A 288,358-nucleotide genomic window follows, 5' to 3' on the forward strand; every position below is an offset into this window, starting at 1 on the left:
CGATGTTGTGTGTCTATTTCTATGTTTGGTTCTCAATCAGAGGCAGGTGTTAGTCATTGTCTCTGATTGGGAACCATATTTAGGTAGCCTGTTTTGTGTTGGGTTTTGTGGGTGGTTGTCTCCTGTCTTTGTGTTTGTTGCACCAGATAGGGCTGTTTCGGGTTTACCACGTTTATTGTTTTGTATTATGTTCATGTTGAGTTTTCTTCTTATTAAAAAACATGAACTTCAACCACGCTGCATTTTTGTCCGCCTCTCCTTCCCGGGAAGAATCCCGTTACATTCTCTCTACTATTATTCTGACATTTCACATTTTTTAAATAAAGTGGGGATCCGAACTGACGTAAGACTGGGAATGTTTACTTAGATTAAATGTCAGGAATTGTGAAAAACGGAGTTTAAATGTATTTTGCTAAGGTGTATGTAAACGTTCGACTTCAACTGTTCGTACAATGCTGTAAAATGCAATACATTATTACATTACAGGTGGACGATGTATGATTGCCATCCCAATGAGTGTAGAACCCTCCTTTAGGCCATGGATGAGGACTGCAATGATTTCAGTCCAGACCTACTGTATGTCAGACTTAGATTCTCCGTACCAAAAGGTTTTTCCCCAGGTGCATAAAGATATTTACTGACATGAAGATGAGACATTATGGACAAATGCTCAACACGGGCTAAACATTGTTTCTTTAATTTCTTTAATTTGATTATATTGTGAAAAAGTACTTCAATGATCACACCTTTTGATCACACATGGGATCAAAATGATAACACACTGGAAATTCAACTCACTCTCTTGGCTGTCGTTTTGAGTGGGTGAAGATCGGTTGTAATCTCATTGACTCATCTCAACCAAATGCGACCTAGTTATCGCCATCACTTTTCCCACATTTTATGTTACAGCCTTGTTTTTAAAATGGAAAAAAAAATGTCATCAATCAACACAATGCCTTATAATGACAAAGCAAAAAACGTTTTTTAGAGATATTTGCAAATGTCATCAAAATAAAAAACATACCTTATTTACATTAGTATTCAGACCCGGCCAAACTGAGCAATCAGGGGAGAAGGGCCTTGATCAGGGAGGTGACCAAGAACTTGGCCACTCTGACAGAGCCCCAGAGTTCCTCTGTGGAGATGGCAGAACCTTCCAAAAGAACAACCATCTCTGCAGCACTCCACCAATCAGGCCTTTATGGTAGAGTGGGCAGACGGAATCCACTCCTCAGTAAAAGGCACATGACAGCCCACTTGGAGTTTGCCAAAAAGGCACCTAAATGACTATCAGACCATGAGAAACAAGATTCTCTGGTCTGATGTAACCAAGATTTAATTATTTGGCCTGAATGCCAAGTGTCACGTCTGGAGGAAACCTGGCACCATTCCTACGGTGAAGAATGGTGGTGGCAGCAACATGCTGTGGGGATGTGTTTCAGCGGCAGGGACTGGGAGACTTGTCAGGATCAAGGGAAAGATGAATGGAGCAAAGTACAGAAAGATCCTTGATGAAAACCTGCTCCAGAGCTCTCAGAACCTCAGACTGGGGCGAAGGTTCACCTTCCAACAGTACAACGACCCTAAGCACACAGCCAAGATAACGAAGGAGTGGCTTCGGGACAAGTCTCTGAATGTACAGTACTTGAGTGGCCCAGCCAGAGCCCGGACTTGAACCAGATCAAACATCTCTGGAGAGACCTGAAAATAGCTGTGCAGCAACGCTCCCCATCCAACCTGACAGAGTTTTAGAGGATCTGCAGAGAAGAATGGGATAAACTCCCCAAATACAGATGAGCCAAGCTTGTAGCTTCATACCCAAGAAGACTCAAGGCTGTAATTGCTGCCAAAGGTGCTTCAACAAAGTATTGAGTAAAAGGTCTGAACACTTGTGTAAATGTGATATTTCAGTTTATTTTTTTATACATTTGCCAAAATTTCTACATACCTGTTTTTGCTTTGTCATTGTGGGTTATTGTGTGTTGATTGAGGGGGGGGGGGGGGGGGGGGGGGGGACGACAACTATTTAATCCCTATTAGAATAAGGCTGTAATGTAACAAAAGGTGGAAAAGTAAAAGGGTCTTAATACTTTACGAATGCACTGTACATAGTGTACCCGGTGGGTTGTCACCCTCATAACCGTTACCCAGTTATCAAACTTCTCCACTTTGTTGTGATTTTTAAACATTTAAATCAGGTCACGCCCCCTCCCCAAATCCGTGCTTCATCTCTCTTCTGTTTGTTTGATGGTCTGTGACTTAAAGAGAGTAGACTTGGGCCGTTTCAGCTCAGTGTCACCCTGGCTGCTCCAGAGATGATCAGCCTGACAGAAGTATAACAGAGTGGGTCCCCTTTTCCAGAATTATACGCACCATGTCTATAAGAGGCTGCTTCAGAGGTATGGGGTGGGGGAGGGCACACTACAGAAAGTGTTATTTTGTCACTCATTTTATATACGCTTTCCTCCTACTAAGGGAAGTACAGAAGTGCATTTTCCACTGATGCAGTATATAACTGTATATATGAAATACAAACTAGTTTTTCATAAACTGTGATGCTACCAGACATTGAATAAAATACTGGGGGCTAAAGTGAGTGTGTGTGTGTCAAATCAGATTTTATTGGTCACATACACATGGTTAGCAATGTTATTACGAGTTTAGCGAAATGCTTGTGCTTCTAGTTCTGACAGTGCAGCAATATCTAACAAGTAATCTAGCAATTCCACAACAGCTACCTAATACACACAAATCGAATTAAAGGGATGGAATAAGAATATATACATATAAATATATGGATGGGCCATGACCGACCGACATAGGCAAAATGCAATAGATGCAATAAAATACAGTATATACCGTGTATATATATCTGGGATGAGGAGTGCAAGATATGTTGACATCATTATTAAAGTGGCATTAATGAAGTAATCCATTTTTTAGTGGGTTAGGGTTATCAAGTCTCATTTCTCAGATTTCCTAGCTCTCTTTCCCAACACATGGGGTTGTAGAAGACAGAGGTTGAGGAGACCGGTGCTGCTCAAAACCTCATGCAGGTATCATGACACAAGTTTTAAAGCCTTATGAGAGGAAAATCCACAGAAATGCAGAGGGTAGTGTTTGTTGTGGTCTCCAAAAAAGTATAGTAAGTGTAACTTTCATGCTAATCTGGCAACCCAGAACCAAATCTCATATGAGCGAGAGGCTACTTTAATGTGAATCAACCCAGGTCCCTGCTAAACTTGGAGTAATATCTGTCGATGTATCTTGGCCTTGAACGAAATACTTCAAATCAGATGTCCTAGCATGCTCTTTAAAAACATATTGTAAGAATTGATTCTCAAAATGAAAACAGTAGATTCTATCGTTTTTTCAGGATACATTTTTCACAGACACAACAACTGTTCAGATGGTATTTGGCTGGTGTTGTCCTTAGGTGATAGAAGAGCATATCAATTCTAATAAGGCAAAATTTGCCAGGTTGTCTGCATTCTTCTCAGTTTAAAGGTAGATTATGAACCCTTTAATTCCAAGATCTACTAATTGTAGTTTGTTAACATCCCAACCATTTTCACTGAAAACAGCATGGCCTCACAGCCTCTTCTCTGTGCTTGCTGAGATTAAGGTTATTATAGGCAGATAGATCTGAATGTAGCTTTGGGCCAGAAGGATCCTGACCATGTTTTCTCTACTTGTCCATTCCCTGCTTGAGATAATAACACTTGGATCTCTTTAAACTGTTGAACTGGGCCAACCAACTCTGTTCATTGAAACCTATTTGCTTTTTGCCATAAAACTTGCTCACCCTCTTCACTATTGTCAGTGTGGCTATACCACTAGTTCTGTTATGACATAATGTAATTGGCTTTGGTGTGGGTATGTCGTGCAGTTTTGTCAGGATGCAGAGGAACGAGTTGCTGACTGGTTAGGAGTCCAGCTAGAATAACAATCAGGCAAATTGTCAAAGTGGATTGTAACTTCACAACATAAAATCTCCATCAGGAATGCATCCATAAGAGTTTTTTTCCCCCCAGCTCTCTTGGAAACATGTCATAAACAACTATGTAATGTAATAAAAACCAGTTGATCCAAAATGATTACATTATGTTAGATCGATGACCGCTGACCATCCAATAATGATGTCAAATGATCTAAGCTAAAAGACTTTAATTTTCAGAGATCACATCCTTTTAAAAATGTATACCCGTAGAGTTCTGGATGTGTCTGGTGTAGATGCATATCAACTGAATTGGAATCAGGAATTTGTGGAGATGCCTTGTGGTCAAGGGGGCATCTCTTCAGTAGGTCCAGTTCATGGAGTCTGAGGCAGATAAGCATCTAAACAGGGTGCCGAGAGTCACATGATACAGGGTCTATGGAAAACCTTTAGCAGTCCTCAGTGGTTGATGACAACCAAACTTCAAAGACTTGGAAGGTCCTTCACCTTATTACTAAATTTCACTGTCAGGGTGCCACTACCTGTTGTTGGGTATAGGCTATGAACAGACGTTTACGATTAAGTTTTCCAATATTTGACATAATTGACACATATTTGTGATGAAATTATTTCCATAGTAACTTGTCTCATGAATCAGAACAATTTAAAATAATACAATTTAAAAATACTTTTAAATTTTTTTTTAAAAGAGCCAGCCTGATAGATGGATTGCAAAATATCTTCCATTCCATCAACTTCAAATACTGGTAATAATGCAATAAAATAATGGAGATGGAAAAATTCAGATAGTCACCATACAAATGGCAAAGTTAAGAATTTTAAGGCAGCGGTTTAGTGAGGGATTTTAAGGAGTCAGATTTCCGTGTCCGTGGGCCAGTGACTCACTGAAGAACTGAGGCCTTCTTTGTTCGATTGGTACTCCAGCCTGTCAGGGAGAGAGAGAGACAGAGTGAAGAGAGAGAGGGAGGGAGGGAGAGTGCACTCAGTGGCAGGAGAGGCAAAGGTCTGAAGTAGACCGAGAGCAGATTCCAACTCTAAACACGTTGAGGACAATTTTGGATGCTTGGATTTGACATCTCTATCCCAAAATGATTATTCGGTAAGGGTGTTTATTTTTTAATGTTCTGTGCTTGATTTTAAAAGCCCAAAAAATATTCAGACTAACTCATGCAACATAATTTTCTTACCTACAGCCTCCCCAGGTGGTCTTCGGTTATTCTTCTCATCCTGCTGTACCACTTTGAACCTGCAGTTCAGGTCATTGAAGGTAAGACATTTTGAAATGTAAGTATTCATAATTAATGTAGCCCTATTTGATGTATTTCTTGGTAGTGCTGATGTGATGCACTCAATAATTGCCTAAACATTGCCAAGGCTATCGACCTGCTGCATTTGGATTTAAAATGTCTTGACTCTCTTGGAATAAATTGTAAGACAAAGTAGCTTCTTTATCAAATAGCCTTCTTTATGTCAAAATAGTTAGATACAGTATCTTAAGTGGATATACTTGATAACTTTTCTGAGGACAAGTTGATTTAAGGTGTGAGATGTAGGCTCATGTCGTTTTAGTGTACAGTACATTATTGGTCCCCCTATGCTGCAGATGCTTTTGAAATGAAGTGTTTGCTGCATCTTTTACCTCCCTACTGAAAGTTGAATGCAACTGGTTTATTGGGTGAATAGCTGAATGATTTTTTTTTCTCCATCTCACAGATTATCCTGTGACATACATAGCATGTAGTAAACAGACTCCGGGCGAGTCTGAGTTATATGCTCACTTGATGAGCATATACATACTTATTTTCCACCATCATTTGCAAATAAATTCATAAAGAATCCTACAATGTGATTTTCTGGATTTTTTTTCTAATTTTGTCCGTCATAGTTGAAGTGTACCTATGATGAAAATTACAGGCCTCTCTCATCTTCTTAAGTGGGAGAACTTGCACAATTGGTGGCTGACTAAATACTTTTTTGCCCCACTGTAAGTATGTGGACATGCATTCTTTGCATCTGTATTCAAAATAATATGTGAGCCACTTACAATACTTGTAAACAAACACTTTTTAGAGTGTATGTATATTTACCCACCAATTTAGCATTTCTAATTGCTTTAATTTGTTTGGATAGCCCCCATATACCCTGCGATAAGATGTTTTCTTGACTGGCCCTGGTTTCCGCCCCATCCGCTATTGCCAGTGTTGTACACACAGTGGACATGGAAGCAGTGGTCTGGTTAAACGCAGCACCTGGGTGTGAACTGGTGTGGTCACGTCTTATGTAAATGTCCCTCTTGTTACTACCATAGAGAGAGAACTGTACTATTATCTAGGGTTGTTACATTGCCATTACACTGACTCTGGTTAACACACATTCTGAAGGGCTAAGTTCCCCTTCAATCTGCTGTCTAATGGAGTGGCTCTGGAGAATATCGTGTTAACTACGCTTCAAATCGAATTACAACAACAACAAAAAATGCATAAAGCATGTATAATATCTGTTTCTCAGTGTGTAGTTTTGAGTTAAAATATGGGAATGTGTGTTGGAATGTCATCATTTGAAATATGATGATCACCCTAGCCAAAACGTCTGTTAATGAAGATATGAAAGACAACAGAGATTGTATATTCTTATCACAAAATCCACCGCTATCTGAGGTTTTATTATTCTTTGACTGGTTAATGAGGACTTTTACTTTGACTACTTTTACTAACCCTAACCCACATTTTTTTTTAGTGGGGCTGAATATTACTGCCTTTCACATTTGATTTTAGTCTGGTTCAGTTCCTCACAAATTAATTCATGTTTGGTTAATACAGTCCTGTTGGGTGGGTTAATACATCGAACCACTGTGATTATTATTATTTGACCCTGCTGGTTATCTATGAACATTTGAACATCTTGGCCATGTTCTGTTATAATCTCCACCCGGCACAGCCAGAAGAGGACTGGCCTCCCCTCATAGCCTGGTTCCTCTCTAGGTTTCTTCCTAGGTTCCGGCCTTTCTAGGGAGTTTTTCCTAGCCACAGTGCTTCTACACCTGCGCACTGCTTGCTGTTTGGTGTTTTAGGCTGGGTTTCTGTACAGCACTTTGAGATATCAGCTGATGTAAGAAGGGCTTTATAAATACATTTGAAAATGAACAATTCACATTATAAACCTTATTCAGTTTTATGGGCTAAGAAATTCCCTCCACTTTTTGGAAAAGGTATGTTCCACTTACAGTATAGTGTCATATAGAGCAGAATGGTGAAGGTTATAAGACCAACTGTAAAAGGTGTCACTAAGCTATAATGTAATGTTTCGTTGTGGTTTTTAAGGGAAAAACCACTCAATGGAAAGTTTATTACAAAATATCCTACCTATTCATGTATTAGTACTTTTTGAGACATTGACATGAATATACAATAGTTTACCATGTGCTCATACAAACATAGGAATGTCATAACTTCTCAACCGTTTTTATATTTGACAGTTGGTGGCGTCAAATATATGCTGATGTTGTTTTGTAGGCGTGAGGTTTCCTTGGTTACTTCATTTGAAAAGGCTAGTAACTCCCTCATCTAACGGTTACCCACTTTTGGATGTGAAGACTGTCTTGTGTAAGTGACATCTGTAAGAGTGTTATGATAACCTTGTCTGAGTACGATGAGGAAAATGATATGTTTCTTGATTAAATTGTCCTGATAAGTTGTTCACAAGCTGTTCACTTTGAGGTAAAAATGAAGGGGAATGTACAGTACAGTATTCCTGGAGGCTCCATGGGGAGCACTCAACACTCTCTGTATGCCGCTGTTCTGTCCCGTGAAAGTTGTGGAAACACACCCAGTGAAAGGAAAGCCGTGGCCATTTTACAGCTGTGATGGGAAGGATCTTATACACATTTATAGAGATTACTCAGTGGGCACAAACTGGTTGTGGAGAATTAGGACTACTTCCTGTTGTCATAACACCACCCAGTGAGACATCTAGGAGAGAGACATGCCTGCTGTGTTGTGTGGTCTGTCTCATCTGGGAACTCTTGGTTCTGTTTGATGTGTTTTTGCTGCACAGATCATCTCTTAGAGTCTAGCAGCATCTCACCATGAAAGTGCCAGAGTGCGGTCCAATGATGACTGAATCAAATTAAACGTTATTTAAAGTGCATTTAAAATCGCCGCACACTTTACATACATATATTTTTTAAGTAATAACATGAGCAGAGGATGTGGAAAACAATCACTTATTAAAAGCCCAGCTAAAATGTGATTTAAAAACCTCAAATGGTGTCTGCCCCTCATACCTGACAGGGCAAACCCTTCCACAACTAAGGTGCTTTAATAGAGAACGCTCCGCCCTCTGCCTTGGTTCTGCATCTAGACACTGTAAGCAGACCGGCTCCTTGGGTGCAGAGCGCCTTCGCTGGGTTGTATGGAACGAGCATGTCTGCCAGATACAGTGGCATGCGAAAGTATTCACCCCCTTGGCATCTTTCCTATTTTGTTGCCTTACAACTTAGAATTAAAATAGATTTTTGGGGCGTTTGTATAATTTGATTTACACAACATGCCTACCACTTTAAAACATACAAGAAGTAACACAACCCCCCCCCCCCCCCCCCCCCCATACCACAGATTCTCAATTGGATTGAGGTCTGGGATTTGACTAGGCCATTCCAAGTCATTTAAATGTTCCCCTTAAACCACTCGACTGTTGCTTTAGCAGTATGCTTAGGGTCATTGTCCTGCTGGAAGGTGAACCTCCGTCCCAGTATCAAAATCTCTGGAAGACTGAAACAGGTTTCCCTCAAGAATTTCCCTGTATTTAGCGCCATCCATCATTCCTTCAGTTCTGTTTTCCAGTCCCTGCCGATAAAAAAAACATCCCCACAGCATGATGCTGCCACCACCATGCTTCACTGTGGGGATGGTGTTCTCGGGGCGATGAGAAGGGTTGGGTTTGCACCAGACAGCGTTTTCCTTGATGGCCAAAAAGCTAAATTTTAGTCTCATCTGACCACAATACCTTATTCAATATGTTTGGGGGAGTCTCCCTCATGTCTTTTGGCGAACACCAAACGTGTTTGCTTATTTTTTTATTTAAGCAATGGCTTTTTTCTGGCCACTCTTCCGTAAAGCCCAGCTCTGTGGAGTGTAAGCCTTAAAGTGGTCCTATGGACAGATACTCCAATCTCCGCTGTGGAGCTTTGCAGCTCCTTCAGGGTTATCTATTGGTCTCTTTGTTGCCTCTGATTAATGCCCTCCTTGCCTGGTCTGTGAGATTTGGTGGGTGGCACTCTCTTGGCAGGTTTGATGTGGTGCCATTTTCTTTCCATTTTTAATAATGGATTTAATGGTGCTCTGTGGGATGTTCAAAGTTTCTGATATTTTTTTATAACCCAACCCTGATCTGTACTCTCTACAACTTTTTCCCTGACCTGTTTGGGAATTTCCGGCGCCAACAGAGATGACCGCCTCGCTTCGCGGTCCTAGGAAATTATGCAGTATTTTTTTTTGTGCCACTAACATTGAGTGGCTGCTGCCCACATACTGACTCAACTTTAATGATGGGAAAATGTATGAAATCAATTTATCACTAGCCACTTTATATTATATAATGTTTACTTACCCTACATTACTCATCTCATATGTATATACTGTACTCTATACCATCTACTGCATCTTGCCTATGCCGTTCGGCCATCACTCATTTATGTACATATTCGTATTTTTATGTACATATTCGTATTCATTCCTTTACTCTTGTGTGTATAAGGTAGTTTTTGTGAAATTGTTAGGTTATATTACTTGTTAGATATTACTACCTGGTCGGAACTAGAAGCACAAGCATTTCGCTACACTTGCATTAACACCTGCTAACCATGTGTATGTGGCAAATCATTTTGATTTGATTTGGGTCTTCATGGTGCACCTTGCTTAGAGGTGTTGCAGACTCGGGGGCCTTTCAGAACAGGCATATATATACTGAGATCATGTGACACTAAGATTGCACACAGGTGGACTTTATTTAACTAATTATGTGACTTCTGAAGGTAATTGGTTGCACCAGATCATATTTCGGGTCTTCATTAGCAGAGGGGGTGAATATATATGCACGCACCACTTTTTTTTCTCTCTCTCTTTTTTTTTTTCATTTCACTTCACCAATTTGGACTATTTTGTGTATGTCCATTACATGAAATCCAAATAAAAATCTATTTAACTGACAGGTTGTAAAGCAACAAAATAGGAAACACGGGAACAGGGAAGAATACTTTTGCAAGGCACTGTATGAGGGGGCAAGGCCATGCAGTGCCTTTAAAAGTTAAGGGTAAGATCTTAAAATCAGACCGATACTTTACAGTCAGCCAGTGTAGTGCATATAAAACTGGAGTGATGTGCTCATACCTTCCATTGTTGGTTCAAATCCGAGCAGCAGTGTTCTGTACAAATTGTAGACTTTTAATAGAGTCTGAGCAGCTGGAGATGAGGGCATTACAGTAGTCTAGCCTAGATTAAACAAATGCGTCGGCCAATTTTTCGGCATCTGGCTGAGAGATGAAGTGTAATTCTGGAAATGTTCCTGAGATGGAAGGATGCTGTTTTTGGATGCTTTTTATGTGGTTGTCAAAGTTAGGCCGGGTCAAATGTAAAACCAATGTTTTTAACAGCCATGTTTGGTGTAATGAGGCAACCTTCAATGTTGAGAGTGAGGTCTGACACTTTATATATGTTTTTAGTGTCCAAGTAGCATCATTTATGTCTTATCAGAGTTTAAAAGCAAGAGGTTGGTTGTCATCCTGTGTTGAGACTTGTGATGCAAGTCTCATGGTGGGCTGACTGGAAAGCATTGTCTGGTTTAAAAGATAAATACAAATGAGTATTACCAGCGTTAGCAGTAAAAGTACATGTTGTGCTTACAGATAACATAACCAAGGGGTAACACGTACAAGGGAAATTAAAGTTGTCCAAGCACAGAACCTTGGGAAACGGCACATTCAAGCTTGGAACGTTCAGATGAATTATTGGCCAGGTGAACAAATTGAATACCGCTCAGAGGTATTTTTATTAATTTTTTATTTCACCTTTATTTAACCAGGTAGGCTAGTTGAGAACAAGTTCTCATTTGCAACTGCGACCTGGCCAAGATAAAGCATAGCAGTGTGAACAGACAACAACACAGAGTTACACATGGAGTAAACAATTAACAAGTCAATAACATAGTAGAAAAAAAAGAATCTATATACATTGTGCGCAAAAGGCATGAGGAGGTAGGCAATAAATAGGCCATAGGAGTGAATAATTACAATTTAGCAGATTAACACTGGAGTGATAAATGATCAGATGAACATGTGCAGGTAGAGATACTGGTGTGGTGTATGATTTGGACCAATTGAGAACCTGTCCTCGTAGACCAACCAAGTCGTCTAGCCTCTTAGTGAGAATAGCATGATCAATAGTATTGAAGGCAGCACTTAAATTTAAACAAAATCTAAGTTCTCATTGTTAGAGGCTAAAAGATGATCCAATATAAAGAGTTATTCTGAGATCAAAGTGGCTGTTGGTACATGGTGACTCCAGTTGCTTCTCCTGTGAGACCAGGTGAATCTAACTGAGGCTACAGATCATCTAGATATCAAAGTAGAGACAGTGACGATGACCACAGTGACAGTTCATGGTTTGAGGGCACATTACATTAGTTATGTCACCTGTAAATGTGACCTCTTTCACTCCCTACCCAGGGAGATTTATGAATGAACTCTGCTAAATAACTGTCCAGTCTACTGTAACAAATCTGTCTCAGTCTGAACAATACTCAATAGAGGTTTTCACTGGGCTGTTTGGTTTTCCTTTGTGGCCGAAATGTTGTCAAACTATCTTTCCTCTCCTTTCTGTCCAGACACATAAAACACGCTCTTGTGACGTGATGTCACCAGTGCTGTATGATTTCTGATTGGTTGAGTGAGCCAGTGAAATGGCTTGATTGTCTTTATAAAGCAGACTGCAAGACTGAACCAGACTGCTTACCAGCCAGTGTGTGTGTGTGTGTGTGTACATGTGTGTGCGCGCGTGCTGAAGGGACCCTTGGCAGACTCAGAAAGATGGCCCGGGCTCTCCTCTGTCCGACCCAAATAAGCACGATTGGCAGACCACACAATGCACCTCCACAGGTCTGTTTGCATAGCCATTACTACTAATTGTGGGTACAGTGTTGCGGGAAAGTTATCTGTCCTTATAAACAATACACCCAGATGTGTATTATGAATCTGTATCAGACACTATCAGCAACCTTTCCTTTCCCACTTTAAGCACTTGAGGATCAAGGACAGTGATATTTTGGCATGCCATCATATAATGTGATTTTTTTCTGTACAAATTGTATTGTATTATGTTACAGTAGTTCTTTAACTAACCTGACCTCCCACTCAACTTTACTCCAGGTTAAAATGTCTCAGAATGAAGTAAATCAACTAATCTGATGGTCATCAGCTGGCAGAAAGGCTTCCTGTTAATTCCGCTACTCTTTAAATATATGCCCTTAAGGCACAAGTGTTTACCTTAAACTCTGTTATTGCTTCCAATGAGAACATTAAATCAAATCTGGCCATGCTGGCTCTATCAGTACTACTGTACTGTAGGCCTGTGTTCAGGTCAGCTCAGCCGCTCTACACAGCCTCTAAAAGTGACACAAGCCCCAAGCACAGAAAGACATGGCCATTAATAAGCTATAAACATATCCCACTGAAGCAGGATGTATTTGATACCATGTTAAGGTGAAATGGGTCATGTTTAAGAGGAGAGTATGACTAGGGAGCATTGAAATACAATCGCTTTGATTGTAAACAGGAAAGGAGAGACGATGTTTGGTGGACCAAAAAGTGACACTATTTACAGTTGAAAAATAAACACTATTTCACTACTGTGAACTCATGTACTCAGAACTAAGAGCACTCTGCGAACATCCTGAAACCCCCAAAAAGTCAGCAACTAACTTCCCCCCCACCCCAACCTCCAATGACAATGGGATGTGAAGATTCACACTTGTTCTAAAGAGATGAACAGTGTAGATATTTTTCAGGCTAATAACTTTTTTAGATAGTGGCTTACAGCTGGGCTAACAACTGGCTGACTCCTAGCCAAGTTTTACAAATGTCCATAGAAAAGAGGCTGCTTGATTTCATATAATAATGCATTGATTGGAGATTCAATACAATTCTCCCATTCAAACTCGTGTACAATCCCACATTTTTGGGAGGTTTTGAGCTAGGTTAAACAATTACCATTGACAAGGGGAGTGAACCTATAGGGTTCTGAAAAGTGCTATTTACATGTGAAAAATGAATGCCATGTGCTACATTTGCTATGGGCCTATTGTTTACCTTTTTTTTGGTGACACTTTGATATCTTGATAATATGCAGCTGTTTAGAGGGAAAATCCACAAATTAAACAACAACAAAACGGGCGCCCCGCCTCTGTTTTGGTAAAAATCTGAGGGATGGGCCTGGAGAAATGTAACCACTCTCAGATTAATAGACAAGAGCTATGAATGCAAGGACTGACCATGATATCACAATTATTGTTTTAAATCCAAAAATGGTTGCTTGCAACTACAGATTGCCCCTTTTAAATCTTTTGAAAGTGTGCGAGTTTGTGCATGTGACCATTTAGACCTATGGATTCTTTTTTCATCAGCATTAATTTGATTGTAATAAAAGTGGGCCTTTTATTCCTCATAGGCTTGGATCGGCACTATGCAGCTGTTGCAGGAACGCATTTTTCACTGGCTGTCCACTGGTTTAAGGACAATGATTGATAGGCAGCTTAAACTTCTTGAGTTCAACCATTATAGGGTTCAAATACACATTTCGATTTGTGAACAGCCATCCACAACAACCACAATCCATAATGTGCAAATAGCTAAATGAGAGAGCAGCAGTGTGACTCACATCAATGCGGTATGTAGATATCAATAATAAGTGATATCCGTATCGCCGTAGACTACACCGCTGCTGTCATCCTTACCTCCAAGCGTTTATTCAAGTTGGATGATCTTTGGATGCCTACATCAGTGGCACTGTTGGAAGACACTGTAGCTTAAAACGATTCCTGCTCTTTTCCCTCGATCCATCAAACCCATTTGGTGTGTCATCATAGTGGTCTCTGACTTGTGGTCAGCCTCACTCAGGAGGAACAAACTTATTGAGAAAACAGAGAAGTGTCAAATATTTTTTTTCCACAAACATCCTTTCTGAATTTAAACGTTAATCTTATTACAATATTTTTGCTGGTAACGTAACGGATTACAGTTACTGTTTTTTGTAACCCCTTACATGTACAGGATTACATGTAATCTGTTACTCCCCAACCCTGACTGTAATGCATTTAATACAAGTCATTCCACTCAATCTGCCAGTGCCACACACTGGATAATACAGATACATTACCCAATAACCTGTGGTTCTACTCAAGTGCTGTCCTGCGTTAGTCTATCCCTACAGGGATGTCACAGCACACGGCAACACGCTTTGAACCGCTGTCTGTATGTGAGGAGAGGAGAGCATCTGAGGTTCTATAATTCTCCTCTTATGACTTCCTTTAAGGCTAATAGAATTGGCTGGGTGACCTGCCCTGAACATCACATCTACATTGGTGGTCACCCTCTTCGTATTTCTACGCACCATATATATATATATCAACCATGCTGTGATGTTTAACATACAATTTCAATCTATTTAATCAAATAGAATCCCCAGATTGCGAGTTGAAAATAAATACTTTTACTAAGAATATTAGTATATTATTAATTGACTGACCCGGTCTCTCCAGATCGCCCAACAGTGCTATTTCAAGGGTCAATTTTAGTTCAATGTTCTGCATTTTCAGCCATTCCTGAACCTGAGACCAGAAACAGGCTACCTGAGGGCAATACCAAAATAAATGGTCTATTGATTCTGTATCCTCACAACAAAATCTGTAGAGCTTCGATGATTGAATGCCCCAAATATTCAACATTTTGTTGGTAGCAAGAATTCCATATTATAATTTTAGCTGAAAAACACAGTCTTGAATCTTCATATATCAACTCGTACCATGGAATCGGTATATCAAAAGTCTCTTGGCACAGTTGTGCCAACATCCTGGTCCTCAAATGAAACTGGTGTACTTTCCTCTTTATGCTATTTTTATTCCTCCACCAGTTTTGATCCTTTATATTGGTCAGACAGACCTGTTCCCTACCTCCTCCCGCTGCCACCTGCCTCCTCCATTTTTGGGGTAATGCTGTAATTAATTGGTTGTACTCTTGGATTGAGCAGACCTCCCCATACAATTCTGACAACTCCATGTAAGACACAACTCTACCATTCCAATTTACAATATCCTTTAAAAACAAAATACCCTTTTCAAACATCTTTCCCATGAATACAGGTATTTTATCAAGCAGCACATTTGAGTTCAGCCATGATATTTGTTGTAATATTTGTTCCATCTTTTCAGGGGGATGAAATTGAAATTGTAGCCAGCTCTGCAATGCTTGTTGGAAAAAGAGAGATACTTTCCAAAAATTGTCATTTTCAATTCAACAAAAATGAGACATGGCAATCTGCACAAAGGCAAAAAGGCCATTTTTAAACAATGGATGAGCTTTTCTTAGTAATCTACTTGAGAACCATTTTAGGGTTCAAGTAAAACTTTTGAATAAGTGAAGCTTTTAGAGAGAGGTATGAAGTACCCACCCAATTCATATTCATTATATAGATAGGCACACTTTATTTTGTCTGGTTTAGTGTCCCAGATAAAGCAAAATATTTTTTTTCTCATATGATTTGAAAACAAATCATCTGGAGTAGGCAGCGCCATAAGTAAATCAGTAAACTGAGATATGACTAAGGAGTTAATCAGGGCAATTTTTTTCATAAATAGACAGGTATTTACCTCTCCATGGTTGAAGGATCTTGTCTATTTTTACTCTTTTTCTATTGAAATTCATTGTGGAGAGCTCATTTATATATTTTGTGATATGAACACCATGTACGTCTACCCCAACATCAGCCTATTATATAGGTAAACTGCAGTGTAATGTAAAAGTTGTATTTTTTAAAGATCCAAAACGTAATATACTTATCATAATTAGGTTTTAGTCCAGAGAGTCCAGAAAAGTTATCTAGATCTTCAATGAGACATTGCAGGGATCTAGCTTGCAGACTTAATATAAAACTTGAGTCATCGGCATACATGGACACTTTTGTTTTTAAGCCTTGGAATTCTAATACTCTAATGTTGTTATTTGATTTTAATAGCTAGCATTTTGATGGCCATAAAGAATATATATGGTGACAGCGGATTAACTCCTCTTGACAATTAAAAACTGTCTAAGTAACCGCTATTTACTATTTTACACCTGGTGTTGTTATACATTACTTTTACCCATTTTATAAGAGAATCACAGAAATGGGAAAAAATCCAGGCATTTATAAATAAAATCCAGTCTTACTTTATCAAAGGCCTTTTCAAAATCTGCTACAAATACCAGGCCTGGCTTCTTAGAGGTTTCATGATGTTCTATTATTTCTAGTAGTTGTCGTATATTATCTCCAATGTATCGTCCATGAAAAAACCTGTCTGATCAGGATAAACAATACCTGATATAACCTTTTTAATAATGTTATATTTCTTTTAGCCACGTAAAGACTGGTCTTCTTTTTTTAGAATCTGCTAAACCATTACCATAACTAATTATAACTGGCTATACTTTTCTTCCACTACTTCATATTTATTCCTTCGACAAACACTTGCCACTTGTCCAAACTTTTTACAATTGTAACACTGAATCGGCCAAATTATCTTTACATAAGTCGGGAGAACCCCTTCATCAAACGACAGTACAACCGATAGGCTTTGATCCTTCTTTCCGTCTATCATTTGATTCAAGCTAAGTGCGTCTACCATTCCTGGAATGATGTCACCTTTAACCAGTGCCCTACTCTGAAAAGTGTAGCTTTCCACATCGGACGTCGACATCTTGTTGAGCCACAGAGCTTTCTCCCTTTGCGCTTGTGACACACATGAAATCAACATCATACCTCTCCTGGTCACTCTGACCGATTCCACTTTACCCAATTCGTCATTCGAGACCTCAAACAGGTTACCCCAAAAAACATCCCTGCTTGTGAATTGCACCCCGACCATAAATTGCTTTTCATCTCCAACTTTAGCCCTTTTTCTCCACTCTTGTTCACCATCGTCCACTCATTCTTACCAATTGTACTTGTGCCAAGAGAATCAAAAAATACTTCTCCTTCCGCCATTGCTTCCCTCTGATCCCTTATTGATGTAATTTGTTAAATCCACTTCAATCAGTGTAGATGAAGGGGAGGAGACAGGTTAAAGAAGGATTTTTAAGCCTAGCGACAATTGAGACATGGATTGTGTATGTGTGCCGATCAGAGGGTGAATGGGCAAGACAAAAGATTGAAGTGCCTTTGAACAGGGTATGGTAGTAGGTGCCAGACGCACCGATTTGTGTCAAGAACGGCAATGGTGCTGGGTTTTTCACGTGTGCATCAAGAATGGTCCACCACCCAAAGGACATCCAGCCAACTTGACACAACTGTGGAAAGCATTGGAGTCAACATGGAACAGCATCCCTGTGGAACGCTTTCGACACCTTGAGGGGAGGGCGGTATAGTCAGTGGTGTATCATCAGTGTGTCTGTAATCTGGTGCCAAAGTATTTCGCCCAGTAAAACATAATCAACTCTAATGTTATTGCAGATTATTACAAGTCAGAGAGGACCAGTACCCTTAACCTATAAGTAGATATAAATAAATAAATGTCCTGCTCTGAACATGCCATAGATAGCCTGACCTGAAAATGCGTCATAAATGACACTTGGGGGAGTTGGCCAACTTAGCCATAGGAAAACAGATCTGCAACAGAGGCTTCATTGAGTTGGATCGCTGAGAGGGAACTTATGTATGTGTGTGTGCGGAGAGAGAGTTGAAAAGTGAAATGCTTTATAATTACCTCTTCCAGAGTGGAGAACAGTCACACACTGTCTACCTCTCCACTGGTCTCCACCCATAGCTCTTATATCTAGACAGGGATTGGCTGGGAGAACTGCCAATCAGTTTGTTCCTCTGACACAATAAATACCTTGGCTGCTATATGGACAGCCTTCCTACATACTTTGTCTTCAAGGCTAGATTGGTCCAACTGTACATTTAAAGTGATGGTTTTATGTCAAGTTAGCATTTTATTAGAAGTAATGCCTTCTTATTTGAAAGTTACAGTATGTGGCAATTTAGGAGTTTTATGGCTAATGGATTTTGTCACTTTTTTAAAAGAAATTGGCAGCCCTCAGATGAAATGTAGGCTTAGCTAAATGTATAATCAACTGATGAAGATAGTTAAAGGAGTAAGGATCTGAATATCCTAACATATGGTGGCATACAAATAATGGATTATTTTGCAAGCAAAATATTGGAATGTCTGTCTTTCAACATGTTGGGTGGGACAAATATTTTTTTGAGAGAGAGACTTATTTGGCTACAAACTTAGCTATAGGCCATTGGGCCCATGTGTCTAACTAAATCATCCCGATAAAACCAGATTGCTCTTGATCTGCTGCCCATAATAATAATACACCATTCAAGGGTCAGACTCTTGATAAGAGAGCTTCCCAGTGATTGTGATTTAATGTGACAAAGTTCTGTTTTTGTTCACCCGCAAAGTCTCCTTCACTTTGCTAATTGATTAGTGAGGCCTGGCCTCTGTCAGGTTGGCTCTTCTCCTCCACACTGACGGTAATCCTCCTAGGAACCTAACCTCTGGTGACATCACTATGGTCAATTTTAAAGGGGCAGGGATTGCTGTGGCACCCTATTCCCCATATAGAGCACTACTTTTGACCAGAGTCCTATGGGTCCTGGTCAAAAGTTGTGCACTACATAGGGAATGGGGTGCATTTAGGGCACAGTGTGTGTAGTACGCAGGGCAGTGTGTTCTAGTGAGGGAATGAAGTTTCATCTGCAGTTCTGTTTGTGACCACATGGAGGAGCTGGAGGACCACTCTGTGTCTGAATGATTGGTCTGTGATGTAATTTGATTGTATCAGGGAAGGTGAATGCTTTTACACCTGTAACAATCTACACATGAAGTTACCAAGAAGCTTAGTTGTTATATTAAACACAGTCACTTTTACAGTAGGGACATTTGAAGGAATTCATTACAGATTTGAATGGGGGTATTCAAACCCATTCATGGTTAGACTTTATATGAGCACAGAATGTATATTATCATTGTTCATTGCATATATTGTGGGCATATTAATCACTTTGTGCTGAATCTATTTTATACATAGTACATGTGATGAAGTGCTAGGTGTTACTGGATTTTGGATATAGTGTATTACAGTCAAAGGTCTTGTGTACTGATTCCATATAGATGAAAAATTACTGTATCTCTGTGTGAAGAGATTCACAACATTAAAACAGCAACTGAAGCTTGCCTCCTAGCCCCTAGCCCTCTATAGCCCATCAGGACCCTATAAGAATGGGATTCTTATAGAGGCCCCCTCACATGAAACACTACCACCCCAGGGCAGGCTAACCTGGGCTTCCTTCCTCTCTGCCGGGACCACTGAAACACTAGTTTCCAGTCTCTTTGGTATGGAGTCCATCCATACCTCCACTGTGGATTGCTGTGAAATGTTGCACATCTAAGACAATGCACATGCAATTCCAAGTGCTGGTTGTAATATCCAAACATGCACTTCACAATTACAGCTGGTGTTCAATGCATGATTGTGTGTTGGTAATCTTAATGTGCATTTGAATAGGTATTGTTACTGTAATTGAAGCAGTATCTAAACAGTGTATTCCTCTGGTACTTGATTGGTCCAGATTGGGCTCATCCTCATCTTCCATGTCTGTGTGTGTGTGCTGCTGACAGTGCTGTCAGAACCTGTCCTAGGCCCCATTCCCATCCCCTCAACACCAGGGTCCTGAGTACTGGGTAGTGAAACAGGCTTCTCCTTTGTCACTATGCCTGCCTGCCTGTATTTTTGCCTGCCTGTCTGCCTGCCTGCGTGTCTTTCTGCCCGGCCCCTCTGATCACTGAGCTGTGAAGGCTTGGCAGAAATCCCTCTCCTCTTCTCTTCTCCTCCATGCCCTGCATTCCCCTCTCCTCTGTCACAGTCCAGCTTTTCACTCTCCCATGTTTAATCAGTGCCCAGGGGCCCTCAGTCAGACAGCCACTGATTGGCAGATTCCTGTCCAATGGGGACCTAATGTACTGATTGCTGAGATGTTTTGTAATAATAATAATACAATCAGTATATACAGGAAAAGAAAACAAAAAAAATAAGTGGGACTCCACCCCCAACCTCCCACCCCATCCCCTGATTGCTGCCTGCCAGCAGTAGTCATCTCTGATTGATTGACAGATTCAAGGAGCTATCATTGTTAAGTAAGATAATAGATACAAAGTGTTGAATATTTACATTCATGCACTTCAAAATTAATTTTGTAACTGTGCCCCTGAAGCAGTTAATTACAGGGCAGTAGAAAAAAAGGAGTTGCCTGGTAATGTGTATGTATCTTTCAAATCTTGAAATGTTCTCAAACCATTATATCCATGATATCATCTGTCCATGATATCGGTAAGCGTAAGAATTCCACATATTGACTATTGGGGGAATGCAAAAGGTCGCCCTCCAGATCACAAGGCATTATTGTGAAATGCTGGAGTATGGGCATGACATTTTGAATCCCAGTTACCTTGTTTTTACATTTGGTGCCAATACAAATTGTGTGAGCAATAATAGGACCAAAGTATAGCTTACATTGTTTAAGGGATATATCAGTGAAGACCACCTCTTTTAGGGCAATAGGCGACACCATATGTCTCTCTATACTCAGCCAGAGGGCGAAAAAATCATGTCTTAATCAACTTAGGATGGGGCGAAATGCTAGTGCCTGGAAATACGATAAAAACATTTGTACAGATAGTCCTCCTATGTCTTTCCCTCTTTGTAAGTTTGTTCATTTTATCCTGGATCGTTTACCTTGCCATATACATTTTGAAACAGCACTATGAATTTTATCCCAATTGCCAGAAAGGGGAGCCATGGGAATCATTGAAGTACAAAAATTCAGCCGCAGCAGTACAGTGCATTTGGAAAGTATTCAGACCCCTTGACTACGTCACAGCCTTATTCTAAAATTGATTCAATTGTTGTTTGTTCTTCAATCTACACACAATACCCCACAATTGCAAGGCAAAAATAGGTTTTTAGACATTTTTGAAAATGTACAACAAAAAACTGAAATATTACATTTACATAAGTTTTACAGTACTTTGTTGAAGCACCTTTGGCAGCAACTACAGCCTTGAGTCTTCTTGGGTATGAAGCTACACGCTTAGCACACCTGTATTTTGGGAATATTCCCATACTTCTCTGCAGATCCTCCCAAGCACTGTCACGCTGAATAGGGAGCGTTGCTACACAGCTATTTTCAGGTCTCTCCAGAGATGTTCGATCGGGTTCATGTCCAGGCTCTGGCTGGGCCACTCAAGAACCCGAATCCCGAAGCCACTCCTGCATTGTTTGGCTGTGTGCTTAGGGTAGTTGTCCTGTTGGAAGGTGAACCTTTGCCCCAGTCTGAGGTTCTGAGAGCTCTGGAGCAGGTTTTCATCAAGAATCTCTCTGTACTTTGCTCCATTCATCTTTCACTCGATCCTGACTAGTCTCCCAGTCCCTACCACTGAAAAACATCCCCACAGCTTGATGCTGCCACCACCGTGCTTCACCATAGGGATGGTGCAAGGTTTCCTCCAGACGTGACGCTTGGCATTCAAGCCAAGAATCTTGTTTCTCATGGTCTGAGAGTCATTTAAGTGCCTTTTGGCAAACTCCAAGCAGGATGATCTGTGACTTGACACAATCCTGTCTCTGAGCTCTACTGACAATTACTTCGACATCATGGCTTGGTTTTTGCTCTGACATACACTGTCAACTGTGGTACCTTATGTAGACAGGTGTGTGCCTTTCCAAATCACATCCAATCAATTGACTTTACCACAGTACTCTAATCAAGTTGTAGAAACTCAAGAATGATAAATGGAAACAGGATGTACCTGAGCTCAATTTTGAGTCTCATAGCAAAGGGTCTAAATGCTTATGTAAAAAGGTTATCTGTTTATATTTTATACATTTGCAAAAATGACTAAAAACCTGTTTTTGCTTTATCGTTATGGGGTATTATGTTAAGATTGATGAAGGAAATCGTTTATTTAATACATTTTTGAATGAGGCTGGAACATAACAAAATGTGGAAAAAGGGAAGGGGGCAGAATACTTTCCAAATGCACTGTATGTATATTGACAATAGATATTCTGCCGGTGTAAGCAACTAGGATATTATTCCATCGAGGTCGGATTTAATTGATTTAAGCATTCTGCTAAAGTTTCTGGTGATGGTTTTATCTAAAAAAGGAAATATCTACTCCGATGTATTTAAAATCGGTAACAATTGGTATTCCATAAGTAGAGATGGAGCTCCATCGGGGCCTTGAGATGCAGAAGTCTTGATTTGGTTAGATACTGTATGTTTTATAACTTGAGATTAAGCTGAATTTATCTTTGATTTTCAATGTGTTTGGGAGCGATTGAGATTAGTTGTCTAGATAAAGTAAAATATAATCTGTGTATAATGAGATGAAGTAATTAGTAGATTCTAGGTAAATTGGTGTTATTCCTTCGATTTGAGAAATTGCCTGTGCCAGGGGTTCCATGGATAATAAAAATAGCAAAGGCGAAATTGGATTGCCTGTCTGCTGCTTCTAGTTATTCTAAACGGAGCAGATATTGTCTGTTATAACGATGGCTGAGGGATTGACATAGAGTATTTTAATCATAGTATTGGAGCCAATTCCCATATGTTCCAAGACAGACCAAAATATTTTTTTGCGTTGAGAAATAATACAGCCCAAGGAGCTGTTGTTTCTGATGAAGCATCTAAAATATGCAATAGTCAACAGAGTTTATCCGAGGATACATTTTTTTAAACAAACCCGCTTTGGTCTGTGTGGATCAATTTGGGTAAGTCTCGAGACGGGACAACAACATTTAGGAAAACAGTTTCATATCTGTGTTTATCAAAGATGGGGTCGATAGTCAGATGGTTGTCATCCTTACCTTTTTTAAAATGAAAGTTACATTAGTACTGTATTCACATCTCTCCCAAATGAACCTTTGTGAACGACTGTGTTAATAATTTCGAGCAATAGTGGACCTAATTGATTCCAACATTTTAAATAGACCTCAGGAGGAATATCATCCCTTTATTCATGCTATCCAATGCCCTTTTGAGTTCATTGAGAGAGATTTGAGCTCCCAGTGAGGTGGCTTCTCCTGCTGAGAGAAGAGGAGTTCTTAATTATTTTAGAAAGCGCCCCCCCCCCCCTTCATTTTTATTAAGCATTTAAGTGATCCATGCTATGTAAAAAAAAAATAATAAGAAGAAGATGGTATGTGCAATAAATGAAGTCTATAATCAAAATCTTCACAATATTTCATTATGGCCTCCCTGGGAGATAAATTCAATAGCCTGTCCTAAGAAAAAAAGTAATAAAATAATACCCACATGTTTTAAGCAGACCACCATAGTCCCTGTGCCAAAGAACACTAAGGTAACCTGCCTAAATGACTACCGACCCATAGCACTCACATCTGCAGCCATGAAGTGCACCATTATCCCAGAAACCTTAGACTCACTCCAATTTGCATACCGCCCTAACAGATCCACAGATGGTGCAATCTCTATTGCACTCCACACTGCCCTTTTCCAACTGGACAAAAGGAACACCTATGTGATAATTCAATACCAAGACTGCACGGCCAGGCAGGACTTCAACACCATCTTTAAGTTTGCCGATGACTCAAAAGTGGTGGTATGCCTGATTACCAACAACGATGAGACGGCCTATAGGAAGGAGGCCAGGACAACAACCTCTCCCTCAATGTGAGCAAGACGAAGGAGCTGATCGAGAACTACAGGAAAAGGCTGGCCGAACAGGCCCCCATTGACATCGGCAGGGCTGTAGTGTAGCAGGTCGAGAGTTTCAAGTTCCTTGGTGTCCACATCAACAATGAACTATCATGCTCCAACAACACAAAGATGACACAACAATACCTTTTCCCCCTCAAGAGACTGAGGAAAGCCCAAAAAATTGTCAGAGACTCCAGTCACCCAAGTCATAGACTGCTCTCTCTACTATCACACGGCAAGCAGTACCTGAGCACTAAGTATAGGACCAAAAGACTCCTTAACAGCTTCTACCCCCAAGCCATAAGACTGCTGAACAATTAATTAAATGGCCACCGGAATATTTACATTGACACCCCCCCACCCCACTTACATGTACAAATTACCTTGACTAACCTGTACCCTCGCACATTTACTCCGTACCGGTATCCCCCTGTATATAGTCTCATTATTGTTATTTTCTTGTGTTATTTTTTAATAATTTTTTTATTTAGTTTATTTGGTAAATATTTTCTTAACTCTTCTTGAACTGCACTGTTGGTTATGGGCTTGTAAGTAAGCATTTCACGGAAAAGTCTAAACCTGTTTTATTCGCTTTATTCGCTTCTTCTGCCCAAACAGTTCAGAGAGAAGATTGATCATGAAGGAAGTTGGGTTGCCCGCATCCACTCCAGTTTCAAGTCCTATAACCCGTACATTGACTTTACCGGAATCATTTTCAAGTGATTCCATTTTCTCTTTAGGAGATTGGTTTCCCCTTCTAGCTTAGCTCGCTCTGTTTCCAGGTCATGGATTCACACCTCTGTCACATTGGCCGCCTTCTCCAGACTTTCCACTTTAGTTGAAAAGGCATTCAATTTAGAAGTGAGTGGTTCATTTACCGATTTTAATTTCAAGTCGAGGTCAGAGGTAATCTCCTCATGAACGATCTCTCTGAAAGTAGCAGCCAGCTCTTTGTGTTGTGTGGTGTTGAGAACCGCCATGTTGCCATGGTGAATTGCGGACAGACAGATTAAGCTATCTGCTGGAGTGAAATGGATCTGCACATTCCAACACCTTAATATGATGTTTGCAATTGACAATTTTAGAAAACACGTTTGTTAATTCTTAGTAATTTTGCAAAAGAAAGCGACAATAAGGCCACGCGATTCAACGCATTCCATTTTTCAAGGGGATGCTGCAGCACCCTCAGCACCCCAACTTCCTGTATTGTTACACCTATAGTTCTATTCAGCTTTTTCATGGACATGAATGCAACTGACTAAGGTTAGGTAATATGTCAAATGTACAAGTCGTTAGTGTATCATTTCATTGTGTTCCTTTGTGGTGCCCATTTTTTACAGCATTCTTCTGAGGTCTTGTAGTCCTAACTCTTGTCCCAGGGGAATGGAACATGTGTGCAGTGCTCACCATGTCCTTCAGGGCTGGGAATTGCCAGGGACCTCACGATACGATATTACGATATTATCACAACACTTAGGTCCCGATACGATATATATTGCGATTCTCACGATTCTATATGTATTGTGATTCGATACTGCGATGATATTGCTATTTGATGCTCCAAACATGTTGCTCACTTTAGGTCTGCTGCAGAAACACATAAGCGAGCCATAATAAAAAATCATTTTGATCAGTCATGGAAATAAAGGTGCTGAAAACATGTTGGCTTACTTTTTAAAAAGAAAATGGAGAACATACTACAGGATCAAAAACACCAGAGTTAATGTCACGGTGCCCCTATGTTTTTTATATATTTTTTTTACTGACAACTGTTTGTTTAGTAAGCAACGACTGTTGATGGCCAGCTCCTACATGTAAGCTGTACTAGGGTTGATGATAATGGGATACAGACGGGGATGGCATTACTGAAGGGGGCTGTGGCTTACAGCTGGCACTTACATCCTCTTAACACACCCACCCACTGTGATGGGAACCAGAGTGAAGTGAGCCAGACGTGGTGTAGAGCTGCTGCTCTTGCTGTGCTGCCTGTGAAATACCTAAGTCTGCGTGGTGCTGAGGGGGTCTGGAGCAGGGGTTACCGCTAATCACAGAGCAGAGCAGAACAGAGAGAGAGAGAGCGCACAGTTAGAAGCAGGTGAGAGAGAGAGAGCAGATAGAAGCAGGGAAGAGCGAGAGAGAGAGAGCAGATAGAAGCAGGGAAAAGAGTGGAGCATGAGAGCTGATCTGTGAACATACTGGAGAACATACATCTTAAGTTTTTAGTTGGTAGTTGGAGCATCAAGACAGGATGGCTGTCCTGCGTCTGTGCAGTCTGCTGCTGCTGCTCATGGCTCCTGTTCATGGCCAATGGTGGAGTGTGCTCTGGGGGAATGCACAGGAGATGACCACACAGCCCCCCACCACCGAGGTCCTCACCACCACCAAGGTATTTTGGACAATGGAAAGGACAGAGGTGGGCCAGGTGGGGACCCAGACAGAGGTGTACACTACTGCACCTGTTCAGAGTACACCTCTACAGAGCACACATGAGCCCGCAGGTGCTGGAACAACAGAGATCAAGCCCAAGGCTAAGAAAATACCTCTGAAAATGTGGAAGAGTCGTGGTGAGTTATTCTGTGCTGTGCAGGAGTCGAGGAACACTTGGAGTGTTGCTGGGTGAAGTAGTTTTTTCAGTTTCATTTCCGTTTGGGATTCTGTCCAAAAAAGTAGTCTTTTGTTGTGTTTAAATAACAAACACTTCTGCTACTGGTTTCTACACTTGGCTTTCACGTTCAATGAAATAGAACCAATGCTCTGTGAGTTCTCAGTCATTGACTTCGCATAATGCTCTAAAAACTTCCCCTGAAAGAATCTAAAGTCCCTGACAATGTGGCAGCTGTGGAGCTGTAGACTCATGGTGGTCCATTATTTTTGTTAAAGTAGTCTCAAGCTGATACTTGTAGTGGGATCATGACAGGGATTCGGAAGTGTGTTCCCTCACAGCCTGCTCAAGATTACTGAGCGTGGCTAAGCATTTTTAACTTGTCTAATTGAGGCTGTGCACTGTTGAGGGGAGCAGGTTTCCTGCTAGCTCCTTGGTTTCCAAATTAAATCCATATCACATGATATTAAAATAATAGGATTAGGGCCAGGAGCCTTCATGGAACCTGAGGAAATGAGGGTCTGAGGAGTGTGAGAATTGTTTCAGAGCCTGGCTGGGCTGGGTTGTGGGGTGAGAGAGAGTGGGGAATGGGGGAGGGGAGGGAGGACTGATATCAAGAGGCTGGAGATGAGAGGAGCGATACAAATTTTTCAGAATTGAAATGGATGGTGCACCGGTTATAGTGTTGCCTGACTAGAAAATTTCAGTACATAGACTCCAAGAAAGTCACTGGACAAAGAGAACAAAGTTGTGTCCACATTCTGCAAGCTCTCTCAGAATGAAATGTGTTGTTAACTTACTGTAGTAAACCATAAGTTTCATGAGGGCTCTCCTGTCTATTCCTCTGTCTGAACTGTACTGTAGGTGTTACACTCTGACAGCTTCTCTCCACAATGTGCCTGTCCAAGGAGGATGTCGGTCTGTCGATCCAGCTTTGATTATAGCCGGCCATAAACAGTAACTCACTCTCCCAGACATCCACTCAGTATGACAACCTATTTACAGAACTTTAGACAGTTCACACCATTCACCCGTACGTTACTGTGTCGATATGCTAAAACAGGCAGGGTCCTCTTTGAGGACGTCAGATGTATGTTTGGATATATTCCTACCAAACTATTTTACTTGAACTTCTGATCGATCTTTCTCTGATCCCACTAATAGATTGGCTTGGTTGTGGCAGTCCGGGTTGTGTGACTCAGTCAGTGTTTGTGTGAGGCTGCATGTTGTGGGAGGCATTTGTTCCGAGCGGAGGATGTTCAAACACTATCACCCTCCTCCCTAATTGGTGTGTCTTTTCCCAGGAATTACAGACCCAATCAGAGACCATGTCTAGTCTGTGGGCAGAGAGGCCCACTGATGTGTAGATGAGGGTTAATACTTGACCAGACTGAGGTGAAACCAATGGCCAAGAGGTTACCACGGTGGAATGTTGGGGTCATAGTGTTCGCCAAGGGAGATGAACAGCATGTGGGGGAGAATGGAGAGAATGTGATCTACCGGTATCTTTCTCTGCTAAGCCCTCTCTCTATACGCCACGATGATAGGCCCCTCAACCCCAATTGAAGGCTTTACGGCAAGTGTCTGAAGGTTATGTTGGGGAGCATTATGGTCTGGACAGGGGGGGGGGGGGAATGAGTGCAATGAGCCATAGGTGAACTTTTGACTCTTTAAGGGGTCGTTAGGCTCAGTGATGAGGATAGATGGATTTGGGAGACCCTGGCCACATCGGTTATGGTAGAATGAGATATTATTCCTATACTGTGCTTGCACTCTTTGGTATGGTTTCCGGGACACAGGTTAAGCCTAGGCCTGTACTACCCACATAAAAAATTAGTATAGTAGTCAGTGTAGGGTTTTTGCAGAATTTAGTGTTTTTGCAGACTAAAGTTTGCAAAAACACTACAGTTTATTCTGTAGTATTTACTGTAGTATACTGTAGTGTTTACAGTTAACTACAGTTAAAATACTGCAGTAAAAGAAAACTACAGTATATAGTTTGAAGTATACTGTAGTATTTCTTCAGACTGTACTATACTGTAGTGTTTTTGTTTTAAAATCACATAGAAGTGGAGGCTTTCTCCTTCAGGACACCCACTGGAGAAATACTGAAAGAGCACATTTGCCATAACCTAGGTAGGTAAGTAGGTAGGTAGAACTGGGATCTGAACAGATGGTTCAGCACTTCGGCTCTTTTCTATAACCTGTAGGGAACACAATATAATATATATTATTATAATATGGTCTATACTTGGCATATAGGTTTCTCACTGATGGGTGGCTCAAATTGTGTAATGAGGGAGTGGAATGGGCAGGGTATAGTAATTACTATTGTTATTAGTGATTTTGTGGATTGAAGTATTCTGTAGTATTTACTGTAGTGTTTTTGCAGAATGTAGTATTTTCTGTAGTATTTTATTATCTTTGACATAGAAGTGGAGGCTTTCTCCTTCACGAAACCTACAGGAGAAATACTAAAAGAGCACATTGCCATGACCTGTAAGTAGGTAGGGAGCACAATATATGGTACATACTTGGTATGTAGGTTTCTCACTTCTGGGTGGCACAAATTGTGATATGGGAGAGGGGAATGCAAATTAAATACTGTAGTATTTACTATAGTTTAAAAAGTTGTGTTTTTGTGGACTGTAGTGTTTTTGCAGACATTACTGTAGTATTTACTATGGCATCCTACAACATTCTATAGTCTGTACTACACATGATCGAGGTGTAAAAAACATGTTCAATTTAGAATTTCCATTGGAAGTGCTTTTTAGCCCAGGACTAGGCTCAATCTGTGTCTGGAAAAGCCTACCTTTGTGTTCAGTGCATACAACCATGCAATAGTGATTGTGATGATGCCCAGGGACTGATCACGGTCAGGTGACAGCACATACATACATGTATGATATTGTCTGCTAATTGACACTGGAGGAGGAGTTCCATAAAGGTTCCAGTGACTGAGGTTCTGACTGCAGTGGTGAAGTTACGTAACCTGATGACGTACAGTATGGTGACACATCTTGATGAGAGCATTGGATGTTATTGTGATTTTGAGTTATGCTGATAATGGAAATGGTACTGATATCTATAGTAATACTGAGCCATCTATTATATTTACATGTTAGTCATTTAGCAGACGCTCTTATCCTGAGTGACTTACAGGAGAAATTAGTGTTAAGTGCCTTGCTCAACGACCCATCAACAGATTTTTCAGTCGGCTCGGGGACTTGAACCAGAGACCTTTCGGTCACTGGCACAACACGAACCAGCGACCATTCGGTTACTGTCCCAATGCTCTTAACTGCTAGGCTAACTGCCACAGAGTTTTCTATACAGCTTTAGGCTCATACACGTGATTCTGTTCATTGTGTTTTGATTTCAAGATTCTGTTGCGTTTCCTCCTGCTTACAGAGCTTGGCTCTACAGGCCACCTAGACCTGACTGAGTTGATCGGAGTGCCGCTCCCTCCCTCTGTCTCGTATATCACCGGCTATGAGGGCTTCCGGCCGGCCTACAACTTCGGTCCCGGCGCCAACATCGGACGCCTCACCAAGACCTTCATGCCCGACCCTTTCTTCAGGGACTTTGCCATCATCGTCACCATCAGGCCCAGCAGCAACCAGGGAGGGGTGCTGTTCGCCATCACTGATGCCCAGCAGAGGGTGGTGCAGCTGGGGCTGGCGCTGACAGCCGTGGAGGATCAGACTCAGAGGATTCAGCTGTACTACACCGAGGGGGGCCAGGAGTCCTCACACAGCCAGCAGGTGGTGTCTTTCAAGGTGCCTGATATGACCAAAAAGTGGACAATATTCACTCTGTCAGTGCAGGACCAGGAAGTGTGCCTCTATATGAACTGTGATGACTTCCAAGCAGAGACCTTCCACAGGAGCAGCCGCCAGCTCAGCTTTGAGCCCAGCTCAGGCATCTTTGTGGGCAACGCTGGAGGGACTGGCCTGGAGAGGTTTGTGGTAAGTCGGTGGTTGCTTCTGATCATTTTACAGTACCATGTCACTGAGTTTGTGTGCTGGGTTTGGGTGGGTTGGGCTCTCTCTCTCTGTCTGTGTTCAATTCTTTGCACAAATGACTTGCACTGTGTGGATTGTGAGTCCTACTCTGTTTGCCCAGTCTGTGTTAGCGTGAACATTACTCATGATTACTCAATTAACATGGTAAAAGACTCAATGGTCATCTGTGTTGAATTAGTCTTAACTGCTGCACTAAAAGCTCCACAGCTGGGACATCTTCCCATTCGCTGTGAACCACTTGTCTAGCATACAATATCGGATTTCAACAAGAATGTTTAGCTGTATCATATACAGTGATTCATGTATGAATGTGCTCAGTCATGGATTATAGTCACTTGATCACAGTTTCTCAGAATCAGCTCATATAAGGTTGTATAACTCCGGTCCAAACATCCTGAAATTTGACAGCCATTGATAGTCTGTGTCCTGATGGGAGGTCCTGGCAGTTTCTCAGAGAGGAAGGGAGAGATCAACTTTGTTTAATAAACAGACCCGTGGTCAGCTCTGCTCCTCACATTGATGTGTCCTGTGATGTCTGTTCCAGTTTTTTGCTTCTCTGAGAAGAGAAAGAGGAATTAAGGGGGTGATAGTCGTGTCTGGTCTAGTCAAAACAATATCTCCCAGCTATCAAACATTGACTGTCATCTAGTGTAGTTAGAGTGAGACCATTGAAATATGTTATATTATCTAGGAAGAGAGAACTATTCAGCTGGTTCAATATAACCAATGAAAATATTCCTATTAATAATATTGCTGGGTGTCAGAGCAAAACTTCCCCTATAGCCCGCTTCTATTAGGTCAAACACTGAGCTATTTACTTTGTTCGTATTCTTCTCTTTTATTATTTCTTGTTGTTGCATTGTTGAAAAGGAACCTGCAAGTGAGCATTTCTTTTTGGACGGTGTATACCGTTTGTACCCTGTACATGATATGACTAATAACTTGATGATGAAGTGAATGGGACTTTCTCCATGCCCCTAAATGAACCATCCAGCAACGTGTTTTATTAGTATGCTGCTGTGCCTTGAGAGTTCTGGTGTGTGTTTGGGAAAGTGGTTTCCATGGTGACAGCAGCAAAGTGGGCAGCTTTACCTTTTGTTGTTGTGAGGCAATTTGGTGCTGGACTGGCGAGGGGCCTGAGAGGGCCAAGAGGGGTAAACCACAGTCAGTCAGTGCAGAAGGGCCAGGGAGGGGTGAGAGGGGAGAGAGAGGGAGAGGAGGGGGTAGAGAAGGCGGTAGAATAAGGGGGTCCCACAGAGCCAAAAGAACACTGTGGTCTGTCATGCTGGGCAACACTGTGTGAAGAGATAGCTCTGGCCCATCAAAACCAGCCAGGACAATAAAGCTACGAGTTTTGTTCTGATGCAGCCTTGATTCATTTCACTCTCTCTCTTTGGTCTTGTGTTCAGGCGGTCTTTGTCTCTCTATGCAATATTGTGTCTTATGATTTTACAGCAGTATATGTCGTAGGTTGCTGTGTTCCATACTGACTGACTGTGGGGCCAGTATTTTACATCCCACAATCTCTCTCTAAGTTAGCTATATCAGCACAATAACTCCTTATCATACATTACATATATCTTTCTCTCCTTCTGTACAGGGCTCTATCCAGCAGCTGGTGATCAAATCAGACCCCAGGGCTGCAGAGGAGCAGTGTGAGGAAGATGATCCCTACGTGAGTGTTTACACACCACAGCCTGACAATACACATTCAGTTCTATTGATATGTATGCATCCATAGCCTTGAGCTCCTGATATTCTAGAGGCCTCACCAGCACAAATGATTGACTAACGTGTTGAGCGTTTGGCTGGCAGGACTTTTATCCATGGCTTAACTTTGCATAAAGATGGCTCCACCTGGTGTTCAAAATAGGGAATACTGGTTGATTTTCACTTTAACTGGCTCTCACGCACATCCATAGCTGCCACTACTCTTGCCTTTCTTCGCCTAAATTAAGAGTTCTCTCTAGTGGTTAGTTAGGGAAGTTCTACTTCTAGGTCACTGGTGTCAATATCGTGTTTAGATGGGTGGTGATGTCTTCTGTATTCCAGGCTTCTGGGGATGGGAGTGGGGCCGAAACGATGAATGACATGAAACGAAGAAAGGAAACAACAAGGGTGAGCATGGGGTGAGAGGCTGTCAACGGACACTGGTTGAGCAGAGGTGAGAGAAAGAACATCCACCCGCTCAACTAAGATTGGCTTGGACAAGGAACGTCGCTGACTGAGCAACACTTTGACGTGCAGTGGAGCATCTGTCTGTTTTATCAGTTTCAATTTGTACTGGTACAAAACACAAGTACCTAATAGTGAACACTTGGGGCATATATTTCAGTAGAGGGATTCAGTTCCTCTCTCCCCAGTTACTAGCATTGTTGCACTCGCTAAGTCTAGGAGTCCTAAGCCTTGTTACATGTCTGTAACCTGAATGAATGTGTGCATTTATTTGAGAAATCAGCATTTGAGGACTGTGTTGAATGCACATCACTGCATGGAAAGGCACGTTTACGGGCCTGCACACATCCAGTATATCGCCGATAACGGACCCCTTGTGTGAGGGCGTGCATATATCTGGAAACGGTTCAGTAAATCCCCTAAAAAACGGCCACACACACACACATCTTGAAATTCCAATGCACGTTTAACACCAGTTGCAATACATCTCCACCCAAGTCTCACCCATAAGTATCAGTAAATAACCGTGTACTTGTTTAAGGCTGTGCTTATTCGCCGCAATGAATGCTAACCAGTAGTGGCTGTATGTCACTGGAATATTAGAAACACACTTATTGAATTAGTGAATGTATTATCACCACACCTCAGGGTTTCCCACTATCAAGGTGTTCCCTACATCGCAGTTCCTTGAATAAAACACAAATCCACTTAAATCACATCTTGAAGGACGATCATTTATTTCAGCAGAGAGAAGAATAGTCTCTGCATTTAGGCTAAGCAGGGCCTGAAACTAAAGCAACCACCGTGGAGGAATCTTGCCAGTACTCTGCTTGATCTTTATATTTATTTTACTTTCATTCATCTTTGCATTACAATTGTGGTGCTTACATTTGTGTAAACAGGTAAGCACCAGATTAAGGAAATATGAACGAGGCTATTCAAAATTCAAGGAAACAAACAAAATAAATCAGATACCGTACTGAGAGTCATCCAGCGTCGCCCAGGGCGAGCATACATTGGTTACTGTAGGGCTATAGTGTTGAGGGTAGAAGACCAGATGCTCTCGGACTATGAGAGAAAACAGGCAGATGAAGAAAACACTGCTACTCCAGCTGCTCTCTCTGGAGTGATCCATGTCTCCTTCAGGGCCAAAAAGTCAAGGGACTGAAGGGCAGCCTAAGCTGAGATGAACTCGCCTTTTTGACCGCAGATCCAAACACTGCCAAAGACCCAGAATTCCACATGGGTTGTACAGTACTTTAGAAGGGTTGCAGACAAGGGGTGGGGAGCATCTGCAAAGCCTACAGGGAGAGGTGTGAACAGGTATAGAAAACACGTTGTGGACAAAGCTATCAAAAAAACAATTAGATCTGTAAATAATTAGGTAAGATTCTAAAATGAGAGTGTTGTGGAGCCATCCTCTTAACACTAATTGCCTAGCAGAGGTGGGGAGCACACCTCCCTTTACTAATTGCTGATTGCCTAGGAGAGGTGAAACCACTCCCCCCTCCAATACAGCCACTGATTACCAAAACAAAATCGCCCTGCCCCTTGATCCTGATTGATGTGTCAACAACTATTTGCAAATTATGAGCAGTCAGTAGTTCACACACCAAATAGGCTACTGGGAAGACAGGCAGCACTTAAAATAGATGGCCGTGGCTAGCAAAAAGACAGTACTAGACCACAACAGATAGACTAAATATATACTTATCACTCCTGGACATAACTGAGTCCTCTTGGTATAGAATGAAGCACACTGAAATGGAGCCTGATAAGCTGGTTATATAGACTCGGAAAAGTAGCTACTGTAGCTCAGTCAAAAACACTTAAATTATACATCAAAATGAACAGACAACTCAATTTATAACAATCTCTAGATTTTTTTAAAAGAAACCATGTTTATAAATGTTACAAACCTGAAAACAGGATAAATATGCAGACATAGTTTGCTTCTCTTCCACCACATGACAAAAAAGGGAGTCACACACCTACAGCTGTTGAACATTTTCCTGACATGCAGTCTGAAAATGTCCAGGAATTGACTATCCCAGAAATTCCCGTATCACGCAAATGTTTAGGGATGCATGGGAGTGTGCAAGAATGCATAGGAAATTCCCACCCACGACCGTGCACCTCAAATTTCACAGGAATATAGCAGATCTGATTTCACCCAGAATCTCTGCTTTTCATGCAGTGCATGTGCCCAGGAGACCGCAACCTACCGAGTTCAGGGCCAGCTCCGTGTTGGCCAGTCCAAGCGGATTATAATTTGTTCAGATGGTGGCGAAACATAAATATGTACAAAAAGGAAAAAGACCAAACTAAAGACCTCATGGCCACCAAACAAACCCAGCAACCTCACGGCTTTCCCCGTGGGAGACTGACTGACGATCACCTTAATTGGCAGCACTTGGTGTGCTTATCAACCAGGCTCAGCATTTGGACAAGGTTGCTGCTGCCCCCTGTGGGAAGGGAGTGTGGAAGTATAACCTGGATAGTGTGTTTGTCTATGGCCTAACACTAATGTTCCCCCCATATTAAGTATTTGCACTGGCCTTTGATGTGTCTGTTATGTCTACTGGTAGCAACGGTTGTTTATAAGGAAAATGTGGCCAACCCCCACATCCTTGTCAATAGGAAGCAAACACAGATACAGTGTCTGTTTCTCTTCCATTCGGGGGGTGCTCCAGATTATGGCTATGTGTATGCTACATTCGCTTTCATCCTCCCACCACTAGCCTTGTAACACACTGTACTTGTCCCAGAATGTCATGTCACTCTGCCCTTAAACAACCCACAATCTGACCCCAATTACTACAAATAAATATATGATGTAAGCTGTCTGTTCTTATTATTCTTATTTGATTCTCGTCAAATGTTTTAGATCGCTAGATGTTTCCTGCATATTTAAAATAAGTTGCACATTGTTTTACAAATTTACTTACCTCTCTCTCTCTCGCATTCTCTTTATCTCTCTCTCTTCCTCGTAAATGTTTTTCTCCCTTCAGCCAGAGGACATGCTGAGCGGGCCTGTGCGAGCCCCGCCCACAGAGTCTCCGGAGGTGGAGCTAGATGAGTACTCAGGACACCTGACCCCCACAGAGGAGGCCCATCAGGAGATGCATCTCAGAGGTGCGGAAGGCAGGTTCACCATGCACTTATCCTATCATCTTATGGCAGTCCAGGGAAATAACTGATGAGCTCTTGATTTAACTCGCCCGGTGACTATGTCAACTGTTATTGGATTTTCTCTTTGCATTGATCAATCTTATCTGTCGTTCACTGGTTGATATTGTTGGTTGAATACATCATATATCCCTACCTGGTTAACATTATTGAAGCCTCATTGGTTAATCCTATTGGTGTCTCTTGTTCCTCTCTCAGGACCCCACCAGACAGAGGAACCAGAGATGTCAGGGGATGTAAGTAATAGCTCAGATGTTACGTGCCTCAAAACCTGATGTCCCTTAAGCATTTAATTAATGATTCAGTATTTAATACATCTTCTTATACAACATTCTCCTCTTTGTGCTGATCATCAGGGTGGACCTCTTAGCCACAGACTGAAAGGAGAGCGAGGAGAGCCTGGGCCTATAGGTCCTGCTGGTCCCCGTGGCCCCCCTGGCCCCCCTGGCCCCCCCACTCTCTCTGAGGGTAGAAGGTCTGGGCACCGCCAGCCAGGACCCAGGGGCCCTCTGGGGCCTTCAGGGCCAACAGGGGCCCCTGGGGTGCCAGGGAAGGACGGACAGCAGGTGAGCTTTATGTCATTATAATCTCCCATTACTCTGTGATCGTAGTACATGTTTGATTATGTTTTCTATTACCTTCACTTGACAAGACTGAAAAGATAAATCAAAGGAGTGTTCCATTTTTTTAGGGAATCAAGGGTGAAGATGGAGATCCAGTGAGTAAATCTGGTCTTGTGTCAAATGTGTACTGTTCTGTCATGGTCATACATAAATACTGTATGTCTTAAGAAATGACAGAATCTATGGCAATACCCACAGGGACAGAGAGGACCTCAAGGTTTCCCAGGTTTGGCAGGGGAGGTTGGAGTCAAAGGAGACAAGGTACAGTAATAAAAGATGTTAGAAGGAAAAATGTATATTCAATGTGTGTGAGATAGGCCGTTAGTCGTACCCTTTGTTCTCTTCTGTGCAGGGGGACCCAGGAGCAGGACTACCAGGGCCTCCAGGCCCCCCTGGACCTCCCGGACCCCTCAGATCACACAGTGTGCCAGTGGGTAGCAGTGTAACATCCTGAAAACATTGGGTTGAACTGGGGATCAAGTGGGGATTTGTCTTTAACTGCCTGTTTTCTGTTGCATTGCAGTATGGAGAGGATGCACTCGGCTCTGGTTTTGGAGACCTTGACAATACAGAATTGATCAGAGTAAGAACGTTCATTCTGCTGTCAGGCTATCTGTTATGTTTTTCTCTAATAAAATATCTCTAGGAGGAGTATTTTAGCCACATACTGCCAGCCTGATCTCGCAAGATTTCATTTAAAAAAATCATCTCATCACTATAGGTTTCGCTACACTTCAGGCTTGAAGTAGGAGGCTACAAGTGTTCATCTCTCAATGTTAAACATGTGCTATGGCATCCCATATCCAACAGGTGGTGTTGTTTCATCTGATCACCTACTGTACAGTTGAGACCAATCCACTATAGTGATGTGATAATTTTATGATTTTCTCCTAGGGTCCTCCTGGCCCTCCAGGTCAACCTGGCCCCCCAGGACCCACCAGCCCCTTCAACGCCTCGGAAGGCCTGTTCACTGGACAACCAGGTCCTCCTGGCAGATATGGCCTTGTTGGGAAACCTGGACCTCCGGTGAGTTGTCTGTCTATCTCATGTTCTCCCTAATATCCATTATTGATGTTTCCACCTGTTACCACTCATTTTCAACTGTTATTGATGTTCCCACCCTTATTTTGTATTATAAATTATATTTTATACTCTTCTGTATGTGTATGCATTGTAGTTGACAGTGGTTTCCTCTCCACTCTCTGTTGTTATTGACCTGGTTGTCCCTGGCCTTTATTGTTTCAGGTGAATGAGGATTGGTTTAGTGGTTCTGGCTTGGGCTCTGGGTTTGGCTCTGAGTTTGGCTCAGGGTTGTTCGGCTCTGGGCTTGGTTCTGGCGAGGTATTTCCCTGGTTCCTTCACTGAACCAGTAGGCTTGAAAAGGCAGACTGTTCTCTCCAACCATGTTTTCTAACAGCCTGCGCCATTTAACTTACTGTACATGGGATGAGTGTGTGTGTGTCTTTGTGTGTGTGTCACTGGCATACCACGCAGGGTTGGGGGCCCCACTAGCTCTGTGGGCCTTTTGTGTGGGGGGGGGGACATCAAAACTATGAAAAACCACATATGGAACCATGCAGTAACCAAAAAAGTGTTTTTATATTTGAGATTCTTAAAAGTAGCCACCCTTTGCCTTGATAAAAACCTTGCACACTCTTGGCATTCTCTCAACCAGCTTCATCAGGTAGTCACCTGGAATGTATTTCAATTAACAGGTGTGCATTGTTAAAAGTTAATTTGTGGAATTTCTTTCCTCCTTAATGCGTTTGAGCCAATCAGTTGTGTTGTGACAAGGTAAGGGGGTATACAGAAGATATCACTATTTGGTAAAAAACCAAGTCCTTATTATGGCAAGAACAGCTAAAATAAGCAAAGAGAAACAACAGTCCATCAAAACTTTAAGACATGAAGGTCAGTCAAACCGGAAACTTTGAAAGTTTCTTCAAGTGCAGTCGCAAAAACCATCAAGCGCTATGATGAAACTGGCTCTCATGAGGACCGCCACAGGTCCTCATGTAACAATAAAGAAAAACCATTGAATGAGTAGGTGTGTCCAAAGTTTTGACTGGTACTCTATATGAACAGATCACAAGCCATGGCAAAAATGTTTAGAATTACAGGAAATTAGCTGTAAAACTGCAACATTTTCTCTCAGCCTTATGGCAAAATGTGTAAAATAGACAGAAATTAGCTTTAAAAATGCAAAATTATCTCACCCTCATTGCAAAATGTGTAGAATATCATGAAATGAGCTATAAGACTAAAATGTTTTCTCTCTGCCCCATGGCAATAATATGTGTAGAATTGCAAGGAATTAGCTTTAAAACAGCATCATTTTCTCTCAAACTCATGACATGACAAAATGTGTAGAATAGCATGAGATTAGCTATACAACTGCAAAATGTTTCTCTTTGCCCATGACAAAATATGTAGAACCCCCCCCCCCCCCCAAAAAAAACTTCTAACAGGGAAGTTCTCAGACCTTGCGGAGGCCCCACAAAACTGCGGTACGCCACTCCTGTGTGTGTGTGTGCGCACATGTGCCTCTGCTTTGAATTGTTTACCCATCTATGAAACCATCATGGGGTCTATGCTCATTCCCAATCCTCTCATTTAGCGGGAAACAACCCAGGTTTGACTTTAACGGCCTTGATGGACATTAAGCTTGAGCTATGTGCTTCATAGATCAAACATGGTCAAGCTACTGTACATTGGAGAGAACCTGCCTTTTTATATAAGTCAGTTGCCTGCGTGCTTTCACTAACTGCATTTATGGAGCTTGCTCTTTATTTTTTACAGTCAATGAGCCATGTTGTTCCTTCAGGAATGGCAAAAGGGACAATGGTGGCACAGGCTGGCAATGATTTATATTTTTAAAAAATGTACAACTATTTAGACAGAGGAATGTTATATTTTATGTTGGAAAGTAACTAATTCTGAGGGATTCAATAAAGTTACAAAATAATCAAGAATTACTATGTCGAGAAACCTTTGAAATGAATTTTTGAACGTTATCTTTGCAACAGTATCTATGGTTGCTACTATCACTCGAAGGAAAGCAACACAGTCTTGGTCATGGTTGACTAGTCACTTGTGGGACCTGTTTGTGCATGAAATTCAGAGAGCGGCGGTTGTGACATCACATCTCTCTGCTGTTGATTTCAGGGTCAACCTGGTCTGGATGGGGATGTTGGGCCGACGGGGCCTAAAGGTCTGAAGGTAAGATGATAGTTACTCTGGAGGCTATTGTCGGCATTTGATCCCCTAAGCTGATTTGATCCCCTATAACCATTTCCATTGCAAATGTTTACATTAACCGATCTCTTATCCTCACATAGGGTGAACAAGGACGAGTTGGACCGAAGGTATTTCTAATCATCTGATAACTCAGTTATCAGTTATAAAATGCATTAATCAAACAATGAGACCTAAGTTCCTAATCATGCTGCTGACACGCAGTAACATCTACTTTATTGTAAAGTCAAAACTATACCATGTTCTTCATAGTCAGTTTAATGGGCCTATTCTTCCCTGCAGGGTGATCCAGGTGACCAAGGGTTGGCAGGAGCTACAGGGCTGAGGGGACCAGAGGGGAAGAGGGGTGACACTGGCCCTCGGGGGCTGCCTGGCCCCCCCGGACCCCCAGGAGCAGGATTGTTTGTCGAGGTGCTGTTTTGTTGATTTTACTGTTGAGTCAGTTTCCTGTCATACGGTTGACTTGTTTTGTCTCTATTGATTCTGAATGCAACAATGTTGTGTGTTGGTGCTTGCAGGATATGGAGGGGTCTGGGAAGAATGACATGCTCCTTGGCGTAGGACTCAAAGGCCCTCAGGTGAGTGAGAGTGGTGTATGTGTGTGTCTCCTGTAGTTTTGAAGTACTTGTAAATGGTCTTTCTCTTTAAGTTTTCATGAGAATAACTGTTGTTATCTACTCTCTTCTATAGGGACCTCCTGGTCTTCCTGGCTCTGCAGGACCAAAGGTAAGATTACAAACATGAAATGTTCCACTTGAACCACTTTTCTGACTTGATTTGCCCTAACTTAAAATGGGACATTTTCAGCTTCCAGGAATTGTGTACAAATCCTTGCGACATGGGGCCATGCTGAAACATGAGGTGATGGCAGCGGATGAATGGCACGACAATGTGCCTCAGGATCTTGTCAGGGTATCCCTGTGCATTCAGATTACCATCAACAAAATGCAATTGTGTCCGTTGTCTATTGGGTTATGCCTGCCAATACCATAACCCCATTGCCACCATGGGGCACTCTGTTCATAACCTTGACATCAGCAAACCGCTCGCCAACACGACGCAAAACACGCCATCTGACATCTACCCTGTACAGTTGAAACTGGGATTCATCTGTGAAAACCACACTTCTCCAATGTGCCAGTGGCTATTGAAGGGGAGCATTTGCCCACTGAAGTTGGTTACGGCGCAGAACTGGTCAAGAATCTGGTGAGCACACAGATGAGCTTCCCTGAGATGGTTTCTGACTGTTTGTGCAGAAATTCTTCGGTTGTGCAAACCCACAATTTCATCAGCCTTCCGGATGGCTGGTCTCAGACAACCCGCAGGTGAAGAATCCGGATGTGGAGGTCCTGGGCTAAAGTGGTTACATGTGGTCTGCGGTTGTGAGGCCAAATTCTTAAAATGACGTTAGAGGTGGCTTATTGTAGAGAAATTAACATTACATTCTCTGGCAACAGCTCTGGTGTACATTCCTGCAGTCATTATGCCAATTGCACGCTCCCTCAAAACTTGAGACATCTGTGGCATTGTGTTACGTGACAAAACTGCACATTTTAGAGTGCCTTTTATTGTCCCAACACAAGGTGCACCTGTGTAATGATCATGCTGTTTAATCAACTTCTTGATATGCCACACCTGTCAGGTGGATGGATTATCTTGACAAAGGAGAAATGCTCACTCAGGGATGTAAACAGATTGGAGAGAAATAAGCTTTTTGTGCACATGGACAATTTCTAAGATTTCAGCTCATGAATCATGGGATCAAGACTTTACATGTTGCGTTTATATTTTTGTTCAGTGTTGGTTCACATGGAAATCTGATAAGTTGTATATCCTGTTTGTTTTCTACAGGGTGAAGATGGGAAGGATGGGGCTCCTGGGTTGTCAGTGAAGGTTGGTTGCATCTATTTTACACCACCTTCTACAATAATGATGGACATTGATGGTTGTGTCTCCATATACTGTGTAATTTATCCTGTCTTCAGCTTTATTCGGTCTCTTTTCAGGGTGAGCCTGGTGCTCCTGGCCCTGAGGGACTCCAAGGGCTAGCTGGACTTCCTGGCGCCAGGGTCAGTATTGAACCAGAAAGTACACCATGCCTTACGTGCAGTAACCATGAACTTAAGTCTTAGCTAAACCCAGGGATTAAAGTAGATTTAATTGATGTGTCCACTGCTGTCCGCGCGTGTGTCGGTCACGGCCAGTCATCTCTGCCGAGCCAAAATGTTTGTGTTCACGTCCAACCACACTGCATTTTGTAGCATATAACACCTGTTTTCAAGTCCATTCGCACATTTTTCATGTGGCTTGGGTGTTATGATACAGTTATGATACATTTTGGTTTAATAACCTACAGTGCACCCCCACTATTTCCGTACCGGCTTACTTTCATCTACTTACTGTCTTACTACGAAGGTGTTTGATACGCTATGCTTTCTTTACTTGTCTTTCCCCAGGGATTGAAAGGAGACAAAGGCGATCCAGGACCAAAGGTATGTTTAGTGTTAGACAGCAGAACGACTCCAAACTAACCCTGTTGTGGGCTGTTCTTCTACCCTCATCTACTGTTCATCATATATTACGTGTGGTTGCATCAAAGCCTGTTACAACATTATAGACCAGCAGCTACTCTTCCTGGGGTCCAGCAAAATTAAGGCAGTTTATACTATTTTAAAAATATTACGATACATTAACAGATTTCACAACACACTGTGTGCCCTCAGGCTCCTACTCCACCACTACCTCATATCTACAGTACTAAATCCATGTGTATGTATAGTGTGTATGTTATCGTGTGTGTCTGTGCCAGTCCCCGCTCTTCCATAAGGTGTTTTTTAATCTGTTTTTTTTAAATAAAATTTTACTGCTTGCGTCAGTTACTTGATGTGGAATAGAGTTCCATGTAGTCATGGCTCTATGTAGTACTATGTGCCTCCCATAGTCTGTTCTGGACTTGGGGACTGTGAAGAGACCTCTTGTGACATGTCTTGTAGGGTATGCATGGGTGTCCGAGCTGTGTGCCAGTAGTTTAGACAGACAGCTTGGTGCATTCAACCTGTCAATACCTCTCATAAATAAAAATAGTGGGGGGGACGGGGGGGGGGGGGGACGACGACAGTATCCTAACTATCCTGTGTGCTGTGTCTTCCAGGGAGAGTGTGGTCCTGATGGACACAGTGTACCTGGTTCTCCTGGTCCTCCCGGCTCTCCAGGTCCCATCATCAATCTGCAGGATGTACGTCCACCCCTCACAACTCCCATCCTCTGTCTGGGTGCTGTTTCGCAAATAAAACACACACATTGACCAGGAATAGAGCTGTTGTGGTTTATTAAGGGGTTATTACCTTCATGAGTATTCATGACCAAATTGATGTGCACACGTACAGTGAGGGAAAAAAGTATTTGATCCCCTGCTGATTTTGTACGTTTGCCCACTGACAAAGAAATGATCAGTGTATAATTTTAATGGTAGGTTTATTTGAACAGTGAGAGACAGAATAACAACAAAAAAATCCAGAAAAACCCATGTCAAAAATGTTATAAGTTGATTTGCATTTTAATGAGGGAAATAAGTATTTGACCCCTCTGCAAAACATGACTTAGTACTTGGTGGCAAAACCCTTGTTGGCAATCAGAGGTCAGACGTTTCTTGTAGTTGGCCACCAGGTTGGCACACATCTCAGGAGGGATTTTGTCCCACTCCTCTTTGCAGATCTTCTCCAAGTCATTAAGGTTTCGAGGCTGACGTTTGGTAACTCAAACCTTCAGCTCCCTCCACAGATTTGCTATGGGATTAAGGTCTGGAGACTGGCTCGGCCACTCCAGGACCTTAATGTGCTTCTTCTTGAGCCACACCTTTTTTGCCTTGGCTGTGTGTTTTGGGTCATTGTCATGCTGGAATACCCATCCACGACCCATTTTCAATGCCCTGGTTGAGGGAAGGAGGTTCTCACCCAAGATTTGATGGTACATGGCCCCGTCCATCGTCCCTTTGATGCGGTGAAGTTGTCCTGTTCCCTTAGCAGAAAAACATAATGTTTCCGCCTCCATGTTTGACGGTGGGGATGGTGTTCTTGGGGTCATAGGCAGCATTCCTCCTCCTCCAAACACGGCGAGTTGAGTTGATGCCAAAGAGCTCCATTTTGGTCTCATCTGACCACAACACTTTCACCCAGTTGTCCTCTGAATCATTCAGATGTTCATTGGCAAACATCAGAAGGGCATGTATATGTGCTTTCTTGAGCAAGGGGACCTTGTGGGCGCTGCAGGATTTCAGTCCTTCACTGCGTAGTGTGTTACCAATTGTTTTCTTGGTGACTATGGTCCCAGCTGCCTTGAGATCATTGACAAGATCCTCCCGTGTAGTTCTGGGCTGATTCCTCACCGTTTTAATGATCATTGCAACTCCACGAGGTGAGATCTTGCATGGAGCCCCAGGCCGAGGGAGATTGACAGTTATTTTGTGTTTCTTCCATTTGTGAATAATCACACCAACTGTTGTCACCTTCTCACCAAGCTGCTTGGCGATGGTCTTGTAGCCCATTCCAGCCTTGTGTTGGTCTACAATCTTGTCCCTGACATCCTTGGAGAGCTCTTTGGTCTTGGCCATGGTGGAGAGTTTGGAATCTGATTGATTGATTGCTTCTGTGGTCAGGTGTCTTTTCTACAGGTAACAAACTGAGATTAGGAGCACTCCCTTTAAGAGTGTGCTCCTAATCTCAGCTCGTTACCTGTATAAAAGACACCTGGGAGCCAGAAATCTTTCTGATTGTGAGGTGTCAATGCAAATCAATTTATAACATTTTTGACATGCCGTTTTTCTGGATTTTTTTCACTGTTCAAAAAAACCTACCATTAAAATTATAGACTGATAATTTCTTTGTCAGTGGGCAAACGTACAAAATCAGCAGGGGATCAAATACTTTTTCCCTCACTGTATATTACATGAAGTAACTTGAGATGTATGTTGCAATTGTATTCATCGCCATCCACTTGGTTTTCAAATATTCATAGTTTGTAGAGTATGTAAAGTGTATAGCTTGTATAGATACAGCATATTTACTATTGTAATCAGTGCGTCATATATTTATCCTCAGCTCCTCCTGAACGACACAGAGGGCATGTTTAATCAGATCCGTGGGCCCCCTGGCCCGATGGTGAGAAACACAATGTTCAGTTGATATGTATTTCTGAAACTAGTCGATTATAATTTAATCGAAATGACCATTCTGCTCTACATTAAATGGGCTGGACGCTGAAGCATGGCACATATCAATATGCCTCAGGGCAGTTTGCATTTATTGTTTTGTCATGCATGAGCAATGACATAATGATTCATACATTCTGGTCCCATCTATCATTTGTAAAGCCAGAGTGGCCTGTTTTCAATTCCTCAATGCCTATTTACTAGAGGTAGGTTCAGCTACATTTCAGCCTAACCATCCAATCAACCATTAATACAACCATAATGCATAATTGATCCAGAATACATATAGTTAGGTTATACAATGCATATGCTTAGCTTACTTACATAATGTATGTATACACTTACACTCAATCATGATTATATCAGGTCTAAAGATTGTTGATACATTACAGCCTTGAAATGTGTGTATTCTGTGAGATGGTTGCTAATACATGCTGCATAGACATTTCATGTTACTGTATTATTCCATGCGTTAATAATATGTGTGTTTTGTTGCATGTCACAGGGCCCCGAAGGAGAGCCTGGCAGAGCAGGATTCCCTGTAAGAGCAATTCCATTCTTAATGCGATAACCCCATATATAGCATGCAGGATCCATTGTACATTTATGAATTACTGTATTACAGATTTTATTTAGTCTTTGCTGCCATGGGAAGGAATTGGGTATTTGTATGTATTAAGGATCCCCATTAGTTTCTGCCAAGGCAGCAGCTACTCTTTCTGGGGTGCAGCAAAATTAAGTCAGTTATACAATTTAAAAAACATTACAATACATTCACAACAGATTTCACAACACATTAAGTGTGTGCCCTCAGGCCACTACTCTACTACCACATATCTACAACAAAAAAAGCCACGGTACGTGTGTGTATTGTGCGTATGTTATCGTGTGTTTGCATGCAATTGTCTGTGCCTATGTTTGTGTTGCTTCACAGTCCCCGTTGTTCCATAATGTGTATTTTTATCTGTTTTTTTATCTAATTTTACTACCTACATAAGTTACTTGATGTGGAATAGAGTTCCATGTAGTCATGGCTCTATGTAGTACTGTGCGCCTCCCATAGTCTGTTCTGGACTAGGGGACTGTGAAGAGACCTCTGGTGGCATGTCTTGTGGGGTATGCATGCGTATCTGAGCTGTGTGCCAGTAGTTCAAACAGACAACTCGGTGCATCCAACATGTCAATATCTCTCCCAATTACAAGTAGTGATGAAATCAATCTCCCCTCCACTTTCAGCCAGGAGATATTGACATGTTAATGTTAGCTCTCTGTGTACATCTAAGGGCTGCCCTGTTCTGAGGCAATTGCCATTTTCCTAAGTCCCTCTTTGTGGCACTTGACCACAACTGAACAGTAGTCCAGATGCGACAAAACTAGGTACTGTAGGACTTGCCTTGTTGATAGTGATGTTAAGAAGGCAGAGCAGTGCTTTATTATGTACAGACTTCTCCCCATCTTAGCTACTGTTGTATGAATATGTTTTGACCATGACAGTTTACAATCCAGGATTACTCTAAGCAGTTTAGTTACCTTGCTCAATATCCACCTTATTCATCACAAAATTTTGTTTAAGGTTTAGTGAATGATTTGTGCCAAATACAATGCCTTTTGTTTTGAAATATTTAGGACTAACTTATTCCTTGGCTTTACTCAAAGCCAGTGGCATGTCGTTAGTAAAGATTGAAAAAAGTAAGAGGCCTAGACAGCTACCCTGGGGACTTCCTATTTCTACCTGGATTATGTTGGATAGGCTTCCATTAAAGAACACCCTCTGTATTCTGTTAGGCAGGTAACTCTCTATCCACAATATTGCAAGGGGTGTAAAGCCATAACACCATACGTTTTTCCAGCAGCAGACTATGATCAATAATGTCAAAAGCCACACTGAAATCTAACAAAACAGCCCCCACAATCATTTTATCATCATCAGTAATTTGTGTAAGTGCTTGTTGAATGTCCTTCCCTATAAGCATGCAAAAAATATGTTGTCAATTTCTTTACTGTAAAGTAGCATTGTATTTGGTGAAACACAATTTTCTCCAAAAGTTTACTAAGGGTTGGTAACAGGCTGATTGGTCGGCTATTTGTGCCAGTAAATCGTGCTTTACTATTCTTAGGTAGCAGAATGACTTTTGCTTCCCTCCAGGCCTCAGGGCACACACTTTCTAGTAGGCTTAAATTGAATATATGGAAAATAGGAGTGGCAATATCGTCCACTATTATCCTCAGTAATTTTTTATCCAAGTTGTCAGACCTCGGTGGCTTGTCATTGTTGATAGACAGCAACACTTTTTTCACCTCTTCCTCACTCAGTATCCGGAATTCAAAATTACAACTCTTGTCTTTCATATTTGGTAAGATAGACTTGCATGTGTGGTGTGAGCGTTTGTTGATGGCATGTCATGGCTAAATTTGCTAATCTTGCCAATAAAACATCATTAAAGTAGTTGGCAGTGTCAATGGGTTTTATGATGAATGAGTCATCTGAATCAATGAATGATGGAGGGGAGTATGCCTTTTTGACCAACATTTCATAAGGTGCTCAAAAGCTTTTTACTATCATTCTTTATGTCATTCTACTTTGTTTCATAGTGTAGTTTCTTCTTCTTTTTATTCAGTTTAGTCACATGATTTTTTAATTTGTCAATCGGTTGTGCAGCCAAACTTATTTGCCATTTCTTTTGCCTCGTCCCTCTCAACCGTACAGTTTTTCAACTCCTCATCAATCGATACAGTCATTTCCTTAATGGGTGCATGCTTATTATTAACTGGGATAAGCAATTTTATAAATGTGTCAAGTTTGGCGTCTGGTTGCTTCTCAAATGACGGACCAACAAATATTCTTTACATCAACATAGGAATCACTACCAACTTGTAGTTTCCTTATCATAATGAGAAGAGTCTGTAGTTATGAATAAAACATATATCTTGACTCACCTACTATACTGTAAGTACATTATGCTCAAATACGCTTATCTTTTCTGTCCATAATTATTCTTGTGATCTTGGCCCAGGGCCCAAGAGGACCAAAGGGTGACATTGGGCTTCCTGGTCTTCACGGTCCACCAGGAATGAAGGTAAGCTCAGAGGAAGCTCTTGTCTTTAGTGTAAACTGCCCTTGCATGCTAGGGCATTTATATTCTCTGGACCTTATATCAGATAGGTAGGATTTTTATAACCTAACCAAGACCTGGTGATCATGTCTTTGTGTCTTCTATGTCTTTCCTCATCATAGGGTGCGAAGGGGGATTCTGGTGTCACGATCGCTGCCGACGGCACTGTGTTGACAGGTGTCAGGGGCCCTCAGGGACCAAAAGGAATAAAGGTGACGTCTCTTTCTACCTCTAGGGTCAACAGACATTGTATGGTAGTGGTTGTCTGATGATAAGCATTCTGACCTTGTATGGGTGCTGTTTACAGGGTGAGCGTGGGTTCCCTGGAGTTGCTGGTATCATGGTGAGTGAATGAAGACTTGTTAAATCAATGCTCTGTTACATTGGTCTTAGCTATAGACGTTGGAAACAACTGTAAACATATAAGGCCGGCTTCCCGGACAGAGATTAAGCTTAGTCCTGGACTAAAAAGTACTTTTGATGGAGAATTTCCATTGAGCATGCTTTTTAGTCCAGGAATAGGCTTAATCTGTGTCTGGGAAACTGGTCCCTACTGTCTACTGAGTGAAAATGTTATGAAAAAATACCATGTTTTCTTTTTAAGGGACCAATCGGACCAACCGGACAAAAAGGAGAATACGGGTTCCCTGGTCGACCGGTTAGTGTTTTTAGTCACTACTCTACTGTCACTACTGTTTTAATTTGTTTGGTTATTATATGATAGTTTCATCCGTCACTGCAATCTGCCCTGTGTAAATATTTACCTTTTTCTTCTGTAGGGACGACTTGGAATGGCAGGGAAGAAGGGAGACAAGGGTGATGCCATTGGTCAACCAGTAAGAATCGCCATCTTTGAACGTGATTTTATGGGATTACAGTACAATCAACTAACTAACTAATAGAAAAGTGAGGTGTCATTGACTGTGATTTATTGATCGATGTAATTGTGTTTAGGGACTTCCTGGTCCTCCTGGCCCTCCCGGTCCCCCAGGACCAGTAATAGGACTCAATGGAGTAAGTACAGTATGCCTGTATACTGTAAGTAAGAATTGATGTGTTGATGTCATTGCTGTTTCTCTACTATTATTAGAATGCATTGTGGATGGGAATAGACATTTGATTTTAGTAGCAATGTTATACAGTAGCAACGAGACCCACTGGAGACAAACAAAACAGAGCAACAAATGAACGGTCATTTGTCTCCAGTGATGGTGTAATGTCAACACATGAAGTACTCGCTTTCATTGGATATCCAGATACTGTCAATTATGTCGCCATCAATACTAGTCTGATGTCATAATTTCCCTCTGAATCTTAAAGACAGTTTTTCCGGTCCGTCCCCGACCGTTCTGCAAAACACCAGTAAGTTTGTGTTTGAGCATCTTTAAGGCCCTTTGGGAGGGGCGGCGCATGTAAGTCCGTGAGCTCTTACCTCTAACAGGCAGTCCCTCCATCTCCTCTCCTCCTGTCTGCAGCTGTGCTGTGTCTCCCTCCGCGTTTCCTGGGTTTGTGGTGGTCCTCACAACAGCATAAAGCTGGCTCCTGCTCTTCCGCAGGTCATAAGGTCATATGTGACATCATACAGTCCCATTATATGTGACTGGAACATCTCAACCACATTGAATAGTCACATTGACTTCGATACATACATTTCTGAATTGATGAATTCAAACTCTTTTGAATGTTCAGCCTGCTTTATGCTGACAGTGTAAAAATCCAGTAGAAGTGATCCGGTTCCTTTAACCCTGGGCATGTTGCTGTTGCATGTGTTTTTATCTGTTGGGTTTTCAGCTTTAGAGCGCTAAGAGGTTATTAATCAAATCAAGCTTTGTTTATACAGCACATTTCATGCAACACAATGTGCGTTACAGGACAAAAACAACAAACATAAGATACAAAAAACTAATGAATGACACAAACTGAACCACTAAAAAGCATCCTAAGGAAAAGCAAAGCTAAAAAGATGTGTTTAAGATCTATTTTAAATTTGTCCATAGTTTCGTCCCCCCTCAGATTCTCTGGCAGGCTATTCCAGGCTGGGGACATAATAACTAAATGCTGCCTCTCCATGCCTCTTGGTTCTAGGCTTTGGGATAGTTAAGTGCCAGAGGACCTAAGGGACCTACTAGGGACATACCTTAAACACATGTCTGACATGCATTGGGGTGCACTATTGTGGATTGACTTATAAAACAATAGAAGAATCGTAAAATGAATTTAAAAAGCCAGTGCAGAGACCTTAAAGCCAGTGTAATGGTTGCTCTCCGTCTTATAACTTCTCTTCAGTTCAAGGTGGCCAACCAAAATAAGAACATTCAACTGAGTTCCTTACTACCTCTCGCCCTCCTTGTCCTCATTCTATGTTTAACTGGTGTGTGCAGGGCTGGCAGGGATGTTTTAACACCTAAATGAATCTTCATGTCTCCTTTTTAATTTCCCAATGACTGAACAGAAACATCTTTACTTGTTGTCTGTATAGGATGTACAGCTGTTTTGTTAGTGATTATTTTGGGGGAATTATGTGGAACTGGTTTTGGGTGTAATTTTATATTAGCCACATTGTTTGTGACATCTTTCCACAACAAGTTTGATCCACAATAACAGTACAATGAGCATACAATCTTGTGTTTTAGGTGAATGGCAGCAGGGGATCATCACAAGGTAAGTCATCAATGAATCACACTGACAATATCGGATCACCTATCCAGCCTATGGAGCAGGGTTTACATTTTTATAGATGATCTCAGTTGTCTCATACACCTCTACTGTATTTCTGTAAAGGTAGCAGGAGAGGAAACAGAGGTGCTAAAGGAGAAAAGGGAGAGGTTGGACTGCCTGGAACACCTGGAGAACCAGGTATGTATGTGCAGCCAAGGGTGCAGTTTCTCCTCCATTGAACTTGTTTATTGGCAATTAGCGCACTTAATTATAACAGAAACTGTATGCATGAGCGTCTTCCGACATATGTTTGCAACAGACGACAATTAACTAAGATGTCTTCTCCCTCCTCAGATGGTGTTCTTCCAGAAGGCTTTGTGGTGAGTCTTTTTCCTTAAGTTCTCTAAGGAACATTTACCAGTTCAACTCTCAAATACTGCATAAGTAGTGGAAATGTATGTTGTGTAAAACTCTTATGCATGTCATAGGGCGGCAGGTAGGCTAATGGTTAAGAACGTTGGGCAGTAACCGAAAGGTTGCTAGTGCAAATCCCAGAGCCAACTAGGTCAAGAAATCTGTCGATGTTCCCTTGATTGCTTCTGCAAGTCGCTGCGGATAATGACTCAAATGTACATGTAATAGACTGATTCAGCCAAACTGTGTGTTCCACAGGGAGAAAAAGGGGACGTGGGCTATGAAGGAATGAAAGGAGAGAAGGGTGACGCTGGGTTGCCTGGCCCACCAGGTCTTCCTGGGAGATCAGGCCTTGTGGTGAGTAATTCCAGGCTCCAAATACTCAACAAAGTACAGTATACATTATACATTTACCTTGTATACATTTACCTTGACTACAAACTGTAGTCAAGCTAAATAGAAAATACACTCATTTCCATACATGATAAAGCTTTTACTTTTGTATGTTACATTTGGAAATATGACAGTAAATATGACAGTGTCTCTGGCCATTTTGTATATGCTTCATATGTAGGGGCCAAAAGGTGAATCCATTGTTGGCGCCCCTGGTCATCCTGGAGCTCCTGGTGAACCAGGAGTTCCTGGCATTGGACGACCAGGCACTCGGGGGCCTCCTGGCCCTACTGGACCCCCTGGACCACCCCCTGTCTATGCCTCAGGTAGCTGTGCACTGTGTGCTCGCTAAAATACAACATCTTAAACTAAGCCTTTCTGTCATGCTTTAGTTTAGAGTGAGTTCCAAGTTCATGTATTTAATCAAATACACAAATGTATGTTTAGTAGACCTACAGTACACTGCTATACTTTTGTATGACTGTTCTATTTTTCAGCTGTGAATATTCCTGGCCCACCTGGGCCTCCTGGTCCTCCTGGGATTACTGGCTATGAAAATCTGGTAAGATAACCAGTAGGGTACTTACTTCCTTATATACTCACCAAGTCAACATAGGTAAACATACAGGGAAATGTGTGTATGTGTTTTTGTGTACCTACTTGTGTGTGAGTTTGCGTGTGCACTATACAGTTCTCACATTGCCACCATGGATTTATCTGTTGTCTATGATTCAGTGTGAACTTCCTCTCTTCTCACCCCAGGTGACCACATACAGGAACACCATCACTCTGATGAGGGAGAGCCACCGTGCTGCAGAGGGATCCATGGCCTACGTCTCAGACAAGGGAGATCTCTACGTTAGAGCCAGAGATGGCTGGCGCAAGGTTCAGGTACTGTATGCCGTTACAGTCCCACAATCCCACAGTTATGTCTTCAGTTACTTAAAAGCCTTTGGCATAGAAAATTAGATGTTGCCTGTGCTTATTCAGTGATGAGTGTCCTGTCTCTCCAGCTTGGTGAGCTGATCCCTGTCCCAGCAGAGACCCCATCCTCCGCATTGTCTCAGGCCCTGAGCAGACCACACAGGCAGGTACTGTGGCAACAGTAACACAGCACCCACTGTTGTTACACTGCACACTGCATCTGGGGTGTGCTTATATTTGTCCTGCTACACACAAGTGCGTAATGGAAATGTTAGTTTTTTTGCATATCCAAACAGCGTCCCTGGAGCAATTAGGGTTAAGTGCCTTGCTCAAGGGCACAACAACAGACGTGTCACCTTCTCAGCTCTGGTATTCGAACCAGTGACCTTTTGGTTACTGGCCCAGCGCTCTAACCTAGGTGCTACCTGCCACTCTTCAGTCTATTATCAATGTTTTATTTAGGATTTCTTTACTCACGGCATGTCAATCTTTGCTTGTGTCTCTGTTTTTTTAGGAACTAGTTGGAACTAGCTACATGCCCAACTATAATGTCCTACCTCATACAGTTCACTCAGTACCGGGGGTAAGACTTCATTTTCATAATCAATATGCTATGGGTTTATACCTCTGTTGCACATTGTTTACCATGGACTTGCTTAATTTTAAGCTGTGTTGTCTAAATCCATTGACTCTTTTCTTCCTCAGCTGCACTTGGTGGCCCTAAACGCTCCGTTCTCTGGGGACATGCGTGGCATCCGGGGGGCAGATTTCCAGTGCTACCAGCAGGCCCGCACCATGGGCCTCACCGCTACCTACAGAGCCTTCATGTCCTCACACCTCCAGGACCTGGCAACCATCGTCAAGAAGGGAGATCGCTACAGCATGCCTGTCATCAACCTCAAGGTACAGTTGTTCTCTCTTATGACAACTAAAACACAAACAATGGACTGATAGGTCCTTTGTTTTTTGGTTATGATGTGGTAAGACAGTTGTCCTAATCTCATTAAGGTTTAGTCATATTTTTCTAAATGAAATATTTCCTTCATTGAAACTACAGGAAGTGTGTGACTGTAAATGTGCCTTTAATCGTATCTTTTCCACAGGGAGAGGTGCTCTATGGCAGCTGGATGAACATCTTCTCTGGGAATGGTGTGTTGGACCCATCAATCCCCATCTACTCCTTTGATGGACGGAACGTCATGACAGACCCCACTTGGTTAGTGACCAGCTTTGGCTGACCCCTTAAAAGACATACAACATAGTTGAACCCTGGTTTAAGTCACTCTGGAAACGAGTGTCTCTAAATGTAAAATGTCAAAGGTCTGTGTTTAACTCTCTATGTGTGTTGTCTGTGAACGCAGGCCTCAGAAGCTGGTGTGGCATGGCTCCAGCACGGTGGGAATCCGTATGACCACTAACTACTGCGAGGCGTGGCGGGCAGGTGACATGGCAGTGACGGGCCAGGCCTCTCTCCTCCAAACAGGCAGACTGCTGGGCCAACACACCCGCAGCTGCTCCAACCGCTTCGTAGTGCTGTGTATCGAGAACAGCTACACTGACCACAGAAAGGTCTAATTAACCTCAACACACACGTCTAGTATACACACTCTCTCTCATACACACACAAAACTAGATCTCATTCATGTTTTCATGAAAAGCATGTAAAACTAAGCTATTGACACATGTTCAAGCAAATCCAGTACACACAAACAAACACACGCACACCTCTCATTGACAGCAAACATCCATGTGGACCACACAATAAACTAACTCCCTCCCTCCACACACACACACACACACACACACACACACACACACACACACACACACACACACACACACACACACACACACACACACACACACACACACACGTCTCCTATTAACAAAGAGCAGTTATGTGCTGGACCACAAGAGGCACTTTTACACTATTTCATACTGACCACAGATGAAACTCCCCACTTCATTAACCTCTCATTATTAACCTTCCATCAACACAGCATCACTGCTTTGCACTTGTCCCTAATCTAAGTTTTCCTGTCCCTTTAAGAAAAATGTAAATATAATGTAAATTGCTTCCTGTCAAAAGCACTGCATAACTAAATTGACTGAATAAGGAATACCAAAGATCTGGTAATCAGCAACCAACCGACTAACACACTGTTTCTGCTGAAGTAATCATTAACACATTTCTTTTGTTGGTTTGCTCAATTTAGTCTTATTCTTAAGTGCCCAGTAGAGTAGTTTGCATAGAGGCAACAACAGTTCTAACATTTTGTGGATTACTGTATCAGTCCCCAAAACAATGTGATGATATGATGAAATTAGGAAGACTGGTCTTTTCTGTTTTTCTGTGATAAAAATGTATAATAAAATACTTGTTTTCAGACAAGGGACCTTTTTTTCCTCTTTAGGCCTTGAAGTCATTTCGATGCACTGTGAGTTGATTTGAAAAGTTTGGGATGTTCCCATAGCCATGAAGGCTTTTTGTCTGTGAAAATTGTTAAGGGTTTTTCTGTTGCGAGTGATAACTTTTTCTTAATATTTAATGTTTAATTCTATGTTTTACATTTTTTATTTATACTGTAACAGCACATCATCTTAAATCTAGCAAAACATAGCTTCACTTTCAAATTAAATGAAATTGAAACACTACACGTGCTATCTAACCTGAAAGTTATTTTTATACGGTATTCTACTAATTGACTAACTGTAGATGTACTTTCAACAAATATATAATCAAGAGCTAGATATTTTAGTGGCTTGGGAAATTATAGGAACAGTAACAACTCTAGAGCGCAAAGTATTTTTATATGTTGATTCATTTCACAGACGTGATAGGTTATATTTTTACAGTCAGGAAGATTGTCTTTTTTAAATTGGAAAGAAAATGTTTGACTGTCATTCAGAGAAATACAATGTTTGTACTCATTGACTGTTGCTCAGTGAATAAATGTTTGTTTTTTTAAGACTCTGTTATTAATGTCATGTATAGTTCTGCAACACACAATCAATGACATTTTATATTGAAGGTAAATAAACGCAGATACACCAAATGGGCACTAGGTGGTAGCAAACCATGTCACTTTACCGATTATTCTGTTGAAAGTGGGCCTAGTACGTCTACATCATTAAGAATAAAAAACCTCGGCATAATTTGATATGAGTGTTCATACAGCTTCTTAATTATGGTTGGGAACATTTGAGAAATATTTCTGGTTTGTTATCAAATCTGTCTCACTGGATTACTCTGACTAGGTGTTTCTTACAGTATATCTGCAATGATTACAACTCTTCTGTGTTTCTCCTTGAAATTATTAATCGACCGAAGTCATTTTAATCATATTGAATTTAATTATCTTTTGTAAACAAGATTCTCTGAATGTTTCATTGTTTCCCTGAATCTAAAACCTAGATGTTTGCAGTACACAGTGCTGCTTTGTACATACATCATTGTCCTCCAGACAAAGCAGCAGTTCTGTGAGACCCTTTATGAAGGACATAATGCACTTTTGAGTTGAAAATAAAAATCTATTAAATGAAAATAAAGGTTTATGTTCATACGGAAAGAGTGAAGGGCAATATAAAACTTACAGTAACATCCCCCTCAAGTTGGATCTTTCATCCCTCAAAATATCTATTTTTTCCATAGTAATCATGTCAGGTTCAATAAGTGCATTGGCTTGTAGTCATAGGGGGAGCTTACGTTATTTCACCTGTGACAAAGGAGGCCAGTTTCATGCAGCACGGCAGTGTGTTTGTTGTTTTCTTCATCATTACAGGCCTCTCTCAGGTTGTTAATGGGATGTTCACGTCTTGTCCCTACAGGTAGATCCAGAGTCCTGTGTTCATGACCATCTGCCCTCACTGTGCTCTGTGTCATTACAGAACCTGTGTGTGTGGAGACAATTTATACTCCCACCTGTCACCTGCCCTTGTGTTACTTTGCACCCCGCCACCCAAGACACCTGTCCAAGGCACTGACAAACTACAACAAACAACAGGGGATAATGTGCTCTCCCTGTACACTATCTATCGTACCACCAGTCTTCTCATTATCAAAGCAGAGCACAACCCAGCACAGTCTCCTACATAAATGCATGACAGAGAAACAAGTTATTCTATCACCCCCCCTAACCATAACATTCACCTTTTTATCCTGTAACTCTGTTGGTGGGATGAAAGTAAGCCAGGTTATGGTTCTCAAATTCAGTGTTATTGATGAAGTGGTGCTAATTTAAATCTTGAATGAATGGAAGACCGTGAATGGATTTAAACTTAGAAAGCCTAGTGACTCCAAATAGTGACGTGCTGTTTGTTTGCACCTCCCCAGCAAGGTCTGTTTTTCTGTCACGCTAAAGGCTGTTTACTCAGCAGTCAAACAAACAGAAAACTGTGTTGGTCAACTAAAAAGGGCAGCATTCCACATTGATCCCCCTATGTTTGGGGCGGGTGGGCCTGGGGGGAATTTGGTGCATTGCGTCCAGTGTATGCTGGACCGCCAGGACAAGGCCTGTTGGCAAATAGACCAGATACTAGAGAGAATGTCCTGTCATCAATCTCTTCTGCCACTGGCCCAGAGAAGGGTGTAGAGGGGGGCAGAACGGGACTGGGTCAGATACTAGTTGTGTATGTGGATCCATACAACCAGTGGTAGGAGAAAGCTTAATACAATTTTGAAGTCTTGAAGTTATTGACATAAATGATATGTATGCTGCGTATTCATAGGCTACATGCTTAGATATATTTATATAATACATTTTCAAGCTGATCTGATCAATAGGCTACCAATGGGCTAGGGGTTTTAATGTCATCAATGGGACTGGATAATTATACATAATCTTTCTATAGGAATAGGCTACTCATTATTAAAATTATTTAGACTAATGGATATGTTGGGGTTGGGCATCGATGCCTGACATGTAAATAGCAGTGGATGGATAGGCATGCGTTGTACGTGGCTACAAAATGGAATCAAATCAGGGTGGGTAACGAGAGTGGGGTTAGGGGTGTCCCATGTGGGCGGGGTATTTTCGCGTTGTTGGCCAATCACACAATTTTTTTTTCTCCAAGCAAAGACTACAGAAGTTGAGTGCGAGAAATTGCCGATTGACCAACAGCAAGTCCAGAGTAATTCCGTGCGACAATGGATACAATGCGCTCTTATTTAACATGTTGGGTCCTGTTTCTTGGAGCGGGAGTTCAGATATCCATCGGTAAGTGATTCGGTGACTGCCTTATATGGCTTTAGATACAGAATTGTGATTCTCAAGTTACATTTTCACACTTGTTTTTTGTTTTCAAGAATAGTGTTTTCAAAGATGGCGCAGGTCAGGGGTATGCGAGCTGTCAGGAATGTTTATTGTTAAGCGTATGGCCAGACGAGAGGGGGAGCGAGAATAAAAAGTCACACGAAAATGGCCTCAGTTGCCTGTAGTTTAGGACTTAGGCGGTGCCATGGTCAGACATTTATGTCCCGTTGTGTTGAAGTGGTTCATAGCCTATGTTGTCGAGCAAAAGAGAGAAACTCGACAATTGATCTTTCGGTAGCCTACTTTGTCAATTTTTTGGCACGGCGCGCGGTAAATTCATTTTGTCCAGAATAATTGTTTATCGTGGCTTTCTTGTGTTTTGAGTCGGGGGACAAGCAAAGCTGTAAACGTGGCAGTTTTATATTTGCTACAATGTGATACAAGTGCTAGATTATTATTATTATTATTATGGAATAGCGATAACTACAATTGTCGAATAGATAAAGTAGAAGACATTAGTCCGAAGACCACATCATGATCTAAAAGGTCGCTAAATTGCCGATTGAAGCGCATTGATTAGTACTCACGTGTGTAGTGTAAATGAAGATACGCGGTTACATTGTTAACTACTGACAACCCAAGGATACATTTACCAGATAAACATCGTATGGGCCGTTTGATACAGACAATGGGAGCGGTAGTTGGCTATCAATTAAAACAATGTGTTGCTGATAACTGATAACAATGAATTATTAGGCTACTAAACATTCGACGCGCGTGCTGATGTATCCGTGAATGCTGGAGTCGCATGCAGCCGACTTTGACATTAACCCGCGAGTTGTCCTAGGCAACATAGTTTATAGTTTCGACAGCTTCTCTGTTGGACCTCAGAGAGCAAAAATACATTGTAACACAGTATCATTATCGCCATGTCTTATTCGAAAAACGTACAGGGACGGATTTGCGTTTATAAAGGATGGATAGATGTAGCCTAGAGATGAGATGAGTCAAGGTCATAGTTAATGAAGCCACAACGTTTTTAATCCAATTCGAGATGCAGTTTAGATAAAAGGGTAAATCCCATTCAGGGAGCACGCTTCTTGACACAAAGCATCCCATCTGTATGGGGAACGATGATGCGCTCCATGAGTCCACTCTGATAGGCAGAGCTGAAAGATGCTCATCCACACCCTCATACCTTCAATGTACAGAGCACAGCTTATTCTCCAGCACTAGCATCCCAGTGTAGGATCTCTTGGTATAGATGAGTAGAGGAGAGGAAAGCAGAGATATGATCAGAAACATTATCTAGTTTTCTGCTATAATGTCTAATTTCATCTATGTATATCAGTGTACTATGCAGAGATGTGGATAGGTCTGTGAGTGATATTTTGGAAATGACATATAGGCTATATGTCATTTCTATAATGTCACTTACAAACCTATAGCCTACCATGGGGAATAAACCCTCAGAGCCATTCCACAATGTGTACAAACACCATTGTCACTTCAGAGTGATGGGGTTCTGTGAACCAATTGAAAATGTCACATCAAATCATTCAGCCAATGTTTAGGTAATTTGTCAACCAATAATTCACGTAAACAAAGTCTTTGAGTGAATGCTTTTTCTCCACATATTGAATAAAAACTCTCGGGCCAGCACTTAATAAATACATATACAGTGGGGCAAAAAAGTATTTAGTCAGCCACCAATTGTGCAAGTTCTCCCACTTAAAAATATGAGAGAGGCCTGTAATTTTCATCATAGGTACACTTTAACTATGACAGACAAGAAGTAAAAAAATCCAGAAAAACACATTGTAGAATTTTTAATGAATTTATTTGCATATTATGGTGGAAAATAAGTATTTGGTCAATAACAAAAGTTTCTCAATACTTTGTTATATACCCTTTGTTGGCAATGACAGAGGTCAAACGTTTTCTGTACGTCTTCACACGATTTTCACACACTGTTGCTGGTATTTTGGCCCATTCCTCCATGCAGATCTCCTCTAGAGCAGTGATGTTTTGGGGCTGTTGCTGGGCAACATGGACTTTCAACTCCCTCCAAAGATTTTCTATGGGGTTGAGATCAGGAGACTGGCTAGACCACTCCAGGACCTTGAAATGCTTCTTACGAAGCCATTCCTTCGTTGCCCGGGCGGTGTGTTTGGAATCATTGTCATGCTGAAAGACCCAGCCACGTTTCATCTTCAATGCCCTTGCTGATGGTAGGCTTTGTTACTTTGGTCCCAGCTCTCTGCAGGTCATTCACTAGGTCCCCCCGTGTGGTTCTGGGATTTTTGATAATTTTGACCCCACGGGGTGAGATCTTGCGTGGAGCCCCAGATCGAGGGAGATTATCAGTGGTCTTGTATGTCTTCCCTTTCCTAATAATTGCTCCCACAGTTGATGTCTTCAAACCAAGCTGCTTACCTACTGCAGATTCAGTCTTCCCAGCCTGGTGCAGGTCTACAATTTTGTTTCTGGTGTCCTTTGACAGCTCTTTGGTCTTGGCCATAGTGGAGTTTGGAGTGTGACTGTTTGAGGTTGTGGACAGGTGTCTTTTATATTGATAACAAGTTCAAACAGGTGCCATTAATACAGGTAACGAGTGGAGGACAGAGGAGCCTCTTAAAGAAGAAGTTACAGGTCTGTGAGAGCCAGAAATCTTGCTTGTTTGTAGGTGACCAAATACTTATTTTCCACCATAATATGCAAATAAATTCATAAAAAAATCCTACAATGTGATTTTCTGGATTTTTTTCTTCTCGTCTGTCATAGTTGAAGTGTACCTATGATGAAAATTACAGGCCTCATCTTTTTAAGTGGGAGAACTTGCACTGGCTGACTAAATACTTTTTTGCCCCACTGTACGTTCAAAAGTTTGGTCACTTAGAAATGTCATTGTTTTTGTCCATTTAACATCCAATTGATCAGAAATACAGTGTATACATTGTTAATGTTCTAAATGACTATTGTAGCTGGAAACGGCTGATTTCTTTATGGAATATCTACAGTTGAAGTCGGAAGTTTACATATACTTAGGTTGGAGTCAATAAAACTTGTTTTTCAACCACTCCAAATTTCTTGTTAATTGTTAAAAAACTATAGTTTTGGCAAGTCGTTTAGGATATCTACTTTGCATGACACAAGTAATTTTTTCAACAGTTGTTTACAGAATTGTTTATAATTCACTGTATCACAATTCCAGTGGGTCAGAAGTTTACATGCACTAAGTTGACTGCCTTTAAACGGCTTGGAAAATTCCAGAAAATGATGTCATGTCTTTAGAAACTTTTGATAGGCTAATTGACATAATTTGAGTCAATTGGAGGTTTACCTGTGGATATACTTCAAGGCCTACCTTCAAACTCAGTGCCTCTTTGCTTGACATCATGGGAAAATCAAAAGAAATCAGCCAAGACCTCAGAAGAAAAATTGTAGACCTCCACAAGTCTGGTTCATCATTGGGAGCCATTTCCAAACACCTGAAGGCACCATGTCCATCTGTACAAACAATAGTACGCAAGAATGAACACTATGGGGCCACGCAGCCGTCATTCCGCTCAGGAAGGAGACCCGTTCTGTCTCCTAGAGATGAACACCATCCCAACTGTGAAGAAGGGGGGTGGCAGCATCATGTTCTGGTGGTGCTTTGCTGCAGGAGGGACTGGTGCACTTCACAAAATAGATGGCCTCATGAGGTAGGAAAATTATGTGGATATATTGAAGCAACATCTCAAGACATCAGTCAGTTAAAGCTTGGTTGCAAATGGGTCTTCCAAATGGACCATGACCCTAAGCATACTTCCATAGTTGTGGAAAATGGCTTAAGAACAACAAAGTCAAGGTATTGGAGTGGCCATCACAAAGCCCTGACCTCAATCCTATAGATATTTGTGGGCAGAACTGAAAAAGCGTGTGCGAGCAAGAAGGCCAAAACCTGACTCCGTTACACCAGCTCTGTCAAGAGGGATGAGCCAAAATTCACCCAACTTATTGTGGGAAGCTTGTGGAAGGCTACCCGAAACGTTTGACCCAAGTTAAAGAATTTAAAGCAATGCTACCAAATACTAATTGTGTGTATGTAAACTTCTGACCCACTGGGAATGTGATGAAAGAAATAAAAATCTGAAATAAATCACTCTATTATTCTGACATTTCACATTCTTAAAATAAATTGGTGATCCGAACTGACCTAAGACAGGGAATTTTTACTAAGATTAAATGTCAGGAACCATCACTCCTGTGTTCCAGTGGCACATTGTTAGCTAATCCAAGTTTAGCATTTTCAAAGGCTAATTGATCATTAGAAAACCCTTTTGCAATTATGTTAGCACAACTGAAGACTGTTGTCCTGATTTTAAAGAAGCAATGAAACTGTCCTTCAGACTAGTTGAGTATCTGGAGCATCAGCATGTATGGGTTTGATTACAGGCTCAAAATGCCAGAAGCAAGGAACTTTTCTAATGAACTCATCAGTCTATTCTTGTTCTGAGAAATTAAGACTATTCCATGCAAGAAATTGCCAAGAAACCGAAGATCTCGTACAACGCTGTGTACTACTCCCTTCACAGAACAGCGCAAACTGGTTTTTAACCAGCATAGAAAGAGTGGGAGGCCCCGGTGCACAACTGAGCAAGAGGACAAGTACATTAGTGTCTAGTTTGAGAAACAGACGCCTCACAAGTCCTCACCTGGCAGCTTCATTAAATAGTACCCGCAAAACACCAGTCTCAACGTCAACAGTGAAGAGGCAACTCTGGGATGCTGTACTTCTAGGCCGACTTCCTCTGTCCAGTGTCTGTGTGCTTTTCTCCATCTTAATCTTTTTATTGGCAAATGTGAGAAGGCCTTTTCTTTGCAACTCTGCTTAGAAGGCCAGCATCCCGGAGTCGCCTCTTCACTGTTGACATTGAGACTGGTGTTTTGAGACATTGAGACTGGTACTATTTAATGAAGCTGCCAGTTGAGGACTTGTGAGGTGTCTGTTTCTCAAACTAGACACTAATGTACTAGTCCTCTTGCTCAGTTGTGCACTTGGGCCTCCCACTCTTTCTATTCTGGTTCTAGACAGTTTGCGCTGTTCTGTGAAGGGAGCAGTCCACAGCGTTGTATGAGATCTTCAGTTTCTTAGCAATTTCTCACATGGAATAGCCTTCATTTCTCAGAACAATAATGGACTGAGTTTCAGAAGAAAGTTCTGTTTCTGGCCATTTTGAGCCTGTAATCGATCCAAAACATGCTGATGCTCCAGGTACTCAACTAATCTAAAGGCCAGTTGTATTGCTTCTTTAAATCAGAAAAACTGTTTTCATCTGTGCTAACATAGTTGCAAAAGGGTTTTCTAATGATCAATTAGCCTTTTTTAAATGGATTAGCTAACACAATGTGCCATTGTAACACCGAAGTGATGGTTGTTGATAATGGGCCTCTGTACGCAATGTAGATATTCCATTAAAAATAATCAGTCGTTTCCAGCTACAATAGTCATTTACAACATTAACAATGTCTACACTGTATTTCTTATCAATATGATGTTATTTTAATGGACAAAGAAATGTGCTTTTCTTTCAGAAACAAGGACATTTAAGTGACCCCAAACTTTTGAAAGGTTGTATGTGTGTGTGTATATATATATATATATATCACACACACACACACACACACACACATATCATCATCATAACATCAGCCTCAAGGACACATATTGGCCTCAAAGGCTTTGTTAGCCATTCAAAAAATTAAATATGTCAGCCACACAGCATTTACCATCCTCTTGTGAATTGTATAGGCTGCCGTATCCTTGGCACATTGGTTATGAAATAAACTTCAGAAAATACCACTGCATCATATGTGTGAGTGCTGCTTTACATTAATTATTTAAGTGTTCAATGTCCTCGGTGACAGGAAATTGGTAAAGCCAAACCATAGGCTAGATGGAGATTCTATTTCCTATATGAGTGGGTGAAGCTTTGATTCAATGCAGGCACTAGGCAAATACAGACCACATAAAAAGCCTATCCCACTATCTGACATAAAGCAGTGCCCTGTCCTCACTGGTCAGACACTTCTTTAGCAGAGATATGGCAGTGATGTTTGGATTCTAGTAAAGAGGGCTGAATTGGCCTCCCGGGTGGCGCAGTGGTTAAGGGCGCTGTACTGCAGTGCCAGCTGTGCCATCAGAGACTCTGGGTTCGCGCCCAGGCTCTGTTGTAACTGGCCGCGACCGGGAGGTCCGTGGGGTGGCGCACAATTGGCCTAGCGTCGTCTGTGTTAGGGAGGGCTTGGCCGGTAGGGATGTCCTTGTCTCATCGCGCACCAGCGACTCTTGTGGCGGGCCGGGCGCAGTGCGCGCTAACCAAGGTTGCCAGGTGCACTGTGTTTCCTCCGACACATTGGTGCGGCTGGCTTCCGGGTTGGATGAGCGCTGTGTTAAGAAGCCGTGCGGCTTGGTTGTGTTGTGTATCGGAGGACGCATGACTTTCAACCTTCGTCTCTCCCGAGCCCGTACGGGAGTTGTAGCGATGAGACAAGATAGTAGCTACTAAAAACAATTGGATACCACAAAATTGGGGTGAAAAAGGGGTAAAATTAAACAGTATTAAACAGTCTATTAAACAATAGATTAGTAAATGTAATGTAGAAAGGGACACAGGGTTTCTTCTCAGACTACCAGTGAAATGGGGGGGGGGGGGGGGGGGGAGTTTGTGCAATTCCATGAAATTGGAGAGAGAAATGGGTAAAAATTCAATAAAAAAAGCCCTCTTTTTTTGTTTGTTTTTTTGTTTTTGCTTTTTGTTGTTGAATTTTACCCCTTTTTCTCCCCAATTTCATGGAATTGCACAAACTATTAAGTGTAATGTGGAAAGGGACACAGGGTTTCTTCTCAGACTACCAGTGAAATGTAGACTGAGAAGAAACCATGTGTCCCTTTCCACATTTAATAATCTATCCCTGTACTGGATAAAACATTTTATCCCTGCAGCATACCACCCTGCATCCCACTGTTGGCTTGCCTCTGAAGCTGAGCACAGTTGGCCCCAAGATGGGTGACCAGATATTGCTAGAAGTGGTGTTGGAGGGCCAGTAGGAGGCTCTCTTTCCTCTGGTCTGAAAGTAGTGATTGGGGACATTTCCTGGTATAGTGGGATGTTAAACGGGTGTCCTGATTCTGTGCTTAATAAAGATCCCATTTCACTTATCATAAGAGTAGGGGTGTTAACCTCAGTGTCCTGGCTGAATTCCCAAGCTGACCCTCATACTGTCATGGCCACCTAATCATCCACAGATTACCATTTGGCTCATTCATTCCCCCTTCTCTCCCCTGTAACTATTCCCCAGGTCGTTGCTGTAAATGAAAATGTGTTCTGTCAATTTATCTGGTGTGTGTGTGTGTGTGTGGATAGTACCAGTCAAAAGTTTGGACACCTACTCATTCAAGTTTTTTTTAATTTGTACTATTTTCTACATTGTAGAATAATAGTTAAGACATCACAACTATGAAATAACACATGGAATCATGTAGTAAATTAAAAATATAGTTTATATTTTAGATTCTTCAAATTAGCCAACCTTTGCCTTGATGACAGCTTTCCACACTCTTGGCGTTCTCTCAACCAGCTTCAAGAGGTAGCATGCTTTTCCAATAGTCTTGGAGTTCCCACATGCTGAGCTCTTGTTGGTTTCTTTTCCTTCACTCTGCGGTCCAACTCATCCCAAACCATCTCAATTGGGTTGAGGTCAGTTGATTGTGGTGGCCAGGTCATTTGATGCAGCACTCCATTACTCGCCTTCCTGGTCAAATAGCCCTTACACAGCCTGAAGGTGTGTTTTGGGTCATTGTTCTGTTGAAAAACAAATGATAGTTCCACTAAGCGCAAACCGGATGGCGTTTCACTGCAGAATACTGTGGTAGCCATGCTGGTTAACTGTGCCTTGAATTCTAAATAAATCACTGACCGTGTCACCAGCAAAGCACCCCCACATCATCACACCTCCTTTTCCATGCTTAACGGTGGGACCCACACATGCAGAGATCATGCGTTCAACTACTCTGCATCTTGAAGACACAGCATATGGAACCAAAAATATCAAATTTGGTCGTAAGACCATTTCCAACGGTCTAATGTCCATTGTTCGTATTTCTTGGCCTAAGCAAGTATGTTCTTCGTATTGGTGTCCTTTAGTAGTAGTTTCTTTTCAGCAATTTAGTCATGAAGGCCTGATTCACGCAGTCTCCTCTGAACAGTTGATGTTGAGATGTCTTACTTGAGCTCTGAAGCATTTATTTGGGCTGCAATCTGAGGTGCAGTTAACGCTAATGAACTTCTCCTCTGCAGCAGCGGTAACCCTGGGTCTTACTTTCCTGTGGCGGTCCTCATGAGAACCAGTTTCATCATAGCACTTGATGGTTTTTGAGACTGCATTTGAAGAAACCTTCAAAGTTCTTGAAATTTTTCGTATTGACGGACCTTTATATCTGAACTTCTTAAGGTATAGGGGATGCTTGCGTCTCACTTGGCCAAAAGCCAGGGAAAATGCAGCGCGGAAAATTCTAATAAAATCATATAAAAATCTAACTTTTATTAAATCACACATGTAAGATACTAAATTAAAGCTACACTCGTTGTGAATCCAGCCAACATGTCAGATTTTTAAAAAGGCTTTTCGGCAAAAGCATAAGAAGCTATTATCTGATGATAGCACAACAGTAAACCAAAGAGTAGCATATTTCAACCCTGCAGGTGCTACACAAAACGCAGAAATAAAATATAAAACATGCCTTACCTTTGACAAGCTTCTTTTGTTGGCACTCCAATATGTCCCATAAACATCACAATTGGTCCAAAATGTCCATTTATTTGGTGTGCTTGATCTAGAAAAAAACAGCTACCAATTTGTGCAACGTCACTACAAAATATCTCAAAAGTTGCCTGTAAATTTTGCCAAAACATTTCAAACTACCGTTGTAATACAACTTTAGGTATTTTTAAACGTTAATAATCGATCCAATTGAAGATGTGTTTATCTGTGTTCAATACAGGAAGACAACAAACCAACGCTACTTTTCAAGTCTTGCGCAACTCTCAACAGTGTTACCCAGTCCTAGATGGCCGTACTTCTTCATTGCACAAAGGAATAACCTCAACAAAATTCCAAAGACTGGTGACATCCAAAAATTCTGAACGGTTAGTGCTCGGGGTTTTGCCTGCTACAAAAGTTCTGTTATACTCACAGACATGATTCAAACAGTTTTAGAAACTTCAGCGTGTTTTCTATCCAAATCTAATAATATGCATATCTTATCTTATTCTTAGCATGAGTAGCAGGAAGTTGAAATTGGGCACGCTATTTATCCAAAAGTGAAAATGCTGCCCCCTATACCTTAACTTCTTAACTTCTTGACTCACCCATCCCATTAGCGGGATCATTTTCATCAACATCCGCTGCGCACCAAATTCAAATTAAATTACTAAAAATATTACATTTTCAGGAAATCACAAGTGCAATATAGCAAAACACAGCTTAGCTTGTTGTTAATCCACCTGGCGTCAGATTTCAATAAAGCTTTTCGGCGAAAGCATACCAAGCGTTTTATGTAAGAACATCTCTCTCGGTAAACAAAATATTACAAACAGCTAGCAGCCAAGTAGATTGGTCACGAAAGTCAGAAAAGCAATAAATTAAATCGCTTAACTTTGATCTTCAGATGTTTGCACTCATGACTCCCAGTTACACAATAAATGTTCCTTTTGTTCCATAAAGATTATTTTATATCCAAAATACCTCCATTTGTTTGGCGCATTATGTTCAGAAATCCACAGGCTCGAGTGGGCAGACAAAAATTCCAAATAGTATCCGTAATGGTCGTAGAAACATGTCAAGCGTTTTTTATTATCAATCAGGTTGTTTTTACAATATATAATCGATAATATGTCAACCGGAATGTAGCTTCTTCCATAGGAGAGAGAGAGAAAATGGCTGTTGCGCATGAAAAACTCTCCTGGCACCCAGCCATCCACTGACGCAATGGGTTCTTTCTCACTCATTTTTCTAAATAAAAGCCTGAAACTATGTCTAGACTGTTCACACCTTGAGGAAGCCATAGGAAAAGGAATCTGGTTGATATCCCTTTAAATGGAGGCAAGGCATCCAATGGAACAGAGAGCTTTCAGGAAAAACAGCACTTCCTTGTTGGATTTTCCTTAGGTTTTCGCCTGCAATATCACTTCTGTTATACTCCCAGACAATATTTTGATAGTTTTGGAAACTTTAGAGTGTTTTCTTTCCTAATCTGACAATTATATGCATATTCTAGTTTCTGGGCCTGAGAAATAGGCAGTTTCAAATTGGTACGTTTTTTTGTTGCCAAAAACGAAAATACTGCCCCCTACACTCAACAGGTTTTAAAGTAATGGACTGTAATTTCTCTTTGCTTATTTAAGCTATTTTTGTAATATAATAATATGGACTTGGTCTTTTACCAAATAGAGCTACCGCCCCTACCTTGTCACAATACAACTGATTGGCTCAAATGCGTTCAGAAAGAAGTTCCTGAAATGTTACTTTTCTCAAGGCACACCTGTTAATTGAAATGTTTAACACTTTTTTTGGGTTACTACATGATTCCATATGGGTTATTTCCTAGTTTTGAGGTCTTCACTGTTATTCTTCAATGCAGAAAATAGTAAAATATAAAGAAAAACCCTGGAATGACTAGGTGTCAACTTGACTGGTACTGTATAAATATATCCACTGCTCAAAAAAATAAAGGGAACACTTAAACAACACAATGTAACTCCAAGTGAATCACACTTCTGTGAAATCAAACTGTCCACTTAGGAAGCAACACTGATTGACAATACATTTCACATGCTGTTGTGCAAATGGAATAGACAACAGGTGGAAATTATAGGCAATTAGCAAGACACCCCCAATAAAGGAGTGGTTCTGCAGGTGGTGACCACAGACCACTTCTCAGTACCTATGCTTCCTGGCTGATGTTTTGGTCACTTTTGAATGCTGGCGGTGCTTTCACTCTAGTGGTAGCATGAGACGGAGTCTACAAACAACACAAGTGGCTCAGGTAGTGCAGCTCATCCAGGATGGCACATCAATGCGAGCTGTGGCAAGAATGTTTGCTGTGTCTGTCAGCGTAGTGTCCAGAGCATGGAGGCGCTACCAGGAGACAGGCCAGTACATCAGGAGACGCGGAGGAGGCCGTAGGTGGGCAACAACCCAGCAGCAGGACCGCTACCTCCACCTTTGTGCAAGGAGAAGCAGGAGGAGCACTGCCAGAGCCCTGCAAAATGACCTCCAGCAGGCCACAAATGTATTTTAGTATTTTACCTTTATTTAACCAGGCAAGTCAGTTAAGAACAAATTCTTATTTTCAATGACGGCCTAGGAACAGTGGGTTAACTGCCTGTTCAGGGGCAGAATGACAGAATGACAGATTTGTACCTTGTCAGCTCGGGGGTTTGAACTCGCAACCTTCCGGTTACTAGTCCAACGCTCTAACCACTAGGCTACCCTGTAGCAGACACGTGCATGTGTCTGCTCAAATGGTCAGAAACAGACTCCATGAGGGTGGTAATGAGGGCCCGACGTCCACAGGTGGGGGTTGTGCTTACAGCCCAACACCGTGCAGGACGTTTGGCATTTGCCAGAGAACACCAAGATTGGCAACTTCGCCACTGGCGGACTGTGCTCTTCACAGATGAAAGCAGGTTCACACTGAGCACATGTGACAGAGTGAGAGAGTCTGGAGACGCCGTGGAGAACGTTCTGCTGCCTGCAACATCCTCCAGCATGACCGGTTTGGCGGTGGGTCAGTCATGGTGTGTGGTGGCATTTCTTTGAGGGGCCGCACAGCCCTCCATGTGCTCGCCAGAGGTAGCCTGTCTGCCATTAGGTACCGAGATGAGATCCTCAGACCCCTTGTGAGACCATATGCTGGTGCGGTTGGCCCTGGGTTCCTCCTAATGCAAGACAATGCTAGACCTCATGTGGCTGGAGTGTGTCAGCAGTTCCTGCAAGAGGAAGGCATTGATGCTATGGACTGGCCCGCCCGTTCCCCAGACCTGAATCCAATTGAGCACATCTGGGACATCGTGTCTCGCTCCATCCACCAACGTCACGTTGCACCACAGACTGTCCAGGAGTTGGCGGATGCTTTAGTCCAGGTCTGGGAGGAGATCCCTCATGAGACCATCCGCCACCTCATCAGTAGCATGCCCAGGCGTTGTAGGGAGGTCATACAGGCACGTGGAGGCCACACACACTACTGAGCCTCATTTTGACTTGTTTTAAGGACATTAAATCAAAGTTGGAATAGCCTGTAGTGTGGTTTTCCACTTTAATTTTGAGTGTGACTCCAAATCCAGACCTCCATGGGTTGATACATTTGATTTCCATTGATAATTTTTGTGTGATTTTGTTGTTAGCATATTCAACTATGTAAAGAAAAAAGTATTTCATAAGAATATTTCATTCATTCAGATCTAGGATGTGTTATTTTAGTGTTCCCTTTATTTTTGTGTATTTTAAATTTCACTGTCTATAAATATTCAAAAAGAGTGAAGGACAGGTTAGTTTGACACTGATACTGTTTTTCAGGCGCTGTGCTCTAGTTTCTCTCTGTTCAATGGCTTTGGTCTCTTGAGGAAAAAACATGATGTCATAGTATTGCATATTCAGGTTTTATTCTCTGTGTAGAACTACCTTGAGCACAGTAATGGGGTAATAAGTAGGCTAATAGTAAAAAGGGTGGCAGGTCGTATAGTGGTTAAGAGCATTGGGCCAGTAACTAAAGGTCGCTGGTTCGACTCTGAGCCGACAAGGTGGAAAAATTTGCCTTTCTGCCCATGAGCAAGGCAGCTAACCCCCAACAACAACTGCCCCCTGGGCGCCGATGATTTACAAAGATTTGAGTGTACAGGCAGACTAACTGGTACTTCCTAAATGACACCCTATTCCCTATAGCCCTCCAATTTTAAATCTGGACCTTGAAGCCAGTTCCACTGCTTCAACCCTCGCCCCCACCCCCACATTTTTCACCTCTAATTAGGGACTGATTTTGCACCAGGTGGGTGCAATTCATTATCAGGTAGAACAGAAACCTTAAGAGGCCTGGACTACTCCTGGTTAAGTATTGAAAACCCCTGCCCTATAGTGCACTACTTTGACCATCGACTTATGGGTCCTGATCGAAAGTATTCACCATATACGCAAAAAGGTTCCATTTGGGACGCAAACATAGTTTGTCAGCTGGATACATATTTCATCATGTTATTCATCATTTTTCATAACAGTGTTGCCTGTGAATCGAGACCGTCTGGGCGCTACCAACAACTAATGTGAACTAACTCACTTTTTTTACATTGTACAATTTACCTTATTTTAGTGCCCAAAAAACATAATACTGCCAGATCAACTGTAATATCAATACCATTGTAAAGTGCAAGTTCTCCCCTTTCCAACAAAATCAATGACGAGACCTTCATGATGCCCATCTCTGCATGATTCAAGAAGGCAATGAGCTCCGTCGGGTCTTTAAAAAAAAAATGGCGGGTGGGGAAGCGAAGCCTATTGCGTGATAGTGAGAAGGAGAGATGTCGTGTGGGGAAACGTCTTTTTTTCACTCGATCTGTCCAACTTATCACCTTATCGCCTCTAAAATGTAAATAAAACACTATTAAGAGTTTATATAATGTGTCATTACATACCTATTTGAAGGTTTGTGTCACATTTCAATCACTTTAGCACTGCCCTAACAATCTGATCTTCAGAAGAAAACAGCGGCTTTTGAGAGTCACGATAGCTTGCAGTGATGACGCAAAAACATTACTAGGTATCCCCCTTACCCTGTTCCTTTCTTGTTTTTAAACAGTGAGAGAAGTGCTACGCCTGGTGACAGAATTAGTGTGCTTAGCTTAGAATTAGCTTTATGTGTGCTGTACGTTACGACATGACGCGATGCAACGTACAGCGTTTTTTAAAAACTTTTCTCCAATACTATAGAGCCATTACCATGTCAATCAACGCTTGAATAGAAACGTAGTTCACACCCCAGATTTTGATGTCAACACAGTTGCAACAGTCCCATTAGTTTTCTTTGCAACCTCGTGGTTGCGCACATTTGTATGGAATGGGGTTAGCGTACCGTAGGCCTATAAGAAGTTAAACTGACAAATGTTATCGAGTTTTACATGTTCACACTAGTGTACAAGTACCTTACCCCTCCTTGACAATATGGTGTACAAGGTCAGGAGGTACATGTAGGCCTACATAATCTATTGTTGACATTTTTGGATTCCACAGTCACATAACTAAAATAACATTTTACCCTTGAGCAAAGCAATTTATATGAATTGAATACTGATGAATTTATATGAATGAATTCTGGAGCAGATAATGTTCTTTCGAGACTCCGACAACACAATTGGCTTCCTCAAATGCAATGACTGAGCTAGAAGCAAAACAATAATACTTATGAAGCCATTGTTTTCTACAGAAACTACTGTCCAAGGGTGGTCTAACTTTTTGGCTCGAGGACAGGGCTCCAGACTCAAATTTTCCCGTGTTGGCACTGGTGCCACAAACTTCAATAGACTACATATGAGTAATCTTTCAAAAGGAGGAGTTAAACTGGAGAATGTGTTTTTTTTTGGTTTTCACACAATTTAAAATCAGTGTAGTTATCACAAAGCTACCACTAACAGGTCATGATCATCATAAAGGGAAATACAAATTAAACCAATACCTAACGAAACAATGCTGTAATGTTAGGAGGAGAAAAGGGCAAATATTTTAGCTACTTTATTAATAACCTCTTCCAGCTACCGCTCTACTTTTTTCAATTTCCGCCTGAAGACATACCCAAATCTAACTGCCTGTAGCTCAGGACCAAGGATATGCATATTCTTGGTTTCATTTGAAAGAAAACACTCTGAAATTTGTGTACATGTGAAATGATAATACAAGATAATACAAGGTAATACAAGGAAAAAAACATGTTTTTTTCATTTTTATTGTTGTATCATCTTTAAAATGAACAAGAAAAAACAGCCATTCAGATAGGATGGGGACAATTTCAGTGAAAAATATAAGAGGGCAACAGTACTTGTGCAAAGTTTCAGAATGATAACTTCCTAAATGAGTGTGCTACATGACATTTATCAGGAAGTCACCCAGGTGTCCCACACAAGTAGCCCAAATGTACCCAAGTGGCCAAATTGGTGAAGTTATACATTTTGAATGGAATACCAAAATGGTATTCTAACCCCCCCAACCCCCAAATAACACTTTCAATATTTGGAAGACCCTCAGTCACAATATTGTGCTGCTGATGCCAGGTGCCATAGCAGTTTATTTCTGCTGTAAAGCTGAGGGTCACCAAGCATGTGGTGCAGGTGTTGGGGGACTTCATTTTGCAAAGAACACAGCGACGCCTCCATGCTGTGCCCTTTTGGCCCTGAGGCACATCCATACCTGCAGAAATAAATTTGGGCAGATGAACACCACTTGTGGCAGGAGCTGGATGAACCAGCTTCAGTGGGGGATGGACACCTTGGCACTGGGGGCTCCCATTCGGAGTCAGGGTTACTGTGAAAGAAAATGATCAGTTAGAATAGTTTCACATATGAGCCCTGTATCAACAGGTATAATAAACAGATGTATATAGAGTACAGGGAACATAAGGTTGAATATATTATTATAGACCTGCTAGATCTACTGTCTCATTTATATTATGACAGACCAGCTAGATCTACTGTCTTTATTATATTACAACAGATCAGCTGTATCTACTGTATCCATTTCACTTTGGCCATTGTTGTGGGCCTGCCCTCCCCTCAACAGCCTCAAATAGGCTATTTCATGTGGGGTGGGGCGGCAGACACACGCATCTCACATTTCATTACATTACATTTTTATATATTGCTACTAAAAAAAAAAAAAAAATAATAATATTTTATATTATTAATTTCAAACAACGGCATTAGCATGAGAAGAACTTACCAGTCCAAAACGATGTCCTCTCCGTTCAAAAAATATTTCTCCATTTGGGAATCGCTAAATGAATCGTCCAACAATCTCTCACTTTCCCGATCAATTTCTTCTAAAATTGTGTGTACATCTGTATATCTAGACTTAGATTTAGCTTTCCCTGACTTAGTCGCCATACTGATTGATATATAAACAGCTGAAGATGCGCTTTACCAAAACAATGCTGTGTGTAACATGCGTGGCTCCTTCCGGTATGAAACTTCATTGGCGAATGACCCTCTTTACGCCGGAGTTTACTACATGGGTTGGCCATCCAACACAAACATTATATATTGCCGTTTACCTCAGCTCATTGGGGATCTACCCAGCTAGATTTCAAGACGATCAGTGGTCATTGGGTTAAAATACAGTCAATCAACGAAACAGCGGTCATATCATTGGTGCACAATGATGTCATTACTTGTCTTCAAATCGGTTTCTTTCAGTCAATACATCCCGCAAAATGACCCATCAGGTTTGGTTGTGTTACAAACAAACCAGTTGATTGCAATGAAACCAAACATGACTGGAAAAGTCACGTTTAGTGTGTGTATTTACATCGAATGTGTCGTCGAAAATGGAATGAGACGGAATTCACGACACAAGCGGTTCACAAAATGTTTCGTGTTAGGCTATAAAAATTGATTTTATCAAACAAAAGACCATTCATTGTGTAACAATGAGCATTGGCATTGCAAACAGAGAAAGATCGTCAAAGGTAAACAACTTATTTTATTGCAATGTTACGCCTGTGCTGGTTGAAATAGTTTTGGGCTTTGTTTTGGGCTTTGTTCTCAGATAATTGCGTCGTACTCTTTCAGAGTAAATCCTTCTTTAAATCTGACAACGCAGTTGGATTAGCAAGAGTCTAGGCTTTCAACTCATGTGAGACACTTGTATTTTCATGAATGTCTAATATGACTATTTTTGTAGCGATCACCGTATGTTGTCAAATTTAATCCCGCTAACGGGTTCGGTGCGCAGAGAGGTTAACCGGAGCTGTAATACACGAGGGAGTGTGAGAGGCTCAAAGCAGAGCAGCAACTCAAAAGTGAGTGACAAGGGGAGCAGGGAAGGGGGTGAGAGATGGTAACCAAGTCAACTTGCGCTGGTAGACAACCTTATTTCTAGTTATTGATCATCTCATCTGATGACATGGTTCCTGTCTTGACTGCATTAAACCAAGAGAAGCTAGGTAACTAGCAAATGTTAGCCAGGCTTATTGAGACTACATAACTTGAACTGGGTGCTTTTTCCCCATTCCGAATCCTACAGTCAATAACAACTCCATTCAGATGATTAAGTTGCAGCCTACCTGTTGGCTCTAGCCTGTCCTCATTTGACTTTTAGTTCTGTCATTTTAATTCCATCTTCCATTTGATTAGCCTAGATGTCTCCTAATAACTTGCCACACGGAGACCCTAGCTCTATGACTAGCCTAGTGCTGGTTTGATGACTTATGATTTGAAAAAAACAACACTCCTCTCTCGTGAAAGCAAGAACGCCAGCAGCATAAATTAGAAAATATCTGTGCGATGTAGACCATCTGCATTGTGAATTCACTTGGAATTTTATGAATTTTTCTTATCGTTTAACGGAAAACCGATAGCAAAATGGCCATTTTAAATGTTAAGATTATAATTTATTTTGTCACATCCCTAGTAAAATCTACGTATTTTCATTAGGAATGTAGTGGAATTGTTAAATAAATAGTAAATAAATAATTACTTCACAAAGTAGTACTTCAAAGTATTTGTACTTAGTTATTTTACACCACTGGCTGTTTGTGGTTTTTCAGAGCACTTCAATTTCTATGATTTGCAATAAATGAGTGTGTGCCAATACACCCCTGAAGGCACACTTTGTGTTCCAGCTCCAAAATCAATCTAGGTTTGTCTTAAATTAGGCAATCTGTGTACTAGCATCAGCTAGTCGGAGTAAGCTCACACATACTGAATTACTCTGAGGTCCCTAAAGTCATGAATGGGCAGAGAACAGGTCACGATCAGAGCGGTCACCCGAGACATCTGCTTTAGTCGGGGCTCGCCTCTCTCACACACACACACACACACACCTTTTGAGGACAAAAGAGCTGCAATCAGGGGGATGGAGCAAAGCAGCAGGGCAAAGCTGGGACTTGACTACGGAGATGACTGTAGAGCGGTCAGCTATAGCGTTAGTTAGTGCTAGTCGGCTGTACCTGGAGAAAAACTAGTATTTTTCATCCTGTAACTTGTTCGCCATCTTCTTTTTAAATAATGAGTCAACATGTTAACACTTATTTCCATGACTGATCATAACTCATTTTCTTGTGCTCTCTCTCGTATCTCTGCAGCAGACATGTAGTGAGCATTATGTTTGGAACATCAAATCGCAATACCTGTAGACTCACCATACATATCACATCGGCACCTTAGTATCGTGGTAATATCGTATCGTGAGGTCCCTGGCAATTTCCAGCCCTAGTCATCAGTGTGGATGGGTATTCTTGATTGTCACCTCTGAATCAAAGATAATGGCGTTTGGAGGTTAGGACTTGAGGGTATAGGTTGGTATGTCCTTTGTTAGAAGACAGGAATAGACTGGTTGGTTGTTTAGCAACAAAACCGACGCGTTCGCAACTCTGGCAAAACAGACGGTTGGCTTAGATTGACAACATGTAAACATTTGTCTCCAATGTTTATTGAAAACATTAAATACATTTGCACAATGAGCACTTGTTGTCTCTCAAATACATCACTACAGTTGTTGGTTTGCTAACTAGCTGTTTTTATTAGAATAGACATGACATCAGTCAAAACACCTCTAATCAAGACATAAGACAAGACGTAGGTGGTTAATTTCAAGATTAAACGAGCCACCTACGATTCCCTACATGGCAGCTTGTCATTGTTGGTAGATCCCAGCCATCTGTCCCATTTGAAGCGTACACATTTGTTTTCGTGACGTTGTCAGCCAACCCATCTAATGTGGACTGTTTTTTGAAGAGTAAAGTAAATGGGCAGGTCGGATGCTCCCTCATGTCCTGTCTATATTCCCCTCCCCCTCTAGATCCCTGACTGACCCGTGGCCCTGTTGAAAAGAGTTCCTCTCTCCCCGGGGACGAGGGGTGACAAAAAAATACCAGCGAGTCTTAAACCCCCTCAGCTTGTAGTTCAGTGGAATTATGGTGTGCGTGTGAGAAAGGGGACTCAGGATGCAGTGTAAGGCAATGAAATTAACATATATTACACACGTAGGTTACTCAGAGCTGTGTTTCCCCTATATTTATTCAGCAGAGTTAGCCCACCGTAGGGCTGGGCGATATATCAGATTAATTTCAATGTATGTTTTTGCGCGATATTACAAATGCCAATATCGCAAGAATCAAAGTTTTGTTATTTCTGTTCATATGAGTGTTTATGTCCGCTTGTTCTCTGTTGTATTTTTGGTCTCGTCTCTTTCGCTCCTCGGTACTGTGTGTATTTTACCATTTACACCAGAGATCTGTATATAATGGTGAGATGCACGTCTCCGCCCTAACAAAGGGAGTCGTTGTCCCAAATGCGGGAAGGCAGGCAACATGCTTAGGTCAAAAATAGGCCCATAGAAATGCATTGGCCTTTGTTATCCTCTATGGTTTACACACACACCAAGCCTCTGCCTTTCACGCCAACAAAGTTGAGATCTCATCTTTCTCTCTGACAAGCAGTTTCAACTTGCTATTTGAGGTTTGGTCCAACAGTATCGGTCATATGAACACAAACACATTGAGACATTATTTTACTGTAATAGAGAAGTTCACTTTTCTAACAATATCCTTTTAATGTTTCAACTACGTAAATTGCATGCAGAGCAGACACTACAAAAACGAGAGTATTAATGAACATTGATTCTGGAAAATGGCTCTGAGAAATAAAGTTGTCCACTTGATTTCAACATCTGAACAAAGTGGACAGACTAACATGCTTTTCAAAAAGTTGGAGACAGAAGAGTGAATCCATAACAATTCAACTGTTCAACCTTGTTAGCTAGCAAATACACTGAACAAGAATATAAACCAGTCAGTCTCCTTTGCATAGAGTTAATTGTGGCCTGTGAAATGTTGTCCCACTCCTCTTCAATGGCTTTGTAAAGTTGCTGGATATTGGCGGTAACTGGAACACTCTGTTGTACACATCAATCCACATCAACAACGAAATTATTGATAAAAACGGTTAAAACTGTTTCAGTCATTTGAAAGTGGTTTGGCTTTTTGAAGTCCGACAAAGAACAGAGCAATGTTCAGTGCAAATTGTGCTGTAGGCAGGTGACTACGAAGTCTGGTAATACGATAAACCTTTTTCAACATCTGAAGCGAAATCACTCTTTGGAACATGCAGGAAGTTTGAGTTTGCGCCACGGTATTGATCAACGTCCGTCAAGCACCAGACAAACTAGGGATGTTTGCCCGACGCAGTCAACACTGACAGTGTTTATGCCCTACAAACAAACATCGAAAAGACAAAGACATCACAAATGCTATTATGCATTGCATTGCTAAGGACATGCTACCAATTAGCACAGTCAAATGAAGGTTTCAAGAGGCTTATCATTTTAATTGACCCCAGGTACGTGCTCCCTGGCCACAAACATGGAACAATTTTCCCTTAAATGCCTTGTTATGGGGTAGAACGACATATATTTTTTACCTTGTCAGCTCGGGGATTCGATCTAGCAACCTTTTGGTTACTGGCCAGATATGCACCTTTTTAAACATTATTTGATTAATATTGTGATAATTATCATTATCGAGTGAAAAAAAAAATATAGATATCGTGCTAATCTATTTGCCATATCGCCCAGCCCTAGGTGACATGTCTGGTGAGAATGCAGGCCATGGAAGAACTGGGATATTTTCAGCTTCCAGGAATTGTGTACAGATCCTTGCGACATGGGGCCGTGCATTATCTTGCTGAAACATGAGGTGATGGCGGCGGATGAATGGCACGGCAATGGGCCTCAGGATCTCTTCATGGTATCTCTGTGCATTCAAATTGCAATCAATAAAATTAAATAGTGTTCGTTGTGGCTGAAGCTTATGTCTGCCAATACCATAACCCCATCGCCACCATGGGGCAGTCTGTTCCCAATGTTGAAATCGGCAAACCACTCATCTACACGCCATACACATGGTCTGCGGTTGTGAGGCCGGTTGGAAGTACTGCCATATTCTTTAAATCAACGTTGGAGGTGGCTTATAGTAGATAAATTAACATTCAATTCTCTGGCAACAGCTCTGGTGGAAATTCCTGCCCCTCAACTTGAGACATCTGTGGTATTGTGTTGTGACAAAACTCTACATTTTAGTGGCCTTTTATTATCCCCAGCACAAGGTGCACCTGTGTAATGATCATGCTGTTTAACCAGCTTCTTGATATGCCACACCTGTCAGGTGGATGGATTAATTTGGCAAAGAAAATATACTCCCTAATTGGGATGTGCACAAAATTGGAGAGAAATAAGCTTATTGTGCATATGGAACATTTCTGAGATCTTTAATTTCAGCTCATGAAACATGGGACCAACACTTTACATGTTGCGTTTTATATTTTTATTCCGTGTATATCCAAGTTGGTTTAACTTGAAATATAAGGATTAGCTGGCTAGTCACTAGCACGAGGGCTTGAGAGATTGATGGGACCTATGTTCATTTTCTATAGCCTAATGCCTGCTACAAAAAGTTTCATTATTAGTGAATGTGCATTATGCATGGTTCTAGTTAAATTTGTAACTACAAAGGGCCTTTTCATTGAAATACTTGAAAGCCAGATCGTGATTATTGCAAATAAAAGCAGGATAAACTATTTTGATTAAATAATTTGTGGGTTTTATGGTTGTGGAAGGCTTAGCTTTAGCCTAGGTATAACTTCACAAGCCCTGAAATCATTAGATTATTGCATACTGTTTGAAATGCAGTGTCCTTTTAATTGTACAACAATTATTATTTTGTGAATTACTTTAAAAAAAAATGGAGATGTGAATTGCCCTTAAGTTAGAAAAGAAATGGATGATTTTTAGGCCGTATCGCCCATCGCCTCTAAATTGTCGCCACCGCTTCAAAAAAATATGCTGTAATTGTTTAAATATATTTTTCTGCCAAGACGCGCTTTCAAATGGATACATTATATTTTATACTCCATTTAAATGGAAATAAATGTTGTGACCTCGGCAAACAAATACAAATATATTATATGCAGAAAGTTAGTACACAAGTCAGACATTTATATATTCAAAGCCTCTGCTGCCTAGTCGCTGGCTCAATGACGAAGTCTGTGAACAGCTAGCATGTCATTGCTACCCTTGCCACCACTGCTGATAAAATCCAGGGGTAAATACTGCTTAGAGGATAAAGAAAAATGTCGCTCTCTGCATGGCTTTTGTCCTCTGTCCTTAGTGTGACTATGTCCCTGAAGTGCACACTTGGGCCTGATAGTTGCCTTTTCCAGCCAGGCCATTGACTGAGAGCTGCTGAGGCAACAGGGTCCTTCGCTCTGTAGGCCCTACCTCTACCCTCAGATGATGGATATGTCTTGCATAGCTCTCCTTTCTCTCCCTCTCTACCTCTCCTATTTCAACTCCATAATTTCTTCTGGCTGTGTGCTTAAACCCAGGCATTTCTATCTGTCTGTCTGCTCTAACCTGTTGCTTCCGTCGGCATTCACTTTTCCTCTCTAAAAGCCTTTTCGTAAGTTCTGGGCTGTTAAATAATGATACGTTTGTGGCTGCTTTATATTTTCCTTTTTCACACATGTACACGTGCAAATTGGAAAGGTTATTTTACCTTTTTGTGTATCCCAACTCTCCCGGAGATCCCTTTTGGAGAGTGTGATCATGGCCAGGGTATGCCATTATCAACAGCGAAGCTGGCACAATTAGGATTAAGAGCCTTGCTCAATGGCACATCGGCAGATGTAACTGCCTTAGCGGACTCCGCCGCCAGTTTGTGATTGGATTTATGGGCTTTTAACACTGGAATAAAAGGGATTGTTTTTTTTTAGGAATCCTGCTGTTTTAGGAATCCTGCTGGTTTTATGCTAGTTACAAGGTTTTGTTCATTGTGTGTATTGGAGTATTTTTAGTAGCTGTAGAAGTCATCATGTTCCAGTGGGGCTGTCAATCATCCTCTAGCTTCTGGAAGGTTCCATTCCTGCATCCCAGCAGGCCTTGCTCTCTCTGGCTAGGGGACAGGGTAGTGGGTACACAGAAACCTGTGTCGGGCGACGCCAGTGTTGCAGCCAACGGTGCTGATGGTCTGATACTGTTAGTCCTTAGGGCTGCTCTTGGTCAGTCAAACCATGCAGCACCCCCCCAGGAGCACTGAGTAGGCCCATCCTCCCCCCACAGCCTCAGGTATGCATCCAGAATATGAGAAGCGAGAGAACGAGAGATGGAGAGAGATTTGAGACAGTCAAGGCTACTGTCTGAGGGGAACGGAACAGGCAATCATCCGCTCCTCTCATTCCCTTTAGCTCTCCAAGGTCTCTTCTGCTGAGCACGGTATTACAGTGGCCATACTGATGAGCTTTTCCAACGAGTGCTATGAATACACCTCTATAAGAGAACTGTTTTTGTTTATTTGTCCTGTTCTTTATTTGGTTGTCTCTATTCTGCTGTGTTCTCCTCATGACTTCAAGGCCAGGTTGTGTAACCTGTACACAGCCTCCGTATAGTGCCCAGTACATATTTTCTCTCTAGATTGTAAAAGTATAGTTCTGCCTTGGATTTGTTTATTTTCATTCCATCAATTGCTGATAACATTTGTCAATTGTTTGGCCGATAGCCTGTTGGTTAACCGAGATTCTTTTAGTCGAGCCGTGGCAAATATACAGTGTATATACAGAATATGAGAGATGGCGCCGGAGGAGATGGCTGCTGTTTTACGGGCTCCTAACCAATTGTGCTATTTTTTGTTTTTTCGCCTTATTTGTGACTTATTTTGTACATAATGTTTCTACCACTGTCTCTTATGACCGAAAAGAGCTTCTGGATATCAGGAAAGCGATTACTGGACAAAGATTTTTTTTCTTTAACGAGTCGGACACGAAGGATTTACTTCAGACACCCGACAAGGCCCACATCCCCGTCATTCGCATGAGGAAGAGACAGAGATATTGGAGACGTAGGTCGGGGTGCCTTGTAAGGATCCGACTGCGAGTGAGTTATCCCCCTCGGCACGTTGGCTAATAGGACTGACAGTAATCATTGGATAACAAAATGAATGAGCTCCGATCAAGACCGCTATCAACGGGACATTAATAACTGTAATATGTTTCACCGAGTCGTGGCTGAACGACGACATGGATAACACACAGCTGGCAGGGTTTTCGGTCCATCAGCAAAATAGAACAGCTACCTCCGGTAAGACAATGGGTGGTGGTCTGTGTCTATTTGTAAGTAACAGCTGGTGCATGAAATCTAATATTAAGGAAGTCTCAAGGTTTTGTTATTCATTGACTACAGCTCAGCGTTCAACACCATAGTGCCCTCAAAGCTCATCACTAAGCTAAGGACCCTGGAACTAAACACTTCCCTCTGCAACTGGACCCTGGACTTACAGACGAGCTACCCCCAGGTGTTAAGGGTGGGTAACAACACATCTGCCACGCTGATCCCCAACACTGGGGCCCCTCGGGTGCGTGCTCAGTCCCCTCCTGTACTCCCATGACTGCATGGCCAAGCACGACTCCAACACCATCATTAAGTTTTCCCGACGACACAAGTGGTAGGCCTGATCACCGATAACGATGAGACAGCCTATAGGGAGGAGGTCAGAGACCTGGCAGTGTCGTGCCAGGACAACAACCTCTCCCTCAATGTGATCAAGACAAAGGAGATGATTGTGGACTACAGGAAAAGGAGGAACGAGCACGCCGCATTCTCATCGACGGGGCTGTAGTGGAGCAGGTTGAGAGCTTCAAATTCCTTGGCGTCCACATCATCAACAAACTATCATTGTTCAAACACACCAGGACAGTCATGAAGAGGACACGACAATGCCTATTTCCCCCTCAGGAGACTGAATAGATGTTGGCATGGGTCCTCAGGCTTCTTAAAAGCTTCTTTTTAATTTTTTTTTTACTACAGTTTATTTTAGTATATACTTTTTCCCTTAACCTCTTCACTTCAGGATTGGTTGGTTCCCTGCGGGATGGTTGTGCTAACATAGGCTAATGCGATTAGCATGAGGTTGTAAGTAACAAGAATATTTCCAAGACACATCTGAAATTGGACACATCTGATATTGGCAGAAAGATTAACAAGAATTTAAGCTAACTGCAGTGTCCAATTTACAGTAGCTATTACAGTGAAGTAATACCATGCTATTGTTTGTGGCGAGTGCACAGTTTTGAACACAGTTATTTAATAAACCAATTAGGCACATTTGGGCAGTCTTGATACAATTCATTTTTACAGAAAGTCAATGTATCAGTCTAAAACGTTGCACATGCACTGCTGCCATCTAGTGGCCAAAATATAAATTGCACCTGGGCTGGAATAATACATTATGGCCTTTCTCTTGCATTTCAAAGATGATGGTGAAAAAAAAACTGTCTTTCTATTATCTTTTACCAGATCTAATGTGTTCTACATTCCTTTAACATTTCCACTAACTTCAAAGTGTTTCTTTTCAAATGGCACCAAGAAAATGCATCTCCTTGCTTCAGGTTCTGAGCTACAGGCAGTTAGATTTGGGTATGTCGTTTTAGGCCAACATCCGGTGAAATTGCAGAGCGTGAAATTCAAATTCAATTACTATAAATATTTAACTTTCATGAAATCACAAGTGCAATACATCAAAATTAAGCTTAACTTGTTGTTAATCCAGCCGCCATGTCAGATTTCAAAAAGGCTTTACGGCGAAAGCAAACCATGCGATTATCTGAGGACGGCGTCATGCACACACATTCATAACAAATCATTTTCAACCAGGGAGTTGCGACATGAAAGTCAGAAACAGCGAAATAATGTATGCCTTACCTTTAAAGATCTTCTTCTGTTGGCACTCTAAAAAGATCCCAGTTATGTTACAAATGGACCTTTTGTTCGATAAAGTCCTGAATTATATCCATAAAAAAACAGTTTAGCTGGCGCGCTTCAGTCAATTATCTACTCGGTTTCCCTCCTTCAAAATGCATACAAAATGAATCCCAAACGTTACCAATAAACTTATCTAAAGACGTCAATCAACGTTTAAAATCAATCCTTAGGTACCCTAATATGCAAATAAACTATCAAATTTAAGACGGGAATCGTTATAGTCTTTACCGGAGATAAACAAAAAGAACGTGCTCTCTCGGCCATGCGCTTGGAAACACTACAGCCAAAATGGGAGCCACTTAGAAAAACTACAAGTCCTCCCTCATGTTTCCAAAAACCACCCTGAAACTTTCTAAAGACTGTTGACATCTAGTGGAAGCCCTAGGAACTGTAATCGGGGACAATTTCACCGTATTATAAAAGTGCCAGTCATTGAAATCAGTGGTATGCTGATTTTTATTTTATTTGTATGGTTTGTCCTCAGGGTTTCGCTTGCCATTTCAGTTGTGTTATACTCAGACATTGTTGTAACAGTTTTAGAAACTTTAGAGTGTTTTCTATCCAAATCTACCAATTATATGCATATGCTAGCTTCTGGGCCTGAGTAGCAGGCAGTTTACTTTGGGCATGCTTTTCATCTGGAGGTCAAAATACCGCCCCCCCATCCCAAAGAAGTTACAAGCCTTCAACCAACAATGCAGTTAAGTAAATATTTCACTGTACGGTCTACATGTGAAATGCGGCACATTTGACAAATGAAATTTGATTTATATATATTTTTTTATGGCATACGAGACACCTGACTGAGTGGACTAATCCATTGCGGAGGCCGCAGGGATGTAATCACTAGTAGTACATTTACCTCAAATTACCATAATTTCTCATCTAAAATGTTTGTTTGGTTATGCTAATTTCTGTTAATGCATTCAATTTATTATTATTACAGTTTTACTGTTGTCATTGTTGGAGTGGACATGTTGTTTGCAGAGCTTACAACCTAGGCTACACTTGTGAGAAAAATGTTGGTTTATTTTAATTCCATTTACAAGTTGTCAATTTATTAATTGTCTTGTTTGGAGCGCTCCTGTCAATCTTGAGTAAGCACACACACCGGATTACGCATAGAAGTAGGCTTAGGCTACCTGGCTTGCGTGAAAATGAGAGACTTATAAATGGCCATTTGAGGATCTAATTCTATTTCTGAGTTTCTTAACTCACCATCACTGTGTAGCTTCTCAAAAGTATTTTTTTCCTTTGCCTCAAACGGCAGGTAAACAGTCTTTTTACATCCATTAAGAATGACAATAGTTCCTCAACCTAGCACACTTGAAACATCTTTCCAGCTCCCTCCCTATCGATAACCACTCGGCATGCTCTGATCCAGTGGAAACGTTGGAAAAAAGGCCTACCTGATTACTTTTTATCCCTTGCGCAAATAGCCTACAGCTGTATCCGTCTGTCCAGCCCATAATATTTTATACAATGTTTCAAGTTTGGTAGCACAAGCTTTAGGCTGGACCAAGTTAATAGTTAATACAATGTTTCAAGTTACTTGCAAACAGGCCTTGTGTAGCCAATGTGATTTATTAGATATTTTTATGAGGATATTTTCTACCTGCGGGCTGCAATGTTTTTATTTGTTGGCTTTATGTAGGCTATATTTACATATTCTCAATAATGTTACTTTTAGATTTGTATCATTTAGATGGAACTTTGATTAACCACTTTGATTAACCACATGACATTGATTTTGAGATGGAATTCGCCAGCCATGAGTATCCACTGCGACTGAATGAGCCGCCCTGTTCAATGCAATCATATGATCAAGCATATTATTGATGCGCAAATGTTCTTAGAATTAGAATGTTTGATAATCTTGGCAATGGAATTCAAAACACAGCGCTGTGAAAACAATTATGAAGTTTGGGAAACACTGAGGTCCTATGCACAATGTAGCCTAATCAAATGTCTAATATTAGGCCAAACATGGAAATGCAATCCATCAATGGAACGCAACTAAAGGATCTAAAGATCCTGGGCGTTTTAAATAAAGGGAACCAAACCTATAATGGAAGAAAAGGTTGAACACACCTAAAATGCCAATTGGTCAATGTGCTGAAACGAATGACTGTATTTTAAATCATTTGAAGTAGGTCTAAAGGGGCATTGCGTTTTAACAATCAAATCAACAACTGTGTCATTGTAAATTGAGTGAATTAAAAGTGAATGATGGCGGATTAAATCCCAAATGAGACCGCACTGGAGAGGGCAGAGGCGCATTAGAGTTCACTCTATGCAGCCCGGCGAGGCAAACTTGGGAGTATGTACACGCAAAGTGAATGAAATAAAAGTCCTTGTTGGAGGAAATGTTGCAACTGTGAATGAGGGTCATGAAGCATTTGTTGTTCTCAATGACTTTAAGAATGCTCGTGAATCTGTGTGAGAGCTTGTCACGGAAGAAGAAAAGTGACAGGAGAGCATTAACTATCAACCAAGAATTAGGACTTATGAACATTTTCTGAAAAAGGTGGGAAAGTGGAGCCACAAATGCTCATTGAACCACATGACAGCTTTTCCAATGTGTCAAAAAATATCAAGTAAAACCAAGTATTCTAAGGCTGCATTGTCCTCTGCATGCCTAAAAGCTGAGGCAGAGGGCAGCACTACTCTCTCGCCAAGCATCATTACAGGACAAGCATGCATTGGAACTAGAGAAAGCTCAACTGGATGTTAGGATGGAAAAAAATGGAACTGGACACGGAAATAGCAGCAATTTCCATGAGTCAATTTCTCAATCCCATTCTGTGGCAGCACACTTACGAAGTCAAGAAGATGGAATTAACTCCTATTTTGAGAACCAGGAACCTGAACCATCACCTGTTGAGTTAGCAGGATTAGGTGCAGTTCCAAAGACCCCACTACAAAGGGTTTTACAACAGATAACAAAGCCATCAAAACCCATTCAGGAAAGTCATAAACCACACCCTTCAGCAGCCAACAGCAAGGTCTAACAATCAGCACAGAATCAACACTGTGGGTATCAGCCATAATACCAGCCATGATAACCTCTCTACTGTCATGCAAAGGCAAATTAAATTGCCGACCTCCTTGTACTACAGTTCAAACAGGCCACACTCCCTGTTAGGGAGATATCTATGTTTGACGGTGAACATCTAAACTTTAGGCAATTTATGCGTGTATTTGAGCATGGCATAGATAAGACAAGCAGCCACCAGGATCGGCTCTACCTGGAACAGTACACCTCTGGTCAGCCCAAGGATCTGATCTGCAGTTGTCTGCATATGGAGGCCAGAATAGGCTATGCTGAGGTTGTTAAAGGAATACTTTGGCAATGAAATCAGTCACCACTGCTTAGATGGAAAAAGTTTGGAACTGGACAAACATCAAACCGGATGATGGAAAGGGACTGGGTGGCGAGGCACTATTTTATAGGTTGCTAAAACGCTATGCAAGACGTACAGAACATGGAAGAGCTTAATCTTCCCTCCCAACAAAGTTGATAATGTCAAACTCTCCTACAAATGAAGGGATAAATGTAGGTCTACAGCGTGTGATATTTTATAAAGAAGCCACCTGAGGGCCCAGTTCAATGACGTTCATTGAAAAACAGGCCAAAATATTGCAGTATCCGTTGTATGGAGATGTTCAAGATTCCCTGTCCAACAAAATCTTTTTAAAAACCAATCCCGCAGCAGACCTTTAAACAGCAGTTCAAGTCCAAGAGTTGGGGGAAGAAGCTTGTTCAGAGTTGCAAACATTCAAAGTAAAGAGACCAGGCACCTACCCTCTGCTCCCAGTATCTTGTGTATTTTGTGCTGGTGAGCATTCATTGGTCGGCTGCCAACAGGTCTGAGATCAAGATCACTTGTAACTACCGACCCGGGAGCGTTGTCATCAACTACAGTAATTAGCATAACGCAATGGATAAAAAATATTTTCTAGAAAATATTCATTTTCATGAAATTTAGTGTAACACAGCTTAGCCTTTTGTTAATCACCCTGTCATCTCAGATTTTGAAATTATGCTTTACAGTCAAAGCAAGACAAGCATTTGTGTAAGTTTATCGATAGTCTAGTATAGCATTATGCCTAGCTAGCAGCAGACAACATTTTCACAAATCAGCAAAGCAATCAAATTTAAATAATTTACCTTTGATGAGCTTCGGATGTTTTCACTAACGAGACTCCCAGTTAGATAGCAAATGTTCCTTTTTTCCAAAAATATTATTTTTGTAGCCGAAATAACTCCGTTAGCTCTTCACGTTTGGCTGAGAATTCGACCGGAAGTAATTACAATTTACATTGGAGTGATATATGTGCAGATGAGGATGCGCAAGTAGAAATACTGGTGTGCAAAAGAGCAGAAACAAATATGGGAATGTGCTAGGTGGTTGGTTGGGCTATTTCCAGATGGACAGCTGCAGCGATCGGTGAGCTGCGCTGACAGCTAATGCTTAAAGTTAGTGAGGGAGATATAAGTTCATCAGATGACACTTATAGGACTTCATGTTACACAATACATGTATGTTTTGTTCGATAAACTATAATAAAAAATAAAAAAATCTCGGTTTACATTGGCGCGTTATGTTCAGTAATGTTTTGCTTCCAAAACAGCTGGTGATTTTGCAGATAGCCACATCAATTTACAGAAATACTCATCATAAATGTTGATGAAAATACAAGTGTTGTACATCTTTAATTCCATGTATTTCTCCTTAATGCAACCTCTGTTTCAGATTTCAAAAAAGCTTTACGGAAAAAGCATACTACAAGCCAAACAGACACCTGCCACCTGCCAAACAGACACCTGCCATGCCAGTCAAAAGAAGTCAGAAATAGCATTATAAATATTCACTTACCTTATGATCTTCATCGGAATGCACCCCCAGGATTCCCAGTTCCACAATAAATGTTTGTTTTGTTCGATGTATTATGGAATTTATGTCCAAATACCTCCTTTTTGTTCGCATTTAGTTCACAAATCCAAATTAACGAGGCGCAGGCACTTAGTCCAGACAAAGTCAAAAAGTTATATTACAGTTCGTAGAAACATGTCAAACGATGTATAGAATCAATCTTTAGGATGTTTTTAACATAAATCTTCAATAATGTTTCAACCGGACAATTCCTTTGTCTTTAGAAAGGAAAAGATACGCAGCTCGCTCTCACGGCCACGTGCATGATTTAGCTCATGGCATTCTGCCAGACCTCTTAGTCAAACAGCTCTTATTCGCTCCCCCTTCACAGTAGAAGCCTGAAACAAGGTTCTGAAAGCTGTTGCTCTACATCTAGTGGAAGGCGTAGGAAGTGCAATCGGACCAAATGTACACTATCTTGGATAGGCAAAGACTTGAAAACCTACAAACCTCAGATTTCCCACCTCCTGGTTGAATTTTATCTCTGGTTTTTGCCTGCCATATGAGTTCTGTTATACTCACAGACATCATTCAAACAGCTTTAGAAACTTCAGAGTGTAATATGCATATCTTAGCTTCTGGGCCTGAGTAGCAGGCAGGTTACTCTGGGCACCTTATTCATCCAAACTACTCAATACTGCCCCCCCCCCCCCCATCCATAAGAAGTTAAGAAGGATGAAGTTTACGCTGCAAAATACAAAGGTTTCATGGAATTGGTAATAACTAAAGGTTATGACGAGCGGGTATCACAAGAATAGCGCCTCAGAGAAAGCCAAGGTATGGTACATACCACACCATGGCATTCACCATAAGCTCAAAGGAACAATAGGAGTGGTGTTTGACTGCTCATCATCATATAAAGGCATATCTCTCAACAGTGAACTCCTTCAAGGATATGACCTGGCAAACACGCTCATCGGAATCTTGCTAAGATTTCGGCAAGAGCACATTGCCATGATGGCAGACATCGAAGGAATGTTCCATCAAGTACGTGTCCATGAAGATGACTTAGACTTCCTGTGATTCCTATGGTGGCCAGATGGTGATACTAACTAAAGATTGGAGGAGTACAGAATGACGGTACATCTTTTCGGGTGCTATATTCTCTCCAAGTTGTGCAAACTTTGCACTGTGAAAGACTGCATAAGACAACTTTTGAGAAGTACGATGAAGAGGTGATTGAAAGAGTCAAGTCCAACTTGTATGTTGATGACTGCCTCAAATCAGTGGCCACAGAAGAACAAGCCATAGCTCTCACAAAAAAACCTCCTGTGTGCTCTCGGGATGGGTTCAAGTTGACCAAGTGGGTAAGCAAGAGCCGTGCTGTGCTAGCTTCTATCCCTGATGAACGCAAAGCCAAGCAGATAAAAGAACTGGACATGGACAGAGAGAAGCTGCCTGTTGAAATGGCACTTGGAATCCGATGGAACATTGAAAGTGATGCGGTTATCTTCCGAGTCACCATCAAGAACAGACCCCTTACAAGAAGAGGTATTCTCTCAACTGTCAGCTCTGTTTATGATCCATTAGGTTTCCTCTCCCCATTCATATTAAAGGCAAAGCAAATTCTTTGTGGAAGTGTGGATGGGACGAAGTCATCCCCGACCAACATTCTAATTTCATGGGAGACATGGCCCTCAACTGGACAAGCTGTCCAGATTCCAGATTGACAGGTGCATGATACCTGATAACTTTGGTCAAGACCACACAGCTGTATCACTTCGGTGACGCAAGTGAACAAGGCTATGGCACGGCAAGTTACCTTGATTTTCCCATACCGTTTGTGAACCTATGGGTGACTCCACTCAAGCAGATGACGATCCCCAGACTGAAACTTGCTGCAGCAACATTGACTGTGCAAGTTGGCAGGATGTTAAGGTTGGTGCTCCAGATTGAACTTGAGGAGTAAACTTTCTGGACTCAGTCTGTGCTAAAATACATCCGCAACGATACCAAGCTAATAGGGTTGCTGTAATCCGTGACCTATCAAAGCTGTACAGTGGAGGTTTTTGAACTCCAAACACAACCCAGCTGACAATGCCTCGAGGGTTACATGTTGAAACTTTCCTGAACTCTGAGATGGCTCAAAGGACCAGAATTCCTGGAGAAAGCAGAAACAGAATGGTTGAAAGTCCCGAAGGAGCTTGGCTTCCTCCCTCCGGATGATCCAGAGGTGAGAAAAGATGTCATCGTGAACAGTACAAGTGTAGAAGAAAAGAGTCCGTCCAAAGAGTTAATAAACTCACTGAAAGAACAAATTGAGGATCAAACTGACGTTTGGAAAAGAAAGTCTCTGCTTCGTCTAGGTCATCCACAGAGAAAAGGACATCATTCGATTTGAGCAAATTCAGCACTTTAAACAAGAAATTTCACTCGTTGGGAAAGGAAGACAATGTGCCAAGGGAAGCGGCTCAATCTGTAAGCTTGATCCAATTGTTGACTATGGCATTCTGAGAGTGAGAGGAAGGTTAAGCAAAGCTGCTATGCCTAAGGAACTGAAGAATCCTATGATCCTTCCCAAAGACTCCTACATCCCCAGAATGATCTTACTCCACATCCATGAGTGGGTTGGCTACTGGGAGAGATCACATGCTTACAAAACATTGCCAGCGGTATTGGATACCCTGTGCCAACTCCTTAGCAAGGAAGATCCTTAAGAGCTGTGTCATGTACAGGTGGATGCAAGCTAAAGCTGGAGAACAGAAGATGGCTGACCTTCCACAAGATGTGGTGTCACCTGATTTTCCGCCTTTCACCCATGTAGGCATAGATTACTTCGGCCCCATAGAGGTCACATTCATGTGAAGTGGTATGGTGTGAATCGAGCTGTCCATCTAGAAGTTGCTAGTGATCTGGATACTGATTCCTGCATCAATACCCTGTGCAGGTTCATCGGTTGAAGGGGCCCAGTAACAAACTTTTTTTTTTTTTTAAATGTATTTTATTTTTTGCAACATATCCCTGGAACTCATTGAATGTTTTTGTAATTTGGGAACTTCAAATGTGGACTGTATGCATCCTAAACAACCCCACTTCTGCAGTGGCTATGGTCAATTGGTAAGGAAGCCACTAAAGAAAAGATGGGCTAGTTTATAACTAGCGGCTCCCTAAAAATCTTTGACACTAGGCACCTTTGTCTGATCTTTTGGTGTTTTTCAACGGCGTGCTATGAAGTGTAACACATTTTGATCAAATAAAAGTTTATATGTCATGTGCGCCGAATACAACACAACCTTACAGTGACATGCTTACATACAAGCCCTTAATCAACAGTGCAGTGTTTAAGTAAAAAATAGGTATTAGGTAAACAATAGATATGTAAAGAAATACTTCTTTTTTTTAAATAACAGTAGCGAGGCAACTTACAGGTGGTACCTGTACAGAGTCAATGTGCGGGTGTACCGGTTTGTCGGGCTATTTGAGGTAAAATGTACAGTTGAAGTCGGAAGTTTACATACACCTTAGCCAAATATATTTAAACTCAGTTTTTCACATCCTGACATTTTAATCCTAGTAGAAATTTCCTGTCTTAGGTCAGTTAGGATCACCACTTTATTTTAAGAATGTGAAATGTCAGAATAATAGTAGTGATTTATTTCAGATTTAATTTCTTTCATCACATTCCCAGTGTGTCAGAAGTTTACATACACTCAATTGGTATTTGGTAGCATTGCCTTTAAATTGTTTAACTTGGGTCAAACATTTCGGGTAGCCTTCCACAAGCTTCCCACATAAGTTGGGTGAATTTTGGCCCATTCCTCCTGAGAGCAGGAGTCAGGTTTGAGTCAGGTTTGTAACTGAGTCGGGTTTGTTGGACTCCTTGCTCGCACATGCATTTTCAGTTCTGCCCACACATTTTCTATAGGATTGAGGTCAGGGCTTTGTGATGCCACTCCAATACCTTGACTTTGATGTCCCTGAACCATTTTGCCACAACTTTGGAAGTATGCTTGGTATTCATAATGCGCGTTCCCGGATGCTGGATTCATGTCTGGAAATTTCCACTGTCCTCTCATTGAAGTTGTGTTCCTCCCTCATTTTTCAGAGTAAAAGCCTGAAACAATGCCTAAAGACTGGCCACATGTAGTGGAAGCCATAGAGATCGTGAACTGCATCATAAGTCTTTGTATGATGGATAGGCTTTCAATGGAAAAGCAGGCATTTCAAAATAAAGGCACTTCTTGGATGGATTTTCCTTGGGTTTTCATATCAGTTCTGTTATACTCACAGACATTATTTTAACAGTTAAGGAAACTTTAGAGTGTTATCTATCCAACTCTACTAATTACATGCATATCCTATCTTCTGGGCCTGAGTAGCAGGCAGTTTACTTTGGGCATGCTTTTCATCCAAAATTCAGAATGCTGTCCCCTAGCCTAGTGAGGATAACAGCCTCCACTCTTCTGGGAAGGCTTTCCACTAGATGATGGAACATTGTTGCGTTACAATTCATCCCAATGGTGTTTGAGGGGTTTGGACATGATTTGGAAAATACTCCATAATAACAAAGCAAAAACAGTTAAACTTTTTGAAATGTGTAAAAAACTTACTTAAGTAATCAGACCCTTTACTCAGTACTTTTGTTGAAGCACTTTTGGCAGGGATTTCAGCCTTGAGTCTTCTTGTGTATGACGCTACAAGCTTGGCACACTTGTATTTGGAGAGTTTCTCCCATTCTTCTCTGCAGATCATCTCAAGCTCTCTGGTTAGATGGGGAGTGTTGCTGCACATCTATTTTCAGGTCTCTTTAGAGATGTTCAATTCTGGGTTCTGGCAGGGCAACTCAAGGGCATTCAGAGACTTATCCCGAAGCCACTCTTGCGTTGTCTTGGCTATATGCTTAGGGTTGTTGTCCTGTTGGGTGAACCATCACCCCAGTCTGAGCTCCTGCGCTCTCTGGAGGAGGTTTTAATCAAGGGTCTCTCTGTACTTTGCTCTGTTCATCTTGCCCTAAATCCTTACTAGTCTCCCAGTCCCTGTCGCTGAAAAGCATCGCCACAGCATGATGCTGCCACCACTTTGCTTTACAGTAGGGACGGTGCAAGGTTTCCTCCAGATGTGACGCTTGGCATGCAGGCCAAAGAGTAAAATCTTGGTTTCATCAGACCAGAGAATTCCTCATGGTCTGCAAGTCCTTTAGGTGCCTTTTGCCAAACTCAGAGTGGGCTGTCATGTGCCTTTTACTGAGGAGTGGTTTCTGTCTGACCACTCTACCATAAAGGCCTGATTGGTGGAGTCCCTCTGAGATGGTTGTCCTTCTGGAAGGTTCTACCTTCTCCACAGAGGAACTCTAGAGCTCTGTTAGAGTGACCATCGGGGTCTTGGTCACCTCCCTGACCAAGGCCCTTTTCCCCCGATTGCTCAATTTGGCCCGGCAGCCAGCTCTAGGTAGAGTCTTGGTGGTTCCAAACTTCTTCCATTTAAGAATGATGGAGGTCACTGTGTTCTTGGGGACCTTCAATGCTGCGGACATTTTTTGGTACCCGTACCCAGATCTTTGCCTCGACACAATCCTGTCTCTGAGCTCTACGGACAATTGCTTCGACCTCATGGCTTGGTTTTTGCTCTGGCTTGGTTTTTGCACTGTCAACTGTGGGACCTTTTTATATAGATAGGTGTGTACCTTTCCAAATCATGTCCAATCAATTGAATTTACCACAAGTGGACTCCAGTCAAGTTGTAGAAACATCTCAAGGATGATCAATGGAAACAAGATGTTCCTGAGCTCAATTTTGAGTCTCATAACAAAAGGGTCTGAATACTTAAGTAGGTTATGCACTGAATGTTTTTAAAGTAGTTTCTTTATCAGATCTGTATTCAAATACTTTTTAAAAAGTTGTCTTTTTTTTTTGAATATCTATTAGTTGTTGTCCCTTCCAAAGTAACTTTCTTCCCCTGGGAAAACCATATTTTTTTTCCCACAAAGCATAGTTAAAACAATAGTTATCTCAGGTTTGATGGATCCCTCAGTCAGTGCTACAGGATATATGATCAGACTGCCACTCTACCATGGCCCATTCTCTCTCACATAACTACTCTCCCTCCCCTGACTCTCTCTGCAGTACTGCTGCCATTACAACTCCCACTCAAGTCCTGACCCCAAGATTCTCTCTAGGAATGCAGCAGATGTCCATTTACTCCTAGCATTCCTTTAATGGCCGCCCTCTATCTCCCTCTCCGATCTTGTTTCAAGCCAGAGCTCTAGAAGTCCGTCTAGCCAGCCTGCTATCCCAAACGGGCGGCAGGGTAGCCTAGTGGTTAGAGTGTTGGACTAGTAACCGGAAGGTTGCGAGTTCAAACCCCCGAGCTGACAAGGTACAAATCTGTCGTTCTGCCCCTGAACAGGCAGTTAACCCACTGTTCCCAGGCCGTCATTGAAAATAAGAATTTGTTCTTAACTGACTTGCCTGGTTAAATAAAGGTTAAAAAAAAAAAAAAAAAAAAAAAAAAAAAAAAAAAAAAAAAAAAAAAAAACTGCTTTAATTGTACCCTGTGGTTTGATGCAAGGCTGTTTTGAGGTTTGGCCTGTTGCTCCTCCGGTGTGTGTGTGGTGTGTGGTCACAGGAGCTCGCTGCAGGTTGAGTATATTGCAGGGCCCACTACATCTGGCCTGTGTTAGCTGCAGCTCTGCATGGTGCCACTGTTACACACACACACACACACACCTCCTTCCACCCTCCCTGTGTAACCTGAGCTATGGGACCAAAGGCTGATGAATAAGAACTCTCTAGAGTCTGGACTCTCCTGTTGCAGTAAAAGCATTAGCAACACTTTCCAGCTACTTACGGTGTGTCCTGTAGCATCTGCGGTTGCAACCCACTATCAACCACATTGTGTAGGCTACTTACAAACCACAGCTGCTGTGATCACATTTATCCTGAAATTACTGCTCTGAAAGAACATCCTTACCTGTTGTGCACAAAGAATGCCAATTTTCAATGGCTGGTTTAAATTCCGGACAAACAGAGAAATGTTAAGGTATTGACTTGGCTATGCTTATTTTGTTATTTTGTTTTAATATGTAATATAGTACAATGGGTTCTGTCAACAAAATCATTGAAATATTGTAATAATAATGAAATCATAATCAATAAAAATTTTGTGTGAGTCTGTGTCTGAACTAGCTGTCGAATTATTGCTTCCTCTGTCCTCGTTTCCTCTACTCCTTGCCTCTGCTTGAAAGTACATTTTAGCCTGAGGGGAGGAACCTTCACTCCTCTCCCCCAATATGCTTTGAAAGGTGAGAGGAATCGGGGGGAGGGGAAATCAAGGGGAGAATCTCGATTCCTCATGTCCTCTCTTCTCACCTTCTCAAACCCCATTGTATAAGGTGAGAGGGAAGGACCTCTGACCTTCTCATCCAATGGGTTTTGAGGATGAAACAAATCAAGGAAATGCAATTGAACTCTTCTTAGGACAGAGGAAGCAAGTATTTGACAGGTATTAAAGCCCCCATGCAGTCTTTCTAATTTTGTTCATATCACTGTATGTCTAATAAATCACAGTTTATTTAATGAAAATAACTCCAATATGTTTTGAATGCATCAAAGCTGGGACCAAGAGACAGAAGCTGTTTTTCAATCTCATCAGACTGCTAAACAGCCATCACTAACACATCAGAGGCGGCTGCCTATAGACATAGATTAGGAATCACTGGCCACTTTTAGAAATGGATCACTAGCTACTTTAATGTTTCTGAATCTAGAATTACTCATCTCGTATGTATAACCTGCACTCCACACTTCTATGGTACCTTAGTCACTTTTAAATTGTGTTTTACATATTGCATCACCCATTTCATATGTATATACCGTATTGTATTTTATATTACAACACTTACTGTTAAACAGCCATCTCCAGCACATCAGAGGATGCTGCCTATAGACATCGCTTAGGAATCACTGGCCGCTTTATTAAAGTGGCTAGTGTTTCATTTCCTTAATGTCTTCGTATCATGCATTACTCTTCTCCTATGTATTTGGGGCTTCAGGTAGCAAAGTGGTTAGAGCGTTGGGCCAGTAACCGAAAGGTTGCTGGATCGATTCCTCGAGCTGACAAGGTAAAAATCTGTCGTTCTGCCCCTGAACAAGGCAGTTAACCCACTGTTCCCCGGTAGGCCATCATTGTAAATAAGAATTTGTTCTTTACTGACTTGCCTAGTTAAATAAATATTGCATTATTATTTTCCACCATAATTTGCAAATAAATTCATTAAAAATCCTACAATGTGATTTTCTGGATTTTTTTTCACCTCATTTTGTCTGTCATAGTTGAAGTGTACCTATGATGAACATTTACAGGCCTCTCTCAATTTTTTAACGGTGAGAACTTGCACAATTGGTGGCTGACTAAATACTTTTTTGCCCCACTGTATATATCTGTTTATTATACCTGTTGATTCAGGACTCATATGTGAAACGATTCTAATGGGAGTCTTTTATCCGGTGTCCTGTGTGAATTTAAGTATGCTCTCTCTAATTCTCTCTTTCTCTCTCTCGGAGGACCTGAGTCCTAGGACCATGCCTCAGGACTACCTGGCATGATGACTCCTTGCTGTCCCCAGTCCACCTGGCCTTGCCGCTGTTCCAGTTTCAACTGTTCTGCCTGCGGCTATGGAACCCTAAACTGTTCATTTTTACTCTTGAGGTGCTGTCCTGTTGCACCCTCTACAAGCACTGTGATCTCCACCCGGCACAGCCAGAAGAGGACTGGCCACTCCTCATAGCCTGGTTCCTCTCTAGGTTTCTTCCTAGGTTTTTGCCTTTCTAGGGAGTTTTTCCTAGCCACCGTGCTTCTACACCTGCATTGCTTGCTGTTTGGGGTTTTAGGCTGAGGCTATATAAATAGATTTCATTTGATAGAGGACTGAGGGTCTTCCAAATATTGAAAGTGTGTAAATAGTTACCCATGTTATTTTGTAAATGTCTATATATATTTTTTTTTTCATGTATTTTTTTAATCAATTATTATAATTTTTTCCTTTTTTTTCCCCCTTTTTTTCTATTTTTTTTGGAGGGGGTTGTGTTAGAATACCATTTTGGTATTTTGTATATAGTTATTTGTTTCAAAATGTATACCTTCACCAATTTGGCCACTTGGGGACATTTGGGCTACTTGTGTGGGACACCTGGGTGACTTCATGATAAATGTCATGTAAGCACACTCATTTTGGAAGTTATCATTCTGAAACTTTGCACAAGTACTGTGGCCCTCTTATATTTTTCACTGAAATTGTCCGCATCATCCTATCTGAATGTTTGTTTTATCTTGTTCATTTTAAAGATGATGATACAAAAATAAAAAACGTATGGTTTCTTTTCATTGTTTTATCTAAACCAGATCTATTGTGTTATTCTCCTACATTCAATTCACATGTACACAAACGTCAGAGTGTTTTCTTTCAAATGATACCAAGAATATGCATATCCTTGGTTCTGTGCCTGAGCTATAGGCTGTTAGATTTGGGTATGTCTTCAGGCAGAAATTGCACAAAGTAGGGGGGAGCTGTATTTAAATGTTAACACCCCTGTTTAAACAGGGTTTGATTCAACTCATGAACTATATTGAGAGTATCGATGTTCCTTTTTTTTATCGATGTCCCTTTTACAGCTTAATATTTTGACACAAAAAAAAGGCAAATGGTCATTAATTACTTTGTATCAGCTCCAAACAGCTGTCCACTACAAGACATGCTCACGGATACTTTAGTTTATAGAAAGACCCATGTCCCTTCTTTTTCTGTGTTATGTGTAATCAATAACTACCTTTCTCTCTTTCCTCCTTTAGCATTGCAGTGCCACTGCCAGTGGTGTAGTAACAGCACCTGCTACACGGACGGCCTGTGCTTTGTGTCCTTCGTGAAGTCAGGCAGTAAGATGGTGGCACAGGGGAGCATGTGTTTACCTGAGGCAGACCTCATCCCTAAGGACAGGCCATTTGTCTGCGCCCCATCGAAAAAAGAGAACACTGGGGTGGTCCCTGTCTGCTGCAACACAGACATGTGTAACAAAGACCCCGATCCGGGCGACTACTCGTTGACATGTAAGTGTCTGATATGGCTCCAGTCTCATCTCTCACACACTCACATGCCCTGCCCCAAATCCACCACTAGTTCATAGGCAATTGCAGTGCAACTGTGTACAGTAGATCTGAAGGGAGTAAATAGAAGGAAGTAGTATGGTGAAAATGTTACCCAACATATTACCATACCTCTCATCATATTACCATATTGCTTATACTTTCCCAATCATTTCAGATATACAAAAATGCTTTGGGGTAGGGATTAGGAATGGGCAACAACACCATAACAATGGCATGGAGACTGATTTTTCACTTTAGAATACATGTCAAACAAAAACCAATGACTGCAAAGTTAAACCATACAACTCAATGCACAAGAACAATGTTTTACAGTTTCCACATACATTTTTACAAAACACTTTTACTCGAAGAACAGTGCAGATGCAAAGTTTAGTAACAAAATGACCGCAAAAACCATCATTGTTATCAAACTTTGCATCTGCACTGTAAGTAAATCGTTTTTTTTTCATGTTCAGTGGAAATTGTTGAAAGTAGTCCTTGTGCATAGAGTTTTATGGTTTGTTTAACTTTGCAGTAATTGGTTTTCAACTTGGTCTCAGAGCATTTCGTATTATTCAGTACGTAAATTCGGGGACCCTCCATTTTAGTATGAAATGTTATGTTTCGTGTGGTATGTATTAATTTGTGGATGTACATTGCCCATTTCATATGATATTTTATGAATTACAATTTGTGTTATACAGTATGTTAATAATTTGCAAAACATTTAAAAGTTTTATATGTTACGAATTTGCAAAACACAATATTTCACAACTTAGAAAAATTTACAAAATGTTACGAATTCTAGCAAGCTAGCTAACATTAGCTAGGCGGGTTATCTTACATGCTGTTAGGTTGTTATTTTTCAGAGTAAATAACTCGCGGACACTAGAGAAGCTTAACCAAGTTTAATTCTTCCCAAAGGGTCGACACAGCTGCATTCAGACAAAAAATAATTTCAAACCATCACAAGTATATACAGTTGAAGTCGGAAATTTACATACACCTTAGCCATATACATTTAAACTCAGTTTTTCACAATTCCTGACATTTAATCCTAGTAAAAATGCCCTGTTTTAGGTCAATTAGGATCACCACTTCATTTTAAGAATGTGAAATGTCAGAATAATAGTAGAGCGATTTTTTTTTTTTTTCAGCTTTAATTTCTTTCATCACATTCCCAGTGGGTCAGAAGTTTACATACACTCAATTAGTATTTGGTAGCGTTGCCTATAAATTGTTTAACTTGTGTCAAACATTTCGGGTAGCCTTCCACAAGCTTCCCACAATAAGTTGGGTGAATTTTGGCCCATTCCTCTGACAGAGCTGGTGTAACTGAGTCAGGTTTGTAGGAGTCCTTTTTCAGTTCTGCCCACACATTTTCTATAGGATTGAGGTCAAGGCTTTGTGATGGCCACTCCAATACCTTGACTTTGTTGTCCTTAAGCTATTTTGGCACAACTTTGGAAGTATGCTTGGGGTCATTGTCCATTTGGAAGACCCATTTGCGACCAAGCTTTAACTTCCTGACTGATGTCTGGAGATGTTGCTTCAATATATCCACATAATTGTCCTACCTCATGATGCCATCTATTTTGTGAAGTGCACCAGTCCCTCCTGCTGCAAAGCACCCCCACAACATGATGATGCCACCCCTGTGATTCACGGTTGGGATGGTGTTCTTTGGCTTGCAAGCCTCCCCCCTTTTCATCCAAACATAACGATGGTCATTATGGCCAAACAGTTCTATATTTGTTTCGACAGACCAGAGGACATTTCTCCAAAAAGTACGATCTTTGTCCCCATGTGCTGTTGCAAACTGTAGTCTGGCTTTTTTATGGCGGTTTTGGAGCAGTGGCCTCTTCCTTGCTGAGCGGCCTTTCAGGTTATGTTGATATAGGACTCATTTACTGTGGATATAGATACTTTTGTACCTGTTTCCTCCAGCATCTTCACAAGGTCCTTTGCTGTTGTTCTGGGATGGATGTGCAGTTTTCGCACCAAAGTACGTTCATCTCTAGGAGACAGAAGGCCTCTTCTTCCTGAGCGGCGCAACGGCTGCGTGGTCCCATGGTGTTTAAACTTGTGTACTATTGTTTGTAAAGATGAAAGTGGTACCTTCAGGCATTTGGAAATTGCTCCCAAGGATGAACCAGACTTGTAGAGGTCTCCAATTTTTTTTTTGAGCTCTTGGCTGATTTCTTTTGATTTTCCCATGTCAAGCAAAGAGGCACTGGGTTTGAATGTCGCCTATCAGAAGCTTCTAAAGCCATGACATAATTTTCTGGAATTTTCCAAACTGTTTAAAACTTCTTTGGGCTGCAATCCCGTTAACGGGATCAAAATGACAACAGCCAGTGAAAGTGCAGGACGCCAAATTCAAAACAGAAATATCATAATAAAAATTCCTCAAACATACATGTATCTTATACCGTTTGTTTGTGTTTTTTTTTGTTGTTGAATTTTACCCCTTTTTCTCCCTAATTTCGTGGTATCCAATTGTTTAGTAGTTACTATCTTGTTTCATCGCTACAACTCCCGTACGGGCTCGGGAGAGACGAAGGTTGAAAGTCATGCGTCCTCCGATACACAACCCAACCAAGCCGCACTGCTTCTTAACACAGCGCCATCCAACCCGGAAGCCAGCCGCACCAATGTGTCGTAGGAAACACTGTGCACCTGGCAACCTTGGTTAGCGCGCACTGTGCCCGACCCGCCACAGGAGTCGCTGGTGCACGATGATACAAGGATTTCCCTACCAGCCAAACCCTCCCTAACCCAGACGACGCTAGACCAATTGTGCATCACCCCACAGATGGTTCCACAGGAAGAGGGCAATAGGGTAATAAACACTTATTACTCCATTCAGGGGACCTAACCTGACCTCAACCCCTCCTTTGCCTAATACACAGATGCCCATCCGCTCCCCTATAACAACCCTGTGATCTCCTCCCATCCACCCAACACATTCCAAATCCACTCTGTCTTTCTACAGAAAATCATTCACTTCTGACATAAAACCTAGTCTATTTCACTCCTTATATTCTATGCTTCTGATCTATCATTTATTTAATATCTCAATGTTCAAAGTTTTTATAGTGAAAATGTACTTCCCCAAACTTGACTCACGCACCGCCTATCATCTCGTTCACATGGAATCACTGGTATCATGTGTCCTGTTTAGAATGGTGTTTTCCAGCTAATTGCATTTTGGCAAATGTTTGAAAATGACGTTTTATTGACTGCTTCATTACAGAAGTTGCATGTTCTGATAAGATGAGTTACCATAATCTAAATGTTATTTCTGTCATTCTGAGCACATTTGGTAATGAGTTAAACACCTACTAATGCATATGGGTAAAAAAAAATGCCGGTCACTTGTCAGGGCCCACAACAGAAACCCTGCTGAACACTGAGGCAAATTCGATTTCCATTGAACATGCTTTTTAAGTCTGAACCCTCTCCTACAATATAATTTCAACTGATCTGCGTGCCAGTTAGGATTTTCATGTGCACATTTTGGTGGAACAGTTTCATTTAGTTAATAGTAGTCTTCATATCTCAAAATCAATGTGATGTGGTTAATCCAAATTCTGTCAAAAACATTTATTTCACTTTTTTTAACCAGGTAGGCAAGTTGAGAACAAGTTCTCATTTACAATTGCGACTTGGCCAAGATAAAGCAAAGCAGTTCGACACATACAACGACACAGAGTTACACATGGAGTAAAACAAACATACAGTAGAAAAATAAGTCTATATTTAACGTGAGCAAATGAGGTGAGATAAGGGAGATGAAGGCAAAAAAAGGCCATGGTGGCGAGGTAAATACAATATAGCAAGTAAAACACTAGAATGGTAGATTTGCAGTGGAAGAATGTGCAAAATATAAATAATGGGGTGCAAAGGAGCTAAATAAATAAACAAATAAATAAATACAGTAGTGGAAGAGAGTTGTTTGGGCTAAATAATAGATGGGCTATGTACAGGTGCAGTAATGTGTGAGCTGCTCTGACAGCTGGTGCTTAAAGCTAGTGAGGGAGATAAGTGTTTCCAGTTTCAGAGATTTTTGTAGTTCGTTCCAATCATTGGCAGCAGAGAACTGGAAGGAGAGGCGGCCAAAGGAAGAATTGGCTTTGGGGGTGACCAGAGAGATATACAGTGGGGCAAAAAAAGTATTTAGTCAGCCACCAATTGTGCAAGTTCTCCCACTTAAAAAGATGAGCGAGGCCTGTAAATTTTCATCATAGGTACACTTCAACTGTGACAGACAAAATGAGAAAAAAAATCCAGAAAATCACATTGCAAATTATGGTGGAAAATAAGTATTTTGTCAATAACATAAGTTTATCTCAATACTTTGTTATATACCCTTTGTTGGCAATGACAGAGTTCAAACGTTTTCTGTAAGTCTTCACAAGGTTTTCACACACTGTTGCTGGTATTTTGGCCCATTCCTCCATGCAGATCTCCCCTAGAGCAGTGATGTCCTCCAAAGATCTTCTATGGGGTTGAGATCTGGAGACTGGCTAGGCCACTCCAGGACCTTGAAATGCTTCTTACGAAGCCACTCCTTCGTTGCCCGGGCGGTGTGTTTGGGATCATTGTAATGCTGAAAGACCCAGCCACGTTTTATCTTCAATGCCCTTGCTGATGGAAGGAGGTTTTCACTCAAAATCTCACGATACATGGCCCCATTCATTCTTTCCTTTACACAGATCAGTCGTCCTGGTCCTTTTGCAGAAAAACAGCCCCAAAGCATGATGTTTCCACCCCCATGCTTCACAGTAGGTATAATGTTCTTTGGATGCAACTCAGCATTCTTTGTCCTCCAAATACGACGAGTTGAGTTTTTACCCAAAATTTATATTTTGGTTTCATCTGACCATATGACATTCTCCCAATCTTCTTCTGGATCATCCAAATGCTCTCTAGCAAACTTCAGACGGGCCTGGACATGTACTGGCTTAAGCAGGGGGACACATCTGGCACTGCAGGATTTGAGTCCCTGGCGGCGTATTGTGTTACTGATGGTAGGCTTTGTTACTTTGGTCCCAGCTCTCTGCAGGTCATTCACTAGGTCCCCCCGTGTGGTTCTGGGATTTTTGCTCACCGTTCTTGTGATCATTTTGATCCCACGGGGTGACATCTTGCGTGGAGCCCCAGATCGAGGGAGATTATCAGTGGTCTTGTATGTCTTCCATTTCCTAATAATTGCTCCCACAGTTGATTTCTTCAAACCAAGCTGCTTACCTATTGCAGATTCAGTCTTCCCAGCCTGGTGCTGGTCTACAATTTTGTTTCTGTTGTCCTTTGACAGCTCTTTGGTCTTGGCCATAGTGGAGTTTGGAGTGTGACTGTTTGAGGTTGTGGACAGGTGTCTTTTATACTGATAACAAGTTCAAACAGGTGCCATTAATACAGGTAACGATTGGAGGAAGAAGTTACAGGTCTGTGAGAGCCAGAAATCTTGCGTGTTTGTAGGTGACTAAATACTTATTTTCCACTGTAATTTGCAAATACATTCATGAAAAATCCTACAATGTGATTTTCTGGATTTCTTTTCCACATTTTGTCTGTCATAGTTGAAGTGTACCTATGATGAACATTACAGGCCTCTCATCTTTTTAAGTGGGAGAACTTGCACAATTGGTGGCTGACTAAATACTTTTTTGCCCCACTGTACCTGCTGGAGCTCGTGCTACAGGTGGGTGCTGCTATGGTGACCAGCGAGCTGAGATAAGGGGTGACTTTACCTAGCAGGGTCTTGTAGATGATCTGGAGCCAGTGGGTTTGGCGACGAGTATGAAGCGAGGGCCAGCCAACGAGAGCGTACAGGTCGCATATGGGGCTTTGGTGACAGAACGGATGGCACTGTGATAGACTGCATCCAATTTTTTGAGTAGGGTATTGGAGGCTATTTTGTAAATTATATCGCCGAAGTCGAGGATCGGTAGGATGGTCAGTTTTACAAGGTTATGTTTGGCAGCATGAGTGAAGGATGCTTTGTTGCGAAATAGGAAGCCAATTCTATATTTAACTTTGGATTGGAGATGTTTGATGTGAGTCTGGGAGGAGAGCTTAGAGTCCAACCAAACACCTAGGTATTTGTAGTTGTCCACATATTCTAAGTCCGAACCGTCCAGAGTAGTGATGCTGGACGGACGGGCAGGTGCAGGCAGCGATCGGTTGAAGAGCATGAATTTAGTTTTACTTGCATTTAAGAGCAGTTGGAGGCCACGGAAGGAGAGTTGTATGGCATTGAAGCTCGTCTGAAGGGTTGTTAACTTGTTATGGCTGCAATCTCAATACCGGGATCGATATGACAACTACCAGTGAAAATAGAGGGCGCCAAATACAAACCACAGAAATCTCATAATTACAATTCCTAAAACATACATGTGTCTTGTATCATTTTAAAGGTAATCTTGTTGTTAATCCCACCAAAGTGTCCGATTTTCAAATAGGCTTTTCAGCGAAAGCACTACAAACGATTATGTTAGGTCTCCACCAAACCACAATAAGCACAGCCATTTTCCAGCTAAATATAGCATTCACAAAAAGCAGAAATAAAGATCAAATGAATCACTAACCTTGAATTATCTTCATCAGATGACACTCATAGGACGTCATGTTACACAATACTTGCATGTTTTGTTTGATAAAGTTAATATTTATATAAAAAAATCTGAGTTTTCATTGGCTTATTAGATTCACTAGTTCCAAAAACATCAAGTGATTTTGCATAGCCACATCATTTCAACAGAAATACTCATCATAAATGTAGGTGATAATACAAGTTATACACATGGAATTATAGATATACCTCTCCTTAATGCAACCGCTGTATCAGATTTTTTTTACTTTTACGGAAAAAGCAACACATGCCATAATCTGAGACAGCGCTCAGAACAGAAGCCAAATTAGCCGCCATGTTGGAGTCAACAGAAACCAGAAAATACATGAGAAATGTTTCCTTACCTTTGATGAACTTCATCAGAATGCAGTCCTAGGACTCCCATGTCCACAATAAATGCTTGATTTGTTCGAAAATGTCCGTTATTTATTTCCAATTAGGTACTTTGGTTAGCGCATTTGGTAAACAATTCCAGCGTCACAAAGCGCGTCCACTATAACGTGACGAAATGTCCAAAAGTTCCGTAACAGTCAGTAGAAACATGTCAAACGATGTACTGAATCAATCTTTAGAATGTTGTTTACATATATCTTGAATAACGTTCCAACCGGAGAATTAGAATGACTACAGATGACCGGTGGAACGCAGGTCCTTCCTCTGTGAATGCGCATGGTGAAAGCATGGTCAACTCGTGGCAGTGGTGACTATTTCCTGTGTCATTCGACCCCCCTTCACATTAGTCATCAGATAAAGTTCTATTGACTGTTGACATTTAGTGGAAGGCGTAGGAAGTGAACTCATTCATATCTCGCTGTAATTTCAATGAGAGCTTGGTTGAAAATCTGCCACCCCAGAAAAAAAACAGGAAGTGGAATTTCTCAGGTTTTTGAGTTCTGTTATACTCACAGACATAATTCAAACAGTTTTTGAAACTTCAGAGTGTTTTCTATCCATTACTAATAATAATATGCATATATTAGCAACTGAGACTGAGGAGCTGGCCGTTTACAATGGGCACCTTTTCATCCAAGCTACTCAATACTGCCCCTGCAGCCATAAAAAGTTAACCTCTCTGGTACGCTAGCGTCCCACCTCGACAACAGTCAGTGAAATTGCAGGGCGCCAAATTCAAAACAACAGAAATTCCTAATTAAAATTCCTCAAACATACAAGTATTATCCACCATTTTAAAGATAAACTTCTTGTAAATCCAACCACAGTGTCTGATATCAACAAGGCTTTACTGCGAAAGCACACCATGCGATTATGCCAGGTGGAAAGCATGGCCAGCCGTAGAAAAATGCTTATTAAAATTCTCAATTATAGTGGATTTATTGGTGGTGACAGAGTTTCCTATCCTCAGTGCAGTGGGCAGCTGGGAGGAGGTGCTCTTATTCTCCATGGATTTTACAGTGTCCCAGAACGAGTTTGAGTTTGTGTTGCAGGAAGCAAATTTCTGCTTGAAAAAGCTAGCCTTTGGCTTTTCTAACTGCCTGTGTATATTGGTTTTTAACTTCCCTGAAAAGTTGCATATCACGGGAGCTGTTTGATGCTAATGCAGAACGACACAGGATGTTTTTTTGTTGGTTAAGGGCAGTCAGGTCTGGAGAGAACCTAGGGCTATATCTGTTCCTGGTTCTAAATTTCTTGAATTGGGCATGCTTATTTAAGATGGTGAGGAAGGCATTTATAAAAAACAATAACCAGGCATCCTCTACTGACGGGATGAGGTCAATATCCTTCCAGGATACCCGGGCCAGGTCAATTAGAAAGGCCTGCTCGCTGAAGTGTTTCAGGGACCGTTTGACAGTGATGAGTGGAGGTCGTTTGACCTCTGTCCCATTACGGATGCAGGCAATGAGGCAGTGATCGCTGAGATCTTGGTTGAAAACAGCAGAGGGGTATTTAGAGGGCAAGTTGGTTAGGATGATATCTATGAGGGTGCCCGTGTTTACAGCTTTGGGGTGGTACCTGGTAGGTTCATTGATCATTTGTGTGAGATTGAGGGCATCAAGCTTAGATTGTATGATGACTGGGGTGTTAACCTCTCTGGGATATGTGGGACGCGTCCCACCTGGCCAAAAGCCAGTGACAATGCAGAGCGCCAAATTCAAATAAATTACTATAAAAATCAAACGTTCATGAAATCACACATGTAAGATACCAAATTAAAGCTACACTTGTTGTGAATCCAGCCAACATGTCCGATTTCAAAAAGGCTTTTCAGCGAAAGCAAACGATGCTATTATCTGAGGATAGCACCTCCGTCAACAAAGAGAGAAAAGCATATTTCAACACTGCAGGCGCGACACAAAACGCAGAAATAAAAATATAATTCATGCCTTACCTTTGACGGGCTTCTTTTGTTGGCACTACAATATGTCCCATAAACATCACAAATGGTCCTTTTGTTCGATTAATTCCGTCAATATATATCCAAAATGTCCATTTATTGGTGCGTTTGATCCAGAAAAACACTGGTTCCAACTTGCGCAACGTGACTACAAAATATCTCAAAAGTTACCGGTAAACTTTGCCAAAACATTTCAAACTACTTTTGTAATACAACTTTAGGTATTTTTAAACGTTAATAATCGATAAAATTGAAGACGGGATGATCTGTGTTCAATACAGGAGGAAAACAAACTGTAGCTAGCTTTCTGGTCATGCGCCTCTATCTAACATTACACTTGAAGTGACCCTCGTTCTGAACAGGGCTACGTCTTCATTACACACGGGGAAAACCTCAACCAATTTCTAAAGACTGTTGACATCCAGTGGAAGTGGTAGGGACTGCAAGAAGGTCCCTTAGAAATCTGGATTCCAATGAAAACTCATTGAAAAGAGAGTGACCTAAAAAATAAATCTGAATGGTTTGTCCTCGGGTTTTCGCCTGCTAAATTTATGTTATACTCACAGACATGATTCAAACAGTTTTAGAAACTTCAGTGTGTTTTCTATCCAAATCTACTAATAATATGCATATCTTCTGGGGATGAGTAGCAGGCAGTTGAATTTGGGCATTTCATCTAGATGTGAAAATACTGCCCCCTGTCACCAAGTAGTTAAACATGTCCCAGTTTAGGTCACCTAGCAGCACTAGCTCTGAAGATAGATGGGGGGCAATCAGTTCACATATGGTGTCCAGAGCACAGCTGGGGGCAGAGGGTGGTCTATAAATAGCAGGCGGCAACGGTGAGAGACTTGTTTTTAGAGGTGGATTTTTAAAAGTAGAAGTTCAAATTGTTTGGGTACAGACTTGGACAGTAGGACAGAACTCTGCAGGCTATCTCTGCAGTAGATTGCAACACCGCCCCCTTGGCCATTCTATCTTGTCTGAAAATGTTGTAGTTAGGGATTGAGATTTCAGAGTTTTTGGTGGTCTTCCTAAGCCAGGATTCAGACACGGCTAGGACATCCGGGTTGGCAGAGTGTGCTAAAGCAGTGAATAAAACAAACTTAAGGAGGAGGCTTCTAATGTTAACATGCATGAAACCAAGGCTATTACAGTTACAGAAGTCATCAAAAGAGAGCGCCTGGGGAATACGAGTGGAGCTTAGGCACTGCAGGGCCTGGATTCACCTCTACATCACCAGAGGAACAGAGGAGTAGGATAAGGGTACGGCTCAAAGCTATGAGAATTGGTCGTCTAGGACGTCCGGAACAGAGAGTAAAAGGAGAAGGTTTCTGCGGGCGATAAAATCGCTTCAAGGTATAATGTACAGACAAAGGTATGGTAGGATGTGAATACAGTGGAGGTAAACCTAGGCATTGGGTGATTATGAGAGAGATATTGTCTCTAGAAACATCATTGATACCATGTGATGTCATCGCATGTGTGGGTAGTGGAACTGAAAGGTTGTATAAGGTATAATGAGCAGGGCTAGAGGCTCTACAGTGAAATAAGCCAATAAACACTAACCAGAACAGCAATGGACAAGACATATTGACATTAAGGAGAGGCATGCTTAGCCGAGTGATCATAAGGGTCCAGGGAGTAGTGAGGTTGGTTGGGGTCACGGCGATTCAGACAGCTAGCTGGGCCATGGGTAGCAAGCTGGCAGAAGATGGAGGTCTGTTCTTAGCCACCTCGTGCATTTCCGTCGGCAGATTAGTGGGGTTCCGTGTGGTAGAAGGGACCAATCCAATTGGCAAAATAGTTATAGTGGCCCAAGAAAATTGCCCGATAGACCTATTCAGATAGCAGCCGATAAGACAGCTAACGATTAGCGGGCCGCAGATGGGCGTTCAGGTAACGTCGCGACGGAGGGGCCAGTTGATGAAAATTATACAAATCTAAAAGTAACTTCCATTGACAATATGTAACAATAGCATACATAAAGCCACTCGAATAAAAACATTGCAGCCTGTAGAAAATATCCTATAAATCACATTGGCTACGCATGACCTGTTTTAACTATTAACTTTGTCTGGCTTGAAGCTGGTGCTAGCAAACTTGCAACATTTAACAAAATATTCTGGGCACTCAATTTCCTGGGCCACTGAGCTCCGGAAAGACACAACAGTGGGTTAGTTGCGTAAGGGATAAGAAGTAATCAGGCAGGCCTATTTTATGACGTTTCCACCGAATCAGAGCATGACATTTTTTCCCCCTTTCACTCTGAGTGATTTTTGAAAGGGAGAGAGCAGGAAAGATTTTTCAAATGGGCTACGTTGAACTATTTTCATTCTCAATGGATGTAAAAACAGACTTTGCTTTGCCTCAAACAGTAGGTAAACAAATTACTTTGAGAAGCTACACAGTGATGTTGAGTTAAGACAATCAGAAATAGTATCAGACCCCCAAATGGGCATTTATAAGTCTACATTTTCACGCAAGCCAGGTAGCCTAGCCTACTCCTATGCGTAATCAGGTGTGTGTGCTTACTCAAGATTGACAGGAGCGCTCCAAACAAGACAATTAATAAATGGACAACTTCTAAATAGAATAAAAATAAACCAAAAATTCTCTCACAAGTGTAGCCTAGGTTGTACGCTCTGCAAACAACGTGTCCACTCATACAATGACAACAGTAAGACTGTAGTATAAATAATATATTGAATCCATCAACAGAAATTAGCGTAATCAAACAAACATTTTAGATTAGAATTGATGGTAATTTGAGGTAAATGTGATACTGGTGTGCCATCCCCGTGGCATCCTCGTGTGCCATACATGTTTTAAATATATATTTGCCACTGCTCGACTAAAAAAAATCTCGGCCAACCAACAGTCCAAACAACAGACCAAACAATCAACCAGTCGACTAAAAAAATCCCCATCAAAATCTGTCTGTTTGAAGCTGGAGATGTTTTTTTGCATGGGATGCGTCTCAATCCACGGCATCCGCCGATATCGCCCTTCTGCATCTGCGGTGAAAGGTTGCAGAGATAGAGAGAGGGGTGTTAGTCAGATTGAGACATCACAAAAATTAGTCTACTCATGAAAACTACTGTTATATCCGAACGGTTTGTTCTAAAAACTATAATGACCTCTCTGGAAAGATGACTCTCACAAACACGTACTTGTCGGTTGGTTTGCTCACAAAATGTGTCTGATGGTTCCCAGTACTAGTTTAAAAAATGAATAGAAGTATATATGGAGATAGTCTAGTACCTAAAATAAGGGGTTAAATTCATGTCTGTGTTTCCCCATCTTTCTTATTTATCTCAGATAGACAGACACTTCAGAACAAACTTCCTTTTGACTATCTTGTTGTTCCATGTAGTGAATCTGTTATTCAATGCATTTCTATGGGCTAATGGCAGTAATGCCAAATGTTTCATCAAATTAGCCACCAGCTTAGACTCTAGAGGGTTAATCTTTGATAAGGAAACTGGTCCTATATGTCACTGAATATTGTTTATGTCTGAGGCAATGTCCCTGCCTGGACACGCTGTCAGGTTTAGCTCTTGTGGTCAGAAAGAAGTACCTCAGTGCTGTCATTCTTGGTCATGGGTCTGAAACTGCCTCCATGCTGTGCTTTTCAGTATGATAGTTAGCAGATGTCCTCTGTCTCACCATACAGTAGTGTCATTCAGCTGTGTCACAGCAATAGCAGAGCCATTAGTAAGCCTTCCTCTCTATGTGTGCAGCTGTGAATATTGGAAAGATTTGACAGGCAGTGGCCAGGCAGTTGAACGGTTTAAAAGCTCCAGAAGCAAGTTTTGATTCTTCGTAATGAAGTCCCACGACGGCCCTTATCCTGAGAAAAGAAAGCGCCTGACTTAAAGTACCATTTTAATATTTGATCACTCTCACGTCTCAGCGCTGTGTGCAGATTACACTTTTCTGATTCTCAGCAAGTCAATATGAGAAAGTCTAGCCAGTATTGGGAAATGCTTTTGTTGTTTCAACAAGGCTGTTGCAGTGTTTTCAAAGGAATCCTATCAGTTCTTGCTTTGTTATCACTCCCAACAAAGCTGTGTGTATTATGTAAGGAAGTTATTTTGATGGAAACTGTCTCTTACGGACAGACTAAACAGCTTGCGATTGTCTCTTATGGACTGACTGATTTCCTGCGATTGGTGATAGCCGGTTGCCTGATGACTCAAACATAATTTTCCCCCTGCTCTATGTTTGCTACATACTTCAGACTGAGACGGCCTGTCGTTGAAGTCGTTTGTGGGGACATCAGGTGTTGTACAAAAAAGTAATCAGCGATTGGATCATCCCCCGCCCCCCCACCCCTTCTTAGTCCCCACAGCCCGTACGCCCCCCCTGAGCCCAGTAGCCCTGGCGGCTGTCATCGCAGGGCCGGTGTGTGTGCTGTGCTTTGTGCTGCTGCTGGTGTTCTACGTGTGCCACAGCCGCTCTGTCGTCCACCGCCGCGTGCCCAACGAGGAAGACCCTACCATGGACCACCCCTTCCTAGCTGACGGCCACACCCTCAAAGACCTCATCTACGACATGACCACCTCAGGCTCCGGATCAGGTGGGTTTTGTAGTTTGATGTACTGTACATTTAGCACACTCTTTGGGAGATACATTTTCAACAGATGGCTGAGCTTAGAGGTGTAGCATGGTCTATTACAATACCCATAATGCTCTGTACAATATGCCCAGTTTTATCTTCATTAAGATGTTCCTGAAACTAACATAATAGCGTCCCATCTCTTTACCAATACAGGTTTCACACCTTGGAGTGCTATAATCTCCCTTAGGATTGATTAAAGTATTCCATCTAGAGGTGGGGGGGATACTTTGAGGATTTGTGTCATAGTTATATCAGCCCAATGGACAAGTCTGTCGGTAGGCACAGACAAATGTCATTAACTGACCGCTTATGTAAGTTGTTCTGAAAAGGCTTAGAAGTTTCCATAGAGCTGCAATCCTGACCTTGTGAGCTCTTAGTTTCTCATATACTCAGTGGGTTGTATTGAAGAAGTTGTTCAATACTCTTCAATTGTTAAATTCCAAAAGAGTGGTTTGCGAGATGAGAGCCAATATGCTGCTGGAAATGTTCTTCGCTATGACTGATTCAGTGAATGATAAGGAGACGTGTGTTCATTAATGCATCAGTTTAGCAGCCGGCTAGGCTGTGACGAGGACGAGGACCAGACGAGGACCATCATTCAATCAGAGAAATATAATCTAATTCATGTTTCCAATCACATAGTTTTGACCTATCATCATAGCCTCATCATACACTCTTACAGCCAACCCTTTTGATGTGTCAACATCTCATGTGTGGCCATCATCCTCTGAGGGCTTTTACATTAACTGTCCATAGAACTTGAGATTAGAAGTTATTTAGTAACTCTTGTTAGGGCAAGTTTGCCTCAAAAATGAACCCTCTGTTGAAGCGAGGTCGGGACAGTATTTGTTTTTCTCTGCCCTCCAACTGGCACGAACTTGCTGGCTATTCTCTCCACTCATTGAGTTTTAATGGCCAGGTTTAAGAGAATGGAAAGAATGCAGACCAGCCAGGCAGCCGGAATGTGGGCAGAAGCACGCTGTAGATTGTTTTATGTACACATACACCAGATGAAACCAGACAGACAGACCTCCAAATTAGAGAATGAGAGAACATGGAAGACCGTCACTCTTCAGACAGTGTTAATTTGTTCTATTCTCAGATACCTTTTTGTTCTACGTCTTTGAAACAGAATAGCTGCAGGTCTGACTGTTGATGTTTTCTTACTGTACAGTCGTGGCCAAAAGTTTTGAGAATGACCCAAATATTAATTTCCACAAAGTTTGCTGCTTCCGTGTCTTTAGATATTTTTGTCAGATGTTACTATGGAATACTGAAGTATAATTACAAGCATTTCATAAATGTCAAAGGCTTTTGTTGACAATTACATGAAGTTGATGCAAAGAGTCAATATTTGCAGTGTTGGTCCTTCTTTTTCCAGACCTCTGAAATCCGCCCTGGTATGCTGTCAATTAACTTCTGGGCCACATCCTGACTGATGGCAGCCCATTCTTGCATAATCAATGCTTGGAGTTTGTCAGAATTTGTGGGTTTTTGTTTGTCTACCCGCTTCTTGAGGATTGACCACAAGTTCTCAATGGGATTAAGGTCTGGGGAGTTTCCTGGCCATGGACCTAAAATATCGATGCTTTGTTCCCCGAACCGCTTAGTTATCACTTTTGCCTTATGGCAAGGTGCTCCATCATGCTGGAAAAGGCATTGTTCATCACCAAACTGTTTCTGGATGGTTGGGAGAAGTTGCTCTCGGAGGATGTGTTGGTACCATTCTTTATTCATGGCTGTGTTCTTAGGCAAAATTGTGAGTGAGCCCCCACTCCCTTGGCTGAGAAGCAGCCCCACACATTAATGGTCTCATGATGCTTTACTGTTGGTATGACACAGGACTGATGGTAGCGCTCACCTTGTCTTCTCCAGACAAGCTTTTTTCCTGATGCCCCAAGCAATCGGAAAGGGGATTCATCAGAGAAAATGACTCAGTCCCCAGTCCTCAGCAGTCCAATCCCTGTACCTTTTGCAGAATATCAGTCTGTCCCTGATGTTTTTCCTGGAGAGAAGTGGCTTCTTTGCTGCTCTTCTTGACACCAGGCTATCCTCAGTATTTTCCTCACTGTGCGTGCAGATGCACTCACACCTGCCTGGTGTCATTCCTGAGCAAGCTCTGTACTGGTGGTGCCCCGATCCCACAGCTGAATCAACTTTAGGAGACGGTCCTGGCGCTTGCCGGACTTTCTTGGGCGCCGTGAAGCCTTCTTCACAACAATTGAACCACTCTCCTTGAAGTTCTTGATGATCCGATAAATGGTTAATTTAGGTGCAATCTTACTGGCAGCAATCTCCTTGCCTGTGAAGCCCTTTTTGTGCAAAGAAATGATGACGGCACGTGTTTCCTTTGCAGATAACCATGATTGACAAAGGAATAACAATGATTCCAAGCACCACCCTCCTTTTGAAGCTTCCAGTCTGTTATTCGAACTCAATCAGCATGACAGAATGATCTTCGGTCTTGTCCTCGTTAACACTCACACCTGTGTTAACGAGAGGAACACTGGCATGATTTCAGCTGGTCCTTTTGTGGCAGGGCTGAAATGCAGTGGAAATGTTTTTGGGGGATTCAGTCAATTTGCATGGCAAAGAGGGATTTTGCAATTCATCTGATCACTCTTCATAACATTCTGGAGTATATGCAAATTGACATCATACAAACTGAGGCTGCAGACTTTGTGAAAATTAATATTTGTCATTCTCAAAACTTTTGGCCACGGACTGTACATCTGTCTCCCTCAATGTTCGTAAAATCTGGCCTTGAGCACACATTGGATTTATCAACAAAGACACATTTTGGATCTAATGGCTTGCTTTTTACTCAAGGTCTGCTTGAACTGCTTTGAAAAATATCCATAACTGTGCTCTCTCTCCATCCCCTTCTGCAGGCCTGCCCCTGCTGGTGCAGAGGACCATAGCAAGGACCATTATCCTGCAGGAGAGCATTGGGAAGGGGAGGTTCGGGGAGGTGTGGCGGGGCCGCTGGCGAGGAGAGGAGGTGGCCGTTAAGATCTTCTCATCTCGGGAGGAGCGCTCGTGGTTTCGCGAGGCTGAGATCTACCAGACGGTCATGCTGCGCCATGAGAACATTCTGGGCTTCATCGCTGCTGACAACAAAGGTCAGAGGGCACATTGTGCCAGCGTTGTGTTCATTAGGGAGAAAACATTTACAAACAGGAAGGTACTTTCTAAACTTGTCCAATAAGTGGCCAGGTTTTTATTTTCTGTTGTAAAATATGTTTCTACAGTGTGCCTTACTGAACATGACCCAGTACTGGTTCTATTTTCTATAACTTCTATAATGCTCTTAAATTTGTGTCAGTGTACTTAGAAGCCACACATGCCTAAATCAGCTGACAAGCAGTGAGAACTGTGTGTTTGGCTGGGACCCAGACTGTATTGTCAGGATGCTAGCAGGCAGCCTTTCAATGATGAGATAATCTGTTGTAAGTGCAATCATTATGTAAAGTGTTTCCCTGTGGAATAGGATACAGTAGCTCACTCTCTTTCACACTCTCCTCCCTCTGCCCCTCTCGCTGTCCTTGCTCTCCTCAAAGATAACGGCACGTGGACCCAGCTGTGGCTGGTATCAGATTACCATGAGCATGGCTCCCTGTTTGACTACTTGAACAGGTACACGGTGACAGTGGAGGGCATGATCAAGCTGTCCTTGTCCACCTCCAGTGGCCTGGCTCACCTGCACATGGAGATTGTCGGCACGCAAGGTGAGGAGGACCAATCAAATGTGGCACATGTATCCACATAACATACATATAGAGTAATGAAATGTGGTGGTTTTACTCTGCACTCAGCTTTTCCTTTCTCTGTATAGCTATTTTCCTTTTCTACTTCTCTCCCACCCTCTCCCCCCAGGTAAACCAGCCATCGCCCACCGCGACCTGAAGTCTAAGAACATCCTGGTGAAGAAGAATGGTACCTGCTGCATCGCTGACCTGGGATTGGCTGTCCGCCACGACTCCGCCACCGACACCATCGACATCGCCCCCAATCACAGAGTTGGAACCAAGAGGTGACTGGCTGCACAGTAGGGCTGACTCCATTTAGAGGATTGGTAGATAGGCTGTTGGTCGACCGGAATTTCTTTAGTCGAGCAGTTGCAATTTTACATTTTTGGTGCGCAAGACGTCTGATACGCCTGTCTCAGTGGACTAATCCATTGCGGAGCCCCCTGGGATGGCACGGTCCATCACTCTAAGGCCTCATGTCCACCAGATGCATTCATGTCCACCAGATCACATTCCCAGTGGGTCAGAAGTTTACATACGCTCAATTAGTATTTGGTAGCTTTGCCTTTAACTTGTTTAACTTGGGTGGAACGTTTTTGGTAGCCTTCCACAAGCTTCCCACAATAAATTGGGTGAATCTTGGCCCGTTCCTCCTGACAGAGCTGGTGAACTGAGTTAGGTTTGTAGGCCTCCTTGCTCGCACACGCTTTTTCAGTTCTTCCCACACATTTTCCATGGGATTGAGGTCAGGGCTTTGTGATGGCCACTCCAATACCTTGACTTTGTTGTCCTTAAGCCATTTTGCCTCAATTTTGGAAGTATGCTTGTATGCTTGTCCATTTGGAAGACCCATTTGTGACCAAGCTTTAACTTCCTGACAGATGTCTTGAGATTTTGCTTCATTATATCCACGTAACTGTACTACCTCATGATGCCATCTATTTTGTGAAGTGCACCAGTCCTTCCTGCAGCAAAGCACCCTCACAAAATTATGCTGCCACCCCCGTGCTTCACGGTTGAGATTGTGTTCTTTGGCTTGCAAGCCTGCCCCTTTTTCCTCCAAACATAACAATGGTCATTATGGCCAAACAGTTATATTTTTGTTTCATCAGACCAGAGGATATTTCTCCAAAAAGTACGATCTTTGTCCCCATGTGCAGTTGCAAATCGTAGTCTGGCTTTTTTATGGCTGTTTTGGAGCTTTGGCTTCTTCCTTGCTGAGCGGCCTTTCAGGTTATGTCGATATAGGACTCGTTTTACTGTGGATATAGATACTTTTGTACCTGTTTCCTCCAGCATCTTCACAAGGTCCTTTGCTGTTGTTCTGGGATTGATTAGTACTTTTCTCACTAAAGTACTTTTATCTCTAGTAGACAGAACAGTAGACAGAATACTACTAATAATATGCATATTTTAGCATCTGGGACAGAGTAGGAGGCCCATCGCTCTCTGTTGACTCCTTGTGGCAGGTTTAGCACCTGCAAGCTGACTCCAGTCGTCAGTTGAATGGTATTTCCTCCAATACATTAGTGCGGCTGGCTTCTGGGTTAAGCGAGCAGCTGTTAAAAAGCAGCGAGGCTTGGTGGGTGACGTTTTGGAGGATGCATGACTTGACCTTCGCCTCTCCCAAGCCCGTTGGATAAGATGCAGCGATGAGACTAGATTGTAACTACCAATTGGATATCATGAAAAAGGGGGTAAAATTATAATAATATAAACGCAACATGTAAAGTGTTGGTCCCATGTTTCATGAGCTGAAAAAAACATACATTTTCCATATGCAGAAAAAGCTTATTTCTCTCAAATTGTGTGCACAAATTTGTTTAAATCCCTGTTAGTGAGCATTTCTCCTTTGCAAAGATAATCCAGCCACCTGATAGGTGTGGCATAGCAAGAGGCTGATTTAACAGCATGATCATTACACAGGTGCACCTTGAGCTGGGGGCAATAAAAGGCCACTAAAATGTGCAGTTTTGTCACACAACGCAATGCCATAGATGTCTCATGTTTTGAGGAATAGTGCAATTGGCATGCTGACTGCAGGAATGTCCACCAGAGCTGTTGCCAGATAATTGAATGTTAATTTCTCTACCGAAAACTTCCTCCAATGTCCTTTTACAGAATTTAGCAGGATGTTCAAGCATGCTCACAACTACAGACCACGTGTAACCACAACAGCTCAGGACCTCCACATCCTGTTTCTTCACCTGCGGGATCATTTGTGTGGGGGTGGGGGGTGCTGATGAGTATTTCTATCTGTAATAAAGCCCTGGGAGAAAAACAAATTCTGAATGCAGGGCCTACCTCCAGTGGGTGGGCCTGGCTGCCAAGTGGGTGAGCCTATGCCCTCCAAGGCCCACCCATGGCTAAAACCTTGCCCATAGATTCGGGCCTAATTTATTTATTTAAATTGACTGATTTCCTTATGAACTAACTCAGTAAAATCTTTGAAATCGTTACGTTTTATATTTTTGTTCAGCATAGTTGATTTTATTCAAACACATACGGTGTGTGTATATGGAAAAATACAATTTTTTAAATTTGAAAGAAAAAACAGACAACTCTTGGTCAACCAAGATTTTTTGTTGTTGTCAGGGACAGCCCTACTGCACAGGGAAACCATTGTCTGGGGGGATACATCCACCCACACGCATGCCTTCATGTATTATACTTATGCTAAAATGTTTATTCTAAATGTTTATTCTTATGCTAAGGTTTTATTATATTCCACTGAGCCATTTACTTTTGTATTCTTATAATTTATTTCGTATTGTTGCATTGTCGAAGGAACCTACAAGTAAGCATTTCATTGGACAGTGTATACCATGTGTATCCTGTAAATACAAGTAATAATTTGAAACACAAGAACACATATAGAAGCACAGATGTATATTTAATGTCATTTGTAATCTTATTTGGATGAACCATAACTCTACTTGAGTGCAGGTTACATTGTTTTTCTCTGATGCCTTAATCCACACGACTGTGTATGCCCTTACTAGTGTGCCGTCAGTATTGAGTCTCTGTGGCTTGTGCTCAGGGAAAATCACATCTTAGTCATAGAGCCTGTTGATATTAGATGCCTGTGGGTGATAGTGGGAGAGCTGAGGAGTGAAGGGGGAAAGAGAGTGCTGAGGAGTAGATACAGCTTTATCTCTGAAATCTTAAACGGCTCAGTAGACGGAGCATGTGTTGGCAAAGGATTGAAATCTGATCTGTTTGGTCCATTACTCTACTCAGGTAGAAGTTTAAAGATTCTCTGGTACTTTTTTGTACTTTTTAGCCAGTAGTTCTGAAAGTAGAGCTCACGAGCTAAAAGTGGTTCCTGAAAATGGTGTACTATGTCACATGTGCAGATACAGTACCAGTCAAAAGTTTGGACACCTACTCAACCAAGGGATTTTCAATATTTTTACTATTTTCTACATTGTAGAATAATGGTGAAGACATCAAAACTATGAAATAACACATATGGAATCATGTAGTAACCAAAAATGTGTTAAATCAAAAATATATATTATTCAAAGTAGCCACCCTTTGCCTTGATGACAGCTTTCACACTCTTGGCATTCTCTCAACCAGCTTCATGAGGTAGTCACCTGGAATGCATTTAAATTAACAGGTGTGCCTTGTTAGAAGTTAATTTGTGGAATTTCTTTCCTTCTTAATGCTTTGAGTCAATCAGTTCTGATGTGACAAGGTAGGGGTGGTATACAGAAGATAGCCCTATTTGTTAAAGACCAAGTCCATATTAAGGCAAGAACATCTCAAATGAGCAAAGAGACACGACAGTCCATCATTACTTTAAGACATGAAGGTCAGTCAAGAACTTTGAAAGTTTCTTCAAGTGCAGTTGCAAAAACCATCAAACGCTATGATGAAACTGGCTCTCATGAGGACCACCACAGGAAAGGAAGACCAAGAGTTATATCTGCTGCAGAGGAGAAGTTCCTTAGAGTTACCAGCCTCAGAAATTGAAGCCCAAATAAATTCTTCAGAGTTCAAGTAACAGACACATCTCAACATCAACTGTTTAGAGGACACTGTGTAAATCAGGCCGTCATGTCAAATTGCTGCAAAGAAACCACTACTAAAGGGCACCAATAAGAAGAAGAGACTTGCTTGGGCCAAGAAACACGAGCAATGGACATTAGACCTGTGGAAACCTGTCCTTTGGTCTACATTTGAGATTTTTGGTTCCAACCGCCGTGTCTTTGTGAGACACAGGGTAGGTGAACCGATGATCTCCGCATGTGTGGTTCCCACCGTGAAGGTGGTGTGGGGGTGCTTTGCTGGTGACACTGTCAGTGATTTATTTAGAATTTATTTAGCAAACCAGATGGGATTTCATTTGTTTTTCAACAGGACAATGACCCAACACCTCCAGGCTGTGTAAGGGCTATTTGACCAAGATGGAGAGTGATGTAGTGCTGCATCAGATGACCTGGCCTCCACAATCACCCAACCTCAACCCAATTGAGATGGTTGAGGTCTTTCAAGACGGTTGGAAAATCATTCCAGGTGAAGCTGGTTGAGAGAATGCCAAAAGTGTGCAAAGCTGTTATCAAGGCAAAGGGTGGCTACTTTGAAGAATCTCAAATATATAAAATATATTTTGATTTGTTTAACACTTTTTTTTCTTGTTTACATGATTCCATATGTGTTATTTCATAGTTTTAATGTCTTCACTATTATTCTACAATGTAGAAAATAGTCAAAATAAAGGAAAAACCCTTGAATGAGTAGGTGTGTCCACACTTTTGACTGGTACTGTATGTGCACCACATCATTGCTCTCTCTCTCTCTTCTGTGTGCATCTTGCTAGATGTCACTCAAATGACAAGGCGCTAAAACTCATTGGCTAGGACTCGAATCGCTAGTGGGCTAAGCCCGCGTGGGGGGGGGGGATTGCGCAGCACAGATTCCAGAAAAATTAGCTTTCAAACTAGGGAATTTAAGGTACGACAGTAATTCTGCTCATAGATTATGCTTGTATGAACTACACATTTAAAATATACTTAGTAGTTCCGGAGCATGTCTTTAAAGTATTGCCTGCATTACTTGTATTTTCTATACTAATGCTATTTCTCACAAATGCACATTATTTCTGTCTTATAATTAAGAGGACAATGTGTCCACTCCAGTGTGGTTTCCAGTGCTAAAAGGAATTAGTAAGGATGTGAGATTTGATGTGTAAAGGATAGATGAGGGTGTGAAAATGGTTACCTGTGTCAAGCTACGGCTGTACAGAGGGATGGATGGGAGTGTGAGGGAGGCATGTTGATCGTAATGTGTTGCATCATGGGGCGTGTAGAGCAGTGCTGGGAGGCTTGGCTGGTCTCAGCCGACACTAGCAAGCATTGGGCAGGAGCATGTCACAGCCAATCCCCTTCACTGATGTCACTCTGCGTCTGCTGCCAACCGTCTCTTCAACGCAGGAACACACACGCGGGCCTTCCCCCACGCAGCGCTGCACTGCAGTCAGTGACAGTGTGACGGGCTAATAAAAATTCTGAGTGTCGTCTGGGTTTGACCTTTCTTGTGACCTCTAACCTACTATAGCCCTTTTCTCTCGCTCCTGCCCTTTTACTCTCCCACTCTCCTGACGACACTGCAAGGCTCGCCTCGATCAGATCATCTCCTAGTAAAGGATTAGACAATAGACTGAGACTGTACAGGGATGTTTAAATCCAGATTTTAGACCGTCATTGGAGCTTTGGATCAGAAAAGGTCAGTGTAGAATATTCATCTTTAGAACGTTCATGTTTAAACCAGCATAGTACATTCATTACCTCTTAACTGAGAGTACACTTGTTCACCCTGATCACTCAGGATACTCTTTGAGAATGAAGAGTGAGTAAAGAGCTCATGTTGTCGACCCTGTGTCTGAAAGGCTAAAGAGAACTGTCTGGTGAATGTCTCCTCAGGTACATGGCCCCTGAAGTCCTGGATGACTCAATCAATATGAAGCATTTTGAGTCGTTCAAGCGGGCAGACATCTACGCCATGGGCCTGGTGTTCTGGGAGATCGCACGGAGATGCTCAATAGGAGGTGAGAACCAGTGGTGTTGTGTACTTAAGTAGTAATTTAAAGTATTTTTACTTAAGTAGTTTTTTTAGGTATCTGTAGTTTACTTTATTATTTTTGCCTACTTTTTCTTCTCTACATTCCTAAAGAAAATAATGTACTTTTTACTCCATACATTTTCCCTCACACCCAAAACTACTCGTTACATTTTGACAGGAAAATGGTCCAATTCACACACTTATCAAGAGAACATCCCTTGTCATCCCTACTGCCTCTGATCTGGCGGACTTACTAAACACAAATGCTTCGTTTGTAAATTATGTCTGACTGTTGGTGTGTGACCCTGGCTATCTGGTTTGCTTAAAATAAGGAATCTGAAATGGTTTATACTTTGACTTTTGATACATAAGTACATCTTAGCAATTATATTTACTTTTAATCCTTAGGTATATTTAAAACCATGTACTTTTAGACTTACTCAAGTAAAATTCACCCAATAAAATACTATTTGAGTCATTTTCTATTAAGGTATCTTTACTTTTACTCAAGTATGACAATGAGTACTTTACTCACCACTGGAGATAACACTACGCTCCTTTTTCGTTTTGGCCCCAAGGACCGCAGCTAATTTCTGAAAGCCTCATGTCTGTTACACAGTGCAGCCTGCCACTGACACAAGGCCCAAGGTTTGGGATATATTGTGGGACTCACTCTGACTCTAGTTTAGTCTGTCCCTCTAAGGCTTGGAGTCATCATTTGCCTTTCTCTGATATTTTCAACACTTTGTCAGAATTTGTTCCTAGATTGCCATTGGCCTTGTGTCTAATCCCATCCCGTGTCTGTTGCTCCCCAGGTATCCACGAGGACTACCAGCTGCCCTACTATGACCTGGTCCAGTCAGACCCCTCGGTGGAAGAGATGAGGAGGGTGGTGTGTGACCAGAAACTACGGGCCAACATCCCCAACAGGTGGCAGAGCTGCGAGGTATGACATACTATGTGCTTCTTGTCCTGCTTCACTTCCCTTGGGAATATCATCTGTTTGTTCTTGGTCGGTCTCTTAACTGTCTGCCTCGTCTCTCTCTCGCTTTCTCGCCCTCTTTTTTGTTTTTTTTGTTTCCTCTATTACTCTCTCCCTATTTGGTCTCCTGCCAGAAGCCTTCCCACTTCATCACCAGATCCACTTTCTCTCTGTCTTTATTGATGCAATTTTTATTGCTTGGAAACAGACAATTAGATTACATCCAATTTGCAGTCATAAAGCATCGTAATCTGATCATCATCCCCTGCAAGGTTACAATGGCTCCTGCCAGAGCCTAGGCATCCCAGGCCGGCTGTAAAGCAAACCCCTGAATTGATGGCCAGGCTGGTGAATATTAAATGGCCCATCAGTCTATTTGTTTCACTCTGTCTGCGGTTGGAGAAAAGAAGCAAAAAAAGGTGCGGTTTTAAATCACTCAAAGCTTATTCACTAAATTAACATGAGCACATCAGGGACACATTTGGAGAGCTGACTAGAAGACCCATCTTTCTACCAGTCTCTGCTGCTCCTCACTTTAAAATCTATAGATGGACTGGTGTTCTTTCAGCAGTGCTGCTCTTTCTCTCCCCCCCCCCCCCCCACCTGACTGTATTACCAATTCTAAGAATCTTGAAAGCTATTCCCCAACTCGGCTGCGTGAGTGCATACATACAGATGTCGGATCTTAATATGACCCATTTCGTCGCAGGAGAAAAATAATACTGAAGCAGGAGAATTAAATTTTTTTTTTGAATATTTAGAATCGCTGCCTGGAGCAGCTGGAAGTGGTGTTTGTAGGCTATACAATGCACTGTCGTACCATACCTAAGGGGCTATGGTTTGGGGAAGGCTCTGCAAACCAGCAAACCAACGAACCTCACTCCATCAAGTATTTTTACGGCTTGCTAGAGCATTGTGAACTGCCGTAACGCAGGGGTCTGATCAGCACACTTCGGCTCAGAGCATCAGGAGTTTGCGCCCATTGCTGGGCAATTGTTTTGAAACTTTGTATGAATGGCAACTAATGTTGACGTAGCCTACTCTTATTATTTAACCAATCCAAAGGCAGCTGCCTACCTACCTCCAAAGGCACATACCTTAGTAGGTATCATTTTTCTATTAGGTTACTGCCACTTGGGAAGTGATTCAAAGGCAGCATCACGTGATAAACCATTCACATTCCACGAGGGGTGAGATGTTTGTTGCCACTGTAGCAGCGTGAGCAACTGGTGCTAGCTATTCTGTGACCTAGCCCAAAATGGAAATATCTGATACGAATAACAAGTAACAGAATTGATATCCTCAGTACCTGTTCATTAATGAAATTGACACCGACCAGGATAATTATCCTACAGTATGGGGTCCTCCTCTCGCATATTGCTTGGTCTGCAGCTTCATCGTTGTGGATGTGACTGGTAAGATTCCATGATATCTTAGACTGATTTTTTTTGTGATAGCTAAATAAGCTATTTTACTGACTGTTTAAGAATGATCAATAGCCAGAATAGTGGAGATTCACTGAAGCTAATATTGCATTAAAGCTGATGTTTTTTTAATAATGAGTAGTCTTTAATTGTGATTTAATTCATACAACTATCACACCCTTGCATATTATTACATGACACAGATGTTCAATATAACATGCTTACGTTTGTCGGTAACTAATATTGAAAGGTAATATAATGCCATCTAACTAGATTAGAAGGCCTAGGTTACTTCATCCTAATGTAAGCTAAATGCATTGGATACAAAACAAATACTGGCATGTGATAACAGGATAACATATCCAATATAAATGCATATCAAACAGGAATAAATGTTCAATAGAATTAATTGTAATATTATTGGTGACTTTCTGTCTCCTTGCAGGGGAATAGACAGATTAACTGCAGTCACCAGATGCCCAAGCCTCTAAACTAGAAACATGTGGACATCAACACTTTGAATAAATGTTAACATTTTTATTGGTTTTCCTCTATCTGTGAGTCCTTAAAACACAGGCCATTGTCGAAGAAGTAATTCCCAAGTGAGGGACATCCCGGAGATGAACCTCTAACATTCATAAACTTGTTCAGTACATGAGAGCAAATTTAAGACAGGAGTTTACAGATTTTTGTTCCAGCTCTTCACAAACACTTAATTCTACTACGCTGAACAAAAATATAAACGCAACAATTTCCAAGATTTTCCTGAGTTACAGTTCATATAAGAAAATCAATCAATTGTAATAAATTCATTAGGCCCTAATCTATGGATTTCACATGACTGGGAATACAGATATGCGTCTGTTGATCGGAGATACCTTAAAAAAAGGCAGAGGGTGTTGACACCAGGCTTGACACCAAGCTCAGAGATCTGGGTCTGGACACCACCCTCTGCAACTGGATCCTGGTGTTTCAGACAGACAGACCACAGGATGTGATCATTGGCAACAACACCTCCTCCACAACGACTCCCAGGGGTGTGTCCTCAGCCCTCTGCTGTTCTCCCTGTTCACCCACACCTGCGTGGCTTTGCACGACACCTAGTCCATCAAGTTTGCTGACGGCACTGCGATTGTAGGCCTGATAACCATCAATGACGAGTCAGCCTATAGGGAGGAAGTAAGTGAACTGGCATTGTAGTGCCAGGACAACCTCCCTTAACATCAGCAAAACAAAGGAATTGATTATTGGCTTCAGGAAGCAGAGGAGGGAACATGGCCCCATCCGTATCAACAGGACTGCGGTAGAGAGTCTGCAATTTTAAATTCCCCTTTGTACACATCACTGAGGACTTGACATGGACCAATAACACAACCACTCTTGTCAAGAGGCCGCAACAGCATTTCTACGTCCTAAGGCGGCTGAAGAAATTCGGCATGCCATCCCAGGTTTTCTCCAAATACTACTGCTGCACCATCGAGAAGGTCCTGACCGGTTGCTTCGCGACCTGGTATGGGAATTGCTCCTTCCACAACTGCAAGGCCCTCAAGTGGGTTGTGAAGACGGCCCAGTACATCACTGGGACCATGCTCCCACCCATCCAGGACACCTGAGGAAAGCCCGCAGTACCATCAAGGACCCTAGAAACCCCAGCCACGAGCTGTTCTCTCTCCCTTACCGTCGGGCAGATGGTATCAGAGCATGAAGTCTGATACCAACAGGGTCAGAGAAAGTTTCTATCTACAAGCCATCAAACTGCTGAACACTTGAACTGGACTGACCACCTACACTGACTCAACACACCTTAGCACATACCCACTTAGCACATACCCACACGTATGCTACACACACACACACACACACATCACAACTAGTAATGATGGGGCGGTGAGTCGGAAGCAGGTGCAGGTGAAACGTTTTAATAAAACAACAAAACAACACAAGGACAATACCAACTGGAGAATGACATAAAGGGGAGGAAATGATGAAGGTAATGGAGTACAGGTGTGCGTAATGATGAATCCCAGGACCGGTGGTTAGTATTCTGGCGTGGAGGAGCAGGAGCAGACGTGACACAACTGCTGCTACCAGACTCGTATTATGATTTCTAAATACTGCACAATGTAAACACTTGCCCCCTAAACCCCCCCGTCCCCAAAGTGTGTAAAATATTGGATTATAAATTGTGCATTCCTGTATTATACTGATACTAAAATGTTTATTCTATTCTACTGAGCCATTTTACTTTGTTTATATTTTATTTCTTATTGTTGCATTGTTGAAGGAACCTGCAAGTAAGGATTTCGTTGGACAGTGTATACCATGTGTTTCCCATACATACGACTAATAAAACTTTAAACAACTTAATTGACCACAATCAACATTTTGCAATGGCAACTCAGTCTCCAGACTTGAACCACATTGAAAACCTTTGTTTCGAATTGAAGCGGGCAAGTCCATAAGTGCAGACAAAGGATCTGGGAAGATTCAGTATGGTGCAATGGTCTGTTGTTAAGCAATCAGGCCCAAGGAGGTGTGGTATAATGGCCAATATACCACGGCTAAGGGGTGTTTTTATGCACGACCCAACGCGGAGTGCCAGGACACAGCCCTTAGCCGTGGTATATTGGCCATATATCACAAACCCCGGAGGTGCCTTATTGCTATTATAAACTGGTTACCAACATAATTAGAGCAGTAAAAATGTATGTTTTGTCATACCTGTGGTATACGGTTTTCATGACAAAAAATTGTGAGTCAATGAGGAATATTTATTGGTTAAATAAGAAGTTATGGTTAAAAATGTATTTTTGACCTATTGTTTGAAACATTCCTAATGGAAAGCATATTTAGGAAAGCATATTTATCTTCCTGGAAAGCATATTTAGGTGCTAATTTGGCCTTATCCTGAGAGAGAGCAGGTTAGGCAGTTAACAAGTTGGCAATAGTAGAGCCATAGAGTGATTCCTCATGAAACCAGGTCACAAAAAAGACCATGATTTTATGGATTTCCACAAAATGTAAATCCATAGAATGGTCCTTATGGATTATTGACATTTGTATCTAAAAACAATCAATTGGCATATTTATGACCTCCTTTAAGACTCCATAATGTTTTATCTGTAGGTGCTACAAAGCAAAAATTGGTGTCATGTGAAGCTTTACTGCTTGCTCTGTAATATGAGTAGTATTTTTATTTCAATAACAATTCTTAAATTAATATTTAAAAATAAGCATGAATATTGAAGATGTCCAATTTATTTGGATCTTTTTTTGGTGAACATAATATACTCTACGGGCATATCAAAGTTCCAGAGGGGGATCTCTGCAAATGTTACAGTTGTGATCCAAATGGTAAGCATTACCAATAGAGTGAATGGGAAAATGGATTCAATATTGTTGCCCTCTGTTGGTGATTTGTAGTATGTGCGATGATACAAGCAATGTTCCCTCCAAACTGCGTGAGCAGTAGCCCCGACTGCCGCGCAGCTCCCCGGGATTGCCTCGCAGAAATATATCAGCCCATGAGAGAATCATTACACTGAACTTCACTCAACTTTCTAGAGCAGTGGTCACCAACCAGTTTATCTTCAAGGCATTCCTAGTCGATCGCCAAACATTCCTGTAAAAAACCCAACGATAAAGACTTGTGTTACTATTTTTTTATTTTTTTGTCTCAGGTGTGGCTGTAGCAGTCATGAAATTTTGTCATGCAAAAGTCTGCCGGTCTCCCGGTAATTGACCATTAAATAACAAACACGCATCTCCAGGCCTCGACACATACAAGCCGCTGATGCGTGCCTTTGGAACATCGCTATTTAAAAAAAAGTCTAATAAATCATTAAATATACACCATCACAATAAATCCATTATTTTATTTTTATAGACAGTGTGCTTAAACTAATAACATTATATTTTTCTTGTCTGTATTGAATGCATCATTTAAAATTTTAGAGTGTAGGTTGGAAAAAGTATCAACTGTTCAGAGGAGACTGTGTGAATCAGGCCTTCATGAAAAGAAACCACTACTAAAGGACACCAATAAGAAGAAGAGACTTGATTGGGCCAAGAAACACAAGCAATGGACATTAGACCGGTGGAAATCTTTCCTTTGGTCTGATGAGTCCAAATTTGAGATTTTTGTTTCCAACCACCTTGTCTTTGTGAGATGCAGAGTAGGTGAACTGATGACCTCCGCATGTGTGGTTCCCACAGTGAAGCATGGAGAAGGAGGTGTGATGGTGTGGGGATGTGTTATCAGTTGATGTTATTCATCAATAACAGACCCCAAAGCAAATCAGGGGGAGAAAAATGGCTTTATTCAAAGAGAACAAATCATAGTTGTTATGCTGGGAAGTAGATGGTCATTCTTCCCTGTCCTCACTGATTCTCCACAGAACAAAGGGGCAGGATGTAATTTATAAACCCCAACCCTAGCCTGTGGTTGACCAATTTGAATTCCTGGCAATAATATCTGGCCAATGTATCCCGTTTCAGGCTGAATGTATAGACAATTTGGACCAATGAGAACTTGCCACATGTAGCTATGAGTCCCGGACTGAAATTCCTCCCATATCTCTAACCCATTAATCATTCATTCCCTATTGCAGAAAAACAACCATTTCCATTGATCGTTAATTCCCTCTTGACCTTTTAGTCCTCTGCGTTATGTCTTAAAATATTCTTACAGATGCTTTGCTGGTGACGCTGTCAGTGATTTATTTAGAATTCAAGGCACACTTAACCAGCATGGCTATCACAGAATCTGCCATGATAAACCATCCCATCTGGTTTGTGCTTAGTGGGATTATCATTTGTTTTTCAACAGGGCAATGACCCCAAAACACCTCCAGGCTGTGTAAGGGTTATTTGAGTGATGGAGTGCTGTAACAGAATACCTGGCCTCCACAATCACCTGACATCAACCCAATTGAGATGTTTTGGGATGAGTTGGACCTCAGAGAGAAGATTAAGATGCCAACAAGTGCTCAGCAAATGTGGGAACTCCTTCAAGACTGTTGGAAAAGCTTTCCAGATGACTACCTCATGAAGCTGGTTGAAAGGATGCCAAGAGTGTTCAAAGCTGTCATTAAGGCAAAGGGTGGTTACTTTGAAGAATCTAAAATATATTTTATTTGTCTAACACTTTTTTGATGACTACATGATTCTATATGTGTTACTTCATAGTTGTGTTGTCTTCAAAATTATTCTACAATGTAGAAAATAGTAAAAAAAAAAAAAAATACAAGTAAAAAAATTAAATAAAGTTTAAAAAATAATAATAAAAACCATGAATGAGTAGGTCTGTCCAAACTTTTGACTGGTACTGTAAGTATTCTGACCCTTTACTCAGTACTTTTTTGATGCACCTTTGGCAGCGATTATAGCCTTGAGTCTTCTTTGGTATGACACTAATAGCTTGGCACATCTGTATTTGGAGAGTTTCTCCCATTCTTCTCTGCAGATCCTCTCAAGCTCTGTCCGGTTGGATGGGGAGTGTCACTTCACAGCTATTTTCATGTTTCTCCAGAGATGTTCAATCGGGTTCAAGACTTGTCCCGAAGCCACATCTGTGTTGTCTTGGCTGTGTGCTTAAGGTCATTTTCCTGTTGGAAGGTGAATCTTCGCTCCAGTCTGAGGTCCTCAACTCTCTGGAGCAGGTTTTCATCAAGGATCTCTCGGTACTTTGCTCCGTTCATCATTCCCCTCGATCTTGACTAGCCCTCCAGTCCCTACCATTGAAAAAAATCCCCACAGAATGATGCTGCCACCACCATGCTTCACCATAGGGATGGTATTGGATAGGTGATGAGCGGTGCCTGGTTTCCTCCAGACGCGACACTGGAGGAAACCAGGCAATCCTGTGCCTTTTACTGAGGAGTGGCTTCCGTATGGACACTACCATAAAGGCCTGATTGGTGGAGTGCTGCAGAGATGGTTGTCCTTCTGGAAGATTCTCCCATCTCCACAGTGGTACTCGGGAGCTCTGTCAGAGTGACCATTGGGTTCTTTGTCACCCCCTGACAAAGGCCCTTTCCCCCTGATTGCTCAGTTTGGAAGGGCGGCCAGCTCTAGAAAGAGTCTTGGTGGTTTCAAACTTCTTCCATTTAAGAATGATGGAGGCCACTGTGTTCTTGGGGATGTTCAATGCTGCAGACATTTTTTGGTACCCTTCCCCAGATCTGTGCCTCGACACAATCCTGTTTTGGAGCTCTATGGACAATTCCTTCGACCTCATGCCTTGGTTTTTGATCTGAGATGCACTGTCAACTGTGGGACCTTACATAGACAGGTGTGTGCCTTTCCAAATCATGTCAAATCAATTGAATTTACCACCCAATCAAGTTGTATAAACATCTCACGGATGATCAATGGAAACCAGGTTGCACCTGAGCTCAATTTCGATTATCATAGCAAAGGTTCTGAATACTTATGTAAATAATGTTTTCGCTTTGTCATTATGGGGTATTGTGTGTAGATTGAGTAAAACATGTTTCGAATGAGGCTGCAATGTAACAAAATGTGGAAAAAGTAAAGGGGGTCTGAATACTTTCCGAATGCACTGTATGACGTGGCTATATTGTGTAAAAGCAATCACACTTTGGACAGGTCCTGTATGCTAGATTTGGATTTATTTGGAATCTTTAGTTGTGAATGATACAAACCATAGAATGTCTTAGAAATCAAGACATACAGTATATGGGCTGCAAGGTGTGACTAGGCTATTGATGATTTGATAAAGCAGCAAAAAAGCTTGCGCTTTTTCTTTCCTCAGGCTGCACAGCTGTTTTCTCATCAAGTGATTGTATTTTCACCCATCAGACTATTCTCAATTGAATCTTGTCTTTACTAATATGCTAAATTTGTTGTGGTTTAGAATTGGCCATTATCGCAGGGGAACAAATACATGTCATCTGTATGCACTTGAATATGGGACGTTGGTCTATTTTGTAGGCTACTTCAGTTTTATAGTGGAGCATGTGCTTAATATGAGCCGCTGATAAATAAATACAATAACACTTTTTTTCACTCCTTGCATCAACCACTGTTTAATGAGTATGCTTTGGCTGCCCGACAGGTGATATTCCACCCAAACTCTGTATGCCATGGGCTCTCCAATTTGGTTCTTGCAGCTACCCAGTGCTTAATTTGAGAAACCAAGTGAAATCTGTTCGGGTACATCGATTAGTAACGTTTCGCAACTAAACATATTTCACTAAACTGTTGACAGCCTGTCTGCACACTCGAGAAAGGAATAAAGGAGAGAGAGGAGGAGATGGAAACGCATGGTAGTGAGAGATTCTGTATAGCTAAAGGTAATGTGTCACCCAATTAATTATGAAAATATAAAAATTCCCTATAACCAGGCTATTCAAATACAAATTCACTAATTGTAGGCTAACTGTAATACGCCCTGCACAATCAATGAACCAACAGCATCGCCTAGGGCTATATGTTCACTCCCAGACTCATGGATATACATTTTGAAGCGTAGCATAAGGTAACCAGTCCATCCATGATGCATAAGAACAGTACACACTCAGGCCAGACCAATTAATTATGTATCAAAGACATCTTAAATCAGTTTTGCCATGCATATATGCAGTAGGCTATGTATTGTATAATGGCACAATCTATGTTAATTCCGTTTTTTTGGGGGGCAGGCAACCGCAGCGTGCATGTGATGCATCTAGTGCAGTAGTGCCTAGGTAGAGGTTAGTTGCATGCCCGCTTACCATGTGCTTGCATACTCTCGCTTACAGGTCGCTGTCACCGGCTAGCCCTTGTAGTGAATTGGGGAGCAGCTTCATGCACAAGTCTCCCCTTGTTGGTGCAAAACCTCTCCATGACCAAGACTCCTGTCGGGCCTCCTCGCGGCGGCACACGTTTACTGGTTGTCTTGAAACTCCAGGCTAACTGGCAGGGGATCTCGGAGCAGCAGTGGGCCCCAGAGATGCATCTGTACAGGCCCACCTCTTTACGGACACGTCCTTGCAGCTATCAACCACTGTCCCGCATCTGGTACGACAAAGGCTAGGGGAGAACACCCTGAGAGAAAAGCAGCGTGCTGGCGGTGCGTGATAGGCGGACGCTGACAGACTGGGGCTCGGGCAGCTGTGGAAGATACTGGTCGTCCTGGGTTTCCCTCTTGCCACTGGAATTTCACCTTCCTACAGTGAAGTAGTGCTGTTGGGGATTGTGCACCCCAGCGGCACTTTAAATAACTTCCTTTGCGCAGGTATCCACTTCAGGCCTCGGTGAAGCCATCAACCGGAAACCGGACTAAAGTCTGGCAACGTTGGGGTGTCTGGTGACGGGGGCAGGAGTGAATGCACCGGGAGCCCTTAATCAGTGGCAGCCGCACAGGGCTATTATGGTCGCCAGCAGCTGTGACTTGAGTGGCAGCTGCTCTCGGCAGACCCCTGTGTGACTGAGCAGCCCTGTTAAGGAGCCACACTGCTCACCCCAGCTGGGGAGAGGCCTAGAAAAGGTGGCCTAAAAATTGCCCACTCACTCCATCCTGGATAGACTACCGCACCTATCGGGAGTTCCACTCAGCAGTCGAAAAATGCTAAAGAAAATAATTCCCCTGAAACTAGCGAGAAAGAACATCGGAACTCTTTTGGACACTGACGATAATAGCAATAGACCCCATCGGAGAACAGCTTTGATTGCTGCATAACTGTGGCGCTACAAGATTGACATTGCTGCCCTGAGTGAGACCAAGTTCCCGGATGAAGGTTCCCAGAAATAAGAGGGAGTTACACCTTCTTCTGGAAAGGTTACCCTCCGGGTGGACAACATAAGCACGGTGTGGGACTGGCAATTAAGAACAGCCTTCTACCCAGCCTTTGACACCATCACAGCCTTACTGGATAATATGCATAAAGCATACAGGGCTATTCTCAACAGTCCCACATCTGCTACCCTTCGCAAGCAATGGCATGCATTGCGCAAACAATCTTGCAAACAAAATGAATGGTGGAAGAATAAGGCACAGGAAATCCACCTTTATGCAGACAAAAACGACATGCACAATTTCTACAACTCAACTAAAGATATCTATGGCACTAGAAGTCGCTCAATCACCACCATGAAAACAGCTGATGGTCTGACTCTCTTGAAGGACCAAAACCAGATCCCGATGAGGTGGGCTGACCACTTTTAAGCACTACTCAATCAGCATTCTCCTACAGACCTCTCCATCCTGAAAGAACTGCCTGTCTGTCCACCCATTCAAGACCTCAACCATTTTCCAACTTTCCAAGAGGTGTTATCAGCTATCTGTTCCCTCAAGAAAAACAAGACTCCTGGTGCTGACAGCATCCTGGCAGAGCTACTTAAGAAGGGAGGTTATTTCTGCACCAGAACGCTCCACCAGCACATCACTGAGGTTTGGGATGAGGAGATCGTCCCCCAACAGCGGCGGGATGCAAACATTGTCACCATCTATAAGAACAACAGTCAGGGGAGACCCCTTCTGGCTGTTGCCGGCAAGGTCCTGTTCAAGGTGATGCTACACAGGTTGGTGAACAACATCACAGAGGAACTGTTGCCAGAGTCAAATTGCGGTTTCAGAAAGGACAGGAGTACGGTCAACATGATATTCACAGTACGGCAACTCCAGGAGAAGTGCCTTGAACATCCTGACCATTTCATGGCCTTCGTCGACCTCTCCAAGGCCTTCAACACTGTGAGCAGGGAACTACTATGGGGAATTCTACTCAAATGTGGCTGTCCAGACAAATGTGTCAACGTCCTTTGCCAGTTCCATGATGGTTTGATGGCTCGGGTGGCCATAGGAGGGCAAGAGTCAGTGCCCTTTGGAGTAAGCATCGGTGTGAGGCAGGGGTGTGTGCTGGCACCGGTACTATTTAACATCTTCCTCCTATATGTCACCCAGCTTTTCCACAAAGAGCTTGAAGACAGCAACAGTGTTACGGTGAACTTCAGGAGGCTCCAAGCAAACACCAACATTTTGATGGAGCAGGTTCTTGAGCTGCAGTATGCTGATGACTGTGCTCTTGTGGCCCACACTCTGAAAGCCCTTCAGTCTGTCCTTGTAGCGACTGTGAGGGTCTAGCAGGATGGGACTGTCTATCAACACCACCACAACAGGTGGTCTGCCAATGGAGATCAAGCCCTCCACCCACCATGCCTGTCTTCACCATTGAACACATCACTGGCAATTGTTCCGTCCTTCATATATCTGGGCAGCATACTCTCGGAGGACTGCATCATCGACCTCAATTCAAAATAAGATCAAGCATCAGGAAACTCAGATGCAGGGTCTTCCAAAACCGGGATCTCCACCTCCACACTAGTCGCCGTCTGCATCACCATTCTTCTTTACAGCTGTGAAGCCTGGGTCAATTACAGTCGCCACAACAAGCAGCTCGAGCGATTCCACATAAGATGCCTGCAGCGCATCCTGGGATTCACCTTGTGCCACCATGTGTCCCATACTGAAATACTTGCTAAGATCCAACTGCAAGAGTATGGAGGCCATGGTCACCCAACACCAACTGCGCTGGCTTTTGGCATGTCATTAGAATGTCTCCACAGCGCTTGCCACAGAAGATCATGTATGGCCAGCTACATCTTGGCCAGCGGTCTGTATGGGGGCAGATGAAGCGCTACAAGGACCAGCTGAAGAAGTGCAACATCAAACCCACAGACCTAGAGGATGCTGCTGCCAACCATTCCACCTGGCGCCAGCTCTGGCAGAGTGGTGTACAGGGGTGGAAGGAGGAGAGGAGCACAGAGACAGCAAAAACAGCTCAGGAGACATACAACCATGTCTGCCTCTGTCAACAGACTGCATATGCCCTACCTGCAATGCAGTTTGGATCTTTGATTGGACCAAAGAATTCAGCTTTAACTCAGAAGTGGAAGTCATCATTGAATACGATAGCCTGCTGCATATGTTTATGGTAATCCATGCATTTTTATGGTGAAAATGATCTTCCCCAAACATGGAACTCACACACAGCCTATGTATGTATGCCAGTTAGGCTCTACACCGGTTATAAAGTGCAATAATGTGCTTAATTTTAAGACGTTATTTGGCCACGTTAGTTGTGATACACACCTTATCAAAACATATAGGTCTATGTGCTTGGCTTCATGAGGTGTGCAACTATGATTTAGAAAAAGTCGCAAAAAAACGTGCCGTTTCTTGCCTTACTGCACAAGCTGGGCATCGTTCACACGTGATAATACATTATTCACAAGTGATAGGCTAATATTGTCACCCTTCAGAATATTCTTAATATACATTTTGTCTTTACATATAGTAAATAATATGTGTTAAAGTTTTAGACTGGACCATTGTTATACACCTGTCTCAGAACAGAGGCAAAAAAACAAAACATGTCCTCTATGTACTTAAATAGCGAATGGAGCCTGTTTTTCCCGTGGCTTATTTTCATGCCAGCCAGGTAGGCTATACTCCTGTTGTAAAGATAAGCAATGTGCTTAATATTAGGGAAGTTGAGAAATAAATATAGTAGGCCTAGCCTATAGAAAGCTGATGGGATCTTCCTCTTCAACTCTATTTTCTCATGCAATTGCATAGCCTATAGATATGTTGCGCAACATGAGCTCATGGGCTCTCATGAAGTGTTTGATTCGATTTTTGATTATATTTGCAGTGATGTCAGAGTGATTAGAGGGACAATAGAACACAGTCCTGGTAGCAAGTTTGGCAGGCTACTAATGACCATCTGCAGCGTCAGAGCTTGGAGAAGCCTAATGACCGTGACTAAGCGGAATTCACATGGAATTTGACTGCCAGTCATGACTCATGACAGCCGGTGTGGCGGTAATACGGTCACCATAACAGCCCTAGTCTCGCGCTGTTGGCAGTGGGTGCACCCGATTCAGCTGCCCTGCGCACCAGGTAGGCAAACTGTTGCCATTTTAAACCATTTCATGTGTCTGAAGGAACGAACTTGGCCTTTACGGCAGGCCCAAAGAGAAAATAAAGTGCACTATAGGCCTACTGCTGGCCAAACGGATGGCCCGAAATGACCGTTAGCTACAACTAAGTTGATACGGTGAGATTTCAAAACATTTAAAACCATGACTAGAGAAACACTGTCAACAAATACAGCAAAGAGATGCTGTTATGAGTGAGTTCAGGTGTAAGTTCTTACTCAGCACTATCAACACTTTGTATTAAACACTTTTATAATTCTAAAATATGCATTCTTCCTATTTCCACTCAGCGCTACAACAAGCACTGCAGAGGTACTGAATGAGTAGGAACGTGTATCTATAGGCTTGCGTAGTTGTTATTAGCAGCTTGGGTCTTTTTTAATATCAAGGAATATTTCACTTTCTCTGTTCATAGGAGTAACAACATGAATTTGTGCATGAGGCAGAAATAATGTGGTGCGGCTCGAGTTTAATTGGTTAATGTTGCATAAGGTATGTTATAAGTCATGTTTAAAAAATGTGAGCGGTAGATCTCGGCTTGTGTTTTGAGTCAAACTGTCCTACAATTTTCCTGTTAACACTCAACTTTTCCTTTACTTTGGCAATTGTGATCTAATCAACGCAATATTAGCCACTTTCAATGCAACATACCAAAACAAACTATGCAAGAGATATTGTTGTATGCAGAATATATCGGAGTAGGATTCTATTGCATTGACACGGCTCACAGACCGGTGCGGCATGAACAATCAAATAGACAATTGCCATACCGTTGAAGTCGGAAGTTTACATACACTTAGGTTGGAGTCATAAACTTGTTTTTCAACCACTCCACAAATTTCTTGTAAACAAACTATAGTTTTGGCAAGTCGGTTAGGACATCTACTTTGTGCATGACACAAGTAATGTTTCCAAAAATTGTTTACAGACAGATTATTTCACTTATAATTCACTGTATTACAATTCCAGTGGGTAAGAAGTTTACATACACTAAGTTGACTGTGCCTTTTAAACAGCTTGGAAAATTCCAGAAAAGGATGTCATGTCTTTAGAAGCTTCTGATAGGCTAATTGACATCATTTCAGTCAATTGGAGGTGTACCTGTGGATGTATTTCAAGGCCTACCTTCAAACTCAGTGCCTCTTTGCTTGACATCATGGGAAAATCAAAAGAAATCAGCCAAGAGCTCAGAAAAAAATGGTAGACCTCCACAAGTCTGGTTCATCCTTGGGAGCAATTTCCAAATGCCTGAATGTACCACATTCATCTGTACAAACAATAGTACGCAAGTATAAATACCATGGGACCACGCAGCCGTCATACCGCTCAGGAAGGTCTCCTAGAGATGAACGTACTTTGGTGCGAAAAGTGCAAATCAATCCCAGAACAACAGCAAAGGACCTTGTGAAGATGCTGGAGGAAACGGGTACAAAAGTATCTATATCCACAGTAAAACGAGTCCTATATCGACATAACCTGAAACGCCGATCAGCAAGCACTGCTCCAAAACCGCCATAAAAAAATCCAGACTACGGTTTGCAACTGCACATGGGGACTAAGATTGTACTTTTTGGAGAAATGTCCTCTGGTCTGATGAAACAAAAATAGAACTGTTTGGCCATAATGACCATCATTATGTTTGGAGGAAAAAGGGGGAGGCTTGTAAGCCAAAGAACATCATCCCAACCGTGAAGCATGGGGGTGGTAGCATCATGTTGTGGAGGTTCTTTGCTGCAAGAGGGACTGGTGCACTTCACAAAATAGATAGCATCAAATGTTGTCTGGGTGATTTGCTGCAGGAGGGGACTGGTGCACTTCACAAAATAGATGGCATCATGAGGTATGAAAATTGTGGATATATTGAAGCAAAGGGACAATGACCCCAAGCATACTTCCAAAGGCAAAATGGCTTAAAAGTCAAGGTATTGGAGTGGCCATCACAAAGCCCTGACCTCAATCCTATAGAAAATGTGTGGGCAGAACTGAAAAAGCATGTGTGAGCAAGGAGGCCTACAAACCTGACTCAGTTACACCAGCTCTGTCAGGAGGAATGGACCAAAATTCACCCAACTTATTGTGGGAAGCTTGTGGAAGGCTACCCCAAAACATTTTCCCACGTTAAACAATTTAAAGGCAAAGCTACCAAATACTAATTGAGTGCATGTAAACTTCTGACCCACTGGGAATGTGATGAAATAAATAAAAGCTGAAATACATCATTCTCTCAACTATTATTCTGACATTTCACATTCTTTAAAAAAGTGGTAATCCTAACTGACCTAAAACAGGGCATTTTTACTAGGATTAAATGTCAGAAATGGTGAAACACTGAGTTTAAATGTATTTGGCTAAGGTGTATGTAAGCTTCTGACTTCAACTGTATGTGTATCTGTGTAATTTACTTTGAACTGGACAGTGTTTTCAGCATGAGCGGTCATAAGTAGATATGCTTGTTTTGAGATTAAAATGAGAGCTGCATGTGGCCACGTGTGCACAATATGTTCATATCCTTTGCTAGTTAGTGAGTTATTAGTAAAATGGAAATGTAAATTAGCCCAGTTATACATAATTTGCAGTTATCATTAGGGGAGTGATTGCTTCCTACAAGAGCACAAAACGTATAGATTTATAGCCATCTTTGAAAAGCGAGTCAGGTAAAATGCTTTTTTTTGTCTTAAAGTTCCCAGTGTTGTATTTTGAGACAGGCTCGAATAAGCTAAGTAGCCAATAGACAGACGGTAGCATAATTTGTCTGATTCTCTGTAATAATGGTATGGGAATAATAATGCATTTTATTTTGTAAAGTGGTTTCTTGCATCAAACAACACAATGTTCAGTCACCTCCTGGTCTGAAGGGCAAGTGGATAAACAGGTTCATGTCAAGCCCTGCATGTTTTTTGTCCAAAGGTCTGTAGGAATGTAGGCCTACTTTGAACACCACACATTGGCTGCTACTGTAGGCTGAATGATAGAACAGCTATTTCCATGTTAAAATGTTATGATGCATTTTCTCCATTGTTTTTAGGCCACTCTAGTAGGCCTACAGTATGATCAAATAGCCACAGTAACCTACATTATCACTGTTAAAACTTAAAGGGGGTACAGCCTCGGTGTTCACAGTAAACGCGCGCTGGAAGTTGCACAGAATTTTCACAGCTTTCAAGTTTGAGCTCAACAATTTTGGGGGGGGGGGGGGTCACATTGGATACAAGTAAAAGGAAGGCTGTTATTGGTTACATCGCTTACTATGCCAACTTCTCAGTTTAAAATGGGCCATAACTTTTGAGGTCCCACATTGGAACTTGAATATGTCTGTAAAGTATACTATGTTCAACAGTATATTTTCAATATTCATTGTTATTTTTCAATATTCATAAATTAATGTTATAAAATTGTTCTTGAAATCAATACTACTCATATTACAGAGCAGGCGATAAAGCTTCATTACACCAATTTTCACTTTGTAGCACCTACAGATTAAACATTATGGAGTCTAAAATTACTTTGATTAATTATTTCTCAATTATGCTTTAAGATGCAAAGAGTTGTTTCCTGAATAGTTTATTTGCTACTGAGAATATATTTATGTCAAGTGTTTGTTATTTTCTATACAAAGTCTATTAGCCAATATGTCCTGCACCTTGTACAAAATCTTAATTAATGCCTTTAATCGTCCCAACCACCCTCCCAAAAAGAAGGGCCTTTTTTCCAATTTAAGTATTGTTTGGTTCAGTGGACCTATTCAATGTCTGAGAATATGACAAGTGTTTCGTTCAAATCAGTTAGGTCAAATGCATAATGCACCTAATATTGAAAATAAAACACCTCTAAGAGGCGACCAGCAGAACATCCTGTCTGTCTTCACTGTCCGATCCGCCAGAGAGCATACTGCTCAATACAGCCCTGCATTCAACACGAGACTCACTGACAAAGCCCTTCGGCGGCCCTCGTGAGATTGAGGAATTGGAATGCAATGGATTGGTATTCAGACCTGTGGCCTGGATGTTGCAAGTCTGACCAGCCTTTTCAAGGTCAGAACGCTGGCGCTCCTCTGTGTCTCCATTGTCTTTGCTGGGCCGCAGACCAGGGGTTTAAGTCTTAATTCAGACTGCGGTTGCAGATTTAATACCATGTCTATGAGTAGCGTCTCTCTATTGCTGTTTCTCTCTTTTGCTCTCAAGTTCTTTCACAACAGCAGTGATTACATTACTCTTTCCACTTGAAGAATGACATTGTGACATTGCAATTGCCGCAGTCATGGTGTTTACTCTACAATTGGTGGGGGCAGCTAGACCAATCCATATGTATATCTCAGTGCTCAACAACATGCAAAACAAAATATGGATGTGTAATTGCTGTTCTGTGATGTTGACGCCGTCTCCCCTGCCTCTGTCCCCTCCCCAGGTTTTGCGGGTGATGGCTAAGATCATGAGGGAGTGCTGGTACTCCAACGGGGCGGCCCGCCTCACCGCGTTGCGCATCAAGAAGTCCCTGTCCCAGCTCAGCCAGCAGGAAGGCATCAAGATGTAAACTAGAGACAACGCCACCTGAATGTCTGGAATCTCGGTCCCCATCTGTGTGCTGTTCCCCTACGCCTCCTCTTTCTCTGAAGGTGGAGGGAGGGAGGTGATGGTACAATCAGGTGGGTGTGTTTACCCTTCTATAACTCATTCCTTTAAGACTGATTGGAGAGATTGTTTCTTTGCTCTCCTCTAAGATGGCATTAAAACATGGGTTGATTCCAGTGGATAACCTGGATAATACTCTGTCTGGACTCTGGATGCAGAGACGCAACCCCCTGACCCTCCTGTTGGTTTGCCTGACTGGTTGCAACAAGCCCTTCTTTCTTACCCACAACAGATACTACTTGACTTTTATTGGGTTCCTCCTGTAGGAATTCCATAGAAAATATTCAGAATCAAAGAAATTAGTTACATTGAAAGAAAATATACATTTTCAAATACCTCTGTCTGGTTATTTCTCAAAGTACCGCGGTCTGTGTCTATTTAAGCATTTCATTCAAACAGGAGTGTTGAGTGTTACTCATATGCATTTATTTTTTTCACTCAACATCTTGTACCTTTTTAACATATATTTTACAGATGCCAGTTCCATAATTGTGTATACTTTTGTCAAGAAAAACTGAATATGACCTTTATCAAGACTTGTCAAATATGCAGTGAAATATGCAATATTTTATTCATTGCTATGTACTGGTAACGGACAAAATAAAGGAAACACTTGAGTAAATACAAAGTATATTGAAAGCAAGTACTTTAACACAGGTGTGGTTCCTGAGTTAATTAACCAATTAACATCCCATCATGCTTGGGGTCATGTATAAAAATGCCCAGTTGCCCATTATTTTGACTGCCATGGCTAGTAGAAGAGATCTGCCTTTGAAAGAGGGGTCTCGAAGGAGCATAGGGGGTTTAAAGGGTTTGTGAGTGTGTGACCAGATCTCAACCTAATTGAACAGTTATGGGAGATTCTGGAGCGGCGCCGGAGACCGAGTTTTCCACCTCCATCAACAAACCACTAAATGATGGAATTTCTCATGGAAGAATATTGTCGCATCACTCCAATAGAGTTCCAGACACTTGTAAAATCTATGCCAAGGCACATTGAAGCTGTTCTGGGACTCATTGTGGCCCAACGCCCTATTAAGACACTTTTATGTGGGTGTTTCCTTTATTTTGTCTGTCACCTGTATATTTATTTCTTACAGTGTAAATATGAGTCAGTCAGAGGAGGCTGGTGGGAGGAGCTATTAAGAGACTCAATGTAATGGCTGGAACGGAATTAATTGAACTTTCAAACATATGGAAACCATGTTTGGCTCCTTTCCATTAATTCCATTCCAGCCATTGCAATGAGCCCATCTTCCTATAGCTCCTCCCACCAGCCTCCTCTGGAGTGGGTGTGTATGCTGTACTCTATTCCTATGTATTTTGTGTGTGTGTATACAGGTGTACATTCTATGTGTACATACAGTACACCTAAGCTGATAGATATACTGAACAAAATTATAACGCAACATGCAACAATTTCAAAGATTTTACTGAGTTACAGGTCATACAAGGAAATCAGTAAATTAAAATAAATTAATTATGCCCTAATCTATGGATTTCACATGACTGGGCAGGGGCTCTTTTATTTCAGTTCATGAAACATGCGACCAACACTTACGTGTTGCATTTATATTTTTGTTCAGTATAGTATACCTCTATTTTATACAAAGCACTCTTCATTCTTTCAACCATAACCATGAAGTGCTCTGAATCAAGGAGGTTCTCTGAAGGAATGGGTCCTCCCACTGCCATAGGAAGAAATGCAGTGGAAATCCGGGTCAAATTCATTAGGCACCAAACGGAATTCCTAGATTTATCCAATAAGACCTTCTTGTTTTTGTATTCCACTGAGTAGTGCTACGATGTGCACTAATGAATACAATTAAGCAACACCGTGATACCAGTTTACCTTTCAATCTTCTCAGTAGGAATCAAACCTGGACGGTCTTAAGGGAAAGCATTGCCGGAGCTGCATTATATACACTATTTTCTGTATATTTGTATTGCTTTTATGTGAATGAGTTTTCACATCTAGGGGCATAACATTTCAAACAAGAATGTACATTTGGATATCTTAGATTTGTGTACAGCTCTACCTTTACAATGAGAAGGCCCCATGAGACCTATACAGGTCCTGTAGTCTCTTTCATTTGTTGCATGAATGAAAGACGGAACATTTTACTTAGTTGGAGATTCATTATGCTGCTAAACATACAGATGTGATCATGTGACATCCCTTATTATTTTCCAGTAGGACAGAACACAGAAAGGATAATTAAGCGAGTCAAGGAAATGCTGTAGGTCATCTGAGGTAGACATTGTTTCATATCTCTTTAGTAGCAATAAGTGCACTTCTGAGCATTGCTGCATAATTACATTTAAAAAAATATAATCTACACTAATAGAATCGACTATGAAGTACTGTGAGCAGAGGTCAGATGAACGCTTGTCAAGTGCCATGGCATTTAGATTTGAACTGTAGGGTTCTCTTCTTCTTTTTTTGCAAAACCAGAGGTACATGCTGTATTCATATCTGCTACTGTGTTATTTGTTGTTGTCTTTTAGCAAGTTTACATCAACCTGCTTAAACCAAATCAAAACACCCTTGAACTATTGTGCCATGCATAGAATGCATAATTGGTCAACTGGTCATTACAGAACAGTGTTGTGGATGGAAAAACAACGTGGTGTTTTTTCACATTCGTCAGACTTGAGATGAAGGAATTTTGCTGCTACGATATACAGTGTATGTTAAACCAAAAAAAATATTATTTTACAGTGGAACAAGAAATGCAACTGTGTTCATGACTCATCCAACAATTTTATTTTCTACGTCATTCCTCTGTCTCATCAGCAGCCTTTTACTTTTCTGACTCTCATAGAAACATCCAGGTATTTATCTTGGCAACATAAACAGCCTCTGACTCCCTACCAGCAAGGACTCCACTAACTATGATCACTATCTGCTAGTCTAGCTTTCACCAGGAACCTTGCATTTTCCCCCCTCCCAGTTTCAAAACTGTTCTACATTTTGATATTTCCTTTCCCAATTGTTCTGTAATCTATAAATGTGCTGTGAATTGTACTGTGTTTTGTATCTGTGTGTAGAGTACCTTCAGAAAGTATTCATACCCTTTGACTTATTCCATATTTTGTGTTACAGCGCGCATTCAAAATGGATTACATTGGTCAGGGAGGTGAGAAAAAACAAAGTGCTTATTTTGAATTCAGACTGTAACATCAAAATGTGGAATAAGCCAAGGGGTATGAATACTTTCTGAAGCACTCCACATTATTTTCAGTTAGTGGAATTGAATCCCCCAATTGCCAGTAATCCAGTATGTAGCCATCATTACACATACATGATTGCGGTCGTCACCTCTCACTGACCTGAACTCAAGCACTCATTTGCTAAAGGAGAAGAGCCCTGTGGCGGTATGTACTGAATGAGATGCTCTGATTAGCAGAAGGAGAAAAAGACCAGTGAGGCAGGCAGCGAACAATACATATTTAGTAGTGGGCTTCTAATGCAACCACAAAATTGGAAATTGATATTAAGCTCTGCTGTGTAGTACAGATTGTGAAACAGAATAAAATAAAATAAAAATAAGCTTCTGGTAAGCAAACCATTCTGAAACGTACAGTATTTGAGGGATCATATGAAGATTCCCTGGTCATCTATATCACATATTGCACAGTAGCTGTAAAGTAGCTGCAGTATGTGCTATTACATACTGGCTCCAGCAGAAGAAAGCCTTCTTATTTCTCCCAGTGCCTATGTTTGACTTCTGTTATATTATATGGAACCATGTTCAAAGTCCAGCACATGTTCTGCTGAAAAGGAAATGAAACAAAGTTTGATTGAAACACAATCAAAAAAAAAAAAGGAAATGATACCTCCTCTCAGCACACCACTGTTTTTAATGTTTTATTATTATAATTTACCTCAATGTACATAATACTTTTATCTTCCACTTTTGACATTCTATTTCCATGAAATGTCTAATTGAAATAATATTAATGCACATTTCTTTGTCAGTGGTACTCCGTATACGGTGTTTGTTGTGCCCATATGTTTAGGAAGTTTTCCTACTGCCTCGGTTTGAACAATCTCTTATTTGAGAATTGTTGATATTTGAAGAATGCTTTTCATCTCTTTAGAACCCTTTCAAGTTGTAGAGAAAGCCCCTGTACAGTTTCATATATACCATTTGTTTGGAGGGTCATGTTACATCACACATCTTTTCAGAGGTGCTTTTTTCTCTGCTCCCTAAGATAAAGTATGTTGTAAAGTGTTTAAAAGAATGAGCGCTCGACATAGGAATTCAGATGACTTTGACTATTATTTCAAGTTCATGTATAGTGAAGTAGGACGTTTTGTGAATAAATATATACGCATTTTCTTACCTTGTGACATTTGTTTTTTTTTCTTCTCTTTCAAAGAACCCATCTTTTGTGAGTGTATACATAAAAAAAATCACTAGTCATTCAGGTTCAAGTCATTCAGATTGTACTGCAAGATATTGAAGTATCCAGACAAACTAGAATTTAAATGCTTACTATAAATCTTATCAAATTATTCTGTCCCCTTTACATGCTCCCCCCACCAACAGATGGTGGTGTTGCCTAAAAGGAGCCTACATGATGGCCACAGGGATTCTTGCCAATGCACATTCAACAATTCTAGTACTAGTACTGTAAATGCAGCCATTTGACTTTGACTACATTTAGTATGCCATAAGGAGTGTTTTGTTTCAGTGTTTCTCCCACGCTATATCCGTTGACCCCCTCAGGTGTTCAAACTTTTTTTATGATGTCTGGAATGTAAATACATTATAACTGCTCAGGGGCAAATGGGGAGGCTCTGTCTATCAGGGTCTCTTTAGAGTCTAGACATTCCCTGTAGACCCTGTCTGTCTGGAGATCCCTTTGTTCTGACTCACTGTAGTCAGGCTGAGAAGCTATTGGCCTGGCCAAACATCAACCCATCTCTTGACAATTCATCGTCATCTCTTGAGTTTTGGCCATCCAGACGTCAATGCAGTGTTCCTTCATTTCTCAAAGCCAACAGGGCTCCAAGGGGGTGTGTTCTGGTTTGATACTGTATCATCAATGATTGGACTCTTGAAGGGTGAAGATATCAGCATGATTGGTTTCCATGTTGAGAAGTTTAATTTGAGCTGTTCGATGTAAATATGTCTGCATGCTATTTGAAAAGGGAGATCATTTTCAAAAGGTGGAAAGAATCAATCGAAAGTTCTAATTTGAAATAATTCTGCACTTAACTAGTCGAATCTATCCCTTCCTTCCTCTCTCTCCCATCCTCACTTCAGTCGTGGTCATTTTTCTCATACCCATACTTCTGGAGAGCGTGATAATGGTGGTCAGTGGGACTAGTGAGAGCAGGGAGAAACATTTATCACCTTAAAAAAGTGGTGCTGATACAAACTCTGGTGATACGATAATTCCCAGAGGTAATTCACTTCTGGGATCCTATTTTGTGCTTTATTCCCATTCTGGGGAGAGTTATGTTCTGACAGTTGGGAAAAAGTCAGATTTCCCCTCAGGTTAGTTCTAGTTCTACATGCATTGGCCTACTTCCACTGGTTTTATAACAACATATACCTCATATGTAGTTATTTTTCAAAATACTTTGGTCTCTGTTCCCCTTGATGACAAATTGATTGACTGCCAGTAAATTATCTGTCACGTCATGTGTTCACCTCCAACCCACTGTGGTCAAAGACAAGCCTTACATTTCCAATCCACTTGCTTCACTGTTCATTCAGGGAGCTCTGTCCTTGCCTCTCATTATTCTCTCCATGACGCCATCTCTATTTCTCCTCGACTTATCCAGCGTGTTTCGTAAAGGCTTTGATGGTAGTGATTAATTCTTGATGTACATGCCACCCACATTTTTAACTGCGCAGTCTAGGCATTGAGTGGTTGCGTAAGATGCAAGCCAAGGATGTGTTTGGTATTCCCTCTGCCATGTTGTATCCCACATCATCTGTGCAGCCATGCATGTACCTACTGTGCATCACAGACTCTTAGTACTCTGGGGTCCAATCTAATGAGAAAAATCCCAGGGTCAAGATTCAATCTCTTTTTGCCAGTTCCTGAATTGGCAGAGTGCAGGGTGGTTTTCATTCACACTTTTCAACCCACAACTGTCCCATTGTATAGAGGTTTGTGAGACTAGGCAATTCCAATCATACTGGAAAGCTAGCATACTGTTATCCCTTTCCCCAATACAGCAGGATTTGTAAAGTTCCATCCAAGCCATTTTCAGTTGTGATTTTGTGCCATTATTCAATTATCTTGCTCTTTCTCATTGAGTTCTGTTTTTTCACTAACCAATTCAGTAACCTGGGTAATATTATACATACTAGATGATGCATGAATGAACACAGCTTTCACAGTGCACTGCCAGATATGTCCAAAGGCATGAGGAAATACTATTTTTATACTCTAAACGGTATTATAAACTGGGTGGTTAGAGCCCTGAATGCTGATTGGCTGACAGCCATGGTATATCAAACCATATACCACGGGTATGACAAAACATTTTTTTTTTACTGCTTTATTTATGTTGATATCGCGTTTTATAATAGCAATAAGGCACATCTGGGGTTTGATACATGGCCAATATACCACGGCTAAGGTCTGTATCCAGGCACTCTGCGTTGCGTCGTGTTAAAGAACAGCCCTTAACCGTGGTATATTGGCCATATACCACACTCCCTCTGGCCTTTTCTTAATTATACAGTAGCAGTACTTTATAAAGAAAAATTATAGCTTATTCAGAAAACAGAACTAGATTGAACCAGTGGATCTAGATTCAAGGTTGACTCAGTCAGTCTCCTACAACAAAAATGTGTGCAGCTGACTGGGGAAACAGTTCTAGAGCAAATTTTGAAAGTGGATGAGTGAAAGCATGTAGAGCAGGTACACACGACTGCACACACACGCATGCACGCACACACGCAAGCTGTATGGACTACTGAGCTTGATTGTGTTGTAGATGCAACAGTGTCTTATTCCTTTGATACAGATGGTTCCTACTGTGAACAAATATTTGGAATCAGGAGATTACATTCAGGGTGCTGGGTAAATGGCATGTAATCGCATCATTAAGCTATTGGTGGCATTATGCAAATAGCTGCAGGGGTTTGGGAGTAATCCTCGTGAGTCACTGACTGCTGCTGCTGCAAATGTAGAGCTGTTTACTAGGAAATCTATCTCTAGAAAGTCAGCCTGCTTGCAGTTGTAATGTCTGTACGGCTCACTAGTTCTGCATTCAGAGAACTGTTCTCTGTAATGAGTGTGGCTTAGTTATTTCATGTTCTGTATTTACAGTGCATTCGGAAGGTATTCAAATCCCTTAACTTTTTCCACATATTACATTACAGCCTTATTCTAAAATTGATTAAAATGCCTCCCTCAATCTACACACAATACCTTTACCCCATATTGACAAAGCAATACCAGGTTTTTAGAATTGTTCTGCAAATGTATTAAAAACCTGATATCACATTTACATTTAGTCAGACCCTTTATTCAGTACTTTGTTGATGCACTTTGGGCAGCGATTACTGCCTCGAGTCTTCTTGGGTATGATGCTACAAGTTTTGCACAACTGTATTTGGGGAGTTTCTTCCATTCTTCTCTGCAGATCCTCTCAAGCTCTGTCAGGTTGGATGGGGAGCCCCTCTGCACAGCTATTTTTCAGGTCTCTCCAGAGATGTTAAATTGGGTTCAAGTCCAGGCTCTACAATAATGGCCTGATTGATGGAATACTGCAGAGATGGTTGTCCTTCTGGAAGGTTATCAAATCTCCACAGAGGGCCTCTGGAGCTCTGTCAGAGTGACCATCAGGTTCTTGGTCACCTCCCTGACCAAGGCCCTTCTCCCCCGATTGCTCCGTTTGGCCGGGCAGCCAGCTTTAGGAAGAGTCTTGGTGGTTCCAAACTTCTTCCATTTAAGAATGATGGAGGCCTCTGTGTTCTTGGGGACCTTCAATGCTGCAGAAATGTTTTGGTACCCTTCTCCAGATCTGAACCTTGACACAATCTTGTTTCAGAACTCTACGGACAATTCCTTTGACCTCGTGGCTTGGTTTTTTTCTCTGACTTGCACTGTCAACTGTGGGAGCTTATATAGACATATAGATAATCATGTCCAATCAATTGAATTTACCACAGGTTGACTCCAAGTTGTAGAAACATCTCATTGCTCAATGGAAACAGGATGCACCTGAGCTCAATTTCGAGTCTCATAGCAAAGGGTCTGAATACGTATTTAAATAATATATACATTTGCTAACATTTGTAAAAACCTGTTTTCATTATGGGGTATTGTGTGTAGATTGATGAGGGGAAAACAGTTATTTCAGCCATTTTAGAATAAGGCTGTAACATAACAAAATGGGGAAAAAGTCAAGGGATCTGAATACCTTCCGAATGCACTGTACCTGTTGTGTAAAGGATATGTACAAAACACCCATTTGCAGGATTTAATGTGGCACACTCAGAAAATGGGTGAAGATCAAAACGGATCCAATCCATTGGAAATGAATGAGAACTAATAAGATATAGAAAATCAATGGTTTGTGTTGTACAGCCCAGCAGCTTGCCTCCAGAGCACATACTGCAACACAGCTGGCTGCATGTTGAACATCATACTGACACCTAGTGGTTTAAAGTCTTCCATGATGTATCAGTATTCCTGTTGAATGGGAAAAGGGAGCACTGGAAGGTTGTGGTAAGACATATTACATTGGGATTCTGGGCAAAGAGCATTGTAGCGACCTTAACTTGTAATATTTGGAAGGAACACAATTTATTTCCAGACTAATCACTTTATTAGGCAAGCTGGTGATATATTTACCCTCTGTTAATTCAGGATACTGTGATTTAAAAAAAAAAAAAAATTTAAACAATGACCACACTATACCTGAATTCATTAGCAAATTGCATAAAATATAGAGGAAAGTCATGCACCAAAATGAATTAAGAGACAACACTAAACTGATTTGCCATGACTATAGTATGTCCACAGCATTACAGGCTTCTGATCTAAAGTAAACTTGTTCCTCAACTAGAGATACTAAATGCTCCAACCGCAGTGATATTAAACACATACCAGACAGTGGGCGATAATACAGTATCCTGAGTGGGTGATCTGAGTGAGTTGTGCTCAGATAGATGCTGCTCTTCCAGCTGACACAGTGTTGTTGACAGAGCACCTCTCTTTCTGAATCCATGTCTGTTTTTATCCTGTTGGGTCTCTTCGAGAGGTGACGTCAAAACAAACACTTTGACACCGATTCATTGTGATACAGACTGAAGCTGCTTTCAGGGCTGGTTTCTCAGACACAGATTAAGCCTAGTCCCGGACTAAAAAGCTATTTAAATGCATGCTTTTTGGTCCAGGGCCAGCGTTAATCTGTGTCCGGGAAAGCGTCCCTTAATGAGATGTTTTTAATGTAGAGATGCTATTCCATTTCTAGTAGTCCACAATATCAGACTCGCTTTTTACTCATGAGTCAAAACGTAGGATAGTGACCCTTCCTTATTGATGTGCAGATCAATTAATGAAAACTCACGTAGTTCACCATCTACACACAGTATTTTGTTTCGTAAGGTTGACGTAAATAATGTGGCCAGCAATACAGGGCATTTCACAAAAATACCACTGTTGTCCAGACTTGTCTGCTACACTGCCTGACTGCTACAGTGAAAGCTGAACTGAGTGACATTTGGTGTGAGAGAGGTCTGAATCTGAGCACGTGTTAAAGGCATGAATATGAATAAGCAGCACTTCTCAGCTCAGTTCCATTTGGTCCACTCAGTGACAGATTTTGGTGCAGCACTGAACTAGAATGTATCACATTTTAAAACTCAACACAGAAAACACATGGAATAATAGCACTATTATATTTTACTATTCTTCCCTCCAGAGCCAAAACATGAATACCCATATTTCCAGATCAATGAGTGGAGGGGCTAGTGTGTGTGTGTGTGTGTGTCAAAATAGCAAGAATGTGTTCAGAGTGACATCAGCCAGAATGGATCCAAGAAGCCGACCCAGTGTTAGTCCCACATTGCACCCTATTCCCTTCATAGTGCACTACTTTTGGCCCAAACCCTATTTGTAGTGGACTATATAGGAACCAGTGTGCCATTTTGGATCCAGAATCAGAAAAAGAGAGTCAATCACTGTACTGAGATCCGAGACTGGTCCTTTCTTACCAGATTATTATAGTAAGTTGAGAAAAGTTCATTTGTACTCTGCCATGTATAAATGACTGCGCTGCGTCTGGAATAGTGGGCGATGAAAGGAGAAAAGGAAATAACTTGATGGGGGGTGGGATAAAATAGAGAAGATCTGGAGAGAGGCTGTGGTAGTGGGGTATTGAGTAAGAAAAGAAAAGTGAGAGGAGTGAGTGGGAGGAGAAAGAGTGGGAGAGGGAATAGAAGAGGAGGAAGTGCATGTGGGACTCACCTGGAGCTGTCATTGGGTGTCTGGTGAATGCCACATTAAAGGTGTCTTCAGGAAGGGGGAGGGGTACATGCATCTGCGGATGAAGAACCCCGCCCCACAGCAGAACAACACACCCATCATCAGCAGCAGCCTGCAAACAAAGACAGCAAAAACGTACATAATACACGCTACTTAACCATCAATTCATGGCCTTACATAGTCAGACTAAGAGATAAAAGAAAGATGGCATGAAAGGAATAAGGAGCTTCAAGATGTTCTGACTGAGGAAATTAAACTTGAGTCTTCTGTGATATCAGTGGTAGTTGTTGATAGAATTCATGGGCTCAATTTACTGGACTGAAAGAGTTCATCCTTGACAGAAATTTCTACTACACTAGTATAGGAATACCTTAATAGCCCAATATGAATATTAATTGGATTGTCTCTGAATGTTTGAAAAGGCTGAGGGACCTTGCTTTGTCTTTTCTGTCTGCAAAAATAACTTTCATAAGCTTTGTTTAAACCTGGTGCTAATGTAGCACATGGGGATGTGTGAAACTTATTCCTCAGCCTGAAGTGTCCCCACTTGCGCCAGTGAATAGCTAGTTTTTCGTGTGGCACCAACTGGTAAGAAGATGCTTCAAGAGGGCGGTCACGTGCTAGCAAGGCAAAGGTCCTGAGTTCTTGTCAGGCATGGGCCGAATCGGAAGGAAGTGATACTCACTAAGCAAGCAGCGTGACGTCGTTTACAGTGGTGCCGTGACCCAGATTAACAGTTACGCTCAGATCAATGATGGGATCGCTGTTGAGTAAGTTTAAGTGGTGAATGGAGCATATGGGGATGTGTGATGCCCCACCACATATGGGTGCCCCACCACCACAGAAAGCACTGAGCTAAGCTGAATCACCTGCAATTTGGAGCTACCTTACTCAAGAAAGCAAAAAAATAGAAAATTATTAAATCAATGTTTTTTTTTTTTTTACATTGTTTGCAAACTGATATGTGACACGTATTATTACCAAAATAACATGCAAAACAGGGGGGCCACTGCATAAGACAATGGTGCCACCTGTCAATGATTTTTTTAAATGGTCTCACTGTCAAGATCTGTCTACACTTGTGAGATATCCAGACCAAATGCGTGCCTAACTACCTCCGGAGGTGGTCAGGGAGATCAGATCACAATGCATCTTTTTTTTTTTTTTTGTCTACACCTGTCCCAAAAAATTTGGGCACAATCAGATTGTGGACAAGATCAGGACAAAGGACACATGTTAGCACCAGGTATAAATGGGGCCATTGTCTTATTGAATCTGATTTAAGATGGGGACTAGGTGAAGGATTCATTCTAAATTATAAACTGGGTGGTTCGAGCCCTGAATGCTGATTGTCTGACAGCCGTGGTATATTTAAGGAATAAGGCATGAGGGGGTGTGGTATATGGCCAATATACCACGGCTAAGGGCTGTTCGTGTTGTGCATGAGTGCCTGGCTACAGCCCAACCACAATTGTTATTATCAACTTGTTACCAACGTAATTAGAGCAGTTAAAATAAATATTTTGTCATACCCCTGGTATAAGGCTGTCAGCCAATCAGCATTCAAGGCACGAATCACCAAGTTTATAACAGAAGTTATACCACAGGTATGACAAAAAATATATATTTTTACTGCTCTAATTACGTTGGTAACCAGTTCATAATAGCAATAAGGCACCTCGGGGGTTTATGGTATATGGCCAATATACCATGGCTAAGAGCTGTATCCAGGGACTCCCCGTTGAGTCGTGCGTAAGAACAGCCCTTAGCCGTGGTATATTGGCTATATACCACCCCCACGCCTTATTGTTTAAATATAGTATAGGGACCTTTCTTTCAAACTGGTGTACTGAACTGATGAACAAACTAAAGTCAAGACCAATGTTCCCTCCTGAAGGACTGCTGCGCTGAAGAAATATCAAAACGCGCAAAGACGAGACTGAATTTAACTGAGTTCGTCCCATTAGTTTGCACTATATAGATCAATGTTTTTTATTTTTCTCTGAGCAACATTATATCAGCCCCTTTTCAATGAAACAAACCAAAACAAATCTAACTTTGCAAGATTGGGTCTGTGATTTTGTTGTAGGCAGAGCCAGAGCGCAATGGAGTATAATTGTATTGGCCGAGGTAGCCCACGAGCGGTCTTTCAATCACCCAGTTCAGATCAGTGCGTACAGCAGCGCGTGTGCGTGCACATGTTGCTATTCTTTGCGAGTTATTAGCCAAGTTATAGATAAGTATAGGTCAGCAACAGGGAGATACTTCTTCACACAAGAGCACAAAACCTGTAGGCTACATTTCAAGTTGTCTTTGAAAAGTCAGTCAGATGAAAAACTTATGTCTTAAAGGGGCAGTGTCGTATTTTGAGACAGGCTTGAATATGCAAATAGCCAGCCTACATTGTAATAATCATACATTTTGTTTTGTAAAGTGGTTTCTTGGTCATACAACACAATACAAAGCAATTTACAGTCACCTATTTGGCCCATGGTGTTAAAGACCAAGTAAAAAATCATTAATTGATGTCAAGCCCTTCATAATGTAAAAACGCTTTTAAAAGTCTCATGCAATGTAGGCCTGTACTGAACACCACATATAGGTTACTGTAGGCTATATCATAGAAATCAAAAGCTATTTCCATGTGAACATTTTATGAGATTTGCTCCATTGGTTTTGTTGGTAGGTCTACTTTATGCTCAAATAGCCATAATAGCCTATTGGCAACCATCTAAAACTGTAAGGGTACAGCCTTAGTGTTCACTGTAAACACGTGCCAGGAGTTGCACAAAAATCTCACAATGTTCAAGTTTCCGCTTACAAGACATAAAATGTGCTCAGTTCCCCCAAAAATTTGAGGGAGCATTGGTCAAGAGGAACTTCTATGCTGAAGTATGACAAATAATTTTAGACCCAAGCCACCCCCTGTACCCGGACTTTGAACTACTCCCCTCTGGGCACAGGTATTAGGCACCCCTCAGCAGGAAAAGCAGAACTAGACAATAATTTGTGCCAGGTGTGATATCCCTCCTAAATAGCTCGGGCTAATGTTCCTACCGACCCAGTAAGGCCAGCAGGCTACTCTCTTTTTATTGGTATGTAACTGTTATGAAAGTTGTATTGTCAATTTGTTTTGTTATTTAAACGCCACTTTAAACGTGTACATGACACTGCAACAAAATATCCCCATGGGGACAATTAAGTCAGTAAAGTAAAGAAACCCACACACACCACAGGAGGCTAGTGGCACCTTAATTGGGGAGGATGGGCTCATAGTAATGGCTGGAACGGAGTGAATGGAATGTTATTGAACACGTCAAACACATGGTTTCCATGTGTTTGAAACCATTCCATTTACTTCATTCCAGCCATTATGAGAAGTCCTCCCATCAGCAGCCTCCTGTGGTACACACACACACACAAGAGAGCAGTTTCTGACTGAATTGCATATTAGGATCATGTCATAACAATTAAGCATTTCACTGTGAGCCAGTGTAGCTATTTTAAGCTACAGCAAGAAGCCCTCGCATGAGGGGCATGTTCTAAGTAGAAACAAAGGAGTTCCCAAAGGACCACAAACTCTATGAACAAACTAATGTCTTATGCATAAATGCACACAAGTACATGCAGGGAGCAAGTTGATGCGAGAGAGAGTGAAAAATACAGAGCGAGACAGAAAGAAGATTGAGAAAAAGAGAGAGAGGAGAGAAGTAAGACTGGCAGGCTATTATTGGGGGAACTCACCAGAAGTACCATAGTCTCTGGATGGAGAGGGCTCGGACACAACACCGTGTCCCAGAACAGTCCTCATACGATCGGCATCTACAATACACACACACACACACACACACACACACACACACACACACACACACACACACACACACACACACACACACACACACACACACACACACACACACACACACAGAGGAAAAGGTTATTCCAATCACCAGCATCTGGAATACTGACTAAGAGAAGGCTTTTGTGCAAACAGTATAGTCTTCCAACATCCCTATCAAAACACATTAACAAATGGCAGTTCTCATAAGCACAGTACAATTTACAATACTGCGGGGAAAGTCTGAGAAAAATACCAAGTGGCCCAGTAAAATAGACACGTCAAGCAGATGAAAACTGCTCTGCGGTCTAAGATGAATATTGAGTAAACTATTGAGGGTACACTGAGTTTAGTTCCACGTCCATTCATTTCAGTTTGTCTTGAGTCCCTGAGCTGAAATTGGATCGCTATCTGAACCCCCTGCAGATCAATTGTCAGCATCTGTATAGAGGAAATCTGATGATGAATTGTTCTCTGTGACTTGACTACTGTGTGTGCGACACACACACACACACACATACCCTCGCCCAGATACAAAAAGTTTTCTACGTCAAATATTGGAACTTTTAGGTAGCCATTTATTTATTTTTTTTGTATATTTTTTTTGAAAATTAACAATTAATCATACTTAGTCAAAATTATTATTATAGGATAATATGTTTGATACAGTGTGATGTTTTTTTGATGGGGTGGGGCTGATTGTGTCAGGCAGAGATGTGATTTGGCAGTTCCAGTCTTCAGATCTGCCCTGCACAGAGAGCAGCAGTGTCTGATGTTTTTCAAGGGCGTATAGCAGCTTCAGTTTTAAACATGGAGGAGAGATTATTTATGGAATCATTACAGATTGCAGAGAAATGTTCATCATCCACTGAGCTGCACAGAACGTTAAATCCTCTGGCTAAATAGACAGCAAACCACTTCCATGACAAATCCTCCTCAACATTTAAAATGCTCCCTCTCCTACTGTCAGTATTTTGTACTGTATTTCAACACCAGCCGTACTAGAAGGGTGAGAGCTAATTTACCAGCTTTCAGCATTAAAGTGATACTTCAGGATTTTGGCAATGAGACCTTTTATTTACTTCCCCAGATTCAGATTAATTTATAATTCACTGTATCACAATTCCAGTGTGTCAGAAGTTTACATATCATGGCTTCAGAAACTCTGGTAGGCTAATTGAAATCATTTGAGTCAATTGGAGGTGAACCTGTGGATGTATTTGAAGGCCTAACTTCAAACTCAGTGCCTCTTTGCTTGACATCATGGGAAAATCAAAATAAATCAGCCAAGACCTCAGGAAAAAAAAAGTAGATCTTCACAAGTCTGGTTCATCCTTGGGAGCAATTTCCAAACATCTGAAGGTACCATGTTTATCTGTACAAGCAATAGTACGCAAGTTTAAACACCATGGGACCACGCAGCCGTCATAATGCTCAGGAAGGAGACGCGTTCTGTCTCCTAGAGATGAACGTACTTTGGTGCGAAAAATGCAAATCAATCCCAGAATAACAGCAAAGGACCTGGTGAATATGTTGGAGGAAACAGGTACAAAAGTATCTATATCCACAGTAAAACAGGTCTTATATCAACATAACCTGAAAGGCAGCTCAGCAAGGAAGAAGCCAATGCTCCAAACCGCCATAAAAAATCCAGACTACGGTTTGCAACTGCACATGGGGACTAAGATCGTACTTTTTGGAGAAATGACCTCTGGTCTGATGAAACAAAAATAGAACTGTTTGGCCATAATGACCATCGTTATGTTTGGAGGAAAAAGGGGGAGGCTTGCTAGCCGAAGAACACCATCCCAACCGTGAAGCACGGGGGTGACAGCATCATGTTGTGGGTGTGCTTTGCTGCAGGAGGGACTGGTGCACTTCACAAAATAGATGGCTTCATGAGGTAGGACAATTATGTGGATATATTGAAGCAGCATCTCAAGACATCAGTCAGGAAGTTAAAGCTTGGTCGCAAATGGGTCTTCCAAATGGACAATGCCCCCAAGCACACTTCCAAAGTTGTGCCAAAATAGCTTAAGGACAACAACGTCAAGGTATTGGAGTGGCCATCACAATGCCCTGACCTCAATCCTATAGAATATTTGTGGGCAGAACTGAAAAAGCGTGTGCGAGCAAGGAGGCCTACAAACCTGACTCAGTTACACCAGCTCTGTCAAGAGGAATGGGCCAAAATTCCCCCAACTTATTGTGGGAAGCTTGTGGAAGGCTATCCGAAACGTTTGACGTTACACAATTTAAAGGCAATGCTACCAAATACTAATTGAGTGCTACCAAATACTAATGTAAACTTCTGACCCACTGGGAATGTGAGGAAAGAAATAAAAGCTGAAATAAATCATTCTCTCTACTATTATTCTGACATTTCATATTCTTAAAATAAAGTGGTGATCCTAACTGACCTAAAACAGGGCATTTTTACTCTGATTAAATGTCAGGAATTGTGAAAAACTGAGTTTAAATGTATTTGGCTATGGTGTATGTAAACTTCCGACTTCAACTGTATACTGTATCTAAGAAAGTAATAATAAGTGTATGTTGTGTAGTAAGCTGTTAGTAACCCATGTGCCTCACCCTAATCATTTGGTCCATTTTCACCAATTCAGTATTGTAAACATATCGTTCGTGGCCACACATGTCAAATTAAAAGCTTCTTTAACGCATCAAATAGTGTTATATGATGTGTATCTTTTTTGACACATAAAAGACCCAAACGGCATTCCATGTGCCTCACCCTAATAATTATATTTTCACCTCTTAATTCTATTCTCACCCTAATAATTCTATTTTCACCTACTGTTTTAACTTGGTGGTGCACATGTAGCCTATAACCTGTTTTAGAGAAATGTAATCATTGAGCTTTCCTTGTCTGTTTATTTGTCCCTTTTATTTATCCTACGGTTCTAGCTTGTTGTACAAGGAGTGTACTGTAAGAACTGCCCATGTTCTGAATTCACTGTACATTTCAAAAGTGCTGCAGTTGGGACAGCTTTATGTAGGCCCTAACAGTTTGTGGGCACCGTTCGTCACCGTAATAGTGCAATTAATGTATTGTTTAGTCTTGTGTAGTGGCTTTGCTGGCATGCATCCCACATTTTGTTTTTTTTACCCACTAAGATGTACATGCTAAAATCACCACTGCACTAGTGCAATGACGAAGTTTATAGGTATCTGCTAGCATTCTAGCAGATACTCTTAACTTCCTTCATACTGGTATGGTAGAAAAATGACAAGATTATGTTATAATACTGTTTATGCATCAAATAAGTTTTGATGAGTACTCTCATCTGTGTCTGTGGGACTGGGGTTGGGCTTGGGCCTTGGCGACTGGGCCTTGGCGACTGGGCCTTGGCGACTGGGCCTTGGCGCTAGCAATTGATTTATGATGCCTTGGTGATAAAACCTACAGCCTGCATTCCATAGAATGAGTTGGTGTTTGTATACTGTGAGGTACCAGGGAGGAGATGTCTCTGGTGTGGGCCAGCTGATAGGAGGAACCTTGTCTTAGGGGCCAAACCCTCGTTTCTATACAATTTGAACAGTCCTCACAGTAAATGCTATCTGGCTGGGGGATACTCTTTCTCACATACAAATCCTAACCTTTATGATTCATACAAACTTTTCCAGACATCTGTTGTTTGTCACGTATTCAGGAGTATGTGTCTTAACTATGAAATAGTGTGGCTCGGTTCTGCTCGTTGAGTTCTCGCATCACATTTCAGAGTGTGGAATCCACCCGCTTCACTGCAATAATGAATCGATATTAAATAAAGATGACAAGAAATTACAAAGTCTCGCTCCTTTGAATCAGAAATATTCCACGGTACTGGACACAGAGACATAAAAATTGTATCCACTAGTTCTTCTGACTCTGAGGAAGTAGATAAAGGACATCATTGTCAAAATCCCGAAGTATAACCAGAGACTCTGGGTTCGCGACCAGGCTCTGTCGCAGCCGGCTGCGACTGGGAGGTCCGTGGGGCGACGCACAATTGGCCTAGCATCGTCCGGGTTAGGCCGGTAGGGATATCCTTGTCTCATCGCGCACCAGCAACTCCTGTGGCGGGCCGGGCGCAGTGCACGCTAACCATGGTCGCCAGGTGCACGGTGTTTCCTCCAACATATTGGTGCTGCTGGCTTCCTGGTTGGATGCGCGCTGTGTTAAGAAGCAGTGTGGCTTGGTTGGGTTGTGTTTCGGAGGACGTATGACTTTCGACCTTCGTCTCTCCCGAGCCCGTACGGGAGTTGTAGCGATGAGACAAGATAGTAACTATTAATAATTGGATACCACGAAATTGGGGAGAAAAAGACAAATCCGGAAGTATCCTTTGAAGGCCATCCATTACACAAGTCATTAGCAGCACATAGCTAGGGGCCCGATTTCGATTGAGGAAAGTATGCCTTTCTTACGCACTTTTCAGTAATCGGTTTTCAGACTTACCTTATTAATGTGTGTAACAGGCTTTGCAGGCGTGGTTCCCTTACGCGCTGAATAAATGTAATTTAACTGCTGAAAACTCTCCCACTTGCTGGCAACAGATTTTTTCACGCCGTTTTCATTCAACAGGGTTTTCAGTACATTTATGTTAAGCCATCCCTTTAAATACGGTGTACATTCATTTTGTTGACAGACTAGAATGCATTAAGAGAATAGGTTCAGAAAATAGGGATCAATGAAAGAAAGCCATCTAAATAAATACATATTCGTCTCCGTTTCGACACCAACTGGTAGATTAAAAAATATTCAGATCTTGTCGATTATTTATGCAAATTTTAGGGTTAGGAAAGTATGTATGAATCATAAAAAAATGCTGGTTTGGAGAGACTTTAGCAATGAAATATATTGATGAATTTAAAAAATACAGTGGTTTGAGTCATTCTGAAAATTGCCACATTCAGTTCTTTAACCCTTGGTAATGTTGGCAGATTAGTGCATATATAATTAAAATAGGGAGAATAGTGTACAATATATATAGTAGGCTATACTCACCTCTATTGCCTATGCTAACCATGGAACTGTGTGATGACACAGCTAAGTATTGCGCCATGCTTTGGGTTCAAACTGTACAACTTGGTCTGCACTCTGCTCCATTACGATTGAATTAGCCTACATGCAGTGGCGATTTTAGCATGTTTTTATTTATTTTATTTTATTTAACCAGGTAGGCTAGTTGAGAACAAGTTCTCATTTGCAACTGCGAACTGGCCAAGATAAAGCAAAGCAGTTCGACACATACAACAACACAGAGTTACACATGGAATAAACAAACATACAATCAATAATACAGTACAAACATCTATATACAGCATGTGCAAATGAGGTAGGATAAGAGAGGTTAGGCAATAAATAGGCCATGGTGGCGAAGTAATTACAATATAGCAATTAAACACTGGAATGGTAGAATGTGTAGAAGATGTACAGTGGGGCAAAAAAAGTATTTAGTCAGCCACCAATTGTGCAAGTTCTCCCACTTAAAAAGATGAGAGGCCTGTAATTTTCATCATATGTACACTTCAACTATGACAGACACAATGAGAAAAAAAAATCCAGAAAATCACATTGTAGGATTTTTTATGAATTTATTTGCAAATTATGGTGGAAAATGAGTATTTGGTCACCTACAAACAAGCAACATTTCTGGCTCTCACAGAGGCTCCTTTGTCCTCCACTCGTTACCTGTATTAATGGCACCTGTTTGAACTTGTTATCAGTACAAAAGACACCTGCCCACAACCTCAAACAGTCACACTCCAAACTCCACTATGGCCAAGACCAAAGAGCTGTCAAAGGACACCAGAAACTAAAGTGTAGACCTGCACCACGCTGGGAAGACTGAATCTGCAATAGGTAAGCAGCTTGGTTTGAAGAAATCAACTGTGGGAGCAATTATTAGGAAATGGAAGACATACAAGACCACTGATAATCTCCCTCGATCTGGGGCTCCACGCAAGATCTCACCCCATGGGGTCAAAATGATCACAAGAACGGTGAGCAAAAATCCCAGAACCACACGGGGGGACCTAGTGAATGACCTGCAGAGAGCTGGGACCAAAGTAACAAAGCCTACCATCAGCAAGGGCATTGAAGATGAAACGTGGCTGGGTCTTTCAGCATGACAATGATCCCAAACACACCGCCCGGGCAACGAAGGAGTGGCTTCGTAAGAAGCATTTCAAGGTCCTGGAGTGGCCTAGCCAGTCTCCAGATCTCAACCCCATAGAAAATCTTTGGAGGGAGTTGAAAGTCCAGGTTGTCCAGCAACAGCCCCAAAACATTACTGCTCTAGAGGAGATCTGCATGGAGGAATGGCCCAAAATACCAGCAACAGTGTGTGAGAACCTTGTGAAGACTTACAGAAAACGTTTGACCTCTGTCATTGCCAACAAAGGGTATTACAAAGTATTGAGATAAACTTTTATTATTGACCAAATACTATTTTCCACCATAATTTGCAAATAAATTCATAAAAAATCCTACAATGTGATTTTATGGATTTTTTTTCTAATTTTGTCTGTCATAGTTGAAGTGTACCTATGATGAAAATTACATATTTTTAAGTGGGAGAACTTGCACAATTGGTGGCTGACTAAATACTTTTTTGCCCCACTGTATGTGCAAGTAGAGATACTGGGGTGCAAAGGAGCAAGATAAATAAATACAGTATGGGGATGAGGTAGATTGGATGGGCTAATTTACAGATGAGCTATGTGCAGGTGCAGAGATCTGTGAGCTGCTCTGACAGCTGGTGTTTAGAGCTAGTGAGGGAGGTAAGAGTCTCCAGCTTTAGTGATTTTTGCAGTTCGTTCCAGTCATTGGCAGCAGCAAACTGGAAGGTGAGGCGGCCAAAGGAAGAATTGGCTTTGGGGGTGACCAGTGAGATATACCTGCTGGAGCACGTGGGGTAAAAAAAAAAAAAAATATGGGATACATGCCAGCAAAGCCACTACACAACACAACACTAAACTATACATTAATTGCACTATAATGATGACAAATGGTACCCACAAACTGTTAGGGCCTACATAAAGCTGTCCCAACAGCAGAGTCCCAACACCTTACTACTGCTACACCTGGCTATTAGCGGAGCCTTATCTGGCAGGGCTACAGTTCATTCAGCCTCATTTACTGCCTTTTAAAAAAACATAGCTGACATGGCTGACTTGCTTAAACAAATGTGGTTTCCACTGACAAATGAGATGTACAAACTATTGCATAAGGGGACGACAAGCAGATAAGAGGCCATCCGTAATTTCGATGAAGACATTAATGAGCGAGCTAGGACGGACGTAGTCTATTTAACTATTTGTTCAGCACTTTTGAAATGTACAGCAACATAATTCAGAACATGGGCTGTTCTTACAGTGTTCTCCCTGTACACCAAGTCAGAACCGTAGGATAAATAAAAGGGTATATACTGTAAGACAATGAAAGGTCTTACAATATTCAATGATTACATTTCTCAAAAACAGGTTATAGGCTACATGTGCACCACCAAGTCATAACAGTAGGAGAAATTAAGAGGTGAAAATATACCAAATTATTAGGGTGAGGCACATTGGCTAATTACAGCTTACTACACAACATACACTTAGTATTACTTTCTTTGCTACAGTGTGCATACCTCCCTGGCATATTACATAATTTATGCATCAGCATACAAGACATTTTTGGACTCACCTTGTTGTGCTGTGCTCACTTGAACAGGAAGGTGTCGCGGCGGTCCTTCGTGGGCAAATTTTGTCATCAAAGTCTGGCATTCTCTGGATTTATGGTGCTTTCAAGACAACTGGGAACTCGAGAGAAAAAAAAAGTTGAATCATGATGATGTCAGTGATCTTCAGGTTGTAGCTCTAAAAAGAAGCCTGAGATCCAAATGTACAATTCCGAGTTGGATGAAAGTTCAAAAAGTATTTTCCCAGTCGTAGCTAATTTCCCGAGTTCTCAGTTGTCTTGAACTCACTAAAGTCTGATTTTGGAGTTCCGAGTTAACAGTTGTTTTGAGCACGGCACAAATTATGATTCATTGACAGCATGGCCAATGCTGAATGTTTATAATTTTAAACTAGGAAAAGAGACCCTTAATCTTAGACTTGGGACTACACAGCCACTCCACTGAATAGCAGGTTAATGGTTGTTTTGCAATGCTTGCAGTTAGCCACTGATTCCTTCCAAACCACTCATTGTTGAATTTGCAATTTCCAACTTGTTGTGTAATATTTATGTCCAATGTCCGATGAGCACCGATTTTATCTATAATTTCTCTTCATTATTTCTCTTCATATGATTAGGATTAAAAAGGATTTGCCAGTAGATTGTTGACTTGATTCATGATGATGACTGCTAGCTAAGATTTTGAAAGTATGATGTTGACATGATCAGACCAATCAAAGTACTGTAGATATGTGATTTGATGTCATTTTATCTGTGGGCAATGACCTTCTTGGATGGGCACTTAATGTAACTATGGCAGCACCCAAGGGGCTTGAATTTTTTAGCTCAACCCTTAGACTTGGTAGTGATGTAGTGTCCCCATGAGTGACAGAACACTGAGCAAATCACGGCACAACGCTCTGTATATTTGCTGGCTTGCCCCACCATCACAGAAAGCACTGAGCTAGGCTGAAACACCTGCATTTTGAAGCTGCCTTACTCAAGAAAACAAAAGAGACCATGTTTGTATGCGGCTTTATTAACTCAATGAATTATAAATATTTACATGGTTTACAAACTAATATACGTATTAATGCCAAAATAACCCAAACAAAACAACATAAAATAACAAGCCCAAACAAAACAAACAAACAATTTTTTATATATATATATATATATATATATATTTTATATATATAAACTCAGCAACAAAAAAAAAGTCCCTTTTTCAGGACCCTGTCTTTCAAAGATAATTCGTAAAAATCCAAATAACTAAACCCCCCCCACCCCCCAAAAAATGAAATTCTACAAATGTAGGGCTCTAAAAAGGCTCTGGATCACCACTGCCTACGTCTTTTTTTCTAAAACAGATCTAAAACAAGTGTAATTTATATTTACAATTCCCTTATCCAAACTAATTACTAATTTATCTAGCTCCTTTCAATAGTTGTTATCAAGTTGTGAATTACAGTGCATGGAGAATACTGTTATTTATATCAAAAGAAATGAAGGAGATGTTTTTTCCACTTGGAACCAGTAGGTTCTTTCGACCTTATTCATGGTTTACTCTCGGGTAAAAGTGGTGGAATTATGAGGGAATTAAGTCAAGGTCAGATTACAGCGTAATTATAAACACACCACCACACCTTAATTTCTTAGATCTCCACCAGAACTAATAGCAGCTCAAGAGCATGCTATTCCCATGATTAAGTTCAAGTTCAGAATACGCAAAGAGAGAAAAGTGCATAAAAATTGAATGATGTAACATTTACACTCGTGTCGGATGGGCATAGAGCTGAGCCAGCAGTCTCTTAATAGTGCACTATAATTCCACACAGTCTGCCTGCACTATACTCTATTTCAGTAGATCTGTGTGTGCACTTTTTTTTACAGAGGCAATGCAATCCAAATCTCCCAGTCAATGCAGTAAAGATCTCCTTTCTCTACCACCATAACTTCAACTCCTACTGATGTATCACCACTGTAATGCGTTTCCAAAAGCATAGTGGCCAGCTTAGTGGCCAACATGTCTTTATAATTTCAAAGACTTGGTCTGAAGACTAATGCTTAGCCCATTAGTTCAATGATTTAGATCGAAATCAAAGATCTTCAATGAGGTGATTTCTCAACCCAGTGGATGCTGTGTGGGATTTGATGATTGGATTGGGAAAAGTTACAGCTTATTCTTTCTTTCCCCTCGCCGCTTCGACGGCATCCTATATGAATGACAGCCAAAATCAATCAGTCATAGGCCGGTATTAACTCATTAGAACTTTTCCAATCTGGCGATCTCGCTGTATTCATCCACATCCAGGGACCACTTTCTTTAATCAAACACAACCCGGTCTTTAAACAAGCCAGAGGGAATCAATAGACTGCACTCTTTAAGTTCACAAACAGTTCAATCAGCAGCATACCACCCTGCATCCCACTGCTGGCTTGCTTCTGAAGCTAAGCAGCGTTGGTCCTGGTCAGTCTCTGGATGGGAGACCAGATACTGCTGGAGGTGCTGTTGGAGGGCCAGTAGGAGACACACTTTCCTCTGGTCTAAAAAAAATTATCCCAATTCTCAAGGCAGTGACTGGGGACATTCCCCTGTGTAGGGTGCTGTCTTTCAGATGGGATGTTAAATGGGTGTCCTGATTCTCTGTGGTCACTGAAGATCCCATGACACTTATAGTAAGAGTAGGGGTGTTAACCCTGGTCTCCTGGCTAAATTCCCAGTCTGGCCTTCATACCATCATAGTCACCTAATCATCCCCAGCTTACAATTGGCTCATTCATCTCCTCTCCCCTGTAACTATTCCCCAGGTCGTTGCTGTAAATGAGAATGTGTTCTCAGTCAACTTACCTGGTTAAATGAAGATGTGTTGTAAAATATGAATGTCTTAACAATAAATATAATGTATGCTACAATTAAATGTTGTCTGTGTCCAGGTAATTTTGTTACCCATGTGTGTGTACAGTATACTTACATTAAATGGATGGGGTAGCCTCCTTCAAAATACCAGCAGTAGTTCTTGGAAGCTGTGCACTGTCAATGACAAGAAGAAAACTAGTCATTGATTTATATTTGCTGGTATGAGATCAGAGGGCAAGTCAGAGGGAAAATTAAGTGTTCGGCATTTAAGTAGGAAACTTGTCAACCATGTGAATACCTTGTAGTTTTATTTCTCTGTGATGTGCCAGATGTGACCACCAAACAGGACTTGGTTGGCTTTTCATTAACAAGTAAGTGATACAAAAATCACTTACTGTAAGCAAAGTTCATATTTGATGAACCAAACTTCTATTTCATGCTATGCTCTATGTTCAAAGGCCAACTCAAGATGATTGTGAACCGGTGACTGCAAAGTCCAGACCAGACCAGAACCCACTATGCACACATACAGTTCAATGCCACCTCTGTCAGACTAGGCCCAGCACCTAATGTATAACAAGCCTCTAAAATGAGATACTAGAGAAAAATAGTCTGTGGGCTCTCACTATTATCTGTCCTCACTAGACATAATCACACTATTCCCCAGTGTTATTTTCTATGGCTCTGGCTTCTATGATGATGAGACATCCATTTTTGTTTGATGTCCATCCATCACCATGTAAGGTATGTGTGAGCTGTGAGGTGAGCCGGCTAGCCTTGGCCTTTATTGGATGGGAGTAATTGTGAGAAACACTTCAGCCTAGATCTGCCAGGTGGATGTTTGTGTCCACGGTCAATTGCAGCATGTCCCTTCCATTTACACTCATGGCAAGGGGACAAAGCAGCCCCTGAGCAGGACTGGAGTCTGCATTTGGTCATCAGCAGAGGAGCTGGGCTCACGAACAATACCACAAAGAGCTGTTTGTCACTGCTTCAGTTCTGTCACAATTAACAACGATTAGAAGAGGAAGAGATGCCTGTGTGTATGTGTGCGTGCAAATGAGTGTACTGCAGGTGTGTGTGAGTGCATGTGTCTGTTTGTATGTGCAGTCAGCTTTGTAAAATGGTATTGTGTGATCTATTTATTTGATGTTATTGGATGGACCCAAATGGTCTAGAGGCAAGACAAGGCCAAACTAATTGTGGTACATATGCTATGATCCAGGCTGATGTAAATATGAGTCCAGTAAGACTTCAATGAATGGTGAGTTTTTCTAAATATTGTTTCATTTCAAGAATATAGATTTTAATACATTATGTACAGAATATAATTCAATATACCACGGATTTATGTGACCGTACATAATTGCCTAGCGTTCATAGGCCTAAATAGTTCTCAATAGCCGACAACTTCTGCAGCAGCAGGGCACATTGTTTTGTTGACTTTCAATAAACCCCAAGGCTATAATATTTCAGAGAACAACGAGACAGTTCTGAAGATCGTCATACCCAGGCCTAAACCTTTTAACGGAAACAAAAAGAGGACAACAATGATTCACTTTAACATTGAATTGAATTTCTGACTAAAAATATCAGACTCACCTCATCCACTAACCAAAACAGAAGTATGATTCCACACAGAACTGGCATCATTCACGAAATGTCAACTCCGCTCACGGACAGTAGCCTCCACCTAAATACCGTGATAGTCCAAAATGAATCAGACATGTTTAGAAATCATTTGTCGCCACATAGTGCGTTTGGTGAGCCACCGGCCATGACTCCGATGTTTGGTCGACTGTCGGTGACATTGGTCAATACGGTTTCAGTCCATCAAGCAATCGGAGTTGGTCTCTTCTTCACAGTTGAGTTTGTCATTATCTTTTGCATTAAATTGTATCGAACGTAGCCTATTCTTTTCACACACATAAAGATGATAAGGCGACACGCCCCCACAGTAACTCTAGGAACACTGCAATCAAGGACGCAGAAGCACTGCTTGAAAGCAATCGCAAACCATTGAACATGTTGAGCTTTTTTTTAACCCAGGACAGGCTATGAGTCCACACTGTCACAACTTCAGTGTCACAACATTTAAATCACACAAATCATATGCAGTACAGGCAATGCAATACAGGTTTTGTCATTTGTAAAACATAATGAGTATTTTATAAAATGTATTTATTTTTCGCTTAATGATCTTATTGGTGTGGATTTACCCTGTTTCAGGAGTAACCCAGTGTTCTCTCTGATCACCATCAGCTCTACTCTGTGAGGCTATCAACAGAAGCAGATGGTACAGGCAGGAGCAACACTCATGTCCATCGACTGGTAACCATAGCCTGCAGATCAGACCAGTATTATGATCCTGGGCCAGGGTGCAACAGCTACCTGTTTGCTTGTGAAAAAAAAAAAAGATATTATTTCTCATGCAGGATTCTGCAATGCTTATTATTTATGGTTGCCTGCTTCTTTCATCAAGAATGTAACGGCAGAATCAAACAGGAAGATGATCAATCAAGCACACATTATATGGCCTATTAATATGGGAAACTGCAAATTATCAATTTTATTGCAAATTATACACAGTTACAATACACACATTATTAAAACATTCAGGCATTATAATTCAATATAATAGTACAATTCTCCCTCAAACTGTTAAATGTAATTTTCTCTACATATAAATTGCTAATAACACTAGTGACACCCAGTTAAAGTGGCCAAACTGCACTCACTGGGTAGTGAATACTTGTGTAACATGGTAGACATATACAGTGGGCTCCAAAATTACTGGCACCCCTGACTGGCAATGCACAAACAATGCTTAAACAAATAAACAATATAATTATAGAGAAACTCAAAATACCAACATGTGAGAAATACTGTACTTTATTAATGTTTCAATGGAACCAACCAAAATAATTTATCAATGTCCTCCAAATCAAGGTTTCACAATTAATGGCACCCTTAAAGATTATTGTAAATAACATCTACCAAAATTAAACCACAAATTAAATTCCACTTATTTAAGTTTATCTAAGCCCTAAGGAACTATATTGAGCCAATACATCACTTCCTGTTTCACTAGGGTATACAAATTAGGTAACACACATGCAATATCCCACTGTCATCCAACACCATGAAGAAAACAAAATAACTGGCAGTTCAAAAGAGACAGATGGTCGTAGACCTTCATAAATCTGGTAATGGCTACAAGAAGATCCACAAGCGATTGAATATACCACTGAGCACTGTCAGGGCAATTATTAGAACATTCAAAAGATATGGAACAGTTGAAAACCTCACGGGTAGAGGACGCAAATGCATTTTGCCCCTCAGGATGGTGAGAGAAGCAACAAAATCCCCAAGAATCACTGTGAAAGAATTACAGGCCTTGGTGGAGTCTTGGGGTCACCAGGTTTCAAAGAGCACCATCAGACGCCACCTCCACATCCACATCCACAGGCTCTTTGGAAGGGTTGCCAGAAGAAAGCCCATTCTGATCCCAAGACACAGACGCAAGTGCTTGGGGTTTGCCAAACGTCATTTAAATTATGACTGGAAGAAGGTGCTCTGGCCAGATGAGACCAAAATTGAAAGTTTTGGTCAGATACAGCATTGGCATGTTTGGCGTCAAAACAGAGATGCATACAAGGAGAGGCACCTCATACCCATGGTAAAATATGTAGGTGGGTCAGTGATGTTTTGGGGCTGTTTTAATTCCAGAGGTCCAGGGGCACTGGTTAAGATCGATGGCATAAGGAATTCTACCAAGTATCAGGCAATTTTGGCTGACAATCTGGTTGCCTCTGCCACAAGGCTGGGACTTGGCCGTAGGTGGACTTTCCAACAAGACAATGACCCGAAACATACCTCAAGATCCACACAGAAATGGTTCTCTGACAACAAAATCAATGTTCTGCCATGGCCATCTCAGTCGCCGGACCTCAATCCATTCGAAAACCTGTGGGCTGAGTGGAAGAGGGGCAGTTGATAAGCGCAAACCCAAGATTGTGAAGGATCTTGAAAGGATCTGCATAGAGGAATGGTCCAAAATCACTCCAAATGTGTTCCTTAACCTTGTCAAACATTACAGGAAAAGACTCCATGCTGTTATCCTTGCCAGAGGTGGTTGCACTAAGTACTAAATGAGGAGTGCCAATAATTATGAAACCTTGATTTTGGTTAAATGTATTTTGTATTAAATAATTGAATGATTTTGGTTGGTTCCATTGAAACAATAATGTACAGTATTTCTCACATGTTGGTATTTTGAGTTTATCTATATAATTATATTGTTTATATTTTTTAAAGTATTGTTTGTGCATTGCCAGTCAGGGGTGCCAGTAATTTTGGAGCCCACTGTACATCATTAGATGGGACTGGCATGAATGGATAACAATGGGAAAGGGAACTGAGCAGGCCAAGGCACAAATTCAGTCTGTCAGCATCCTAGAATTAAGTAGAATACTTATTATATTGTATGGTGAACAGCTAATTTTGAGATCCTTGAAATACTGGTTTGAAACAAAGAAAAAGGAAAGGAAGCGTATTGCACAAACTACAACTAAGGAAACAAGCTAGTGAATGATTTAGTGCTAAAACCAGGGAAGCGGTGAGAAGTCATGATGCGGTCCAAAAGTTCCATCCCACCTGAACAGGCTGAAATTCCAGACATTACAAAAACATCTAAATCAAGTTAACTGCAATGCCCCTTTAATCAAACACTGAAATATGTCCTCCGATTGATTTTTGAACTTGTACTGTTGAAAAGCAATATCCCATGTATAAATACAATAAAGTACACAAACTAAAGACTAGAAAGAGCAAAATAGTGTTTTTTAGACAACTGCAAACGTCAAGGAGTAGGGCAATCAAAGAGTCAGTCTGGTGGGAATCTGTGATTTCATCTGCCTCCCCCTTGCTTGAGGAACAATAGAGGAGAAAGAGAACAAAAGAGGAAAGGCCCACCCCCCACTTGTGCAATGTCAGGACTTGCCTGGACCACCTATTGAGATATGCCTTTTGTTAAGTAAATCAGGTGTTAAATTAGGTAAAAAAGGAGGCTGGATTGCTACTTTAAAACAACTAAACAGATGTGTCAATTGCAGTCCACTGACAATGTTGCAGTTGCAGTGTAAATAACACGCTTTCACTTGCCAAAGCTATCCGAGATACCATTTACCTGAGGTATCATACAAACACCTATTGTACGGTGTTAATGATTTGAACATATAGGCCGTCATTGTAAATAAGAATTTGTTCTTAACTGACATGCCTAGGTTAAAGGTTAAATTAAAAAATACAAATAAATCCATCGATCAGTATGTCACTGTTTTGCCTTACACTTCTGTCTGCACAATAGCTATACAACATGTCAATATTAAAATGTCATATGAGATAATTAAAGCACACCAGCCAATGATAAAGCACCATGAGCTGTGATCAACCACAGGAATGTTACAGTACATTCAACTGTAATGTAGATTCACTTCAATAAGTAACAATGCAAACATCAAACTATATATCAACTGACCTTCCATCAATGTTAAGATGTGGTCTGTAGTAACAGCCTAACCCTAAAATAATAAGCCGACATGCCTTAGGCTGAGTTTACACAGGCAGCCCATTATCTCCCTCACCAACTTTAAGCGTCAGCTGTCAGAGCAGCTTACCGATCGCTGCAGATGTACACAGCCCATCTGTAAATAGCCCATCCAACCAACTACCTACCTCATCCCCATATTTGTTTTTCTGCTCTTTTGCACACCAGTATTTCTACTTGCACCCTTGCCTCTCCCAAGTCCATATGGGAGTTGCAGCGATGAGACAAGACTAACTACTACCAATTGGAGAGAAATAAGGGGTGAAAAACACACAAAAAAAAGTCTAATTCTGAAAAAGATCTGATGTGAAAAGATCTGATGTGATTGGTCAAACATTTCCTGGCTACCCAAACTCCTTGCTCAGACATTAGCTCGTTAGCTTATTTTCCGCAATGAGTCAGGATCGGAGTACCTCCCCAGCCAGAACACATGTGGGTAAAGTGGCATTTTGAAAATTTGTCATTGGCTAGAGATGATCCAATCGCTTATTACTTTGTTTTGTACAACACCCCTCATTTTGACGTCACTACAAACGACTTCAATGACAGCAGTCTCAGACTGAAGTATATAGAGCAGTGGACGAATTCAGTTTGAGTCGTCAGGCTAGATCAAAAGAAAAATTGGGCTGCTGTGTAAATGCAGCCTCTGAAACACATAAAATACCTTAACATTTCAAAGATGCGCTGAGCGTATGTCTACAGTACAGCAGCTTTACTGTAGAAGGCTTATGGATGGATCTTGTACGCTTGGAAATCCACCAGTAGGTTAAGCATTGCAAAATTCTGGAAAACCTGGGAATTTTGGGAAAGTTACTGTAATTTCACAACCCTTGGTAGGCTGCTGGGGCCCCTCGGTAGGCTGCTGGGGCCCCTCGGTAGCCTGCTGGGGCCCCTCGGTAGACTGCTGGGGCCCCTCGGTAGGCTGCTAGTTTCTAGGTGTCCTGGGCTGACCCCTGCAGGCTCAGCTGCTGGATGCGGTCGGCCAGCTCTAGACAGTGGAGGACCCTGCGGCGCTCTGCATGGAGCTGGTCACGGGGAACCTGGCCCAGCAGCTTCTGACTGAAGAGCACCAAGTCCTGCATAAAGATACCCACCGGCTCCCTGGTGGCTGGGGGCAGCTGGGTGATGGTGCATGAGTCAAAGCGGAAGTTGATGTCTTTGGCCCTAGACAGGCCGGGAGCCCACTCCTCAATCCACGTGAGAGGCCTGTAATAAATCCATAATAGAATAGATAGAGGGGTATAGTTAACCCAACGTTTCAGCGTGGACTACCAGTATTTCTAGATGTAATAAAGGCAATTACGTTTTGTGGCAGAATAGCTAAGTTTAGGATGTTGTGAAAGGACTTATCTGATTTGTTTATTTGATTAATCCAATGGAGTACAGAGTACATACTTCTGCTCTTTGGTTATGAGTTGAGCGGTCATCTTCATGTACTTGTTCTGCTGGTCTTCCTCCATGCTGGCAGCGGTGACAGACAGCTCTCCAAACAGATCGACCAGCCAGGTGAGCCGGGCGATGCCACTGAAAGCTGGAAAACCAAAGCCCGGCTTCAGAGGACCTCCTATTGTGAGACACACAGGAAAACTACAGTCAGAAGTAGTTGTAATGGGACATGTAATCCAATGGCTCATGTTAATCATCCTCTGCTCACATTATGCCCTTTGTATTGATTTTGTATTTCATCACATTCCGACAGTACATAAACTGGTGTGGTGCTGTTGCAGTATGTCACCATTATGCATAAAATGAATGAACCATTGAAGTGAATCTCCCAACAGATGTTACATTTAATTTAGCACTTGCTGCCTCCTACAGTCGAACTACGAAAACTACCCTGACTCAAATTTAAGAGAAACTACTCCCTCTTACTCCTCCATTCTCTCCACTAAGCTCCGACTTCCATTCTTGGTCAACAGGCAGCTGCTATAAAATACTGTCTGTCATCTGAGGTTATGTGAAGCGTGTGGAGATGATAACTATGATTTATTATTCAATCATGGGTGCTTTTGGAGAAGTCCATTCATATGCATTCACTTGCCTCTTCCCCAGCTGCGAGGCTCTGATGAAATAGGACAGAGCTAGTCAACATCCCAAATGGCACCCTATTCCCTATGTAGCGCACTACTAATGACAAAAGTAGCGCACTATGTAGGAAATACAGTACCATTTGACACACCTCTGGATTTCATCAACAACACCTTTCTGTATTTCACACCAGAGACCAGCCTGCCTGCCTCACTCCACAGGCAGGCTCTCTTTCACATCAAACCCAACACGTGTACTGTGGAGAATGAAAACACAACATTTCACAAGTCGCTTTGATGGGAGCCTTCATTACATCAAAAGCTCTGGAATTAAATATTCATCCCAAAGCCTGTTACCTGGATGATGCACATCAATTTGATACATGCTATGCAGTTAAGTTTCTGTAGCAAATATTGTATTTGAGGTGATGTCTGTATCAGTAGTGCTGGGGCCTTCGTGTATCACGGTTGTGTTTTCACCTGGGATTTGTGCTATATTCTCAATTCCAGTCTCCGTCTCACCTGTGAAGTGAAGGAATCCCTCCTCCAGCCTTTTCCCTGCTACGTCCTTCTTCAGCTGCTTGAAGTCGGCTGTCAGGAGTTCTATGTGCTCCTCATGCAGGACCACTCCTAGGAACATAGAAGACATAGAACTTTAAATACGTAGGCGATCAGTAGTTATTAAGATACACAGATCAGGGTTTCCATTAGCCTGTAATAGCCTGGCTTTTGGCCACCCCAAAAAATATGAAAAGCCCAAAAATAAAACTGGTACCGGCCAATTGTCAGGGAGAAAAGAAAAAAAAATTGAATTGTGAAATAATGCTTTTTATACCATTCATTGATAAAAAATACCAGTCGATGTAAATACATTTAACCAGTCATGCTTATTGGTAAATGGTTATCGCAGACAGCATACAGATACAGAGCCTAGTTTAAGCAGAAAATCTGTCAGACAGCACAAGAGCTGCTGCTACAGCTCCTGCTTCTGCTGGAGTGAAATGTGCTTTTAGAAGCCCAATCATTGTGCAACAATAATACATTGAAATTGCATGTTAAAAACAGTTTTGATGGTCGTGATTAAAAAGAGCTACTATTTTTATTTCTCAACTGGTAATTGAAGCGCGCCTCCCATTCGTCATTCATGTGCAACGGTAGGCAGGCTTCAGCACGTCACACTTTACAATGTGAGCTGGTGGTAGTATGCATTTTGAAAACTTAATTGTGTGAAGCCTGAATGTTTTACTTCATATTATGAGGCATGTCTTACCTTTCTTCAAAGTAGCCTAGCCAAAATCTAATTTCATTGCCATTGAAACCATTATGTTCTATTGGCTTTTAAATCAACTTTCTTTCATTGTCCATTGAGTTGCATGTACAGTGTAAAAATGAATTACCATAATCTAAATGTGATTTCTGTCATTCTGAGCACCGTGTGTAGACGCCCTAATCTTGTTACACACCCAATGCATATGGGGCCGTTAAATTCCTCAAATGTCCTGTCAATTAAAATGCTGCCGGTCAAATGTCCAGCGTCACATTTTCCAAACGGAAACCCTGACACAGATACACGTCTACTACATCATCATGACCATGTCATCAAGACTTCACCATGTCTTCTCTATAAAATATCTTCCAATGATTCTGTCCAACTCACCTTTTTCCTGAGCCAGGTCCCAGAGTTCCACAGCAGTCTTGTGTGTCATGGCCATTGGATATTCCACACAGACATGCTTCCCAGCTTCCAGAAACATCCTATTAAGACATGCAACATAGTATAGGAGAAATGTTTTTTACTGTATCCAAGAAGGGTGTCCAAGAGACAGCGCTTGAACAGAACATGAATTCCATTTCAAGGACTGTCCTGTACTAGGGAGTTGCACAACTCAAATGTAACTTTGTAAACCAAACTGACCAGCAAGGGCTCCCGAGTGGCGCAGCGGTCTAAGGCGCTGCATCTCAGTGCTAGATGCATTACTACAGACCTGGTTCGATTCCAGGCTGTATCACAACCAGCCCGTGATTGGGCGTCCCATAGGGCGGCGCACAATCGGCCCAGCATCGTCCGGGTTAAGCCGTCATTGTAAATAAGAATTTGTTCTTAACTGACTTGCCTTGTAAATAAAGTTGAAATAAAAAATATATATAAAAAACAAGAGCCCAATGTTTCAACAACCCATCGTGTTCAGAGTTGGGAAAACTTCACATTGACCGCTCTTAAAACTTCTAGTAACTTTCTCAAAATTTTCCTTCAAATTAAATTGACAAAAGATAAGACAATGAAGTATCCTCTATGAAAAAGCTGTTCTCAATAACATTTCATGGCTTTTTTCTCTTTACAGTATGAAAGGCAGTACCTGCTGTTCCATTTAGACAATTAGCCTGGAACTGTCTACCAGTGAAACATGATGGCCATGTTCTAAACACCCTCATTAACCAGCCTAAAATAACTCTCCATTCTTTAATAGCCCATCTCTGCCTCTCTGTACACTCTGTACATTTAGCAGTGAGAGGGAGAGTAAAAACCATCATTTCAGTGCGTTTTCGCTACAGTTCGCAGTCATAAAGAGAGCCATTAGAGAGCTGTAGCCTTGGTGGTCCTCTCCAGGGTTTGAGTGGTGTACATCAAAACAGCTACACTGAAATGTTTCTTACGGAAGAAATATGAAATGCATTTGCAGCATAAGCATGGTAGCAATTAAAAGGGTTTTTGAAAAATTAAAGGAGAGTCGCACACTCTAGGAGCTCAGATGCAATAATTTAATAACCAACGTTTCAACAGACAAGCTGTTTTCATTAGGGTATAATGAAAAACACTGCGGGGTGACTAGTTTATATAGTGTCAAAGGACACACAGGTGTCTAATCATGGCCAGGCGTGGCCTGATATCATTGGTTAATTCTCATATATTAAAATAGCATTAAAAAAACATAAATTAATAGCATACGATCACAGATACAATAAGCCTACAAACATTTACAATAGCAAAATCACAATAATCACAGGAATGGCTTCAGATCAAAGTCTACGTTGAGACTGAAGGGAGCAAGGGTCTTTAAAATGAAAGATCCAGGCAGCCTCTCGTTTTAACAATAATTTGTCGAGGTCACCCCCTCTCCTAGGGAGGGTGACATGTTTGATGCCAATATAACGTAGGGACAAAATCGAGTGGTTTGCTCCCAAAAAAGTTGGCTTCAATTGGGTAAGTCGAGTTTTTGCATGGTGCTACAATGCTCCGAGATTCGTACTTTTAATTCTCACTTTGTTTTACCCACATAATGTTTTACCACAAGGACAAGTTAGAAGAGAAATAACTGCCTTAGTGGAGCACGTGATAACACCTTTGATTGGGATCTGTTTCCCTGTTTGGGGGTGTTTGAAGGATCTATATTTATAAGTGCCATTGCATTGAGCACAGCCATTACACTGGTAGTTTCCATCCAGTAGGGGCGCAAATAGACGTTGTGCAGGGATATCTTGGGGTGGTAAATCAGAGTTTACCAGTTGATCTCTGAGATTTCTGCCCCGCAAGAATACGACCAAGGGAGGGTCCGAAAACACATTACCGATACTGTCATCGGATCTTAGAATGTGGCAATGTTTAATCTGACCATTTTTGTACCCCCTCTCCTTGAATTTTCTTTGCGTCTCAGCCATATTTCTGTCGAAATCTGATTGTTTTTTGCAAATTCTTTTGATTCGACAGAATTGGCTGTAGGGCGAACTGTTTTTCAAGGGAAGTGGGTGACAAAAATGAAAAGGGAACAGTTCGAAAATGATGGTAAAATTATTAGACTAAAGGTCCAGATTGAATCCAAACATTACACTATTGATTTTATGTGGATTTTACATGTAATACAACATTGCATTTACTGTGTCACAATATGTCTCAATTTTGTATAATATATAGCTTATATACTAGAGCTGTTAAATCTAATCTAATTTTATTGGTCACATACACAAATGTAGCTGATCTTATTGAGGGTGTAGCGAAATGCTTGTGTTCCTAGCTCCAACAGTTTGTCTGAGGGTTTAGTAAATGGGCCAGGTTCAATTAATGGTTAATTAACGTACAGTTTTTACACCGAGATGGAGCCTCAGTGGACTAAGAAAGGAAACAGTGTAATGAGGATTGATACAGACAATATACGTGTTCGGGTGCTGACTCCTAGTGGTGATTTGTAACATGGTGAAAATATAGCTCTTGTGTAAGAGCATTTCAGATAGAAACAAAACAGACAAAGGGATAGCTAGACAACTACCACAGAGGACTATAATAGAGATATGGGGTCATTGAGAGAGAGAAAGCGTTTTACCTGATGTTTTCCTCATGGGCAGCGTTTTCGGTGCACACGAAAGCCACCTTTATGTCGTCCCGGCTCAGGGCATCTTCAACAGTGATTTGTTTCACTCCCTGCTGCTCCTCCAGAATCCTCCTATGGGAAGACAGCACCAGAGTCATATTCACTATGGGAAAAATGCTTTGAAATAGTCACAGGGTTTGCTACAGTATGCACGACCCAGCTGCTGACTGTGACGACAGTGACTATATATATATATATTTCATATGTGCACTGCACATATAATAAATAAGCACTAAAATCAAGGTATTTTTTCAGTGTGAGAATTTTACCATTGTTTTTTAACACCCGTTGTTCCTGCCAAAACCAGCACATGGATCTAGACACACTGCTGTGCACAGTGTGTCCAAAAAACAATGAGATGAGTCTTGGTACCTCACCTGGATATGAAACCTTTGACACTGAGCTTCTCAGCTGCGCTGGAGGGCAGAGGGGCTAGCATGTCCCTGACCCTCACAAAGCCTGCCGTCCCAATGCCAACCACCACTGAACCAAACATGTCTGACTGCAAAGAGACAGAGTCAGAGCTTATCAACTGTGCACTCTGCATAAAGACCCAAGACCAGTTCTGGACAGAGATTCTCAGGAACACAGCAATGTTTTTCTGTATAGTTTTGCTAGTTAAAAAATATGGCAACTAACATCAATGGAGAATTTGACAATTCAAAATATTTATATCAATTAACTAAATAAATCTGTATTAAAACTGTTGGGTCTGTCTGAATTTACAGAAGTTAAACATGGTTGTTGGGAAGGAAATGGTTAGAAAGAAAACACCATGTTTCACTTCTGTAAATTCAGACTGATCCAACAGTTTTAATACAGATTTATTTAGTTAATTCATATAAATATTTTGAATCGTTAAATTCTCCATTGATGGCAGTTGCTATATTTTTTAACTAGCAAAACTATACAGAAAAACATTGCTGTGTTCCTGAGAATCTCTGTCCAGAACTGGTCTTGGATCTTTACGCAGAGTGCACAGTTGATAAGCTCTTCACTTCCTATCAGTCAGAAAATGGTGCAGTGTCAGAAGTGCATTAGCTGTTATGGCTGGGATGCACTGTGGGTGCTGATCATTACAATACACATAAAATGAACCCTCAGGTCTCCAATGCCTTACACAAAGTAACTTGAAACTAGACCAATGACCAGGAAATTCATAATTGACATAATAATGATAAGTATATGATCTAACATGACATCAACAATTATTTATTGCAGGTAACAATGCTGTCCTCGTTGAATGAGTAGCTAGTTCCGTACTGAATTGAAACTGGTTTACATTGCTTTACAAGCTTGATTTCCTTACCTACCCTTTTCTGAATTGCCTTTGAAGACCCTTGTCTCGTTGAAGTGAATAAAATGCTTATGTTAAACAAAGTAATCGACGCTCTTGCCCGGGTGATATAACTTTCATAACCGGCTCACGTGTTTTTTTTTTTTTTTTTGACTGCTTGCGTGTGACGTCCATAAAACGCGGTGATTGGTGAATCAAGTCTACTCACGTGATGGACATCTCGTCGGAAGTTATGTGGTTAGATTTTTGTTGTTGTTATAAAACAAATACAGACCTGCTATGACTCTAGGTAATGATGATATTTTCGTTTCTTTACATATATTGTTCAAGAATGTTTATATGTATGTGTTTCTGTTCAAGCTAAATTTGTGATGGTTTATGCAACAATATATGGCGACTCCCATGGCACACGAATGTTCTCAGTCTAACTAAGGGTGTTATCACATGGTCCCTTACAGACAATTTTTGTGAACTCGGTGCGGTTGGTTTATTTTTTTGCAGTGTGAACACTAAAGGAACTCAGACCCCGAAACGATCCTAAATTGAGAACATCACGAGAGGTTGTCTGAGTTCGGTTGGCATGAATTCCGCGGTCCGGTTCCTTTTTTTAGGACACTGTGAACACAAAACTCCCCAGATTATGTTGTCATTATTCCCGCACTACACTGCTGCAACAACATTAACCCCTGCCATAGCCCCTCACATTAGTGCCACAAAATTCAGATTTTAGTCCAGATTATTTGTTTGCAATATGTGATCTATAGGCTAAGAGAGCTTCATTAACTGTTAATTCGATTGTGGGGTTTGAATAGTGTGAGAAGACGACAACATGTTTGGTAAGAATCATAACATATGGTACAAAATATATACTAGCTCTTAAAGGGGCTGTAGCCTAAATTGGGTGTACAATTGTCAATTACAGCATTATTTAATCTGCAGTTATTCTGTTAACAATAATATTTACACGTTAATAGTATCTTCTGATTACAATTATGTCTCACTTTTTAAATAAATGCAATATATTAGCTTCCAAAATGTAAGTAGGTATAAGGTATATCTAGCTGTCCGATAACACAGTCTGATGGAATGGCTTGTCCTGCACTTTGTAAAAACCCACAGTACATTGATTGAATGTTGGAAAAAGATCTTGGTTCCTTTCTAAACATAGCAATGTGAATGCAAGGAGGACTCGGACCACAAAATAGGTGAAGTGCATAGGCAAAAGAGTTTCAGTCCTTGTTCAAAGGTAAGGGCGGTGTGAATACAAAGAGAACTGAGAACTTTTCCTTTTTTTTTCTACCCCAGAGTTCACCTGAAATAGGACTGTGTGAAAACATCCGAAATGTCTATGGTTTATATACGGTCAATGGTTAAGACTCCTTTAGTCCTGACCTAGATGAAGGTCTGAACTCTATTTTAAAAGTACTGAATTTCTTATTCATTTAAGTTTGTTGTAATAGTCTTCGAACAAAATGCTTACACCGGACTACAAGAAAGCTTTGCTTGAACGAATCTCCTAAACTGTCTGCTACGGTGCTGTCCTTGGTTGCGCTTATCCTCGACGATTGTAATTGCACTTTAAATACACCAGATGGCGATGTTGCCACAAGAATCCCAAAGTTTTGACCCTGAAATTAATATGGAGATCATTTTTATAAATACATTGTAAATCTGTACATGTGAGTTCTTCAATGGGGTTTCAGTGTTATATTGTGTTTGAAGTAGTATGTCTTGGTCTTTGCTGGTGTTCTCTGGGTCTGACAGTCAACACGGTGGATTCGGGCCTATTCTGACTCAAGGGACTCGGCATCGACTCCGACTCGGGGGACTTCATACAGGCCGAGCTCTTCCTGAGTCCAGCGGAATCATATTAAGCTACTCGGGTTCTGGCTAATGGTACTCGAGCCGAGTACACTTCAGCATACCTGGCCCAATTTAACTTTTTCAGAAGTAGGCCATATGAGGTATTTATTCGTCAGATGATGGAAGAATAAAGAAAAAAACGAATTAATGTAATAATTTCACCTAAAATTTGCTGGGTCATTTGCAAGCTAAAATTCGGCCCATTAGGCTATTAGATGGAGAAGGACCGTAGAGAATCTATGCTATAAATTCATTAGATTTTACTACATATTAATTGGGGAACTCCACTCACACTAATTAATTTAAGTTCTTCGGACAATCCTGGCTTAATATCATGGCATTAAGAATTTTTAGGCATATACTGGTGGCCATGTGAATATTAGGACGACTTGGAATACATGATCCACGACAGACAGCACATCTCAGTGTCATAGGCTATAGCCTATTTTTCTATAGTAGGCCTATCGGTAAACACTGAAACATCCTGACAAAATACACCATACAAGTGGCCTAATGTCATTTTCTGGACTTTGTAAACTGTTGAGAATAAACCCATAACTGATCCAAATGGTTGTATTATAATCAGGGCTTTATTTAGGCATAAAACACAAAAGGACGTTCGAGCGGTAATTCAAATGATCCTACATAACTGCAGTTTACAGCCCAGACAATATTTGTGTAGTAATAATACTAAATTACTCATTGCACTGTGTTGTTGTAGCCTAGGAGGTATAATAATGATATTTTCAAAAAACGTAGGCCTATCAATAGTGGTGCGTGCACAGCGCAGCCTGGAGGAACGCAAAGGCCTAGCCTATATCTTCCATTTGATAATCTGCTATTTAGGCTGAAGGAGTGATGCAGCCTACAACCATGCATGTTGAATTATTGCAGTAGACTATTAAACTGTTACAAATGTAGTCTATAGCCTGTTAAAATAGCTAAATAAATAACGACCATAACAGTCAATAGAAAAAATCATGGCGCTCGAAACGTCATGATTTTGGGTTTGATTCTCGGAGCCACAAACTGAAAATGAACCCATGCATACTGCCGCTTCAGATAAAAACGTCTGCTTAATGTCATATTCGTTATTTTTGCACACCTCTCCCAATCAACACTTGTGATTGCTTTATGCCTCGCTTTATGTCTCTCTCAAATGTCAATATGCCTTGTATAGTTATCATTGTTTTAGTTTACAGTGGAGCCCCTAGTCCCACTCTACATGCCTCAGATCCCCCCCCCACCCACACACACATGCTATGGACTGCCTTCCCATTCTGAGGAGACGGAAGAAAATAAAACGGCGTATCTAAACCCTGTAAATTATAAATTTTATCACCAACTGTGTAACTTTGTCATAGTGTTTATTTGTCATGACCCAAAACAAAGTTTAATTCAAGATTGAGACCTAACATCACCAAGATGCTACTATTTCCTATCTGTTTTACAAATCTGTGATTGTAATTTTCAACATACCAAATAGCAGCTTGCTGAAGTATCCTTAATAGGAAGCTAGCATTCCCTCTAAAGCAGGTATTCCCAAACTGGCAATGCCGCCAGGGGTAAGCCAAATACAAATGTGATTCACATAAAAAAAATATTAAAAATTATTCACATTTTCAAACAGTACAAGTACGTTTTCCAATGGGGCTATACATTTGGGTGAGGTTTTTTTCTCGCCTGAGTAGCCTTGTTTCACTGCCAAAAATAAAATTTAACCATCCAGTGTTCATCGAAATAACAACACAATGTCAAATACAGGTAGCCTAGTCAAATAATTTACCTCCAATCACATTAATCGTTACTCTTGCGCAGACATTTAGAAACGAAACATGACATTTTGAAAAATAAGCCACAGGTTTTTTTGAGTGAGAATAAATACGTCTTTCGAGTAGTAAGACATGTAAAAAAAAAAAAAAAAACAGATACCATTAATAAGAAAGGGCTAGAAGCATCTTATATGGTGAGCTACAGAGTAGCTAGGACAGGCAAGCCCCATACTATTGTGGAGGACTTAATTCTTCCTGCTGCCACGGATATGGCTGGGACAATGTTGGGGGGGAAAGTCCAAAAAAACTATACAGACAACGTCTCAATCAAACAACACTGTTTCACGAAGCATCAGTGACATGGCAGGAGATGTTTTGAAACAATTACTGCTTTGCATACAAGCCAGTGAATTATATGCGTTACAGCTGGATGAATCAACAGATGTGGAGGGCCTGGCAAGGCTCATGGTATATGTCTGTTACGTTTATGGTGGGTCAATTAAAGAAGACATCCTCTTCTGGAAACCAGGACAACATGAGAGAATATTTTTTAAGTACTGAATAGCTTTGTGACATCAAATGGACTTTGGTGGTAAAAATGTGTTGGTATCTGTACTGATGGCGCAAAAGCTATGACAAGGAGACATAGTGGAGTGGTAATTTGTGTGCAAGCAGTTGCTCCCGACGCCACTTGGGTACACTGCAGCATCCACTGAGAGGCTCTTGCTGCCAAGGGAATGCCTGACAGCTTGAAAGACGTTTGCAGTGAAAATGGTTAACTTTGTTAAAGCAAGGCCCCTGAACTCTCTTGTATTTCCTGCATTATGCAATGATATGGGCAGCGACCATATAACGCTTTTACAACATACAGAAGTGCGCTAGTTATCAAGGGGCAAAGTATTGCCACATTTTTTAAAATTGAGAGATGAGCTTAAAGTTTCTTTACTGACCATTATTTTCACTTGTCTGACTTTTTGCACGATGACGAGTTTCTCACACGACTGGCCTATCTGAGTGATGTTTTTTCTCACCTGAATGATCTGAATCTAGGATTACAGGGACTCTCCGCAACTATATTCAATGTGCGGGACAAAATTGAGGCTATGATTAAGAAGTTGGAGCTCTTTTCTGTCTGCATTAACAAGGACAACACACAGGTCTTTACATCATTGTATGATTCTTTGTGTGCAAATGAACTCAGGCTTACGGACAATGTCAAATGTGATATGGCGAAGCACCTGAGTGAGCTGGGTGCGCAATTACGCAGGTACTTTCCCGAAACGGACGACACAAGCAACTGGATTCGTTATCCTTTCATGCCCTGCCTCCAGTCCACTTACCGATATCTGAACAAGAGAGTCTAATTGAAATTGCAACAAGCATTTCTGTGAAAATGTAATTTAATCAGAAGCCACTACCAGATTTCTGGATAGGGCTGCGCTCAGTTTCTTGCCTTGGCAAATCGCACTGTTAAGACTAGAGATGCACGATATATCGGCGAACATATCGGAATCGGCCGATATTAGCTAAAAATGCCAACATTGGTATCGGCCCGATGTCTAGTTTAATGCCGATGTGAAAAATCGATGTCAAAGCTGACATGCATACCTATATAACGTAGGTGCGTGACGTAATTACGTAATGTTACGAATTGCGCTATTGTTCAGATGTTGCCCTACCGGAGTTACACAGTAGTGGCGTCACTGCTATTAGCTTCATGACAAACTATGGAATGCCGTTTGGGTCTTTGCGTGTCAAAAAAGATGCACGTCAAATAACATTATTTGACAGTAACACTGTGATGCGTTAAATAAGCTTTTAATTGGACACATCAAATAACACAGTTCTATTATAGAATCTTGTGTGTTTTGAATTTGCATGTGCAAGCCAAGCGCCATCACTACTATCAGTAGCCCTGTCAAAGCTGTACAAAAAAGTCTGCAAACACCAGCCACGAACCATGTGTTTACAATACCACGTTGGTAATAAAGCATTATTTGATCGACCGCAACTTCTGGGGTACCCAGCTAGAACCATTACAACCAGCCTAAAAACAATGACCAGTAGAAACTGCAGTCATTTTCACTACTCTTAGCAATGATTTAGGAATCCTTGTAAGTATTAGCTAGTTAGAAACTTGTTCGCCTATTGAAATTGAACTTCAGTTTATGAAAATAGATAGCTAGCCAGCTACTTAACCCTGTGCCCAAAGCTAACGTTATAAGCAACCACCTAGCTTCATCTGGCTAGTGAGACTTGACCTGACTGGGTTAGGTGCTGTGAAGCTAGCCACTAGAAGGATTAGGCACAATAGTGGAATTTGCAGTTTGCCTTCAAAATAAAAGTAGATCTTTGAAAGTAATGCAGAAGGTTACAATTGGTGGAATCATGCCATATTTAGACTAGATAATGTTTAACAAGGTTGGAATGTGAAGCAATTAAATTGAGTATGTCTACTCAGTGACACCCACAGAACACAACTGTGAAGAGTTTACACAAATATTAGCGTTGTAGCTCTTATCGCAGGACTGTGACTGTGTGAAATCACCTCCCCAGTCAGCCTATTGTGTGTATTGACATTCATATGGCACAGTACAGCTTTACCTAAGGATTGGGGATTAATGAAATCTGGTAACAGTCCACTCAATATCCAATATGTTTTTTCCCAACGTCGTCCTCAGAGTTACCAGACTCCAAAACATCCCCACAGTATTGTTTTTCCTCTGGAATAGTGTTCAATACACATAGGTTGACAATAAATGTGGCTCAATTCAGTTGTTTCAAAGTCCCGCAATAAAAGCTACGATGCTAATGTTTTCTGGGTGTCACTGAGTAGACTCATACCCCATGTCATTGATCCACAATCTATAGGTAAGGCTGTACAGTGACATAAGAATGCCCCCACTGCAATTCTAAAGTATAATACATCCAGTGTGATTTCAACAGAATTTTGTCGAATTAACAAATTACTCGTTTAGCATGATCTATTCAAATATGGCTTAATTCTACTATTTGTATTAATTTGCATCACTGTCAATGACATACCTCTATTTTGAAGGCTAACCGCAAAGTCTACTTGTGGCTAATCCTTATTGTGGCTAGCTTCACATAGATAGGTCCGGCCACACTTAAAATAACTGTCTTATAAATTAGGGTTATTTTAGATGATGACACCTAGCTATATAGTTAGCTAGCTAACGATAGCTACTGAAACAGATTATGTCATTATGCTATGTTTTTGGGGAGGAACATTATTTGCATCCATGAGCTAGCTAGCTTTTTTTATGACCAGCACTGTGTGCGTGAGACAACTTTACCAGCATCATAGCATACATATCGACGAATCGTTGTGATATATGAAATACGAGTGATAGTGTAATCAATGTTTAATAACTACGTAAAAAATGTATTAAGGCGTTGAATTATTATGCGACGTGCAGTCATATTCAGGTCCTGATTGGTCAACAAGCTTATTTGACACGTCAAATAGTGTTATTTGACGTATATCTTTTTGACATACAAAGACCCAAACGGCGTTCCATAGAATTCCTGATTGAGAATGAAATGAACAACAAAACAGCACAGCAAGTAAGTGAAAGAAATATGTTTTCATTATATTTTACTGGTAATGGGGACATATGTAAATAACAACAAAGTAACTTTTTGGTCAGTGTGTGTGTGTTTGCAACCTTTATTTAACTAGGCATGTCAGTTAAGAACAAATTCTTATTTACAATGTCGGCCAAACCTGGACGGCGTCCTATGGGACTCCAATCATGTCCGGATGTGACACAGCCTGGATTCGAACCAGGGACTGTAGTGATGCCTCTTGTACTGAGATGCAGTGCCTTTAGACCACTGTGTCCATGTGTGTTAACTATTTAACTAGAATGCTTAAAAGGATGCAAACATTTTAAATATTGGTTATCGGTATCAGGTTTTTGGGCAAGGAAAATATCGGATATCGTTATTTGCCAAAAATGTCATATCGGTACATCACTAGTTAAGACACTGATGCCCTTTGCAACCACGTACCTATGTGAGAGTGGATTCTCGACCCTCACTAGCATGAAAGCTAAATACCGGCACAGACTGTGTGTGGCAAATGATTTAAGACCGACTCTCTCCAATAAAACCCAACATTGCAGACTTATGTGCATCCTTTCAAGCACACCCTTCTCATTAACCTGTGGTGAGTTATTCACCATTTTTGATGAACAAATACGGTTTTATATGTAAGATGGCTAAACAAAGAGCAAAATTATCGGTTAGTATTATCTTATTATTTGTGCCCTGGTCCTATAAGAGCTCTTTGTCACTTCCCACGAGCCGGGTTGTGACAAAAACTGACACTCATTCTTATGATTAATAAATGTATCGTATAGTGTGTGTGTGGCAGGCTTACGATGATTGAAAGTGCACTGACCCTGTTGCTAGAGCGGGTACGCAGCTGGAGGTTGAATGTTTGAAGGGGTACGGGACTATAAAAAGTTTAGGAACCACAGCTCTAAAGGAACAAGAAATACACAATCCAGCAGTGGTGGCTGCTGCTCGAGCCGAACTCGGTGCCCGTCTTTCCAGCGGTCATTGTGAAAATCAGTCAGATGGTTAACAGTCGAGGCCAGCTGGAGAAAATACCAAAAAGTTGTAGCTATTGTAGTTCATCGCAGTCGCTAATTACTTTGACATTGCAGCTAGCTTCATTTTGTCCATTATTAACGTCAGCTAACGTTAATGTTAGCTATCTATCTTAGCTAACTGTTAGAGCACAGGTGGCTAGCTAAATCAATACGGTTAGGTTCTAGCCTATGTGATATTAGTTAACGAATTGAGCTAGCTAGTGTTTTTGTTTGTAAAACATCGGTAGTCTAGCTATGACTAGGCAAGAAAGCACCCGGTTAACATAGCTAGCTAACATTATCTACCTAGCTAGGTCCAGTGTCACTGGCAGTGAGACACAAAGGACTCACGTGAGCCTAATGCCCCGTGTACACTAGCACACGGTGCCGCACGGTGAAACACCGCTTCCTATTCATTTTCAATGGAAGGAAAGTGATGAGAAGCTTAGAGGGTGGGGACCGTTGGGCGGCGCGAACGTGGCGTGGGAGGCGGTGAAAAAGTAAGAAATTTCCCAACTTTATGCAAATCACCAGTGGCGACTGCTGGGCGATGACCAATCATATCGAGTGGTTCCCATGATGAATTTAATGCTATGCGACCCAAGGCTGGAGACATTCTTCAGCAAAGATGGCTGACAAAAATACTAGGATGGTAGCAAATGTACGCTACTGTTCAAAAGTTTGGGGCACTTAGAAATGTCCCTGTTTTTGAAAGAAAAGCACATTCTTTGTCCATTAAAATAACATGAAATGTATCAAAAATACAGTGTAGACATTGATAATGTATTAAATGACTACTGTAGCTGGAAACTACTGATTTTTAATGGATAATCTACATAGGTGTACAGAGGCACATTATCATCAACCATCACTCCTGTGTTCCAATGGCATGTTGTGTTAGCTAATCAAAGTTTATCATTTTAAAAGGCTAATTGATCATTAGAAAACCCTTATGTTAGCACAGCTGAAAACTGTATTTCTGATTAAAGAAGCAATAAAACTGGCCTTCTTTAGACTAGTTGAGTATCTGGAGCATCAGCATTTTCGATTACAGGCTCATAATGGCCAGAAACAAAGAACTTTCTTCTGAAACTCATCAGTCTATTCTTGTTCTGAGAAGTGAAGTCTATTCCATGCGAGAAATTGCCAAGAAACTGAAGATATCGTACAGCGCTGTGTACTACTCCCTTCACAGAACAGCGCAAACTGGCACTAACCAGATAAGAAAGAGGAGTGGGAGGCCCGGGTGCACAACTGAGCAAGAGGACAAGTACTTTAGAGTGTCTAGTTTGAGAAACAGACGGCTCACAAATCCTCAACTGGCAGCTTCATTAAATAGCACCTGCAAAACACCAGTCTCAACGTCAACAGTGAAGAGGCGACTCCGGGAGTTCCTCTGTCCAGTGTCTGTGTTCTTTTTTCATCTTAGTCTTTTCTTTTTATTGGCCAGTCTCTCTTCACTGTTGATGTTAAGACTGATAAAAAACTGATTAAGAAAACACCAGTCAATCAATCAATTTATAAAGACCTTCTTACATCAGCTGATGTCACAACGTGCTGTACAGAAACCCAGGCTAAAACCCCAAACAGCAAGCAATGCAGGTATAGAAGCACGGTGGCTAGGAAAAACTCCTGAGAAAGGCAAGAACCTAGGAAGAAACCTAGAGAGGAACCAGGCTATGAGTGGTTGCCAGTCCTCTTCTGGCTGTGCAGGGTGGAGATTATAACAGAACATGGCCAAGATGTTCAAATATTCATAGATGACCAGCAGGGTCAGATAATAATAATCACAGTGATTATAGAGGGTGCAACAGGAGTGAACAGGTCTGCACCTCAGGAATAAATGTCAGCTGGCTTTTCATAGCCGATCAATCAGAGTATCTCTTCTGCACCTGCTGTCTCCAGAGAGTTGAAAACAGCAGATCTGGGACAAAGTAGCACATCCGGTGAACAGGTCAGGGTTCCATAGCTGCAGTGAGAACAGTTGAAACTGGAGCAGCAGCACGACCAGGTGGACTGGGGACAGCAAGGATTCATCAGGCCAGGTAGTCCTGAGGCATGGTCCTAGTGCTCAGGTCCTCTGAAAGAGAGAGAGTTAGAGAGAGCATACTTAAATTCACACAGGACAGCCGACAGGAGAAATACTCCAGATTGAACAGACTGACCCTAGCCCCCCGTCACAAACTATTGCAGCATAAATACTGGAGGCTGAGACAGAAGGGGTCAGGAGATACTGTGGCCCTGTCCGATGATTCCCTCGGATAGGGCCAAACAGGCAGGATATAAACCCACCCACTTTGCCAAAGCACAGCCCCCACACCACAAGAGGGATATCTTCAACCACCAACCTACTATCCTGAGACAAGCCCGAGTATAGCCCATGAAGATCTCCCCCACGGCACAAACCCGAGGGAGGGGCGCTAACTGAAGTTTATTTAGTGCTTTATCCGGGTAGCCGGAAAGTAGAGCATTACAGTAGTCTAATCTGGAAGTGACAAAAGCATGGATACATGTTTCTGCACCATTTTTTGGACAGAAAGTTTCTGATTTTTGCAATGTTACATAGATGGAAAAAAAGCTGTCCTTAAAAGTCTTGATATGTTCGTCAAAAGAGAGATCAGGGTCCAGAGTAACGCCAAGGTCCTTCACAGTTTTTTTGAGACTACTGTACAACCAAGATTAATTGTCAGATTCAATAGAAGATCTCTTTGTTTCTTGGGACCAAGAACTAGCATCTCTGTTTTGTCCGAGTTTAAAAGTAGAACATCTACTTCCTTCTGTCTGAAACACAGGCTTCCAGGGAAGGCTATTTTGGGACTTCACCATGTTTCATTGAAATGTACAACTGCGTCGTCCGTATAGCAGTGAAAGTGAACATTATGTTTCCGAATGACATCACGAGAGGTAAAAATTATAGGGAAAACAATAGCCATCCTAAAAAGAAGCCTTGAGGATCACCAACATTTATCAGACAAACTGATATCTTTCCGACAGATAAGATCTAAACCAGGCCAGATCTTGTCCGTGTAGACCAATTTGGGTTTCCAATCTCTCCAAAAGAATGTGGTGATCGATGGTATCAAAAGCAGCACTAAGGTCTAGGAGCACGAGGACAGATGCAGAGCCTTGGTCTGACGCCATTAAAAGGTAATTTACCACCTTCACAAGTGCAGTCTCAGTGCTATGATGGGGTCTAAAACCAGACTGAAGCATTTCGTATACATTGTTTGTCTTCAGGAAGGCAGTGAGTTGCTGCGCAACAGCTTTTTCATTTTTTTTGAGAGGAATGGGAGATTCGATATAGGCTGATAGTTTTTAAATTATTTTCTGGGTCAAGGTTTGGCTTTTTCAAGAGAGGCTTTATTACTGCCACTTTTAGTGAGTTTGGTACACATTCGGTGGAAATGGAGCCGTTTATTATGTTCAACATAGGAGGTCCAATCATAGGAAGCAGCTCTTTCAGTAGTTTAGTTGGAATAGGGTCCAGTATGCAGCTTGAAGGTTTAGAGGCCATGACTATTTTCATCAATGTGTCAAGAGATATAGTATTAAAAAACTTGAGTGTCTCCCTTGATCATAGGCCCTGGCAGTGTTGTGCAGACTCGGGACAACTGAGCTTTGGAGAAATACGCAGATTTAAAGAGGAGTCCGTAATTTGCTTTCTAATGATCATGATCTTTTCCTCAAAGTAGTTCATGAATTTATCACTGCTGAAGTGAAAGCCATCCTCTCTTGGGGAATGCTGGTTTTCAGTTAGCTTTGCGACCGTATCAAAAATACATTTAGGATTGTTCGTATTTTCCTCAATTAAGTTGGAAAAATAGGATGGTCGAGCAGCAGTGAGGGCTCATCGATACACCTGTATTTGTATCGAAGAACTATTTGGCCTGCCGGCCAAACCCTCCCCTAACCCGGACGACGGTGGGCCAATTGTGCGCCGCCCCATGTGTCTCCCGGTCAAGGCCGGCTGCGACAGAGTCTGGAAGGCATGCATCAAGGACCCCACACACCCAAGCCACGGGCTGTTCTCTCCCTAATCTTCGGGCAGATCAGAGCATGAGGTCCAACAGGCTCAGAGGCCGTTTCTATCTACAGCAGGGATGGGCAACTTTGATGGGGGCAGGGCCAAAAAATCTCAACTCATGAGGGGCCGCAGTTGCTTGAGAGTCTTGGTACCAACAGCCCCCCCAATTTCCAACAATTCTACACACAAGGAAAAGTATGTGAACCCTTTGGAAATAGCTGAATTTCTGCATAAATGTGATCTGATATTCATCTAGGTCACAATAGACAAACAGTCTGCTTAAACTAATAACACAGATTATGCATTTTCATGTATTTATTGAACACACTGTGTAAACATTCACAGTGCAGGGTGGAAACAGTATGTGAAACCTTGGATTTAATAACTGGTTGACCCTCCTTTGGCAGCAATAACCTCAACCAAATGTTTTCTGACAGTCAGGAGGAATTTTGGACCATTCCTCTTTACAAAACTGTTTCATTTCCAGAAGGTGTATTTTCTTCTGCTGAAGCCATTCTGTTGTTGATTTACTTCTGTGTTTTGGGTTGTTGTCCTGTTGTATCACCCAACTTCTGTTGAGCTTCAATTGGCAGACAGCCTTACATTGTCCTGCAAAATGTTTTGATAACCATGGGAATGAATTTTTCTGTCGATGATACAGTAGCAAGCTGTCCAGGCCCTGAGGCAGCAAAGCAGCCCCAAACCATGTTGCTCCCTCCACCATACTTTACAGTAGGGATGAGGTTTTGATGTTGGTGTTGGTGTGCTATGCCATTTTTTTTCTCCACACATGATGTGTGTTCCTTCCAAACAACTCAACTGTAGTTTCATCTGTCCACAGAATATTTAGCCAGTATCGCCGTGGAACATCCAGGTGCACTTTTGCAAACTTCAGACATGCAGCAATGTTTTTTTTGGACAGCAGTGGCTTCTTCTTCCTTGGTGTCCTCCCATGAACACCATTCTTGTTTAGTGTTTTACGTATTGTAGGCTCGTCAACAGAGATGCTAGCATGTTCCAGAGATTTCTGTAAGTCTTTAGCTGACACTCTACGATTCTTCTTAACCTCTTTGAGTATTCTGCGCTGTGCTCTTGCAGTCATCTTTGCAGGACGGCCACTCCTAGGGAGAGTAGCAAGAGTACTGAACTTTTCCTTCATTTATAGACAATTTGTCTACCATGGACTGATGAACAACAAGGCTTTTAGAGAAACTTTTGTAACCGTTTTCAGTCAACAATTCTTAATCTTAGGTTTCCTGAGATCTCTTTTGTTTGAGGCATGGTTAATCTCAGGCAACGCTTCTTGTGAATAGCAAACTCTAATTTTGTGAGGCAAGGCAGCTCTAACCAACATCTCCAATTTCATCTCATTGATTGAACTCTAGGTAAGCTGACTCCAATTAGCTTTTGGAGAAGTCATTAGCTAGGGGTTCACATACTTTCTCCAACCTACTCTGTGAATGTTTAAATTATTTATTCAATATAGACAATTTGTGTGTTATTAGTTTAAGCACACTGTCTATTGTTGTGACTTAGATGAAGATCAGATCACATTTGAGGACCAATTTATGAAGAAATCCAGGTAATTCCAAAGGGTTCACATACTTTTTCTTGCCACTGTACATAAGAGAAAAACTGCTGATGCACAACCAAATTTCACCTGGTGTATTCTACTATTCTAACTCGCAACAGTAAATTGAGACCCCATCCCTGATCTACAGCCATCCAACTGCTGAACACTTGAACTGAACTGACCACCTCCTCTGCACACATCATAACTGCTGCTACCAGACTCTTATTATACTGCTCAATTTATACTTGCCCCCCATCCCCAATACACATGTAAATATTGTACTATAAATTGTGCCTTCCTGTATTATACTTATGCGAAAGAAATACTGTATTATTCTATTTCCATTGACTTCACGTTCGTATTCTTATTTTTGTACTATTTCTTATTGTTGAAAAGGAACCTGCAAGTAAGCCTTTAGTTGGACGATGTATACACTGTACATATGACTAATAAAACTAGTTCATCCAAAGTAAAGTGACATGTTGGTTTTCTAAGTAGTCTATGGACAAGGTATGACAGCAATCCATGCTTTGGATTCCATCTGGGCTTCATGTCCAAATCATCAATAAAGTATCTAAAAAAATATTTTGAAACTATAAATGATTTGGACATGAAATGGTAATAGGCACCATTGACTTGCATTGGATTTGTGCCAAACAAAAAAGTTAGTGTTTTAAAACAGTGTATAGGTAAACAAAACCAAAGCATGGATTGCTGTCCATAAACATCTTACAGGAAACCAACATGTAATTTGTGTGAACTATCCCTTTAACAAAGTATATGATGAAGATGACAAACGTTAACAGAAGCTAAATAAATATTTCATGACTTGATTCAAATTATCTGAATGTGGTCTCCTTTTGATGCACAGATCCTGATGAAATGTGGGATGATTCAGTTCAAAGAATTGGGGTCTGACCTTTTTTGGCAAAAATAAAGTTATGGAATGCAACTAATCCAAGCAAATTTGTCATTTCAAATAGATTATAACATCTTTCTAACATTGTATATCTGTCATTGAACAGTCTACTCCCCAGGGTCGTCTTGACACTGGTACAGAGTGTGTGCTACTCAGAGCAACAATCATTAGGGTCTCACCAAGCAAACTCCAGCAGATGGCCATCTACACCACCTTGTTGACTGGTGCTGGATGATGCATTACCTTCTGCAAATTAAGTATCACTTAGGTCTTGTCATGTTTATCTTCATATCATGACCTTAGAAAGAGGCAACATAACATGGATCATAATACAAATGTGTTAAATCAAGACAAGATGTCCTCACCTTACACTTCAAAAGGAATGACCTAATACTCATACATTGTATTTCTGCCTGCACTCATTTTATTTTCTAGAGATCTTCTCCAGGTTGGACTACCACAGTCCTAGCCCTTGAGCAGCTGGAAGCCAACCAGACAGCCATGGACATTCTGGGAGCACCACCCCCGAAGGTCCACAACATCCATCTGTCTGAACCGGCACAACTATGTGGAACATTACTGCTCATTCCTCCTACATGGGAGCCAACTAGCAGCATAACTGTTTGCTATCAAAATTCTAGTGGCAATATTATTCTATCGAAAAAGACAGAAAATTGATTGATACATAGAATGTAAGTCCACACTGACCTTCAAAGTACATGAAGGTCGTTTGACCTAATGCATACAGTACCTTTGTCTTCTCCCTGGCAGCGCTAGGCGGAATTTAACAGGCAGTGCTGTAGAGGGTCAGCTTAGACCACACCACTGTCAGATAAGACAGGACTTGACACAGCCAAACTGGTCTTCCTGATCTGCTCACCAGAACTAGTGCGATGAAGGTATAACTGCTGCACTCGTCCGTCTCCTCATGTCAGTCGCAGACTTGTAGCCATAGCACTTTGACATGCATTCTTTCAGGACACCATTGGACCTCGTTTTGACAACGGCAGACACAAGATGCTTCCCAGTTTAAAATCACCACAGAAATATAATTGCTTTGACCAATGTTTATTGATGCTTTGTACATCCTCAAGACATTTACATACATTGTACAAGGAAATAAGTGCCATTTATGCATCACGTCATGCACATTCATTATAAACAGTGCTGTCCTGAGCAATATGTACATGCCTTAGGAGAATGAAGGTACTGTAAAGAGCAAATTAACAATGTAATTGCTTAGTACAAAGCCATCATATCTTTATAGCCGGCACTTGGAAAAAATAATTTAGTTATTGGTTCCAGTTGTACTATACACAATCTGTGCAACCAGAAAATGTCTCCCATAGTGTTCTATTGCACTGATGTATGATTGATTAATTAGGACATTACTATTTATTCACAGTGAAAATGAAATATAAGACATGGAAATAATCAGTGATATAGATTAATTGAAGTTATGAACAATTGTACTCATGAAAGCTGAACGTACTGCATGAATATTAGGAAAAGAATGGTAAACAAGCAGAACATGAACGACATTGACCAAATGTGAAAGAATGGCAAACAAAACGTCAGTTCATTAAAATTGTTTTAAAATTAATAAAAATGTGATGCAGACAGAGACATAGTTTGGCTTGTGAGTGGAGACTGTGGTGTGTGGTAAACGATTTACAATCAATCAGTAAAGATCCCATCTACAGTTGGAGTACTTATAGGCCCACCCTTCTATCAGAAGATGGTCTTCTGTAGGGAGCAGCGTGGCTCCTCGAACGTGAACCGCTTAGAGACAGCCTTCGCATCCGGAAACAGAGTCTCTGGGTTGGGCACCGTTGGCCGGCACGGACCTATGGTGTAGGCTGCTACTACCATCAGCTCCTCTACCACAGGACCTTCCTCCTCTGAGGATAATGAGGAAGGGGGGGCAGGCTTGGCGTGTTCCCGTTGGCAGATCTCACTGGTGATATTCTCTTCCGTCTTCTTCTGGGCTTGATCCTGGAGCCAATGATGTCTCAGGCACTCTTCAGCAGTGGCACGAGACCTTAGACAGGGTAGAGAGGGATGGCTCAGTATCCTACATTGTTTTCTGTTACATTTTCAATAAAATCAAGAGTATGAAATTCACTGTTATGCTTTTATCAAGGTCTTCAATTGAGGTGGAACATCTACCTAGGAACTACCAAAATCGCTAAAACGAATAATTTGTGAATAATAACAATATTGGTTTGGGATAATCTCACTTGGGCTCTTTGATGAGGAGTGACTGGATGAAGTGGATGGCTGAGAGGTCCTGGAGTTCATTCTCTGTGTAATCAATGTTGATCTGGGAGATGTTGAGGAAAGTCTCCTGCTTGTCTTCTCCAAGAAATGGTGAAGTCCCCGTCAACATCATGTAGGCCAACACCCCTATGCTCCTTGGTTCGCAAGACATAGCATACCAAATTATCTGTTGCCATTGAAAGAAATGGAACCTCTGTCATCACTAAGTCACAAACATATAGGTTGAGATTTTACTCATCTTACCACATGTCAGTTGCAGTGCTGATTGGTTCATAATTTAGAATCTCTGGGGCTGCAAACAAGAGAAACAGTGAATATTTTTGCTAAAGTAAGACGTGATCATCCAAGTTGTTTTTGAGTCAAAGTAAGTTCAATAAAAATACAATCAAAAGGGGTTATCACTCACCGACATACTCTGGTGTGCCCATGATCTCCCTGAGCTCCTGGTTCTGACACAGCCTTCTGGAAAGGCCAAAGTCCACTATCTTTATATCCCCCAGAGGACAGGCACTGGTCAGCAGGATATTCTGAGGCTGAGAGGAGGGACAAGACCATTCAATGGGACAGTGGATGAGGATCATTGAATCGTTCCCTCTGTTCATTGTCATGATGTTATGGAGAACCGTTTAATCTGAGCTTTCTTTCCAAAATGTTTAAACATAATGCTAAAATGGAGAACAAAAATCAGTCAGATGTCACAAATACAGCCTCATACTATGCACCTTGAGGTCCAGGTGGACAATGTTGTTCCTGTGTAGGAAGGCCACACCCTCCAGGATCTGTCTCATTAACCATTTGACCTCCTCCTGGGTGAAGGCCTCATCTCTCTCGGCAACACACTGGTTAAAGATCTCCCCTCCTGCCGCACTATGGAAAAAGACACACAGCCGAGTGAGAGTGGTTTATTGGAATGATGGAAAATGTCCCTGAGGACACTGTAGTGGAAAAGACGAACAGGATACTAACAGTCTCTCCACATAATCAACACCTATTTGGCGATCCATAATTCAAACTGAAGAATAGAGTTCATTCAACAATATGGTCTAAGTAAAATAAAACACTCAAAACAGTGTTTCTGAAATTAATGAGGTACAAATTTCAAATTTAGACAAAACAGTGTCCTTAGCTGTCCTCTTTGCCCCTGTTTATAGACAATGTGAGAGGATGACCAGTATTTGGTCTCCAACTCCAGTGAGACAAACAGCTCAGCCAGTGACCTGATTCTCACTCTGGTATCCCAGTCCAAGCGGTTCAATTTCTCATTTGTTTACTAGTTTCAAGGACAGAAAAAGAGCCTCAACGGAATTAAAATTGAGGGTGGAGTATGAGCAGTGAGGTAGGTGTGTGTGTGTGCACACGAGCATGTGGGTGTATAGAGGTCAGTGCATGCACACAAGCGTGACTGTGTGTATTGTGGTTGATGCGTGTTGGCAGAGAGGCGTGTGTTTTTCCTCTGGTCCAGGCAGCCAAGGTGATGAACTCCCTATTGCACAGCAGCCACCCACTCCGCTCTGGGTCACTCCCTCCCTCTGCAGCCCCTCGGTGCCTGAACAGAGCTCCGCTATCCCCCTATCCCAACTTCCTCATTTGACTGCTATGCCCCCAGAGTATCTACAAAAACAACCAAGTGTCATTTGCAAATGACACCTCTAGCCCCATTCAGATCATAGATAATTATCAATACCAAACAAAAACAGCAGTTCCGCTCCATTTCCTACCAAACTGGAGAATGCCCCATTATTTATTGTAATGTAGAAGTCTCTGACCAAGCCAAATAGTATGAGATCTCAACTCACAATTACCCTTTGTCAGAGCATTTCTGTTTTGCTTTTCTCATGCGGACAGACCACTCAATAGGGCAGAGAGCCAAGCTTTCACTCACTGGGCACCTTCAAAAGGAGAAGATTAAAACATGAATACAACAAACAAAATGTAATCTGGTCAGAACTATAAATATCTCAGAGTGAGTACTGCCATTGACCTACTCAGTTGACAATCATCTGAAGCACAGAAAACACATACAGCAGCCCCAAAACAACTCACAGTACACTCATCCTGATATTTATCCTATTGAACCACAATTCCATGTCTCTGATGGCATTCAATTCTCATAGTATTTCAAATATCTCCTCTTAGATTTGTGCATTCATTGATTGGACTGGTCATGAATTAGTCATTGGAGTGCCACCATGGGCCAGTGAACAGATACGGCACCATTGAACGTGCACTTTCAATTCGATAGGGCAGTTTAAGGCAAAGTTCCCTGTTAATATGGAGAATATAAATAAAAGTTACAAAACAATAACCCTTCAAACTATTCAATGTCTGGAATGCCTTCAACACAATGTTGTCATAAGTCTTATAGAAAAAACTACTCACTCGAGTGCAAAGTTAGTAGATGAGCAGCTGTTCCCAATGGTAGTAAGCAGCAGGGTTCTGACATCCCTCTAGCCTGCTCTACACTAGTCAGCGAAGCATGACAGACGCTACAGCAGGGTTTAGTGTTAGCTGGATTACACTCCTACTCAGGCAGAGGGAGACCGGTGGTCTTTCCAACTCACTGCACAGTTTTTCCAACTGACTCGCCGATTCCCTGCAGTGGGGATTGTGGTATTCATCGTTAGGAACGCGTGTGACGACTTTCTGCAAGCTGCTCTTCTTAGCAGAGCAAAGCTGGAGATCGGAACTAGAGCTTGACGTTGCTAGTGAGCTTGAAGATGTCATGCTGGCAGGTGCGCACACACACAGACAACGTTAACAGTGGTGTTCATGTAGGTGTACACACAAACAGCTGTTTGGATTAATACTTACTACTCGAGCACCAGGACCATCTCTGTCAGGGTCTCGTAGACTTGGTGCAGGTTGATAATTCTGTGGCTAGTGTTGGTGAGCTCCAGCACAGCGATCTCATGGAGCACCTCCACTCTGCAGTCCTGACCCTTCCTTCGCTTCTTCAGGAACTTGGCTGCATACTCTGTCCCTGTGCTCTTCTCCATGCACATTTTCACTATGGCAAACTTTCCCCTGGAGACAGATGGGGAACTTAACGTTAAAAATATTGAAGTACCGGCCTTAATGATGAGCAAACTTCCCCCTACGATATAAGGATTTAAAAAAAACAGGACTACAGTGTGACTAAATAGTAATGAATCCGTTTGAGAAAGCCAACTACAGTGATACGATAGTGATTGTTGATGGTGATTACGCATCTTGGTGGATAATCAAGATAGTAATTTACATCACACTGCTTTGTCCTCCCTTTACTAGAATCCTTACACCTGAATGCAGGTAGACATTAGGGTGAAACGGCCATCTGTTGTCATGGTCACTGAATATGCCTTCTCCCTGCATTTTCATATTCATTAAAATCATTAGTAAACAAAGACGACCTTCAAACTCACCCAACCATTGATTTTAAAATGACCCACTTTTAAATGACCCAGTGTCCAGACAGAGAGCCATGCTGTGTTAATCAATGACCTCATACAGTATTATTGGCTGGCTAGCGGTCATGTTTTGGCTCTGGGCTTGATGTTCCATTGACTACCTCTACCCTCACATGCAGTGAGATTCAGCAAACTATGCCTTCATACATAGACCTACATATTAGGGCTCCCGAGTGATGCAGCGGTCTAGGGCACTGTTCTAAGTGCTAGAAGCATCACAACAGACCCTGGTTCGATTCAAGGCTGTATCACAACCGGCCATGATTGGAAGTCCAATATCGCAGCGCACAATTGGACCAGCGTTGTCCGGGTTTAGCTGGGGTAGGCAATCATTGTAAATAAGAATTTGTTCTTAAAACTTCTTAAAGATGATGCGGAATCTAATCCCAGTGCAGGAACACCAACGGGCGGAAATTTCAGAGCGCCAACTATAGTTTTTTTCGATAAAACTCAAACTTTCATTAAAACACACATGCAAGGTACTGAATTAAAGCTACACTCGTTGTGAATCTAGCCACCAAGTCAGATTTGTAAAATGCTTTTCGGCGAAAGCATGAGAAGCTATTATCTGATAGCATGCATCCCCCCAAAATACCAGAACGTCACCTAAACAACAGATTTTGCGGTAGCCGGCGCTACACAAAACGCAGAAATATAAAACATTCATTACCTTTGACGAGCTTCTCTGTTGGCACTACTATATGTCCCATAAACATCATAATTGGGTCTTTTTCCCGATTAAATCCGTCAAAGTATGCCAAAAATGTCCATTTATAAAGGCAGTCTGATCCAAGGAAAATGCAGCTTTACACGACGCAACGTCACTTTTAAAATGAACAAAGTTGCCTATAAACTTTTACAAATCACTTCAAACGACTTTTGTAAACCAACTTGAGGTATTAATAAACGTTAATCGATCAAATTGATCACGGGGCGATCTGTATTCGATAGCAGCAAGTCTTGAAATCGGCCATTTTTTTCACTTTCATAATTTCCTGGGTGCACCCCAAGACAGGAAGTGCCTATACGTCATCCCACCAAGGATAAACGTGCAAAGAAATGCCAGTATTGGCGACATCGTGTGGAAGCTGTAGGCGTTGTAAACGGAATCTCATCTATTTTTTGTCGCCTTTGACTGGCGGATGAATATTTTTTTTGTGTTTTTGGTGAACAGTTTTCCCTGGGATTTTTACTCCTAAACACGCCCTGTTATAGCCACAGACACAATTTTACCAGTTTTAGAGACTTGAGTGTTTTCTATAAACACATACTTATCATATGCATATACTATATTCCTGGCATGAGTAGCAGGACTTTGAAATGTTGCGCGATTTTTAACAAAAAGCTGCGAAAATTCGCAGCATCCTTAACAGGTTAACTGACTTGCCTCGTTACATATAACATGTCAAGGACTGTAACAGACAAGGAAGTCACCATCAACCATGCCCAATACTATAACCTCAATACATAATAATATTGTAGCAGGTTCAGAGTAGTGCCATGCATGCCTCAATCCCTTAATCCAGTTATTCAAAGCGGAGTGTCTTTAGCCTTTAACCCAGGCTGACGTTGTTAACCCTTGCTGCTGCTGATAAACCCATTCATGTCTTTAGTAGGGAACAGGTGTCTCCATTAAATCTGGTTGTGCGTGTGTGTTTGGCGAGGGGGATTGCCTAAGTCAGGGGAGGCATAGCTTTGTGAATCTCAAAAGTTCCAGTGCAGTCAAAAACTTGATTTTCCTGTTAGGACACACAAACCCAGCGCTCAGTGCCGTTTAATACAAGCATGGCCTTATTTCTATGACAGCATATTGGATGCCTGTCATTCATATTACATTCACCCATCTCAATGTAACATTGATAGGTTTAGGCTACTACGTGATACACACATTTTTCCTATACACATCATGAGGTTGGTACAACCTAGCCTATGAATGAATGTTTACAACGTAGGTGCACAGGTAGAGAGGACATTTGAGTACTCAAGTTGACAGACATTGACACATTCAATATCGTCTTGCACAGTCTTACCTGCATCTAGATGATCTGGGGTGTAATCATTAGTCCAACAGTTGCAAACAAGAGTTTATATTGGTCAAATTCAGGTATGTTTGTTTATCTCAGTTTCATTCCGTTTCAGAAATGTTTTAAACAGAATCTGCGGAATGAATACACACGATCACATTCAAACACAGTTCACTTTCATAGCAGCCTTTGATCGGTCTCCTCTTCACTTCACTTGTGGACTACAGTGCAACGCATCAGCGGTCTAAAGCAAAACTTTCATATCATAACTGGTAACAGCTACACACAGCCTACATCAGTCAACATAGCTACTATAACTAACGCATTAGGAAACCCAGTGGCAATAAATTAATAAAAGCTTACCTTGACTTGGCACACACAGAGCTCTCATCTCCATTTTTGAAGAAATTAATCTGATCAACTATTGTCGGAGTCAACTACTCACCACATTTTATGCACTTCATTGTTAGCTAGCTGTAGCTTATGCTTCAGTATTAGCTTCATTCTCTAATCATTTGATTGAGTGGACAACGTCAGTTCATGCTGCAAGAGCTCTGATAGGTTGGAGGATGTCCTCCGGAATTGTCATAATTATTGTGTAAGTCTATGGAAGGGGGTGAGAATCACGAGCCTCCTAGGTTTTGTATTGAAGTCAATGTACCCAGAGGACAGAAACTAGTTTTCCTCCGGCTACACCGTGGTGTTATCCCAGAGAGTGCTGTTGAGGCTACTGTAGACCGTTGCAAAAATGTGTTTTAATTTATTATTTGGTGAAGTGAATATATTTAGTATAAATGTATCTAAAAAGGATAACTAACATTTCACTATTAAAACATTTCTGAAAGTCACTGAGGGTCCTCCCCTGAGGATCCTCCACTTACACAGCCCTTCAGAAAGGATTAAAACTTTTTCACATGTTGTGTTACAGCCAGAATTAAAAATTGATTTGATTGTTGGTCACTGGCCTACACACACACATAATACCACATAATGTCAAATTGTAATTAAGTTGACATTTTTACAAATTAATAAAAAATGAAAAAGCTGAATGTCTTGAGTCAATAAGTATTCAACCCCTTTGTTATGGCAAGCCTAAATAAGTTAAGTAAAAATATGCTTAACAAGTCACATAATACGTTTCATGACCTCACTTGGTGTGCAATAGTGTTTAACATAATTTATGAATGACCACCTCATCTCGGTACCCCACACATACAGATAGGTCCCTCAGTCAAGCAGTATATTTCAAACACAGGGAGGTTTTCCAATGCTTCGCATATTTGTAGATGGGTAGGGAAAAAAAGAAAAACAAAAGCTGACATTGGGTGAAGTTATTAAAATTACACTTTGGATGGTGTATCAATACACCCAAAGAGAGAGAGGCATCCTTAACTCAGTTGCCAGAGAAGGAGGAAACTACTCAGATATTTCACCACAAGACCAATGGTGACTTTACAACAGTTGCAGATTTTAATGGCTGTGATAGGAGAAAACTGAGGATCAATAACATTGTACACTAGGGCCTAATGAACTGTAACTCAGTAAAATCTTTGAAATTGTTGGCATGTTATGTATATTTTGGGATTTCAAATAGAATACAAATAGGCATGTTGGTCACAGATGCCTTAAAAAAGGTATGGTCATGGATCAGAAAACCAGTTAGTATTTGGTGTGACCACCATTTGCCTCATGTAGTGCGACATCTCCTTCACAGAGTTGACCAGGCTTTTGATTGAGGACTGTGGACCCACTCCTTTCAAGACAACAATGGGCCTCAGGGTCTCGTCACAGTATCTCTGCATTCAAATTGCCATCGATAAAATGCAATTGTGTTCATTGTCTGTTGCTTAGGCCTGCCCATACCACACTGCCACCATGGGGCACTTTGTTCAGAAAACCACCCACACGTCTGCCATCTGCCCGGTACAGTTGAAGCTGGGATTAATCCGTGAAGAGCACAGTTCTCCAGCGTGCCAGTGGCCATTGAAGTTTGCCCACTTTAGTCGGTTACGAGACTGGTGAGGGCGATGAGCACGCAGATGAGATTCCCTGAGACGGTTTCTGACAGTTTGTGCAGAAATTCTTCGGTTGTGCAAATCCAGTTTCATCAGCTTTCCTAGTGGCTGGTCTCAGATGATCCCACAGGTAAAGAAGTCAGATGTGGAGATCCTGGCCTGGCGTGGTTACATGTGGTTGCGAGGCCGGTTGGACGTACTGCCAAATTCTCTAAAAACAATGTTGGAGGCGGCTTATGGTAGAGACATTAACATAAAATTATCTGGCAACAGCTCGTGGACATTCCTGCAGTCAGCATGCCAACTGCACACTCCCTCAAAACTGTTTGCTTGACTGTCACTGAATACGGGTTCGAGTCGCGGTCGGGGCTATCCCCCAAATTCGCTAGTAAAAGCAGTGCATCAAAGAGTGACCCCAAACTCCCGGCCCTAGTCATGTCTGTTTTATTTATAATTTATGAAAATTAAATTGCTGCTAGCTATTACCTAATAAACAACTTCGATCTAAATGATCACAGAAGAGCTCGAATTATAAAAGTCACCAGTGTGTCTGCCCAACATCTCCAGGTAAAAAAGGTATAACCATGCAGCCTCAGGAGGTCTGGCTCCAACTACATTACCTACATCTCAGACAGTTTAGCAGGGAAATGTGAGAGACTTGTTTTCAATGAGAGAGATTAGTCAAATTGGTGGTAGAGCTATATTATATGTGTGCTATTTCTATGCTTCACATTTAAGTTTTGTTTGTGTCTTTTACTTTTGTACACCTTCAAATACACTACATGACCAAAATTATGTGAACTGTTGCCACAAAGTTGGAAGCACAGAATCGTCTAGAATGTCATTGTATGCTGTAGCGTTTAGATTTCCCTTCACTGGAACTAAGGGGCCTAGCCCGAACCATGAAAAACTGCCCCAGACCATTATTCCCCCTCCACCAAACTTTACAGTTGGCACTACGCATTTGGACAGGTCACGTTCTCCTGGCATCCAGATGGTGAAAAGTTATTCAACACTCCAGAGAGCACTTTTCCACTGCTCCATAGTCCAATGGCAGTGAGCTTTACACCACTCCAGCCAATGTTAATATTGCGCATGATGATCTTTGGCTTGTGTGTGGCTGCTTGGCCATGTAAACCCATTTCATGAAGCTCCCGGCAAACAGTTCTTGTGCTGACACTGCTTCCAGAGGTAGTTTGGAACTCTGTAGTGAGTGTTGCAACCGAGGACAGAATATTTTTTACGCACTTCAGCACTCGGTGGTCCCATTCTGTGAGCTTGTGTGGCCTACCACTTCGCGGCTGAGCCGGTTGTTACTCCTAGACGTTTCCACTTCACAATAACATCACTAACAGTTGACCGGGGCAGCTTTAGCAGGGCAGACATTTGTTGAAAAGATGACATCCTATGATGGTGCCACATTAAAGTCACTCAGTAAGGCCATTCTACTGCCAATGTCTGTCTATGGAGATTGCGTGGCTGTGTGCTTGATTGTATACACCTGTCAGCAACAGGTGTGGCTGAAATAGCCAAATCCACTAATTTGAAGGGGTGTCCACATACTTTGGCTTGTGTGTAGCTGAAAATACTATATTTTTGGTTATGGAAAAGATATGTCACAGCAGTTTAGATGATATAATTCTCCACACTATACTTACTTTTTTTTGTCACAAACTGAAATTAGGCATACTATTAGAATTTTAGCAACCACGAAATGGCAGACCAATTTTCTGCATAGTGCACATAAGGAAATTCATTTACAGTAGTATTGGACTTGGCCAACTAGTTTACAACTGAACAAGTTACACATGGGTTGGGTTGCAAAGGGTCAGACATTTTCTGGAAATTTTCCATGGGAAGTTAAGTCTGGGAATTTTGCTTAAATTCATCAAAAACGTTAACTTATAACAGTGAAACTTTTTTTGTGGGATATGCAAGGCAAGTCTAGGTTTTGTGGCATATTTTGGTTAAACTATCCCCAATTCAATGGAATTGCAACACTGCATGCACAGTGCATTCTTCCATCACAGCTGATTCTCAAGATCTTGCACACTAATGAGATGCTATGGAGCCCACACTACTACACTGTCTGAGCCAAGAACTACATGCTTTCTGGTAAGTTTTAATTACAATACTGGGTGGGGTGAATATGACATGGAGGATTTTTTGTTAACTAGTAAATAGTACATATAGCTTACTGCACAGTGTGTTTAAATCATTTAACTTGTTAACAATTTCTTCTAGTTAGTTTTTGCTACCATGTGGGGTTTAGCTTGCTTGAGCCTGCTAACTGAGGAGTGTTAATTCACCTGTTTCCATACATGTTTAATTTAAACAATGCATCTTACAAAGTAGTTGTTTAATCGAACTGCTTAACTATTTTATCTGTACATGGAATTGTATTTTTTACATTTATTTTCATCTAATTGTTACAGGAAAATGCCACGGGCACTATCTGATCTATGGAGACATTTCACTGCAACTAATGTAGAAGGAAAAGCTGTGAACATGTGCAAAATCATATGTGAAGAATGCAACAAAGATGCAGTCATCTGGCCAAGTGCATAAAGTTCCCTCAGCGCGCACAACCTCTGACATAAGTCCCTCTACTTCTATTCGAGGTGACAATTATGATGAAAAGACACCTTATCAATAGCAACAGCTCATGGTCCTCCTGGAATCAGAAGTTTTTTTGACTCAATGGAGGAACGTAGTCAGAGAAATGCTGATGAATGTCTTGCTCGAGCTGTGTATGCAACTGGTTCACCTCTGATGCCCACAGGCAATGTGTATTGGAAGAGATTACTGAATGTTCTTTGCCCAGCATGTACCCCTCCAACCAGACATGCTTTATCTATTCATTTGCTGGATGCAGAGTTCAAGTGAAGCTCAAGCAAATCATTGAGAAAGCAGACTGTATTGCAATAATCTCTGATGGGTGGTCGAATGTTCGTGGGCAAGGAATAATTAACTACATCTTCACCCCTAAACCAGTATTCTACAAGAGCACAGACACAAGGGACAATAGACACTGGTCTCTACATTGCAAATGTGCTAAAGGCAGTCATCAATGACCTTGCACCACATTAGGTATTTGCACTGGTGACAGACAATGCTGCAAACATGATGGCTGCTTGGTCTAAAGTGGAGAAGTCCTACCCTCACAACACACTCATTGTCTGTGCTGCTCATGCATTGAACCTGCTCCTCAAGGACATCATGGCACTGAAAACAATGGATACACTCTTCAAGAGAGCCAAGGAAATGGTTAGGTATGTGAAGGGTCATCAAGTTATAGCAGCAAGCTACCTCTCCAAGCAAAGTGAGAAGAATAAGAGTACCACATTGAAGCTGCCCAGCAACACCCATTGGGGTGGTGTTGTCATCATGTTTGACAGTCTCCTGGAAGGGAAGGAGTCTCTCCAAGAAATGGCAATATCACAGTCTGCCGATATGGAAAGCCCCATTAAGATGATCCTCCTGGGTGATGTATTTTGGGAGAGTGGTAAGCAGCCCATAACTCCTGAAACCTATAGCAGTAGCCATTGCACATATTGAGGGTGACAATGCCATCCTGTCTGATGTTCAGACTCTTCTTGCAGATGTAAGAGAAGAAATCCGTACTGCTCTGCCCACTTCACTGTTGCTCCATGCAGAGGAAACTGCAGTTCTGAAATCAAAAAACGTGAAGACTTGTGCCTGAAGCCCACGCACACCGCAGCGTACATGTGGGACACCAACTATGCTGGCAAGAGCATCCTGTCTGGTGCAGAGATCAACAAGGCCTATGGTGTCATCACTACCATGTCTCACCACCTTGGCCTGGATGAGGGCAAGGTTCTTGGCAGTCTGGCGAAGTACACTTCCAAGCAAGGGCTTTGGGATGGAGATACAATATGGCAGTCGTGCCAACATATCTCATCAGCCACCTGGTGGAAGGGACTTTGTGGATCTGAGGCTCTTTCCAATGTTGCCTCCATCATCCTCCAAATCCCACCAACATCAGCCGCCTCAGAGCGCAACTGGTCCTTGTTTGGGAACACACACACCAAAGCACGCAACAGGCTGACCAATAGAAAGGTTGAAAAATTGGTGGCCATCCAGGCAAATTTGAGGCTTTTTGAGACTGACAACAAGCCATCCTCAACTAGGTTGGAAAGTGACAGCGAAGATGAGGCCTCAGAGTCTGATGTTCAAGATGTGGACATTGAGGAGGTCCAGGGACAAGACATGGAAGCCTGAGAGGAAGACAACCAAAGCTTTAGTTTCTAGACTATCATTTTACAGATGTATGTTGAAAACATTTTTGGGAGATGCGATGGATCATTCAATATTCCCTTTCTTTTGTTGTTCAGTGAAATCATCCCATGTGAAGAGTCAACTAATTTAATTAAAAGTTCAATTCGTAACTAGTTTTTTTTTCTATTGTAAGGATTTCATCATTTGCAATTATGTATACTTATGATAAGGTAAAATGTTTCTGTCTCCATATGATATGGTAAATATATCCAATGCAAAAAACATCTATATTTAAAATGGTATTAATATTAACTCCCATATATTCCCATTAATTCCCACGGAAACTCTCCACCTCTGAATATTCCCCAAAATGTGCAACCCTACACATGGGCAAATATTGTGCTATATACCTTGTCTCAGACATCCAGATAAAACAATGAACAAATGATAAATACATAACAGTACACCTATCTATGAGTGCCCATGGTTTTGGAATAGGTTAGATGAAAGGCTTTTGTCCATACGTTTGCATAGACAAATCTCCTGTGCCACCACATACTATAGCTTGCTTCAGTTCTCTTAATGTTTTGTATGTGAAAGGCTAGACTCACTTGCACTCACAGCTGGGGAAAGGGACTGGTCATTGGGTATCTACTGTATCTTTAATGCAAATATAATTTGCCATCCTGACGGTTTTCATTTGAAACCAGGGATTACAGATGAGAATTTGGTTTGCCATCTGGTGCAATGTCAAATGCATATTAAAAAACAAAATGCACATCCTTGATAAATAAATGAAAACATATTCATACATCCAATGGATGGGGCCTGAGGTTACCACACTGAACATTGATTGAAAATGACAACCAAGCACTATGATCTACAAAGTATCCCACGTTGGAACATGAGCATTTATACACCCAGGTAGATAATTGCTATTTTTTGTTGGACTACTGTATGTTTTTAAAGGTCCAACCGGTTAACCTACAATGTTCAACTCACCTGCCTAGCTCTTTGCCAGGTATAACGTTGTATAGTTCCTTAAATGACTCGGTCCTGATTGGGGTTTTGATGTTGTCCAGAAGAAGCGCAGTGGCTCCCCGGTTCGTCTCGGTCTGACTGCGGCATCTTGTGTCGGTGAGCCCTGGACTGCGTGGTGGAATCATTCTTGGTTCACTTGTTGAATATTCTTTCAGGAAAACACGCGTTGTTGAGAATACCACAAAAGTACCTTTCTTTTGCGTATTGGAGAAGCTTCCAAGTAAGGGCACTAGAATGTTTTATTCTCGTCAACCACTATGTGTCTAATGAGATTCCTGAACGTTATCCGCAGTTGTGATGCAGTCAGGCATAGACAGTTGTTTGACCGGCTGCTCTGATAACGCTCCTCGCAAAAGTCAATTTAGCTCAGTGACTGATATATCGCACCCATCAACTTAGATAGACACCGCATCATTGTATCTGTCCCATTAAGACTTCAGTGAGAGCATGGGCAGCGCTCTCCATTTTAAAGTAGTCCATTTTCTTCTTCTTCCACTTATATGAGTTGGCAAACAAACTGAAAGGGTCCATACTGCCACCTACAGGGTGGTGTTTAAACAGGTATAAAGCCACGGATGGCAATTTACTGCCACCTGCAGTTGGAATGTTTACTCACAAGTATAATTAATTAGCTGATCCCTCCTGATGACCCGGATGGAATCATGTGATCCTTCCTCAAACTATCGGAAGTTCCACCCAAGTGACTACTTGAAAATTGTGAAAGTGCTCAATGCTGCTTCCCGTGGTAAATCAAGCTTCTGGGCACTAGAGTCCTCTATCTATCTCTATGATTTCACCAGACCGCACTTCGGTAATGTTGAAGAGTTAAAGGGGCAATCCTTTTAAAAGCTTAATACTGTTTTGGTAAAAAAAAAAAAAAAAGCATATATATTCTTCAAGAATCAATAGGTGCATATTCATTTATAAGTCCAACAATGCATGTAGCAACAAAGTACCACAGTATACCCATAAAACCTAGCGGTCAAACAAGGAAATGGTTCCAATTGTTTTCCACCTTTCATTTTTCCCATAGCGGATTTTAGAAACACTTAAAGGGCTGCGTTTCATGTAAGCTTACCCTGGCGTGACGTTTTGATAACCATGTAAATCTCTCCAGGACAAGGTGACTTTTACCAATATATTTTCCTGCATTTACCCCCCCAAAAATGAAATGCTAATTAGCTACTAATGAGTAGTTCATAAAGAACTACAAATGCCTTGATCTGGACGAGACTGCTGAATTGAAGCAAAGGTAAGAATCTCTGGATTAACTATCTAATGTTAGTTAAATCTAGTAATGAATAAATTTGCAATTCTGTTAACTGTCTTGTGCAAGTTTTAAATTGACACATTACCTGTTAGCAAAGGTGTCAGCTAGATATGAAGTGCAGGGATTTGTAGTCGTGCATGTCTACATTGATGCCAATTAGCATTTTTGAATCTGTTTTGAATCTGAGAGTGAATAGAGCCAAATATATTGATAAGTCACCTTGCCCGAGAGAGACTTATATGGTTATCAAAACGTCAGGCCAGAGTAAACAGCATTTTCGGTTCTTAAATTCAACAACTAAATATTATAAATATTATATTATAAAAAGCAATCTATTACTGTTTTTTTCTTTAAGACTATCATTTGTTTGTGAACATGATATCTGTACTTTTAGTTTATGGTTTATGAATCTTGTTTGCCATTAGCCAATCCAGTGTTTCTCAATGAGTTCAAAGCTTGTGAATGCATCCAACTCGTATTTACTACTTCACAACTGGAAATTACCACCTTCCCACTCATAAAACTAGTAGAAGAAAGGTGCTTTATGAAGTGATTGTTTATTGACATTCGTTAACAGTACTATGCTCGAATTGAAAGTGCAGCCTGAGAATTACTGCATGTGAGCTCATCAGACAGGAAATAGTGGGGATTGACAGTGAAACATGTAGACCTGTGAGAGGGTTTCTGAGAACTAAAGAATGACCATAAAACGTTCACTAGCAGCAAACAATCTCTTTAAGGAAAAATATAATGTAAGATTTTCAAAATAAGCAACAGATTGTTTGAAAATCAAATTGCTTGTTCTTCGCCACAGGAAATGTGCATGGCATTAGACACATTTTCAACAGTAATTTAAAACAATCAGATATTTATATTGTACGTACTGAACAAAAACAGTGTAGACAATACATTTAAAAAATACATGAATAACACCAATCTTGTACTGCATATGACATTTTATCATTTCAAAATGCTTTGACAATATTACATTTCCTGTATAAACTTGATCTTACAGCCTTCCAATTTCCTAATAGCAACTATAAATGCACTCACTGTACATTTCAAAATCTTAATTGTCCAAGGAAAGTGAAAAGATTTGAACAATAACATAGGTCATGTAAGTACAGTAGTAGTGTTCAATATCAGTTTCTGGTGTCTCTCTTCTAATATCAAACTACAATAACAATGAACATGAAGATAGCACATACACAATTATTCAATTGGTCTGCAATCAACTCAGTTATAGGCCTACTTATGCCTGACAGTGGCATTTTGTCATATACAGTGTTTATGTTAAGGCATTGCATTTGCAGACCACAACAGCTGTCCTATCCTAGTCGCTATAGGTTATGTGCATTAAATGACAACATGAGTGTAAATTATTAAAATAACCATGTCTGTCCTAAATGGATGTGGCATGGTAACCTAGAACTGACAAAAGACACACCAACATGACTTTCGTTTTAAGTCCATTACATTTTCATGTCACAGCATGTATGACTGTGGCCAAGGTTTGACATACAGGCATAGACTGAAACAAAATCTAACTCTGCTATAACACAAGTGCGGTAACAAGTCAACAGCATTGTAATCTACTGTTGTTTTTTTTGTTCAGCCAGAACTATAGTGTATAATAATTGCAAGTAGTGTTACATTTAAAAACATTAAAAAATATAATAGATTTTTGTTCAAATAGTGGCATACATATATTTAAGGTGAACTTACTGTGTCAACTCCTCAGTAGTGCAACAAATATTCAGGAAGAATAAGATCCAGTACAATCTAAACAAAATAACTGCAATTTTACTTTAATTGTTCTCTCTTGGTTTGCCTCAGTGTTTGAATATGCATTTAAACAATGCAATATGTCCAGTTGTGTGTTCCATGCTTGAAAAAAATTATATAAAAACCTGGCAAAATATTTAAACACTTCCTTCCAAAATAATCTGTCTACCATGTACAATGAAACGCAACAATCTTGTGACAATGAAACATTCATAATATCCTGACTCAAGTGTGTTAAAACAAGAGATGACACACCTCATGTAAACATCAAATGCTTCTCAAGGTCAAGAGGGGGAAAATAAGTGTTGTTTTCACATGGAGCACATCGGGAAAAAATTCTGATCAGATGTTGTTTAAGGGGGTTTCTTCACCTCGCTTCACTCTAATTACCTAATAGTAAAACTGGTTTGTGTTCGTTTCCCAATCAACTTCAAGGTTTACATCAATTACACACGTGTTTTTAGCGATAAAACATAGTTTTGATTTCATTTAAAGTATAACTTCAATATCATTAGAATCCTCAAACAGTCGGTTTGCAATTGTGGTAGGATCTTGCAACACTATTGAATCTCTCCTGATACATCACAATGTTCACAAAATCTTGGTAAAAACTTAGGGCAATTAAGAACTTGAGAGATGTTGATGACCCAGTACTTTGCTGATGTCCTATCCTGGGATAATCCCAGTGGCAGCAGTATTTGAAGTGGAATTGCCAAAGTTAGAACACAACGTCATGAGATAATGTTGGTTGTAGTGGTTCACGTGACAGTATTTGAGGCATTTCCCTCCCTCTGATAATGCAAGTTGAGGCATTTCTTCTAGTGATAATGTTGGTTGTGGTTGGTGATGTGACGATGTTTGCTGAGGCTGTTGGTGCAAGGTGCACTGTGAGAGAGGGACTAGACTATTCATTGGCGTGTGTGATGTGTTGAGTCAAGGCCCTGAGTGCTGTTATAGGCTGAGCAAATAAGAGCTATTGCACACAGCTTGGTGCCTTTATGCAAACAAAGGTACATTGTAACATGTGAGTAATGCATGTGGTGGTGCTTGGCTTTTCCTTTTGCTTGTATACTGTACATAAGATTGTTAAAAAAGAGAAATGTACAGTCCTCTGGCTGTTGTATTGAAATGTACAGTATAAAGGGAGTGTTGTGTAGAGTTCACAGTCCTGAGGCACAGGATCCTATTTAAGTTCTTGATTGCTTCGCAAATGGCACCCTATTCCCTTCACAATGCAGTACTTTTGACCAGAGCTCTATGGTCCCGGGTCAAAGGTAATGCACTATATAGGGAATAAGGTGCAAATTGGGACGCACAACTTCTCTCTCCTTCACTCAAGGCCAAAAGTGCTGGTTTCCTCCACAGCAATCAGCAGTTTCTCATAGAGCATGGTGTAGGAGGGGTATGGTGGGAGATCCAGCCGGTTGAAGCATGTGTGTGCCCTGGAAGATATAGACCATGCATCAGAGCAGACAACCAATTCAACAGAATAGAGTTTTCTTACAAATACTATGCAGGGGTTTGGAGGATAACAGCATAAGACCTGTAATAGCAGGAGGCAATGGTAGAAATTATTGTCTAGGTCCACTCTACTTTGGGTAGAGAGCTTATATTACCTTGGAAGAGCAGTAATCTTGCCCCACTTCTCGATACAGAAGCGTCGCAGGCCGTTACTGCCCCGTAGCGCAGTGAAGCCCTCGTAGGGAACACTGGAGGTGCCAGTCACAAACTGCAGCAGACGCAGCCTCTGCTCATTGTTGAAGCGCTCCACGGCCCCCCAGAACCACCGGATCACTATGTGGCTGTCATGGTAGCCTGCGATTCAGAAGGACAACAGGGCATGCCAAAGACTGGGTACAGGGGTTGGTAGCTTGGTCCCATATCAGATGTGATGTGCGGTAGCCAACTCCTTTATTGTTGACATGCCGTAGAAGAGTTGGCTACAGCACATACAGTACAGAAACCAGGCAACAGGGATGATGGTTCAACAAGAGACTGTGGCGTCCCTTAGAAAGAAAAAAAAAACATGTCAAATATGGCTGGGAATTGCCAGGGACCTCACAATACAATCTAATCATGATACTTAGGTGCCGAAACAACAATATTTAAATAAAACATCTCCCTCTTTCCTTCAATTTTCCCTATCTTTGGTTATGTTACCCTGGCCATTGCTTTTGCAGCCTTTTTTCCAATTGCCAATTTGGCACATTCATTCCAGCAACATAGCTACAACCAATGATTATTGGCTATTGAAAGGCTTTGAAGCCACCGGTTGATCATACTGGCTATTGCCACGGGAAGTAGGGGAGCTGAGGGTTAACAATAAAAATATAATATACAAATAAGTAAAAACAATTGTGCACTAGGCCTTTACTACTCCCGTAGGAGCAGAGAGAAATACTTGTCAGCAGAGCGGGGAAAAAATACCTCCCCATCTAACAATTGAATGTGCCTTTTACATCACATGGGCAGTGGCGGATTGGCCGTCGGGCGCCCCGGGACATTTCCCAGTGGCCTGAGGGTCGTTTTGGCCTGCCGTGAATAGTCAACTTGACCAGCGACAATATAGCAAGCAGGAATGAGTTGACTGAGAATCCACGCATCAGGCGTGACTCTCACTCTCTCGCTGCAGTGTCCCTGCGCCAAAAATTACATCGGGTCTCTCCGCGACGCACATAGCAACCGTCTACATGCTTCTCTACGGATAGCATTTTAGACAAGTCGCATGGTGAAATGGACGGTCAGAAAAGGAAAGGTGGAGCAGAGAGGGAGAGAATAAAAAAGAGAAAGGCCCTTGCCACAGATGCTGCAAAATAAGTGACATGTTCACCAGTAAGCGACCAGACCAGGTCAGTCAAACACATTAGCTAAAACTGACACACACACACACGCACACACACTACACTCAGCATGGCTAACTAAGTAGCCTAACTAATAACAGTGACACAACGGCCGGTAGGCTAAACAGTTTGCACGTCTTACATCTTCGTGGAGGAATTATATCATAGCAATGAGGGCAACATAGCGATCATAATGTCATTGAAGACGAGCCCATTGCTAATGCAGACATGGATTACAAAATCAAGATCCACAATGTGGTACTGGACACTGTTGAAGAAAGTGCAGATGTCTCCTGCATGAATCCTGAAGCATTTTCCTGAGATCAGAGAAAAGGGCCTTCCAAAGACAGCCATCAAGGAGCTCAGCAAATTCTTATTGGAATTTGATGAACATGCCACTGTTGCGGCATTGCAGGCTGAACTGATCAGCCTTGCACAACAGTGGGGAAGACTGAAACAGTCAGCATTGGAGGAGTACAACACCAGGGCCACCTCCGCCAGTGATGAATCAGGGGAAGGCTTTGAGGATCCTGATGAAAGTGTGGAGTTGGTGAGCAGAATTTGTTCCACATGTAAAAACTGCCCGACATGCTGCTATCTTCTCCTGTCTCAGTACAATCTGCTCATGGATGTGTATCACATAATCTGGTTTGGGCTACAAGTTCCGCCTCACCCTATCCATCACTCAGGTGGCTAGTGAGAGGACCTTCTCCACCCTGAAATTTGTGAAGAACTGCCTAAGAACCTCCCTCACCCAAGAAAACCTTGACGCGTTCCTTTTGATGGCAACAGAGAAGGAGATTCTTATGGGACTTGACAAAGATGTCTTCATTGACAAGATGGCAGTGAGTTATTGCGCCGCCTACTGGTTTACTAGTGATATTACTTACTGGTTACTCTGAAGTAGCTATGCTATGACTCTTCCTTATTAACAGGCTGACAAGGGTGAAAGAAAATTTGCTGTGAGTTAAAGCTTTTGTACAGAGGCATGTTTTTTTGGACTTTTGTATAATACTTGCAGTTATGTAACCAATGTTAAATTTCATTGACTCGGTGTATAGATGTTTATTTTTGTGTTGTTTGCTTTATGGACACCAGTGAGTCAACATTGTAATCTACATTTTCTTGTAGAGAAATGCTTTTTCGACTTGTGTATTATAATGACTTACATTGTTGTAGCTTATGTTCAAGTTCAGTGAAGGTGTGTGTGTAAAGTTTTGATATGCTTGAATATAAAGATGATCACTTGAGCTAACTGTGTATCTCATCCTCTTTTTAAAAAGTGTAGGCTCATTGTTTTGTGTGTCTAGCCTTGTACATTTGAATGTACTACAGTATGATTGGTGTATTTTTGAGGGTGCTCCAATAGCCATAGCATACCTTGAAAACTCAGTGTTCAGATAGGCTACATGTTGGTCAGTCCCAAATGTTTGTATTTTCTAATGTGGATAACTTCTTTCCAGATGAACATAGTGGCCAAATGTATAACTAGTTTGGTACCCGTTACATCAACAAATAGGGTTAGCCTACAAAATTAGCGGTCTGGTGGTTTGCGTGAACAGGGTTGCCTGGGATGGAGTCAAATTCCCGGCCTGAATGATTGTTTCAGTCCGCCCCTGCACATGGGTGCCATGGTAGTGGATACATTGCCTTTAAAAACATGTTCGTACACACGTTAACCGTAGTCCTAGACTAAAACACATGTTTGTAGATTCTCCATTAGGTAATGTTCAGTAATGTGCTCCGTTGAAGTCTGCTCACCTCCTCTATACTCTGTGTTGTTCCTCCAGTCATTGAGGTCTATCTCAGCTGTCCCAGCGATGACCAGCTCCAACTCTCTGGCATCAAACACTGACACCAGCCGGGAATCCACCACCTTGAGAAACATATCCGAAACATAGAACATTAAAAACGATGTAGGAGTGTACATATTTAGACACATTGCTCCTGTCATTCACTTGGTGACTTCATTTGATAGTCATGTTCTATTGCATTCTAAGAAACTTGAAGAAATCATATTTTAAGTGCAAAGTGAAAGTTCTCTGAAAGCATAGACAGGCTGGAAAAAAACAAATTAGACATATTGGGGAAAATCATGCCATGGCCATTGACTGTTGCCCTGAGAGTGTTTACTGTACCTCATAGAAGCCCCTGACCAGTGCCTCTGTCTGCTTGACCACTCCTCTCTCCACCCTCCATTTCACCATGCGGTCAATGTACTCCTTCTTATTCTTCTCTGTCACATTAATGTTGGCCCCTCCAGACTTCAGCTCTCTCTCTGTTACCTACCCGCAAATAGAGCAATATCCATGTTACAATACAGACGTACCTTACAATGTGAAAGTACACTACATGACCAAATGTATGTGGACACCTGCTTGTCGAACATCTCATTCCAAAATCATAGGCATTACTATGGAGTTGGTCCCCCCCTTTGCTGCTATAACAGCCTCCACTCTTCTGGGAAGGCTTTCCACGAGACTTTGATAAACTTGGATTTTTCAGTTGAAATACAGATGAAGTCGGAAGTTTACATACACTTCGGTTGGAGTCATTAAATCTCGTTTTTCAACCACTCCACAAATTTCTTGTGAACAAACTATAGTTGTGGCAAGTCGGTTAGGACATCTACTTTGTGCATGACACAAGTAATTTTTCCAACAATTGTTTACAGACAGATTATTTCACTCTATCACAATTCCAGTGGGTCAGAAGTTTACATACTAAGTTGACTGTGCCTTTAAACAGCTTGGAAAATTCCAGAAAATTGTCATTGCTTTAGAAGCTTCTGATAGGCTAAATGACGTCATTTGAGTCAATTGGAGGTGTACCTGTGTATGTATTTCAAGGCCTACCTTCAAACTCAGTGCCTCTTTGCTTGACGTAAAAAGAAATCAGAAAATAAAAAGAAATCAGCCAAGGTCTCAGAAGAAAAAGATTGTAGACCTCCACAATTCTGGTTCATACTTGGAAGCAATTTCCAAATGCCTGAAGGTACCATGTTCATCTGTACAAACAATAGTACGCAACTATAAACACCATGGGACCACGCAGCCGTCATGCCGCTCAGGAATGAGACGCGTTCTGTCTCCTAGAGATGAATGTACTTTGGTGCGAAAAGTGCAAATCAATCCCAGAACAACAGCAAAGGACCTTGTGAAGATTCTGCCGGAAACTGGTACAAAAGTATCTATGTCCACAATCAAACAAGTCCTATATTGACATAACCTGAAAGGCCGCTCAGCAAGGAAGAAGCCACTGCTCCAAACCGCCATAAAAAAACCAGACTACAGTTTGCAACTGCACATGGGGACAAAGATTGTACTTTTTTAAAGAAATGTCCTCTGGTCCGATGACACAAAAATAGAACTGTTTGGCCATAATGACCATTGTTATGTTTGGAGGAAAAAGGGGGAGGCTTGCAAGCCTAAGAACACCATCCCAACTGTGAAGCATGGGGGTGGCAGCATCATGTTGTGGGGGTGCTTTGCTGCAGGAGGGAGTGGTGCACTCCACAAAATATATGGCATCATGAGGCAGGAAAATTGTGGATATATTGAAGCAACATCTCAAGACATCAGTCAGGAAGTTAAAGCTTGGTCGCAAATGGGTCTTCCAAATGGACAATGACCCCAAGTATACTTCCAAAGTTGTAGCAAAATGCCTTAAAGAGAACAACGTCAAGGTATTGGAGTGGCCATCACAAAGCCCTGACCTCAACCCTATAGAAAATGTGTGGGCAGAACTGAAAAAGTGTGTGTGAGCAAGGAGACCTACAAACCGGACTCCGTTACACCAGCTTTGTCAGGAGGAATGGGCCCAACTTATTCACCCAACTTCACCCAACTTATTGTGGGAAGCTTGTAGAAGGCTAACCAAAACGTTTTCCCCAAGTTAAACAATTTTAAAGGCAATGCTACCAAATACTAATTGAATGTACGTAAACTTCTGACACACTGGGAATGTGATGAAAGAAATAAAAGCTGAAATAAATCACTCTCTCTAATATTATGCTGACATTTCACATTCTTAAAATAAAGTGGTGATCTGAACTGATCTAAAACAGGGAATATTTACTGGGATTAAATGTCAGGAATTGTGAAACTGAGTTTAAATGTATTTGGCTAAGGTATATGTAAACTTCCGACTTCAACTGTATACAGGATGCTACCTTCCACAGCATAACCTTCACTCCAGATCAAAACTCCAAACGTACAGCCTAATTTTGGACAGACCAGATACAACTTCAGTTAGCACTGAGGCGTGAAGTGAAATGTGTCGAATCCTTTGAGCCCAACACATGGCAGGAGTCTCACAGACTATCCTTCCTAAATCCAGAGGTCTTGAAGCACCCTCCTGCTTTTCAGGACCATCCACCGGCATTTTCTACAAGAAATCTGCCTCCAGAAATAAAGCTTCTCCTAAGTGAGTGTGACTCCTACTCCCACTGCCTGCTGCACTGCTGCTTGGATTCCACCTGGCGATCTGTTCACTTTCTGCCCTGGCTTGTCTCCCCCTGTCTGGTACAGGTACACCCACCACACTCCCCCCTCTCTCCCTGGCCTGTCTCCCCCTGTCTGGTACAGGTACCCCCACCACACTCCCCCCTCTCTCCCGAGCTTTCGCTCGCCTCAGCACACAGGCACTGTTGGGGCGAGTGACTCTGAACTTACAATGACTAGCCCCAAGTAATTTTGCATTTTGCTATGTGCCTCATGACTCCTGCATGCTTTGTTGACTATGAACTTTCTTGTTTACCCTACCGTGGGACAGAGTGTTTGTCCCAACACTCGGGACTCTGGCTCTCTATTGGTTACATAGACTTTTGGCCCCCCATCCTATTCTAACCACCTCTCTCCGGCTATTTGTTACCAGATTAAATTGCTGTATAATATGATCCTGTTGACATCTAATGCTCATTCAAATGTCATAAATCAACACTGCAGAGCTCTCCCTGTCTTATGCTGTGCCTTGATTGTATTACTGTTGATGATATCTGGAAAAGTGCATGTACAGCCTGGCCCATCTACTGTTGCTAGCCCCAATTCTGACTTGTGCTTTGATATCTGTTTCACTGATATCTGCTTTCGTAAAAGCCTGGGTTTTCTGCACGTTAACACTAGAAGCTTATTACCTAAAATGGATCAATTGAAAGTAGAGGTCGACAGATTAATCGGAATGGCCGATTTAATTAGGGCCGATTTTCAAGTTTTCATAACAATCGGAAATCGGTATTTTTGGGTGCTGATTTAAAAAAAAAATAATAATAATAATAATCTATTCCTTTATTTAACTAGGCAAATCAGTTAAGAACACATTCTTATTTTCAATGACGGCCTAGGAACGGTGGGTTAACTGCCTCGTTCAGGGGCAGAACGACAGATTTTCACCTTGTCAGCTCGGGGGATCCAATCTTGCAACCTTACAGTTAACTAGTCCAACGCAATAACGACCTGCCTCTCTCTCGTTGCACTCCACAAGGAGACTGCCTGTTACGGAAATGCAGTAAGCCAAGGTAAGTTGATAGTTAGCATTAAACTTATCTTATAAAAAACAATAAAACAATCACTAGTTAACTACATATGGTTGATGATATTACTAGATATTATCTAGCGTGTCCTGCGTTGCATATAATGTGACTGAGCATACAAGTATCTGACTGAGTGGTGGTAGGCAGAAGCAGGCACGTAAATTCATTCATTCAAACAGCACTTTCGTGAGTTTTGCCAGCAACTCTTCATTGTGCATTGCGCTGTTTATGACTTCAAGCCTATCGACTCCCGAGATGAGGCTGGTGTAACCAAAATAAAATGGCTAGCTAGTTAGCGTGCGCTAATAGCGTTTCAAACGTCACTCGCTCTGAGTCTTCTAGTAGTTGTTCCCCTTGATCTGCATGGGTAACGCTGCTTCGATGGTGGCTGTTGTCGTTGTGTTGCTGGTTCGAGCCCAGGGAGGAGCAAGGAGAGGGACGGAAACTACACTGTTACACTGGCAATACTAAAGTGCCTATAAGAACATCCAATAGTCAAAGGTTAATGAAATACAAATGGTATAGAGGGAAATATTCCTATAATAACTACAACCTAAAACTTCTTACCTGGGAATTTTGAAGACTCATGTTAAAAGGAACCACCAGCTTTCATATGTTCTCATGTTCTGAGCAACGAACTGAAAAGTTAGCTTTCTTACATATCACATATTGCACTTTTACTTTCTTCTCCAACAGTTTGTTTTTTTGCATTATTTAAACCAAATTGAACATGTTTCATTATTTACTTGAGGCTAAATTGATTTTATTGATGTATTATATTAAGTTAAAATAAGTGTTCATTCAGTATTGTTGTAATTGTCATTATTACAAATAAATAAATAAAAATTGGCCGATTTAATCGGTATCGGCTTTGTTGGTCCTCCAATAATCGGTATCGGCATTGAAAAATCATAATCGGTCGACCTCTAATTGAAAGTGGTTTCACAGCTCCAATCCAGATGTGTTGGTCATTATTTGAGAGGTGGTTAAGGAAGAGTGTTTTGAATACTGATGTCAACCTTTCTGGCTATAACCTTTTTCGGGAAGACAGATCTTCCTAGGGTGGGGGAGTGGCAATCTTTACCAAGGATCACCTTCAGTGCTCGGTTGTCTCCACTTAGTCTGTCCCCAAACAATTTGATTTGCTGGTTTTAAGCATTAAACTTTCAAATAGCTCTTCTCTAACTGTTGAAGGGTTTTCTTCGTCCTCCATCAGCACCGGCCTGTACCCTACCTGCCCTAAACTCTCTCCTGGCCCCTAAATTCTTTCTGAATTTGTCCTGCTACAGTAGGTGACCTAAACTGGGACATGCTTAAACTACCTGACCAAGTCCTAAAGCAATGGGACTCCCTAAATCTTTCTCAGATTATTACCAATCCCACAAGGTATGACTCCAAACACCCAGAAAAGGCTACTCTCCTCAATGTTCTCCTCACAAATAATCCTGATAGGTATCAGTCTGGTGTTTTCTGTAATGACCTTTGTGAAAACTGTTTAACAGCCTGTGTTCGTAATGGCTGCTCAGTGAAATGTCCTGTCCTGATTTGTCATAGACGCTTGCTAAAAAACTTTGTGACCTGGCCTCTGTAAATTGGTAAAGAATCAGCTTTATCCCCTCTGTCAAAGAAGCTTGGACATTCTTTTTTGATATCTTCAGTGATATTGTTAACAAACACGCCCCCATAAAGAAAATTTGAAATAGGTTCAGCCCCTGGTTCGACCGTGATCTTGCAGAGTTACTCCACCTCAAGAATTCCATTTGGCGAAAGGCTCGGCACACGCATACTCAGGCTTGACTGGCACTCGTTCAGGCAAATGAGAAATAAGTGCACTCAGACTATCCGGAAGGCCAAAGTTATTTACTTTAAGGAGCAGTTCTCTCTCTGTCGGTGTAACACCAAGAAGTTCTGGAAAACGGTTAATGACCTGGAGAATAAACCGTCCTCCTCACAGCTGCCCATGTCCCTTAAAGTTGATGATGTGGTTGTTACTGACAAGAAGCACATGGCTGAGCTCTTTAATCACGACTTCATTAAGTCAGGATTCCTATTTGACACAGCCATGCCTCCTTGCCTGTCCAACATTTCCTCATCCCTCACCCCTTCTAATGCGACTATCCCCGATGCTCCTCCCTCTTTTCCCCCTGCCCGCAACAAATGTTCTCCCTGCAGGCAGTCACTGAGTCCGAGGTGCTAAAGGAGATCCTTAACTTCTTCGGGATAGGGGGCAGCATTTTCACTTTTGATTAAATAGCGTGCCCAAATTCAACTTCCTGCTACTCCTCACCAGAATAAAAGATATGCATATTATTAGTAGATTTGGATAGACAACACTCTAAAACTGTTTTAAATCATGTCTGTGAGTATAACAGAACTTATGTAGCAGGTAAAACCCAGAGGACAAACCTTTCAGATTTTTTTTTTTTTCTTTAGGTCACTGTCTATTCAATGAGTTTTCATTGGGAAACCAGAATTCGAAGTGACTTGTTTGCAGTTTCTACCGCTTCAACTGGATGTCACCAGTCTTTAGAAATTGGTTGAGGTTATTCCTTTGTGTAATGAAGTGCGGCCATCTTGAAGAAGTGTCACGTTATGTGTACTGTTTGATAGTTGCGCAAGACTAGAAAGCATGCTTGAGTTTGTTGTCTTCCTGTATTGAACACAGATAGTCCTGTCTTTAATTTGATCGATTATTAACGTTTAAAAATACCTAAAGTTGTATTACAAAAGTAGTTTGAAATGTTTTGGCAAAGTTTACAGGTAACTTTTGAGATTTTGTAGTGACGTTGCGCAAATTGGAAGCTGTGTTTTTCTGAATCAAACGCGCCAAATAAATGGACACTTTGCATATATATTGACGGAATTAATCGAAGAAAAGGACAATTTGTGATGTTTATGGGTCTTCGGCCTGGTTTGCTAACGACCTCTCTCAAAGAGTGCAGTGTATAACGTTAGAACATCTGCTCTCCCAGCCACTGCCTGTCACCAAGGGAGTACCCCAAGGCTCGATCCTAGGCCCCATGCTGTTCTCAATTTACATCAACAACATAGCTCAGGCAGTAGGAAGCTCTCTCACCATTAATATGCAGATGATACAGTCTTATACTCAACTGGCGCCTCCCCAGATTTTATGTTAAACTCTATACAACAAAGCTTTCTTTGTGTCCAGCAAGCTTTCTCTACCCTTACATTTCTTCTGAACAGCTACAAAACAAAGGTCATGTGGTTTGGTAAGAAGAATGCCCCTCTCCCCACAGGTGTGATTACTACTTCTGAGGGTTAGGGTTAGCATTCGGCCATAAGATTTGCCACCAATGCTCCTTTATAGGAGACATCACTGCACTCTATACTCTTCTGTAAACTGGTCATCTCTGTATATCTGTCGCAAGACCCACTCGTTGTTGCTTATTTATAAAACCCTCTTAGGCCTCACTCCCCCCTATCTGAGATATCTACTGCAGCCCTCATCCTCCACATACAACACCCGTTCTGCCAGTCACATTCTGTTAAATGTCCCCGTAGCACACGTCCCTGGGTCGCTCGTCTTTTCAGTTCGCTGCAGCTAGTGACTGGAATGAGCTGCAACAAACACTCAAACTGGACAGTTATCTCAATCTCTTCATTCAAAGACTCAATCATGGACACTCTTACCGACAGTTGTGGCTGTGTTGCGTGATGTATTGTTGCCTGTACCTTCTACCCCTTTGTGCTGTTGTCTGTGCCCAACAATGTTTTTACCCTGTTTTGTGCTGCTGCCATGTTATGCTGCTGCCATGTTGTGCTGCTGCCATGCTGTGTTGTCTTCTTAGGTCTCTCTTTATGTAGTGTTGTTGTCTCTCTTGTCGTGATGTGTGTTTTGTCCTATATTTTTTTATTTGTAATCTCATTCTCCATCCCCGCAGGAGGCCTTTTGGTAGGCCATCATTATAAATAAGAATTATTTCTTGATTGACTTGCTTAGTTAAATAAAGGTTAATGTTGAGCAATTAGGTCTGGCTCGCAGTCTGTGTTCCAATTCATCCCAAAGGTGTTCGATGGAGTTAAGTCATGTCATTGTATGCTGTAGCATTAAGATTTCCTTTCACTGGAACTAAGGGCCCTAGCCCGAACAGCCCCAGACAATTATTCCTCATCCACCAAACTTTACAGTGGGCACTATGCATTATGGCAGGTATTGTTCTCCTGGCATCCGCCGAACCCAGAATAGTCTGTCAGCCTGCCAGCTGGTGAAGAGTGATTCATCACTCCAGAGAACACATTTCCATTGCTCCAGAGTCCAATGGCAGTGAGCTTTACACAACTCCAGACAATGCTTGTCATTGCGCGTGGTGATCTTAGGCTTGTGTGCGGCTCCTCGGCCATGGAAACCCATTTCATGAAGCTCCCGACGAACAGTTATTTTAATGACATTGCTTCCAGAGGTAGTTTGGAACACGGTAGTAAGTGTTGCAACTGTGGCCAGACCATTTTTAAGAGCTACGCGCTTCAGCACTCGGCAGTCCCGTTCTGTGAGCTTGTGTGGCCTACCACTTAGTGGCTGATCCGTTGTTGCTCCTAGACCTTTCCACTTCACAATAACAGCCCTTACAGTTGACCGGGGCAGCTCTAGCAGGGCAGAAATTTGATGAACTGACTTGTTGAAAAGGTGTCATCCTATGAAGATGCCATGTTGAAAGTCACTGAGCTCTTCAGGAAGGCCATTCTACTGCCAATGTTTGTCTATGGAGATTGCATGGTGCTTGATTTTTATACACCTGTCAGCAACGGGTGTGGCGGAAATAGCTGAATCAACTAATTTGAAGTAGTGTCCACATACTTATACATATCTCTATTAGTGTATATACTGAAAGATATACACTGATCATGAGGATAATTTTGTAGTAAAATAACATCTTATACTTTAGATTGCTTTGGGTTTATGTTTAGAGACTACGCATTTCTTATCATTGAGGACACCACCGGAGGTTGCTGAGGGGAGGACGGCTCATAATCATAGCTTGAACGGAGCGAATTGAATGTCATCAAACACATGGAAACCATGTTTGATGTATTTAATATCATTCCACTCATTCCGCTTCATCCATTACGACAAGCCCGTCCTCCCCAATTAAGGGGCCACCAACCTCCTGTGGAGGACACACACACATACCTGTCCGAAGACTTCCTCATTCACAGTGAAGGTAAGGTCCAGCATGTCTGTGATGTCATTGTCTTTCATCCACTGTAGACTCTGATGGAACTCCTCGTCTAGGTATTCCAGATCACTCAGGTCAGTGGCTCTGCACAGGTAAACATACTTATCTCACACATGAACTGCTTTGGGATTCGCTATGTATTACTGCACAAAGCAACCCACTGCCTTAAAGTCAATCAAGGGGAGTAACTCCCTCACTAGCCCGAGGTGCATTTTATTTGCCCATTATCATCCTATCTGGGGAGACTTGTCATTAGTATTCACGCTAGTAAGTCACTCAATCTGGGTTAGACTGTGTTAAACCTCAAACTTCTTTGGACATTTATGCCAGACTGCACACTAATCCAATAGGGATCATTTTTCTTTGTTGTTAACTTCACTAGGGTAGGGGGCAGCATTTGGAATTTTGAATGAAAAAGTGTGCCCAAATTAACAAAAAGGAGGTATTTGGTCATAAAGAGGGACATTTATTGAACAAAAAAAACATTTTACATCTAACATGAAGACCTGGGAGTGCCACCAGATGAAGGTCATCAAAGGTAAGTGATTACTTTTAATGCTATTTCTGACTTTTGTGACACTCTCCTTGGCTGGAAAATGGCTGTATGAGTTTCTGTGGCTAAGTGCAAACCTAACATAATCGCAAAGTGTGCTGTTGCCGTAAAGCGTTTTTGAAATCTGACACAGCGGTTGTATTAAGGAGAAGTTTATCTATATTACCTTGAATAACACTTGTATAGTTTAGCAATGTTTATGATGAGTATTTCTGTAATTTGATGTGGCTCTCTGCACTTTCACCAGATGTTTGTTTGAGACTACGCATTTCTGACCATAACGCGCCAATGTAAACTGAGATTTTTGTATATAAATATGTAACATGAAGTCCTATGAGTGTCATCTGATGAAGATCATCAAAGGTTAGTGATTAATTTGACCTCTATTTCTGCTTTTTGTGACTCCTCTCTTTGGCTGGAAAAATGGCTGTGTTTTTCTGACTAGGTACTGACCTAACATAATCGTTTGGTGTGCTTTCGTCGTAAAGCCTTTTTGAAATCGGACACTGTGGTGGGATTAACAACAAGTTTTTATATTTAAAATGGTGTAAAATACTTGTATGTTTGAGGAATTTTAATTATGGGATTTCTGTTGATTTGAATTTGGCGCCCTGCAATTTCACTGGCTGTTGTCGAGGTGGGACGCTAGCGTCCTACTTGTACCAGAGAGGTTAACGTGGCAGAGATTTTTTTTTCTGTACAGAAGAATTGTAAATGCCAACGTCGAGAGACACTCACAGTCTGAGGAGAGCCTTGTAGAAGGGCCGCGTGAAGAAGGCATCCAGGAGATACTGGTGGATCAACACCAGTCCCAAAATACGCCCACTAAACCGGAACCTGCACACAAACACACACAGACAGGTCTCACACACAACTTCAAAATCTTCAATATAGAAATGACACCAAAAATAATTGACAGAAACTCATTACAAATAGTCAATGATTCACCAAATTACATTTTTGAAAGAAGCAATGTTTTTTTAAGCATATGTTTTCTTTTCATTCTCCTCCATTTACACTGTGATGTCAACGGTCAGGATTTATTTCCTAATAGTAATGTAAAATTAACACATTTACAGAAAGACCTGTGTGAAGGACAACTTACAGAAGAAGAACTTTATTCTATTAAAAAAATTCAGTCTGAAAAAACACCAGGGCTTGATGGTATACCAGCAGAGGTATATCAGAATGTTAGCAAAAATAGATTAAGATTCTGTAACCATGGAGAGGTAAATACTTGTCTATTTAAAAATCACATTGATTAACTATTTGGTCCTATCACAGCCTACTCCAGACGACTCGTTTTTTAAATCATATGAGCAAAAAATATTTAATTCTCTTTGGAATGCTAAGCCAGACAAACTGGCATATTTAACTTGTTTGCCTGCCATATATTAAAGATACAAATTATCCGAAAGGAATTGGCATAAATAACAAAATATATACCAGTTTAATTTGAGGAGCAAAAAGTTGACAGCTGCGCCATACATGTTGCATAATAAATGGGAAAAGATTTTCGATGTACATAAACCATGTGCCATGGAATTGGAACTGGTACAAAAAACAACACTTGATTCAACATTAAAGTTTTTCAATGTAAATTATTATACAAAAGTCTTGCCAAAAACACAATGCTATATATATGGGGCATACAACTAACTATCTCAACTCTGTAGATTTTGCTGTGAAGAGACCAAATCACTAGATCATTTATTCTGCAGCATGTTTCTGGTCACAGATTAAGGAATGGTTAAAAAAATCACAACATTCACTTAAAATGAACCTTACAAATAGCAGTGTTGGGTGATTTGGAAAGCCAAATAATAATAGTGCTTCTACACCTGCATTGCTTGCTGTTTGGGGTTTTAGGCTGGGTTTCTGTACAGCACTTTGAGATATCAGCTGATGTACGAAGGGCTATATAAATACATTTGATTTGATTAATACTCGTAGGAAAGGTTTTCATTTTTAGCTCACAATCTGTGGATACTATATTATTTTAGAAAGGTTCAAAATGTATGTAAAACATCATAGCACAATTGAAAAATATATGGCACATGGAAACCAAACGAGGGTGGTCTATGGGGATAGATGGGATGGGCTGAGAGTAGCTGAGGGGTGGGATTAAAGAGCTTATGTTTAGTAATGTATTGTTATGTGACTGCTTATTATAAAAGCACTATGTATGTATGTATGTAATGTATAATGTATGTATGTATGTACAGTGGGGAGAACAAGTATTTGATACACTGCGGATTTTGCAGGTTTTCCCACTTACAAAGCATGTAGAGGTCTGTAATTTTTATCATAGGTACACTTCAACTGTGAGAGACGGAATCGAAAACAAAAATACAGAAAATCACATGGTATGATTTTTAAGTAATTAATTAGCATTTTCTTGCATGACATAAGTATTTGATCGCCTACCAACCAGTAAGAATTCCAGCTCTCACAGACCTGTTAGTTTTTCTTTAAGGAGCCCTCCTGTTCTCCACTCATTACCTGTATTAACTGCACCTGTTTGAACTCGTTAACTGTATAAAAGACACCTGTCCACACACTCAATCAAACAGACTCCAACCTCTCCACAATGGCCAAGACCAGACAGCTGTGTAAGGACATCAGGGATAAAATTGTAGACCTGCACAAGGCTGGGATGGGCTACAGGACAATAGGCAAGCAGCTTGGTGAGAAGGCAACAACTGTTGGTGCAATTATTAGAAAATGGAAGAAGTTCAAGATGACTGTCAATCACCCTTGGTCTGGGGCTCCATGCAAGATCTCACCTCGTGGGGCATCAATGATCATGAGGAAGGTGAGGGATCAGCCCAGAACTACATGGCAGGACGTAGTCAATGACCTGAAGAGAGCTGGGACCACAGTCTCAAAGAAAACCATTAGTAACACACTACACCGTCATGGATTAAAATCCTGCAGCGCATGCAAGGTCCCCCTGCTCAAGCCAGCGCACGTTCAGGCCCGTCTGAATTTTGCCAATGACCATCTGGATGATCCAGAGGAGGAATGGGAGAAGGTCATGTGGTCTGGTGAGACAAAAATAGATTTCTGGTCTAAACTCCACTCGCTGTGTTTGGAGGAAGAAGAAGGATGAGTACAACCCCAAGAACACCATCCCAACCGTGAAGCATGAATGTGGAAACATCATTCTTTGGGGATGTTTTTCTGCAAAGGGGACAGGGCGACTGCACCGTATTGAGGGGAGGATGGATGGGGCCATGTATCGCGAGATCTTGGCCAACAATCTCCTTCCCTCAGTAAGAGCATTGAAGATGGGTCGTGGCTGGGTATTCCAACATGACAACGACCCAAAACACACAGCCAGGGCAACTAAGGAGTGGCTCCGTAAGAAGCATCTCAAGGTTCTGGAGTGGCCTAGCCAGTCTCCAGACCTGAACCCAATAGAAAATCTTTGGAGGGAGCTGAAAGTCCGTATTGCCCAGCGACAGCCCCGAAAACTGAAGGATCTGGAGAAGGTCTGTATGGAGGAGTGGGCCAAAATCCCTGCTGCAGTGTGTGCAAACCTGGTCAAGAACTACAGGACACGTATGATCTCTGTAATTGCAAACAAAGGTTTCTGTACCAAATATTAGGTTCTGCTATTCTGATGCATCATATACTTACAGTATGGCATGCAATAAAATGCTAATGAATTACTAAAAAATTATACAATGTGATTTTCTGGATTTTTGTTTTCGATTCCGTCTCTCACAGTTGAAGTGTACCTATGATATAAATTACAGACCTCTACATGCTTTGTAAGTAGGAAACACTGCCGATTTTGCAGGTTATCAAATACTTGTTCTCCCCACTGTATGTATGTGTGTATGTAAGTATGGCAGAAAAGCTGTAAAAAACACAAGATATGTGTCTGAAGAGGGGAGTTGGTGGATGGGTTAATATAAAATAAACTACAAATCCAATTAAAGTGTTTAGGTCTCTTGACATGAGATTTCTATTAAACCCATTTCTTTTTTCCTCCAAACAAGAACAAGCCCAGGGTCATGATCATTAGGACATGGAAAACATTTGAAAATGCTCTGCAACAGAAAATTAAGAGTGTTTCTTATTATAGACAAGTCAAGGTAGTCCCTCCTGGTTTGTCAGTTTTCTTCCCTTTTGGGCCTAATGAACACACCCCAGGTTTTATGAGTTTGAAGGAAGCTTAAACACAGGACAAGCAGATGCCCTCCTCACCATTCCAGATGGTTCTCTACGAAGGCGGACATGGGGCTGATCTGGACGGTGTATGTGTCGTTGGCTGAGTACTCAAACAGGCCATAGTAGGGGTTGAACAGCTCTTGAGACAGAAGGAAGAAGAACTCTCTGGATGGCCCACTGTAGTCCAGCCTGATGGTGTGGGAAAAGAAGAGACCTGAGTTATGTCAGTAGCAGATCAATAAAACAAACATTCATTAACCTCTATCGCCCAAAAATGAGCAGTTTGCTCTTTAAAAGACGAGAGGGGGTTCCTTCTTGACACGTTCATTACTTTTTCATGTGTTCAGGTAAATAGAAGCTTTGGTGTACCCCTCCTCTCCTATGAAGGTGATGTAGAGCTTATTCCTCTGTAATTCCTTGCGTGAGTAGGCCATGACCTGGTTAAAGGTACCCTCCAACAGGTGGTCTCTCCGGACGATAAGCCTGGAACACAACAACATCATAGGATGCTCAGCAACACAGACATGGATATACAGTATAGTGCTCATTTGCATACACAACTACTGCTTCTTAGAAACAGTAGGGTTCTATTCTGTAAGTGTATTTGAAAAAGGTGTGCGTAATCATGTTAATGGACATTTTAGACTGCTTTCCTTACTTGATCTTTCCTGGGCCCTGGCCATAGCCTTTAGCCTCCAGTTTCCTGTAGAAGTTGCGTAGTTTGGCCTCAAAGTCTCTCCGGTACGGGGCAGGCGCTCTCGCTCTCGACATTCCTGTTGACAAGCACATTCAACTCCGTGACATGCAGTCCTCCAATGACATGAGACATGGATATAACACAAGTATAACCATATGTGACATGGTTTTTGACCAATTCTGGTGAATACATTTTCAACCCACTACGGCTCCGTTTGCCATTAGTGCCAAACCACCTGGAGAGTTCTGTGGTGAAGACCCTGGTGAACAACGCGGAGAGAAGCTGAAGCCGGGATGGAAGGAGGGCTGAACATAGGACATGATCTCCTCTTCAAACAAGCTGTAGGGACATCCAACAAGTGACAAACATGGAAATAATGACAATACTACAATGGAAACATTCAGGGGGTAATATTAACAGTTGCCACCAACCTCAACAGTATCACCAGGTCTGCATCACATGCTAGTTTCTCAAGTCTTTGGGTGCCCTCTGTTCTGATGTAGTGGATCTTTTCCCTGTAAGCACACATGACACAGACATTATAAACATACACTATAATCTGGACTAGACTGGGTGTGTTCTATCAAACCTGACAGAATATAATAACTTTATTTGGTTACACTTTACATTAGTGCCTCTACTACTGTGTAAATATTCCTGTAATTACAGTGTAACAATTGACTCCCTATTACACTATTTACACTGTACTTAGGGTTACTTCAGGGTGTGGTTAGGGTTTTGGTGGAAGCTAGGGTTAGTGTTTAGGGTTTCGGTTGAAGCTAGGGTTAGTGTTTAGGGTTTCGGTTGAAGCTAGGGTTAGTGTTTAGGGTTTCGGTTGAAGCTAGGGTTAGTGTTTTGGTTGAAGCTAGAGTTAGGGTTTTGTTTAATGGGGGGTATTTTACCATAGGAAAATATATATTCAAAATACACTGCTCAAACAAATAAAGTGAACACTAAAATAACACATCCTAGATCTGAATGAATTCAATATTCTTATTAAATACTTTTTTCTTTACTTAGTTGAATGTGCTGACAACAATCACACACATTATCAATGGAAATCAAATTTATCAACCCATGGAGGTCTGGATTTGGAGTCACACTCAAAATTAAAGTGGAAAACTACACTACAGGCTGATCCAACTTTGATGTAATGTCCTTAAAACAAGTCAAAATGAGGCTCAGTAGTGTGTGGCCTCCACGTGCCTGTATGACCTCCCTACAACGCCTGGGCATGCTCCTGATGAGGTGGCGGATGGTCTCCTGAGGGATCTCCTCCCAGACCTGGACTAAAGCATCCGCCAACTCCTGGACAGTCTGTGGTGCAACGGAGGTGGATGGAGCGAGACACGATGTCCCAGATGTGCTCAATTGGATTCAGGTCTGGGGAACGGGCGGGCCAGTCCATAGTATCAATGCCTTCCTCTTGCAGGAACTGCTGACACACTCCAGCCACATGAGGTCTAGCATTGTCTGGCATTAGGAGGAACCCAGGGCCAACCGCACCAGCATATGGTCTCAAAAGGTACCTAATGGCAGTCAGGCTACCTCTGGCGAGCACATGGAGGGCTGTGCGGCCCACCAAAGAAATGCCACCCCACACCATGACTGACCCACTACCAAACCGGTCATGCTGGAGGATGTTGCAGGCAGCAGAACGTTCTCAACGGTGTCTCCAGACTCTGTCACGTCTGTCACATGCTCAGTGTGAACCTGCTTTCATCTGTGAAGAGCACAGGGCACCAGTGGCGAATTTGCCAATCTTGGTATTCTCTGGCAAATGCCAAACGTCCTGCACGGTGTTGGGCTGTAAGCACAACCCCCACCTGTGGACGTCGGGCCCTCATACCACCCTCGTGGAGTCTGTTTCTGACCGTTTGAGCAGACACATGCACATATGTGGCCTGCTGGAGGTCATTTTGCAGGGCTCTGGCAGTGCTCCTTCTGCTCCTCCTTGCACAAATACGGAGGTAGCGGTCCTGCTGCTGGGTTGTTGCCCTCCTACGGCTTCCTCCACGTCTCCTAATGTACTGGCCTGTCTCCTGGTAGCGCCTCCATGCTCTGGACACTACACTGACAGACATAGCAAACCTTCTTGCCACAGCTCGCATTGATGTTACATCCTGGATGAGCTGCACTACCTGAGCCACTTGTGTGGTTGTAGACTCCGTCTCATGCTACCACTAGAGTGAAAGCACCGCCAGCATTCAAAAGTGACCAAAACATCAGCCAGGAAGCATAGGAACTGAGAAGTGGTCTGTGGTCACCACCTGCAGAACCACTCCTTTATTGGGGGTGTCTTGCTAATTGCCTATAATTTACACCTGAAAGGCCGCTCAGCAAGGAAAAAGCCATTGCTCCAAAACAGCCATAAAGAAGCCAGACTACGGTTTGCAACTGCACATGGGGACAAAGATCATACTTTTTGGAGAAATGTCCTCTGGTCTGATGACACAAAAATACAACTGTTTGGCCATAATGACCATCGTTACGTTTGGAGGAAAAAGGGGGAGGCTTGTAAGCCAAAGAACACCATCCCAACTGTGAAACACAGGGCTGGCAGCATCATGTTGTGGGGGTGCTTTGCTGCAGGAGGGAGTGGTGCACTTCACAAAATAGATGGCATCATGAGGAAGGAAAATTATGTGGATATATTGAAACAACATCTCAAGACATCATTCAGGAAGTTAAAGCTTGGTCGCAAATGGGTCTTCCAAATGGACAATGACCCCAAGCATAAGGACAACAAAGTCAAGGTGTTGGAGTGGCCATCACAAAGCCCTGACCTCAATCCTATAGAAAATGTGTGGCAGAACTGAAAAAGTGTGTGCGAGCAAGGAGGCCTACAAACCTGACTCAGTTACACCAAATTATTGTGGGAAGCTTGTGGAAGGCTACCCAAAATGTTTGACCCAAGTTAAACAATTTAAAAGCAATGCTGCCAAATACTATTTGGGTGTATGGAAACTTCTGACCCACTGGAAATGTGATGACAGAAATAAAAGCTGAAATAAATCACTCTAATATTTTTCTGACGTTTCACATTCTTAAAATAAAGTGGTGATCCTAACTGACCTAAAAACAGGGCATTTTTACTACGATTAAATGTCAGGAATTGTGAAAAACTGAGTTAAAATGTATTTGGCTAAGGTGTATGTAAACTTCCGACTTCAACGGTATATTCAGTAACACACCAAAATATATTAAATAAGAATAATGAATCCGAAGAGCTTTCAAATTGAGAGAATATGTGGGATGGGGAATAAGTGCAAGTCATTAATGCAAATCTTAAGTCAAATCCCCAAAATAGGGAGAGAAAAAAATTCCTATAAATATTCACTCAAATTGAAACTAAAGTAAGCCTATGAGGAATTATCTCCATTACACAATTTCTACCAAATCCACACAAAGTAATCAAAGGTGAAGGGAATTCTACAGGAATCCAGACAATAAATCTGTAGCTTTATCCTAAACCAATTCAGAAATCCCATTGGAGAATTCAAGTCTAAAGCAACCACAAGATGGCGACAAATTACTGTGTGGCTTTTAATTTCTCATTGAGGCCTAGAGCCGGGCTGCCCAACCCTCTTCCTGAAGCTCTACTGTCCAGTAGGTTCAGTCCAGCCCTAATTTAGCATATCTGATTCAGCTAGTTAAGGTCTTGTTGAGCAGCTAATTAGTAGAATCAGGTGTGTTAAATTAGGGTTGGACTGAAAACCCACAGGACTGTAGGGTTGGGCAGCCCTGGCCTTGACAAACAATGGTTCCTACTGGTCTAAGCCATTGTCACTCAGCTCTCTGTCTGAGTTTTGGACCACCCCATATTGGTCACCAGGCCAAAGATTCTAAGGTTCTCCACTGTATGAGCCCTTAAGTGGGCATACAACCCTTCTGAATGTGGACTAGATGTCCTTCAAGTTCTTATTCCTCCTAAAGGCTGAGATTACCCTGAAATATTTCAAGGCCTCACAATCATTCCGGGCCTGTTGAAAATTTGATTCAAGTTCAGAATGGAACCCCTCCAGAGCCTGAGAATAAGTCCCCACAAATGGAACCACAGGGTGGTTATCCTTCTCTACCTTATATGCTCCATGGGTCTGGATGGTCTGATTTACCTCAACCTTAACCTCTTTTAGGAACTGCCTAAAGTAGCCCATGGGCCTTAAGGCAGAGAAGAGTATTCTTGTGGCCCCCTCTATTTCCCCAGGGAAACTACAAATTTTGTCAAAGTATAAATTGTGATTTGATCAACCCCCTTTATGTGTGTTTTGCATGGAAACTACATTTGTAAAGTAGGCCATGTCTATCTGTTTCCTTAAATAAAACTTCAGTTGCCAATTGTTTGGTTTCTCCCCCCTTTTGAATGAAAAATACCTGTGTATCTAGAAATTCAAATGTTTTGTATTGCAAATTGTGTGTAATGGTGATTGCTAAGTGATGTGAATTCGAAAGGTTTAAGAATTCCCTGAATTTAGAGATGGAGCCTCCTCACAGTCCCAAAATACCATCCAGATACCTACAAGTTTGCAAAACTTGGGGAGAATGTCTTTCCCATGTCTGTACCATGTATCTGGAGGTAGTACTTCCCATTGAACTCAGTCATTTCTGGTGAGACTCAACTCCAACAAATCCAAGATAACCCTATCCGGTCGACTGGGGTCAGGATACCTATGAAAGGCATTTGCAACTGCCTGTAGATCTAATTTGGTATCTATGTTTGTGTACAGAGAATTAATATCAATGGAGAATTTAAAAAAAATGTATTGGTATCTTTAAACCCTTCAGCCTGTTGACAAATTCACAAGTATCCTTAACATAGCTGAGATAGCGGATTTATATAAAAATCGGTATATTCAGCTATTTTTATTTATTTAACTAGGCAAGTCAGTTAAGAACACATTTTTATTTCCAATGACGGCCTAGGAACAGGGGGTTAACTGCCTTGTTAAGGGGCAGAACCTTGTCGGCTCGGGGATTCGATCTCGCAACCTTTCAGTTATTAGTCCAGGTGTTCTAACCACTAGGCTACCTGCCGCCCAAGGCATTTTTCCTTTAAATGTATTTGTATTTGTATTTCATGTAATGGACATACACAAAATAGTCCAAATTGGTGAAGTGAAATGAAAAAAATGACTTGTTTCAAAAGATTCTAAAAAAAAAAAAAAAATGAAAGTGGTAGGTGCATATGTATTCACCCCCTTTGCTATGAAGCCCCTAAATAAAATCTGGTGCAACCAATTACATTCAGAAGTCACATAATTAGTTAGATTAGACACAGCTGGACTTTATTTAAGTGTCACATGATCTCAGTATATGGGCAAGGGAACCACCAGTTCTGAAAGGCCCCAGAGTCTGCAACACCACTAAGCAAGGGGCACCACCAAGTAAGCGGCACTATGAAGACCAAGGTGCTCTCCAAACAGGTCAGGGACAAAGTTGTGGAGAAGTACAGATCAGGGTTGGGTTAAAAAAAATATCAGAAACTTTGAACATCCCACAGAGCACCATTAAATCCATTATTAAAAAATGGAAAGAATATGGCAGCACAACAAACCTGCCAAGAGAGGGCCGCCCACCAAAACTCAGGGACCAGGCAAGGAGGGCATTAATCAGAGAGGCAACAAAGAAACCAAAGAACCCCGAAGGAGCTGCAAAGCTCCACAGCAGAGATTGGAGTATCTGTCCATAGGACCACTTTAAGCCGTACACGCCACAGGGCTGAGCTTTAAGGAAGAGTGGTCAGAAAAAAATAAGCAAACATATTTGGTGTTTGCCAAAAGGCATGTGGGAGACTCCCCAAACATATGGAAGAAGGAACTCGGGTCAGATGAGACTAAAATTGAGCTTTTTGGCCATCAAGGAAAACGCTAAGTCTGGTCGCAAACCCAACACCTCTCATCACCCAGAGAACCCCATCCCCACAGTGAAGCATGGTGGTGGCAGCATCATGCTGTGGGGATGTTTTTTCATCGGCAGGGACTGGGAAACTGGTCAGAATTGAAGGAATGATGGATGGCGCTAAATACAGGGAAATTCTTGAGGGAAACCTATTTCAGTCTTCCAGAGATTTGAGACTGGGACGGAGGTTCACCTTCCAGCAGGACAATGACCCTAAGCATACTGCTAAAGCAACACTCGAGTGGTTTAAGGGGAAACATTTACATGTCTTGGAATGGCCTAGTCAAAGCCCAGACCGCAATCCAATTGAGAATCTGTGGTATGACTTTAAGATTGCTGTACACCAGCGGAACCCATCCAACTTGATGGAGCTGGAGCAGTTTTACCTTGAAGAATGGGCAAAAATCTCAGTGGCTAGATGTGCCAAGCTTATAGAGACATACCTCAAGAGACTTGCAGCTGTAATTGCTGCAAAAGGTGGCTCTACAAAGTATTGACTTTTGGGGGGTGAATAGTTATGCATGCTCAAGTTCTGTTTTTTGTCTTATTTCTTGTTTGTTTCACAATAATTTTCAAAAAAAATCATCTTAAAAGTGGTAGGCATGTTGTATATATCAAATGATACAAACCCCCAAAAATCCATTTGAATTCCAGTTTGTAAAGGCAACAAAATAGGAAAAATGCCAAGGGGGGTGAATACTTTCGCAATCCACTGTACAATAAGATTCTGAGCCACAATCACTTGCTATTGGTCTACCGCAGGGAACTCGTGGGAGAACTGTCCATGTCTCATGAGATCTAAATATTTTAGGTAGTAAGTAAAACTGCCTAGGTTTTGGAGAATCTGGCCCAAAAAGGTAGACCATCTGTTTATCTGTAATATACTTATCCTCACTCACTATCTCCCTGATTAGTCTTTGTGTTTCCAGTTGTTGAGTGGAGCAATGGGACATTCGTTTTTGACATGATCTAACTGTCTATTAGCTTCAATAAGATATTGCATTTTATCCATTATAACAATCTGAGACCCGTTATTTGCTGGTTTACTCACAATATTCTGATTGCTGCTCAATGTTTTTAGAGCTTGAGTTTGTTGCTTTGTAAGGTTAAACTTATGTACAGGTCTGGGTTTGAATTGTGAAAAGGAATCCACATCCCTTCGTATAAGTATAGATTCTGACACTGACTCCAACTTAGGTTAACTGGGATTTGGACATGGGTTGTGGTTGAGGTTAGGGTTGAACCAGGATGTGGACATGAAGCTAGGGTTAGAGTTGTGGTTGAGGCTAGGGTTAGGTAAGGGTTGAACCAGGATGTGGACATGAAGCTATGGTTAGAGTTGAGGCTAGGGTTAGGGCTAAGGTTATGGTTACTGCTAAGTACAGTGTAATAATGCATAATTACAATACTTGTTACACTAATTACATGTAGTTACACATTAAGGGCACTGTAATGTAAAGTGTTAGCCTTTATTTTTCAGAGTGGGTGTCACGTTCTGACCTCTATTTCCTTTGTGTTGTATTTATTTAGTATGGTCAGGGCGTGAGTTGGGTGGGCAGTCTATGTTTGTTTTTCTATGTTGTGGGGCAGTTCTATGTTTTCGGCCTAGTATGGTTCTCAATCAGAGGCAGGTGTCATTAGTTGTCTCTGATTGAGAATCATACTTAGGTAGCCTGGGTTTCACTGTGTGTTTGTGGGTGATTGTTCCTGTCTTTGTGTTTGCACCAGATAGGGCTGTTTCGAGTTCTCACGTTTCTTGTTTTCGTTAGTTTGTTCATGTATCGTGTCTTCATTAAAACACAATGAACAACCACCACGCTGCTTTTTGGTCCGCTTCTACTTCACAACAAGAGAACCGTTACAGAATCACCCACCACAACAGGACCAAGCGGTGTGGTAATGGGCAACGGAAAAAGCAGCAGCAGGAGCAGCGCGAGGAGGTATGGACATGGGAGGAGGAATTAGACGGAAGAGGACCCTGGGCTCAGTCAGGAGAATATCGCCGTCCCAAAGAAGAACTGGAGGCGGCGAAAGCGGAGAGGCGCTGGTATGAGGAGGCAGCGCGGCGTCGTGGATGGAAGCCCGGGAGTCAGCCCCAAAAATTTATTGGGGGGGGGCTAACAGGGAGTATGGCTACGCCAGGTAGGAGACCTGAGCCAACTTCCTGTGGTTACCGGGGGGCTGGAGAGACCGGGCAGGCACCGTGTTATGCTGTGGAGCGCACGGTGTCCCCAGTGCGGGTGCACAGCCCGGTGCGGTACATTCCAGCTCCGCGTATCGGCCGGGCTAGAGTGGGCATCGAGCCAAGTGCCATGAAGCCGGCTCTACGCATCTGGTCTCCAGTGCGTCTCCTTGGGCCGGCTTACATGGCACCAGCCTTGCGCACGGTGTCCCCGGTTCGCCTGCATAGCCCAGTGCGGGCTATTCCACCTCGCCGCACTGGCAGGGCGACCGGGACCATTCAACCGGGTAAGGTTGGGCAGGCTCGGTGCTCAAGAGCTCCAGTGCGCCTGCACGGCCCGGTCTATCCGTCACCACCTCCACGCACCAGCCCTCCGGTGGCAGCTCCCCGTACCAGGCTGTCTCTCCGGCCCATCCTTGCAGGGGCTCCCTCCTCTCCAGCGCTGCCGGAGTCTCCCGCCTCTCCAGCGCTGCCGGAGTCTCCCGCCTCTCCGGCGCTACCAGAGCCTTCCTCCTCTCCAGCGCTGCCGGAGTCTCCCGCCTGTTCGGCGCTAGGAGAGCTACTCAGCCCAGCGTTGCCGGAGCTTCCCGTCTGCCCAGCGCCGCCAGCGCCGCCCGTCTGCCCAGCGCCGCCAGTGCCGCCCGTCTGCCCAGCGCCGCCAGTGCCGCCCGTCTGCCCAGCGCCGCCAGTGCCGCCCGTCTGCCCAGCGCCGCCAGTGCCGCCCGTCTGCCCAGCGCCGCCAGTGCCGCCCGTCTGCCAGGAGCCGCCAGTGCCGCCCGTCTGCCAGGAGCCGCCAGTGCCGCCCGTCAGCCAGGGGCCGCCAGTGCCGCCCGTCAGCCAGGGGCCGCCAGTGCCGCCCGTCAGCCAGGGGCCACCAGTGCCGCCCGTCAGCCAGGGGCCGCCAGTGCCGCCAGTCAGCCAGGGGCCGCCAGTCAACCAGGGGCCGCCAGTGCCGCCAGTCAGCCCAGCGCCAGCGCCGCCAGTCAACCAGGGGCCGCCAGTGCCGCCAGTCAGCCAGGGGCCGCCAGTCAGCCAGGGGCCGCCAGTGCCGCCAGTCAGCCAGGGGCCGCTAGAGCCCCTCCGCCCGGAGCAGCTGCCCCTCTGTCCCGAGCAGCTGCCCCTCTGTCCCGAGCAGCTGCCCCTCTGTCCCGAGCAGCTGTCCCTCTGTCCCGAGCAGCTGTCCCTCTGTCCCGAGCAGCTGTCCCTCTGTCCCGAGCAGCTGTCCCTCTGTCCCGAGCAGCTGTCCCTCTGTCCCGAGAAGCTGCCCCTCTGTCCCAAGCAGCCCCTCTGTCCAGTGGGGTCATTGAGAGGGGTGGGCATGGTGAGTAAGCCACGGAGGCGGACAATAAGGCGGACTAAGACAATGGCGAAGTGGGGTCCGCGTCCCGCGCCAGAGCCGCCACCGCGGACAGACGCCCACCCAGACCCTCCCCTATAGGTCAAGGTTTTGCGGCCGGAGTCCGCACCTTTGGGGGGGGTACTGTCACGTTCTGACCTCTATTTCCTTTGTGTTGTATTTATTTAGTATGGTCAGGGCGTGAGTTGGGTGGGCAGTCTATGTTTGTTTTTCTATGTTGTGGGGCAGTTCTATGTTTTCGGCCTAGTATGGTTCTCAATCAGAGGCAGGTGTCATTAGTTGTCTCTGATTGAGAATCATACTTAGGTAGCCTGGGTTTCACTGTGTGTTTGTGGGTGATTGTTCCTGTCTTTGTGTTTGCACCAGATAGGGCTGTTTTGAGTTCTCACGTTTCTTGTTTTCGTTAGTTTGTTCATGTATCGTGTCTTCATTAAAACACAATGAACAACCACCACGCTGCTTTTTGGTCCGCTTCTACTTCACAACAAGAGAACCGTTACAGTGGGAACTTCAGTTATGGAAGTATGGTACCAGTACAGCAGTGATTGAGATATTCACATTCCCTGAATCTACAAAGTCCTCATATAAAAAAATCTATCAAATTCTACCTCAGGGAATGGTTCCTGGACAGGGCTGGCTGGCGCTCCGTAAGAACCTCTAGTATTCCAGGCTGACGGAGGAAGGCCACGATCTTCTCATTATAAGCTGTGAATGGAACAAAGACAATTGAATTCAGAAGACAGTTAGACTGACTCACACAGACTAACTGCAGAAACTGTATCACACAGCAGAAACTATAACACATGGTTTGTGTGCTTTCTGCATTGTATGTACAGGACGCACCTTGTGGCACTGGATCAGGATGATGCTGGCTCCGCATCGCGGCCACCACACTGTTCCCAGGCCGTGACAACAAGGCCGCACCTCGACTACGGGACACCTCCGAGGCCTGACAGAATACATATGACAAAAGGTACAGCTATAAACATGCAAATACATAAATTAAATTCCATATTTCCATAATTTGATTACATTATGGTCATCAATCACACAGTTACAACACTTAAAAACAAGGACATGTATTCTCTAGTACTGGTTGGCTTCTGACCTCTCCAGCACTGTAGCTGCGTAATCTCTGTAGGTGCTGCCTGTGGGTCAGGTGGTTGGGCAGACAACCGTTCTGAAGAGGGATTCTCGGGTCGATGAACGTGGTCGCTCGGCTGTTGTGGTCCACAAAGAAGTTCTGGACCACAGAGAAGATGTTACAGGAAAAAACGTACCAAAGTTAGATACACAAATCTAAACACTGCTAGATCTGAAGACAAAGGCCAAATCAATAGAATCATTGGTAAATTTATTCATTTTTTAAAAACATATTTTCCATCTTGTCAACCAAGGTACAATAAACTATTATGTGAATAAGTGGGGGAGTTAGCTGTGGATGAACTAAGGGTTGATGTCTCTGCACCTTGCCCTGAGGGTCAGTCTTGATCTCCCAGCCCCGGGGCAGTTCAAACTGGGCGTCAGAGAAGCGGTTGAGGAAGGTGACCAGGTCTCTGTTGTGCTGGTACCTCTCAAGGTTACGAGCGTCTCTACGAATCTTCAGGATCATGTGCTTCAGGCACGTGCTGCTGGTGAACATGCGGTAGGCTCCCTGAGAAGAGAAAAACATAACAGCATGACCCTGGATTTTAGAAACACCATACGCAACCAATCTGAACCACAATGGAGTTAATATTCAGCATCTGTTACTGAAGACTATAATATGTTACTGAGCATTGGTATTGGTGTTCAAAAGGGAATTGTTTGTTCTAATTGTCCACTGTGTATAGTTATAATTGTCCACTAGGGAGATAGGTACTCACATAGTTGGCATGGAGGACAGTGAAAAACTCTGGGTGTGTGATGAACTTCACCGCTGGGCTCTGTAACAGAGCTGTGATCTTCTGACTGTTGACTGGAGATGATGACGAGGAGGAGGAGGAGGAAGAGGAGCTGTCTCTTCTCAGCTCTACACACAGACACCAGGAGAGAACAAAGAAACCATTAACTGAATGGTGACAGTCGAGTACTAGATTGTGTGGAAAACTTTGAAAACCCCTTTGTTTACCCATGACATTACTTTTTACAATGGAAGATTATACTTCAGTTTATTGCATTCTGTAATTGTGACATTGTGGTGTGGTCCCACTTACCATTAGCCATCGAAGGAGAGTCTGTCTCACTGCTGTTGTTGTTGAGGCTTGTTCTCTCACTCCTGCTTCTGCTTCCTTCATTCTCACTCCTGTCTGTGGCCATGGTCCTCTGGATGCTCTGGTACCTGACAAACACATCAGCACACATTTACTAAACATCCTTAAGTCAGAGCAACAGTGCCTCAATCTAGACCATTCCTTTAAATGTGCAAGAAACGGCTTGTTAATAAGATGATTAAGGTAAAATATCTTAAAAAATATATTGAACTAAGATACATTACTTTTTTACATTTATTTTTTAAGAGGTGAATCAGCTTAATATTGCGGAAAGATTGTTGCTTCCATCAATGTAATTGTCTGCATCATTTCTAATCCCCCATATATTTTTTGGGGTAAATATATATATCCATATACGTATGCATACATATACACATACTGTATATACATACACATACCTATATAGATATACATACTTTTTTAAGAATATACCTTTATTATTCCCCGCAAACCCTACCATCTTTCCCCCAATTGGAGTAAACTAATAAACACTTAGGCTTCTACCTTCAGTTTACACATCTTATACACATTTTACAGACACAATCTATTTTACAATAGTTATATTTAGTTGGTTTTTAGTCTTTCATCTATTTCTGATGCCCATCCAGTTTGATTTCTATTTGTAACTGTGCTATTTCACAACAATTTCTGAACCTATATACATTTTACAGACCCCGTATGTTTTACATTGTTTATCTTTTGTTAGTCCCACCCTTCAGCTCCATTCAACCCCTCCCATCCATCTCTCAACATCATCCATTTTGGATTTCTATATTTTTTTCCATATATTTTTCAACTGTGCTGTGATGCTTCACAAAAGTACTGAACCTTTCTATTCTCATAGCTTCTACAGATTGTAAATTAAATATATAATTATTTTAGAAAAACATTGTATTATTGATTGACTATGGCTTTTTAAAATCACCCAGTATTGCTATCTGCAGCGTTAGTTCTAGGCAAATGTTGCAATTCTTCAGCTATTCCTGGACCTGTGACCAAAAACAAGCTACATATGGACAATACCAAAATAAATGATCTAATGACTCTGCCTCCTCACAGCAGAATCTGCAGAGCTGGGAAGATTGTATCCTCCATATATATAACATTCTATTGGTTTAAAGAATTTTGTGAAGTATTTAAATAAAAAAATGCGAAGTTTTGAATCTGGCGTTGTTTTGCGTATCAATTCATAAACCACGTGCATTGGAATGGGTACATCAAATCTCTTCCCAACATATTTTTATTGAATTATCACTCAATACTGTACAAGAAATGTAGGCTTGCTTAGAGTTAATCCCCAGAGAGAAAGAAGTTGAATTTGCGACCATTGATCAATGGATTCCACTACTGTAATAGTCTTCAATACATGCGAGGTCTGTGCAGGGGTTATCCTGACAGAGAGAAGGATCTATGACACAGCCCTGACACAGCCCACTGCTCATGTCTCCAGTTGGACACACTTCTCATTCCAGACACACAAAGGGAATTCCACCAGCCCAGCGAGGACAAGCCCTGTCCTCACCTTCAATGAGCATTTCAATTCATTTCTCCTCCCTCGCTCTCTAGGTCTCCAATCTCATTAAGAGATTTCATGCACTGCAGTTGTATAATAACACTTATGCAATTCTTCACAGCCTGTTGTGCACATTTCTCATCTGATTATTACTGTCAGGACTTAGTGACTTTTCCTCCATTCAGAATATCTCAGGCATTTCATGGCAAGTTCTTATAGTAGTGGCTCATCAAGACACAGTACAAGCGTAAAAAAGACAGCCACAGCCCTAACCAAATGTTCAACACACGGCAGCAAATGCTTTTGAAAAAGAATCCAAGCAATAGGTATCAATGGGGGGGCGGGGTTCTGAAGTGTCTGCCCTATATGTGAGAGATAATGTACAAGAATGATCAGGATTTTTTAAACATGTATTTAACTCCTTATTTTTGGCACTTAACCGTCTCCATATACACTGTACTTCCATAATTTTTTTCCAACTGGTACTGGAAGACCTTCAGATGAGTCTGGTGAGGTCTGTGGGCGTCCTAGAGCAAATTAACCGACATGACGTGTTTGTGAGAGTCACCTTTCCACGGTGTCATATTAGTGTGTGGGAGGGAGAACACCAACGTGTTAGTTAGAGACTCATCTTTCCACAGAGGCGTATTAGTTTGTAGGCCAAACCGTTCCAAACGGTTGTCTCATGAACTGACAAACACCACTCTAGCTCTGCTACCTTTCACCGCAGATGAGGAAGTGCTACATAAATTAGGCAGATGTGGTAGATTGCGATGCATCGAATGCAAAAAAATCTCTATCTTAAAGTGACAGATTTTGATGGGGATTTTTGTATTATGCAAATTAATTTCCGCAGAGCACCGACATCAACTTTAGGGGGTTTAATACAAAACTCCCCCATTCTCGGAATGAACTGAACCAATTCTAAGAAAATCATCCAAGAAACAAATAAACTTTAGGCTCTTCTTACAACCACCAGATGGTCCTGTATAGTGTACGTTTTCACTTGTTTTCTTTTACGAAAGTATGATCTACCTCTCCTCTTTCTTCCCGTCTCCCCCATTCACTCACCTTCTATTGAGCTGTTCCATCTGCTGAACGGATCCTGACCTCCTCATGCCGTCAGGCGTGGCTGCTGAGGTGGGTCTCTGCCACGTGGTGGTCCTGTTGATGTGATCCACGTAGAACACACGACCGTGGCTGTCCACACGCGCTTCCCAGTCTATACACAAACACACAGTGGAGACAATTATTTCTTAGTTACTACCATTAGTTTTGTCCTGGTATGTATTGTTCATCAACAAGGAATATGAATGATATGACTCAGAGTCTCAGACAAAGTTATATACAAAGCTCACTTGGTGGTAGTGGTTCATCTATAGTGGGGTAATGATGAGGATCATGACGCAGAGCAGGAAGCTGGCTGACTGGAGGATGACTGGACGGTAGGGGACAATCTCCTATGGGACGACAAAAACAGGTCAGTATATCCTAACTTACCAAACTCACATCTCTATTTTGCTAGTTAGTATTCAGTGAGGAACCCAACTCACGTCCTATCTTCCCACTGGGCCCGGCCACGGGAGACTCTCCGTTTTCTATGAAGCTCTGGGGGCTCTGGACCTGTGTGGATAGGGCCACCTTCCACTGGGGCATCCCATCTCCTGGCTCCCTGCTCTCCGCTCCGTTCACCTCCATGTTCTCATCCTCCTGGGAGGGGAAATCCCTGCTCTCCACAGACATCCTGGCTACAGCCACTAGAGGTGCCTGGTTGTGACTGCCTCCTCGGCCTTCATAGCAGGAATCACTGCAGCAGGGCTCCATGTCGTCTTCGTCGGACACTCTCTGGTCACCCCTGACCTGGCCCTGGGGGTGGCGGCCCTCGCTGTCCAGTAGCAGGGCCAGGTCGGACAGACGCTCGATGGACAGGCTGCGAGGCAGGGTCCTCCTGGGCCCGGGGGTCAGTGGTTCTGCCGTTTCATCCTCTTCTGAGCCATCCTGGACCCTGGGGCTGAGCTGGTCAGGGCCAGGGTCTGGATCGGGCTCTGTTTCAGCTTCAGCCCCCTCTCCCTCCCTGTCCTCCTGGGTGCCTGGCTGGGCAGAGGGCAGACTGTGGAGGAGGTGGTGGATGCGGATGTAGTGGGAGCGAGGGGTCTCAGGCTCCCCACAGGCCGAGGCGATGACTGTCTCCAGCTCCGACACGGGCAGGGAGCAGGGCCGGTTCTTACGCCTAGGGGTGGTCCTGATGCGCAGGGAGCAGCATTCCTCGTCCCCTTCCTCCTGACCCACCACCTGTTCTGCTGGCTCCCCAGGTGCTCCACTCTCCATGTCTTCCAATACAGCAGGGATGACCTGACCCTCTGCTGGTGTACTGTCCACCCCCTGCTCTGGGTCAGCAAGCTGAGGACTGGAGGGGGTTTGCTGCCCCCCTTCCTCCCTGTTATCCTCTACTGAGGGCAGCTTCTCTGCAGCCACAGCTACAGCCACAGCCACCTCTTCCTGAGCCCCATTGACCTCTGGTTGACTTGGTTCTGTTTTTAGGGCCTTGGTTCTGGAACAGCTAGGCCCAGAGTCTCCATCTCCATCCATGGGCTCCTCTGAACCCAAAGGCCCTGCTGGATGCCCTTCCATGGGCGTGTCTGTAACTGTATCTCCTCCAATTGGAAGTTCTGGAGCTCCAGCGTCTTCCTCCTCATCCATGGGGAGTTCGGGAGCCCCTGGACCCAGGCTCATGGTGTCCTCGGCCTGGCCCTGGGCCTGGGAGGACTGGCCCTCCCCCTGGTTACTGGTCTCCTGCACAGCGGCACGCTCAGGCTCTGTACTGAGAGACATATCTTCATCATCTGCAGGAGGAGAACAGAGCTCATTACCTCCCAGTCAGAGGCCTGTGATGGCCTGCCAGGCTGCCTGACACAAAGAGGGTAATATCAACATGAACTCACACTATTCATTCAAAGGTGTTGGGCTAAATGCGGAAGACACATTTCAGTTGAAGGCATTCAGTTGTACAACTGACTAGGTATCCCCCTTTCCTATACAAACCTGGGTTCAATTAGCATGAGTTTTTGTTCAAATACTTTGAGCGTTTGATTGAGCCTGTTAAGAGACCCAGATGGGTGGGGTTTGTATTTTGGAACTATTCCATTAGTTCCATTACATCTAGACAGTTTGATCAAGCTCAGCAAAACTATTTGAAGGCAAACGAGTACTATTTGAACCCAGGTCTGGATGTATGTGAGATGATGTGTGAGAGGAAGAGGAACCTGGATGAATAGAGGAAGTGATCTCAAATCTGAACTGCAGCTGTCCACTGACATGTTCTGTCGGCACCCTTCGGCCCAGCGTGTAGCTGACCAAACGGTCACTGTGTAGAGGGGAGGGAGGGTGAGGGAGAGGGAGAGAGAGATGGTGGGAGAGGGAAAAAAGTGCAGGAGAGAGGAACACATTGAGAGAAAGATGGGGAGGTGACCGGAGGGAGAGAGAGAAGATGGGGGGGGGGGGGGGGGGGGTGGAAGGAGAGGGAGTGGGGGTTGGAGTTCAAAAGAGAGAGACATGTTACTTTATGATTTTAAACATTCTTTCAAGAGCTCCCCAAATATCTATTAATAATCATTTGATTATCCTGATAAATAAATGAGCATGCTGTGTGTTCCTGAGCCGTACCCAATAGCATGCTTCTCCAGTAGCCTCTGCACCGGCATGGACTGCTTGCCCAGAAAACGTTTGATGATGGGACGACTCTTGGCAAACTTGTCTTTTACCTCGATCTCCAGAACGTCCGTGGGCAGAGACACAAAGTTGAAGCGCTGAGGTGGGAGAGAAAGACATAGTATCTAATTAAAATGCCTGTAAAGGTGCCGTGTGTACGTGTGTGCGTGTAGCCTTATACAGCTGCATATAACCTGTGTGTAGCTGTTAATAGTGCTGAAAATACTTGCAGCTGTAGGAAACAAAGAGGGAGCCGTCAATGGTGCTGAACTCTTTGCACTCAAAGTAAGACTTTGGAATGGAGGGAACAATACATATGAAACAATGCATTACCTAACCTTGCGTGATCTTCAATGACAGTGATGCCAAATGTATGCGATCTCTATGACAGATGAGTTAAGCATTGGCATTCCTCCAGGTGTAGCTTTATCTCTACATAAACTGACCTCTATGGCTGTGGCCTACTGTATAACCAGGGCGTCAAGAGGGAGTGAAGGAATGCTGCACCTGATCTGAATATCAAAACAGGGGACCGGGAGGGAGTAGGGTGCACTTTTCTTCTGCCTGTATATAGCCTCTCTCACAGAAGCCCTCAATCAATTCAAGGTGCAAGAGGGAGACACCTAGCTTTTTAGCTATCATCAGACTGTACCTCCAGCGCTAAGCTCTTGACTATACAGTCAGATCCAGCATGAAGCATGCATGAATCATCTCCGCAGGTCTCATACCTCCTCTAATCTATACAGATCGTTTCCATGAATACATAGTGGTGCTGCTATATCCTTCCCCTCAATATACCTAAAGGGGTGTTGCCACTGTGCTAAATCAGAGCTGGGCCTGTGATACATCTTCTGCCCTTTCACAGTGACACCACATAATTGAACCATTAGCCAAATGAGTAAACCAGCAATAGCCTATTATAGGCAGAGAGAGCAAATTTTGACAGGCATTGTTATAAAAGAGAATGAGAAGAATGAGAACTACCACATGAGAACTCATGGTGTAAATGTATAATTCATACATTATAAATGATAATACATTTGGCAGGGGTGGAGCACTGCTGTGTTCAGGAGGAGGAGATACAGGCAGGGTGGGAGTACTGCTGTGTTCAGGAGGAGGAGATACAGGCAGGGTGGGAGTACTGCTGTTTTCAGGAGGAGGAGATACAGGCAGGGTGGGAGTACTGCTGTGTTCAGGAGGAGATACAGGCAGGAGAGGAGTACTGCTGTATTCAGGAGGAGATACAGGCAGGGCGGGAGTACTGCTGTGTTCAGGAGGAGGAGATACAGGCAGGAGGGGAGTACTGCTGTGTTCAGGAGGAGGAGATACAGGCAGGGTGGGAGTACTGCTGTGTTCAGGAGGAGGAGATACAGGCAGGGTGGGAGTACTGCTGTGTTCAGGAGGAGATACAGGCAGGGTGGAGGTACTGCTGTGTTCAGGAGGGGGAGATACAGGCAGGAGGGGAGTACTGCTGTGTTCAGGAGTAGGAGATACAGGCAGGGCGGGAGTACTGCTGTGTTCAGGAGGAGATACAGGCAGGGCGGAGGTACTGCTGTGTTCAGGAGGAGCAGATACAGGCAGGAGGGGAGTACCGCTGTGTTCAGGAGTAGGAGATACAGGCAGCAGGGGAGTACTGCTGTGTTCAGGAGGAGGAGATACAGGCAGGAGGGGAGTACTGCTGTGTTCAGGAAGAGGAGATACAGGCAGGGCGGGGGTACTGCTGTGTTCAGGAGGAGGAGATGCAGGCAGGGTGGGAATACTGCTGTGTTCAGGAGGAAGAGATACATGCAGGAGGGGAGTACTGCTGTGTTCCGGAGGAGATACAGGCAGGGTGGGAGTACTGCTGTGTTCAGGAAGAAGAGATACAGGCAGGGTGGGAGTACTGCTGTGTTCAGGAAGAGGAGATACAGGCAGGAGGGGAGTACTGCTGTGTTCAGGAGGAGGAGATACAGGCAGGGTGGGAGTACTGCTGTGTTCAGGAGGAGGAGATACAGGCAGGGTGGGAGTACTGCTGTGTTCAGGAGGAGGAGATACAGGCAGGGCGGGAGTACTGCTGTGTTCAGGAGGAGGAGATACAGGCAGGAGGGGAATATCCCTCCCTAACCAAGTCAAATGTCAATAAGCTCTGCTTGCCTCCCTGCCAGTATTATGCAGAGATCAATATCTTTAGTAGATGTTGTGGGAGATGATATTGTGCTCCCAAATCATTACATCCAAATACAAGTTTTTGCAACACATGTTCATCATTTTTTCTCTTGAGTAAATATAACCCATTGTAATGTTGGGTAAGTGTAAATGTATAGGGCCTACCTGTATAAAACCAGTCCGAACATTGAAATAATCTTTACCAGTATTGCACAGAACGTTTACACGATATGAATCACTAACACAGCTCTCCACTCACCTCTCTCTGCCAGTGGGGGTTGATGGTGTTACAGACGATGCCTGAGCGTTTCTCCTGGCCGTGGTGTGGCAGTGCCGGGAAGATGCTGTTCCTGCCGGGGTGGATGGCGATCTTAAGGTAGGGGTCAGGGTTGAAGAACATCCCCTTCTTCAGCCCTGTGGCATGGAAATCTGCCAGAGATGATAAGAGTATAGAGAGAAGGAAAGGCTTTGAGTAGAGTGCAGGCAAGAATATGCTTGAGAAGCTCTGCAAAATAATTCAGTTCAATATCTCGCCAAATACAACAGTATATTGTACTTCTACAATAATAGTAGTAATAGATTCTGCTACAGGAGAGCAGAGAGAAAATAACTCATCCTGAAAAATACATCTATGCATAATTATTATTTTGAATAGTGTGGCATTTAACTTCTCTCCAACTCTGCTCTCTAACAATTGTGACAGCCATGTCATACAGTAGTATAACCTTCCAGTGATCTGGGACTAGACAGGGACTGCTACAGTCCGCCTGCTTGTTCAGTATTTGTAAGCCTGTGTTGATCAATACTAAAGATGAAGGGGGAAGAGCTGCCTAAAAATCACATTTGCCTCCTCCTGTCATCTCCCATGCAGTGGTGGGGGGAGAGTAATATTTAGATACACAACTTCCCGAGCTGTCTCACCCACCTTTCATCTAACATCACATCAGTGTGTGTTACCTCACTGTGAATCAGATGGAACTGGATCATACCACCTCTAATGCTGCTGCTGCTACATCCCTCACTGTTACGAATCTAACTCAATTCAGGCCTGTCAGAAACACTTGGCACAATAGACTGTTCACCTGAGAGGGAGAAGCTGATGAGTCTTCTACTGCCTGTGCTCTGGGGGACTTCTTCATTGGTGACGGGCTTAAATACCTGCAGGAGGGAGAAATAGGGAAGGAGGGAAGGAAAGAGAGTGATTGAATGAAAGAGAGAAAGGGTTAGAGGGAGTGATAAAGACAAAGAAAAAAGAGAATGAGAGCGAGACATCAGCGCCAGCCTTTACAGCATCTCTCCTCCTTGCTCCACCTCCACAGGTGTAAGCCTGTCTAGTGGTCCTTATAGCAGCTAGGCGGGTTATCTTTCTCTACCCATTACTACCCAGGGAAAGATTCAGTAAAGGGAAAACAGCCACAGAGATGATCGAGGCCACTGAGAGATGGGGGATGAGGGATAAGGGTCAGATTCAAGACACACACGCGCGTGCACATTCCTGTAGGAGTATTGTGTGAGCCTCTCTAGGTGGACCAGTGATCATATCAGTGTGGTGGTGTGTAGGCTGTGGGGGTCTGCAGCAGACATCTGGAACTTAAAGGCATCTACAGAGAATAGGTAGAGGGGGCTGATGGAGTGTAGCGTAGTGATGCAATTACATTTTCATCACAAAAGAGGCGGCTCCTTGTAACACCATACATTCGATGCAGTTTTCTTCTACCTGGAGATTGAGACTCAACGTATCATTGTTTCCACTACCGTGGGGGCAGTGATGTTGCTGTCCATTAGGCTATATAGACTTTTCATTAAAGTAGCCTATTTTGCATTGATAACCAAATACAATCTCAGTGTCTGTTCAAGCAATAAACCAGACAACATTGTAGCCTTATAGAATCCCCCCAAATGTATTTTGTTTAATGTTATTCTGGGAGCGAATACATTGAAGCAGCATGTCAAATTAGGATAATGTTGTAGGTTACACTGGCAAGTAAAATAATATTTACCAGGGCATTTTATTTCATTATAAATCAGATTATTTCAGATGGAGATGAGGGAAGCTAAAAGGCTAGCCAACTTGTTAGCAAGGTACGACAAGACAAGATATTCTTATTTTGTTTTCACCACAAATGAGAAGACAACAAGAAATCTCAAGAAACCACCAAAAAGGTATTTTGTTTAGAAGTAATAACTAGTGATTTAAAGGCTATTGTGAAATGCTAGAACCTGCTGAAGCCAACTAGCTAGCCATGTGACTTTTTCTCCACACCAAAACATAATGTTCTATTTTTAGCTGATATGGGAATGAATACACAAGCAGCATATCAAACTGGTATAATGTTTTAGGTTAAAAGGGAAGTATAAGAATATTTGCCAGGGCATATTATTTAATTATAAATCTGATTGTTTCACATTGAGATGTGGGAAGCTAAAATGGCTAGCTTTCTTTTTAGCCAGGCTAAAGCCAGCTAGCTACTACTAGCAATGAAAACACAAAAATAAAAAACTTTGCCATCGCCCCCTTGTGAATGGGACCTGCGAGGATATCATGTTAACCAAAGGTGTCCGCTACTCCAAAGATCCCACTCCACCCACATGCACACATGGAGCTTGTAGTAACCTTAAGTGCCCACAAGACCTGTACTACAGCTTACTCCACAACAGGGCCAGCACAAGGACAACAGAAGGAAATTCTGTAATTCCCTTCCACTCTCTGTTCACCTCTGGCTGTGGCTTATCGGTTTGTTTATGTCTGTCTGTCTGTCTGTCTGTCTGTCTGTCGTCGCTCTCTCAGCACTTGCAGTCTCTGTTTCTATCATTCTCTCCCTCTGTCGCTCTCTCTCCACCCCCCCCCCCCCCTCTCTGTCTGTCCCCCCTGTGGGTCTTAAATCAAATCAACATGTATTGGTTGTGCATACACAGATTTGCAGATGTTATCTTTTCCTCTGACAGACAAATGTTATCCTGCTAATAAGCTTGTAATAAATGCCATTGTTTTCTTCTCCAGTCAATGAGAAAGGAAGGGTAACCAATCTAATATATGGATTTCTAAACCTAACATATCGGCACTTTAAATGGCGTCTGATAACCCCAAGTAATCCAGGCAGTTATAATGGACGGAGCTGGACAATAGATGAGACACCGGAGGGATTGCTGATCTCTTCCTGGAACTGTCAGGATTTTTTGGGGCTCTACTAATAAGCTCAAACCCAGACAATGCAAATATAAATCCTTCAGATTGAAAGACATACAGTAGATCCATAATTAACACGCTACCTCTTATCATCAGTGTCCCTAGAGGAGCACTAATGAACACAGAGCCCATGTAGCACTACCAGGTTTGGACAAAGTAGTCGTCCCACACACTCACCGGAACTGAGGGGTTCTTCACAGTCAAACTGGGGGTAGTGGCTCGCAGGGCCCCGCTCACACCATGGTAGTATTTAAAACAGATCTTGGTCTCCGCTGAGAAGAAAGAAGAGTCAGATGAAAGAGGACAGGGAACAGAAAAGAGTTTAAGAACAGGTTGTCCTATCTTTTTAGCATGACCTACTGTTTGTTTTATACATGATTTCTCAGTTTATTGGCACCTTGATCACATTTCACAGTTGGACAGCTTTCAAAAACAGGCCAGAGCCACACCAGTATGGCCTGAAGGCGTCCCCATGCTTCCCAGCCGAAACAGTTCGGAAGAGTTTGTGCATATATTATGAAGACATTTTGTGACGTTTTTGTTTGTTTTGGACTTCGGCTGATCGGGCACACAACATTTTTTCTGGAGGCAAGCCGAAGTAGGTAGCCGAAATCTATGCCCCTTCATCGGTGATTGGTCAGAAGTAGGGATCCTTCAATAAAGAGACAACTTGTTTTTGTGCACATTTTTTCATTGAGAAATACTGCCTCAATCATCTTAGTTAGATATAAATATGCGCAACTAAGATATCCTCTGCAAAAATGTTATCATAGGTTAATTCTGACTATTTTGAGGAAGTTTATACTGGCTATGATGTCTCAAAATGGACAAACTATTATTGTCGCGTTTTCCAAGGGAAGGTCTTTTAAGGGAGTATGCGAGCACACTTGTTCGGTTCGCCTAGTCGACTTTGGCTAGCCTCCAGCCGAACTGAAGCATGCTGACGCCTTTAGAAAGCTGTTCTGAGCAGCATGCCAATAAACTGGGGGAGAGAGAGAGCAGGCTGTCCTCAGCTACAGGGTTATTAGGACCTGAGAGTCAGACAGACAGATAATACTATCACTTTCATTACACAGAGTCTCAGTCTCAATCTCAGTGGCTTCTAACCAACCTGCTAAACTACTGTGGTAGCTAAAAAGAGATGCTTTGGAGTAAACACCACGGACTGGCCTATAGAGAGGCACAGAGGCACCAGCGAACTGTATTGGGGAAAAGATTGATTGATATATGATTTTAGCGAATGTCCTGTCCGTACTAATGAGGTGGGAGGAGCTCTTTGAGGGATGAGTCTTACTGTAGGTAAATAAAAAATAAGCAGTGATAGCTAAATAACAAAATCACTCACAGCTGACAAATCATTACATTAGCAGGATCAAATGAGTGGAAGATGGCACAATGGTAGTTAGTTATTCATAGTTCCACTTCCCTTGTGTGTAAGCAGAGCTGTCCACACCGGGGCCTACTGTACTGTACAGTCAGTGTGGATTCTCTAGTCTAGTGGAGCTAATGGGATCCTTTGGCTGTGTAAATTATTTTATTTCTGTGAATCTCTTGCCTAAAAGACTTGCTTTAATCAGTGCAGGGTAAGAAGGATTGTACTGGGAAATCCTGATAGTTACAGACACAAATGTATGGGCACAACTGTTATGAGAAACTAAATGGATATGAGATTGTTTCATTGTTACGTAAAGATCTACAATATGCACTGACGAAGCAGTGTCCTGTTCTGAGAGCTCGATGCTACATCCGTTATAAAACAGCTCTCTCAGTGTGTGGGAGAAGTAGCATATTATAATGTAGGTGGTTTTGAATTTATTTCCAGAAATGCACTTACGCTCCACAAAATAGGAGTTGCCCTCAATCTTCCACACTATCTGGCCCTTGTGGGAACCATTCACTCCACGGCTCTTGTAGTCTAGAAAGTTCTCAGACGACACCTCTTCTGAGAGAGAGGTAAGACAGAGAGGAAAGGTGTGAGACTTAAGGCTGGATTCAATCCGTATCGCGGAAGTTCAGCACTACAGCGCAATTTAAGTTTAAAGGCAATGTTCCCGCATTCGCAGAGACTGCATTCATAGTAAATGCTGCATATGTCGGCTCAATCGGAAATCACCTTTACATTTCAAGCGCACTAGAGTGCTGAACTTTGGTGATACAGATTGAATCCAGCCCAAAGTTACACAACATTATCACACAAGCATTGTCAGTTACAGTACCTGTGGATATGAGTCTGAGCACCTTATCAGAAAAACAGAACACCTTAAGATTACCTTCAAACATATGTGAAAGCAGACCTGAACTGAGTCATCACATAGTTCTCCATGTACCTTACATACAGTACCTTTCAAATAGACTTGAAATAACACATTCTTGTTCCTGTCCTTGATCTACCCGATGTGTAACAGCTTCACAAGATTGGAAATAAACTGTTCTTCATCTCACCATCTCTATCATCTACTAATTATTCATTTGGTCTCTTCTATGAAAATCAATGGTAAATTTAAATAATAAAAATATCCTAAAAGTTATGGTAGTGCTCACCAATGAGGTACATGCCGATCCAGTCCCCAGCGTCCACCTCCTCCTTGATGTCCCAGCAGATGAGGATGTCCTGGGTCTGTCCGATGGCGTAGTGCGAGGTGCTGACGGTAAGCGTGGAGCGGCTGTGTGATGTCACCAGGTCCGTGTCGCTGGTGGAGCGGTACATGGCCGCCACGTCCTCCGGCACCCCATTCTGGAAATTAACGTTGCGGAATTGTTCGGGGTTGTAGCTGTGGCGGATGTGGTCCTTACAGCGCCAACGGTTCTGAGACGAACGACACGGGGAGGCCATGGCTGCAAGTCTGAGTCCGAGAAACCTGTTCTGGTACAAGTTCTGGAGGAGAGGGAAGAAAAGCAGAGAAGAGAATCTGAATGGGGAGGATGAAGAGCTTTTACTGGAGAGAGGTTAAGGAGGCTCCACATTTAGCATTCCTATCCCTGTTTTTGAGATACAGTCGATTTAAGTCCAATCAAAACCTTTATCTCCATCTTTAAGAACACTGCAGATGTGTTATTCTGTTGGTTATCTCTGAGCAGACTTTAGAGGTAGCGATTTCTACAGTCCTGCAGAGAAAGTGGAGCTACAGTGGGAAGATTACCAACAGGAAATCCCATGAGCTTTGGGAGGTTTCTCCACTATCTTGTAGTAGCTTCTCAGTGGGAGGAGAGACAACAATACAGCACAGTGCTAACAGTAAGGAACACTCCAGGGCCCTGTCCTGCTCAGGGTGTGAAATGGACTGTTCAAAAGTGATCGAGTGTGCTGCCTCTCTCTCAGTTCAATTAAATCTCTCTCTCGCTGTCTCTCTTAAACACACACACGCATACAAACACTGCTGGCTCAGTGATAGAAGATAAATGTCTTTCTCTCTGTCAGTCAGTCTGCCTGGGCAGCAGACCAACACAATAGACAAGACCCCTACTCCCCTCTGAGAAAAACCCACCGGCACAGACCCCTCAGTGACGTGTCTTATTAGAGCGACTCTCTGGCCCTCCAGTGTGGAAGTGCTTCCAGATGCCAAGCATCCTCTTCAACAACTCTACCACTGTTCTTCAGCAACAAGGTCACTTGTCTTCTGCCTGCCTCCATACAACCTATGTACAGTATGGATGGAATTCCACCATATACAACACACACTGTATAAGACATTGGTAAGAAGAGAATGAGAAGAGCAGGGAAGAATGTGAGAATTTCACTTGGCATTCTCTGCTGTGTGTGCAGGCTAAGTATAATAATTGAGTAGATAAAATACTGAAATGGTCACTAAGCTAAATCAAAAGAGGAGTTAGAGAAAAAGTTACTGCTACTGTAAGTGAGTTCAAATGCTTCACATTAAAACGCCAGTAGACAGTGCAGTCGTTTATGTTTCTCTCTGAATGGGACTATTACTTAACTCCTTTTAGGAGCCATATGAGATAACTTGGCTCATTGCTAATCAGCATCCCAGTACTATATTGACTGTGCAGCTACTGAGGATATCTTAGTGCACTTACATAACACAGTATGTCCTCATATGTCTTCCCTCACAGGAGCTCCCAACTGAGTAATAAATGCAGGGATGCAGACACTATAATTGAGTAGGCCAAAAGTGTTAAATAATACAATCCTTATCATATTTTAAAAGCTGCCAATTCATTACAAAAAAAATCAGTACACTAGTGAAATGAAGGACAGTTGTAAATCCCTTGTGATTAAGGTACAGTAAGGTATAGTGAAATATGAAATGTTTTGTAGAGAAAAGATGCAAAAAGAAAAGATGCCTCTTTTCTTATAAGGTTGGATGGTTGCCAGCATGATGCATGAATATTCCACACTGTAGTTAATCCCATACTGTAGGCTACCTACCTCCACATAAAGCTCATGATTTTAATCTCATTGGATTTACTCACTGAGACTAATCTGAAGAAGAGGATCTGGTGCATTATCATCAGACACTACAGCGAATCAACAGCGTGACGCTAAACAAACCACGTAGCTGATCATAGCATGCAGTGTTCAACCATGGGAAAGCAGCTAGGACAATAGATCGCATTCTGTTGCATCCAGATACTGAGTTTCTTCTTCGCTGCACTGGATTAGCAGCAACATCATAGATATCCTTCCAGTCAAAGGAGCAGTGTTCAGTCCTCCTCATGCACCTCTGCACTGGGGCTCTTGGCTGATGACTCACTCAATGCATTTTTGTTACTATCTACTGAGTGGTGGCTCAACATTCTCCTTCCTTCTGCTCATTTAGCACCCACCAGGCTAAACCAATTACGGCTGCAGCAGAGAGGGACATTTTGAAGGATTTTATAAAAGTGCTCTCCTCTGTATCTCATCAACTGAGGAGCTCTTGTTACATAACTATGGCACACTTAGCATGCCCAACGATTTTTAGGAAGAACATATATACATTTAGATGTGCTCAGTAAGGTGTGTCAAATATATAAATTCTGGCTCAAATCTCCCTCAAAAATCAAAGTAGGTCTAATATATGCCAACCACTAAGAAGTGTCAGGGATGATCTATCAGGCCATCAAATCCATTCCATTTTATTTTACGAGAATAATGGCTGCAGACAGTTGGCAGGCAGGTAAATAGAATCCTTCTCCAACTTTTATGAGGCAGGGAGATTTCTTGTATTCAGATAGCTTTCAGTTTGAACAAGCTATCTCCTCCACAGTGGTGATTTTAACATGGATCAATAGACAGCATGTTCTCCTTCAACATGGTAGTTTGAGTCGTTGAGGGTCACTGGTGAATCAATAGTAATCTGACCAATCTCTCTGCAAATGGTCAGAATTATGGCTGCTTGTGAGCACTGACTGCATCTTTTGATGGAAAGAGTGTCTATCTCCCTGTGCAGTGTTGAATTGTCTGGAACAGCTTGTGTATTCTAGGTGGCCTTCTATGGTATAGTAAGTAGTACAAGGGTAAAGGAGAAGGGGATACCTAGTCAGTTGTACAACTGAATGCATTCAACTGAAATGTGTCTTCTGCAATTAACCCAACCCCTCTGAATCAGAGAGGTGTGGGGGGCTGCCTTAAACGACATCCGGAACAGTAGCAGTATTAATATAGTATAGTAGTACTATGTTAGTACTAGCAAACTACAAATATTGCCTTCCCCCTATTCTCACCTCTCTCTGCTCCGTCCTATGTAGTGTTGCATTTTACATTCACACACACACACACTCTGTTCATCCCTCCTGCTCCCTCTCTCTAACAACCAAAAAGAGTAGGCCAATTTGCGTGCTTTGATGACAAGATAGGCAGAGGTCCCTTCCCCTACGATGGTGGAGCATCCCAAAAGGATTTACCTACTCTGACTAGGATATACGGACTCGATCAAAACACTCTCCAAATTGCGAAATCGATACTCACTTCCCAATAATAATAATATCAAACACTACGAGACATTACATAGCCAACCTGGCTACAGGGGCGAATTTCTTTGGCCTGGTCATCAATATAGAGGCCGTACTCTACTGCATCCAATGACATAGCATGCAGCATCAGTGGAACAATCACAACACACGAAAAAATGCTAGAAATGTCTTTGTTTGAGAACACATATGAGGCGTAAACTATATTATTTTCTAGTGCATAGATTACATCAATCTAAACTAGAGATCGATTCGGACACTGGCACGTATCAATTTAGCCATGCCTATCTTATTGACAGCTGGACAAATATGCCTACATTTATTCAAACGTACCTGGGTCAGTGTCACCTGCCTTTGAATCATAGCCTATTATAGATGAACCGTCAAAATGCTTACGGCATTTGTCATGTTTTGATGTTCTAAGAATATGATATTCTATATCCTCCGCTGGGCCATGTTCCAGGTTTGTCAGACGGTTTTCGGACCATTCTTACAATGATGCTGCTGTGCGATACGGTCTTTCTCCTGGGTACCACAAAGCTTCGACCAATTGCAGACCATTTTGCATCAATTCAGTCTCCGTTTTGATGCCCCCGCCCATGCACGCACCACGCACCACGCACAAATTATAGGTTTATACTCTACGTAAAGCACGCAATCTCTCTCTTGCGGCTTTCAGAAAAACTGAACTCGGACATCTCCGACTTCCGACTTAAATGCGTTCAACTAGGAATTCGGGAAAAAAATAGCTCTATATACTTTGTCTGATCTAAGTCCTTGTCATGAAACAAAAGTAAAACATATTTACCATCAAGACGAAATCTCTTTCTAGAGCTCAGACTCAGACCTAAAGACCACTGGCGTGCCTTTGTTGATGCTCCATAGTGTCTGTGTCCTACACATAGGTATTTAAAAAAATAATGATGCAGAAATGGTCTAAATGAGAAAAGTTACACTACCTGAGGACATGCTCATAAAGGCATATCTAAATTATTATTATTTCACAAATGTATGTCCCTTCAGTATCAATTATAGACCATGGTCTACAAGAGATTGTGAAGTCTAGGATACTTAAAAAATCGAATAATTCTTAAGTAGGCCTAGGCTATGTGTAATGTTTTTAATGGAGCTGCTTAATTATTAGGGACAGTTTACTGTGGGGGGGCCTCGCTCTCATTGCACTAAGATCAGAGCTGGCTGCAGACAATGATCAGCTAGGGGATCTGATTTTCAACATTTGAATGCCATATTTATAATTATATCAAATTATTGAATACATTTTCCACCAACAGGTTTCTGTTCCATTGCACCACACAACCAATAAACAAAGCATACTGACTTCGGGCACTTGTGTTTACAATAAATAGACATCAATCTCGACAAACAGAAAATATATCCCTCCCTACCTTGTAGGCCTATCCACCAAGGCTTGGCAATCTCTGCATGTAATTAAACCTTTTGGTGTTTTGCAACAGATGTCTCTTTCCATTCATCAAATTCAGGTGTAAAGCACTTCATTAGTACTTTAAAGTAATTGACTTTTGGGGGGTAAGTCGTTTTTGGGGGTATCTGTACTTTACTTTACTATTTATATTTTGAACATGTTTACTTTTATTCCACGACATTTCCTAAAGTACATTCCTAAAGAATGTACTTTTTACTTCATACATTTTCCCTGACACCCAAAAGTACAACATTTCATATGCTTAGCAGGACAGGAAAACGTTCCAATTCCCGCACTTATCAAGAGAACATCCCTGGTCATCCCTACTGCCTCTGATCTTGCGGACTCAATAAACACAAATGTTTTGTTTGTAAATTGTCTGAGTGTTGGAGTGTGCCCCTGGCTATCCGTAAATTAAAATGGCAAGAAAATTGTGTTATTTTTTGCCTAATATAATGAATGTAAAATTATTTCTACTTTAACTTTTGATACTTAAGTATATTTAAAACAAAATGCGTTTAAACTTTTACTCAAGTAGTATTTTACTGTGTGACTTTTACTAATAATTGAGTCATTTTTTATTAAGGTATCTTTACTTTGACTCAAGTATGACAATTGGGTACTTATTCCATCACTGATCAAATGGCAGCTGCACAGCTTGGATTGATTGAAATGATATCATTTTTCCAGCCCCGAAACATTTGATGGTCAATAAATAAATATTATTAATAATAATAATATCTATATTGTGTACATTTCAGTCTGATATAAGTTTCCATGACTTGCGCTATGCAGAACAAAAAAACATGTTTTACTGACCAAAAATAAACAATGCAATATACTGCGCTGTTCAGTAGGCAATGCAAGAAGCCCCTGGAGTGAAGCGGTGTCTGCTGTGATTGGTAGGTTTGTGCAGGGTTGGTGGTAGCTATTTAGCTAGTCTCCTTCAGCATGAGGGTTTGCTAATGCTAATAAACTTGGATTAGCGCCCAGCATCCTTAAACTATTGGGTGTCAATCAGAGTTAATTAACAGTATATTCAGTGAATGGGCAAGCTAAGGATGTTGATATGAGTCATGATATTAAGGAAAGTGTTTATTTCCAGCTAGTGTATTTCATGGCTTTTGTTTCTTTAGCTAGCCTGGCTGGTTAGCCACTTTGGTAGCTACTGGCTGGCTAGCTAGCTGAGACCAAAGGGATGATATACATTTTTTCTGACTGAAGCACTTATCTTCTGACAGTGACACTCTGCCCCCCTGTGGACTGAAGCGGAACTTTTCGAAAACATTATATTTAACCCGGTTTAAAATGAGCAAAGTTGAGGTGGTAGAACTGACAAAATGAAATGAATCAAGAAGGCATTATAACCTATTCCATTCTACAGGTAAACATTATTGGATCATATTTGTTATTTCCATATAGGCTATGTAACTACACTGAGTGTACAAAACACTGGGAACACCTCCCTAATATTGAGTTGCACCCACTTTTGCCCTCAGGAAAGCCTCAATTTGTCGGGGCATGGACTCTACAAGGTGTCAAGTTTTCCAAAGGGATGCTGGCCCATGTTAACTCCAGTGCTTCCCACAGTTGTGTCTATTTGTCTGAATGTCCTTTGGGTGGAGGACCATTCTTGATACACATGGGAAACTGTTGAGTGTGAAAACCCAGCAACATTGAAGTTCTTGACACTCAAACCAGTGCGCCTGGCACCTACTACCATACCCTGTTAAAAGGCACTTAAATATTTTTTCTTGTCTATTCACCCTCAATGGCACACACACAATCCATGTCTTAATTGTCTCAAGGCTTAAAGGTCCTTTTTTTTAACCTGTCTCTTCCCATTAATCTATACTGATTGAGGTGGATTTAACAAGTGACATCAATAAGGAATCATAGCTTCTACATGAATTCACCTGGTCAGTCTCTATGTCATGGAAAGGTGTTCCTATTGTTTTGTATAGTCACTGTATTTGTGAAAAACTGCATTATTATTACATTGGTGAAATAATTTAATTGAGCTTTTATTTTTTGTTACTCTTTTTATTCACTTAGCTACTTACTTTTTCTGTTGTTGCATTGTCGAGAGACTAACCTGCAAGCATTTCATTGCACTGTGTACTCCATTTACAGTGCCATCCGCAATTATTGGGACAGTGAAGCATTTTTTCTTCTTTTGGCTTTATACTCTATACTGAAAAGTAAAGTGCAGACGGTCAGCTTTAAGTTGAGGGTATTTTCATCCATATCGGGTGAACTGTTTAGAAATTACAGCGCTTTTTGTGTCACGCCTGCTCCCGCTCCCACTCAATCACCTGCTTTCATTACCTCCCCTATATCGGTCTGTTCCCGAGGTTGTTCCCCACTTCAACATTATTGTCGTCATGTCGTTTTGTTCTCCCTGCTCTGACGCTGTTCTGTCACTTGTCCGTTCATTAAATGTGTACTCCCTGTACCTGCTTCTCATCTCCAGTGTCTTCAGTGATATTGTTAACAAACACGCCCCCATAAAGAAAATGAGAATTAAAAACAGGTTAAGGCCCTGGTTTGACTTTGATCTTGCAGAGTTACTCCACCTCAAGAATTGCATTTGGCGAAAGGCTCGGCACACACATACTCAGGCTGACTGGCTCTCGTTCAGGCAAATGAGAAATAAGTGCACTCAGGCTATCCGGAAGGCCAACGTTAGTTACTTTAAGGAGCAGTTCTCTCTCTGTCGGTGTAACCCCAAGAAGTTCTGGAAAACGCTTAATGACCTGGAGAATAAACCGTCCTCCTCACAGCTGCCCATGTCCCTTAAAGTTGATGATGTGGTTGTTGCAGACAAGAAGCACATGGCTGAGCTTTTTAATCACCACTTCATTAAGTCAGGATTCCTATTTGACTCAGCCATGCCTCCTTACCCGTCCAACATTTCCTCATCCCCCACCCCTTCTAATGCGACTATCCCCGATGCTTCTCCCTCTTTTTCCTCTGACCGCAACAACGTTTATCCCTGCAGGCAGTCACTGAGTCCGAGGTGCTAAAGGAGCTCCTTAAACTTGACCCCCAAAAAACATCTGGGTCAGATGGTTTAGACCCTTTCTTCTTTAAGGTTGCTGCACCTATCATCGCCAAGCCTATCTCCGACCTTTTTAATCTGTCTCTCCTTTCTGGGGAGGTTCCCATTGCTTGGAAGGCAGCTACGGTTTGTCCTTTATTTAAAGGGGGAGATCAAGCTGATTCTAACTGTTATAGGCCTATTTCTATTTTCCCTGTTTATCAAAAGTGTTGGAAAAACTTGTCAATAATCAACTGACTGACTTTCTTGATGTCTATAGTGTTCTCTCTGGTATGCAATCTGGTTTCTGCTCAGGTAATGGATATGTCACTCCAACCTTGAAGGTCCTCAAAGTCAGAACATCTGCTGTCTCAGCTACTGCCTGTCACCAACGGAGTACCCCAAGGCTCAATCATAGGCTCCACATTCTTCTCAATTTACATCAACAACATAGCTCAGGCAGTAGGAAGCTCTCTCATTCATGTATATGCAGATGATACAGTCTTATACTCAGCTGCCCCTTCCCGGATTTTGTGATAATTGCTTTACAAAAAACAAGCTTTCTCTACCCTTAACCTTGTTCTGAACACCTCCAAACCAAATGTAATGTGGTTTGGTAAGAAGAATGCCCCTCTCCCAACTGCTGTGATTACGACCTCTAGCCTGAGGTAGTCACCTCATACAAGTACTTGGGAGTATGGATAAATGGTACACTGTCCTTCTATCAGCACCTATCAAAGCTGCATGCTAAAGTTAAATCTAGACTTGGTTTCCTCTATCGTAATTGCTCCTCTTTCACCCCAGCTGCCAAACTAACGCTGATTCAGATGACCATCCTACCCATGCTAGATTACGGAGGCATTATTAATAGTTTGGCAGGTAAGGGTGCTCTCGAGCGGCTAGATATTCTTTATCATTCGGCCATAAGATTTGCCAGCAATGCTCCTTATAGGACACATCACTGCACTCTATACTCCTCTGTAAACTGGTCATCTCTGTATACCCATCATCCTCCACATACACATCCTCCACATCCTCATCCTCCACATACAACACCCGTTCTCCCAGTCACATTCTGTTAAAGGTCCCCAAAGCGCACACATCCCTGGGTCGCTTGTCTTTTCAGTTTGTTGCAGCTAGCGACTGGAACGAGCTTCAACAAACACTCGGTGAACAGTTTTATCTCAATCTCTTCATTTGGAGACTCCATCATAGACCCTCTTACTGACATTTGTGGCTGCTTTGCGTGATGTATTGTTGTCTCTACCTTCTTGACCTTTGTGCTGTTGTCTGCCCAATAATGTTTGTACCATGTTCTGTGCTGCTACCAATTTGTGTTGCTACCATGTTGTTGTCATGTTGTGTAGATACCATGCTGTGTTGTCGTGTGTTGTTGCCTTGCTATGTTGTTGTCTTAGGTCTCTCTTTATGTGGTGTTGTGTTGTCTCTGTCATGATGTGTGTTTTGTCCTATATTTATATATTTTGTATTTTTAATCCCAGCCCCCATCCCCATAGGAGGCCTTTTGGTAGGCTGTCATTGTAAATAAGAATTTGTTCTTAAAACTGACTTGCCTAGTTAAATAATGGTTAAATAATATAAAAAAATACAATCTTTATATTCATATAGCCTAGGGGCTTTGTATCGTCTTATCTGTCATGTTTGGGATTGTGTTGCTCTATTATGTGGACACTTTAATTTTTATTTTATGTTGAGTTGCCCTGGTTGTGTCAGTATACAGTAACTTTTAACAGCAACTACCCCTAAAAACAACTTCTCATTTTTAAAACGGCCTATGTTGCATCGATATGAGTCAGAAACACTTATTCTACTATCAAAATTGACTACAAAGTGTAAGTAGGATCATTTTGGTCATGGAAGTCAGTTTTGTCCAAAACTGAGTTTTGTGTGATTTGTGGCTGTGACCATCACAATGTAAATTAAGGATGGGTTTGTTTTAATCCTGCCCACAACTGGCAGCACACAAATAATCAGACATTCTGGGGTGCAGCTGCACGTGACTCGATCTTCTGTGGTAAATTTAGGTTGACTTTGGATATCCCTATTGTAGCCTTTCTTAAAGTATGGTGGGTCGCGACATGTCATAGTAATTATTTAGGGAATTGATTTGGCCAAGTGCAACTGCGCTCTCTGTTCAGTGCGCTCTCTGCTTTGCGGCGGTCTCTGCTCAGTGTGGCAGTTGCGCGAAAGTTATGGTGGTTAACCAGAATTTTTTCTGGAGTTATCTTGAAGATCACTCCGCAACACGCTGCAGCGCTGTCTTTCGACAGCAGATGATGCACTGTCAGCCACTGATTTGTCATTCCCACTCGCCTAATGGACTCATGCTAGCAACAAGTTCTGACTGAGCTCAATAGTCATGAAAAGCCAATACACCGATGAGTTTCTCTTTCATATAAACTTTGAGAATTAACGAGGAGCTCCCTCAATGTGTTTTGTGCGGGTGTAACGGATGTGAAACGGCTAGCTTAGTTAGCGTGGGCGCTAAATAGCGTTTCAATCAGTGACGTCACTTGCTCTGAGACTTGAAGTAGTAGTTCCCCTTGCTCTGCAAGGGCCGCGGCTTTTGTGGCGCGATGGGTAACGATGCTTCGAGGGTGACTGTTGATGTGTGCAGAAGGTCCCTAGTTCGCGCCCGGGTATGGGCGAGGGGACGGTCTAAATTTGTACTGTTACACGGGGAAGTGCTTAGTAATGAGTCAATCAAAACGAACAAGTTCATATAACGCCACGTCCTGACCAAACATCCAGGCACAACATAACGGTACACTCGGAGTTATTTCAGAACAGGGCAGAATGCTTCAGGAAACAGTGCTTCGACTAGCAAGGCATTGTTGTCATTTTATAAAAGGTGATGATAAGCAGAAATAAGGGAGTACTTTCTCATAGTATAATATGTGCGTTTCTCTTTCAAATAATCCCCTGGCCTTGTACAAAGCTAACAGGTAATGTTAGCCAAGCAAGTTAACTAGCTGCTGATAGTGCAATCCTAAATAACAGTACAGATGATGACAAATGATCAGGCCAACTGTACATCTTACTGTAGAAATTATTGTTGAGAACAAGTCTAGGTTGGAACCGTTGCTGTTAAAATACAAGTCATTTTTTATTCTGAACTGGAATAAACTGATTGAAGCAAGATACTTTTTGGGGCAAACACACACTGTTCTGGATTCCTTATATACAGCAGGAAGCAGTCTCCTGCCTGACTGAGAAAGCAGTAGATGTTCTGGTCCAGTTTGGCACCACATATCTATGTCAGTCAGGGTTCTCAACTCTGGATTACTTAAAAAAACAAGTACAGAAACAGTCTCAATGCAGAGCATGACCTCAGTGTTGCACTGTCAAAAACAGAGCCCAGAATAGACATGCTTGTTGAAAACTTCCACCAGCCACACACCTCTCATTAGGAATGTGTGTGTGTGTTTTCTGGAATACATCCGTGTGATTTAAAATTTTAAAAACTATGTTTTTTATTTAAATTGAACATTTATTTAACTCGGCAAGTCAGTTAAGAACAAATCATTATTTACAATGACGGCCAAACCTGGACGACACTGGGATAATTGTGCTCTGCTCTTTGGGACTCCCAATCATGCCCGGATGTGATACAGCCTGGATTAATCAGTTTATTCCAGTTCAGAAAAAAACATGACTTCTATTTTAACAGCAACCGCTCCAACCTAGACTTTCTTTCGACAATAATTTCTACATTGAGATGTACTGTAGGACTGATAATTTTTCATCTTCATCTGTACTGTTATTTAGGGTTGCACTATCAAAAAGCCAGCGTGTCTGTTCTGTTATGCATCCGTGTCATGTGATCAATCAGTTTGTTCCAGTTCAGAATGAAAATGATTTATTGAATTTTAACAGCAAAAGTTCCAACCTAGACGGATATGTAAGAGTGTTTTTAATGGGGGAAAATAAACATAAATAGCTATTTATATGGCTAATTAATGTCATTGTTATTTGTTTTTGTCTATATTACATTTGTTTTAGGCATAAGGGCAATGAAATGTACCAATATTTAGTTGCATAAGCTCCTAAGCTTGGGTCACAGGAAAACACTTAATTTCTCATTTGGGTCCCAGGCTGAAAATGTAGTTTGTACCATTTTTTTTTCTTATACGAAAATGTTAGTAGTTAGGAACCATCTGTAAATTACATTATGTACATGTTTCAATATGTAAAAAATCCCAAAACTCAAAATTTCAATGGAAATTTCAACCTCAAACAAAATATAAATTGTAGAAATTCCTATACAAATATTGAAGCATTTAATGAGAACTAAAAGGTGTGCAACATCAAAATATTGTCTCATGTACATTGTGCATGAGTCAGTTGGACATAAGCCGTCTGGCGCTAATTGTCAAAATAATTTGTCTAACTCTTCCCACCTGCGAACACGCACGCGAGACACTCAAATCAAACCACACCCCGAAACCAACTCACATTTGAATTCAGTCAGGGACGCTAGCATTTCTTATTTAACTAAATCTAAAACGAGGCCAAATCAGGGAATGCAGTCGCCTTTTTTAAAACCAACTAATAACATGTTGCACTTCTACCTTGCTACCTTTCAGATGAGCCAAGGATGGTAGATGGTAGGGAAGAAGAGGATTTTGGTAAACCATACACAGGCCCAAAACAAGTTAATCTAACCCAGTATCCCCTTGACGTTTTGGATTGCAAAACTAAACAAATACGTTAAAAAAGACAGAGACAGCAACAGAAGAATAGGTGATGGAGAGAGACACCATACAAGACCCAGAGACAGCAACAGAAGAATAGGTGATGGAGAGAGACACCATACAAGACCCAGAGACAGCAACAGAAGAATAGGTGATGGAGAGAGATGCCATACAAGACCCAGAGACAGCAACAGAAGAATAGGTGATGGAGAGAGACACCATACAAGACCCAGAGACAGCAACAGAAGAATAGGTGATGGAGAGAGAAACCATACAAGACCCAGAGACAGCAACAGAAGAATAGGTGATGGAGAGAGACACCATACAAGACCCAGAGACAGCAACAGAAGAATATTTGGGTGATGTTTTTCTTTCTTTCCTGAGTAGCCTCGTTTCACAGCCAAAAATTAACGTAAACCATCTAGTGTTCAGCGAAATAACAACACAATGTCAAATGCAGGTAGCCTAGTCAAATAATGAACATCCAATCACATTAACCGTTACTCTCTCGCGGGAAACCTTCATTCACTCTTACGCAGACATTTAGAAATAAAAGATGACCATTTGAAAAATAAGCCACCAGAGTTTTTTGAGCGAGAATAAAGACGACTTTCGAGTAGTAAGACATGTATAAACGCAACAGATACCATTAATAAGAAGGGGCTAGAAGCATCTTATATGGTTAGCTACCGAGTGGCTAGGACAGGCAAGCCCCATACTATTGTGGAGGACTTAATTATTCCTGCTGCTGGCAATATGGCTGGGACAATGCTGGGGGAAAAGGCCAAAAAAACTATACAGACACTCACTCCCTTCATCAGTCAACACTGTTTCACGACGCATCAGTGACAACGCTGGAGATGTTTTGAAACAATTACGGCTTCACATACAAGCCAGTGAATTATATGCATTGCAGCTGGATGAGTCAACAGACGTGGTGGGCCTGGCATGGCTCCTGGTATATGTCCTCTACGTTTATGGGGGGTCAATTAAGGAAGACATTCTCTTCTGCAAACCACTGGAAACCAGGACAACATGAAATCATATGTGTATGTATATATATTTTTTGAATATTTTATTTTTGCATTTTCCAATTAAGAACATTCAAAACAAAAGTGAAAAGATATTAGACAACGATAGGACAAAGTGACAGTAACAGACGAGCGTAACAAAAATAAATAAATCATTATAATTATATAAACAAACATACAATAAGAAAAAAAATTATAACGAGACATTGGATCACCTGCCGTAGGCTACATATTATACATTACGTGTGAAACATTTTGTGAGGATTATATATAGATTCAAACAATGAGATGTGGGGGGAGATTCTCCATATAGTCAATAAAAGGTTGCCAAATTCTGTAAAATGTCTTTAACTTATTCCTCAAGCAGTAAGTGATTTTCTCCAAAGGGATACAACTATTAACTTCCGATAGCCACATTGCAACTGGCAGGGAGGAATCCAATTTCCATTTCAAGGCAATACATTTCTTGGCAATCGCTAGCAATATTTCTGTTAGTTTTATAGTATGGCTTTGCCTAAGATTGGTGTTAGTAAAGTTAACCAGTAGACAGACCTCCGGGTCTAAAGGGAATGCAACCCCATGAATTGAGGATATGGTATCGTATACCCCCTGCCAGAAACCGTGTAGTTTTGAACACTGCCAAGTGGAATGGAGGAATGTTCCTTCATCTGAGCCACATCTAAAACATAGGGAAGAGATATCTGGGTTGAAATTGTGCAGTCTAGATGGGGTGATATAGAGCTGATGGAGGAAATTAAACTGGACCAGTCTGTATCTGGAGTTCAATGTGGATGTAACACCATCCCTGCATAGGTCACTCCATAGATCCTCATCAAGATCAATACCCAGATCTTTTTCCCATCTAAGTCGGGGTTTATCTAGCCCAGGCAGTGTTAGTCCTGACATAAGACCATCGTATACACGGGAAATGGTCTTGAACAGTGGTTGGTCTGCGTGGCAGAGTTGTTCAATAGGTGACATCTTAGGTAGGTTCCATTGTCCCTTGAGAGTCACCCTAATAAAGTTTCGTAGTTGTAGGTAGCTAAAGAAGTCCCTGTTAGGCAAGTGGTATTTCTGTTTCAGCTGATCAAAAGACATAAGAACTCCCTCTTCGTAACTATGTTCCAGAAGAGTGATCCCCTTATCAGACCATGGTCTAAAGTTACTATTCTGGAAAAACATAGGGATCAATCTATTGTTCCATAAAGGGGTTTTAGGGGAAAGGAATCCCCCTCGTCCGAACAGCTCATGCAGTTTGCACCATGCCAGGACAGAATGTATGATTAAAGGGTTGTCTGTGATGGTTTTTATAGATTTTCTGTCCCATTTGTAAAACAATTCTGCGCCAGTGTCATCATTTACCTCAAGCTTTTCAATGTTCAACCATGAGGGAGAGGGACCATTGTCAAACCTCTGAGCCAGAAACCTAGACTGTACAGCCCAGTAGTACATTCTAAAATTGGGGAGGTTTAAGCCCCCTTGACTGTAATCAAGGGTCAGTTTATCCAGGCCAAAAAAGAGTAGTCCCTATCCTGTGGGTGCAACTGTCTCCAGATGTCTAGTAAATTGAGATCTTTCATGAATGACATGGTGAGCTTGCCGGCTTTGGTAAGAAGTGAGGGTTTATCAGAAGACCTATCAAGAACTGTATCTAAGCAAAAATTAAAATCTCCTCCAACCAGTAGCCATCCTGGTGGTGCTTGAGCAACCTGAAGGAAGACATTCTGAATAAGCATATGGTCATCGAAGTTAGGAGCATAAATATTCAATAGGGTCCAAGACTCTGAAAACATATGCCCCTGCACCAAAACAAACCTGCCAGAGGGATCAGAGATGGTGTTGTTGATGCAGAAGGGGATGTGTCTACTTTTGCAGTTCCTCTTGCTTTGGAGTTAAAAGAGGATGCAAAAACTTGTCCTACCCATTCCCTCTTCAATTTCTTGTGTTCACTGGCTGTAAGATGTGTTTCTTGTAAAAACACAATGTCAGCCTTTAATTTATTAAGGTATGTATAGACTCTTTTCCTTGTAGAGATACGTTGCTGCTCGCTTTCCATCTTGCTCTTACTAGCTAAACCTTGGCGTAAACTAAAACCTGCGAGCTCTCTAAATTGAAAACAAACGTTGTGAATAGATATTTATGGCTGAATATTTACTGCCCACGGTAAGGGATGCTTGAGTCTCTTTTCGAAAGATTAACATAAATGAGGGGGAAGCAGTGGGCCTAAGCCCACTTATTGCTTCGCCCAGTAGATATGGACTAAACCAAAATATACTCTCCTGTAAATGTAATAGAACTCACCCCGGGAAGATACGGTTAGTTGAAAATGTACAAATCAATTATAGTGACCGGGAGATACCAGCAGTTCAATCCGGATAAGAGAAAACAAACAAACTGCATTTTATCCCCCAGAGAGACCGTCCTGGCTCAGACGTTGTTCAGTTCTTTGAGAAAAGTGTGCACTTCTCCCGGGGTGTTAAAGGCTTTGGCCTTTGTACTGAACTTTCATCCGCGCAGGGTGGATGAGGTAGCCGGTGATGTTCTTCACCTTCAGTGCTTTGGCGGCAGGTCTGAACTGCTTGCGACGTCTGGCGAGATCCGCTCTCATATCTGGGAAAAGGCTGACCCTCTTTCCAACGATGGTGATGTCCCCTTTGGCTCTTGCGAGTTGCAGTATCTTCTCTCTGTCTTGGAAACGGAGGAACCTGATCAGGACGGCTCGTAGGGGCTCATTTGGCCGGAGTTTCGGCGCTGATGTTCTGTGGGCGCGTTCGATTTCCAGCGGCTTGGTGAAGTTGATTATGCCTAGGACCTCCGGGATCCATTGAGTGAAGAAACCGGGTCATGCCACTTGCTGTCCTCTTTCAATCCCACCACACGGATATTACTACGTCTACTCTGGTTCTCCATCTGATCTACCTTGTTTTTGAGGTAGGCATTGTCCTTTTGCAGTTGTATCAAGACCTGGTCATGTCTAGCGATGGTATCTTCAACTGTGCTAATGCGCAACTCTGCCTCAGTCGTTCTCAAAAGGAGATCATTCATGGAGGATTTCAGGTCGTCAATGGAAGAATGGAGTTCAGCCAATTTCTTATCAATTTTCAGAGAAAGACCTCTGTTACCACCCTGAATTTCCCGGAGGAGAGTAGCCAGCATGTCGGCAGGTAAAAATAGAATAACTTTGAAGAGCTCGGTTTGTCAACGTCTGCTCAGCTCCGCGGCATCACGTGCTCCCCGAAATTATATTTTTTAAGTACTGTACAGCTTTGTGACATCAAATCGACTTTGGTGGTCAAGATGTGTTGGTATCTGTACTGATGGCGCAAAAGCTATGACAGGGAGACATAGTGGAGTGGTAACGCGCGTGCAAGCAGGTGCTCCCGACGCCACTTGGGTACACTGCAACATCCACCGAGAGGCTCTTGCTGCCAAGGGAATAACTGACAGCTTGAAAGATGTTTTGGACACTGCAGTGAAAATGGTTAACTTTGTTAAAGCAAGGACCTTGAACTCTCTTGTATTTTCTGCATTATGCGAGCAGCGACCATGTAACGCTTTTAGAACATACAGAAGTGCGCTAGTTATCAAGGGGCAAAATATTGACACATTTTTTAAAATCGAGAGATGAGCTTAAAGTTTCTTTACTGACCATTATTTTCACTTGTCTGACTTTTTGCACGATGACGAGTTTCTCACACGACTGGCCTATCTGAGTGATGTTTTTTCTCACCTGAATGATCTGAATCTAGGATTACAGGGACTCTCCGCAACTATACTCAATGTGCGGGACAAAATTGAGGCTATGATGAAGTTGGATCTCTTTTCTGTCTGCATTAACAAGGACAACACATGGGTCTTTCCATTATTGTATGATTTTTTGTGTGCATTGAACTCAAGCTTACGGACAATGTCAAATGTGATATGGCGAAGCACCTGAGTGAGCTGGGGGCGCAATTACACAGGTACTTTCCCGAAAAGGACGACACAAACAAATGGATTCGTTATCCCTTTCATGCTCTGCCTCCAGTCCACTTACTGATATCTGAACAAGAGAGCCTCATTCAAATTGCAACAATTGGTTCTGTTAAAATGTAATTTAATTAGAAGCCACTACCAGATTTCTGGATAGGGCTGCGCTCAGAGTTTCTTAACTTGTCCTATCGCGCTGTTAAGACACTGATGACCTTTGCAACCACGTACCTATGTGAGAGTGGATTCTCGGCCCTCACTAGCATGAAAACTAAATACAGAAAATTATTTAATTCTGAGACTCTCTCAAATACAACCCATTATGTGGGTTATGTGTATCCTTTCAAGCCCACCCTTCTCTTTAACCTGTGGTGAGTTATTCACAATTTTTATGCTAGAGGGGGTACGCAGCTGGAGGTTGAATGTTTGAAGGGGTATGGAACTAAAAAAAGTTTGGGAATCACTGCACTATGTGATGAATAGTTCCAGCATCTGCCCATTACGTGTTGCATCCCCTTCCCTGAGACAAAGTCATTGCTTCTAAACGTAACAGACTATTTACAAAAGTCTGTTTTAATGCAGTATTTACAGTGCCTTGCGAAAGTATTCGGCCCCATTGAACTTTGCGACCCTTTGCCACATTTCAGGCTTCAGACATAAAGATATAAAACTGTATTTTTTTGTGAAGAATCAACAACAAGTGGGACACAATCATGAAGTGGAACGACATTTATTGGATATTTCAAACTTTTTTAACAAATCAAAAACTGAAAAATTGGTCGTGCAAAATTATTCAGCCCCCTTAAGTTAATACTTTGTAGCGCCACCTTTTGCTGCGATTACAGCTGTAAGTCGCTTGGGGTATGTCTCTATCAGTTTTGCACATCGAGAGACTGAAATTTTTTCCCATTCCTCCTTGCAAAACAGCTCGAGCTCAGTGAGGTTGGATGGAGAGCATTTGTGAACAGCAGTTTTCAGTTCTTTCCACAGATTTTCGATTGTATTCAGGTCTGGACTTTGACTTGGCCATTCTAACACCTGGGTATGTTTATTTTTGAACCATTCCATTGTAGATTTTGCTTTATGTTTTGGATCATTGTCTTGTTGGAAGACAAATCTCCGTCCCAGTCTCAGGTCTTTTGCAGACTCCATCAGGTTTTCTTCCAGAATGGTCCTGTATTTGGCTCCATCCATCCATGTTTGGTGTGTCTCCCAGGTGGCTTGTGGCAAACTTTAAACAACACTTTTTATGGATATCTTTAAGAAATGGCTTTCTTCTTGCCACTCTTCCATAAAGGCCAGATTTGTGCAATATACGACTGATTGTTGTCCTATGGACAGAGTCTCCCACCTCAGCTGTAGATCTCTGCAGTTCATCCAGAGTGATCATGGGCCTCTTGGCTGCATCTCTGATCAGTCTTCTCCTTGTATGAGCTGAAAGTTTAGAGGGACGGCCAGGTCTTGGTAGATTTGCAGTGGTCTGATACTCCTTCCATTTCAATATTATCGCTTGCACAGTGCTCCTTGGGATGTTTAAAGCTTGGGAAATCTTTTTGTATCCAAATCCGGCTTTAAACTTCTTCACAACAGTATCTCAGACCTGCCTGGTGTGTTCCTTGTTCTTCATGATGCTCTCTGCGCTTTTAACGGACCTCTGAGACTATCACAGTGCAGGTGCATTTATACGGAGACTTGATTACACACAGGTGGATTGTTTTTATCATCACTAGTCATTTAGGTCAACATTGGATCATTCAGAGATCCTCACTGAACTTCTGGAGAGAGTTTGCTGCACTGAAAGTAAAGGGGGTGAATAATTTTGCACGCCCAATTTTTCAGTTTTTGATTTGTTAAAAAAGTTTGAAATATCCAATAAATGTCGTTCCACTTCATGATTGTGTCCCACTTGTTGTTGATTCTTCACAAAAAAATACAGTTTTATATCTTTATGTTTGAAGCCTGAAATGTGGCAAAAGGTCGCAAAGTTCAAGGGGGTTGAATACTTTCGCAAGGCACTGTATGTCTTGTACTGTTTTCCCTAACATTGTCTTCCTCTATGGTAACTAGGATTGGCTACCTGACTCCTATCAAGGCATATAATTGAGTTCTTTGTCGAAAAAGGACTTACTCTGTACTTTTGAATATGGTACTTTGCATCTTACTTGTGGTGTGACTCGTACATTCACACAAAAACAAAGGAAGTCCTTCTTGTAATGCTTGTATGTGGTTTTCTCACCTCTGTAAATTGAAACACTTATTGTAAGTCAGCATAACCATCTGGTAAACAACTGATGTACAATTCCACTGAAGAATGATGTTTGTAAGATTTTTTGTTTAAAAAGTGTTAAACAAATCAAAATCTATTTTAGATCCTTTAAAATAGCCATCCTTGATGACAGCTTTGCACACTCTTGGCATTATCTCAGCCAGCTTCATGAGGTAGTCACCTGGAATGCATTTCAATTAACAGGCGTTAATTTGTAGAATTTCTTTCCTTCTTAATGCGTGTGATCCAATCAGTTGTGTTATGACAAGATAGGGGTAGTATACAGAATATAGGCCTATTTGGTAAAATACCAAGTCCATATTATGGCAAGAACAGCTCAAATAAGCAAAGAGAAACAACTGTCCATCATTACTTTAAGACACGAAGGTCAGTCAATCCAGAAAATTTCAAGAACTTTTCAGCTCTCATGAGGACTGTCACAGGAAAAGAAGACCCAGAGTTACTTCTGCTGGAGAGGATACGTTCATTAGAGTTAACTACACTTCAGAATGCGGCCCAAATAAATGCTTCACAGAGTTCAAGTAACCGAGACATCTCAACATCAACTGTTCTGAGGAAACTGCGTGAATCAGGCCTCCATGGTCGAATTGCTGCAAAGAAACCACTACTAAAGGACACCAATAAGAAGAAGAAGAAGAGACTTGCTTGGGCCAAGAAACATGAGCAATGGACATTTAGACCGGTGGAAGTCTGTCCTTAGGTCTGATGAGTCCAAATTTGAGATTTTTGTTTCCAACCGGCGAGTCTTTGTGAGACGCAGAGTAGGTGAATGGATGATCTCTGCATGTGTGGTTCCCACTGTGAAGCATGGAGGAGGAGGTGTGATGGTGTGGGGGTGCTTTGCTGGTGACAGTGTGATTTTATTTAGAATTCAAGGCACACTTAACTAGCATTGCTACCATAGCATTCTGCAGTGATACGCCATCCCATCCGGTTTGCGCTTAGTGGGACTATCATTTGTTTTTCAACAGGCCAATGACCCAACACACCAGGCTATGTACAGGCTATTTGACCAATAATGAGAGTTGTGGAGTGCTGCATCAGATGACCTGTTCTCCACAATCTCCGGACCTCAACCCAAATAAGATGGTTTGGGATGAGTCGGACCACAGAGTGAAGGAAAAGCAGCCAACAAGTGTTCAGTATATGTGGGAACTCCTTCAAGACTGTTGGAAAAGCATTCCAGGTTGAGAGAATGCCAAGAGTGTGCAAAGCTGTCATCAAGGCAAAGGGTGGCTACATTGAAGAATCTCAAATATAAAATGTTTTTGATTTGTTGGTCACTACATGATTCCAAATGTGTTATTTCATAGTTTTGATGTCTTCACTATTATTCTACAATGTAGAAATTTGTAAAAAAAATTAAGAAAAACCCTTGAATGAGTAGGTGTGTCCAAACTTTTGACTGGTACTGTAATATTTGCTGGAAACTTTTATTTAGCCTTACTGCTATTTGCCCGAGTGGCGCAGTGGTCTAAGACACTGCATCTCAGTGCTTGAGGCGTCACTACACACACCCTGGTTCAATCCAGGCTGTATCACAACCGGCCGTGATTGGGATTCCCAAAGGGCGGCTCACAATTGGCCCAGCATCATCCGGGTTTGGCCGGTGTAGGCCGTCATTGTAATAAGAATTTGTTCTTAACTGACTTGCCTAGTTAAATAAAAAAAATAATTTAAAAAAAATACAAATGCATTGACTAACAGATTCACTACATGGAACAGATAGCCCCCCCCCCCCCCCCAAAAAAAAATGTGTCTGTCCTATATCTGAGAGACATCGGCTGTACAGATCGGCTGTACCGACTTCAGACAAGTCCTAAGACGCTTGTGGAGAACACCATCGTAATCTCTTACCAGGCAACCAGCTCAAAATGTTAAGCAAAGTGAGATTTGAAAAAAAGGTTGACTAACAGGATGTTCTCCAAGGTGTTTCTGTTAAGGGAAGTGTGAGAAGGGGAGTTCAGAGTAATGTCAAGAACAGCCTGCTCTGAAAATAGCTAGAGTGGAGAAATAGTTTTCTTTCACGATAGTTATGCCAACTAGAAAATGGTAGAGGCCTTGATAGTATGATGGAGCATAGAATATGCATCTCTCAAAACAGGTAGACCTAAATTCAGTTAGTCAACATTCAGAACCACATGCTATGAGTAAATACATTATTTCACAACTCTTTATTAATGTATTTTATCAACAATTTAATGCAAAGATAGTAGAGGGATTTGTTCAAAAAGGGGACTTTTTTATTCTTATTTATCGATTGTGTTGCTCTGATGTGATCCAATAAAAATGATTGTTTAAAAAAACAAGGAAAGAAACAGCTCAAGCTCCTGAAGCAAATAAAATGTACACCTTCTTGTAAAAACAAATATAATATAAGCCATTTAGCAGACGCTTTTATCCAAAGCGAGTCCTGCGTGCAGACATTGATTCAAATATTTCAAACATCATTTGTATCTTTTGGTAATTTACAGTTTAGCAAAAAATGTTGAATAAATAAAGTCCGAAGCAAAATTACACAGAATAGAAATTACATGTTCAAATTGTATTGCTATGATTGAGAAATTCTTTGAGATAGTAAACATAAAACCCTCAAAAGTATATACCTTATTCACAATTTACATCAGTAATGGTTTAAAGACCAGTTCCTCTCTAGTATTCATACATGGTATGTGGGCTTTTCTGAGAAGTTGTTCTACTTTGGCTACTATGGCTAGTGTGGTTATGACTCTTCAGACATGGGAAATGCTTTGCAAGTAGTTTCCTAAAGTGGCTTTGAAACTTTTTCCCAACAAACGTGTAGAAAACAGGGCTTACACAACAGTAGAGGTATGCTATATTCCTAGTCACATACAGAGCGTAGTCAAGCACATCAGAGCATTCCTCAGAACTATGACTGTTGGAGATCTGGAGGGCTCTCAGCAGTATCACAATATTGTATGGGGTCCAGCACACGAAAAATGCAAATACAATCACAAAAATCAGCTTGACTGCCCTACACTTCTCTCTCATCTGGGTTGACATGATTCGGACTGTGATTCTAACATAGCAGTACATGACCATGGCCAAAGGAAGTAGAAAGAAGATAACAAACTGCTGATAGTAACCCACCAGCTTCCATTTGTTCATGATCTCCTTGGAGAAGCCTGTCTCCTCACAAAAGTGTTCGGATTGAGAATCCTTCCAGACGTTGTACAGAACTAACTCCTTGACGCTGGCCAGAAGGCTGATACACCACACAACTGCCGAGGAGACGCAGGCGTAGATCTTCCTCCTCCGTTTGGCAGCGTTAATGGCATGGACCACAGCCAGGTATCGGTCAAAGGTCATGAGAGTGAGGAAGAGGATGGAGCTGTAGAATCCGATGAAGTACACGCTGCCCACCAGCTTGCACATGTACGGGCCAAAGATCCACTCAGAGGAGTGGTTAGTGGCCCAGAAGGGCAAACTGGACGCAAACAGCAGGTCAGAGATGACCAGGTTAAGGAGGAAGATGTTGGTGACGGAAGTGAGCTTCTCGTATTTGTAGATAATGCATAGAACCAGCCCATTCCCAACCACACTCAGCAGGAAATTGATGGTGTAGAATGTTGGGATGAACTTGGCTCCAAATCTGTTTACCTCAGTTTTACCACACAGTTTCACAATATCATTCATGACATAGCTGGGGTCTACAGAGTCGTTATAATCTGTATAATTGTCCTCATTCAAAAAAGCCAAGACGTCTTCATACTCCCCCATGGTTGTCAGTCTCTTAACCTGTTAAGAGGGTGTAAATATAGTGTTTTCATTTGATTTCATGGTCTGCTATTACCTCCTATATATTTACAAATTGCAAGTTAAAATGTTAAGTATATACAGTATATATGTAGTAAATGCCTAGGTATTATGCTTTAATTTCTTTAATTGCTTAAAATGATTTTAAGTAAATACTAGAAAGTACTCATTGTTACTACATAACTTATTGGTAAACAAGCTGCAAGTGGACTGGAAAATGAAGTGATACTTTATTAACAACTTACCAATGTGACCTTTCTGGGTGCTGATGTGATTGTCAGAAAGAAAGTAGTTTTTCTGTTCGTGTGTCAGCGCTAGTAGGTTGAATCTTTGTGTGTGAGAGTTGTTGCTACTGCTGAGATATGTGATATGTGATTAACTCCTCCCTAATAGCCTCCCTTACAAGGGGCTGTCTTAACACTGTTCAATACAGGAAGTTCTGGAACCTTATTCATCATTATAACCATAAAGGGTTGTAACATGGGATTCAATTTATAACAGAAGGTTTATTAAAAAAATACTTTACAGTCAACAGTGCTCTTTCTCTGACAAGGAAATACATGGAGAAATGTATACAATTGTTTTGAAATGCAGAAAACAAAAAAGAGAAAGACAATTGTATGAACTCGTCCAAAATATATAAAAAGTATTCAACAAACTGTATCCAAACAGCTCATCTGATAGAATGTTTTTCAAAATAAGATGGATGAAAGTTAACCAGGTCACACTATTTATGGGTACAACAGACAGAGGATGCATACTGAGAGAAAACATGTTCATTTCCTTCCAGCATGAAAACGGCTGTCTAGCAATGATCAACAATCAACTTGACAGAGCTTGAAGAATTAAAAAAAATAATATTGGGCAAATATTGTGCAATCCATGTGTGCAAAGCTCTTAGACTTACCAAAAAATACTCACAGCTGTAATCATCACCAAAGGTGCTACAAAGTAAATTACCTATATAATTGAGATATTTCTGTATTTAATTTTTTGTAAATTTGCAAACATTTCTAAAAACATGTTTTCCCTTTGTCATTATGGGGTATTGTGTCTAGATTGGTGAGATTTAAAAAAAAATTAAAGTCATTTAGAATTCAGGCAATATCACAACAAAATGTGGAATAAGTCAAGGGGTATGAATACTTTCTGAAGGCATTGTACATTAAACAAATTGTTTCCTTGGGTTTTATGCCAGTCCATTCGCTCCGTTCCAGACATTATTTTGAGCCATTCTCCCCTTCAACGGCTGTTGAACAGGACAATGACCCAAAGCGCAGCCCCAGCTTCTTCACTGTTGATGTTGAGACTGGTGTTTTGCGGGTACTATTTAATGAAGCTGCCAGTTGAGGACTTGTGAGGCATCTGTTTCTCAAACTAGACACTCTAATGTAATGTACTTGTTCTCTGCTCAATTGTGCACCGGGGCCTCCCACTCCTCTTTCTATTCTGGTTAGAGCCAGTTTGCACAGTTCTGTGAAGGGAGTAGTACACAGCGTTGTGCGAGATTTTCAGTTTCTTGGCAATTCCTCGCATAGAATAGCCTTCATTTCTCAGAACAAGAATAGACTGACGAGTTTCAGAAGAGTTCTTTGTTTCTGGCCATTTTGAGCCTGTAATCGAACCCACAAAATGCTGATGCTCCAGATACTCAACTAGTCTAAAGAAGGCCACTTGTATTGTTTCTTTAATCAGAACAACATTTTTCAGCTGTGCTAACATAATTGCTAAAAGGTTTTCTAATGATCAATTAGCCTCTTAAAATGGTAAACTTGGATTAGCTAACACAACATGCCATTGGAACACAGGAGTGATGGTTGCTGATAATAGGCCTCTGTACGCCTATGTAGATATTACATTAAAAATCAGCCGTTTCCAGCTACAATAGTCATTTACAACATTAACAATGTCTACACTGTATTTCTGATCAATTTGCTGTTATTTTAATGGTCAAAATATGTGCTTTTCTTTCAAAAACAAGGACATTTCTACGTGACCCCAAACTTTTGAATTGTAGTGTAAATATTTGCATTTAAAAGCACCGGCTGCTTTTTGATTGCAGAGAGCTCATAGTGAGGAGGAATACTCTGGACTGATTTACATCAGTATTCAGACCCTTTGCTATGAGACTCGAAATTGAGCTCAGGTGCATCCTGTTTCCATTGATCATCCTTCATTTTACATTTACATTTACAACTGCGTCCTGGCCAAGATAAAGCAAAGCAGTGGGACAAAAACAACAACACATAGTTGCACATAAACAGACGTATAACAGTCAATAACACAATAGAACAATCTATGTACAGTGTGTAAAAATGTAGAAGTGTAAGGAGGTAAGGCAATAAATAGGGCATGGAGACGAAATAATTACAATTTAGCATTAACACTGGAGTGAGTGATAGATGTGCAGATGATGATGTGCAAGTAGAGATACTGGGGTGCAAGAGGATAATTAACATTATGGGGATGAGGTAATTGGTTGTGCAGGTACAGTGATCGGTAAGCTGCTCTGACAGCTGGTGCTTACTTACATGCCCTTAACCAACAATGCAGTTTTAAGAACAATATGTGTCAAGAAAGTATTTACCAAAATAAACTTAAAGAAAAAATACCAAGAAAAAAAAAAGAATTAAGGAGCGACAATAAAATAACAGTAGCATGGACGCAGGGGAGTCTTGCGATCTGGCAAAGGCATGAAAGCCCGACGAGCCCGCTGAGGCAGGGGAGCCTGTCGATCCGGCTGAGGCATGAGAGCCTGACCGAAAAAAACAAAAAACTGTTTTAAGAAAATAAACAGAACATAATACAAAACAAGAACCTCGAACAACACACAGACATGAAACAGAAACAATGATGACTGGGGAAGGAACCAAAGGGAGGGACATATATAGGGCAGGTAATCAACGAAGTGATGGAGTCCAGGTGAGTCTGACGATGCGCGTAACGATGGTGACAGGTGTGCGCCTTAACGAGCAGCCTGGTGAGGTCGGAGAGGGAGCACACATGACAGTATCCTGTCTAACTGTTCGGTAGTCTTATGGCTTGGGGGTAGAAGCTGTTAAGAAGCCTTTTGGACCTAGACTTGGCGCTCCGGTACCGCTTGCCGTGCGGTAGCAGAGAGCATAGTCTATGACTAGTGTGGCTGGAGTCTTTGCCAATTTTTAGGGCCTTCCTCTGACACTCCCTGGTTTAGAGGTCCTGGATGGCAGGAAGCTTGGCCCCAGTGATGTACTGGGCCATACACACTCTGTAGCAGTTGCCATACCAGGCAGTGATGCTCTCGATGGTGCAGCTGTACAACTTTTTGAGGATCTGAGGACCCATGCCAATTCTTTTCAGTCTCCTGAGGGGGAATAGGCGTTGTCATTCCCTCTTCACGACTGTCTTGGTGTGTTTGGACAAGGAATGAAACGGTTACTGGTTTCACGTTAAACCATGGTAAAATTTCCGTAGGTTAGTATTACCGTTTCATTAAAACCGTATTTGATTACCACGGTTTGAAAAACGTACGGAAAATACTGTCCAGCATCAACCACAGTATGCAACAGTCTGACGCAGGCGCAGAATGCAATGTGGGTTGTGTTGTTTTGTGTGAAAACCTGGAAGAAAGGCAGTGACTACTTGCAAGGTAAGTTAACTTTTAGCTCAATGCATGATGTGGGGACTTTGGAATGGGGAAAAATGTCATGGTTTGTCTTGCTAACTTGCTATTTAAAAAACCTATATACAGTGCCTTGCAAGAGTATTCGGCCCCCTTGAACTTTGCGACCTTTTGCCACATTTCAGGCTTCAAACATAAAGATATAAAACTGTATTTTTTTTGTGAAGAATCAACAACAAGTGGGACACAATCATGAAGTGGAATGACATTTATTGGATATTTCAAACTTTTTTAACAAATCAAAAACTGAAAAATTGGGCGTGCAAAATTATTCAGCCCCTTTACTTTCAGTGCAGCAAACTCTCTCCAGAAGTTCAGTGAGGATCTCTGAATGATCCAATGTTGACCTAAATGACTAATGATGATAAATACAATCCACCTGTGTGTAATCAAGTCTCCGTATAAATGCACTTGCACTGTGATAGTCTCAGAGGTCCGTTAAAAGCGCAGAGAGCATCATGAAGAACAAGGAACACACCAGGCAGGTCCGAGATACTGTTGTGAAGAAGTTTAAAGCCGGATTTGGATACAAAAAGATTTCCCAAGCTTTAAACATCCCAAGGAGCACTGTGCAAGCGATAATATTGAAATGGAAGGAGTATCAGACCACTGGAAATCTACCAAGACCTGGCCGTCCCTCTAAACTTTCAGCTCATACAAGGAGAAGACTGATCAGAGATGCAGCCAAGAGGCCCATGATCACTCTGGATGAACTGCAGAGATCTACAGCTGAGGTGGGAGACTCTGTCCATAGGACAACAATCAGTCGTATATTGCACAAATCTGGCCTTTATGGAAGAATGGCAAGAAGAAAGCCATTTCTTAAAGATATCCATAAAAAGTGTTGTTTAAAGTTTGCCACAAGCGTCCTGGGAGACACACCACCAAACATGTGGAAGAAGGTGCTCTGGTCAGATGAAACCAAAATTGAACTTTTTGGCAACAATGCAAAACGTTATGTTTGGCGTAAATGTCACGGTGAGTGAATGAGGACCCAAAAGCGAATTAACTTAACAGAGCTTCTTTAATTACCAAACACAGGTAGGTTCAGACAGACCGGCAGATTCCGACAGGACAGGACAAGGTTACAGCAAACATGACGATAGTCTGGTTCAGGCATGAAACACAACAAACAAGAATCCGACAAGGACAGGAACAAAAACAGAGAGAGATATAGGGACCTAATCAGAGGGAAAAAGGGAACAGGTGGGAAACGGGGTGAATGGGTAGTTAGGAGGAGACAAGGAACAGCTGGGGGAAAGCGGGGGAGAAAAGGTAACCTAATACGACCAGCAGAGGGAGACAGGGTGAAAGGAAAGGACAGAAAGACACAACATGACAATACATGACAGTACCCCCCCACTCACCGAGCGCCTCCTGGCGCACTCGAGGAGGAAACCTGGCGGCAACGGAGGAAATCCTCGATCAGCGCACGGTCCAGCACGTCCCGAGAGGGAACCCAACTCCTCTCCTCAGGACCGTACCCCTCCCAATCTACGAGGTACTGGTGACCACGGCCCCGAGGACGCATGTCCAAAATCCTGCGGACCCTGTAGATGGGTGCGCCCTCGACAAGGATGGGGGGGGGGGGGAAGACGAGCGGGGGCGCGAAGAACGGGCTTGATACAGGAGACATGGAAGACCGGGTGGACGCGACGAAGGTATCGCGGAAGAAGAAGTCGAACTGCGACAGGATTAATGACCCGAGAAATACGGAACGGACCAATGAACCGCGGGGTCAACTTGCGAGAAGCCGTCTTAAGGGGAAGGTTCTGAGTGGAGAGCCAAACTCTCTGACCGCGACAATATCTAGGACTCTTAGTTCTACGCTTATTAGCAGCCCTCACAGTCTGCGCCCTATAACGGCAAAGTGCAGACCTGACCCTCTTCCAGGTGCGCTCGCAACGTTGGACAAAAGCCTGAGCGGAGGGGACGCTGGACTCGGCGAACTGAGATGAGAACAGCGGAGGCTGGTACCCGAGGCTACTCTGAAAAGGAGATAGCCCGGTCGCAGACGAAGGAAGCGAGTTGTGGGCGTATTCTGCCCAGGGGAGCTGTTCTGACCAAGACGCAGGGTTGCGAAAAGAAAGACTGCGTAAGATGCGACCAATAGTCTGATTGGCCTGTTCTGCTTGACCGTTAGACTGGGGGTGAAAGCCGGAAGAGAGACTGACGGAAGCCCCAATCAAACGGCAAAACTCCCTCCAAAATTGAGACGTGAATTGCGGACCTCTGTCCGAAACGACGTCTGACGGAAGGCCATGAATTCTGAAAACATTCTCGATGATGATTTGTGCCGTCTCTTTAGCAGAAGGAAGCTTAGCAAGGGGAATGAAATGAGCCGCCTTAGAGAACCTATCGACAACCGTAAGAATAACAGTCTTCCCCGCTGACGAAGGCAGTCCGGTGACAAAATCTAAGGCGATGTGAGACCACGGTCGAGAGGGAATGGGAAGCGGCCTGAGACGGCCGGCAGGAGGAGAGTTACCGGACTTAGTCTGCGCGCAGACCGAACAAGCAGCCACGAAACGACGCGTGTCATGCTCCCGGGTGGGCCACCAAAAACGCTGGCGAATGGAAGCAAGCGTACCCCGAACGCCAGGGTGGCCGGCTAACTTGGCAGAGTGAGCCCACTGAAGAACGGCCAGACGAGTAGGAACGGGAACGAAAAGAAGGTTCCTAGGACAAGCGCGCGGCGACGGAGTGTGAGTGAGCGCTTGCTTTACCTGCCTCTCAATTCCCCAGACAGTCAACCCGACAACACGCCCCTCAGGGAGAATCCCCTCGGGGTCAGTGGAGGCTACTGAAGAACTGAAGAGACGAGATAAAGCATCAGGCTTGGTGTTCTTAGAGCCCGGACGATAAGAAATCACGAACTCGAAACGAGCGAAAAACAGCGCCCAACGCGCCTGACGCGCATTAAGTCGTTTGGCAGAACGGATGTACTCAAGGTTCCTATGGTCAGTCCAAACGACAAAAGGAACGGTCGCGCCCTCCAACCACTGTCGCCATTCGCCTAGGGCTAACCGGATGGCGAGCAGTTCGCGGTTTCCCACATCATAGTTACGTTCCGACGGCGACAGGCGATGAGAAAAATACGCGCATGGGTGGACCTTGTCGTCAGAGAGGGAGCGCTGAGAAAGAATGGCTCCCACGCCCACCTCTGACGCGTCAACCTCGACAACGAACTGTCTAGAGACGTCAGGTGTAACAAGGATAGGAGCGGATGTAAAACGATTCTTGAGGAGATCAAAAGCTCCCTGGGCGGAAACGGACCACTTAAAGCACGTCTTGACAGAAGTAAGGGCTGTGAGAGGAGCTGCCACCTGACCGAAATTACGGATGAAACGACGATAGAAGTTCGCGAAGCCGAGAAAGCGCTGCAGCTCGATGCGTGACTTAGGGGCGGGCCAATCAATGACAGCTTGGACCTTAGCGGGATCCATCTTAATGCCTTCAGCGGAAATAACAGAACCGAGAAATGTGACGGAGGAGGCATGAAAAGTGCACTTCTCAGCCTTCACAAAAAGACAATTCTCTAAAAGGCGCTGGAGGACACGTTGAACGTGCTGAACATGAATCTGGAGTGACGGTGAAAAAATCAGGATATCGTCAAGGTAAACGAAAACAAAGATGTTCAGCATGTCTCTCAGGACATCATTGACTAATGCCTGAAAGACAGCTGGAGCGTTAGCGAGGCCGAAAGGAAGAACCCGGTATTCAAAGTGCCCTAACGGAGTATTAAACGCCGTCTTCCACTCGTCCCCCTCCCTGATGCGCACGAGATGGTAAGCGTTACGAAGGTCCAACTTAGTGAAAAACCTGGCTCCCTGCAGGATCTCGAAGGCTGAAGACATAAGAGGAAGCGGATAACGATTCTTCACTGTTATGTCATTCAGCCCTCGATAATCTATGCAGGGGCGCAGAGACCCGTCCTTCTTCTTGACAAAAAAAAACCCCGCTCCGGCGGGAGAGGAGGAGGGGACTATGGTACCGGCGTCAAGAGCTACAGACAAATAATCCTCGAGAGCCTTACGTTCGGGAGCCGACAGAGAGTATAGTCTACCCCGGGGGGGAGTGGTTCCCGGAAGGAGATCAATACTACAATCATACGACCGGTGTGGAGGAAGAGAGGTGGCCCTGGACCGACTGAACACCGTGCGCAGATCGTGATATTCCTCCGGCACCCCTGTCAAATCACCAGGCTCCTCCTGTGAAGAAGAGACAGAGGAAACAGGAGGGATAGCAGACATTAAACATTTCACATGACAAGAGACGTTCCAGGAGAGGATAGAATTACTAGACCAATTAATGGAAGGATTATGACAAACTAGCCAGGGATGGCCCAAAACAACAGGTGTAAAAGGTGAACGAAAAATTAAAAAAGAAATGGTTTCGCTATGATTACCAGAAACAGTGAGGGTTAAAGGTAGCGTCTCACGCTGAATCCTGGGGAGAGGACTACCATCCAGGGCGAACAAGGCCGTGGACTCCCTTAACTGTCTGAGAGGAATGTCATGTTCCCGAGCCCAGGTCTCGTCCATAAAACAGCCCTCCGCCCCAGAGTCTATTAAGGCACTGCAGGAAGCTGACGAACCGGTCCAGCGTAGATGGACCGACAAGGTAGTGCAGGATCTTGAAGGAGAGACAGGAGTAGTAGCGCTCACCAGTAGCCCTCCGCTTACTGATGAGCTCTGGCTTTTACTGGACATGAAGTGACAAAATGACCAGCAGAACCGCAATAGAGACAGAGGCGGTTGGTGATTCTCCGTTCCCTCTCCTTAGTCGAGATGCGGATACCTCCCAGCTGCATAGGCTCAGCTCCCGAGCCGGCAGAGGAAGATGGTAGTGATGCGGAGAGGGGGGCAACGGAGAGCGCGAGCTCCTTTCCACGAGCTCGGTGACGAAGATCAACCCGTCGCTCAATGCGAAT

At 42.0% G+C, this 288,358-nt stretch overlaps 6 protein-coding genes and 1 long non-coding RNA gene across 15 annotated transcripts; 3 read left to right on the top strand and 4 right to left on the bottom strand.

Moving 5' to 3' along the window:
• The first annotated feature begins 4,932 nt into the window (after positions 1-4,932).
• On the top strand, positions 4,933-55,547 carry LOC110508668 (collagen alpha-1(XV) chain). 8 transcript variants are annotated; one of them, XM_090225566.1, is made up of 44 exons: positions 4,933-5,057; positions 5,152-5,225; positions 30,005-30,561; positions 32,219-32,293; positions 32,671-32,736; positions 35,805-35,928; positions 36,181-36,218; positions 36,339-36,548; positions 36,674-36,700; positions 36,804-36,866; positions 36,958-37,035; positions 37,129-37,188; positions 37,500-37,631; positions 37,851-37,946; positions 39,771-39,824; positions 39,944-39,970; positions 40,143-40,271; positions 40,379-40,438; positions 40,551-40,586; positions 41,712-41,753; positions 41,867-41,929; positions 42,317-42,352; positions 43,012-43,095; positions 44,957-45,016; positions 45,572-45,607; positions 48,081-48,143; positions 48,302-48,391; positions 48,487-48,522; positions 48,784-48,837; positions 48,959-49,015; positions 49,134-49,193; positions 49,500-49,541; positions 50,813-50,840; positions 50,961-51,035; positions 51,192-51,217; positions 51,510-51,608; positions 51,826-51,970; positions 52,142-52,206; positions 52,407-52,535; positions 52,658-52,735; positions 53,083-53,151; positions 53,274-53,471; positions 53,672-53,784; positions 53,930-55,547. In XM_090225566.1, exons 1-44 carry the CDS (start codon positions 5,047-5,049, stop codon positions 54,141-54,143), a joined length of 3,879 nt encoding a protein of 1,292 aa, XP_090081692.1. In that variant the 5' UTR covers positions 4,933-5,046; the 3' UTR covers positions 54,144-55,547. The 8 variants fall into 8 exon arrangements, with proteins under 8 accessions (XP_090081692.1, XP_090081693.1, XP_090081694.1 ...); XM_090225567.1 differs by lacking the exon at positions 49,500-49,541; XM_090225568.1 differs by lacking the exon at positions 37,851-37,946.
• Positions 55,548-57,351: 1,804 nt separating this feature from the next.
• On the top strand, positions 57,352-145,698 carry LOC110508669 (TGF-beta receptor type-1). The gene is made up of 9 exons (XM_021589377.3): positions 57,352-57,784; positions 98,656-98,910; positions 112,285-112,521; positions 115,455-115,685; positions 116,124-116,291; positions 116,440-116,596; positions 122,240-122,364; positions 123,194-123,324; positions 141,129-145,698. The coding sequence occupies exons 1-9, from the start codon at positions 57,715-57,717 to the stop codon at positions 141,252-141,254; spliced, it is 1,500 nt and encodes a 499-aa protein (XP_021445052.1). The 5' UTR covers positions 57,352-57,714; the 3' UTR covers positions 141,255-145,698.
• Positions 145,699-168,729: 23,031 nt separating this feature from the next.
• LOC110508670 (biliverdin reductase A) lies at positions 168,730-179,691 on the bottom strand. 2 transcript variants are annotated; one of them, XM_021589378.3, is made up of 7 exons: positions 179,502-179,691; positions 178,566-178,690; positions 178,141-178,260; positions 175,482-175,579; positions 174,347-174,454; positions 173,193-173,361; positions 168,730-173,003 (listed from the first exon to the last, which is right to left on the bottom strand). In XM_021589378.3, exons 2-7 carry the CDS (start codon positions 178,682-178,684, stop codon positions 172,730-172,732), a joined length of 888 nt encoding a protein of 295 aa, XP_021445053.2. In that variant the 5' UTR covers positions 178,685-178,690; positions 179,502-179,691; the 3' UTR covers positions 168,730-172,729. The 2 variants fall into 2 exon arrangements, with proteins under 2 accessions (XP_021445053.2, XP_021445054.2); XM_021589379.3 differs by having other exon boundaries at positions 179,498-179,650.
• Positions 179,692-179,693: 2 nt separating this feature from the next.
• On the top strand, positions 179,694-195,881 carry LOC110508672 (uncharacterized). The gene is made up of 3 exons (XR_002471341.3): positions 179,694-179,774; positions 194,362-194,523; positions 194,691-195,881. It is a non-coding gene; the product is annotated as an uncharacterized LOC110508672 (long non-coding RNA).
• Positions 195,308-209,790, bottom strand: LOC110508671 (serine/threonine-protein kinase 17A). The gene is made up of 7 exons (XM_021589380.3): positions 209,262-209,790; positions 199,347-199,559; positions 197,258-197,402; positions 196,942-197,068; positions 196,779-196,827; positions 196,496-196,669; positions 195,308-196,296 (listed from the first exon to the last, which is right to left on the bottom strand). Exons 1-7 carry the CDS (start codon positions 209,423-209,425, stop codon positions 195,987-195,989), a joined length of 1,182 nt encoding a protein of 393 aa, XP_021445055.1. The 5' UTR covers positions 209,426-209,790; the 3' UTR covers positions 195,308-195,986.
• A 1,318-nt stretch (positions 209,791-211,108) lies between these two features.
• LOC110508176 (E3 ubiquitin-protein ligase HECW1-like) lies at positions 211,109-260,106 on the bottom strand. Its single transcript, XM_036966604.2, has 28 exons — positions 259,835-260,106; positions 256,133-256,466; positions 255,426-255,533; positions 253,769-253,863; positions 251,487-251,562; positions 250,664-250,833; positions 248,215-248,357; positions 247,815-247,915; positions 246,105-247,394; positions 245,910-246,011; positions 245,623-245,773; positions 242,982-243,106; positions 242,652-242,797; positions 242,255-242,440; positions 241,895-242,029; positions 241,630-241,735; positions 241,395-241,491; positions 231,781-231,864; positions 231,585-231,688; positions 231,311-231,425; positions 231,022-231,135; positions 230,689-230,841; positions 227,212-227,310; positions 225,875-226,004; positions 217,334-217,480; positions 216,957-217,071; positions 213,972-214,170; positions 211,109-213,797 (listed from the first exon to the last, which is right to left on the bottom strand). Exons 1-28 carry the CDS (start codon positions 259,862-259,864, stop codon positions 213,686-213,688), a joined length of 4,767 nt encoding a protein of 1,588 aa, XP_036822499.2. The 5' UTR covers positions 259,865-260,106; the 3' UTR covers positions 211,109-213,685.
• Positions 260,107-278,142: 18,036 nt separating this feature from the next.
• LOC110508673 (C-C chemokine receptor type 3) lies at positions 278,143-280,137 on the bottom strand. Its single transcript, XM_021589382.3, has 2 exons — positions 280,010-280,137; positions 278,143-279,746 (listed from the first exon to the last, which is right to left on the bottom strand). Exon 2 carries the CDS (start codon positions 279,726-279,728, stop codon positions 278,640-278,642), a length of 1,089 nt encoding a protein of 362 aa, XP_021445057.3. The 5' UTR covers positions 279,729-279,746; positions 280,010-280,137; the 3' UTR covers positions 278,143-278,639.
• Between the last annotated feature and the right edge of the window lie 8,221 nt (positions 280,138-288,358).

Source organism: Oncorhynchus mykiss, chromosome 28, assembly GCF_057628025.1.
Source record: "Oncorhynchus mykiss isolate SJ-2025 chromosome 28, ASM5762802v1, whole genome shotgun sequence".
Taxonomy (NCBI): Eukaryota; Metazoa; Chordata; class Actinopteri; order Salmoniformes; family Salmonidae; genus Oncorhynchus; species Oncorhynchus mykiss.

Coding starts and splice junctions, on each gene's coding strand:
- LOC110508668 (XM_021589372.3), top strand. CDS start 26,237: ATGGCTGTCCTGCGTCTGTGCAGTCTGCTGCTGCTGCTCATGGCTCCT. Junction 35,929..36,180: donor TCAGGAGATGCATCTCAGAG/GTGCGGAAGGCA, acceptor TTCCTCTCTCAG/GACCCCACCAGACAGAGGAA. Junction 41,930..42,316: donor CTGGACTTCCTGGCGCCAGG/GTCAGTATTGAA, acceptor GTCTTTCCCCAG/GGATTGAAAGGAGACAAAGG.
- LOC110508669 (XM_021589377.3), top strand. CDS start 57,715: ATGGATACAATGCGCTCTTATTTAACATGTTGGGTCCTGTTTCTTGGA. Junction 98,911..112,284: donor GGGCGACTACTCGTTGACAT/GTAAGTGTCTGA, acceptor ACCCCTTCTTAG/TCCCCACAGCCCGTACGCCC. Junction 116,597..122,239: donor CACAGAGTTGGAACCAAGAG/GTGACTGGCTGC, acceptor ATGTCTCCTCAG/GTACATGGCCCCTGAAGTCC.
- LOC110508673 (XM_021589382.3), bottom strand. CDS start 279,728: ATGGGGGAGTATGAAGACGTCTTGGCTTTTTTGAATGAGGACAATTAT.
- LOC110508670 (XM_021589378.3), bottom strand. CDS start 178,684: ATGTTTGGTTCAGTGGTGGTTGGCATTGGGACGGCAGGCTTTGTGAGG. Junction 178,261..178,565: donor GTCAAAGGTTTCATATCCAG/GTGAGGTACCAA, acceptor GTCTTCCCATAG/GAGGATTCTGGAGGAGCAGC. Junction 173,004..173,192: donor CTCATAACCAAAGAGCAGAA/GTATGTACTCTG, acceptor GATTTATTACAG/GCCTCTCACGTGGATTGAGG.
- LOC110508176 (XM_036966604.2), bottom strand. CDS start 259,864: ATGATTCAAAGGCAGGTGACACTGACCCAG. Junction 253,864..255,425: donor CAACTCCTATTTTGTGGAGC/GTAAGTGCATTT, acceptor CTTTCTTCTCAG/CGGAGACCAAGATCTGTTTT. Junction 213,798..213,971: donor AAGATTACTGCTCTTCCAAG/GTAATATAAGCT, acceptor TATATCTTCCAG/GGCACACACATGCTTCAACC.
- LOC110508671 (XM_021589380.3), bottom strand. CDS start 209,425: ATGATTCCACCACGCAGTCCAGGGCTCACCGACACAAGATGCCGCAGT. Junction 197,403..199,346: donor ATGGTCCTGGTGCTCGAGTA/GTAAGTATTAAT, acceptor CTTTTTCCATAG/TGCGGCAGGAGGGGAGATCT. Junction 196,828..196,941: donor GGGCACACCAGAGTATGTCG/GTGAGTGATAAC, acceptor TCTTGTTTGCAG/CCCCAGAGATTCTAAATTAT.